This window comes from Drosophila pseudoobscura, chromosome 3 (assembly GCF_009870125.1).
Source record: "Drosophila pseudoobscura strain MV-25-SWS-2005 chromosome 3, UCI_Dpse_MV25, whole genome shotgun sequence".
Taxonomy (NCBI): domain Eukaryota; kingdom Metazoa; phylum Arthropoda; class Insecta; order Diptera; family Drosophilidae; genus Drosophila; species Drosophila pseudoobscura.
The window spans coordinates 5,058,773-5,273,663 of record NC_046680.1 but is presented as its reverse complement, the minus strand read 5'-3'; the positions used below and the strand labels follow the sequence as shown (position 1 = coordinate 5,273,663).

The following is a 214,891-nucleotide window of genomic DNA, read 5'->3' as shown; positions in this document are numbered from 1 at the left end:
AGGTAAGAACGCCCCTTCCAGGTTCCCGCACTCACACACGAACAGGCGCCGGCTGGCACAGATAATCACGCACACAGCCACACTGGAAGAGCAACAAATTTGTGATTGGTCGGCCACCGCAGCGACTGCGCAATGGGCGCCATATTGAAAAGTGGGCAACATGTAACTGTAATTGCACACGCCCGCTCTGGACGGGATGCTTCATTGAGAACGATAATGCTATACATCCTCATACATACGGACACACTCGTATGTACAAATGGATATCTACTTTATATGCATTATGCTCAGTACCTGGGGGTCCTGCATCCCTTCTTTAATTATGTACCGCATTTGTATCTCATATCAGTGCATCTTTGGGTTTGGTTTCCGTTAGCACTGCCGTAATTACAAGTACGAGCACTGCTCGGGACTTGACAGGATGCGTGTGGGTGCGTGCTTGCTTACACGGCCTGCTGCTCCATCACCTGAACTAAATGGAAATTCAATTTTTTGATTGGGTTGCGACTGCATTGAGCTTTTGATTTAATAATCATATTGAGAATCATATTGTATGGGATTTCATCAATTGAGAACGGCTGGGCCTCGTTATCCTCATTTCTTGTTTTTGCAACCACTGGTATAGATACATATACACTACTGGCCAACAAAATAAATACATCGGTGTCGTGCTAGTTTGTTATGGAATAGCTCGAATTTTTTTGAAAAGGTTGTAATCTTTTGCTTGCCAAATATTAAAATCAAAAATTAAATTGAGGAACCACCTTTATAAACTTCTATGCTTTAATTTTTGCTGGATGGGCAATTTTGGTCTGGCCACAATAATAAGTCATTGTACTTATGTTATTTTATTTTAAAGGATTTGATAAGGATTTGGTCAAAGGCTTGTTGTTTTTTATTGTGTTCTTTCATATTTAAGTACATGAGAGGTAAAAAAAGTTGTTTAGACAGGCCGTACTGCTGAAGAAAATAAGTTTTCCATAAATCTTAAAAAACAAAGGAAAATTATCCGGGAAATTGAAAAGTCTTTTTAAAAAAGAACGTTTTAAAATATAAAGTGCTTATTGAAAATCGAGGATGGAAGAAGAAATCTTTACAAACAATGGACACCCGCATCATCAGTCTTGCAAAAAAGGATCAGTTATGGTCTTCCAAGGAGATACCCGATCAAATTGGCAATGAAAAATCAGGTCTGATGGTAAATTAAATTTGATTTTTATGATATTTATAAGAAAAGTTGTATAGGACGTGAAAGAAAGCTCATAAACGTGTACTTATTATTTTCGGCAGTATACTATAATAATACCCTGACTACAATAAAGACTCCTACAAGGTAATCTCCCTCTGAGTTTTTTATTTTTTGATCTCATGACTGGCTTTCCATGAGACTATCAGTAGCTTCGATCTCAGCGCGTGCCATGGATCTCCACTACGACCACCCAAAATGAATGTATCGAAAAGGAAAGAAGAAGGGAAATTTGATAGAATACTCCATAAAGTTGATGGACTGATGGGGCGCCAGGCTGCTGCTCCTAATCAAGATCGACAACTGCCCACACATACACGTCCTCTGTGGAGATCGGGCTCCCCCGCTGGCAATTTCCGTATCGCTTACAGCGTTAGATGCACTTTTGGCGCCAGGCCACAACAGCCACAGAATAACCAAAAATAAGTGTTAAAAAATTAGAAAATCGTAAAATTTACATAATAACAGATCATATTTCAGTGGAATTAGGCAGAGAAAGACAAAAACAGCAACAGCAACGGCAACGACAACGACAACGACAACGAAAACGACAACAGTTGGAAATGTCAAAAGAACCAGAAAACACATAAAGCTGATCATAAAACAAAGTTGGAAGGTAGAAGGTAGAAGTGGGAATGTATCGTATCTTCGATCCCACAAAATGTTAATGAAAAAAGTCCGATAAAAATCTTGTCGAACATGAATGAGAAAAACGAGGCAGGGGCAGAGGCAGAGACACACACACAAATGCACACACAGGCAACAATCAACACCAAAATTCCCTGGTGCAAGAAGACCCATCGAATGGGGGAAAGAGAGAAAGTCCCATCATACCGTCATCTGTCCGATGGGGGCCGGGGCCCCCGGATACCCTCTGTCGCTGGTGTTAAGAATGAAGATAATACTCGTAACGAGGCTGGCACACGCGCGCCTAAACTCTTCCCGAGTCACCTGCTGTGCGACCCTCCATGGGTAAACAATGGTCTCTGCGTCTGCCTCTGCCCCGCCCCGCCCCGCAGGCGCCTGGCCCGAACCGCATTATGAACCGCATGGCATAGCCGCAGATGATTAGAAATGGTAAACAAACATTCAAATCGTGTAGAATTTTATGGTCCTCCATTTCGAAACGTGCGCACATTGTTAATCATCTGGAACTGGCCATAAAGCTGCCTTCATTGGCCATTATTAATTTAGTTGAAATTATTATTAATTTTGCACCATAAATCTACACGCTTGAAGATGTTGGGGTCTCTGCATGAATCGAACCCCTTTGTGGTTCGTGTGGGTAATTAGCTTTGAGTGCTTTGGGATTAGGCGTTCATTTGCTTGGTCAATCATAAACTAGTGGCGACTGATTTTTATTCAGATTTCTACTCAATGCTGGAGGTTAAACAGCTGGGAAATTATGTTAATAAGCGACATGGAGCGGGTAACTAAATAATACCTGGGCCGTAGTGTCTGCTAGGATACCCTGCACTCGATGGATGTGCACTTGCAACTCTCTAGATCTATCTAGACCTCTCCAAATACCCAATTATGAATAGGTGCCATCGACCCGAAAGAAATGGTCTTCCCTGTGTGGCCATCCCAGTCCTAGCCCACCGGAAATTTAAAAGTTCTCTCACGCGCACTTCTCCTGAGCGGCCTACCGATAATTGGCCGCCAATTCAATTACCAACATACTTCATTCCCCGCTCGCTGGAGCTGTATCTGTAGCTGCAGCTGGAGCTGGAGCTGGATGAGAGGGGTCCGTCCGCGAATGTGCAATTGCCTTGTAATTTGCCACAATTATTCATATTAAAAATGAGTTAAGCGGTGCCTTGGATGGCAAGTGGTGGAAGAAGTAAGTAATTTTCACGCGTAGGTAACATTAAACGATGTTGGTGCCTGGTCAACGGTCCCAGTCCCAGTCCCAGTCCCAAGGAGCGCGGATGGGGAGGAGGTAATAATCGCCGACACATAAATATTACAAGCATCTGACAACTGAAAATTATCTCCTTCACTCACGAGCCATTTAAATCAATTTTACACTTCGGATTTCACAGGCGGCCCACAAGGATACGGATACGATATGGGTCTCGTGTCGAGCGAGGCGACTGGGGACTGGGGGACTGGGGGGACTGGAAACTGAAAATTGAAATTTATTGAAAAAATGATGACAAACGAACGAAAATAAGCGAATGCGGCAGCTGCAAGGTGGTCCCGGGGGTGTGACGTGAGAAGCTGAAGCTGAAATTTAAGGCCAGCACTTTTGAATATATATACATATATGTTTATGGTCAAGATACAGGCTGATTAGGGTTGTCAGGTGGTAAAATTCTGTACTGAATGCGAATTGTGCAATCCAATAAATATTTTCTAAACATTATCTCAGATATTCTGTTCCAGAGAGAGATGTCCCCACTTTGCAGGGATCTTTCAGGGATACATATCTGTTTGGATAGGATCGACAACCCTGGACATGCCTCACATTTCGTTGTGGTGTCATAAACGTCGTCCTCCCCGTGGCCCATTCCCATGACCAGCCCCATCCCTGCCCCATTTTGCGAAAACGTTTAAACCAACAATTACGCGAGCATAAATCAAACAGTCGAGTAGAGTGTCGAGGAGCCAGGCGGGCGGTCCGGTCCGGTCCGGTCCGATCCAGGCTCTCGGGTCTCCGTCTCCTCCCTTCTGGGTTAGGTTCGGGCGTCGCTGTCGCGTGCAGAGACCCGCTGCTGACGATGAGAAGGTGTCTGGCTGGAATGCCGACACCATCTGCTGTCACAAGCGGCAACGCCTTGGCCCGGCCGCCAATCCCGGCCTGGACTTGGACTGGCCGAGCGGCCGGCTCATCTTCCCCTTTGGTTTCAAGTGTCAATAAATAATAGCGCGCCCAGCCCCCAATGCCTGCTGATGCCGCATCACGCGGATGGTGGTGCGGAATTCGCTGATCTCGTTCTGATCGCTGCCCTCAGATTAGATTTTGATTTGCAATCTCCTCCTTCCAGAGTTTGCTGAGAGCCCGGTCCGGTCCGGTCCAGTCCGGTTCCTGCTGCGAATATTTAAATAATTTTCATATTAATTAACAGTTAAAAACAATTTTCACTTGCATTTGGGTACGCTCTTTGTATATCAACGCACTGGGACATCCCCAAGGAGTTGGCATATTGAATGGTAAGGATCAGAGAGTGCTAATGCCCCTACTTCAATTGGATTGTGGGGATTCCGTGCCACCATTCCATCTGGGGGCCAATTTAATCATCGCTGACACTTATAAATAACCAATTTCCTCTCGCTACCAGAATTGGTGTCGAGAGGCGAAAGGAAACCCACACACGGAGGAGATTTCGCTTCGAATTGGAACCGTTGAATAAATCAATGCCACAAAGACACACAAAAATTGAATTGTGTGCAACGCTTGGGGCACTTGACCATTGGCCCGCCCCGTCCGACACAGCAACGGTCTCCACCCCGCCCCAACCCCCGGCAATCGAACTCCCGCTTGGTCCAGGACGAAGCGTCTGCCAAAGGTGTTAATATTCAATTAAAATTCTAGGCACACAAGTCGAATGGCCAATAAATTAGCGGCCAACAAGCGCGGGATGCCAATTTCAATTTGTTTTCGTATCACTCTGGACTCGGGTTCGTAGTCGGAGTCGGAGTCGAAGTAGGAGTCCGGGAGTTGCGGAGTCTCGAGAGCAGCCAGAGAGGAGTCTGGGACGTGTGGTCCAGCTTGCTGGAGTATTTATTCAGCCGCGCAGGTGGCAAGAGGTTGGTTGGTGTTGCAGATTTGTTTGCCTTGGTGACCCTAGGAGCCAGAGCCTGAGCCAATGAAGAGCTTTCGCCTGTGTCCTGGGTGTGGGAAAGCCTCCAATATAAACTAATCAGATCGGAAACGGAGACTCCTGGCCGAGGTATCCATATCGAGCCATCGTCTCAATCATTGGCTATTCCCCAGACCGAGGTATCGTGCTTCGCTCCGCATGGGATCTTGTAATCGATGTTGTACTTGGACATTTCTGCTTACACCAATGCTCGACATGATATCGCTTTAATGGTTCCACAGACGACCGATTGACTCCGCGACAGCAGCTGGAGGAAGGGGGCCGGAGGAGTAGAAGTAGAAGCTGATCCAAGTCGAAGACTTGTAGCTACAACAGTGAGATATTTATCGCCCCAGATTGAGATGAGGTGGGGAGACGAGACGGGACGGGACGGGACGGGACGGGACGGGACGAGACGAGACCCATGGGGTCGAGTGCGCGCTCATTTGTTGTGATTGCTCGCTGGCATTCCTGATCTTCCTCCGTTTCAAAAGGTGTCCACTGCATGCGGTCCGGGACCGTAGTGCCAATTGGCATTGTGGGGGGATCTATCTCGAATCGATTGGGGTCCGTTGATATATGATCACTGATTGAGCTTTAGCCACAATTAGATGCGATTGTTTCCGATCTGTGGAAAGCCAGCATTTGGGGGAAGCCTCAGAGGCTTCAATGAAGTTAACATTCTCATTATTTATGTACAAGTGCACAAGTCTCGTTGCGGCGACGCGTGTGGGTGCCCCGGATAGCTGCCAGGAGGGGGAGTTCCATTAGAGACATTAAAATAATTTCAAAAGACATAAATTTTGAATTATGGCCACACAACGTGGACACGGACATGATCGTGTGCATGTGGTCCCGGCACGATGCTGGCAAAAATATTTTAAATCAATTTTGCTGCCTGCCTTGTCTAGTCCTCAGATGTGCTGTGCTAGAGGGGCACGGGGCTACGACTATGGGAGCTGTGTGCCAAGTGTTTTCACTATAATTACAGGCAATTTAAAACATTCACCGTCGTGCCAGGCGATCCACCTCCTCCTCCTCCTCCGCTCCCACTCCACTCTTCCGCCTGGTGAGATGGCCATTTAAATTGATTTATGAGCGCCTGATCGGGCGCATTTGTCCAGGGGGGGAACGACTAGGCGGGGGCCTAACCATACATCACGGTCTCCTTTTGCGCCCAGTTGATGCTAATTAAATTTGCATAAATGGGCGCACTCATTTGCCATCAGTGGGCGTGGCATAATGGACAGCTGCCACTTCCCATTGTTGCTGGCCATCAGCATCAGGTAGCCGGCAGGATTGTTGATTGCTAAACCCTTGTCAGTGACTGGAAGAGGATGAAGACGAAGACATGGCCCAATTTCACTTTGCCCCTCAAACGGACAAGGCCAAAGGGTCAAGGGGTCAGTAGTAGTGGTTCGGTAGTCCCGAAAAACAATGCAATCTTTAATTGATTCCAGATCTCCCGAACGCAGAACGAATGAAGAGGCATTTGTCAGCGATCTTCGGGTACTTTTGATTGCCACGGAGATGCCTGGGAACTTGTAATTTAATCAGCGTGACATTGTCCCTTCGCAACTATAACAATTGCGTTTTGACGTTGTTAATTCTTTTCTTTGATCCGGACCCATCCTAATTAGGCTACCGATTCAAAGCCTCAAAACTTACCTCAAGTAGAGGGGCACAAAGTGAAGAACAGGAATAGGTCTATGATTTTGTGATCCGATCTTCATAGTAATCTAGGACTTGCTAAAAATCGCTATAAAGCGAGCCAATATTGGAGGCTTCGATCTAGATGCTGATCATAGTATAACCCTGAACAAAATCAGAATACCCTCTGCAAGGGTATAATAATCGAAGCAATAATGGGAAATAACTTTGGACAGAAATTTGCATTGAACGAATCCGCCAACAAATGAGAAACTTTGCTGAAACGAAAGTGTCGATAGGCGGGTCAAAGGATGAGACAGAGAGAGAGAGAGAGAGAGAAATAGCGACAGCGGAATGAAATGTAGAAAGGAAGGAAGTGCCATAAAAATGCAATTTTAGATTCCATCAACTGATAAGAAAAGTTTTTAAATTAGCCACCAAAACGGAATAGCAATACAATACGGTCTGTGTCTGTGTGTGTGTGTGTGTGTGTGTGTGTGTTTGAATATTGCGAATGGAAACTGTAAAGTGAGCAACAGCCAGCAGAAATGTTTGATTAGAAAACCTTCAAACAAGGACACCAGCGGGGAATAAAGAGCGGTAGCACCGTATTCTGAACGGAAAGGCCTAGTCGGCCTACAAATGGCCTGCGTCACGCCAAAATACCGTTAGAAAGTTTGTGCAGTTTGCCCTATGGCCTGGCTGGAAGACTGGTGGACCACCCACCTGCCTGCCCCGGCCCAGGCCCCACCATTTACCTGCCGCCCGGCGGAACAATGCCGGAGGGGGGGAGGAACACGCATACCATACCATCGTGCCATCATACAATACTGTACTGCAGTACCTAAGGAGAGCAAAAGTATCAGTTTCAGTTGGTTTATCAAATGCCAGCCATCGCAAGTGGCACAGATTATGAAAATAATCAAAAAGGATGCCATGCGAAGGGAAAGGAAATACAGGGGGGCAAAGAGTGAAACAAAGTGAATTCTAAATGGAAATGGGAATGGGCATGCGAATGGAAATGTAAATAGAAATGGAAATGCATTGTAGCGCAGACTTTCGGCATCGGCGGAATCTTAAAGTGCAGATCTAGACGGGCAGACGCAGACGAAGACGAAGACGAAGACGCAGACGGACAGGGTAGGGCAGGGCAAAGACAACGCTCAAGTAATTAACGCCCCGATAATGGAAAGCGGAGCAAACTGACAGCCGTATCCTTCTCGAGGCTAGGGCCTAACAGTAGCCGCGTCGACGGCGCCTCGAGGATTTGCGCAAATGTTAATGATGATCTTCCAAGGGATGATGCTCCTGTGTGTGTTGGCTGTGCTTCTGTTGCTGGTTTGCTGTTGTTTCCCTGACCTGTAACCGATCTCATCTGGTGTTAATCCTGAGGGCGGCTCGTTGTTTGTTTTGTTTCGGTAACTGCTGAAGCGATTTTAATTAATGCTAGTTGTTTGTCGGCTGATTAGCTAGTGGAGACCCAAAATGCAGACTTTATATGTTTGCCAAGCCATTTATAAAAAAACCTTCAATCGAAATTGGCATTTGAATAAGTATCTTATTTTAGAACTTATTCAAGGGAGACTGGCAATCCTGCAAACAAAGAACGAAGAACGAAAATTTATATTTGAATAGACATCCAGGATCCAGGATGCAATTTTCAAAACTCAGAGGCGCCATCTCACGGACTTTTGCTCCATGCCCATGCGTATAACATTCTCTTCGTTAATAGGAGATGGAGCAAAATTCCGTGAGATGGCGCTCAGAGTTTGAAATAACGGAGAATGTTATACGCATGTTAATCGCAGTGTTAATGTAGTTCATGTAACTATCAACAGATGGCGCAATAAAACAGTGCAAAATATATAGAGGAATTTTCGGTATTTATCAAAAATGACGTCAAAATAACAGAAAAAGAACGTTGTGCAGGAGGGTGCCGAGGAGGCGGTGCTAGTGCAGCTGTTTTCGTCGACACGTGGCGGAAAAAAGGAAAATTCCTGTGTAGAGTGGACAATGCCGAGGGCGCGCATCCTGGAAGGGGTGGTCAGACGGACAGAGGTCGCCCCCTTCCCTCGGACTCCATACGACGGATCCGAGCTATAATCATGGCCGGAAGCTCAGATTCGATTGGAGACGAGACGACTGGTTGACAGCTAGGACTACGTGTACTGGAGCGACTGGAACACTAGAGGACATTGATCAAGACGGGCCAATCACACAGGCCCCCAGCTACGACAGACTGCCCGAATGTGCCGCTGCCGGTGTCCAGCAAGACGACAAGACCGGTGTGGAACGGCGTGCATCCGGCCTGTAGGCTAGATAATTTTAAGTGGCGGGAATAGTGACATGAACAACGACTGTATACCCGCCTCCAGGCGCTGTAACGAAAAGACAGCCGGCGTATCAGTTCAGCGGACAGTCAGGCGAGGGCAGCGACAAGGCTCTGGTCTGCGATGGTACAACCAACTGTGACAATGGCCACGATGAGGTCGACAGCAGACTTTCAGTGTCACATCAACAAGTTGAGTGGAAAGCCACGATATCTGCCCAAATTCTTAACCAACAATATCCTACTCCACCTTCCCACAGCTTTGCATTGGCCGCCCTGCTCTACGATGGCTGGGAACTGAACCGATGGTGCGAACGATTCGTTCGATATTTTTATTGCAGGGCGGCGCTTGGCCCTGCCTCGGATGTTCTCGCGCACCGAGCCAAAGAATCGAGCTCAGCTTTAATGGCTCCATCGAAGAAAATAAATAAGTAAGCAGTAAGCATAGCTAAAAATGATTCAAAATCTCTGCATACTGAAATGAGAATACATTTCATGCATTGAAATGAAATGAAACAAGAAACAAGTATTGAAAGAAAATATATATTTTCATATTTATTCATGAAATATGAAAAACTCATTCCACACCACCCAAGAGGTCGAGTTTTTGGTGCGTTTTTTTGTAAAGTGGTGTCCCCAATAGGCCTAATCCACTATATTTACTTTCAGGGTGGGGCCCAAAGCACCTTGCGAACTTGTGCAGCAACCGTCTCGTATAAAGGTTCCGTCTGGGTGTCTGGAAGTATCAAGTTATTAACAATAAATGTAACACTAATCGTCGATTTGTACTTTCTTTTTCCAGGTATTCGTCATTTGCATCGCTGGACCTAGGGCTTCCAGCAAACCTTCTGCAGGGGTCGATCTGGTGGAACACCATGGATGAGTCACCCCATCAACAGCGGCCATCGCTGCCTACAAAATCTTTATAAATCCCTATGTAACAGCACTGTACACTAGCAGGAAATAAAATAAAATAAATAAAATAGGGTTCCGCGGAAACGAAAAAAATGTTCAGCCATGTTTTCGATGTTGAACAGCTCTGGTGTTTAATGTTGATGATATTCGGGGACTGTTGGGTGATAATCTGGCAAATTAGCGAAGACGTCCCTCCGATTCGTTAGCGTGAAGCTCGAATCATATAATTTTCTTGAAAATACCTCGAAGGAGGGCGCTTTTGTTTTGCCGAAAAAAATCCTATCCAGATGGGTGAAACCACACAAACCTGGAAAATGCCAATTGCCATTTGAAACGGCTAGCCCATTGGCTGGGCTACCATCGCAGACAGTAGCCATTAGGTTGACTGCTAGGCCCATGCCCATAGTCCTTTGCAGCACGATACTTAAGGCCGCGATTATTTTTTTAAGCCCAGTTTGGAACGGGCACCATCAATCGGAAGTGCTTGAGCTATGGGCACCACACACAATTAAAGGAAACGGAAGCTAGCCCCGTCCATTTTGAAGCCAGCTATTGCTAGCACTTTCCAGCGTGGTGGTCGAGAGCAATGGGATGTGGTTTTCATCGAAGATGAGTACAAATGGCTGACCAGCAATAACCATAAGGTTTGAAAGTAGGTATATTTTTACACGTTCGAGCTCTTCGACGTGCCCTGGTCGCTCTATATGCTCTTTTAATCTCTACAAGGGAACGGTTCAACGGTTGAAGGAAATCACAATTTGTTCGAGGCTACAGTAAGACATAGTGCTGTGACAACGGATTTAAAAGAATTAATATAGTAGGATCTGAAAAGAAAATCCGGTAAATTTAATATAAAACGATAGTATCACGGAACGGTCGTAGACGCACTTAGAAAAGAGGGGGAACGTTGAGTTGTTGCTGCGACCGGCTATATTTATAGCGAGGAGGAACGTTGTGAGTTGCTGCAGCGACTGCAACTCTATATTTATACCCGATACATAGTCAGTATGGCTACATTAAGGGACAATGTGTGCGTGCGGGAGAGACAGAAAACGTGTCTGAACATGTCGTCGGGCGCTGCGTAGCCACTGCAAATTAATTTGATCCTTTTGGCTATAAAAATGATCCGATCTGATCGAGATTCAGCAGTCTCATAGATACGGTCATTCTCTATTATGAATTTGTGGATGCCACAGATTTTCGTCCTTTGTGGGGGCGGAAGTGGGCGGGGCGAAGTTTTGAAATATTCTGTATCCAAAACATCGTTGCTCTAGCTCTTATAGTCTTTGAGCACTAGACGCTAATAGGGACGGACAGACGGACGGACGGATAGCCAGACAGGGCTCAATCGACTCGGCTATTGATGCTGATCAAGAATATATATACTTTATGGGGTCGGAAACGATTCCTTCTGGACGTTATACACATCCTTTTTCACTACAAATCTAATATACCGCAATACTCATTTTGAGTATCGGGTATAAAAATCCGATAGCGATTAAGTCTTGCTCGCAGACGGACTTAAAAACGAGCTATGCCATTCGCTACAAAGAGCTACGCTACCCCAAATGCCATTTCCCTACTTTTTCAACATCCTTGAGACATTACATTGGACTTTTCAGCGAAACAATGCCCCAATACGGCTATAGTGGTCAAGAAGTGGACTGAAGTCCAAAATGTTACATTACTGGAGTGGTCACCTTACTCTCTAGATCTAAATAATATATAGAACGTATGGGGATGGTTTTGCGTAAAGTGTATGAATCCGGAACACAATTGAAACATGCCATCAAAAGCGCCTGGAGCGAAATATCACTGGGCTATCTGAAGTCCCTGTATGATTCAATGCCAATTCGAATTTACGCTGTCATTTCAATAGAGGTGGCTACATTCATTACTTAATGTTTAATGCTTAAAAGGTTTACCCTTCATAAAATATCACTTTAATAAGATTCTGAAAAACTTTGTCAACTTTTTTTAGGTTCAAAAACAAAATAAAATATAAAAAAAACCTTTTGATTTCGAACTCAAATTTTTAATTTTTTTGGTAATGGTATCTTGACTATTGGTTATGAATTAGTGGACTGTATAATCGTTTATATCTTGAGCTTATTTATTTTATTGATTATTTAATATTGGTGGTTATTTTACAAGTATATTACAAGAACAGCGGGGGGATCGTTTCTGCGGCGGTACAAAGTATGCGTGCGGGTGGTTTCGTCTAGAAATTTCTACTGACTCAACTCCGCGAAAAGAAGTCGAGCTAAAAGGGAATTGGAAGATCAGGCGATGCGACGGTCCAATGCCAAACGGTACACATCGTTGTGTGCGTGTGCAGCTGCGTGTGAGAACATTACAGCTATGTTTTGGACACGAACAAAACAACAACACAGCTATGCGGGTAAAAATAGTTACTTAGGCGGTGTACTACAATCATGAGCGTGTAAATAGGTCAATCGCAATATACATAATTGAATTGAAAACTACGAGGCTCATTTCTCACCAACTATTAAAAATATATATTTTCCTAAATTCATTTGTGTCCTGATTTCTAAAAAGAAATTTCTCATAAAAAATTCATTGAGTCTATTCTATTGATCGGCAGTGTAAGATGCTAAATGTAAAGAGCCCTGTAGCTTGGGGGAAATTCACTCGGGGAATAGGATATCTTCTCGGCAGACCATAATTCATGTACAACGGTGCGTCCTAACAGCACTGGGGGGTGGAAGAAGAAAAAATAAACGCGCCACCTATAGGTGAAAGATCGTATCTGAGAAAAGAGTAATGAAAGTTGGCAGTTGAAGGGTCGAGAAGGGGAAAATAGGGTCCGAGTGTCGAGGCAGAATGGCGCTCGCTCTTTTTCGTCTTGGACACTGAGCCAACTGGTAGCTTCTAGCGAAGCTCAGAAATTAGGTACGTTGATCAACCTAGCGGTTTGAAGTGAAGTGTGAAGAGTAAAATAACATTTTTGCTTAGATTCGGAAACGTGCGCGACCTTGCTAGAAAGAGAAAAAAAGCAGTCAGCAGAGAAATTCAGCTGCTAAATTGGGGCCAGATCCGCGGGTAAGTGGAGGAGAGCTTGCAGTACAGATAGCAGTCGGAACTTTTGCTCTCCCTTAGGTTTGGCACCCGAGCCTCAGTTCAATCTCAAGGCAAAAAGAGCGCCGCTTCAACATAATATCACCTGGCAAGGGGAATGCTTAGCAGAGGGGAACCATAAACGAGGGGAACCTAGAGGCAATAATAATTCGACCAAGGCTGGCCTAACGAGCTGAAAAAAGAGATAGTTGCCGTTGGAAAGCAGCGGGTCGTGGATTCGCGAGCGGATCAAAAGAAAAAGAAAAGCAATTTTCGATAAAATTTTTTTTTGTAAACGGATGAACCATTCGTCTATCGGTGCTATCCCCTAAGACTCAGAGGGTCTCAGTGCCTTTTTGTCATAGAACTCCAGTGTTTAAATCGAAACGTTTCATCAAGGTGGCAAACTGAAAATCCAGAGCGGGATCGGCTCAAATTTTCGGTCGGACGCATGGTAGAGTAAGTGCTAGTAACGTATTTAAGTTCTAGCTATTAATGAATAAATTTAAATTGTCTCCTTAAACGTTGATCTTGATTTCCGATACCCAGCCCCTGTAGTAGCGAGCCCTAAAAAAAAGGGGTCATGAAGTATAGAGGAAGATGGCAGATTATGACCAAGGAAGGGTGGGCGTGGTCCTTCATTCCAGCTGAGGACGACCTTTAATCCGTTCGTTGCATATGTGTGCATATGTGTAAGTGAAGTCTAATGGCCAAAAGTTTTGTTTCTCTCCGGTTCTGTAATTGTACTTGTCTTGCATGCTCTTTTAATATACAAAAATATCGTAGGTATCAGAATAGACAAATAAACAGAACACCACCCTTTTGCCGACGAGACAGTAGCCGGAATGATAGCGTGCTGGTCGACCTCTGATGAAAACATCAGTCCTACTAATCGTTGTCCACTACATAAAAACAAAAAACTCGAAAAGGTACTTATATTATTATATTAAAGTTTATGCATCAGGACAGTGAGTAAGTAATATTTTAAAATTAATGCGTGCTCTGCGCGTACGCTCCGCTCCACCCACATTTTTTTCGCCCATCATTTCGCCGTCATTTTTCTACTGGAGGGATCCTAAGCTACGTTTCCTTATTATAATTAAGATTTTGACCTTTCCTTGTTCTCTAGATTTAAGCATTGACTTTGCAGTTTTAGGTTAAGGGCGAGGGGGGAAAGGCTACATGTTTTTAATTTGTTATTATACGGCCCGAGGGGTATCTAAGCCCCACGTAGCCTTTTATTTTCACGGCAGACGCCACTGACTTTTCAGGGTCGGTAAACCAACAACAACGACGCAGCAGCGGCAAACGAGAGACGACGAAAACGCCGAGAACCGTAAGTCAGCAAGCAACAAAACAACGGCAATGAAAATAACGAAACGACGAGAACCGCAAGCCGACAGCATCGACGCAGCAGCGGCAGAAGAGAAACGACGAGAACCGCAAGCCAACAGCAACGACGCGCCAGTAGCACTGGGCACTGCCTCCAGCGGTAGTCGCCTTCTGCTGTTGCTCTTGTTTGCAGAGGCTGCCAATGCTGCCCGGCTGCTGGGATGGAATGATAACATGTTCCAGGATGCGAAAACTCTGATTATCGGTGGTCGATTTCTGTTGGGATAGATACTATAGATAGATAGATGCGATCTTGTGAATTTCAAGTTTAATTGCATTTATTGCATATTGCTGGTACCTCGGGATGAGATGCTATATTCGCTTCCATGGGAACGATCAGCTGCGACGCGGTGCCAGATTGTGTCTGCACCACCACACTCGGTTTGGCTGCGGGCGATTGTTGATATTTGTCCTCCTGTGCCGCCATATGCTGGGGGTAATAATGCTCTTCTTGTTGTGGTGACGGGTACATCTCCATATCTATCTTGCCGACACTGGGCGGCACGCCCACTCCTGCATCCACCCAGATTGGCACCTCGGAAGTTGTTCCCTTGCTGGAATTCCCCTTTAATACGGTTGACGACATGGATACTATCTGGGCCGCGATGCCAGACAGTACCTGAACAATGTCCAACAAACTTTCGACGGGAATCATCACCATCAAACTGACGCTGGATTGCCCAGGGTTGGCTGCGGCCGTCAGTAGGGCCAACTGCTCCAACTGTGCTGCTGTCAGATTGGAGCAATCAAAGCTATCATCAGCATTGGCCGTCTGCTGGCAACCGACTTCTGGCTTTTGCTGCAGAGTCAAATTTTCGCACTTCGGCAGAGAATTTATACATTCCAGTATAGATTCTTTTGTAATAATGTTCTTCTCCCCTTCCAATTCTCCAATTTTATATACATTTTGGCCGACCGGGGGGGGACCACAATTAAAATTAATATTGAACGACATTTTTACTTCTTCTTCTTCTTCATTCACTTTAACCACTCACATTTGACAAACGAGAAGTCTGTACCAAACCGTACCGTTATGTTTTCGCATATTTGCTTTGCTTTATTGCATGCACACATACATACTGGACAAAAAACAATCCCAGCAGTACTGGGAACTAGTTCGGAGGTGGTGATATCACCACTCCCTAACAGACCAGGGGTACTTTCTTTACTAACCCTTAACAATGCTTTTCATCATTTCCATTTTTACCCGCAATGTCCTACGACATGGGGACCAGTGACACCACATCGTTCACCCCCGAACTAGTGATATGGGTACTCGTCTAGTAGCTAGTGAAATGAGTACCCATGTAGTAGCTAGTGAAATGGGTACCCATGAAGTAGGTTATCAATCTTCATTTAATTTCATATTTAAATTTTTATTTTATTATATACATATTTCATTTAAGTTTTTAAATTTACTAATTAAGGTCTGCTGTTCGCGGTGGTACTGTTTTTGAAAAAACGTTTTTTTTGCAGCTGTAGGGCTTTCCTAATCTGGACTTCAGCTGATCCAGTCCCCGTACCTACAGTTATGGCATCTATAAATATAAAATACATATATAATAGGAATACAAAAAAACCAAAAGCATATAAGCTTACCAATCAAAACTCTAAAGAAGTTCTTTAAATTTTTCAGTGTCACTTTCCATTTGTTTCATTTTCGTCGATTGTCTCTCCTATTTCGCGGCGTTCAACTTTTTCTATTTCACTGCACGACACTGTTTCTCCGCTAGCACGATTATGTTTGGCTGCATATTTGTCTTATATTTCTTTTTTGAGCCTACGCAACTGCCGTTTGCTATACATTTGCTTTGAATAACTGTTTAAAATTGAATAATTATAATCACTTGGACAGCCGCACTGATTTGCACAAACGCCAAACGCAAAGAACATTCTAGCAATGAAATTACCGAAAACAGAAAAGGGAAAGGAGAAGAGCAGATCAGCATCATTTTTAGCTACCTGCTCTCTTCATTTTCCTCTCATGCTTTTTCGTTTTTTCGTCTACTGGTGAGACGTTGCATCCCAACCGAACTAGTTCGGTGGCTGGTGCGCGGTGGGTTGTAGAGTATACAGAGCAACATTTTTTGTCTCTTCTTTGAGTGGTTCGGCGTTCGTTTACCATAGGGTTAGTCCGGAAAGTACCCATGTAGGAACCAGCCAAATCAGTAGTTCGGGCATGGTCAATCGCCACCGCCAGTACTAGAGGGATACGTGATGCTTTTTAGTTGTATGTGTTCGCCTTAAAAAACTGAGGCGGCGATTACGAAAAAAGGGAAAACAACAGAAAACAGAAGAAACAGAACAGCCTGATACTTTGAATATATTTTCTTAATTCAATATTATATTGAATTATGTATTGTATATGCAAATATTGTATAGTAATAAATAGTAATATATTATAAAAAATAGTAAAATACCCAAAAATATAAAAAATCTTCAAAGTGCGCGCAAAAGGGAAGCGAAAAAACAGATTTCTGCAGTGTCACGCTGAAGTTTGATTTGATTTGATCATGATATGATGCATCAAATTGTGTTACCTTTTGTGCGTACTTTATCTGAGCAACAGGTACTTAAGGCGGTTAATTTTATAGAGCGGGAGAGTCAGGAGAGATACCTCTACGATGGCCAAATCTCTCTCGCACGCAATCTGTATCCAAAACATCGTTGCTCTAGCTCTTATAGTCTTTGAGCACTAGACGCTAATAGGGACGGACAGACGGACGGACGGATAGCCAGACAGGGCTCAATCGACTCGGCTATTGATGCTGATCAAGAATATATATACTTTATGGGGTCGGAAACGATTCCTTCTGGACGTTATACACATCCTTTTTCACTACAAATCTAATATACCGCAATACTCATTTTGAGTATCGGGTATAAAAATCCGATAGCGATTAAGTCTTGCTCGCAGACGGACTTAAAAACGAGCTATGCCATTCGCTACAAAGAGCTACGCTACCCCAAATGCCATTTTCCTACTTTTTCAACATCCTTGAGACATTACATTGGACTTTTCAGCGAAACAATGCCCCAATACGGCTATAGTGGTCAAGAAGTGGACTGAAGTCCAAAATGTTACATTACTGGAGTGGTCACCTTACTCTCTAGATCTAAATAATATATAGAACGTATGGGGATGGTTTTGCGTAAAGTGTATGAATCCGGAACACAATTGAAACATGCCATCAAAAGCGCCTGGAGCGAAATATCACTGGGCTATCTGAAGTCCCTGTATGATTCAATGCCAATTCGAATTTACGCTGTCATTTCAATAGAGGTGGCTACATTCATTACTTAATGTTTAATGCTTAAAAGGTTTACCCTTCATAAAATATCACTTTAATAAGATTCTGAAACTTTGTCAACTTTTTTTAGGTTCAAAAACAAAATAAAATATAAAAAAAACCTTTTGATTTCGAACTCAAATTTTTAATTTTTTTGGTAATGGTATCTTGACTATTGGTTATGAATTAGTGGACTGTATAATCGTTTATATCTTGAGCTTATTTATTTTATTGATTATTTAATATTGGTGGTTATTTTACAAGTATATTACAAGAACAGCGGGGGGATCGTTTCTGCGGCGGTACAAAGTATGCGTGCGGGTGGTTTCGTCTAGAAATTTCTACTGACTCAACTCCGCGAAAAGAAGTCGAGCTAAAAGGGAATTGGAAGATCAGGCGATGCGACGGTCCAATGCCAAACGGTACACATCGTTGTGTGCGTGTGCAGCTGCGTGTGAGAACATTACAGCTATGTTTTGGACACGAACAAAACAACAACACAGCTATGCGGGTAAAAATAGTTACTTAGGCGGTGTACTACAATCATGAGCGTGTAAATAGGTCAATCGCAATATACATGAACATTGAATTGAAAACTACGAGGCTCATTTCTCACCAACTATTAAAAATATATATTTTCCTAAATTCATTTGTGTCCTGATTTCTAAAAAGAAATTTCTCATAAAAAATTCATTGAGTCTATTCTATTGATCGGCAGTGTAAGATGCTAAATGTAAAGAGCCCTGTAGCTTGGGGGAAATTCACTCGGGGAATAGGATATCTTCTCGGCAGACCAAAATTCATGTACAACGGTGCGTCCTAACAGCACTGTGGGGTGGAAGAAGAAAAAATAAACGCGCCACCTATAGGTGAAAGATCGTATCTGAGAAAAGAGTAATGAAAGTTGGCAGTTGAAGGGTCGAGAAGGGGAAAATAGGGTCCGAGTGTCGAGGCAGAATGAGCCAACTGGTAGCTTCTAGCGAAGCTCAGAAATTAGGTACGTTGATCAACCTAGCGGTTTGAAGTGAAGTGTGAAGAGTAAAATAACATTTTTGCTTAGATTCGGAAACGTGCGCGACCTTGCTAGAAAGAGAAAAAAAGCAGTCAGCAGAGAAATTCAGCTGCTAAATTGGGGCCAGATCCGCGGGTAAGTGGAGGAGAGCTTGCAGTACAGATAGCAGTCGGAACTTTTGCTATCCCTTAGGTTTGGCACCCGAGCCTCAGTTCAATCTCAAGGCAAAAAGAGCGCCGCTTCAACATAATATCACCTGGCAAGGGGAATGCTTAGCAGAGGGGAACCATAAACGAGGGGAACCTAGAGGAAATAATAATTCGACCAAGGCTGGCCTAACGAGCTGAAAAAAGAGATAGTTGCCGTTGGAAAGCAGCGGGTCGTGGATTCGCGAGCGGATCAAAAGAAAAAGAAAAGCAATTTTCGATAAAATTTTTTTTTGTAAACGGATGAACCATTCGTCTATCGGTGCTATCCCCTAAGACTCAGAGGGTCTCAGTGCCTTTTTGTCATAGAACTCCAGTGTTTAAATCGAAACGTTTCATCAAGGTGGCAAACTGAAAATCCAGAGCGGGATCGGCTCAAATTTTCGGTCGGACGCATGGTAGAGTAAGTGCTAGTAACGTATTTAAGTTCTAGCTATTAATGAATAAATTTAAATTGTCTCCTTAAACGTTGATCTTGATTTCCGATACCCAGCCCCTGTAGTAGCGAGCCCTAAAAAAAAGGGGTCATGAAGTATAGAGGAAGATGGCAGATTATGACCAAGGAAGGGTGGGCGTGGTCCTTCATTCCAGCTGAGGACGACCTTTAATCCGTTCGTTGCATATGTGTGCATATGTGTAAGTGAAGTCTAATGGCCAAAAGTTTTGTTTCTCTCCGGTTCTGTAATTGTACTTGTCTTGCATGCTCTTTTAATATACAAAAATATCGTAGGTATCAGAATAGACAAATAAACAGAACACCACCCTTTTGCCGACGAGACAGTAGCCGGAATGATAGCGTGCTGGTCGACCTCTGATGAAAACATCAGTCCTACTAATCGTTGTCCACTACATAAAAACAAAAAACTCGAAAAGGTACTTATATTATTATATTAAAGTTTATGCATCAGGACAGTGAGTAAGTAATATTTTAAAATTAATGCGTGCTCTGCGCGTACGCTCCGCTCCACCCACATTTTTTTCGCCCATCATTTCGCCGTCATTTTTCTACTGGAGGGATCCTAAGCTACGTTTCCTTATTATAATTAAGATTTTGACCTTTCCTTGTTCTCTAGATTTAAGCATTGACTTTGCAGTTTTAGGTTAAGGGCGAGGGGGGAAAGGCTACATGTTTTTAATTTGTTATTATACGGCCCGAGGGGTATCTGAGCCCCATGTAGCCTTTTATTTTCACGGCAGACGCCACTGACTTTTCAGGGTCGGTAAACCAACAACAACGACGCAGCAGCGGCAAACGAGAGACGACGAAAACGCCGAGAACCGTAAGTCAGCAAGCAACAAAACAACGGCAATGAAAAGAACGAAACGACGAGAACCGCAAGCCGACAGCATCGACGCAGCAGCGGCAGAAGAGAAACGACGAGAACCGCAAGCCAACAGCAACGACGCGCCAGTAGCACTGGGCACTGCCTCCAGCGGTAGTCGCCTTCTGCTGTTGCTCTTGTTTGCAGAGGCTGCCAATGCTGCCCGGCTGCTGGGATGGAATTATGACATGTTCCAGGATGCGAAAACTCGGATTATGGGTCGATTTCTGTTGGGATAGAATAGATAGATAGATGCGATCTTGTGAATTTCAAGTTTAATTGCATTTACTTACTGATTGTGTCTGCACCACCACACTCGGTTTGTCTGCGGGCGATTGTTGATATTTGTCCTCCTGTGCCGCCATATGCTGGGGGTAATAATGCTCTTCTTGTTGTGGTGACGGGTACATCTCCATATCTATCTTGCCGACACTGGGCGGCACGCCCACTCCTGCATCCACCCAGATTGGCACCTCGGAAGTTGTTCCCTTGCTGGAATTCCCCTTTAATACGGTTGACGACATGGATACTATCTGGGCCGCGATGCCAGACAGTACCTGAACAATGTCCAACAAACTTTCGACGGGAATCATCACCATCAAACTGACGCTGGATTGCCCAGGGTTGGCTGCGGCCGTCAGTAGGGCCAACTGCTCCAACTGTGCTGCTGTCAGATTGGAGCAATCAAAGCTATCATCAGCATTGGCCGTCTGCTGGCAACCGACTTCTGGCTTTTGCTGCAGAGTCAAATTTTCGCACTTCGGCAGAGAATTTATACATTCCAGTATAGATTCTTTTGTAATAATGTTCTTCTCCCCTTCCAATTCTCCAATTTTATATACATTTTGGCCGACCGGGGGGGGGCCACAATTAAAATTAATATTGAACGACATTTTTACTTCTTCTTCTTCTTCATTCACTTTAACCACTCACATTTGACAAACGAGAAGTCTGTACCAAACCGTACCGTTATGTTTTCGCATATTTGCTTTGCTTTATTGCATGCACACATACATACTGGACAAAAAACAATCCCAGCAGTACTGGGAACTAGTTCGGAGGTGGTGATATCACCACTCCCTAACAGACCAGGGGTACTTTCTTTACTAACCCTTAACAATGCTTTTCATCATTTCCATTTTTACCCGCAATGTCCTACGACATGGGGACCAGTGACACCACATCGTTCACCCCCGAACTAGTGATATGGGTACTCGTCTAGTAGCTAGTGAAATGAGTACCCATGTAGTAGCTAGTGAAATGGGTACCCATGAAGTAGGTTATCAATCTTCATTTAATTTCATATTTAAATTTTTATTTTATTATATACATATTTCATTTAAGTTTTTAAATTTACTAATTAAGGTCTGCTTTTCGCGGTGGTACTGTTTTTGAAAAAACGTTTTTTTGCAGCTGTAGGGCTTTCCTAATCTGGACTTCAGCTGATCCAGTCCCCGTACCTACAGTTATGGCATCTATAAATATAAAATACATATATAATAGGAATACAAAAAAAACCAAAAGCATATAAGCTTACCAATCAAAACTCTAAAGAAGTTCTTTAAATTTTTCAGTGTCACTTTCCATTTGTTTCATTTTCTTCGATTGTCTCTCCTATTTCGCGGCGTTCAACTTTTTCTATTTCACTGCACGACACTGTTTCTCCGCTAGCACGATTATGTTTGGCTGCATATTTGTCTTATATTTCTTTTTTGAGCCTACGCAACTGCCGTTTGCTATACATTTGCTTTGAATAACTGTTTAAAATTGAATAATTATAATCACTTGGACAGCCGCACTGATTTGCACAAACGCCAAACGCAAAGAACATTCTAGCAATGAAATTACCGAAAACAGAAAAGGGAAAGGAGAAGAGCAGATCAGCATCATTTTTAGCTACCTGCTCTCTTCATTTTCCTCTCATGCTTTTTCGTTTTTTCGTCTACTGGTGAGACGTTGCATCCCAACCGAACTAGTTCGGTGGCTGGTGCGCGGTGGGTTGTAGAGTATACAGAGCAACATTTTTTGTCTCTTCTTTGAGTGGTTCGGCGTTCGTTTACCATAGGGTTAGTCCGGAAAGTACCCATGTAGGAACCAGCCAAATCAGTAGTTCGGGCATGGTCAATCGCCACCGCCAGTACTAGAGGGATACGTGATGCTTTTTAGTTGTATGTGTTCGCCTTAAAAAACTGAGGCGGCGATTACGAAAAAAGGGAAAACAACAGAAAACAGAAGAAACAGAACAGCCTGATACTTTGAATATATTTTCTTAATTCAATATTATATTGAATTATGTATTGTATATGCAAATATTGTATAGTAATAAATAGTAATATATTATAAAAAATAGTAAAATACCCAAAAATATAAAAAATCTTCAAAGTGCGCGCAAAAGGGAAGCGAAAAAAACAGATTTCTGCAGTGTCACGCTGAAGTTTGATTTGATTTGATCATGATATGATGCATCAAATTGTGTTACCTTTTGTGCGTACTTTATCTGAGCAACAGGTACTTAAGGCGGTTAATTTTATAGAGCGGGAGAGTCAGGAGAGATACCTCTACGATGGCCAAATCTCTCTCGCACACAATCTTTGTCGTGTCGTTTAATATTAGCAGCGTCTGCCGGATGAGAGCCATACTGACTAAGTATCGGGTATAACTGTAGAGTTGCGGTGTCCGCAGCAACTCACAACGTTCCCCCTCGTTTTTAGATGTTTTTTTCTTTCAATAAGTATTTAAATTCTAGCTATTAATGAATAAATTTAAATTGTCTCCTTAAACGTTGATCTTGATTTCCGATACCCAGCCCCTGTAGTAGCGAGCCCTAAAAAAAAGGGGTCATGAAGTATAGAGGAAGATGGCAGATTATGACCAAGGAAGGGTGGGCGTGGTCCTTCATTCCAGCTGAGGACGTCCTTTAATCCGTTCGTTTCGCGTGCGTGTGCATATGTGTAAGTGAAGTCTAATGGCCAAAAGTTTTGTTTCTCTCCGGTTCTGTAATTGTACTTGTACATGTCTTGCATGCTCTTTTAATATACAAAAATATCCTAGGTATCAGAATAGACAAATAAACAGAACACCACCCTTTTGCCGACGAGACAGTAGCCGGAATGATAGCGTGCTGGTCGACCTCTGATGAAAACATCAGTCCTACTAATCGTTGTCCACTACATAAAAACAAAAAACTCGAAAAGGTACTTATATTATTATATTAAAGTTTATGCATCAGGACAGTGAGTAAGTAATATTTTAAAATTAATGCGTGCTCTGCGCGTACGCTCCGCTCCACCCACATTTTTTCCGCCCATCATTTCGCCGTCATTTTTCTACTGGAGGGATCCTAAGCTACGTTTCCTTATTATAATTAAGATTTTGACCTTTCCTTGTTCTCTAGATTTAAGCATTGACTTTGCAGTTTTAGGTTAAGGGCGAGGGGGGAAAGGCTACACGTTTTTAATTTGTTATTATACGGCCCGAGGGGTATCTGAGCCCCACGTAGCCTTTTATTTTCACGGCAGACGCCACTGACTTTTCAGGGTCGGTAAACCAACAACAACGACGCAGCAGCGGCAAACGAGAGACGACGAAAACGCCGAGAACCGTAAGTCAGCAAGCAACAAAACAACGGCAATGAAAAGAACGAAACGACGAGAACCGCAAGCCGACAGCATCGACGCAGCAGCGGCAGAAGAGAAACGACGAGAACCGCAAGCCAACAGCAACGACGCGCCAGTAGCACTGGGCACTGCCTCCAGCGGTAGTCGCCTTCTGCTGTTGCTCTTGTTTGCAGAGGCTGCCAATGCTGCCCGGCTGCTGGGATGGAATTATGACATGTTCCAGGATGCGAAAACTCGGATTATGGGTCGATTTCTGTTGGGATAGAATAGATAGATAGATGCGATCTTGTGAATTTCAAGTTTAATTGCATTTACTTACTGATTGTGTCTGCACCACCACACTCGGTTTGTCTGCGGGCGATTGGTACATCTCCATATCTATCTTGCCGACACTGGGCGGCACGCCCACTCCTGCATCCACCCAGATTGGCACCTCGGAAGTTGTTCCCTTGCTGGAATTCCCCTTTAATACGGTTGACGACATGGATACTATCTGGGCCGCGATGCCAGACAGTACCTGAACAATGTCCAACAAACTTTCGACGGGAATCATCACCATCAAACTGACGCTGGATTGCCCAGGGTTGGCTGCGGCCGTCAGTAGGGCCAACTGCTCCAACTGTGCTGCTGTCAGATTGGAGCAATCAAAGCTATCATCAGCATTGGCCGTCTGCTGGCAACCGACTTCTGGCTTTTGCTGCAGAGTCAAATTTTCGCACTTCGGCAGAGAATTTATACATTCCAGTATAGATTCTTTTGTAATAATGTTCTTCTCCCCTTCCAATTCTCCAATTTTATATACATTTTGGCCGACCGGGGGGGGACCACAATTAAAATTAATATTGAACGACATTTTTACTTCTTCTTCTTCTTCATTCACTTTAACCACTCACATTTGACAAACGAGAAGTCTGTACCAAACCGTACCGTTATGTTTTCGCATATTTGCTTTGCTTTATTGCATGCACACATACATACTGGACAAAAAACAATCCCAGCAGTACTGGGAACTAGTTCGGAGGTGGTGATATCACCACTCCCTAACAGACCAGGGGTACTTTTTTTACTAACCCTTAACAATGCTTTTCATCATTTCCATTTTTACCCGCAATGTCCTACGACATGGGGACCAGTGACACCACATCGTTCACCCCCGAACTAGTGATATGGGTACTCGTCTAGTAGCTAGTGAAATGAGTACCCATGTAGTAGCTAGTGAAATGGGTACCCATGAAGTAGGTTATCAATCTTCATTTAATTTCATATTTAAATTTTTATTTTATTATATACATATTTCATTTAAGTTTTTAAATTTACTAATTAAGGTCTGCTGTTCGCGGTGGTACTGTTTTTGAAAAAACGTTTTTTTTTGCAGCTGTAGGGCTTTCCTAATCTGGACTTCAGCTGATCCAGTCCCCGTACCTACAGTTATGGCATCTATAAATATAAAATACATATATAATAGGAATACAAAAAAACCAAAAGCATATAAGCTTACCAATCAAAACTCTAAAGAAGTTCTTTAAATTTTTCAGTGTCACTTTCCATTTGTTTCATTTTCGTCGATTGTCTCTCCTATTTCGCGGCGTTCAACTTTTTCTATTTCACTGCACGACACTGTTTCTCCGCTAGCACGATTATGTTTGGCTGCATATTTGTCTTATATTTCTTTTTTGAGCCTACGCAACTGCCGTTTGCTATACATTTGCTTTGAATAACTGTTTAAAATTGAATAATTATAATCACTTGGACAGCCGCACTGATTTGCACAAACGCCAAACGCAAAGAACATTCTAGCAATGAAATTACCGAAAACAGAAAAGGGAAAGGAGAAGAGCAGATCAGCATCATTTTTAGCTACCTGCTCTCTTCATTTTCCTCTCATGCTTTTTCGTTTTTTCGTCTACTGGTGAGACGTTGCATCCCAACCGAACTAGTTCGGTGGCTGGTGCGCGGTGGGTTGTAGAGTATACAGAGCAACATTTTTTGTCTCTTCTTTGAGTGGTTCGGCGTTCGTTTACCATAGGGTTAGTCCGGAAAGTACCCATGTAGGAACCAGCCAAATCAGTAGTTCGGGCATGGTCAATCGCCACCGCCAGTACTAGAGGGATACGTGATGCTTTTTAGTTGTATGTGTTCGCCTTAAAAAACTGAGGCGGCGATTACGAAAAAAGGGAAAACAACAGAAAACAGAAGAAACAGAACAGCCTGATACTTTGAATATATTTTCTTAATTCAATATTATATTGAATTATGTATTGTATATGCAAATATTGTATAGTAATAAATAGTAATATATTATAAAAAATAGTAAAATACCCAAAAATATAAAAAATCTTCAAAGTGCGCGCAAAAGGGAAGCGAAAAAACAGATTTCTGCAGTGTCACGCTGAAGCGTGAGACTGAAAAGTTTGATTTGATTTGATCATGATATGATGCATCAAATTGTGTTACCTTTTGTGCGTACTTTATCTGAGCAACAGGTACTTAAGGCGGTTAATTTTATAGAGCGGGAGAGTCAGGAGAGATACCTCTACGATGGCCAAATCTCTCTCGCACGCAATCTTTGTCGTGTCGTTTAATATTAGCAGCGTCTGCCGGATGAGAGCCATACTGACTAAGTATCGGGTATAACTGTAGAGTTGCGGTGTCCGCAGCAACTCACAACGTTCCCCCTCGTTTTTAGATGTTTTTTTCTTTCAATAAGTATTTAAATTCTAGCTATTAATGAATAAATTTAAATTGTCTCCTTAAACGTTGATCTTGATTTCCGATACCCAGCCCCTGTAGTAGCGAGCCCTAAAAAAAAGGGGTCATGAAGTATAGAGGAAGATGGCAGATTATGACCAAGGAAGGGTGGGCGTGGTCCTTCATTCCAGCTGAGGACGACCTTTAATCCGTTCGTTGCATATGTGTGCATATGTGTAAGTGAAGTCTAATGGCCAAAAGTTTTGTTTCTCTCCGGTTCTGTAATTGTACTTGTCTTGCATGCTCTTTTAATATACAAAAATATCGTAGGTATCAGAATAGACAAATAAACAGAACACCACCCTTTTGCCGACGAGACAGTAGCCGGAATGATAGCGTGCTGGTCGACCTCTGATGAAAACATCAGTCCTACTAATCGTTGTCCACTACATAAAAACAAAAAACTCGAAAAGGTACTTATATTATTATATTAAAGTTTATGCATCAGGACAGTGAGTAAGTAATATTTTAAAATTAATGCGTGCTCTGCGCGTACGCTCCGCTCCACCCACATTTTTTTCGCCCATCATTTCGCCGTCATTTTTCTACTGGAGGGATCCTAAGCTACGTTTCCTTATTATAATTAAGATTTTGACCTTTCCTTGTTCTCTAGATTTAAGCATTGACTTTGCAGTTTTAGGTTAAGGGCGAGGGGGGAAAGGCTACATGTTTTTAATTTGTTATTATACGGCCCGAGGGGTATCTAAGCCCCACGTAGCCTTTTATTTTCACGGCAGACGCCACTGACTTTTCAGGGTCGGTAAACCAACAACAACGACGCAGCAGCGGCAAACGAGAGACGACGAAAACGCCGAGAACCGTAAGTCAGCAAGCAACAAAACAACGGCAATGAAAAGAACGAAACGAGAACCGCAAGCCGACAGCATCGACGCAGCAGCGGCAGAAGAGAAACGACGAGAACCGCAAGCCAACAGCAACGACGCGCCAGTAGCACTGGGCACTGCCTCCAGCGGTAGTCGCCTTCTGCTGTTGCTCTTGTTTGCAGAGGCTGCCAATGCTGCCCGGCTGCTGGGATGGAATTATGACATGTTCCAGGATGCGAAAACTCGGATTATGGGTCGATTTCTGTTGGGATAGAATAGATAGATAGATGCGATCTTGTGAATTTCAAGTTTAATTGCATTTACTTACTGATTGTGTCTGCACCACCACACTCGGTTTGTCTGCGGGCGATTGGTACATCTCCATATCTATCTTGCCGACACTGGGCGGCACGCCCACTCCTGCATCCACCCAGATTGGCACCTCGGAAGTTGTTCCCTTGCTGGAATTCCCCTTTAATACGGTTGACGACATGGATACTATCTGGGCCGCGATGCCAGACAGTACCTGAACAATGTCCAACAAACTTTCGACGGGAATCATCACCATCAAACTGACGCTGGATTGCCCAGGGTTGGCTGCGGCCGTCAGTAGGGCCAACTGCTCCAACTGTGCTGCTGTCAGATTGGAGCAATCAAAGCTATCATCAGCATTGGCCGTCTGCTGGCAACCGACTTCTGGCTTTTGCTGCAGAGTCAAATTTTCGCACTTCGGCAGAGAATTTATACATTCAAGTATAGATTCTTTTGTAATAATGTTCTTCTCCCCTTCCAATTCTCCAATTTTATATACATTTTGGCCGACCGGGGGGGGACCACAATTAAAATTAATATTGAACGACATTTTTACTTCTTGTTGCATGCGAAGATATCGATAGGCGAGACCCTAGAAGCGCTGAGAGGAAGGTATTTTTTTGAACAGAGTGGCAGGGCCAAAATTTAAGGGGAAAGGTTAGCGAAGAGTGGCCACCTGGTCCTGGAGAGTTAGAGTTCCGCGCGCTCTCCGGAGCCGTTGTGAGAGGATTTCCGATCTCATCCCATAACGGAGTCCCGAAGCAACTCACCCACACCCAAAAGAAAAGAGAGCCGCCAGCAGCCCGAATCAGGCCATGCCCTTGAACCTAGTTCAAGGGCGATAGAAGAGAGAGCGATGGGGATCGGCAGCCGGGAGCATTAAACAGAACATCCAAGAGGGGGTTCAGAAAGAAAAATTCCCGCAACGGAGGAGCATGCGCGCCGGGCACAGTGACTTAGCGATTTTTTTTTGTTCTGAAAGAAAAAGTGAGTGGGATGAGGATGGAGTAGTGGCCATCACCCTGCAAAAAAATGAATAAAAGATAAATAAATGTGATTCCAGGGGATCCAGATCAGGGAAAGACCAGGAACCAGGACCAGGAAGCATAAGAGTGAGTCCGCTCCAAAGGGGGAGTAAAGAAACCCCAAATTTATTTTTTTTGTTGGCCGTAGGGAATAGGTCACAGCTCCGCCACCCTGGCTTGTTTTTCCTGCTGGTCTCGAAGGATCAGACCTGGCCACGTAGTGCGGGACCCTCGCCCACTTAGGGAGAAGAAAAAAAGCACATCAACTTATTTACTCCCATTAATTATTTTTGTTAGACGTCTCCAGTTATAAGTATATGTAATTTAAGTCCGTCCATATTTATTATATATATGTAACCTATTTATTTATATTTATTATATTATTTATTCCTATTAATCTAATTATTTATTAACCGCCAGTAGTACTAAGATAAGGGGGGGATGAATAGGCAGGCCTAGCTTAGAAATGATATCGTGTGAAAATAGGAAATGAAGTGAAGATTATAACGAAGAAATGAATTGTTAAGCGTTTCGTATGGGGGGAAGAGGAGCCACAGCAACGAGAGGGTAAGGCTTTTGCCAATGGCAGGGAGATCCGGGACGTGTGATTCAGATCTCAGGTAGGGTGGGTGCGTCGGGGGTAAAACATCGACACCTCGTCCTGGTCCAAGTCTGTATTGAGGGAAGACTGTAATGGTGTTTGTCGAGTAGAGTCCGTTTCTTTCAGTTTTTTTTCTTGTCGGTTATTTTTGTTGTTACATTTTGTTCGAGATGTCCAATCAGTTGGTTGTTGTGCGACCTGAGGGCTTGGGAAGTATCCAGCCCTGGGATGACTGGCTAGCCGGCCTTGCCCCAAAGAAAAACAAAGGTTCGTAACAATAATGGCGCCCAATCTGAGACAGGGAAGTGGACTCGCAGTCCTGGCTCGACCATCAAAGAGGGAGAGTACGGATGCGAATCATACGGACGTCGAAGAAAGTATAAATATCCAGCAGAGAAGATAGATCTCGAGTGGTATTCTGCAATCTGGGGTCCATCGGTGTTCCGGTGGCCTGTGAGGGACTCGACGAGTTGGCTCACAGAAGCACGGCGCTGAGGGACCTGAGGATGCAAGAAAAAAATCCACAAAGTAAATAGTTTTTTTTGATGTTTGATGTTTCGGCACTTATCTGACAACGGGAAGCAGACAATCTCAAGAGGGGATTTGGTTTGGCACTGGCAGAGGAGAATCCAAAAGCCAGTTAGCAACCGGCCCGGTGCCTGGTGTGCAAAAGGAGAACCTGAAGAAAAAGAAATACCCGAAGTTAGGAATGGTCAGAAAGATTTCTGTTTTTCGCTTCCCCTGCTTACCGCTGGATGGAGTCGGGAGAGTAGATTCTCAAGGAGATTTTTTGTTCTGAGTGGCCCGTTGGGACAGATGTCGGCCACGCGTTGCACTTGGAGCAGCTACAACATCCCGCAACGAACATTCAGTAGGGAAGTAGGCAGAAACAGCGACTGTAGGGAAGTGAGCGCCCTTGACTCTTAATCTTTCAAGGAAGATAAGATCAGTCAACAGCGCTCGCCAAATTCTAGACGTTGGACAGGAAAAGACGTAGAACACCATGTGCAGAGTTGGCCCTATTAGTAGTTGTGGTTCCTTTCCCCCGTATTAGTGTTTTTGCCGTATTAAACGTTTTTGTGCTGAAGATCAGTGAGTTGGCGTTATAGGGAGTGTTTATGCGATTGTTCTGAAAGAAGAGTAGATAATTAATTGTATTGAATAAAAAGATAAGTAGGATAGTTCGAGGTAGGGAAATACAGGGCTAGGTTGATGAGCGCGTACAACTTGCGGTCTAAGCAGAAAATGACTCGCAGGACTCCTCCACCAGGTAACCTCCAAGGACAGATGCAAGGCGGGGACACACAGGGCGCTGAGGGGCGTGAAGACGACAGCTGGAATTTGCCAGGCCAATCGAACGCACTGCCCTCCGAGATTCTCTCAGGAGTAAATGTCGCCATAGCGCAAGCACAGGAGACGTGGAGAGGCAGCATGGCAGATACTCTGAGTAGGACGTTGCAGGAGGAGATCCGTCGCGGCTTTATGGAGCTGATGGGGGCCATAACAGAGGTGATGGCGCCTCTGCGCCAGAACGTGGAATTGATCCAAGATCTGAGATTGGAAAGAGACCAGGGTGAAAACAACGATAATAATAATGGCGATCAGCAGCCTCTAGCTCACCTCAGGCAGAAGCCGAGCACAGGGACCATGCCCAAAAGACCCAAGGACGATGACGCATGGAATTCACAGTCGCCTCCAAGGAAGCCGGCGAGGTTGAGCCAGAACTGGCGCCGAGGAATAGCCGATGCGGACCAGGTTCCAGGTGCTGGAAGGCAGAGACGGGAGACATCAGGAGACGGCGGAGGTCCAACAGATCTGCCACCATATGAAAGGAGAGATGATTGGAGAGGAGCGAGATGGGGGCGCGTCGACAAATGGGAAATCCACTTCGACGGAGATGGAGATCCAAATAAGATGACAGTGCAGGACTTCGTGTTCAGGGTCGAGTTCCTCCGTAGGCAGAACCGACGGTCGTGGGACGAGGTCCTTGACAACTTTCACCATCTCGTCAAAGGACAAGCGGCGGAGTGGTATTGGCAATTTGTCCGAGAACGGCCTCCGGAAGGATGGGAGGATTTGAAGGACGAGTTGGTGTCCCGGTTCCGAGCAGTGGGTGGCGAGTTCGAGCGGCTACGCACCTTGCATGAGCGAAGGCAACAATCTGGCGAATCTGTGGAAGAGTATTTTAGAGCGATGCGCAGACTGGCAGCTAGACTCACCACACCTTTGGTTGAGTCCGAAATGGTGCGAGTCTTGAAGAAGGGGCTCGATGATGAGATCGCCCGCTACGTTTACGCGATCCGAGTCCGGAACGTGGAGCAGCTGAGGGAAGAGTGCCTGGAAGTGGAGTACCACTTTCGCGGACGCGAGCAGAAGTCGACGTTCCGTCCTGTGCCGAAATTCCAATCAGCCGGGAAGCGAGTGGAGGAGCTAGAGCCGGAAACGGAGTTTCTGGATGAAGACGAAGCAAGGATGGTGGAAGAAACTCACCTGGCGAACAAACCCAGGCTGTGTTGCTGGAATTGCGGCCAGTTCGACCACGGATTCCGAGACTGCGTGGCGAAGGAACGCAAAATATTCTGTTACCGCTGCGGGAAACCAGAAATGTTTACTCCAACGTGTCCCAATTGCTCGGGAAACGCACGAGCGGGCATGATGAAAGCGGGAGATCAGCGCTCGGGACTGAAGCCCGCGAAGAAATGAACGATGGTCCACTAATTAATATAGAATTTAAGAATAATAGCACGAATAAATTAAATAAAAATAGTTTGAAGTTTATACCGGCCGAAGAAAGGATGAGGAGATACATACAAATTCGAAACCAGATCTTTGATGACAGGCAGCTGGAGGGGATGCGCGGTGTCAGTCGTAGACTCCAAAAGGCCCGTTCCAGATTTAAGGAAAGGCGACAGACTCGCAAAGAGGTGGCCGAGGCAGTCAGACGAGGAGCAGGACGCGATCCCAGAGTGTTTGCCGAAGTGCAGATAAGAGGACATCGGATTGCTGGACTCCTAGATACTGGGGCATCCGTTAGTGTCTTAGGAAAGGGCAGCCGTGAACTCCTTGCCGACCTTGAGGTGGAAATGGACAATTATGTCTCGATCATCAAGACAGCCTCTGGAGAAGACAGGTCCATAATCGGCAAAACCAAACTCTGCGTAAGATATAACGGAATGAACAAAGAGATCGTGTTTTACGTATGCCCGTACCTAGAGCAAGCCATGTACTTGGGCATAGATTTCTGGAGATCCTTTGCGCTGGCTCCCACAGTCCTCGGAGAAGAGTCCAGTAGATCCAGCGAGGTCCAAGTAGGCGAGATCCAAATGTCACAAATCAGCCAGTACGCCGAACATCGCCCGGAGGACGTGGAAGTGGAAGCTTGGGCCCTGGAAGACACGGAAACCGAAGAGCTGGAGAAGGTAAAGAAGGAGTTTCTGACCTATGAGGATGCCGGATTGGGAACAACGACGGTAGAGCAGCATCGGATCCAGTTGATCGAGGGCGCAGAACCATTTAAAGATCGGCATTACCCTCAATCCCCAGCGATGCAGGAGGTGATCTGGACCGAGGTGGATAAAATGCTGGAGCTAGGAGTGATCGAAGTTAGCGATAGTCCATGGAGCAATCGGACGACGGTGGTGCGAAAGCCAAACAAAAATAGATTCTGTTTGGACGCGCGGAAACTGAACCAGCTCACCGTAAAAGATGCTTACCCTCTTCCTAGTATCGAGGGTATACTATCCAGGATTGACCAGACATACTACATTTCTAGCGTCGACCTCAAATTCGCATTCTGGCAGATTAAACTGGACCCAGAAAGCCGGAAGTGCACCGCATTTACCGTCGCAGGCCGTCCGCTGTATCAATTCGTGATGATGCCCTTCGGTCTGTGTAACGCTGCCCAGAGGTTATGCAGAGTGATGGATAAGGTAATTCCAACTCAGCTCCGATCAAACGTTTTCGTTTATTTGGACGATCTTTTGGTGATAGCCCCGGATTTCCAGACGCATCTGCGGTATCTGCGATTGGTGGCCCAGTGCCTGAAAAGAGCGAATTTGACGATAGGCTTAAAAAAATCCAAATTCTGTTTTCAGTCGCTAAAATACCTAGGGCTTATCATCGGAGGTGGCACGCTGCAAATGGATCCCGATAGGGTTGTGGCTATACAAAAGATCCCGAACCCAAGTTCAGTGAAGGAGCTACGGAGCTTCATAGGAACCGCAGGATGGTATAGGCGCTTCATCAAGGACTTCGCAACCATCGCTGTACCGTTAACAGATGCTCTGAAGAAGCATGCGCGCGGGAAGTTTTCCTTGCCAACGGAAGCGAGGGCGGCCATAGAGTCCCTGAAAAAGGCCCTCACCACGGCTCCTGTATTAGTCCATGCCGACTTCAAACGCCATTTTTACATCCAGTGCGACGCCTCAAATTTTGGAGTGGGAGCAGTGCTTTTCCGGCTGGATGACGACAAAGCAGAGCGTCCAGTGGCATTCTTTTCTTCCAAGCTGAACAAACACCAAATAAATTATTCTGTAACGGAGAAAGAATGTTTAGCTGCGGTATTGGCGATAGAGAGATTCAGGCCATATGTGGAATTGATGCCGTTCACGGTAATCACTGATCACGCCAGCCTTAAGTGGCTAATGTCACTCAAGGACCTGAATGGGCGTCTAGCGAGATGGTCATTGCGGCTGCAGAGGTTCGATTTTGAGATCGAACACCGCAAGGGAGTCGAAAATATAGTGGCGGATACACTATCACGCTGCATCGAGGAGGTGGTTCTAGACCCAACGGAAATCCTCGGATTCCAGACGACGGAATTCAAGTCAACGGAATACCAGGAGCTGAAAGAAGAAATCTGCAGGAACAAAGAAGTATTGCCTGACCTGCGAATAGACGGGGACCTAGTATTCAAGCGAATGGCCTTCGCGCAAATCGACGACCAAGTGGAAGGTTCCATGTGGAAATTATGGATTCCCGCGGCATTGACGAAAACCCTCATCGCAAAGGCCCACGAAGACCACACAGCTGGACACGGTGGAATGAAGAAGACCTTGCATAGATTAAAAAGGCACTACTACTGGCCGGCGATGACGGCACAAGTGCGGGAATACGTCCGAAGCTGCACCGAATGCAAGGAATCCAAAGCACCCAATTACCGGAGCCAAGTCGGGATCGGTCAGGAAGTAACCACGGAAAGGCCATTCCAAAAGCTCTACATAGACTTCCTTGGAAAGTATCCCAGGTCGAAAAGGGGACAGGCCTGGATTTTCGTCGTCGTAGACCACTTTTCGAAATTCACCTTCTTGAAGGCGATGAGAGAGGCGACCGCGGCGAACGTCATTCAATTCCTGGTGCAAGAGGTCTTTTACAAATTCGGGGTGCCAGAGGTGATCCACTCCGACAACGGAAAGCAGTTCCTGTCGAAGACTTTCATGGACATGGTCAGCGGCTTCGGGATCCGACACATGCGCACAGCAGTATACTCGCCGCAAAGCAATGCAGCCGAGAGAGTAAATCGGACGATACTCGCTGCAATAAGGACGTATTTGGAGAAGGATCACAGGGACTGGGACATCTACCTACCGGAGATCGAAGTGTCAATCCGTGACTCCGTGCACGAAGCCACAGGCGTCACGCCGTTCTTCGCTGTATTTGGACAGCAGATGTTCCTGAATGGGAACTGCTATAAGCTGGCGAGGAAGCTGCAGTCTTTGACGGAACACGAAGTGCACGCATTAGATCTCGCGGATAAGCGACACCTCATTCGCGAGCAAATTAAACGCAGCCTACACCAAGCGTATGAGCGGAGCAGCCAGCGTTATAACAAACGGGCCCGAGTCTTTTTCGCCAGACCTGGCCAAGAAGTCTACAGGCGCAACTTCACCCTCAGCGACTTTGGCAAAAGCTACAACGCCAAGTTCGCCCGGAAATTTCTAAAATGCAGAGTCGTACGTCCAGTAGGGAATAACGCCTACGAGCTGGAGGATCTGTCGGGGAGGCCGGTGGGGATTTTTCACGCCAAAGACCTAAAATTGTAGCGAAAATTGCAGACTGGGGACTTCAGAGTTAAAAACACTCACTTAAGGATTATCAGATACGTGGGTGTAAGCCTACGTTGGGCGCTGCAAGATCCTCCTAGGCACTGTAATGTCCGAGAATGCCAGCATGGGGAAGGTGTAGCTCTTCGATGTTTGCGAATAATTCTCCGCGGCCATGGTCGCTCGAATTTTCGCTAGGTGTTGCATGCGAAGATATCGATAGGCGAGACCCTAGAAGCGCTGAGAGGAAGGTATTTTTTTGAACAGAGTGGCAGGGCCAAAATTTAAGGGGAAAGGTTAGCGAAGAGTGGCCACCTGGTCCTGGAGAGTTAGAGTTCCTAGTTCAAGGGCGATAGAAGAGAGAGCGATGGGGATCGGCAGCCGGGAGCATTAAACAGAACATCCAAGAGGGGGTTCAGAAAGAAAAATTCCCGCAACGGAGGAACATGCGCGCCGGGCACAGTGACTTAGCGATTTTTTTTTGTTCTGAAAGAAAAAGTGAGTGGGATGAGGATGGAGTAGTGGCCATCACCCTGCAAAAAAATGAATAAAAGATAAATAAATGTGATTCCAGGGGATCCAGATCAGGGAAAGACCAGGAACCAGGACCAGGAAGCATAAGAGTGAGTCCGCTCCAAAGGGGGAGTAAAGAAACCCCAAATTTATTTTTTTTGTTGGCCGTAGGGAATAGGTCACAGCTCCGCCACCCTGGCTTGTTTTTCCTGCTGGTCTCGAAGGATCAGACCTGGCCACGTAGTGCGGGACCCTCGCCCACTTAGGGAGAAGAAAAAAAGCACATCAACTTATTTACTCCCATTAATTATTTTTGTTAGACGTCTCCAGTTATAAGTATATGTAATTTAAGTCCGTCCATATTTATTATATATATGTAACCTATTTATTTATATTTATTATATTATTTATTCCTATTAATCTAATTATTTATTAACCGCCAGTAGTACTAAGATAAGGGGGGGATGAATAGGCAGGCCTAGCTTAGAAATGATATCGTGTGAAAATAGGAAATGAAGTGAAGATTATAACGAAGAAATGAATTGTTAAGCGTTTCGTATGGGGGGAAGAGGAGCCACAGCAACGAGAGGGTAAGGCTTTTGCCAATGGCAGGGAGATCCGGGACGTGTGATTCAGATCTCAGGTAGGGTGGGTGCGTCGGGGGTAAAACATCGACACCTCGTCCTGGTCCAAGTCTGTATTGAGGGAAGACTGTAATGGTGTTTGTCGAGTAGAGTCCGTTTCTTTCAGTTTTTTTTCTTGTCGGTTATTTTTGTTGTTACATTTTGTTCGAGATGTCCAATCAGTTGGTTGTTGTGCGACCTGAGGGCTTAGGAAGTATCCAGCCCTGGGATGACTGGCTAGCCGGCCTTGCCCCAAAGAAAAACAAAGGTTCGTAACATTCTTCTTCTTCATTCACTTTAACCACTCACATTTGACAAACGAGAAGTCGTACCGTACCGTTATGTTTTCGCTTTTCTTTTTGCTTTGCTTTTTTGCATGCTGCACACATACACATACATCCACATACATGGATGGACAAAAACAATACGTGATGCTTTTTAGTTGTATGTGTTCGCCTTAAAAAACTGAGGCGGCGATTACGAAAAAAGGTAAAACAACAGAAAACTGAAGAAACAGAACAGCCTGATACTTTGAATATATTTTCTTAATTCAATATTATATTGAATTATGTATTGTATATGCAAATATTGTATAGTAATAAATAGTAATATATTATAAAAAATAGTAAAATACCCAAAAATATAAAAAATCTTCAAAGTGCGCGCAAAAGGGAAGCGAAAAAACACATTTCTGCAGTGTCACGCTGAAGCGTGAGACTGAAAAGTTTGATTTGATTTGATCATGATATGATGCATCAAATTGTGTTACCTTTTGTGCGTACTTTATCTGAGCAACAGGTACTTAAGGCGGTTAATTTTATAGAGCGGGAGAGTCAGGAGAGATACCTCTACGATGGCCAAATCTCTCTCGCACGCAATCTTTGTCGTGTCGTTTAATATTAGCAGCGTCTGCCGGATGAGAGCCATACTGACTAAGTATCGGGTATAACTGTAGAGTTGCGGTGTCCGCAGCAACTCACAACGTTCCCCCTCGTTTTTAGATGTTTTTTTCTTTCAATAAGTATTTAAATTCTAGCTATTAATGAATAAATTTAAATTGTCTCCTTAAACGTTGATCTTGATTTCCGATATCCAGCCCCTGTAGTAGCGAGCCCTAAAGAAAAGGGGTCATGAAGTATAGAGGAAGATGGCAGATTATGACCAAGGAAGGGTGGGCGTGGTCCTTCATTCCAGCTGAGGACGTCCTTTAATCCTTGCATGCTCTTTTAATATACAAAAATATCGTAGGTATCAGAATAGACAAATAAACAGAACACCACCCTTTTGCCGACGAGACAGTCGCCGGAATGATAGCGTGCTGGTCGACCTCTGATGAAAACATCAGTCCTACTAATCGTTGTCCACTACATAAAAACAAAAAACTCGAAAAGGTACTTATATTATTATATTAAAGTTTATGCAGCAGGACAGTGAGTAAGTAATATTTTAAAATTAATGCGTGCTCTGCGCGTACGCTCCGCTCCACCCACATTTTTTCCGCCCATCATTTCGCCGTCATTTTTCTACTGGAGGGATCCTAAGCTACGTTTCCTTATTATAATTAAGATTTTGACCTTTCCTTGTTCTCTAGATTTAAGCATTGACTTTGCAGTTTTAGGTTAAGGGCGAGGGGGGAAAGGCTACACGTTTTTAATTTGTTATTATACGGCCCGAGGGGTATCTGAGCCCCACGTAGCCTTTTATTTTCACGGCAGACGCCACTGACTTTTCAGGGTCGGTAAACCAACAACAACGACGCAGCAGCGGCAAACGAGAGACGACGAAAACGCCGAGAACCGTAAGTCAGCAAGCAACAAAACAACGGCAATGAAAAGAACGAAACGACGAGAACCGCAAGCCGACAGCATCGACGCAGCAGCGGCAGAAGAGAAACGACGAGAACCGCAAGCCAACAGCAACGACGCGCCAGTAGCACTGGGCACTGCCTCCAGCGGTAGTCGCCTTCTGCTGTTGCTCTTGTTTGCAGAGGCTGCCAATGCTGCCCGGCTGCTGGGATGGAATTATGACATGTTCCAGGATGCGAAAACTCGGATTATGGGTCGATTTCTGTTGGGATAGAATAGATAGATAGATGCGATCTTGTGAATTTCAAGTTTAATTGCATTTACTTACTGATTGTGTCTGCACCACCACACTCGGTTTGTCTGCGGGCGATTGGTACATCTCCATATCTATCTTGCCGACACTGGGCGGCACGCCCACTCCTGCATCCACCCAGATTGGCACCTCGGAAGTTGTTCCCTTGCTGGAATTCCCCTTTAATACGGTTGACGACATGGATACTATCTGGGCCGCGGTGCCAGACAGTACCTGAACAATGTCCAACAAACTTTCGACGGGAATCATCACCATCAAACTGACGCTGGATTGCCCAGGGTTGGCTGCGGCCGTCAGTAGGGCCAACTGCTCCAACTGTGCTGCTGTCAGATTGGAGCAATCAAAGCTATCATCAGCATTGGCCGTCTGCTGGCAACCGACTTCTGGCTTTTGCTGCAGAGTCAAATTTTCGCACTTCGGCAGAGAATTTATACATTCCAGTATAGATTCTTTTGTAATAATGTTCTTCTCCCCTTCCAATTCTCCAATTTTATATACATTTTGGCCGACCGGGGGGGGACCACAATTAAAATTAATATTGAACGACATTTTTACTTCTTCTTCTTCTTCATTCACTTTAACCACTCACATTTGACAAACGAGAAGTCTGTACCAAACCGTACCGTTATGTTTTCGCATATTTGCTTTGCTTTATTGCATGCACACATACATACTGGACAAAAAACAATCCCAGCAGTACTGGGAACTAGTTCGGAGGTGGTGATATCACCACTCCCTAACAGACCAGGGGTACTTTCTTTACTAACCCTTAACAATGCTTTTCATCATTTCCATTTTTACCCGCAATGTCCTACGACATGGGGACCAGTGACACCACATCGTTCACCCCCGAACTAGTGATATGGGTACTCGTCTAGTAGCTAGTGAAATGAGTACCCATGTAGTAGCTAGTGAAATGGGTACCCATGAAGTAGGTTATCAATCTTCATTTAATTTCATATTTAAATTTTTATTTTATTATATACATATTTCATTTAAGTTTTTAAATTTACTAATTAAGGTCTGCTGTTCGCGGTGGTACTGTTTTTGAAAAAACGTTTTTTTTGCAGCTGTAGGGCTTTCCTAATCTGGACTTCAGCTGATCCAGTCCCCGTACCTACAGTTATGGCATCTATAAATATAAAATACATATATAATAGGAATACAAAAAAACCAAAAGCATATAAGCTTACCAATCAAAACTCTAAAGAAGTTCTTTAAATTTTTCAGTGTCACTTTCCATTTGTTTCATTTTCGTCGATTGTCTCTCCTATTTCGCGGCGTTCAACTTTTTCTATTTCACTGCACGACACTGTTTCTCCGCTAGCACGATTATGTTTGTCTTATATTTCTTTTTTGAGCCTACGCAACTGCCGTTTGCTATACATTTGCTTTGAATAACTGTTTAAAATTGAATAATTATAATCACTTGGACAGCCGCACTGATTTGCACAAACGCCAAACGCAAAGAACATTCTAGCAATGAAATTACCGAAAACAGAAAAGGGAAAGGAGAAGAGCAGATCAGCATCATTTTTAGCTACCTGCTCTCTTCATTTTCCTCTCATGCTTTTTCGTTTTTTCGTCTACTGGTGAGACGTTGCATCCCAACCGAACTAGTTCGGTGGCTGGTGCGCGGTGGGTTGTAGAGTATACAGAGCAACATTTTTTGTCTCTTCTTTGAGTGGTTCGGCGTTCGTTTACCATAGGGTTAGTCCGGAAAGTACCCATGTAGGAACCAGCCAAATCAGTAGTTCGGGCATGGTCAATCGCCACCGCCAGTACTAGAGGGATACGTGATGCTTTTTAGTTGTATGTGTTCGCCTTAAAAAACTGAGGCGGCGATTACGAAAAAAGGGAAAACAACAGAAAACAGAAGAAACAGAACAGCCTGATACTTTGAATATATTTTCTTAATTCAATATTATATTGAATTATGTATTGTATATGCAAATATTGTATAGTAATAAATAGTAATATATTATAAAAAATAGTAAAATACCCAAAAATATAAAAAATCTTCAAAGTGCGCGCAAAAGGGAAGCGAAAAAACAGATTTCTGCAGTGTCACGCTGAAGTTTGATTTGATTTGATCATGATATGATGCATCAAATTGTGTTACCTTTTGTGCGTACTTTATCTGAGCAACAGGTACTTAAGGCGGTTAATTTTATAGAGCGGGAGAGTCAGGAGAGATACCTCTACGATGGCCAAATCTCTCTCGCACGCAATCTTTGTCGTGTCGTTTAATATTAGCAGCGTCTGCCGGATGAGAGCCATACTGACTAAGTATCGGGTATAACTGTAGAGTTGCGGTGTCCGCAGCAACTCACAACGTTCCCCCTCGTTTTTAGATGTTTTTTTCTTTCAATAAGTATTTAAATTCTAGCTATTAATGAATAAATTTAAATTGTCTCCTTAAACGTTGATCTTGATTTCCGATACCCAGCCCCTGTAGTAGCGAGCCCTAAAAAAAAGGGGTCATGAAGTATAGAGGAAGATGGCAGATTATGACCAAGGAAGGGTGGGCGTGGTCCTTCATTCCAGCTGAGGACGTCCTTTAATCCGTTCGTTTCGCGTGCGTGTGCATATGTGTAAGTGAAGTCTAATGGCCAAAAGTTTTGTTTCTCTCCGGTTCTGTAATTGTACTTGTACATGTCTTGCATGCTCTTTTAATATACAAAAATATCCTAGGTATCAGAATAGACAAATAAACAGAACACCACCCTTTTGCCGACGAGACAGTAGCCGGAATGATAGCGTGCTGGTCGACCTCTGATGAAAACATCAGTCCTACTAATCGTTGTCCACTACATAAAAACAAAAAACTCGAAAAGGTACTTATATTATTATATTAAAGTTTATGCAGCAGGACAGTGAGTAAGTAATATTTTAAAATTAATGCGTGCTCTGCGCGTACGCTCCGCTCCACCCACATTTTTTCCGCCCATCATTTCGCCGTCATTTTTCTACTGGAGGGATCCTAAGCTACGTTTCCTTATTATAATTAAGATTTTGACCTTTCCTTGTTCTCTAGATTTAAGCATTGACTTTGCAGTTTTAGGTTAAGGGCGAGGGGGGAAAGGCTACACGTTTTTAATTTGTTATTATACGGCCCGAGGGGTATCTGAGCCCCACGTAGCCTTTTATTTTCACGGCAGACGCCACTGACTTTTCAGGGTCGGTAAACCAACAACAACGACGCAGCAGCGGCAAACGAGAGACGACGAAAACGCCGAGAACCGTAAGTCAGCAAGCAACAAAACAACGGCAATGAAAAGAACGAAACGACGAGAACCGCAAGCCGACAGCATCGACGCAGCAGCGGCAGAAGAGAAACGACGAGAACCGCAAGCCAACAGCAACGACGCGCCAGTAGCACTGGGCACTGCCTCCAGCGGTAGTCGCCTTCTGCTGTTGCTCTTGTTTGCAGAGGCTGCCAATGCTGCCCGGCTGCTGGGATGGAATTATGACATGTTCCAGGATGCGAAAACTCGGATTATGGGTCGATTTCTGTTGGGATAGAATAGATAGATAGATGCGATCTTGTGAATTTCAAGTTTAATTGCATTTACTTACTGATTGTGTCTGCACCACCACACTCGGTTTGTCTGCGGGCGATTGATACATCTCCATATCTATCTTGCCGACACTGGGCGGCACGCCCACTCCTGCATCCACCCAGATTGGCACCTCGGAAGTTGTTCCCTTGCTGGAATTCCCCTTTAATACGGTTGACGACATGGATACTATCTGGGCCGCGGTGCCAGACAGTACCTGAACAATGTCCAACAAACTTTCGACGGGAATCATCACCATCAAACTGACGCTGGATTGCCCAGGGTTGGCTGCGGCCGTCAGTAGGGCCAACTGCTCCAACTGTGCTGCTGTCAGATTGGAGCAATCAAAGCTATCATCAGCATTGGCCGTCTGCTGGCAACCGACTTCTGGCTTTTGCTGCAGAGTCAAATTTTCGCACTTCGGCAGAGAATTTATACATTCCAGTATAGATTCTTTTGTAATAATGTTCTTCTCCCCTTCCAATTCTCCAATTTTATATACATTTTGGCCGACCGGGGGGGGACCACAATTAAAATTAATATTGAACGACATTTTTACTTCTTGTTGCATGCGAAGATATCGATAGGCGAGACCCTAGAAGCGCTGAGAGGAAGGTATTTTTTTGAACAGAGTGGCAGGGCCAAAATTTAAGGGGAAAGGTTAGCGAAGAGTGGCCACCTGGTCCTGGAGAGTTAGAGTTCCGCGCGCTCTCCGGAGCCGTTGTGAGAGGATTTCCGATCTCATCCCATAACGGAGTCCCGAAGCAACTCACCCACACCCAAAAGAAAAGAGAGCCGCCAGCAGCCCGAATCAGGCCATGCCCTTGAACCTAGTTCAAGGGCGATAGAAGAGAGAGCGATGGGGATCGGCAGCCGGGAGCATTAAACAGAACATCCAAGAGGGGGTTCAGAAAGAAAAATTCCCGCAACGGAGGAGCATGCGCGCCGGGCACAGTGACTTAGCGATTTTTTTTTGTTCTGAAAGAAAAAGTGAGTGGGATGAGGATGGAGTAGTGGCCATCACCCTGCAAAAAAATGAATAAAAGATAAATAAATGTGATTCCAGGGGATCCAGATCAGGGAAAGACCAGGAACCAGGACCAGGAAGCATAAGAGTGAGTCCGCTCCAAAGGGGGAGTAAAGAAACCCCAAATTTATTTTTTTTGTTGGCCGTAGGGAATAGGTCACAGCTCCGCCACCCTGGCTTGTTTTTCCTGCTGGTCTCGAAGGATCAGACCTGGCCACGTAGTGCGGGACCCTCGCCCACTTAGGGAGAAGAAAAAAAGCACATCAACTTATTTACTCCCATTAATTATTTTTGTTAGACGTCTCCAGTTATAAGTATATGTAATTTAAGTCCGTCCATATTTATTATATATATGTAACCTATTTATTTATATTTATTATATTATTTATTCCTATTAATCTAATTATTTATTAACCGCCAGTAGTACTAAGATAAGGGGGGGATGAATAGGAAGGCCTAGCTTAGAAATGATATCGTGTGAAAATAGGAAATGAAGTGAAGATTAGAACGAAGAAATGAATTGTTAAGCGTTTCGTATGGGGGGAAGAGGAGCCACAGCAACGAGAGGGTAAGGCTTTTGCCAATGGCAGGGAGATCCGGGACGTGTGATTCAGATCTCAGGTAGGGTGGGTGCGTCGGGGGTAAAACATCGACACCTCGTCCTGGTCCAAGTCTGTATTGAGGGAAGACTGTAATGGTGTTTGTCGAGTAGAGTCCGTTTCTTTCAGTTTTTTTTCTTGTCGGTTATTTTTGTTGTTACATTTTGTTCGAGATGTCCAATCAGTTGGTTGTTGTGCGACCTGAGGGCTTGGGAAGTATCCAGCCCTGGGATGACTGGCTAGCCGGCCTTGCCCCAAAGAAAAACAAAGGTTCGTAACAATAATGGCGCCCAATCTGAGACAGGGAAGTGGACTCGCAGTCCTGGCTCGACCATCAAAGAGGGAGAGTACGGATGCGAATCATACGGACGTCGAAGAAAGTATAAATATCCAGCAGAGAAGATAGATCTCGAGTGGTATTCTGCAATCTGGGGTCCATCGGTGTTCCGGTGGCCTGTGAGGGACTCGACGAGTTGGCTCACAGAAGCACGGCGCTGAGGGACCTGAGGATGCAAGAAAAAAATCCACAAAGTAAATAGTTTTTTTTGATGTTTGATGTTTCGGCACTTATCTGACAACGGGAAGCAGACAATCTCAAGAGGGGATTTGGTTTGGCACTGGCAGAGGAGAATCCAAAAGCCAGTTAGCAACCGGCCCGGTGCCTGGTGTGCAAAAGGAGAACCTGAAGAAAAAGAAATACCCGAAGTTAGGAATGGTCAGAAAGATTTCTGTTTTTCGCTTCCCCTGCTTACCGCTGGATGGAGTCGGGAGAGTAGATTCTCAAGGAGATTTTTTGTTCTGAGTGGCCCGTTGGGACAGATGTCGGCCACGCGTTGCACTTGGAGCAGCTACAACATCCCGCAACGAACATTCAGTAGGGAAGTAGGCAGAAACAGCGACTGTAGGGAAGTGAGCGCCCTTGACTCTTAATCTTTCAAGGAAGATAAGATCAGTCAACAGCGCTCGCCAAATTCTAGACGTTGGACAGGAAAAGACGTAGAACACCATGTGCAGAGTTGGCCCTATTAGTAGTTGTGGTTCCTTTCCCCCGTATTAGTGTTTTTGCCGTATTAAACGTTTTTGTGCTGAAGATCAGTGAGTTGGCGTTATAGGGAGTGTTTATGCGATTGTTCTGAAAGAAGAGTAGATAATTAATTGTATTGAATAAAAAGATAAGTAGGATAGTTCGAGGTAGGGAAATACAGGGCTAGGTTGATGAGCGCGTACAACTTGCGGTCTAAGCAGAAAATGACTCGCAGGACTCCTCCACCAGGTAACCTCCAAGGACAGATGCAAGGCGGGGACACACAGGGCGCTGAGGGGCGTGAAGACGACAGCTGGAATTTGCCAGGCCAATCGAACGCACTGCCCTCCGAGATTCTCTCAGGAGTAAATGTCGCCATAGCGCAAGCACAGGAGACGTGGAGAGGCAGCATGGCAGATACTCTGAGTAGGACGTTGCAGGAGGAGATCCGTCGCGGCTTTATGGAGCTGATGGGGGCCATAACAGAGGTGATGGCGCCTCTGCGCCAGAACGTGGAATTGATCCAAGATCTGAGATTGGAAAGAGACCAGGGTGAAAACAACGATAATAATAATGGCGATCAGCAGCCTCTAGCTCACCTCAGGCAGAAGCCGAGCACAGGGACCATGCCCAAAAGACCCAAGGACGATGACGCATGGAATTCACAGTCGCCTCCAAGGAAGCCGGCGAGGTTGAGCCAGAACTGGCGCCGAGGAATAGCCGATGCGGACCAGGATCCAGGTGCTGGAAGGCAGAGACGGGAGACATCAGGAGACGGCGGAGGTCCAACAGATCTGCCACCATATGAAAGGAGAGATGATTGGAGAGGAGCGAGATGGGGGCGCGTCGACAAATGGGAAATCCACTTCGACGGAGATGGAGATCCAAATAAGATGACAGTGCAGGACTTCGTGTTCAGGGTCGAGTTCCTCCGTAGGCAGAACCGACGGTCGTGGGACGAGGTCCTTGACAACTTTCACCATCTCGTCAAAGGACAAGCGGCGGAGTGGTATTGGCAATTTGTCCGAGAACGGCCTCCGGAAGGATGGGAGGATTTGAAGGACGAGTTGGTGTCCCGGTTCCGAGCAGTGGGTGGCGAGTTCGAGCGGCTACGCACCTTGCATGAGCGAAGGCAACAATCTGGCGAATCTGTGGAAGAGTATTTTAGAGCGATGCGCAGACTGGCAGCTAGACTCACCACACCTTTGGTTGAGTCCGAAATGGTGCGAGTCTTGAAGAAGGGGCTCGATGATGAGATCGCCCGCTACGTTTACGCGATCCGAGTCCGGAACGTGGAGCAGCTGAGGGAAGAGTGCCTGGAAGTGGAGTACCACTTTCGCGGACGCGAGCAGAAGTCGACGTTCCGTCCTGTGCCGAAATTCCAATCAGCCGGGAAGCGAGTGGAGGAGCTAGAGCCGGAAACGGAGTTTCTGGATGAAGACGAAGCAAGGATGGTGGAAGAAACTCACCTGGCGAACAAACCCAGGCTGTGTTGCTGGAATTGCGGCCAGTTCGACCACGGATTCCGAGACTGCGTGGCGAAGGAACGCAAAATATTCTGTTACCGCTGCGGGAAACCAGAAATGTTTACTCCAACGTGTCCCAATTGCTCGGGAAACGCACGAGCGGGCATGATGAAAGCGGGAGATCAGCGCTCGGGACTGAAGCCCGCGAAGAAATGAACGATGGTCCACTAATTAATATAGAATTTAAGAATAATAGCACGAATAAATTAAATAAAAATAGTTTGAAGTTTATACCGGCCGAAGAAAGGATGAGGAGATACATACAAATTCGAAACCAGATCTTTGATGACAGGCAGCTGGAGGGGATGCGCGGTGTCAGTCGTAGACTCCAAAAGGCCCGTTCCAGATTTAAGGAAAGGCGACAGACTCGCAAAGAGGTGGCCGAGGCAGTCAGACGAGGAGCAGGACGCGATCCCAGAGTGTTTGCCGAAGTGCAGATAAGAGGACATCGGATTGCTGGACTCCTAGATACTGGGGCATCCGTTAGTGTCTTAGGAAAGGGCAGCCGTGAACTCCTTGCCGACCTTGAGGTGGAAATGGACAATTATGTCTCGATCATCAAGACAGCCTCTGGAGAAGACAGGTCCATAATCGGCAAAACCAAACTCTGCGTAAGATATAACGGAATGAACAAAGAGATCGTGTTTTACGTATGCCCGTACCTAGAGCAAGCCATGTACTTGGGCATAGATTTCTGGAGATCCTTTGCGCTGGCTCCCACAGTCCTCGGAGAAGAGTCCAGTAGATCCAGCGAGGTCCAAGTAGGCGAGATCCAAATGTCACAAATCAGCCAGTACGCCGAACATCGCCCGGAGGACGTGGAAGTGGAAGCTTGGGCCCTGGAAGACACGGAAACCGAAGAGCTGGAGAAGGTAAAGAAGGAGTTTCTGACCTATGAGGATGCCGGATTGGGAACAACGACGGTAGAGCAGCATCGGATCCAGTTGATCGAGGGCGCAGAACCATTTAAAGATCGGCATTACCCTCAATCCCCAGCGATGCAGGAGGTGATCTGGACCGAGGTGGATAAAATGCTGGAGCTAGGAGTGATCGAAGTTAGCGATAGTCCATGGAGCAATCGGACGACGGTGGTGCGAAAGCCAAACAAAAATAGATTCTGCTTGGACGCGCGGAAACTGAACCAGCTCACCGTAAAAGATGCTTACCCTCTTCCTAGTATCGAGGGTATACTATCCAGGATTGACCAGACATACTACATTTCTAGCGTCGACCTCAAATTCGCATTCTGGCAGATTAAACTGGACCCAGAAAGCCGGAAGTGCACCGCATTTACCGTCGCAGGCCGTCCGCTGTATCAATGATGATGCCCTTCGGTCTGTGTAACGCTGCCCAGAGGTTATGCAGAGTGATGGATAAGGTAATTCCAACTCAGCTCCGATCAAACGTTTTCGTTTATTTGGACGATCTTTTGGTGATAGCCCCGGATTTCCAGACGCATCTGCGGTATCTGCGATTGGTGGCCCAGTGCCTGAAAAGAGCGAATTTGACGATAGGCTTAAAAAAATCCAAATTCTGTTTTAAGTCGCTAAAATACCTAGGGTTTATCATCGGAGGTGGCACGCTGCAAATGGATCCCGATAGGGTTGTGGCTATACAAAAGATCCCGAACCCAAGTTCAGTGAAGGAGCTACGGAGCTTCATAGGAACCGCAGGATGGTATAGGCGCTTCATCAAGGACTTCGCAACCATCGCTGTACCGTTAACAGATGCTCTGAAGAAGCATGCGCGCGGGAAGTTTTCCTTGCCAACGGAAGCGAGGGCGGCCATAGAGTCCCTGAAAAAGGCCCTCACCACGGCTCCTGTATTAGTCCATGCCGACTTCAAACGCCATTTTTACATCCAGTGCGACGCCTCAAATTTTGGAGTGGGAGCAGTGCTTTTCCAGCTGGATGACGACAAAGCAGAGCGTCCAGTGGCATTCTTTTCTTCCAAGCTGAACAAACACCAAATAAATTATTCTGTAACGGAGAAAGAATGTTTAGCTGCGGTATTGGCGATAGAGAGATTCAGGCCATATGTGGAATTGATGCCGTTCACGGTAATCACTGATCACGCCAGCCTTAAGTGGCTAATGTCACTCAAGGACCTGAATGGGCGTCTAGCGAGATGGTCATTGCGGCTGCAGAGGTTCGATTTTGAGATCGAACACCGCAAGGGAGTCGAAAATATAGTGGCGGATACACTATCACGCTGCATCGAGGAGGTGGTTCTAGACCCAACGGAAATCCTCGGATTCCAGACGACGGAATTCAAGTCAACGGAATACCAGGAGCTGAAAGAAGAAATCTGCAGGAACAAAGAAGTATTGCCTGACCTGCGAATAGACGGGGACCTAGTATTCAAGCGAATGGCCTTCGCGCAAATCGACGACCAAGTGGAAGGTTCCATGTGGAAATTATGGATTCCCGCGGCATTGACGAAAACCCTCATCGCAAAGGCCCACGAAGACCACACAGCTGGACACGGTGGAATGAAGAAGACCTTGCATAGATTAAAAAGGCACTACTACTGGCCGGCGATGACGGCACAAGTGCGGGAATACGTCCGAAGCTGCACCGAATGCAAGGAATCCAAAGCACCCAATTACCGGAGCCAAGTCGGGATCGGTCAGGAAGTAACCACGGAAAGGCCATTCCAAAAGCTCTACATAGACTTCCTTGGAAAGTATCCCAGGTCGAAAAGGGGACAGGCCTGGATTTTCGTCGTCGTAGACCACTTTTCGAAATTCACCTTCTTGAAGGCGATGAGAGAGGCGACCGCGGCGAACGTCATTCAATTCCTGGTGCAAGAGGTCTTTTACAAATTCGGGGTGCCAGAGGTGATCCACTCCGACAACGGAAAGCAGTTCCTGTCGAAGACTTTCATGGACATGGTCAGCGGCTTCGGGATCCGACACATGCGCACAGCAGTATACTCGCCGCAAAGCAATGCAGCCGAGAGAGTAAATCGGACGATACTCGCTGCAATAAGGACGTATTTGGAGAAGGATCACAGGGACTGGGACATCTACCTACCGGAGATCGAAGTGTCAATCCGTGACTCCGTGCACGAAGCCACAGGCGTCACGCCGTTCTTCGCTGTATTTGGACAGCAGATGTTCCTGAATGGGAACTGCTATAAGCTGGCGAGGAAGCTGCAGTCTTTGACGGAACACGAAGTGCACGCATTAGATCTCGCGGATAAGCGACACCTCATTCGCGAGCAAATTAAACGCAGCCTACACCAAGCGTATGAGCGGAGCAGCCAGCGTTATAACAAACGGGCCCGAGTCTTTTTCGCCAGACCTGGCCAAGAAGTCTACAGGCGCAACTTCACCCTCAGCGACTTTGGCAAAAGCTACAACGCCAAGTTCGCCCGGAAATTTCTAAAATGCAGAGTCGTACGTCCAGTAGGGAATAACGCCTACGAGCTGGAGGATCTGTCGGGGAGGCCGGTGGGGATTTTTCACGCCAAAGACCTAAAATTGTAGCGAAAATTGCAGACTGGGGACTTCAGAGTTAAAAACACTCACTTAAGGATTATCAGATACGTGGGTGTAAGCCTACGTTGGGCGCTGCAAGATCCTCCTAGGCACTGTAATGTCCGAGAATGCCAGCATGGGGAAGGTGTAGCTCTTCGATGTTTGCGAATAATTCTCCGCGGCCATGGTCGCTCGAATTTTCGCTAGGTGTTGCATGCGAAGATATCGATAGGCGAGACCCTAGAAGCGCTGAGAGGAAGGTATTTTTTTGAACAGAGTGGCAGGGCCAAAATTTAAGGGGAAAGGTTAGCGAAGAGTGGCCACCTGGTCCTGGAGAGTTAGAGTTCCTAGTTCAAGGGCGATAGAAGAGAGAGCGATGGGGATCGGCAGCCGGGAGCATTAAACAGAACATCCAAGAGGGGGTTCAGAAAGAAAAATTCCCGCAACGGAGGAACATGCGCGCCGGGCACAGTGACTTAGCGATTTTTTTTTGTTCTGAAAGAAAAAGTGAGTGGGATGAGGATGGAGTAGTGGCCATCACCCTGCAAAAAAATGAATAAAAGATAAATAAATGTGATTCCAGGGGATCCAGATCAGGGAAAGACCAGGAACCAGGACCAGGAAGCATAAGAGTGAGTCCGCTCCAAAGGGGGAGTAAAGAAACCCCAAATTTATTTTTTTTGTTGGCCGTAGGGAATAGGTCACAGCTCCGCCACCCTGGCTTGTTTTTCCTGCTGGTCTCGAAGGATCAGACCTGGCCACGTAGTGCGGGACCCTCGCCCACTTAGGGAGAAGAAAAAAAGCACATCAACTTATTTACTCCCATTAATTATTTTTGTTAGACGTCTCCAGTTATAAGTATATGTAATTTAAGTCCGTCCATATTTATTATATATATGTAACCTATTTATTTATATTTATTATATTATTTATTCCTATTAATCTAATTATTTATTAACCGCCAGTAGTACTAAGATAAGGGGGGGATGAATAGGCAGGCCTAGCTTAGAAATGATATCGTGTGAAAATAGGAAATGAAGTGAAGATTATAACGAAGAAATGAATTGTTAAGCGTTTCGTATGGGGGGAAGAGGAGCCACAGCAACGAGAGGGTAAGGCTTTTGCCAATGGCAGGGAGATCCGGGACGTGTGATTCAGATCTCAGGTAGGGTGGGTGCGTCGGGGGTAAAACATCGACACCTCGTCCTGGTCCAAGTCTGTATTGAGGGAAGACTGTAATGGTGTTTGTCGAGTAGAGTCCGTTTCTTTCAGTTTTTTTTCTTGTCGGTTATTTTTGTTGTTACATTTTGTTCGAGATGTCCAATCAGTTGGTTGTTGTGCGACCTGAGGGCTTGGGAAGTATCCAGCCCTGGGATGACTGGCTAGCCGGCCTTGCCCCAAAGAAAAACAAAGGTTCGTAACATTCTTCTTCTTCATTCACTTTAACCACTCACATTTGACAAACGAGAAGTCGTACCGTACCGTTATGTTTTCGCTTTTCTTTTTGCTTTGCTTTTTTGCATGCTGCACACATACACATACATCCACATACATGGATGGACAAAAACAATACGTGATGCTTTTTAGTTGTATGTGTTCGCCTTAAAAAACTGAGGCGGCGATTACGAAAAAAGGGAAAACAACAGAAAACTGAAGAAACAGAACAGCCTGATACTTTGAATATATTTTCTTAATTCAATATTATATTGAATTATGTATTGTATATGCAAATATTGTATAGTAATAAATAGTAATATATTATAAAAAATAGTAAAATACCCAAAAATATAAAATATCTTCAAAGTGCGCGCAAAAGGGAAGCGAAAAAACAGATTTCTGCAGTGTCACGCTGAAGCGTGAGACTGAAAAGTTTGATTTGATTTGATCATGATATGATGCATCAAATTGTGTTACCTTTTGTGCGTACTTTATCTGAGCAACAGGTACTTAAGGCGGTTAATTTTATAGAGCGGGAGAGTCAGGAGAGATACCTCTACGATGGCCAAATCTCTCTCGCACGCAATCTTTGTCGTGTCGTTTAATATTAGCAGCGTCTGCCGGATGAGAGCCATACTGACTAAGTATCGGGTATAACTGTAGAGTTGCGGTGTCCGCAGCAACTCACAACGTTCCCCCTCGTTTTTAGATGTTTTTTTCTTTCAATAAGTATTTAAATTCTAGCTATTAATGAATAAATTTAAATTGTCTCCTTAAACGTTGATCTTGATTTCCGATACCCAGCCCCTGTAGTAGCGAGCCCTAAAGAAAAGGGGTCATGAAGTATAGAGGAAGATGGCAGATTATGACCAAGGAAGGGTGGGCGTGGTCCTTCATTCCAGCTGAGGACGTCCTTTAATCCGTTCGTTGCATATGTGTGCATATGTGTAAGTGAAGTCTAATGGCCAAAAGTTTTGTTTCTCTCCGGTTCTGTAATTGTACTTGTCTTGCATGCTCTTTTAATATACAAAAATATCGTAGGTATCAGAATAGACAAATAAACAGAACACCACCCTTTTGCCGACGAGACAGTCGCCGGAATGATAGCGTGCTGGTCGACCTCTGATGAAAACATCAGTCCTACTAATCGTTGTCCACTACATAAAAACAAAAAACTCGAAAAGGTACTTATATTATTATATTAAAGTTTATGCAGCAGGACAGTGAGTAAGTAATATTTTAAAATTAATGCGTGCTCTGCGCGTACGCTCCGCTCCACCCACATTTTTTCCGCCCATCATTTCGCCGTCATTTTTCTACTGGAGGGATCCTAAGCTACGTTTCCTTATTATAATTAAGATTTTGACCTTTCCTTGTTCTCTAGATTTAAGCATTGACTTTGCAGTTTTAGGTTAAGGGCGAGGGGGGAAAGGCTACACGTTTTTAATTTGTTATTATACGGCCCGAGGGGTATCTGAGCCCCACGTAGCCTTTTATTTTCACGGCAGACGCCACTGACTTTTCAGGGTCGGTAAACCAACAACAACGACGCAGCAGCGGCAAACGAGAGACGACGAAAACGCCGAGAACCGTAAGTCAGCAAGCAACAAAACAACGGCAATGAAAATAACGAAACGACGAGAACCGCAAGCCGACAGCATCGACGCAGCAGCGGCAGAAGAGAAACGACGAGAACCGCAAGCCAACAGCAACGACGCGCCAGTAGCACTGGGCACTGCCTCCAGCGGTAGTCGCCTTCTGCTGTTGCTCTTGTTTGCAGAGGCTGCCAATGCTGCCCGGCTGCTGGGATGGAATTATGACATGTTCCAGGATGCGAAAACTCGGATTATGGGTCGATTTCTGTTGGGATAGAATAGATAGATAGATGCGATCTTGTGAATTTCAAGTTTAATTGCATTTACTTACTGATTGTGTCTGCACCACCACACTCGGTTTGTCTGCGGGCGATTGATACATCTCCATATCTATCTTGCCGACACTGGGCGGCACGCCCACTCCTGCATCCACCCAGATTGGCACCTCGGAAGTTGTTCCCTTGCTGGAATTCCCCTTTAATACGGTTGACGACATGGATACTATCTGGGCCGCGGTGCCAGACAGTACCTGAACAATGTCCAACAAACTTTCGACGGGAATCATCACCATCAAACTGACGCTGGATTGCCCAGGGTTGGCTGCGGCCGTCAGTAGGGCCAACTGCTCCAACTGTGCTGCTGTCAGATTGGAGCAATCAAAGCTATCATCAGCATTGGCCGTCTGCTGGCAACCGACTTCTGGCTTTTGCTGCAGAGTCAAATTTTCGCACTTCGGCAGAGAATTTATACATTCCAGTATAGATTCTTTTGTAATAATGTTCTTCTCCCCTTCCAATTCTCCAATTTTATATACATTTTGGCCGACCGGGGGGGGACCACAATTAAAATTAATATTGAACGACATTTTTACTTCTTCTTCTTCATTCACTTTAACCACTCACATTTGACAAACGAGAAGTCGTACCGTACCGTTATGATTTCGCTTTTCTTTTTGCTTTGCTTTTTTGCATGCTGCACACATACATGGATGGACAAAAACAATACGTGATGCTTTTTAGTTGTATGTGTTCGCCTTAAAAAACTGAGGCGGCGATTACGAAAAAAGGGAAAACAACAGAAAACAGAAGAAACAGAACAGCCTGATACTTTGAATATATTTTCTTAATTCAATATTATATTGAATTATGTATTGTATATGCAAATATTGTATAGTAATAAATAGTAATATATTATAAAAAATAGTAAAATACCCAAAAATATAAAAAATCTTCAAAGTGCGCGCAAAAGGCAAGCGAAAAAACACATTTCTGCAGTGTCACGCTGAAGCGTGAGACTGAAAAGTTTGATTTGATTTGATCATGATATGATGCATCAAATTGTGTTACCTTTTGTGCGTACTTTATCTGAGCAACAGGTACTTAAGGCGGTTAATTTTATAGAGCGGGAGAGTCAGGAGAGATACCTCTACGATGGCCAAATCTCTCTCGCACGCAATCTTTGTCGTGTCGTTTAATATTAGCAGCGTCTGCCGGATGAGAGCCATACTGACTAAGTATCGGGTATAACTGTAGAGTTGCGGTGTCCGCAGCAACTCACAACGTTCCCCCTCGTTTTTAGATGTTTTTTTCTTTCAATAAGTATTTAAATTCTAGCTATTAATGAATAAATTTAAATTGTCTCCTTAAACGTTGATCTTGATTTCCGATACCCAGCCCCTGTAGTAGCGAGCCCTAAAAAAAAGGGGTCATGAAGTATAGAGGAAGATGGCAGATTATGACCAAGGAAGGGTGGGCGTGGTCCTTCATTCCAGCTGAGGACGTCCTTTAATCCGTTCGTTTCGCGTGCGTGTGCATATGTGTAAGTGAAGTCTAATGGCCAAAAGTTTTGTTTCTCTCCGGTTCTGTAATTGTACTTGTACATGTCTTGCATGCTCTTTTAATATACAAAAATATCCTAGGTATCAGAATAGACAAATAAACAGAACACCACCCTTTTGCCGACGAGACAGTCGCCGGAATGATAGCGTGCTGGTCGACCTCTGATGAAAACATCAGTCCTACTAATCGTTGTCCACTACATAAAAACAAAAAACTCGAAAAGGTACTTATATTATTATATTAAAGTTTATGCAGCAGGACAGTGAGTAAGTAATATTTTAAAATTAATGCGTGCTCTGCGCGTACGCTCCGCTCCACCCACATTTTTTCCGCCCATCATTTCGCCGTCATTTTTCTACTGGAGGGATCCTAAGCTACGTTTCCTTATTATAATTAAGATTTTGACCTTTCCTTGTTCTCTAGATTTAAGCATTGACTTTGCAGTTTTAGGTTAAGGGCGAGGGGGGAAAGGCTACACGTTTTTAATTTGTTATTATACGGCCCGAGGGGTATCTGAGCCCCACGTAGCCTTTTATTTTCACGGCAGACGCCACTGACTTTTCAGGGTCGGTAAACCAACAACAACGACGCAGCAGCGGCAAACGAGAGACGACGAAAACGCCGAGAACCGTAAGTCAGCAAGCAACAAAACAACGGCAATGAAAAGAACGAAACGACGAGAACCGCAAGCCGACAGCATCGACGCAGCAGCGGCAGAAGAGAAACGACGAGAACCGCAAGCCAACAGCAACGACGCGCCAGTAGCACTGGGCACTGCCTCCAGCGGTAGTCGCCTTCTGCTGTTGCTCTTGTTTGCAGAGGCTGCCAATGCTGCCCGGCTGCTGGGATGGAATTATGACATGTTCCAGGATGCGAAAACTCGGATTATGGGTCGATTTCTGTTGGGATAGAATAGATAGATAGATGCGATCTTGTGAATTTCAAGTTTAATTGCATTTACTTAATGATTGTGTCTGCACCACCACACTCGGTTTGTCTGCGGGCGATTGGTACATCTCCATATCTATCTTGCCGACACTGGGCGGCACGCCCACTCCTGCATCCACCCAGATTGGCACCTCGGAAGTTGTTCCCTTGCTGGAATTCCCCTTTAATACGGTTGACGACATGGATACTATCTGGGCCGCGGTGCCAGACAGTACCTGAACAATGTCCAACAAACTTTCGACGGGAATCATCACCATCAAACTGACGCTGGATTGCCCAGGGTTGGCTGCGGCCGTCAGTAGGGCCAACTGCTCCAACTGTGCTGCTGTCAGATTGGAGCAATCAAAGCTATCATCAGCAATCTCGGCCGTCTGCTGGCAACCGACTTCTGGCTTTTGCTGCAGAGTCAAATTTTCGCACTTCGGCAGAGAATTTATACATTCCAGTATAGATTCTTTTGTAATAATGTTCTTCTCCCCTTCCAATTCTCCAATTTTATATACATTTTGGCCGACCGGGGGGGGACCACAATTAAAATTAATATTGAACGACATTTTTACTTCTTCTTCTTCATTCACTTTAACCACTCACATTTGACAAACGAGAAGTCGTACCTTACCGTTATGTTTTCGCTTTTCTTTTTGCTTTGCTTTTTTGCATGCTGCACACATACACATACATCCACATACATGGATGGACAAAAACAATACGTGATGCTTTTTAGTTGTATGTGTTCGCCTTCATCGCCAGGACGTCTTCCACGACGCCGAACGTCGGCCGAACGTCCGCCGGCCAGCTGTCTGTCGTCTGCTTGCTCCAGAAAGCTTTCGTTTGGTTCTTTTGGGGCCTGTGTGTAACGGTTATTTTGGAGCCCACTGTATTTCGGCCTCGCTGACATTGAGAATTCTGGAAAAGGGCGAGAGAGCTTTTCTGCGCTTCTATCACTTTAACAGCGGGACTTTTAAGCTTTTGGACAGCCTGCTGATAGCATTTACTATTCGCCCACCCCCCCCTTCCATTCCTTGTTCAGATAATTATGATGGAACCGAACGCTTTTGAGCTTTTATACTTTGGACCACAACATAACGTCAAACATACTATAGACATACAGACTGTAATATGTACAAACATATATCTGGTCCAACGAGCAGTTGAGGTGGGTCAGCGGTGGCCGATCATCTCTTTTGATGAATTATATTATAGCATCGTTCCAACTAAAACCAACTACTTCATTCCACTGGAGTTTACAAAGATACCGCCAGGTCCTAGCCCTCTTTGCCGACCGATCAGATACATATATACATACATAGATATAGATCCGCACAACATGGTAGCCGAGCTGACCAGAAAAATGACAAATATACTGTACTCTATGAGAGACATTTAAGAAGTGCCCACCATATGCCCAAGAAGGATTGCAAGTTTTATAAGGGAATACGGATAGGATAACTGTTGAACATACGTCTGATTAAGGAAAATAGGTGAAACATGAAGATTGCAATTTGCATTAGATACAATTAAAAGTAACGCGAAATATATAATATTTGACTTGAGTCTGTCAAGGATCATACTGTACTGTACTGTACTGTACTGTTTGTAGATATCAAATAATTTGAATAGAACACTGGTATAAGTAGATACCTTCATAGTGCGTAACGCTCTGTAACGATCTGTTAAATTGTTGATTTCGCCCTAAACTGCTAATTTAAGTTTGTCATCGAAACAACACTGAAACTATTTGAGTTTACTTCGAGTTTAGGAGCAGTACTGGAATATCATGGAGTACTGGGTGCACGGAGTCAACTGAGAGTGCTGCATGTCCTGTGGAAGCGTACATATAAGGTATTGCAGTTCGAGATTACTCCCCAATGATTACCATCATTAACTTAATATAATATGTACAACGTGATCGGAATAACTTCTGGCTTCACTGACTTTCTTTATAGAGTAAGGGAGTCCGGAGGAAGAACATTGTACCTGGGCAATGCCCGTAGTAGCATTTGAGGTGTGACTATGTTTATAGCAGTTATATGTAATACGACATACACTTATGACTGTCTTTGTGGGGAGTTTCAGCCGGCGATTGTTCGTACGTTTTATGGTTGTATCGTAGTTGTTCCATCTACTGGATTAAGACTCTACTATCTTTAGCTTATAAGTCGATTCGATTCTGGGAAGTTGGGTTCGACTTCGGCTTCGATAAATCATTGGATTCAGTTACTTGGGTTCCATTTCGGTTCCTTCATCATATGTATATACTCATATACCTACTAAGCATTTACACCCTTTATCTGTATCTGTATCTTTGTATGTAGCTATATCTTTACTTGTATATGTTGTATATGTATGTATTTATGTATTTTGTAATTGTATGTATAAATATGTTTATGTTTATGTTTAGGTAGACATATATGTATGTATGAATGTGTGTTGGTATGTAACTATGTATCTTTTGAGCGCGTCCTTATAGCAGTGCCTAGCTCTTTATGCTATATAGTAGTAGTATTAATGTATATCCTCGTATTTGTCTTACACATTGCTTGCAGCTAATTCTGATACTGATTCTGTGTCATGGTCAGATCCACCTGGTTTTGCAAAGCAGCTTTGGGCAAAGTGTGGTAAATGCAGCTGGATTTGGCCTGGATCTTGGATCTGGATCTCGGTCTCGATCTGGACAGCTGGGAGGAAAGCCAAAGTGCGCCAAAAATAATGTACTCAGTAAATATGTAATCAGTATTCCCTAAGCTGGAATGATTCCGCATTTTGTATTTTTACTTTACTCGGATTGCTTGAGTGGGAAAATAATTGAATGTTAAATCAATGATTAGCCTGATTTGATTTTCCATCGATCAATTGAACAAGTAATTGCTATGCCTTGAATCCGCATCACCATCAAATGAAACGAAAAGTCATTTTAAATTCTGAAGATCGATCACTTCCTAGTAAATATTGTTTCGATTTATGCGCAACAATTTGCACCAAAAATTGACTTTAAACGTTCACTGTTCGTGCTTGAATATATGTGATTTGTATAATGCTTTTTAGTTTATTTATGCTCCCGCGCATACTATTTACATCCGAAAATTGACGCGATTAATTGCCATAAGGTATTCTTTTCTTTTATTTTTTCTTTTCGTTTCGTTCCTTTTCTCTCGCTTGGCCCTTTCTATTCGAACTTTCTTTCGGAATCTAAACCCAAATGTCTTTGGCCAAACCTAGGACGATTCTCGTGGAATCGAAGGGGCTATATTATTTGAAAATGTATTATTTAAATATAAAAAATATACATACATACATGGGTGTTGGTTGGTTTTTTCATTCATCTCGTGTATGAGAACAAAAATAAAACATCCGAAAACGTAAAAAAATTCGTTGCTCTACATACATACACTAAACTATAAAACTAAAACTAAAACTAAGCGTGATCAACTGTTTAACAAAGCGATGCGATACAAAAGTATATACATGCAGATACATACTTATACGATAGACATAAATATGCATAAATATATGTATGTTGTATAATGATCGTATAATTAGTTTGATTTGTGGTGTGAGAAGTTTGCGTTGTTCTGTTCTACTTGTTCCTTAAAACCGTTTTGCAACAAATTCCTCTGTTCCTCTGTTGCTTGTTTAATTTGTGTACTTAATTGTGGCTGCACTCTCGTACATATGTATATGGTTTGTTATTTGCCTAAATATCATTAAATATTGTATATGTATATGTTAGTAAATATATAATATATATAATCATCTTTTATCTTTTTCTCTTTTTGGTTTATCGTTTCTCTCTTCGGTTGGTGCAATGTAAAAATCCATGTAAAACGCGATTTGAGTATTCAATTTGTCCACTAATTAACATTAAATGTACGAGTCGGTTCCTCTTACAATGACGATGCGACTATGCACGACTCTCCTCTGAATATGAATATGCAAATGCATATGCACAGCTTCTCCGTTATAAATATTTTTTTTTATTTTTAAAAAAAAAACTGATTTTTTTTTTTTTCCCAAAAATTTTACAACACAAGACTCAGAGTTGCCACGTCGCAGGTGGTTTTTCTAACAGGGTGGTACCACCCTTTGGCAGTTCAAAGTTATAGCTTGGTAGAGTGGAACTAGTTCGTTGCTAGATGTGTTTATTATTTTTATTTCATATTTTAAATCAAATCAAATATCGAAATCGGGTAATTTGATTTCCGATCATGAACGGAAACAATTACCTAAAACTTGGAATTTAGAGCAGTTCAGGGGAAAGATGTCGTGTTTTTGTCGTCGTCTCGGGATCTATTCCACATGGTACAAAAAGAAACCGTCGTGCCGACGCAGGTTTTTTTAATTTTCGCTATCTTAAATCGCACTTTAGTGCATCATTTATTCCAATGGATTGCATTTAAATCCCTGTCGCTCATTCACTTTTAAACAATTTCTATTTGGCGCGTATCCAGTCGATAGTATCGACATTAATTTGTAAGCCCTGGTTTAGTCAAAGTACAATACAATGCGGGTACTTGAAAGCACTCATACTGATAAGGTTTCAACAAAAATGTACATATATGAGTTTAAGAAGCTTTGGTTGTTACATTTAGCTTGTTTCCCAGAGGGCAATGCCGGCTAGCTGTCGACCCCAGGGCTGGGTAGTTCCCCTTGCCCGCCAAATGTAGACAAAAAAGGAGACATACTACTTCTCGGGACATCAATACTAACAACAACCTAACAACAACAAAGAAAATCATAAACAGACGGCTATCAAGTGGGTGAAGCTTGGGTGTTATCACTTCGTAATGGAATATGTGTAGATGAGTGGATCCAGTCTTACGGGAGTTAATTTAACTCGGGCCCCTACGGAGACCTGACCTACCAAGAGCTCTTGTTAAGGGTCCCCGGGACATAAACAATAAACAATATTTTCCACAAATCACTCGACCAAATACGGTGGTCCTCCAGTGTTCCTCTCCAGGAAATTTGTAAAATTTCCTGCATTAAAACCTATTTTACCGCCCGCTTTTTCTGTACTCACTTCAAACTGTTTGTTTTATTCACAAAATTTCAGATCTCGACGTTACTCCGTCCACGCTCCACGATTTCCATAATCCAATCCACGTTTTCTAATATTTTCACTCCTATTTATCCCTTTTTCCCTTACTAATACATATAACTAATCCTATTCTCTTCCTTATATCCCCAGTAACGGCTCCAGCTCCCCCCGATGTCCCCATACACCATCGAGCCTCCCTGGACTCCCGCTAGATGGCGCGTCGCCCTCAGCCCTGGCCACCTATCGTTCAGGTGGGACTGGAACATGGTTTGGCAATAAATTGTTTTTTACATTTACATTTTTACATTTAAAAAAAATATGCGACATGACCTTTCACTTTAACCCCACGTTTCCACACGCGTTTCCAACTTCGTTTCCACACGTGACCTTAAAATGACCTTCAGTCTGGACACTTTTTTTAAATTTGAAAAAAGTGTGGCCGTACCGCCACCAAAAAGACCATCCAGTGTCTCTCAAACTGTCGCCGCTCTCAGCACAGTCACGGCACAAAATAAACGGCATGGCTAAATCAAGAAATTCTATGGGACATTTTAATCATCAAAGCCCAGGCTCCAATGAAGGCAGAAACTTTTAATGTCTCTCTTTTAAGGCTATCAGAACGAAATTATTTACTTTATCGTCCCCTTATGGACGGCCATACTATGGTTGACAGCAACAAGTCTTCAACATTGACATGACCACATTGCGACTGTTTTTTTGTTGATATTTTTTATTTAAACCTTATTTTAGTCAAAATAATATAAATAGGAGTACTTAAAAGTTAATCTTGTATAAAATGTATTCATCAAAAGGACAAAACTATGTGACCAGGGCTGGGAATATATAAATTGAGCAATAGGAACGATTACTTTCTTATGTTTTTTTTTGCTTGACCTTTTTCGCTAAAATCTTTTTTAGGAAAAGTCCAATAAATGCACGTATTTAGAATAAATCAGTCACTTAGAAAATAGGTTTGTAAATTGGATAAAATGATCTGGCAGGGCTGAGAGATCTAGATAGCTAGTAATATCGGACGGAATATCAAAATTTATGAATTTTTTGAATCGGTAATGGCTCGGTTGACAACATTTAAATCCTTGTCGTTCAGATTCAAAAAATTTATATTTGGCGCGCACCACTCGTAGTATCGATAACAGAACTTGAATCGGGTAAGGACCTCTTTCACACGGTTGACCACAATGAGACTCATTCCATACTTAATATTATGTACTTAAATTACTGTACTTGGATATCGAATATGCCCAATTATTGGCCATCCGGATATTCTGTCGCGGCCGTTTCCTGCCATCATGCTATTCAGCATGTTGGTCACTTTAACTACTATTACAATTGGTACTGATAAGTTAGTTTAAATATTTATTTGATGTACTCCTCATATAATATATCCATATAAACATTGTTTTTTTTTAAATAGACCGCCAAACTACGAAGCGGCTCAAACGGAACGACGCGATTTTTGCTTTCGGTCAATGAAAATGGTCAAAAAATAAATGCGAAAGGATATTATAGAATTGTACATTTGTTATCCCAGGCTAAAAAATGTAGTCTCTGTTTTCTTTAATGGGATAAAATTAAGTGGGCAAAGCTGAAAGATCTATACGGGAGATTTTTTTGGCAATACCCGGTTCACAACAAATGAGTCCCATTCCATGTTGCTAATTCCATGTTCACATACCCTGGGGAAAATGGATGCTATAAAGTTGAGAACATTTTTGTCATCCCGGCTGTAATTAATGCAGAAACTAGTCAGTCTCTGTTTTAAACGATATTTTGCAATTATTATTTTTCTTAAAGAGACCAAGAACTGGTACTGGGATCATGATTCTACATTCTACAAGAATCTAATCAAATAAATGAACAGGCCAAAAAATGCAATATAAGACATGTTCTTTATCAATTAAGTTTGAAAGCAGCTTGGAAAACAAGTACCATTATATAATATTAACGAAATAGGGTATACTCTGGTTGACAAGAAATGAGTCTGCAAATACCAGTAACATTGACGTCACAAGACTGCCACTGTTTTTTTTTGTTGAACATTTTTGTTGAAACCGTGTTTTTGTCAAAACAAAAAACATTCAAGTACTTAAAAGTAATTAATCTTGAACAAAACTGATTCGGCAATCATATAAAATTATTTGGGAAGAGCTGTAATATTCGCCGGAAGATCAAAAACCAGGAATTTGTTGTAATAACCGGTTGACAGCAAAGATTCCCGGCAACACTAATTTTCATATCCTAGGGAAAAGAATATTATAGAATTGAGAAAATGTCCCAGGCTCCGTAAGTATCAGGATCGAGAAAAACATATAGAAAATACTAATAATATACATGAATATGTCTAAGACATATCAATTTGAGAAAAGGTCTTTATAAATTACGTTTTATCTTCATATAATATTAACGAAATAGGGTATAAAAAGGATATACCCGCATCAAGTCTTCAAATACCAGCAACATTGCGTCTGAACGACTATCCTCTTTCGTTTTTTTTGTTCTGACCTATTTCGCTAAAACCTTTTTTTACGCAAAATACAATAGAAGCAAGTATTTAGAATAAGCCAATTAAGTAGAAAATTGATTCATTAATCGGATAAAATTATGTGGGCATGGCTAAAGGTTCTATATAGCTGAGAATATCTCACGGAATATCAAAAACGAGGAATATTGATGGAACTTGGATAAATCGTCAGTATCTTTACGGTAGATTTTAAAATTTGTGACGTTATTTCGGTATATTTCTGATATATTTTGTCGATAAGTCCGATTACTCGCCAACACTGTTTCGTCTCCACAATAACATCCGCGGTTGGTTTTTGGACCTAAAAATTATTCTTAATTCAACACCACCCCCTTTGTGAAAACAACAAGCATCTGACTGGGCTCGCCTAATTTTGATACAGTTAAAGCTAAAAAGATGTGACAGAAATTTCTCCAAGTTGTGGAGCGGAGTGGAAACGCAGCATTACGCACACACGGGCGTACATACATATGCAGTGCGTACATATAGACGACGGTATTTTTCGTCTACGTTTCAATTCGATTTTCGGAAATTTCACCTTCGCGTTGCTGTTTTTCGGCTATTTCAAACTTGTTTTTAGTTGTGTTGCCACTCTGCCACAGATCCGCCCACCCCCTCTTCCACGACCCATTTGCAGCCGCTCACTTTTATAATTTTTTGCTTACGTATTACATGTGGCAGTGTGCGTGTGCGTTCGCGTTTGTATTTTTCAACGAAAATGAGTGCTAATTTATACTAAACATGGAATGTAAAATGCAGAAAGTGGCATAATTTCACGCAAATTCAACCCCCTGAAATCCAGTTCTTTTTTTGTTCGTATAGAAGCCAGAGATCAGCTGTAATTTACATAAAGAAACCGTCTCTTCGCCGAGGCACGTGCATGTGTTTGTGTATGTGTGAAAGCGTTGAATGGGCTTGAAAATGCTTTATGCTCGCTAAAAATAATACACATGGCTCGGTAGAATTTGTGAATAATATATAGTATATAAGTACGTAGTTCTCAAATGTGTGTCAATATGAATACCAAAGCAGCAGGTGTAAATGCAGTGTTATAAAGCGTTGCAATCTGGTGGACTGTGTGTGTGTGGGTGTTTCGCAAACATATGGAAAATATATTGCATCGAAATAATAATAAATGTTTCTTCCGTCTTCCCTTCAAAGATAATCCCACATCACATGATGCGAAGTGCTAAGCGTAGCTGAACTTCAATAAATAAAAAAAGAGAACTGTCCAAATAACAGTCCAACGACAACGAGAAAATCCAATGTTAAATACTATCACAAAAACCCATAAACCGCCCTGAGGAAGGAGGAGAGGACCTTTAAACTCTTCTAACTTCTTTTGTTTTTTTTTGTTTATTATTATTTTTTTTTTTGGTTTTGTTTTGAGAACGTGCCTTCTTTTTTTTGGCGTGCAACACTTTTTTCGCGTCTCTGTGGAAAAGTTTTGCATCGTTTCAAAAAAAAAGATACACGTCGACACATACGGCCGCTAAGATTCCAAAACCCACGGGTACTAAACTGCAGCGTCTCAAAGCCAAGGCGGCTGCCAGTCAACATTACGGCGGTGGCAATCATCACAAGTCCGGGAGCAGCAGCAGCAGCAGCAACACCAACAGTAGAGGCGGCGACGTAAATTTTGGAACTCAAGGCGTGTACAACTATCAACGCGGTGGCGCTGCCGAGGAGCGTAGCTTTGCTCCGACGTCGGCGTTGGCGGCGGGAGCGGTTGCAGCAGCCACAGTTACAGCCACAGATGTTGGACAGAAGTCATATCAATACAACAGCAACAACAACAATTATCAAAAGTCAAGCCACACCAGTGCCAATTACAACAATAATAATAATAATCAAGAAACCTCAACAAACCTGCCTTATCAGCCACATCAGCCTCCACAACAGCAGCACAACCACACGATGATGATGACCAAACAAAAGAACACGCTGGCCGAACGCCTCAACATCGGGGACGAGGTGCGCGAGCTGAAGCTGGGCTCCACCTTCAATCCGAAGAACACCTCCACCGCATTTCACACAATCAAATGTAAGATTTGATGCGCCCGGCGCATTAGAGTCGCTTCTCTCTCACACACACATTTCCCTCTACGCCATTCCAGATGACTTCAAGCCAGCTAGTGTGGATACGAGCCGTATGGCAACAGTGGATGTTGGCTCAAATAATCAAGTTACTGTTATCGTGCCAAATTCAGGTGAGTCATCAATGAGTGCATTAGAAAAAATAAGCGTCCTCTAATTAAGGTCCTGGAACTGAAACCCAAAGCAACTACATAACTACATAATAACCCCTATGTGAGCACTGGCATTACAATAAATTATGAAGGAAACTCAGATAATTTAATAGCATGCTTCGAACACACAATACTCGAATTCGAAGAACGAGTCGTATTCAAATTGGAGCGGGAGGAACGAGCCGCTGACAAGCTATCTTTGAGTAGTTATCGATTTATTTCCAAAGCGATATAAAGGATAGACAGAGTAGTACAGTAAAAGGACATTGGTCAATAGAAACCCATGCATTAGGGTTCTGGGTGGCCCCTACACAGATTTCTCCCGAAACTGCGCAAATGAGGAAGAGGATGAGACGGTATAACACCCCTTTCGCTCCCGAACAACTCTAAGGAGAAGAAGGCTGTAAGATTGAGCTGCACCTTTCATCAATCAAACATGTATTGAAACATTCAATGAATTTACATGTAATATTAATGGGGCCTTCCACTTCGCTACCACTTCGCATGGATTCCGTAGACTTTAAACAGGCTTGTGGTTGGGCTGGGGCGTTTCGTCGGTTCGGCTTGGCTTCAGTGGCTGGCTGATGACATAATTTCGCCGCATTATGCGATAGAGTAAGTTGCACGGCGACTCACACTCAACTTACGGAGCACTTATGCACATCCATAGATACAAATTAATGGATTGCCCTGTTTGTTATTTTGTTTAGACAAAAGACCGCAGCCCCAGCAGCAAAGGGTAGCCAGAGATGGAGGAAAAGGCTGAAAACCAAATTACATCAAGTCAGGCAAAATGCAACCAAGCGTTCAAGTTTTTCTCTCATTTTTTTGCCTTACCAGTACTATTTCGCTATGCTCTTTGTGGCCAGACAGTGTCTCTAGGTTGTCGACGGTCGATCGTCTGCTGTTGTTGTTGGTGGTGGTACACTCATTGCGGCCGAGACTTGGCTTGGTAACGCTTCGTTGATTGCGGGGCGACGAGTCGCCAAAAGAGTTTCGGCGGCAACGACTATACGATGTACTCGTACCGCTGCCATTTGGTCAAGTGTGGGTTGGCTCTCGAAGCATTCCATTAAAGCGCTGCTGTAACTGTTCAATTTCCCGTTCTCCTGCTGTTCCCGGGTGAACTAGTTTATAGTTTGGCATCAAATAACATTGATTCGGTGCACAAATTTCCCATAAGTGACAAGGACAGAGATCATTCGCCACAGCCGATGTGCTGTTCTCGTCGAAAAAATTGATATCATGGCATAATAAAACAATACCAATATTGAAAGCTTTCTCTTACCATAATACAAATTGTAGTAAATTTAGAGCGCGGCATCTGTGAAAATCGATCCCACAGCGCATTCGCCAGGTATTAATATACATAGAACTCTTCCTTCCATATGGGACTTTCTTTCATTTACGTCAATCTTTCCATTTTGGAGACGGCCTTTTGTACCCTTTTTGTATTAAAAAAAAATAATCAATAAATAAAAAAATAATCAAGAGGATTAGTCTCTTTGGGACCTACCTGGAGGACAGTAGACACCTCCCTCACAGTAGACTACTGCTGGTGCTGGGCAATTGGTTCCGGACGGCAGTGTAAAGGGATAGTTTTGTCCGCCCGGAGCACCAATTCCGGGTCCTCCAGGACTGACCCCTTGAACACAGAGACTTAGGAGCTACCCAAGGACTTGTAACAGTGCCACCTTTTGGGGACTCTGCTCAGCTTTCGATAAGATTTTCACAGATTTTCTCAGCTCTGAATTCGTTGGTGGACCGACTTGTTTGTTTTCATATATTGTCAGGGTATTGTGTAAAAGATTCTTAAGCTGCAGGACATGAGGCCAGCTAGTGGCTATTGCATTGTGAAAAAGCGTAGCCGCCACGACACCTAGAGACACTATTTGTAATCCAGTCAGTTTGGTCAACGCAGATCATTAGTCGTTGGTCATATTATACCGTAAAGTATTCTCTCGCAATGCTTCATGCTCCCATATGTTATGTTGTTGGACGGCATACAGTCGGAGAGGATTTCCGATCAAGTTCTGATTTGACGCGGACTGTTCTATAACGAATCGTTTTGCGTTTTAACTAAAGAGCCGATCTGCTTATATAAAACAATTTTCCACAAATATCAAGGTCAACGAAGCTTACATTTGGGCAATCCTTGTTGCTGACTCTACATTGGGACAAGCTGAGCTAGAGATTTTGGCATATCCATATCAGTATATTTCCTCGCTTGCAGATTCACAGCCATCATGCTGTATGGCTGTCACGAATCTACCCATTCCGCTCTAATGGGATTGGCATGAAAATAGATATTAAAACCATTAAAAACCATATGTATGTGAGTCAAACTAGCCAATGGCACTCAATACTGAATGATACAGATTTATTTACCAAATAAATTGTTGAAAATAGCTAATTCTTCGGCTCTATCTCGCTTAAATTGAGATTGATTGGCTCTATCAGCTTACCGTCCGCATAAATCTCAATAAGTGTGCCAATGTTGTACAGAGAGGAACTGCCCTTCTTTAGCTTCGCACCGGTTTCATTTAAGAAATTCGAAAATACTTCCGTCATTTTCGATATTATTGCAAAAGTATCTTTGGGTAGCTGAAGGCAGAGTGCAGCTGCTCAAGCGAAAGGAAAAGGATCATAATAGGTCTATCACCGATAGATTCTAGCCACTTACCGATAAATAGCAACGACAGCCTCATTGTAGTCGTCGTTGCATGGGAAATGTGCCTCGGATTGCTGAAATTTGACTCGTAACTTTAGAATTTTAACTGGGGAGCAGCATGACAATTGGTATTAGATAAGCGTCGGCAAGTACATATCCAAGTACAGCAGTGACAAGGTGGAATAATAAAAGTAACAAGTTGTCAAAAAAAAAACACAGTTAGATGTTCGATTTTTGAGGCTATTCTCCTAAAATCGCAAAAAATAAATTCATTTGAGATTCAATTAAAACGGTATAAATGTAGAGTTGGAAAAACATTACTTATTGTTTTAATTATATGAATATGAAATCAAACAATTTAGTATGTAAGTACTTTTTTTTGAGAACCCCCGCTGGAGAAGTACAAAATGCATAAAATATCATTGGCTTTTTTTATTGCTGTGTCTCATGACAAATAAGAGCAAAATTGAGAGAGATCGCGGAGAGATCTTCTCTCCCCGCATTAACCAACAAATCAATTCACCATTTTAAAAATCCTGGGCCTCGATCAGTAGCCAAAAAAAAGCGAGCTGCTAAAAAGGGATGTATTTGCTAATTGGTGAAGTGAAAGAATGCATACATATGTGTATTAAGACATATGTCTGTGTTTGTTAATGTGGTTGATCCCACAAAGATACGGGATAACGCCGTACACTAAAGATGATGCTATCTACCAGATTACCAAAAATCGTTGTGATCGGATTGATTAATGTCCAGAATGAAGAAAACACGCCAAGTGTAGGGAGTCTCTTTGAAGACCTGATTTTCGAACACCATTATCGCATCGCTGGTTTAACCAGAGAGAGGAAAGAGAAGAGAGAACACCCCCGTCTAACAGCTCATTCGGTCAAATGTGTGATCGTCCAACGACACTATTGTATGCTGTATGATCGATTGGGACGGGACGATAGTATCGAGCTGGGTCTCTAGCTCTGTGTCTTCCTGAGTTTTGCCAACGAGGCTTTCTTTTTAAGGTGTTAAGCAACGCGCATAGCAGGGTTAGGTAGCTCTTCCTTTCCGATTTTGGGCATCCTTATTGTTATTGGAGCCATTGACCAAATGGGAGTCTAAATTGCTGAAGGCATCGGTGGTAGGCAAGTTTTTTAAGCCATTATGGTATCTGGGCCAAGTTAATGGTGAAGTTGTTGGCCAATTTGTTGTAGGACAATTTGTTGGTGACCAAGTTTTTGTAGGCCACGTCGGTGTTGGCCAACTTGGTGGTGGACGCAGTTTCTCTGAGCTTGATAGACGTATAGGGCATTTTCCAAAGCCTCCTGGTATTGCAATAGCTTAAAATCATCATTGCAATTATCATGTCCGTCGATATTTGACGTGAAGAGCAACGCCTCAAGGATATGGATCTTTATTAGCAATCCATATGGTATCCAGGGATGCACAGCTCACAAACTCACCCAGAAGAGCACTAGCTGTATCCTTGTCTTGTCTTGGATAATATATTGATTACGGTTCAGTACAGCCACTTATATAGAGATGACGGCTTGTCAAGCACATTTTATAATATTCATGTTTGCATCTTTAATTAGGGGCCTGTGGCCAGTTGGCGATGGAGTTGTTTTCTGCCTGGAATGTAAACCATTTCTGACCACTGAAAGGGAGTTTTAATCGGGGAATCCGCTTTAGACACCCAAGGTTACCCGGTCTCGTCTCCATCGCATTCATCATCCCTCCCCTGTGGTAACTTCGGATTCGACCTACTTTTACGCATCGAACAAAGTAATCTATTTGGATATGGCTGAACTTAGGTAGATCGAAACTAAAGCCCTGCATGAACGGGCAACAACGGGACTTGCGCATCCACTATACTTATTTCCGTGTGTGCAATAATGTTGTAAATGCATACAATATACATAAAAACTATTCCTTCCTATAGCTATGATTTTATGAATACTGTGGATTCATGCAGGGCTCTAATCACATCCCCATGACCACCGGCTCAAATAAAATGAACATATTTCTAGTACTACCTGCTACTCAGTTTCTACATATCCTCCCTATTAATGAAATAAACTTGTGAATCAAATTGTGAATGACTGAAGATGTCTCAGTGACTATACGATCATTATCTTGCCTAGCAGTAAATAATAATAAATGTGACTATATTTAAACAATATTTTTGATTTAATTGAAAATTTATTGTCCTAGAGATCAGTTGTTTTCCAGTTCGTCGAGCTTGGTACGTACACAGTCCTCTACACTGGAATCTACAGTTTCATGAACCTTGTCGTTATCATTCTCCGTGCGTCCCAATAGACGCTTGCTTTGGTAATTAGCCCGACGTCGTGGCTCGGAAGAGTTCTCGTTCTCGATAACAATCCGGTATTCTCTCTGCCATCTATATTTTCTCCTTAAAATATGCATTTTCCCTCTTCTCTTGTGGGGGGGCAGCGGCTTAAGCCGAGAATCGGTATTACCGTTCCTTATGATAATGGTAATGGGCGGCTGTTGGACTGTTGGGCTTTGAATAATGTTCTCTATGTTGTTTATGTTGTTGTTATTGTTACTGTTTGTGTTCTGACCAGCTTCTATTTTTCTATTCGCCAGTTCTTTTTGGCACAGCTGAATTAAAATATCCATCACTACGATTTCGCTCTTCGTCCCTGACGTGGTGTTGGTAATCGATTGAAGTACCTGGGTTCCTTTTTCAATCAATTTGTCGAACAGGGAGTGCAGATTAGAGAAAGAAAAGGCCACACACTGCAGTTCCAACCCATAAAATAGGGCTTTGGAAAACAACGATTTTAATTATCAAGCCGCTCGCTTACAATTCACTGAATAGCAAAAAACTCACCAGCGAACATCAGAAAATGCCGCATACTTAGACACCTTTGATCTTTAACTATGCTCGAAGCATCATGCATCGATTGTCGGACCGGAACAACACCGATTATAAGGATCAAATTCTGGAACTGTTACTAGTCTTTGATTTCATGCTCGAAGCTAAGGGTATTATCCACAGTCGCGTCAATGCACATAGCCATTCTTGGTGGTCTGTTTGAAGCTATTCTTATTCAACCTTTGCGTTCTCCTCTAGTTCTTTTCAATTAGCAAAAGAAAGAAAGAAAGCGAACTGGCATTGGATTCTCCTCCTGCTCTCCCCATCCATCACATCTCCATTCTTTCTCTGAATCATTTATTTATTTACATTTCTGTGTCTCGTTTTCGCAAGCGGAAGCATTTCTTCTCGCACATCGTGGAGTTTGCGTGTATGCGGATTTACTGGCTTATCCAGAGTGTGGGGAAGAGAGAGAGAGAGTAATCGCCCCTTCGTCTGGCGGCACTCGTATTCTGTCACATGTGTGATCGCGCAAGGGCACTACTGTATGCTCTACTGCTCTTTCGCACGCATTCTGAACTTCTTGCTACCGCTATCTCTCCGACTTTGTCTGGTGTGGGCGTGGTGTGAATGCGACAGCGATACATCTGATCAAGGTGTACTGCAGACAAGAACAGCTTGTATTTCATTTGCTTGTACTGTACTTTACTTGTACTGTATTGTACAATGCTCATTATTCACACCATACTTTTATTACGTTTATTTCCCGCACTAGCCTCAGCTGATGTACCTTGAGAGTGTAGTGTAGACTTATTGTTGCTGGAGCATGTCGCCTGCACGCAGTCTGCAGTCTTTCGGCCTCTAAACTGTATAAATTGTTGATTTTTCCCAGCGGAATTTAGGAATTCTACGCTATATTCTACGTCTGCCTGTGGCTTCACTCTGACCACCAGGAAATGTGGGTTGACACGGCTTGGGCATTTTGCAGATCCAATTCCAGTAACTTACAATCGTTGCCACAAGCCACAGTTTAAAGATGTGTGGCGTGTTTTGATCATCCCCACGGTATTTGGGATTTGGGTGGGATATTTCCAGCTCAACCAGAAAGTGTACAGGTAGCCATCCGCCTCGTCTTGAAAGATATTTGGATAGCATTTGTACTCGTATAACATCCATGCCCAACAGGCTTTGCCTCGGAGCCGTATCGCGATAAGAGTGAAAACTTCTAACCAGTGAAACAGAATATTTTTCAGGGATTCTCCTTTAATCTTTGATCGCTAAAGGACTACCGATATCCATCGCATACGACATACCAGCATGAGCTGGTTAGAGCGAGTTCTAAATCGATTCGTGCTACGTTTATTGGCCGTAATAGTCACCACCGATTCGTTTTACGAGAATGCACTTCCCGTCCACTTCGCACTTGGATATACACCCAAGTGGGCCGCAATGAGCGTTGAGTCTTTCGACCAAGTCGTCGGGGTCAATTCTGGACTCTTGGACTCCATCGTTGACTGCCTGAGGAATCACGGCTTCGAGCTGGCCCTGTAACCGGGTGTATTTTGCACTATCCCTATCGGACGATCCTTTTCTTTTTAAGGCCTGAAGCAATTCCTTGGCCATGGTTAACAGCTCAGACTTGTCGATAGTGATAACAATTTTTTTTTCAGGAATTTCCGACCCACACGGTCCACTTGGGTGGTCTCCAGTACAAGCTGGTAGCAACTCATTCGGGGGCAGGTATGGTGGTCGATAAGGTGGCAAGGTCGGCGATGGGTGATATTCTGGCCACCTAATCGATGGCCGACTGGCTTCCTCCTCTTCCTGTGTTTCATCCTTATCATTACAATTCCAATTTGGATTTAAAAGTGTTGCAAATCCGCATACTAGGTTTGAAATTTTCTGTACAGAATTGGCGCTAAATGTGCGGCTGTTGATCTTCGGACTAACAGGTAATTGGTAATTATGTTGGACCGAATACACGGCCAGGCCATTTTCCAGCGCCCTTTGGTATCGCAACAGCTTGCATTCTTCATTGCAATCATCATTTCCGTAGACATTTGACGTGCCAAGCAACGCTATAGGTGTAGAGGTATTTAGTAGTCATCCATTTGGGAGCTGATGTCCAACTCACCCAGAAAGAGCACTAGTAGCATTCGCATCGTCTTGGAAAGTATGTCTTTTTTTTTTTAATTTCGGTCACTTTTATATTGTTTTCGATTAGTCAGGCTCATCCATGGCTAAAGGATTTTATTTCGAATTCGTTCAATTCTTTAAAAAGCCGTGTCGAGATAAGACTATAACCTTGGAACATTTCCAACCCGGAAAAAGACTTCGAAATCGACTTCGGGCCTCTCCCGGCGGAGTATTCTGGTCCTGGTTAAGTTCCCTAGAACTCGTTTAGCTTACTCATAAAATAATTGGGGATTGGGGAGAGCTAAACCATTTCACAGATATCATTTAAAAATACGTAATACTACCCAAAAATAAAGCGTATAGAGCTGGTCGATGCCCCTCAACTTTGGTAGGGTTACCATATACGAAAATTCAACAAATTGACCAAGCCTTCTATAAAAGAATGTTGTCTTTCGATGGTCTGAGCAAAATGACTGACTGATTGAGCAACTCGGCATCTGATATTATTTACTAGCACCAGTTCCGAGCACCACACAGGGCGGGAATGGCATTAGCAAAGAGCCGGACTCTTTGGGTTATATCTCTGGGAGAACAGTCCTAGTAGATAGATACGTATTCCAACAAAAGCTCTGAGTAGAATACTTAACATTTTTTGTGGAATACCCGTCTCCATCGCATCCAAAATCCTTCTGGCTGCACTTCTTCCAATCCCCATTCTCTAAGTATCTCTTGCACTCATTTTTATGATCCAACCCCATTGCCTGGTAAATGTACGGTGGGAGCCCACTCCCAAGATCTCGTGAGCAATACTTATTGCTCGAACGAACGGTCTGTAGGAATTGTGTCTTGGATTATCCAGTGGGGGCTTCCTATGCGGTCTCAGTTGTGTGTTCAAATTTCGCTAGCATCCCGGATATCATATCCCTTTTTCAAGTAGACTAGTCAAGCGTTTTACATAACACGCACAGGTAAAGCGTTTCGTTCCGCTTTTCAAATGTTAAGGAAAGCGTGCGAAAATAAATAAATATTTGTTACGGAATATTCATATGCGGGGCCGGTAATTGATTTAAATGAATGAGCAAATAACAATTCTTACATATATTTATTGTAATGACAACGACCATAGGAATGGGGATGTGGATGTGGATGCGTAACGGTAACAGTAACGTGAACCGGATTTGGGTTGATTTGGATGAACCGGTTAGTTCGTTCGCTGCAGTCGAAGAAAGGTGTCCGGCAATGCATGCATACATTATTAGTGTGGATCGTTTCCAAATCCGAGTGTTTTCCCATTATTACTACATACTCGTATGTTATTTTGCAGCTGCGTTTCAGCTATTTTGTTAAATTTTATCAATCGAATCGCTCTATTGGGAGTAGAAAATGAGTTTCTTTCAGCTTAACTGTTCCCTGGGGCATTGGCGTGGCACATTTTATTCGGCTTCGGGATCGGCTTGCTCGGTATCGTACTTATCATTTGGATTTGCCTTGGGCGACATACAAATATTGTGATTTGGACGGGGGGGAGCTTGTCGGAGACTTGAAACAAATTCGTATTGCTTTTCACCTTCATTCCCGGTTAAATATAACAAAAGCATAAATTTACGTTTACATTTCGGTGTGAGTTTTGCTGAACTCGCGTTTAACCAGTTTATAGTATAATATGTGCTGTATGTAACTGTAGGCTGAGTAATGCCAAAAACTTATAAGACACACTTTGTTTCTATTCCAGAAAGTTCCGGTGTGCCTCATACAGTTTATAAGGGTAATCAGAGAGAGTATGCGAAGGAATGCTTGATGATCTACGACAAGGAGACGGGTGCTATCACGATTGAGAAACTAAATCATAACATACAAGTGAAGAAGACAAGGTGAGTGATGAGCCACTGCATCGTACATACTCGTGTGTACATGGTTCCTAATCAGGATCGTATTTCACCGAATACTATTATTATATGAACTTTGCAGAACCGAAGTTACCAACAAACCAGTACAGCTGCCGGCACAGAGTGTGCCCATGAACATGGGCCACCAAGGACAGGTCCTAGGCACGAACGGATCCGTGCCCCCACCCATGGCCCAATTGGCACAAGGGCCTTTGTCCGGGCCCGGAGGCAAACTGGAGAACAGCACCATGCGAGTTTCATCGAAGACAAAGGTCTCAACGGGCAGTCGTCGGAATAATATAAGTACGTATCCATTGCGATTGTAAGCGGTCCGATTGGAAACACTCATTTGCATTCATTGCCTTCCAGTTGACTTCAAGCCGCGCAATTCGCCCATGCAGCAGAGCTCCCCTTCGCGACCAGTGGTCACCCATCGGAGTCCGCAGTCCGCGCCAGCGTAAGTTCTCCTCCTTGGGCATCTTTCCGAAGCCATCTAATGCTCTGGATCTTTCAGTTGGGATGCAAACAATGCCCAACAAACGTTGCCCAGCATTCCCATGATAACGGACGATGACGACTTTGGATTGAGGGCCGCTTTGCACAATGGCGGTCAGGCGAATATCTCCGGTTCCTCGACAGGCTCGTCGTCAGGCCAGCCCGACCTATATGGATCCTCGTCTTCGTCGCACATGGGGAAACAGCGGCAGGCTCATGGCAAGCGTCAGCAGATTCATCAACGTTCCAGTCCACCCGTGCAACAACAGCCACACTACCAACAGCAACAGCAGCCGAACTACGGGCGGGCCTATAATGGCGCCAGTAACTACGCACAACCACATCCCCAGCAACAACGGCACTCTCCGCACCAACAGCCGCATCAGCAGCAGCATCAGCGGCACTCCCCACAGCAGCAGCAACAGCGGCACTCTCCACAGCAGTTGCAACAGCAACGCCCCACGTCTTACGGGCATAGCAATAATATGCCCATGGACTTGGACTCATCCAGAGAACATGATCTGGCCTCACAGTCTGTTGCGCAAGCGGCTGCCGTTCTCGAACAGGTTGGTTCTGGGATCAATCAGTTTGAGAATATATATCAATTTGTTTATGTGTTTATTCATTCGTAGCAAATTGGCGGTGCTCTAAGTGCCTCTAGCTCCAGTTCCGAGTCGGATTCCAGCGACAGTGATAGCGGGAGCGACTCCGATGACAGCACCGAGGATGATCGTTCTATGAAAGAGCAGCAAGAGCAACAGCAGCAGCAGCAGCTGCAGCATCAACAACTGCAGCTGCAGCATCAGCAGATCCAACAGCCAGCCCCACACCATCAACGCCATCAACAGCAACAGTCCCAACAGCACATGAATCAGCTGCCCAACCTGGGCTTGGGTTCCATATCACCATCCTACAACAACCATCATAACCATCAGCAGCCGCAGCCGCAGCCGCAACCGCAGCAGCAACAAATGTCCGGCGTGTATGCGTCCAATGGCTTTCCAAATGACTTGCTGCAAAACGATCTGCAGTTGTCCTCCAATTCGTCCGACGATGACGATTAGCTGCATTTAACTTTCCATATAATTTGCCTTTTTTGACTAACAAAAAACAAAACAAAAACAAAAAGAAAAACAACATCAATTGATATTCTGTCTATATGCGTGTAATTAAGTTGTAATTATTGAGGAGAGAATTTAATTGCTAGTGAAATTTTTTATAAATAAATTCTTAGTTCTATATACCACGATATACACGAGCATACATATATTAATTAATTTTTAACACTATACTTAGAACTTCCAAATGTGCGGAAAAACATTCAATACGAACACAATACAACACAACGCAAACACTACTTTGCCAATACATATTTCAATGTATGTACATTAATTTTAAATACGAAATCTAATACAAAGGTTATGTGAAATTGGTTGGGAGTGGAGTCCTAAAGAAGAGCTCATATAGTTATATATATACTCGTACACCAACAAGAATTACAACACAATTACAACAAGAAACGAAGGGAAACTACAAGAATTATTTAGTTTCTAATGCAAATGCTGCAAAGCTTAATCTTAATTGTTAAGTTACCGACAAACATACATACTGCAAAAATAGAACAGAACATGACCACAGCGGATTTTTGCCATTAATTACGCATTTTAATCTAAGCCTTAAATCATTCGGATACCAAAAGTGAAACAAAATTTCATGCTGATTAGATTTGGAAATGGAAATGGAGGCCCTTATTTGAAATACCTTTTGTTTGGCTCATTTTTTAGTCATATGTATTTAATTATGTAATTCTCCATTAATCTGGGCATTGTTATGGAAGCGATAATCCCTATATGTTCGTGGATAAATTTCAATTGACTTGTTTGCTATTGCCCTCTTATCTTTATTAGTTAACTATTCGCGCGGTATGAAGACATATGTGTTTTTAGCTCATGTTTTATTTGAATTTATTTGTAGTTCTTTAATTAATTTTTAATAGCTATTATTATGATTTTGTTATTTGCTTGCAATAGTTTAAAGCAATGAGAAAAGAAATAAATGTGAAACAAAAAAGACGCCCCGCGTGAACCGCTTTTTTTGTTGGCTCCTTCCACACCCTGATACCAAAACTATCGATGGACTATGAGCATTATTGTGGTGCACTAATACTTTACTTACTCAAAATACAACTCCTTCCAATTGGGTGAGCGTGCGTGCCATGCAGTGCCGTTCCGTGCCCCAAAGTCCAGACACACACTTACTAATATTAACACTATTTCATTTGCCAACACAATAATAAATTGTATTTATAAAGTACCATCCATCAGGAAAAACGACCAATAGAAGAGGAAACGCCAGAGAGGAGGAGATAGAGAAATAGCGATATGAGATGATAGGAATTATTTTTTGTACATGCTATATATGATAGTAATCAGGCCTTGAATAGTAGTAGAACTCCCTCTCTCGTTGGCAGACTGCAGAAGCAAATCACCAATAACTACAAATACAACTAAATAATGACAAAATGATTCAGATAATCATAAGCACAATATACATATGCAAAGAAACTAGAACTAATTATAGAATCCACAAATGCCTACGATCACAATGAAACAATGAGAGTATCTTAGTCTAATTGGTAAGCAAATATATATATACATATATACATATATTATATACACACATGCATGTACACGACTTTATATACAACAAACATACATACCTAAATACTCTCAGTTGAATTAGTTTTAATAACGACAATTAAACACTCAACAAGCAAAATAAATTATGACCGATTTGGTCGTGTGGTTCTACTTATTAGAGGGAGGAAGTTTGGGACATGTTTGCGGGTCGGATCGGATCCAACATATGTATGTATACTCGTAGCAATTACTTGTTCAAATTGTAATTGTAAACTCTACATATGGCTTCCCTCCGCCAGAGGGCGCTGACCTTAAACGACAAAGGGTGTGTGCGAGCGAGAGAGATAGAATATCAGTCGGATCGTGTAGGGCGCTGCGTTGCCACTGCAAATTGATTTGTTCCTTTTGTCTATAAAAATAATCCGATCAGATCCAGATTTTCGGCCATCTGGTAGATATGGTCATTCTTTATGATTGTGCGTTTTTAGTTTTCTCGTATCTTTAATATTGTGGATGCCACAGATTTTCGTCCCTTGTGGGGTCGGAAAGGGGTGGGGTAAAATTTTGAAATACACTTGCAACAGTGACATATCACAGAAGTCTGGATACAAAATGTCGTTGCTCTTATAGTCTCTGAGCACTGAGCGCTCATAGGGACGGGCAGTCGGACAGACAGACAGGGCTCAATCGACTCGGCTATTTATGCGTATCAAGAATATATATACATAATTTATGGGGTCGGAAACGACCTTCCTTCTGCACGATACACATATCCGTTTTCTCCACAAATCTAATATACCCCTATACCCATTTTGAGTATCGGGTATAAAAATGTATGTGCCTTTTATAACATCATTGCACAAGTATAGAGCGGGCCTATCAAAATCCCTAATGAGTCGGATTGGGATGACTTGTAAGAGTTATACGGGGCATATCCTTTTTCTTAGCCTTGATTTCCTTCACCACCACCTGCTCTGGACAGAGCAAATGGTAACAAATTCAGTCGGGGAGAAGTTTATTTTAAAGGAGGCTATCTCCCTGGCATAAGTGATGTTGAATGTATCCACATTTAAGCTGACAAAATGTATTTTGCTTATATAAAAGCATAAAAAGCAACAGCTAAAGCATAAAAGCTGTCAGATCTGGGGCTAGTCACTTTGGTGGAACACCCACCAGTGGTTTTGCCACCACAGGCCTGGTACCTGTGATGGTCCCGGTGGTCCGGGACGTCTGTTTACTAGTGGGATCAGACGGGATAGGTAATGAGCCAATAGCTTATTTATAAGCCCTGAAAATTCAAACACTGCACCGGTGGGTTTTAAGCGGGATACCAATTATTAGGATCGTGTAATTTTGGAAAATACCTGGAAGGCGCTCTCAGATAAATTGGGGAATTTTGTATTTTGTATATTCATTTATCTATATGTATACGAGGTTTGCTATTTATATTTGGCAATACTAATGCTAATACGTAAAATCTGACAACGCCACAATAAACTCTGTAATTTTTTAGCACATATGTACATACAACGTTTTTATGTACAATTTTTTTTTGGAAATCCTTAAAAAGTTCGACCGTGGTGCTTCAAAAGTCGTTTATAAAATCGTGATAGGTGATGAATCATGGATATATGCGTATGACCCGGAAACTAAACAGCAATCGACCGTGTGGGTGTTCCAAGAAGAGCCAAATCCAACAGAAGTTGTTCGAGCACGAAGCACTTTGAAGCAAATGGTCGCCTGTTTCTTCGGGAGAATGGGTCATGTGGCCATTGTTCTGCTAGAGCAACGTAGGACTGTCAATTCTGAGTGGTAAACGGCCATTTTTTTGCCGGAGGTCTTCGGAGAAATTCGCAAAACCAGCTGCCGAACACGAATCATTCTCCATCATGACAAGGCGAGCTCTCTACTTCTTCTGAAGGAATGTCCAATTCATTTCCAATGATGGCCTGTTGAAATCTTGATGCAGCAAATATTTCTCCTTCTCTCTGACTAAATTTACCCCACCTCAATAAACATAAATTTAGAGTTAGAATCGGCAACGTCTCGAACAATTGAAAACAAATTGTTTAAAATGAAAATAATCCGAGCCAGAATTATTTGAGCATTTTAATCGGCAGTGATGGGAAGTCGTACTCTGTACAGTCTGGTGGGATCATGGGAGTCGAATTTAATTCTTCCCAAATTGGAATTGGAAAGTGCTATTCGAAAGCTAAATGCAAGTGCTCTCATCGAAATTCCAGGGGACAAATATCTAAAATATCTCATATTTAGCGGAGCTGTGAAAAAAGAAATTTTAATACTTAAAGGGCGAATATCGCAAGGCTCAGCGACATGTGCCAAAACACGACTCAGGAGCAACAGCAGCGGAGCCTCACCATTCGAAATTTAAATATTTACATTTTATGCATTTTTTGAAGGATGATTTCGGTGGAGAAACCGGCGGAAATATACAAGGTATATTTGACGAACTAACAAATCCAAACAACGACAAATCAACCGAAAAAAAGTAATGGACAATGAACTTATTGATACTTATTGGTTGAGGATTTAATGAAAGGAATTTGTTTGTTACGGAAGCTGTTTTGCGCTCAAATTCAATTTTTTCCATATTGGAATTGTATTGCATTCAGCAGTGCAGCGAAAAATATGTAAAAATACATACAATGTAAAGAAGAAACCAACCATTTTTTCCGGATTCGGAGTCAGTTTTTCTGTTCTGTTCTGCTCTTCAAACAATGTCGTACTATCCCATTCAGTACTTCGCGCCACAGCAGCAGCCGTGGCCCAACAGCTGACCCAACTGTAGCAGGTGGACTCACAGCTCATCCAGCACAGCTTACAGCGTACCATTGCGGCATGCAGAATGTTAACGATTTTCAGGGAGGCTTCCATAATGCAGGCGCCCTAGACCTAGGCGACCTAGGCAACAATCCGACTGCTCCGCCCAGCACCGCATCGAAGCCCCAAGAAGAGCAGACGCAGCTGACGCCCGGGATGTACTATGTGGCGAGTATCTTGGTCCCACAGAAGGGTAGGCGGCTCCACAGGGCCAGCAAACCGTGGGAGCGGGACAAGGACCTAGAGATGAGACGCGAACAGCAGCAACAGCAGCATAGCAACATACATAGGTCGGCATATGCGGCGGTACAGCAGCAGAAAGTGGTAAACATCACCAGGAGCAGCATCTGCCTCACCATGCGCACCACCACCTGACTAGCAGGAGGTGGCGAAGCAGCATCCTTATCTACTCCTTCTGTAAAGTCTTTCGAGAGAAAATTGTAAAGCTCTTTCCTGCGGAACCGCGGGAGTCGTCCAAGCGGATTCCTGTCCATTTGATATAGAAGAATGGATATAGAATATATAAGATGGATTCTCCACCGTTTACCTCAGGTTTCTCTCCCTCTCGCCCAAGAGCGACACCGGCGGGAATCGGAGCAACAGTCGGGGCTGCAAACCACCTTAGCGGGGGAGAAACCATAGTATTATTCTCTAGTCCATTTTTAGTATAAGAGTCGCACGAGTTGCTTCTCCTTAATCTTCTCCAAATCCATGTTCTTCTCGTATTTCATTGGATTGGCAAGTGGAACGGTTGCCTGGCCTATCAGACATCTATAATGACAATTACTTTTCATATCACTCAACTGCAGCTCACGGAGCGCAGGAGCGCAGGAGCTGGGCGTTGAGCCGCAACGCAACCATTGAGTCGACCCAGTTAGTGTTCCGTTTGAGCTACACGGTGTGGATTAGGGAGTGGATATGGCTTTCTCTAATTGTAGCGACGGCAACATGCCTGCCCTGTAGATTCCAAGAACAGGGAGTCGAGCTCGTCAGAAACCCAGACGATGACCGCCTTCATCAAAGATCCCAGCGGCTACTGTATTGAGATTTTCACTGCCTTCACCATTCGGCAGTAGAATGGAAACGAGACGTTAGTTTTATTAAATGTACATGTGGTACCGTTCCTTAACCAAACCTTTTAAAAGGAGAATTAGGGAATGTCCAACTGTCGCACTATTGTATTTCATTCAGAAACGAAACTGTTCGCTCACCTGCCACACAGCTGTCAGCGCAGGCATTTTGCTCCAGATAATTGGCTCCTGTGTCCTTGCGTATTGGTATTTTCACACGCTAATTATTATTTACAGCTACAACAGAACGGACAACAGAACCGCCGAACCTTTTGATAAGCAAATTTGTTACTTATTTGCAACAGTCTGCAGTCTGGCAGCTGGCGAGTGGGGGGCATTCACTATTAATAGTCAAATATTAGAGCGGAGCGCAGTATTTGCATAGCGTTTTTCAATTTAAGACCCATGCTTTCGGAACTTTTCGACCAGTTCTCGCCGAGAAGTTGTCCGGTAAAAGTGTCTCTTGTATCCAAGATGGAAATATCGCAGCCCAGCATTGGCATATTCTACATAAGCAAAATGCTGGCCCTGGCGCCATATGCGACGCGAAAGAACTCCAAGGGTCAGTATGAGATACGTCGCAGTTGGATATTCACGGTGTATTCGGCCTCCTTGACCGTCACATTGGGTGAGCAGGGTAAAACGGAGACTAAAGTTGTGGCTTATCTAAACTGATCTGAATTGTTTAGTTTTTCTGACCTACCGGGGACTACTGTTCGATGCCAATTCCAAAATACCCGTGCGGTAAGTACATGGCCCTGTCTCTAGTTCATTTTTACTTAATTATTTTCTGCACTGATCTGCATGAGCGTCCCACCTGTGTGTAACTCTTGCTTTACCTCACTTCATCTTTCTCTATCTAATCATCACCTTTGGCCACTTCGATTCAATTCCCACCTGATCTTGACTAATTAATACTCTAACCAACTGCAACTACAACTGCAACTGCAACCGAAACCGAAACCGAAACCCACAAAACAAATCAAAAGTGCATCTTTTAGAATGAAGTCGGCAACGTCAAAGGTGGTAACGGCCCTGGATGTGTCTGTTGTTGTGCTGGCCGTTGTATCGGGCGTTTACTGTGGTCTCTTCAGTCTGCGCGAAACCCTCAAACTAAATGCTCGTTTATATAGGGTAAGAGATCGAGAGATCCCCCTGATCCCCATTTCTTTAGACACGACTCCCTTCCACCCGCTTTTGTAGATCGACAACACTTTAAATGCCTGCAACTACTCCAGAAGGGACCGCTGGCGGGCCCTGGGAATGGCCAGTGTTTCTCTGGTGACTATATCGGTGCTCCTCGGTTTGGATGTGGGCTCATGGATGCGCAAAGCCGAGGAGATGAATATCGAAGAATCCGATACGGGTAGGTTGGGCCTTGATTACCTCGATTGATCTGTGCTCACATCCCTCATCCTCCCTATGCCATGTGTCCAGAGCTCAATGTGCACTGGTATATACCCTTCTATAGTCTCTACTTTATTCTCACCGGCCTGCACATCAACTTTGCCAACACCGCCTATGGCCTGGGAAGGCGGTTTAGACGCCTCAACCAGATGCTCAGCAGCAGCTTCCTGGGCGGTAAGTGGAGTACGTACTCGTATGATGGATCCCAGTACTCGATCTGTATTGTCCCCAGAGCCGAAGGAAGCCAGTGCCCTGAAGCTGCGCAAGATGAGCACAGTCAAGACAGTGAGCACGAATACAACGATGACACCTACCGCACTCCACTCGAATCTGACCAAACTAAGCAGCGAAATGCTGCCGAATGAATCCGCAGGTGACAAGAACGGAAGGAAAGAGTCCGTGGCTGTGGCCGTGGCCGTGCTCTAACTGCTCTTTCTTTTCCAGCCAAGAACAAGGGTCTGCTCATCCAGACCATGGCCGACAACCACGAATCGCTCACCAAGTGTGTGCTTCTCTTGTCCAAGTCTGTATCAAATTTCATCCGTTATGTGCTCACATTTCAGATACTCATCCTCACTGGTTATCTTTCGCAGCGCCTTCGGCATAGCCGTGCTCTTTATTCTTGTGTCCTGTCTGCTGCATTTGGTGGCCACCGCCTACTTTTTGTTTCTGGAGCTGCTCAGTACGCGAGACAACGGCTATCTGTGGGTGCAAGCGTTGTGGATATTATTGCACTCCTTTCGCCTGCTAATGGTGGTCGAGCCCTGCCACCTGGCTGCCCGCGAATCCCGGAAAACCATTCAAATTGTCTGCGCAATTGAGCGGAAGGTGCACGAGCCCATTCTGGCCGAGGCGGTGAAGAAGTTCTGGCAGCAGCTACTGGTGGTCGACTCAGATTTCTCAGCCTCTGGTCTGTGCCGCGTAAACCGCACCATTCTGACATCGGTAAGAACAAGGAGCAGAGCAAGTGCTTGCATCAAGAGCTCTGTATCCTCTTGATCTGTTACAGTTCGCCTCGGCCATAGCCACATATCTGGTCATACTCATACAGTTCCAGAAGACAAACGGCTGAGCACGGGAATAAGTAGATATAAAAATTTGCTTCTTTTATTAACACTATTCACTAAACGGAGTTGGTGGATATCTGAAACTGGTTAATGCGAAGTGTGCTAAGTTTAAATGTATCAAACCAAACAATAAAAAGCAAACGGTTTACTTCTTTCCGCAGCAGTATTCAAACAATTACTTCACGACCTGTCCGGGCACATTACGCACACACCATAGCCAATATCTCCTCCATAGGTTGCTTACTTCTAAAGGCAGCGCGGACAGAAGGGAGCAGCCTTAAAATCCCTTCTGGTACTGCTTGGTTTCCATTCGCTGCTGCAGCAACTCCAACTGACGCTTCGCCTCGCATTGAGGGAAGTTGTTCAGGTCGTAGTATTGCGGGGCCAGGCTGATCAGCCATTCAGCTATATGGAAAAAAGCAGAGATGAAGAAGGGCATGGTTAAAGCAATGAAGTATCTACTTACGCTTTACATCTGTGACCGTGCGTATGTAGTTCTTGGTGGTTAGCACAAACTCATTGTAGATGACCCAATCGGGCTTGTGGTCCAGACAGGTCGAGGGGTGCAGCTGCACATTCTGGTTATCCTTGATAGTCAGATAGTGACCGGTGCGCTCCAGGTGGGCCACCTGCATGAAGAAGCCCTGGACGAGGGCCTTGCGTATGTTCACATAGTAGTCCTTTGAGGTGAACTCCGTGCTGGTGCGCCTCAAGTTGAAGCGATCCATAATCCGGGCCAGCTGCTGGCGCACGTTGTCAGCGCTCTTCAGCGACCGGAAGTTTATGAAGTTTTCATAGCACCAGTTGGGGTCCTCACTGCCTGAAATTACCGTAGAGCCACAGATTGCCGTCAGGTTCACGGACTGAAGACGGTATTTAATGGCCTGTACTCACTCTGTTTGAAGGCATGGTAGACATTCAGCAACGTTAAATGATCCCCATCGATGTGTGCGAACCGCATCTTGGCCTCGTCGGCCGCCTTCTTGGCCTCATTGGGACGCACGAAACATTGTGGCACTTTGGTTGTTTGACACGTTCAAATTGGTTTTTGTTTTTGGTCGATTAAGCACATGTTTAAAGCATTGTTTCTTATACATATTAACAAATAGATTTTTTTTTTTTGCTTACTTTTTGTCAGCTACGCAATCTAGAGGCTTGATTCAAAGATTGATTGCATTTGTGAGTTGCAAGTACGTTTTGATTGGGCGAGAGAGAACCAACAAAAAGGAGGTTGGACAAGGCCCGCTCTCATCATTCCATTCGAATGATGGCCACGCGGGCAGAGGCATAGCAACGCACGTGCAACTTTGCTTTTCGTGTTGAATGCAAAGAACAAATAAATTGAAAAAACTTTTTTCTTTGCACTTTAGCTTAACAAAATATTTAGAACCGTCCACGTAGCGTACGAGTCGTCCGTTTAAGATCGAAAAGAACACCCCCTCAAGCTTGATGTATCTTTCAATTTCAATAGAGCAAAGGATCAGCCCACCCTTGAGGCTACGGCTAATCTTTGGGGCGAATCGCATTCCCCCTTAATACCTCCTGGATGCCTCTACTTAAGCGCGGAATTGGTTGATTTGGTTGCTAGTTTTTCTCACCCGACAGCATGGCCGTTATGGAAAGTATCTCGTTGGAGCAGTTGTGCTGGCAGCTGGCTATCAGCATCTTGGCGAGCTGCGGATCCAGGGGGAACTCGGACATGACTGCCCCCAAGTCTGTCAGGTTGCCATCGTCGTCCAGGGCGGCCAGATAGTTGAGCAGCTCCAGCGCTCGCATAAGGGTCTCCGGTGCAGGGGGATCCATAAAGTCAAAGTGCACCAAGTCGTCGATGCCTAGCTTTTTAAGCTGGAGAACCACAGTGCCTGATCGAAATAGATAACAGATAAATAAGGCAAAACAGAGACTATTCAAGAATTTCCTCCATTACCCAAATTGGACCTGAGAATCTCGGGATAGGTGTTGTCTTGCATCTCGTTCTTGAAGGCCTTCTCCGTGTAAAGTCGGAAGCACTTGCCGGGACGAGTACGACCGGCTCGACCAGCCCGCTGCTGGGCCGAAGCCTTGGAAATGGGCGAGACCAGTAAGCTCTCAACGCGGATGCGAGGATTGTAGACCTTCTGTTTCGCAAAGCCCGGGTCAATCACAAATACCACACCATCGATTGTCAGCGAGGTTTCCGCAATGTTGGTGGACACCACAACTTTGCGGCCAATGGCTCCGTTGGCATTCGGCGGGGGCGCCGCCTCGAAGATGCGCTGCTGCAGATTGGGCGGCAGCGTAGAGTACAGGGGAATGCACTTCAGCTCGCCAATCTCTGAGCCCAGGTTGTCGATTTCCCGTTTGATGCGCTTGCAGGCCTCCTCAATCTCCTCCTGACCCGTGAGGAACATGAGAATGTCACCTGAGGGACAAAGGGCAGTCAGAATCTGAAGATTTGCATTGCAGTTCTGATTTTCACTTACCCTCAATCTCCTCGCACATATGTATCTGGATGACTGTGCGAATGGCTGCCTCCAAGTAGTCCCTCTCCGGCTCCGGCGTATAGAATATCTCCACGGGATGCGTGCGACCGGGCACGTTCATTAGAGGAGCGTTGTCGAAGTACTGCTGGAACTTGCCAGCATCGAGAGTGGCCGACATGACAATCAGCTTAAGATCATTGCGCTGTCGGATGACCTCCTTGAGCACGCCCATCAGGATGTCAGTTGCGAGGGTGCGCTCGTGAGCCTCGTCGAGCAGGATCACCTGGTACTGCTCCAGCATGGGGTCGGACATAGCCTCGCGGAGCAGCATACCGTCCGTCATGTACTTCAGCAGGGTCTTGGCCGAAGAGCAGTCCTCAAAACGAATGGAGTAGCCAACCTCCTCGCCCAGATTCACATCCATTTCCTCGGACACGCGCTGGGCCACAGACATAGCGGCCACACGACGGGGCTGCGTACACGAGACACCCTTTCTTCCTTTGGACACGGCAAAGTCCACACACCATTGTGGTATCTGGGTGGTCTTGCCCGAGCCTGTCTCGCCCACCAGCACAATGCACTGGTGCTGGCTCAGCAGGCGCATGAAGTCCGCCTGGTACTCAAATACCGGCAACGCGATTCGCTTCTTGTACAGGTTCTGGAAACGCTGCGAGTAAGTCTTCCCAGTCAGGGCATTCGTCGTAGGTGGCTGCTTGCTGGGCACAAATCCGCCCAGGATCTGTGCAACAGTGCCGGCAGCCGCTGCCACCGACGATGCCGATGCCGATGCCGAAGTGGACGACGCATCCGCAACCCTGCTATTTTCCCCAGAATTAACATACTTAGGCGAGCCAAACAGTGATGGATTGATTGGTGTACTCACTTCTTGGACTTGCTAACGTATGTCTCACCGACTTCAATGCGGCGCTTTGACATTTTTTACGTGGATTTGTTTAATTTTTAATGCGAAAAACGTTTTCTTACCACCACGCGTATACCGTCCAACCCTCAGAAATATACCAAAATATACGGTCTCATTTTCAAAATATACCGTAAATATACTGATGAGTGCAAGTTCTATTATTCATATTCCTCGATTTCGATATTCCTTGGAATATTACTAGCTATCTAGATCTCTTAGCCCTGCCCACATTATTCTATCAAATTAATTAGTCTATTTTCTACTTGAATGGCTTATTTAAAATACTTGACTTTGATGGTTTTTGCTTCAACTTTGGTTCCAACAACAATATAGCGTCTCGTATGGTGAAAGCACTAACCATACAGTATATACACTAACGAAGATGCAGAGTTAGAACTTTCGATAGAAGCAACAGATTTAAGTATCCAAGCCGCATTTAATGAGAATGCATTAAGATATTATGCTGGGTATTTATTGCATAAGCTGCTGAAAAAGTATGACTGCAATAAATGCTCTGAACTTTTAAAATCGTCCGATGAGGTCCGATGTTCTTCCGAGTATTTAATACTCAATAAAAATTTTGGCTATGTCAGCAGTAGTTTGAAACTTAAAGCTCCTTCTGAAGATTTTTTTACATTAGTTAAAATTTATTTTGATATATTTAATCGGCATTTCGAGACAAAGTCTCACAAATTCAATTTAAAAAGAAGCATAGTCCAAAAATGTATAATTTTAACGTCAAAAATAGATAAATATGCAGACTGGTTTAAATTTTCCGATCCGTGCTTTGTACACCGAAATCATCTGCTCAATCAGTTTGTATTGATTTTGATTAGAAAAAATTGTAAATGGTTAACAGATAGGATGATAGGGAATCAAAATGCAAAATCATACGAGAAGAAGCTCAAAATTTTGCGGCAGTAGGATTTTTTATTTCATTTTATAAAATATGTATGTATAAGTTTATTATATTTTGCTTATTTTTTATTTTCATTTATATGTATGTACATATATCTAACAGATTTAATTTTAGGCGGGGAACATGGATGTGACTTAATTACTTAAAAGTCTTGAAATTAAGTCATATCAAGTCGACTCAAAGGTCAGATTAATTTTTGACCCCATTTAATATATAATGGCCTCCTCGTGGTGTTCCCTGGGTACCGATCTTCAATCGGGAGCCAATTTGAGCGGCGACTTTCTTAAGGCATATCCTCTATTTATAGAAAGAAATATATATATTTATGCATATTTATTTAAGTATATATATATATTTTCTTATATTGTATATTACATCATTGTTTTAGTTATAATAAACAAAAAAGTCGAGAACCGACGACTTTGCATAATTTGTATAATTTATAATCAACCTGCTTAAGATAAGGAAATAAATGTGCAATTATATTATTATATATAGTCGAGAATAAATAATCAACCTGTTTAAAATAAGGAAATAAATGTGTAATTATATTATTGTAATATTTTATATTTTGTGGTATAAATCAAACAAATAACAGCTTTTATTTTGTTTCCCGCGCCCTAGTGTACCATACCCCCACCCCCTGCCCATTCTTCATTTATTTTGTGGCGGTAGGTCAGTCCATCGAAAGACCCGAAACAAGAACCAAACTCAAATTTCAGTTCTAGCGGCCAGCAATTCTAAACACACACACGCAAAGTACGTGAGAATGCATGTGCACCCATACACTAAAACATGCTGGTGGCAAAACAGAACCAGACCTGAGAGAGTTCAAAAAATCTGAAAAAACATACAATCACATATTTTTGTCGAAACATATTGCGTGTGTACTAACACATGCAAAGATGTTCTCTCTGCGCTCTATCTCTCATGATGACGTCACTCTGGGGTACGGATAGCGCAAGTCGGTGTGTGACAATTTCGTTGTATGAACTGGCACATCTATATACTGTATGGTTAGTGGTGAAAGCCCGAACTTAGTCCACCTAAGCCCCCTCTATTTAACTACTTCAGGTAAAGGAAGGATTTCAAGGATTGGAAACCATATTGCTCAATTTTGATGTTCCGTTAAATATTGTTAGCTAGATAGAACATTTAGCCATGCCCACATTTTTGTATATGATTTCTACTTAACTGGCTTATTCTAATTACTTGCTTGTATTAGATTTCAATACACATTTGAAGATTAAATTTAATAGATTAATGAAATTGACAAAATATACCATTATTTACCGATATACCGTAAATACATCGTCCATTTTCATAATATACCGTAAAAATACCGATGAAAGCAATTTTGTAACCTTTTATTTGTCTCCTAATAATATAAAATATACAAAAAATTAAAATATCTTTACATATAGTCTATATAATATAAAAGTGATCATCGTTTACACTAATCGCTATATTCGCCATCGTCACTGTTAAATTCCTTGGATCAAATCATTTCGTTTTCTGGTTCACAAAATTTACCATCATCTCAAGATGTGAATAGATTGATGATATATCGATGTACATTATTTTATTGATAATATATTTGTTCGATAGGCGTGACGGATTCGGGACTTACATACCGTTAATTTTAAATTATCAATGGTCGATTTGTGATTGGTCCTTTACAGATACTATTTGCGGTTGCTTGCAAAATCCTTAAAGCCTCTTCTACTAAAAAGTTAACCATTAAAGATAACGTTTTAGAATCATATCGAGAGGAGTTCCACATCAGCTAAAGTATCCTGTATTAAGCGGATACGTTTGGTCCTGTATCCACCGGATAATGCCTGGGCGCCAATTTTCAGTTCAAAAGTTGCTCAAGTCAACCATTAAAATTTAATAAAATAGTTTAAATCGCACTAAAATCATTTACAATCAGAATCCTCCGGAAACCCTAACGAAAATTCATTTTTGTATAAGAAAAAAAGGAAATTATGAAATTAGCAATGTGTGTATGTCCAAACAAGAGCGTAGTGTATATGTAGATTTGAAAACAGTCTTGATTCAGTATGATATCACCAAGTTTCTGTACATTTTTGTCCAGGTTCTTGTGCCTCAGGTTCAATCAAACAAGTAGGTAGAAGTTTCAAATCTACTCGTTGATTATGTTCATTATATTGTTGTTCTATTGAATATGTCGTTTGTTCACTGTCGTTGCAGTCAAAAATTGGTAGTTTAAATCCCTTACAATTAGAATTTAGGTAATATTATGTTAAATAAATGCTAATCAACTGAAATCTCACAGCGGTGAAAATCTTTGCTCCAAAATGTGGTGCCAGAATGGCTCAGGCAACTTCCAAAAATCTCTTCATTAAAATAATGACTTGTACTTAGAGCGATTACATATTTATTGATTAGAGAATTTTTAAATTTAGTTTAAGAATTTAACGGACTGAGCATCAGAAGACCTGAATGGATAGAAAAGCAAAGCACCAGCATGTGGTCCTGGGAGTGCATGTTGGCAATTTGAGAACGGGTTAGCATATGAAAATATATCAAAATAAGCTCAAGCAAGGCTTGCATTGCCCGTCGCAAACGCATAAAAAAACGTGTGAATAAATTTTGTCTGACGTAAAAACCTTAAACCTTTTTTTAGTCAAAATAAAAGAAAAGCAAGGGCTATAAACCAGCCAATCTTGTAGAAAATGCATTCCTCAATGGCATACAACTATGTGGGCAGAGCTGGAAGTCTCAGTTAGCCAGCATTACTCAAAGGAATATACAAATTGAGGATAGGAACGACTACTAACATACGTTTTATTTGTTTGATCTTATTCGATAAAACCTTTTTTTAGACAAATTAAATAAAAGGCGCAATTAAATTTAGCATATCTTGTAAAAAATGTCTTTATATGTCGTATAAAATTATGTATTCAGGTACGGAAGTCCTAGCTAGCTAGTAATATTTCACGGAATATCAAAATCGAAGAATATGATTCTCCAATCCTTGACGGAGAACGATTAACCCATTGTAAACCAAGGCGACATTTAATATTCCACCGAAAATAATGAAAATTGAATAATTTAAACGCAGTTCAGGTGAAGGATATCGTGGGTTTTTCTTTAAGAATATCTTCAAGAGGCATTTACAACCAGTAATATTTTCCGCCATTTACCTAAGGTCGGTTTAAGTAGACGGGGCTTATTTCTGATAGTCTGTGACTTTGCAACCCTACCCGCGTTTGTATCGATTCAGGCGCTGCGTTGTTTTTCTGCAAATATTTTGAAAGAACGCGTTCAAATGCACCCGAAAATGGAGAAAACCCTGTGAAAGTCAACTGGATTGGTGAAAGTGCAACACTACTATGGAGATACCTATTCAGGTGGCCGTGCGCATCTGTCCTTACACCGAGCCTAGCGAAAACCGCAAGCCTGTCGCGGGGGCAGAGGCTGACGCGTCTGCATTTGGTAATGCGGAGGCGATAGCGGAGTCGTTTTCCGATTCGGAGGATAACAAAAATGACGCCTCCAACAGACAAAGGCCGGAGGAGTCGACAGATGCCAACGGGAACAGCGAGGGGGGCAGACAGCTGAAGAAGGAGACGCTGCCGACAGACAGCAATGGCAATGAGAATGGAACCATTGTGCCCTTGGGATCGGGATGCTGTGTGCAAGCCATCCCGATATCAGCATCCGCTCTGGGGCTTCCCAGCGCGCTGCCTGGCGGTAGGGCCCAAGACAGCATCGCGGCAGGCCTCATACAAGTGGGCGCACACACAGTGCCCGTCACACACGCTCTGGGCAGCGGTACCACCCAGAGTCAGCTATACTATCAGACGGTGTTTCCGCTGATCAGTCTGTTTCTGGAGGGATTCGATGCCTCGGTGGTGACTTACGGACAGCGGGGCCAGGGCAAGACCTACACGCTGTACGGGCCTGGCTTTGAGTGCGTTTATGGGGAAGCGGACCAGGGCGTGGTGCAGCGCTGTGTCCGCGACATCTTCGCCCACATCGCCGGACACTCAGGTGAGCTACCCATGAAACTGTCTGCGATCCATCGACGACTGTCACTCTATCCTGTCCACAGAGCGCACCTACGCCGTCAATGTTGGCTTCGTCGAGATCTGTGAGGGCGAGGTCTGTGACCTGCTGGACATGGGGAACGTCCATTGCCAGAGTGTGGAGGAAGTGTTCCGCTGGCTGCAGATTGGCCTGGCCACCAGGCAGCCGAAGTCGGCCCACAGCCTATTCACGCTCACGCTTGAGCAGCAGTGGGTGTCCAAGGAGGGACTCATCCAGCACCGCTTGTCCACCGCCAGCTTCTCGGATCTGTGCGCCACCGAGCGCTGGGGCGAGCCGCCGCCCGGCAATCCGCGTGATGCCGGTCTCCAGATGTTGGAGCTGGTGGTCAACACACTCACCGATCCCAGCATCATGTACGGAGTGAACGGCAACATTCCATATGGCCAGACCACCCTCACGACCCTGCTCAAGGACTCGTTCGGGGGCCGGGCCCAGACCCTGGTGATTTTGTGCGTCTCGCCGCAGGAACAGCACGTGGCGGAGACCCTGGGCAACCTGCAGTTCGCCTTCAAGGTCCAGTGCGTACGGAACTATGTCATTATGAACACATACTCCGACGACAATACGCCGATCTCTCCAGAAACAATGCCCAACGGCTCTTCCAATCCCGGTGCTGGACCCTTGGCCCAGGTAGCAGCCGGAGATAACTTCGGGCTCCAATTCGCGGCGAGTCAGTGGTTCAAGCTTGTGTCCAACGCAGAGGGACTGTTTGCCAAGTGAGATTGCTGCCAGTCTTTGGAAGAGCGGCTTTCTAAAGTTTCTTTGCCATCGTTTGTTCCAGATTGATGGCCTCCAACCTGATCAGTGAACTGGAGAAGGAGCAGATCGAGGAGTGGCTCTTTCTCAAGCAGGAGTGCGAGGAGTGCCTCAGCTCGACCGAGGCCATGCGCTCTCAAAAGCAGCTGGTGCCCATTCAGGAAGCTGAGGAGCCCGAGGAGTCGGTCAGCGAGCCCCCGAACTCCGACAATGACACGGACAATGAGTCGCAGCGTCCCGATCTGGCCGACAAGCTGGAGAGCCTAATGGAGGAGTTCCGCGCCAAGACCGATGCCCTCATTCAGAGCAAGCATGCCGAGTTCCTCACAAAGCATCCCAAGGCAGTCATGCAGAGCCAGGAGCGGGATAAAGAAAGCAAGCTGGATGCTCCGCCCGAGAAAGATAAGGAGAAGATTGAGGAACGAAAAACCAGCATTGCAGGCAAGTCCTTCGACAAAGTGGATTGATTCCCCTTAATCGGTGTCTAATCCCCAATCCAATCCTCCAATAGGTCGGCGGCGTAGCATTCAGCCAGGAGCCAGTCTCAGCACTGCGGAGCTAGCTCTGCTCAATCGCGTGGCCTTGCAGCAGCCAACGGCTCAGCCGCCGCCTCCAGTTTTGGACCCTGAATCGAGTATCGATCCCCTGGAGAGCTCCGCAGGCGAAGGGCTGCGGCAGGCGGCCATTGCCGCCGCTGCCGCCAATGCGCCCATCGAGCAGCTGCAGAAGAAACTGCGAAAGCTGCACGCTGAGATCGAGGGACGGCAGCGGCAGCTGAAGGAGATCGAGCAGACGATGCAGGTGAAGCAGAACATCATCAGTGAACTGGTGAAGAACAGCGACACGCGCAGCCATGCCAAGCAGCGGTTTCAGAAGAAGAAGGCCAAGCTGGAGGCCGAGTGCGATAAGGCCAAGAAGCATCTGGCCAAGGCCCTCATCCAGGGCAGGGAAAAGGGGGAGACCGAGCGCTGGTCAGCGATCATAGCCCACATCGAGCATCGGCTGGAAGACCTCAGCTCCATGAAGCACATTGCCGGCGAGAGTGGCCAAAAGCTGAAGAAGCTGCAGCAGTCCATGGCCGAGTCGCGCAAGCAGCAGGAAGAGCTGGAAAAGAAGATCCGAAAGGAGAGCAAGCTGCGCGATCAGCTCGAGACGGAGCTCGCCAAACTGAAGGAGTCACGCGACGGCGCCAGCGGCGGCAAGGAACTGGTGAAGCTAGACTCTCCGGAGCAGCAGGGCAGACAGCTGAAGGCAGTCCAGGCCCGGATCACTCACCTGAATCACATTCTCCGCGAGAAGTCGGACAACCTGGAGGAGTGTGCGGGCGGAGAGGGCCCGGCACCGGCCCAGCAGGAGAGCCTACGCCACGAGATCCGCAATCTGAGGGGCACCAGAGATTTGCTGCTGGACGAGCGCTGTCACTTGGACCGGAAGCTGAAACGGGACAAGATGCTGACTCAGCGCGAGGAGCGCAAGCTGCTCGAGTGCGACGAGGCCATTGAGGCCATCGATGCTGCAATCGAGTTCAAGAACGAGCTCATCTGCGGCCACAAGTCGATCGACACCAGTGACCGGCTGCAGCGGGAGAAAGGCGAGCAGATGCTGATGGCGCGCCTCAACAAGCTCTCACCGGAGGAGATGCGCACGCTGCTGTACAAGTACTTCAACAAAGTCATCGACCTGCGCGACTCCTCCCGAAAGCTGGAGCTGCAGCTGGTGCAGCTGGAGCGTGAACGGGACGCCTGGGAGTGGAAGGAGCGCGTCCTCTCCAATGCAGTCCGCCAGGCCCGGCTCGAGGGCGAGCGCAACGCGGTCCTGCTCCAGCGGCAGCACGAGATGAAGCTCACTCTGATGCTGCGCCACCTGGCCGAGGAGACCTCGGCCAGTTCAGCCAGCTATGGTGAGCGTGCCCTGGCCCCCGGCCATCAGACGAGCAGCGGCGACTTCGACTATGAGCTGGACTTCTACAAGGCGGCCGCCACCACCACCACCACGACCAACCACAAGGCTCTGGTCAAGCCACCCAAGTCCACGCCCAGCGGGGCCGCTTTGGAGAAGTACAAGGACAAGGAGCAAAGAGGGGCTGGGCGGAATATCTTTGCCAAGTTCCAGGTGCTCACACGGTACGCTTCCTCGGCAGCGTCAGCGGCGGCGGCCGGCTCTTGCAGTTCAACGGTGGACGAATCGACGGCACTGATTGAGTCAACTACCACCGCGACGGCAACGACGACGACCACAACAACCACCACGACCACGGGTGGCAAGAGCAAGGAAAGAGGCCTGCCCAACATACGGCAGGATCAGCTGAAGCGCCTGATGCCAGCGCCAACTGTCACGAAGGTGACGCGGCAGAAGAACAAGATCATCATCCAGGATGCCAGCAGACGGAACTAGAAGCGAATTTAAGGGTGTGTGTCAATGTGACTAACGATGAATCTCGTTGCCTAATATCTATATATATATATATATATTTCGATGCTTTCCTGTAATACTCAACTAATGTAATGTAATCTCAGAGTCGGATACGAGGACAGAGTGTCCTCCGGCTATGTACTGAACAAGTTACGTCCACAGTCATGACACAAAATAGACTTGACATGGTTCTCAGCACTGGACCGCATTTATTATATACATGAACACCATATACTCACATATAGCTAGCTATCCTCAAGAGATCTAGATCTAGAACTGAAAAGACTCGATCTGCTACTTAAAATACTCGCAAGACAAACCACCAGGAGGAGACCGGTAGACAGCAGACAGCAAATCTGACTTAAATTGTTGAACTAAGAACCACCTCGTTTTGAATTTCCTGTACATAGGCGAAGCAATGCTATTTTTATTACTCATTTAATTGATTTTGACCCAGCTTATGATTTTATTATGTTTAAGTCTACGTTTAAGCACTTTTGTGTCTTCCCCCAACTCTGATTGACTTTTGTTGGAACCCGAAATACTAAGCCCAAGTGTGAATCCCAAGCATTTAGCCTGTACCATTTACTATCCTATATGATAATACTAAGAACTAATACAAATAAGGTGTCCCTACGATAATATCTATTTAAATCTGTAAGAAAATCGTACCTTTTTGGTTGTGTTTAATTGTGTTTTGTTTTGTTTTAATGGAAATATTTCGATTTCTGTAAACATACTCATTCTTACATTGAGATTAAAGTACTTATCGTCTCTATCCACCTGGATAAACCGTATGGATAAGAATTAAATAAATATTAATTAATACAACAGACGCCCCGATTTTAAAAGATGCCTAATGAGAAACTATTGAAGGTGGGTGTAATGAAATTATAAGCTGCCTGCAACGAAACTATCAATATCTGCATGCTTTGAAATTCTTATAGGCTAGCTGCTATGAAACTCTTAAAAATGGACGGACGGGAACTTTTAAAGGTGACTGCTATGAAACTAAAAGCTTGGTGTCACGAAACTACACTCCGGTTGCTACAAAACTATCGAAAGTGACTTCTATGGTAGGTTTACGAATCAACTCCAGCAGTTTATCATTATCCACACAACGATAGTGGAATATCCACCGAAAAACCGACTTACGAAATCATAAAATAAATATAATATAAATTGAACCTTTCAAGTGTTATCAGTGGTAATTATTTTTTATGGATGAGAACGTTTCCGAAAGATCGTCTCCCAAAAAGCCAATAGCGGGAAATAAATACAAAAAAATACATATGTGGATGGATGTAATATACTGATATTGATGGATATATGTATATATAATGATACAAATAATAATAATATAATATATAGGATAATAAACTATGTATAATAACTATAACTAATTATTATTATTATTATTTATTTACATATATATTATTATTATTTATTTTAATACTAATACTAAAAAATATTTTCTAGCGTTCTAATCAATCATTTTTCTTTTTCGTTCATTATATCTTATCTATTCGAATCCATTCGAATGATACGATTATTACGTTAAAAGAAAGCAGTATGACCAGCGTCATCAAAAATACCACAGCTGTTGGAATTGTCACTTTATAGGGGGAGTTTTGGCGAGGGGTAACAGAAAATGTCCCAAAAATTTCCCATAACAATGGCCCCTTCCAAACAGCTGTGAAGATGACATCCACAACATCCACACCATCCACACAGCGGCGTCGAGAAATGGCCGGCTAGCATGATGCCACAGTCTTTTGTGGAACGTGAACTCGAACGAACGGTCGACCGGGGAGTAACGTTTTGTCGGAGTTTTTGCGCGAGCGTGTGTCTGTATTTCTGTGTATGCGTGTACGTTGTTTTGGCTACGGTTTATACGTGCGCCCACTCACACCCCCGCAAACCGGTCCAATCGGTGGTGGTTCCGTGTGCTTCAGACGCCCGCGTGTGTGTGTGTACTTTGGTATGCGTGCAGATTCTTCTTCTGCGCAAAAAGAGTGAATAATAGTATGCAAAAGCGATCAATCGACCAATCCGCCAATTAATTAACAATAAAAAGAGCAGAGCAAATCAAGTGCAATAGCAGCAGCAGCAGGAGCAGCAGGCGTCTCTGTTGTCTGTTTTTTGTGTGTGTGTGTGTGTGAGGCAGATCTTGGACAGAGTCGCCACCCCCGTGGATTAGTGGCACCCTGTTACCAATTTTGCTGCACCACTCTCACTGTGTTGTGTGTGTGTGTGAATAAACAATCAATTCTACAACAATTTCAACAATAAACGGTAAGAAAAGTATGCAATTTTCACCGCTGTCTGGCAACTTCTTCTTTGTGTGACTGCGTGTGTATGTATATTCTGACAGAGAGTGTGTGTGTGTGTGTGGGTGTATTTCCTGCCCACGCCCACCCAATAACGGTTGTCTGCCCCAAGGCATAGGAATAGCAAAGGAAATGAAGTTTTATGTCAAATTTGTTTGATTTTATTCCCAGCTTCCTATTGATTTTTCCCTGCAGATAGAATAGTTTTCCCGCTGCTACGAATGCAAAAAAATTGTTACTTTGTGCTCAAACGCACACACACGTACACACACTCATAGAACCTGGCCAAAAGGGTGTGCCAAAACCATTTGGGAGTGGATGTAGCAAAGCCCTAGCCCCAAGGAACCGACTGAAATTACAAAATTCGTCAAACTCTGGTCAATATTCATGCGAATTCGGGACATTTCGAATAAATTTTCATTTAGAAATTCCCTTCTAGAGAAAATCTATTCGCCTGTGTGAATTTTTCAGCGAATTTTTTTTTCTGCGCATGCGCTCTTTGCCTCTCCCAAAAGCAACTCTGCGGCTGGCTGTTGTGTTTGCAACCTGCTGCCTGCTGCTTGGGGTCCTTTGTCCTCTCTATCCTATCCCTCTGGCAGGTAGTTTTTCGTCCACTCCACAGAGCACTTTACATTTCGAGCATCTTTTAAGATCCTTCGCAGTTTCCCATCTGGCATACATATCTGCCGCATATCTGTGTGTGTGTGTGTGTGTGTGTGTGTATCTGCATCTGTGTGAGAGCAACCCCTGCTTAGGCCAGGCAGCTCTGAAATCCCATGCAGCTGCGGCTGCTGCTGCCTCCGCGCCTGTAGTTTCCGTTATTTGATTTCGCAAGTGTTGCGCCGCCTTCTTCGTTCTGCTCTCCTCTGCTCCTCTCCACCTTCTTCCTTCGCTGTCTGCCATTTCCTTTTGCTTCTTTTTCAGTTTTTCCCGACTTTATACCCTTCCAGATGAAGAGTATCTCTCATTATGGATGGCTTATGAAGGGCACTTACCTTTATATTTCATTGATACATCTCCATTTTCAGAACTGTGCATCATATCAAGGATAGTGCACAGTTTTCCACTCGTAGGGCACTGAAGGATTCGGTGATTCTTTTTTTTTTTTAATTTTTCTGTTGTCGTCTCGGCATCCTGTTGCTAGGCGGCGCTCGCCTTCTGTTTGGGCGGGCTGCCGCTGTCCACATGTGATGCAGATTCCAGATAGGACCCTGGTCGTCTACGATGGCTGGCTTTCACTCAAACTCATCTGGTGGCAACCCACGGATCGACTCCGATGCCAAATATTGATTTTGGCCTTCAGCTCTTCAGAACGGAACCCACGACACAAAAGGTTAAAGCGAACAAAAAGGCGATGAGGCACCAAATAAATACTCTCGTATTCCTTTTGTTCTTGCCTCTGTGGCACTTGACTCTCAATTGTGGGGCGCATTGCGGAAAGCCCTCGCAGCCGCGAATGGGTCACGGCGTGAGCTTGTGGCACAGCCACTGGGATTCTGTGGTATGGTATCTGGGAACTGGGCGAGTCGGAAACTGGAAACTGGACAATCGACAGTCAGTCCAGTCCTCTGCTGTCTGTGCGACCCTGCATTGGGCCACTGCACTTTGCCAGACAGTGGCCCCACATCCATACGCCCCATCCGCATACCCCCGGACCCATTTATTGGCTCGTCACCCCAATTTTAGTTGCAAATTCAGGCAGACGAGCAAAATAAAATGTACGAATGAGTAATGTAAAAAACACGAGTACATATACGAGTATGCTTGTGATTCGTTGATTTTACCACGCGATTACCCAAACGGATCTGCTCAGAGAAAGAGGGGTTGACTGGCTATATACTCGTGCTTCTATATACATATGTATGTTGTATGCATGTATGTATGGCTTATATATTGTAGATGGTTGCGACTGTTGACTGATTACCAGATGTTTTCTAAATGGCGAGATGGGAGCGTCTCTCGCAGGAAAAAGCTATCCCAGAGAGGAATGGAATGAGTCATTCGAATGATGCCTACACTGCGTCGTCTCGGAACAGAAACAATCTTTAGGCACATCCGTTCGCTTATGGGGAATTCGTACTCTGTCGGGGCTTCTAGGGTCGTATATGTAACTCTGTGGCTTTGTGGCGTGTTCTCAACCATGAAGAACCCTGCTTTGCATATTAGAAGCCAGATCGACACCCTCTGATAGCATCCCGAACACCCCCTAAAGTTCTACGAGCAGCTGCTCAACCCCTCTGCCCTCTCTACAAAGAATCCTCGTACTGCAGAAGTTTATTAAATCAATTGAAAAGCTAACATTTGCCGAGCATCCCTCGAACCGGCCACGTACGGAGTGGTTGGGTTTAGTACGCCTGCGCAACCCTCAGAGCACACAGAGGAACGGCATGTGTGTGTGTATGTGCACGCGTGTTTATCTGCCAGATACGTCTTCAATTGAAAGTAAAATAAGAATCTTAATTCATTGACTGCCTGTCCGCACAAATGCTGGAATTCTGGCATTCTGGAATGAGCTGAATGAATGAGGGAATCCACTTAAGCGTTAATTAAGCGCTAAAAAGCCGAGCAAATTGCTCTGGAATCTATTTCTACTGTGTAGATACATATGTGTATATCTGTCCATCTATCTGTGGCTATCTCTTGGATTAAAATGAGTGGAGGAGCTCGCTTCTATCCCAGGCAGGGCACCAGACAGCGCGGGGTAGACAAAACAACAGCAAGAAATGTGGAATCGTGACTTCCTGCCTGTCATAAAGTATATACGGATACGAATGCGCATTCGAATACGGGGGGAGAGACGCGTGACATTTTATGGCTAGCAGAAGGCACAAATATGAAGTTCGCGCCTCCCGATGCGATCGTCGTTGGAGTGTTTAGCCATTTGTGGTTTAATTAATGACGTTGCCGCGTTCCCACATCCACATCGCTGTCTTCTGTCGCATGCCTCTATTTCCAATGCATTTCGATTCCATTTGCTAATCGCTTTTGTATGGCTTTGTAAATACTTTAGCTAGCCACTGGAGCCGAGCGCATATCCATAGATACGTGTACCATTGAAGGGTATATACATATGTATCTCACAAGGGCATGACTCAGTTTCTACCCCTTTTGGGGACTGAGGTGCATTCAGGTGGGTGGACTGGACTCTGCCTTGGGGGATGGCCGTTCCCCTAATCAAATTACTTGCATTTCATTGGCAACGAACGAGCGGGCTCGGGCCTGAATGAAAATAAAATCAATAATTTAGTATCAAGAATTTAGTTAATATGAAATATTTCCGACAAAACCCATGAAATCTTTACTATTTTTTTGTTACTTTCAGATCAGTCCGATACGCGTCCACCACACAGGGAAGGAGACCACTCGCTGAGCGGAAATATGGCCAATACTATGGACATGCCCAACGAACGGCTCAAATGGCTAATGCTGTACGCAGCTGTTGCCCTCGTCGGTGAGTAATGCCTCCTTCTTTCTTCGTTTTGCTTGTGGACTCATTTTCCATTTCGATAAATGGAAAAAATGGATAAATAAATCTGTACACTGGCATATACTCGTATGAATCTAGCTGGAATCCGGAAACTGTAGAGGCTGTGCTCATTTCTTTGTTGCTTTGTGGCAGAGAAGGGATTGATTTAATAAATCTGGTATCGATACAGCGCGAACATATTTCAGATACCATTCTAAAAATAATAGAAACGGAGACAAATGGCACTGTGTCTCCGCTCTCCCATCATAAAAAAGCTACAGCTATTGGAGCGACTGGCATTCCTCTAATGAATCTAGTATCTAGTATCTAGTATCTAGGGCTTTTATTTTGTTTAAATTGTCGGCTTGTTTTCTCGGGAAATTCTTGGCTTTTACTCGCTTTGGTTTCAGTTTCGGTTTCATTCTGCATTCTGTTATCGCTGTTGACACATTCCCTGCTTTGTTGTTGCTGCTTGTGGATTTTCCCGAGCGTTTTCATGAATTTTTAATTACGTTTACTTAACATTTACATAGTCTTTTCCATTTCGTCTCCATTGGAGCGGCCCTTTGGGACACATGCAGTATTTACCCGCTTCTCTCTGTGGATTGTATCTTGTGCATGTGGTTTGTGCCGGCGGGCCGCCGGGAAATCATGCTGCGACGGAACCACGGGGCGGTAGGTAGAAGGTAAAGGGGGGAGGGGGCCATGAGTGGGCCAGTCATGAGGCTGGGTGCAAGGCAAGATGTGTGCCGTGTACCCATGGAAACCACAATTATCCCAGATATAACATAACCCTCCTCTGAATGGATTTATCTTCAACTGAAAATACCATTCGTTCTTCGGAACAAGTCTGCCCTTTGTATGAACAATTAGAGATTAAAGAAGAATAAATACAATAACATAAATATGAGTAACCGATCACTTTGAAATTATTCATTCCTTTTGGTATTTCCTCAAAGGTATTCATTGTTCAGTTCTATGTTTACCCAATTTTTTGTATGGAAACCAAATTAGAAGGCCTTACATACATACATATAAGGGTTATCAGAGGCACCAATTTAGGGGCTTGTGCCTTATACAGAGAACACTTTGAGCAATGCCGTAGGCGCCCCCATAAATGAATTATAAATTCCATATTCATGATTCCTTTCAAATTTGCATCAAATGTAAAGCACTCAGCATTTACATCGAACCACGTGACGTATGCGTGATTTTATACTAAAATATCAACAAATCAATGCTCAAAATAAGGCAAATAAAATACCTTAAATTTATAAATTAAATAAATGACTTTATGTCCTGTGGTGTTTAAGTAAAAAAAAAAATACATAAAGATACAGATATTTTTTAACGTTCATTGCGTGACTTGGGATGCGTTCGGAATACCAAAGCAAGGCAACAGAAATTGAAATGGAGGTAAAGAGAGCTTTCGGCCCAAAATGAAGCCTTGATTGCAGGAGATTCAGTACTTATAAATTATACGCTACATAATGAGGAACGATTTTATGGAAATTATGCAAAAGCTCAGGCAATGAGATATCTGTAAGATACAAAAGCTTTTGAGGCCTCCGCCGGCCTGGTCTTACGTCTTGATTGTGCCGGGTCATCATTCAATTGAAATTGATTAAAAACAATTTTGCGCCAATTTTTATTGCTTTTATTATTATTATTGTATGAATTATTATGATGCGAGCATGTCCATGGGTATTTATTTATTGAATGAGTACGAGTACGAGTTCGAGTACGAGTGTGTATGTTCCGGCATAGTATACTCTAATAAATACGCGTACACTCGTGTGTAATTCCTGTAAAGACCTAAACATTAAATTGGATTTATTATTGTTTGGGAAAGCTGAAATGTTATGTTTGTGCCTTTGTTTTTGTGCCGTCTGTCGTCTGCTGCTGCAGTGGCAGTTCCAACGCATTTAATTTGCGATTTCATTCAATTCAATTGAAATTCAAGCAGCGCGAACATACACACACACGGGAAACATTGTAATGGAGATCAAAGCAGAAAGAAAGAAAGTTCGACGAATGGATACCCTTGCAGGTCATAACCATGGCAGAAATAAGATAAAGTCTGCTATATGCTACATACGATATATATTGTGTAAGATGGTAACAACAACAACAAGAAAAGGCCCCTAACAACATCAGTGAGTCGCGTTATGCACACGCAATGTATGTTGTTTTTTCAATTCATGGCTGAAATTGGGAGTAAGGACGGGCTCCACCGCGCATAAAGTCTCTGGGCAAGAAAAAAGGCCCTCTTGAAGGGTACAATAGAAAAGATAGACAGGAAACAAACAATTGAAGTCCGTGTGTGCGAATCCAATGGAATAGATGGGACTGATGGATTTTTGTGATAGTAAAAGCTCTATTGCCAGCAAAAAGCTTTTGGTTCTGCCTCGGCTGCTACGAAAGATTCCACTGCTCGGCTGCATCTTTGGATTGGACTGCATGCCGCACTGATAAGAGCAGAGATCTCTTAGAGGGTAGGCCATGCCACTTATCAACTGGGTCACTTCACGCTCCACGTTATCGTTGGCATCTCTCCTTCAGAGATTAAGAAATGGAAGAGCACTCGTAAACATGACAGAGATCACTGGGGAGAGATCACTGAACCAGACCCCATCCCCATTCCAGGGAGAAGACTATTTCCGTTTCGAAGAGAAGGGGACTGGAAGAAAGGAGCCGAAATCAGACGATGGAATGGAGAAGAGGCATGCGTATAATTACAAATGATTGATGTGCCCCAGTCGTCCCCCCTCTGGACACTTTCTAGCCCCACTCTCCCTCCTCCTTCTACATCTTCTGCTCCTCCTGCTCCCATGTGTTATGATACCTCGACGATTGAGGCACATCACACACGCAGCAACACAGACAGAACAGACCTGAAGGAGGGGGCCAGACAGGCACAAGAAAAGCCGCAGCTGTGGATGGTTCAATAGAATTTTGCTCCCCTCCATCTAATGGGCTCTCTCTGAGCGTATTATTATTAGTTGTAGAGCCACACGAATGCCTCTTCAGATCCAGGGATGACGTCATCATGCAGGCGCAATTTTCTATTTTATGAGCCACTGCAGCCTACTTTTCCATTTGCCATTTACAATTTACAATACTCGCAAGTTCAAAAGTTGTTTGTCAACTTCTATGGCCTATGCTGTGCGTCTGGATTGGATAATTGTGTAAATAATTGCCATATAATGAAGCTGAAAATTGGCAACATACCAGTGTCGTGGCATGCAGCAGCTCTCGAAAAGAAACGCTGTAATCTACTTCAAAAGAATCGCGCGCTGCGCTCTCTTTTTCTCTAAGTTCTTTACAAATCCACACGAAAGACATGACAGCCCCAAGAGGCACCACTAAAAGCATTTGTCATGCATTCGGTGGCTCATTAAGTGCTTATGGAAGAAACAGAACTCGGAAATATCTGTGAACATATATGTATATAGAAAGTATTATGTTAACTCAAAATATTTTACGAGCTGGCTGCAAGTCTCTAAACTTGTGGGATTTTTTTTGGTGAAAAGAAACTTAAGTGGGTGCAACATTTAGTAGCTAAAAAACACTCATTTTCATGGACTCGAAATAACGGCAACGTTGCTTTCCACCCTCCCTGAACCCTTCGCAATCACTCCTCACTCTCTCTGCCACCTCTCTCTCACTCTCTCTCTCTCTTTGTCTCTGCCTCGTTTTCGTCACCCTCCTTAGAGCAGAGAAGGAAAACTTGTGAAAAATGAAAAATGTTTTGTTCACTAAAGATTTGCTCCACATCTTGGGGTTATGCACTTTTTGATTTAAAAGACAGCCAGAGAGAAGGAGTGAGAGTACACCCTATACCCTATACTGTAATAACTAAAAGCACGCTGTCGACGGGCACGAATCTCCTCTCTGCTGCCCTCTCTGCCTCTCTCTTTGCCTCTGTGTGTCCCTCATCACTCTGGGTGTAAAAATATTATTATACTTACTAATGTCTCTGCCTGCGCTCGGAAAACGGATTTGGAGCGAGCAGGGCGCTGTTGCCGCATTTCACTCCCAGCCAGAGTCCCTGGAACGCAAGGGACTCCCTTGATGCTCGCAATGCGACGGGCAAGGGATGGATGGATAGATGGATGGTTTTTGTGGCACGGTTGTTTCTACCGTTTCGTGCTAGATATTAAGTGCCAGAGCTTGACCTTTTCTTCAAATTGTTGTGATTTCAGGTTAATTTTTGCTGTGGCTCATTTATAAATACATATATCCACATTTTAATGAAAATATATGTTCCGTTAAATTGAAAACTCTTTTATCTTCCAAATACAAGACAGAGAAATCTCGAAAATCAGTCCGATTTGGTGGAAGAGTTGGCGGGAAGAGGGGAAAAGATTAACATCGTTTTGGCGCCCCCTAAAAATGGAATCAAGCCATCATAATAATTTGTAAAATATGTTGATTATTGCCTCACCCATCTACCAATTCTTGTCGTTTCTCCTCCGTTCCTCCGTTCGAGCCGAACTCGAACCGAACCCCAATTCCAGAATGAGGCGACACTTATCAGGCAGAGACATCATCTACGACAAGGTATGGATGTGTACGTCCAGGCACGTTGTCTCCTCTGCACTCCTCTTCTCTCCACACCATCTCCCTCCCCATCAGTACCTTTATGCTTTTTTTTCCTGCCTGAGTCACGTTTCGTTTTTTTCGGGGGCTGCCAACTTGTCCATCGTGCTTGTATCATTTGCATCTCCACAATCTGCAGGCTACAACAAAAATGACTCAAAGTTCCATTGTGGAACTACGAGTAAATGTACAATACTTACATATACGAGTATGTAGGTATTTTTTAAACAAGTATTTTTTTACGTCTGGCTTAATTAATGCGCCGGCGACGGCGACGGTGGCGGTGGCGGTGACGACGTCAACTCGATTTAATATGCAAAGCGCGTATGCTTGTTTTGATCTTCTTCATCCTCGTTCTTCCTTCTTGTGTCTCCTCCTTTTTCTTTGTCTCCCACTGTCGCTGTCGTGGCCCGGGCTCCTTGGATCGCTCTCTCACAAATGCATTCCCTTGCATGACGGAGATTGTGCACGTGTTGTCGCTGTGTGCTCGCCCGTCTTTCGCTCTTCTTCTTCCTCCTTCCTCTGCTTTTGCCAGCCTCACTGTCGTTGTACAACGCTTTCAATTATACAACAAATCCACCCTCAAGTCTCTCGTTTTTTCTCCTCCTGTCACCCACATTTGAGTCGACGCCTCTCTCTCCGTGAGGCTCTGGAAAGAGCAGGTCAGGCACAGTGGAATGGAAAGCTTAGAACATGCTTTATCTCTCGCTGCTCTACATTCTATTGTCGTATTTGCAGAGTGTCTCGCAATGTCTGTCAAATCATCATCACCATCGCGTCAGCAGCTACTCCCCCTCTGAACCCCACGTGGTCCGTGCTGCTCCACTTTTGTCTCCTGCCTTTCTCTGTCTCTCTCTTTCTCCCTCACGTGTTGTCTCTGGCTGCGGTTTGTTGCGGTTGTTCTGCCTGTTGTTTTCACCTTCTGTCAGCAGCGTGGCAGCTCCCTCTGACATCTTGTGTCCACGCAGAGGTGGACAGGTTGCGTTGCGTGGTGTCTGCCGCTCCACCGACTTGCAGCTTGCGGTAATTGAGTGTCTGGACTGTTAGCGGAGTGCGTGGGCAGGGCGACTGCAATTATCTGTGTCACGCATTACCTAATTATTCGTTGCACCCGGTGCTTGTGGTTGGCATAGAGGAGCGAGATATAGCTATGTGGTATTTACAACGCTCAATCGATCATCAGAAAATCATTCTCAACGGATAGGTATTGCACACAATTTGAGAGGACGTTTCGGGGTATGTAGCGGGTCTCGAATTGTCCATATATCGACAATAACGTTCTAACTTGCTTTTTCATTTAGCCCAGTAATTGGCCATATTTCGTGGACTTAACTGTGTGTGGGTAAACGCCACACGATTCGCATGAATGAGTGTGGGTACCGTACCGCTGACATTGAGATACCTGTTCTCCGTCCGCCGGCTCTCTCGAACAGCTGTCGGACTGGTTTCTTTCTGAGCCTCAGGGCAGATGTTTCTTCCACTGGAATGAAATTCTATCGAAATGGTTGAGATTCATTGCATGCAACACCACACACCAAAATGTTCTCTTCCTACTATACTATGTATATGGAATGGGATTGTTTGGGGATTGGCTGGACATCCCCATATGGTCGGTTGTCGTCGTCGTGCGTGTGTTTATATTCCGACCTCGATGACAAGAGTGCGTGATGGGAGGCGTTCTGTTGGGTGGGGCCCTATCATGCGTGTGTATGCCTATTGAACTCTTATTCCCTTTGTTTTTGTTTGGACGGAAGTTATTAATTTCCAATTTCCCTCTTCATGAGGTGCTAAGGGTTTGTAATACAAATACATTCGTCTGGAAATGGGTTAATTAATGGAACGGAAGCAGGTCGAAAGAAGAGATGGAACATTGTGTTCGATCGTGAACCGTAAACCCCTTCGGTGGGTGTCGTGTCGCATTATTTCCAATTCCAAGTTCAATATTTGTTTACTTTTCTTGAGCTTTCGACGTCGTAATTTGACACCTCTGGAATCGCGTGTTACTTCATTTCTTCGTCCCCCTTTTGTTTTTGTTTCTAGTATTAGTCATTCCCCTGACAAAGCTTATTCTACTGCTCTCTCTCACTCTTCTGTGGCTTTGCCAGTTTGTTTATTTGCTCCTCGTTGTGGCTACTGTGTGTTGCCCCAAGACAAGTGTTAAACATTTGAGAGCCACCCGACTTGAGGCTGAGTCACTCCCAGATCCGCAGGCTTTTTTTATGAAGTGCATAATGTGACCTTAGTTGGAATCAACAATCATCATCATCATCGTCTTGTGCAAATTGCCTGCATAAGTGGAAAATTACGCGATAAATTCAGAAAACATAGTTTTGAGTGCTTCACTAAGCCGCGCAGAGCAGAGCACTGCAGAGCGGAGAGCTTTTCTGTCTCCAAGTTTTGCTTTGCTTTTGCCTTTTGCTTCATTTAGCTTTGTTCACTGTTAAATGCCGGCTACTTGCTTGCCTCTTGAACCGGTTTCGTTCTGCGAATTTTGTTGTTGGTTTTAGGAAAGCTTCAAACTTTTGACATAAAAAAGCATAACAGACAGCACCTGCTGCTATGGCACTGGGGGGAAGCTGCAGAAGACAAAAGGAAACGCAGAATAAACAGAAGAGGCAGGTGCAATCCGAAAATCTGGTTGAAATGAAAGACCAATTGGACAGCACGAACTCTTCAACAAGTGGAAGCAGAGACGAAGCAAAGCCAAGAAGAGAAGAAAAGGCAATAAATATATTCCAGAAAGAGCAAAGAGCAAATAAATATATTACGACTTTACGGTGGTGGAGAGTAAAAGGGAATGCAATTTCGTTCAAATTGGAATGGAAACCAAGATGAAGAAAGAAGGAGCGATAACGGATGGTGAATCTTCACTTCCCCCCTCCCTAAATCCTTCTTCTCCTCTGCTTATCTCCCCCTCTGCCGATCGATCTGTCGATATGGTTGTAAGAACAGCTGCAAAATATTATTTTGAATTGCGTGTTTTACTGTTTCCGCACATTCGTTCTCTCCTTCCTTTCGCGCACATCTTTTTGCACGCCTGCTCGCTCCCTCGCTCCCGTATGGCAAGCACATGTTGAATCTAATATGAGACTGTATGTGTGCCTGTGTATGCAGAGCCATTTAAAGTACAGTGGGTCTTAGAGTTCAAGAAAAACTGACCTTGGAGCTGGGACACTATTCATGTTCCGTATTAAATGTTTGAAAGGAGATTTTATGAAATTTAAATTACACTTCCTGCCATCCTCCAAACCACAAATTTGGTAAACGACCACTCAACGCAACGAACGCCTCGAAGCGAAATTAGTTGGAATTTTTAATGCGTGCGCCATGGAACACGCACCACCCGAAAAAGTCAACGAATTGATTAGTTTTCATTTCAGTCTATAAAATTTCATGGGCCAGGAATGGGGGCGGGATTCAATAGCTGGAATTTGTGGAATTAGAGGAATATTTAATCTTCTTCGGACAGTACTGTTCGAATGATTGCCCATTAAGCTGGGAGGGAATGTCTTTTGCTGTAAGACCATGCCGGCAACAAATTCTCTTTGGTGAATAGTTTTCATAAGCCTGAAATATCTCTAGAGCCGACAAATTTCAGACTCACGCCTCAAGAATTGCATCGAAATTTTGAATGGGGAAATGGGGGAATGGGGGAATGGGGGACTGGCACAAAGGATAGACAGATGTGGACGTGAATATGAAATCGGTTGGCAGTGCAACAGTGACAGCAGGAACAGCAGGGACACCAGAGAAGGGGCAGAGAGTGGTCTGAAAAAGTGTCAACGAACGATTTTCGCCTGGTGCCTGCCTGGGCCTTTTGTCTGCCAGCACAAGTTGTTTCTGGCCTGTAAAAGTAAAAAATAAAATAAAACAGCTTTTGTTGTCCGCACTCGGTTCCCGCTCGGGGGAGTCGCTGATCCGTGGCACTCAATTGTCAAACAGCAAAGGTGGAAACAATAGACAAACTGTTGACATGGACATGGCTATGAATACAGAGAGACCCTGCAGAGAGTACTCGTGCTTCTCCCTTCAATGCACTTCCGTTGCGGAAGTTCTATGCTATGCTACTATTCTGCTTGTATTTCTAGTGACTCCAACTAATTTGTGTTGTTTCTCTCTCTCTTTACTCACCACAGCTTGTGGCAGTCAGACTTTGGCTGCCAATCCACCAGATGCCGACCAGAAGGGACCCGTCTTCCTCAAAGAGCCCACCAACCGCATTGACTTCTCCAACTCCACCGGCGCCGAGATCGAGTGCAAGGCCAGCGGCAACCCCATGCCCGAGATTATCTGGATACGCAGCGATGGCACTGCCGTGGGCGATGTTCCCGGACTGCGCCAGATCTCATCCGACGGCAAGCTGGTCTTCCCGCCCTTCCGTGCTGAGGACTACCGCCAGGAGGTGCACGCCCAGGTCTACGCCTGCCTGGCCCGCAATCAGTTCGGATCCATTATATCGCGGGATGTCCATGTGCGAGCCGGTAAGTTGAGCGGATTCTTGCTTAAGCGGAGGGCAGTGCAAGGGGGGAACAGTCGGATGTTGGTCGAGATTAATTTCCAGAGGAAATGCTAATAAAATAGTACCAATAAAACAGTTAGAGATCCGGCAGAGGCTGAAAATTTATACAAAATATAACAGATACACTCAGAGAAAAATGACATGGTAAAAATAACCACACGAATGTTAAAAATAAATCTTCGGTGAAAGGAAATAGAATCCAGTTTGATTTAAAGATAAACGTCGTTAAAAGTATTTAAATTTCGACCCATACTTAAATATATTAAATTTTTACGAAATATATTTAATTTAAATATGACATATGTATGTATATTTAAATTAAAATTTAGTTTCTTGGCAGATCTATATTTTTAATCTGATTAAATATGATATTAAATCTAATCTTAAAGTTTAAAATATCTGCGCTTTTTTCTCTGGGTGTTAAAGTTAAAAGTGTAACATTTTTAGATATTTATTTCAAGAAAACCCAACTCTGAAACTTGCACTTCCCTCGGCTTAACATTTCTACTCAAATTTTCAGCTAAATCCCATCTATGCGATGATCGATCAACGTTGGCCTTCGTTTCATTCCGCTTTGACCTCCCGCCACCTCTCGACGTTGGGATGTTTTTCTTCCACTGTTTGCAGTTATCGGCTATTAAAGACGAATTTTCCACGCGCTTTCATTTTCACGCACACACACACGCGCGTATACTTTTCTTTACTGAGTTTTCGCAATGCTCATTGGAATTTAATGCAAGTTGGCATTTTCACTTTAATCGGTTTGCCGTTTCGCTTCATCTCTCTTCCTGTCTTCCTGTCTTTCTGTCAGTCAGGCCGCCGCCACTCGAAGTGTTTTGTTGGCAACTGTACTTACCATTTGACAGCTCAGCTCCCTCTCTTCATGTCATCGCCTGGTGATGCAATTGTCACTTGCCGACCCACAGCTCCGGCTGTGTGTGTGGGATCGAGTGGTGGTTTATCGAGTTATAGGGCCAGACGGACACGTCCCTTGGCTCTATGGCTACTTCCGCTGCTATGGAGCTGGGCCTAAATGGGCCAGACTTGATTATATTTTAGCTAATTATGCTGGAATCATGCTGCAGAGGAGCATAGCCGTCGCTTACACATCGCTCCATCGGCTGACGTGTTCCCTGGCAATTAGCCAGCCAGCACACCTGAACGGACGGAACGGAACTCCCTTGGCGACCTCTCTCGCCTGACATCATTATTGTCGTTTGCTTTCGCTTGCTATTAACCAGGGGAATTTATCATTTTATGCTTATGAGAGCCGTGTAGATAGCCAGCCCTGTGCTTGTTGGCCAGAATGAAATATGGCTTCGCCCAGTAGCCAGTGTGAAGGCTGGCACACAGAAAACTTTGCTTAATTGAAATTAACTTGGCCTGTCGGGCGGCTTAAGAGTGATTATGATAGTTTCGGGGTTTTCATTTAATGAGTTTCCAACCAAGAAAAACAACAAAAATAACAGGCAATCAAGCCAAACCACTTCCAGGAATAGGGTGCCTAAACTTTGTCAAGGTTAAGTCCGTCCAGGGCTTAGATTGAGACCGTGGGACTCCGAGAGCATACACTTATTCATCGTGATTGCACCTACTCCTTTCGTCCTTTCGTCCAATGCAGTGGTTGCCCAGTACTACGAGGCGGATGTGAACAAGGAGCATGTGATCAGGGGAAATGCGGCGGTTATCAAGTGCCTGATACCCTCGTTCGTGGCCGATTTTGTTGAGGTGGTGTCCTGGCATGCCGACGAGGAGGAGAGCTACTTTCCCGGCACAGAATACGGTGCGGGATACGAATTGGGATTATTCCCCTAGCGATAGAATAGTTTTTGGTCTACTAAAAGCATGATTTGGTTCCTGTCATACCATTTCCATTTCCATTTCACACATCACTCTCATCCTTTTATTATGTATACCGAACATCCAACTTTATTTTCATTTCTTCTATATGTTTAGTCGTTTCGCAACACTACGAAGAGGATATACACAAGGCGTTTGTCATACGCGGCAATTCCGCTATCTTGAAATGTGATATACCATCGTTTGTGGCCGATTTTGTGAATGTTATATCCTGGCACAGCGACCAGCAAGAGAATTTCTATCCCGACACTGAATATGGTGTGTTAAAAATCGATCGCTTCTCTCTATGTGTGTGTGTCGCAAAACAGCACTATTTTAACTATTGTACAACACTTCAGAGAAACAACACTCCACCTCACATCTGTACAGAGCTTCTGTACAGTTAACCAACACTAATAATGACTGTAACACTGTACAAACAAAAATACACCCAAATTACAATTTACTCAAACTCCAGCTGTAACTCAATTAATCAACACTGGTTAGGAAACAGAGTGCAATAAACTCCTTCGCCTTCGCTCCTTGGACCTTCCTTTGTGTTTTGCTTTCAGTTTCACTTTCACGTTCAGTTTTTTTTTGGATTTCTGTATAAATACATTTTTTCGGTTGTTTATTTATGTGTCGGTTCTGTGTGCTGTTGTTTTAGTCGTTGCCCAACACTATGACACCGATGTAAATAAGGCCTACGTAATACGCGGCAATGCGGCGGTTCTCAAATGCGAGATCCCCTCATTTGTGGCTGATTTTGTGAGCGTTGTGTCCTGGCACACCGACCAAAACGAGGACTTCTCGCCAGGCCAAGAATATGGTTTGTCTATGCATTGAATCTTGGCTCTAGCCTTAGCTTAAGCTTTAGTGAGGTTATGTGTACAAAAAGTTGGAAAACTACCCATCCATTTCCCTTATTCATCTTTTAAGTTTACATTGTTTGCATTTTCTATCTTTATCTGTTTTTGTATCTGTGGCAAGAGTGCCCCTGCGTGCCGATGAGCCATGTTATCAGAACTACGTATTATTAACCTTTTTGGCCGGCGGATGGATGGCGGGAGAAACTTTCCCACTGAGTGCGCTTTAGGGACTATTAAATGCACTTCACTGATGTGGCTCTCTGGCTGCACATTTTCACACGCCTCGCTACACGCAAGGTGTCTGGCTCTGGCTCTGGCTCTGCTCTGGCAGTGTCTTTCTCTAGTACTTTCATTATAAAATGTTCTGTAATCTGTAAACTTTCCTCCCACGCACCTCCTCCAGTTGTGCAACAGTTTTACGAGTCGGAGGTCAACAACGAGTATGTCATACGGGGCAATGCGGCGGTGTTGAAGTGTTCCATTCCATCGTTTGTGGCGGACTTTGTCCAGGTCGTATCCTGGCAGGACGAGGAGGGCCAGCTGTATGGCACGCTCGGCGAACAACAGGGAGCTGGTACATACTAGTACATACTATTGCATTCTTGGGCGACAAACACTTTAAAACCATAGAAGATTCTCCACTTCCAACTCCCCTCCCCATTATTCCTTTCATTTCCATTAAAATTTCATTTAATTCTCCATCCTCTCTCAGTCGTGAATCAGTATTACGAGGCCGAGGTCGTGTCCGAATATGTGATCAGAGGCAATACGGCGGTATTGAAGTGCACGATACCCAGCTTCGTGGCCGATTTCCTGCACGTGGAGGCCTGGGTGGCCAGCGATGGCACAGAGTACGCACCGCAAGAGGATTTCGGTACAGTCCTCAGAACTCTCCTCCTCCGATCTACGTTGATGTTACGAGTAGCTTTAAGAAGGATTCCATATCCCCATGCCATCCCGATCTCCCATCTATGCCTCCTCCTATGCCTATGATTTGGCTTTGATTTCATTTCCATGTAAATTCTATCGAATCGCAGTTGTAAATCAGTACTACGGCGCCGACATTCTAATGGAATATGTCATACGGGGCAATGCGGCGGTGCTCAAGTGTTCCATTCCATCGTTCGTGGCCGATTTTGTGCGCGTGGAGTCGTGGATCGATGAGGCGGGCACCGAGCTAAGGCACTCTGATAATTATGGTATTTACTTGCTAAACAGAAGGCATCTGCAATAGTTAAAGGGGTTCCAACTGCCACCCTTGCACTCTTCCACTCCCACATTTCTATCCTATCCAGAATTTACACTTTCTTTTATGATTTTGATACACTTTTTGCAGTTGTGAATCAGTTCTATGAGGCCGAAATAATGACCGAATATGTCATAAGGGGCAATGCGGCTGTTCTTAAGTGTTCCATACCATCGTTTGTGGCTGATTTTGTGCGCGTGGAGTCCTGGATCGATGACGAGGGCAATGTCTTGTCCTTCTCGGACAACTATGGTGCGATCTGGTGCTCCCTAGACTTTTAGACTTAGGATTATTCTAGAATCCCTCAGCATTCCTCACCTCATTTTCCAGCCCCTATTTATTATTTTGCATTGTTTCTTTCGATTTGAAGTCGTTTCACAGTTCTACATAACCGAGGCAGAGAATGAGTATGTGATCAGGGGCAATGCGGCGGTCGTCAAATGCAAGATTCCCTCCTTTGTGGCCGACTTCGTGCAGGTCGAGGCCTGGGTGGACGATGGTGGCATCGAACTGTGGCGCGACAATGCCACCAGCGTCTATGGTACGAAGTGCAATCCGAAAACAATAAAAACCCTTTCTGTATAAGGCCTCCTGTACAGAGCTCCCAGCTCTGTGAATCTCCCATCCATTCTATTATCCTTTACCTTGATCTTTTATGTTATTTCTTTGGCCTAGTTGTGATCCAAACGTACGAATCGGAGGCTGACAATGAGTATGTGATCAGGGGCAATTCGGTGGTGATGAAGTGCGAGATACCCTCGTATGTGGCGGACTTTGTGTTTGTCGATCACTGGCTGGACTCGGAGGGTCGCAATTACTATCCCAATAATGCAGACGAGACGGGTACTTGGACCAATATCTATCATTGCTCTAGAGTGTAGAGCCGCCCTTTTGCCCACAAGATCCTTTCAATTCCTTTCGATTTCAGTTTGATTTTCCCCTTGATTTCCCTCTCAGTTGTCCATCAGTTTTACCAGACCCGCGTCATCGATGAGTTTGTGCTGCGCGGAAACGCTGCCACCCTCAAATGCCTGGTGCCCTCGTTTGTGGCCGATTTCATCGACGTGGAAGGCTGGATCGATGAGGAGGGTGTCGAGATACAGCGGCCCCTGCCAACCGATTCTACGGGTAACCATTGGAGAACCTTTGCGCGCCTCTGTTCGGCTTAAGAGTAGTCATTCCTTCTCCATTTAACATTCTCCATTCTCCATGATCCAATCTCCGTTCCTGATTCCATTTCAATCCCTGATTTCGTATCGCTTTTTCCAGTGGTTAAACAGTTCTTTGAGTCGCAGGTGTACGACGAGTACGTGATCAAGGGCAATGCGGCCATATTCAAGTGCCAGACGCCCTCCTTTGTGGCGGATCATATTGAGATTACCGATTGGATCGATACCGAGGGCGAGGTCTACACCAAAAACATCACGGGTAGGCGCCGCAGCGAGTTGTCTTTCGAGCCGCATGAAGGGGTTTTCTTTCACACACACACACACACGCTCATTACTTCCTTATGATTTCCATCCTATGCGTACGAATACCACCCTAAACGATCCAACTCTCCCCCGAACTTTGCAGTGGTGCCACAGTCCTACACCGTCAATGTCATGGACGAGTCCATTCTGCGCGGCAATAGCGCCATAATGAAGTGCCACATACCCAGCTTCGTGGCCGATTTCATAGTCGTCGACTCGTGGGTGGAGGACGAGGAGCGTGATATATATCCGCAAGAAGATATCACAGCCAGCGGTAATGTTTGTCAGATAATCTCGGATTAAGAAGAGAGCTAGCTCTCCCTCCTCTCCTCTCCACTACACTCCACTCCACTCCGCCCTCCTGCCATTCGAATCGGCTCGTGCTCAAGATCTCTGGGATATCCCGCTGCCTAGGCTTTCACTTCTGCCTTCCGTTCTTTCTGTTCTTTCTAAACTTTCTTTACTCTCTTTTCTGTTTATCCCCCACATCCCACCAAGTTTTATTTTGATCCCGTTCCCGCCAATATCCATGAGTCGCTCCCGACTTGCCCCATCCCGAACCCCTTCATGTAGTTGAAAGTAGCGTTGTTTTGTAGTCCAGTGTAAATACATACAAAAATGCTAATAAATATTAAAACTGATCGATCTAACAATCTGTACATTTCTCACACAAAAATCAGTATATACATACACCTATATACATATCTGTGTATAAATATACACAACATCATGTGCAATCCGCATACCATATAAAGTTATTGGCATTTTTGTGGTGGTGCATGCTACACGTAGTAGTTAAGACTGTAAGATTGCAGTGTGGGGAATTTGTGGCTTTTCCATTAAAAGAAAATAAATATTTCAATCGTAATTCGAAACAATCTTTTAGCCGTACTTTTCGGTTTGTTTATGCCACAAATTCCCGGCATTGTTTTGCTTTGGTGCATTGTACAGCTAGTCTATAAGCAAGGAATTCTATTCAAACACACAAACAAATAATAAATCAAAGTCTGACCACAGTCTCTCATTCTTCTGAACGAGTTCTTTTGCTTGAATCAAAGTTTGAATACGATTCTTTTGATGGGAATCGGGACTGAAGAGAGCTCTAAATTTGTATAGTTTTTAAACCCAATCTCCTGCAGTCCCGAGACCCCAACTAAATGAAAGTCACATTGCATGAACACAACGATTAGCAATGCCAGAAGACTTGCACAAATTAAGAACAAATTAAAGTAACGCAAAAACACGAGGAATGAATATTTATAAAGCATGCATGTGGCTTTCTTGTTGAATAAATTCAATTAAGTTCCCAGCATCTTAATTGAGTTTCTTCCGCTGTAAAAGTAGATTGTTTTCGTTAGCCAGTCTCTTTGACAGTCATCCACTAACATTTCCATTCCATCTACCCTTCTCTATCTCTCTCACTGAATTCCACCCCGATCAGATGGCAAATATCTGGTACTGCCCTCTGGAGAACTGCATATCCGCGAAGTGGGACCCGAGGATGGCTACAAGAGCTACCAGTGCCGCACCAAGCATCGTCTGACTGGAGAGACACGACTGAGTGCCACCAAGGGTCGCCTGGTCATCACAGGTAAGTCGCTCCTGTGCGCCAATTTTATTCAATTTCTTTGCTTAAGAGTGAAAAGCTTCAGTTATCTGTAATCGATCATGTTCAATTATCATTCATATGATAACCGTAATCAATAAAATGAGACAAACTTAGCGTCTGGAAGAGTAGATCACTTCCCCGTACTAGGATTTCAACTTCAAGTGTGCGTGTCGCTATATCTGCAGGAAAATCAACTCTATCGACACGATTTCAAAAATCCTGTGGAAGGTCGGTTCAAATCGGTTTTTTAGTTATTGCAAATTATTGCGGTATATAGCAAATTCTAAGTGTGAGGAAGTGATCTTCATACTCATCCAGTCCTACAACTTTATTTTTGTCTCGCAGAAAGTAAAAATGACCATTAATGATAAATCGATACTTATCGATAGCTTCAAAAAGTCAATTTTATATGAATTAAAAAAATGAAATTTCCAATTTCTAGAACTGTAATTCTAATTATAAAAGTTGAAAGTTAAAATTAGTAAGTTAAGTTTTATAGATAATAATCAAAATTAAAACTTTTCACAACTAATAACTGATATCGAAATCGAAATTAAGAATTCGATTACTATCAAATTACAAAGTTCTATGTCTATGATAACTGAAGTTTTTCGTGTCGCACAAGTAAACTTTATAGAATAATATTTAACGTAATTATTCCAAAGTCGGTCTGCACTTTGTGGATTTTTAATCGATTTTTCTCAAATATATTCCATAAAGATTACTTCCTGCAAAAACAAAACCAGAAATTGAATATCCTGTCAATTAAGGTTTGTTTGTACAACATTTATTTGGAATGCGCTAAATGCTTACTGAACACAGATTTGATTATTTCTAAATTCTTTCCAAAGCTAAAAAGTATTCCAAACATTTGTTAAGCTTGAAGCCAAGAAGAAATCGAGAAGTAAGCACGGATTCTTCTTGGTACTGTTTCGGAATTAAAGAGGATATAATGTCTATCGTTTCATAGCTACAATCTGAGTATATGATATGTATGCACTATATAGCACTATATCCTCTGTGATTTCTTTAGATATTAATTTTTAATAAACAACAAGTCTTGGAAGCCAATGAAATGCAATCAAAACGATTTTTCGCTTAAAATCTCTTTCTTTGCACATAAAAAGTTCTCTCTCTCTCTTTCTCTCTTTGAACATTTGAATGTAAAAATGTATAATTTGAAAAGTTAAAAGATAATTGGTCCAGTTTTGACCTCGGCAAAGACTTGTTGTTGCTCGTAGCCTAAGTCCAAATTGAAAACTGCCTGAATGTTGGGATAGGGTACTCGACAACGATGCGATAAGAGGCTTGAAACAAAGCCCAGTTTTGATTAGTGCTAGGGTTGGTCCGCTCCAGAGTAATCCCAGTCTAAGCCCGAGTCAAAGTCCTTGCCAAAAGGCAACCTTCAATTCGCATCCTCCATTCAAACTGCGCCCAAGGTAAGTGCCACTCTTTCAGCTGCAGCTCTATTGATCTATCGATCTATCGATTTTCTTGGATTTTTAATTCTGATTCTGATCTCGATTCATTCACAGAACCAGTTGGCAGGGTTTCGCCCAAGTTTCCCAATACTCTGACCAGCAGCAGCTTCACGGGAGATGCTGGCAGCAATCAGACCCTGCTCTGTCCCGCCCAGGCCTATCCAGCTCCGTTCTTTAGGTGAATGTCACGTCCCGTCCCACCCAACTTTGGCCAGTTTCCAGTTAAAGATCCCTTCCCTATTTGATGAGCCCTATATTCGTTATGTTCTTTCGTTGAAGAACCGATCGCCAGTGTCGGTCCCAGACTTCTCTCGGGCAACGACATCAAGGTGGTTCAGTTTGCCGCTGGACATGCCCTGACCCTGCTCTGTCCAGCCCAGTCCTATCCAGTGCCAGTGTTTAGGTAAGACCTCCTCCTATCCCAACTAAAGGTGCCATTCACTTGGAGAATCCTCTGAGAATTCCTATACGATCTGCATCCTTCTTCGCAGAGCCCGTCGGCAGTGTGGGGCCTCGCCTCACTAGCGGCGATGAGTCGCGCATTCTCCGCGTTCATCGGACGGCAGGCGCGACCCTGCTCTGCCCCGCCCAGGCCTATCCGGTGCCCTTCTTTAGGTAAATCCCCCGAACCCAACATCCGGGCAGTCCAGAGATAGACAATCCCACTGACTTTCCATGCATTCCTTCCCCAATCAAGAGCCTGTTGGCAGTGTGAGCCCCAAGGTGACGGCTGGCGATGATGCCATAAAGATACCCAAGGTCTCAGCGGGTCACAGTGCCACGCTTATGTGCCCCGCCCAGGCCTATCCGGTTCCCTTCTTTAGGTAAATCCCCCCAAACCCAACATTCGAGGCACTAGGCATCCCAGCCAGGACTCCATTTAACTCCAATATTCGAATATTTAGAGCCCGTTGGCAGCGTCAGTCCCCAGTTGAGCGGCAATGGGAATCAGGAGCACATAACACTCCTTCGTGTCCCAATGACGGGGAGCGTCACACTCATGTGCCCGGCACAGGCCTATCCAGTGCCATTTTTTAGGTAATACAAGTACAGTCCCCCCTCCCAACAGCAGGCAGGGCATCCAGCACTTTCTCATAGATACTACTACCTTTTCAAGAACCCGTTGGCAGCGTTGGTCCCAGGTTAACCTCCGGCGATGATTCGCGTACGGTAAGGGTTGCCCGAGAGGCGAGTGTCACCCTTATGTGTCCAGCTCAGGCCTATCCCGTGCCTGTCTATAGGTAATCCCATAATTCCCAACTCAGGCAGTGCTACCCTTTCCCTGGTTCCTGTTGTCCAGAGCCCGTGGGCAGTGTCAGTCCCAAGATCAGTTCAGGCGAAGACTACAACCATGTAAAAGGGAAAAGACATGGGACACCCTCTTCTTCTCTCTTGCAGAGCCCATTGGCAGTGTCAGTCCCAAGATCACCAATGCCGATGATCTGAAGCATGTGAAGGTCAGAAGTTCGTTTAGCCTAAGTTTCCTGTGTCCTGGCCAGGCCTATCCGCAGCCGCTCTATAGGTAAACCCCCACCCCAGCCCAACATTCGCCAGGAGTTTTCTGTTGATTTCTGTTGCGGGAGGAAGAGTCTCTCTTGAGCGTTTCGAAACCCCCTTTCCAGAGCCCGTTGGCAGTGTGGCACCCAAGCTGAACTTTCTCGAGCGCTTCCGAATGATGCAGGTCCAAAGCGGCAGCAGTTTCAACATTCAGTGTCCCGTGCAGTCGTACCCCATGCCAGTATTCAAGTAAGAAACTCTCCTTTGGTGAATTTTAGAGCCCGTGGGCAGTGTCCGGCCCAAGGTGAATGCCCAGAACAAGCATCAGTTCCTAGACGTGGAGCTGTCGAGCGGCTATGCCATGCTCTGCCTGGCACAGTCGTATCCTATGCCCGTCTTCAGGTGGGTTTTCGGTTTCTCTTCGGAGGAATGCATCCTATCCTTCCTTGTGTGTCTTTGTTTGCAGAGCCTGTTGGCTCGGTTAAGCCAAAAATAAACATTCAGGACAAGCTCCAGACACGCGAAATGGCCCAAGGAGTCGGCCTGGCCCTGCTCTGCCCGGCCCAGTCATATCCGATGCCCGCCCACAGGTGCGCGACTTTACAATTTTCCAATTTACGGGGTGCACTATGTGATTATTCTATTAGTGCCCCTTCCCCAGTTCAGGCAGTTCTGATTGGAGCTCTCTTTCTTTGACTTACCTTCCCTCGGGGGTTCGGTTCTCTTTCCAGAGCCCATTGGCAGTGTTCCGCCCAAAGTCAGCATTGACGACGAGGTGGCCAATGCCCGGGGATATGTGGGCAAGAGTCTGAGCCTCAAGTGTCCAGCCCAGTCGTATCCGATACCCGTCTACAGGTCGGTTTTCCTCAATCATCCCAGCATTTGGGCAGTTTTCGTAGTCGCTAGATTGTCCAGCATTGATCCTATCATTGCTCTCCCTAGAGCCAGTGGCCTCTGTGCCCCCAAAACTGAATCTGCTCGAGAGGGTACGCACCATGGAGGTGCCCCTTGGCCGGGTGTATGCCATGCAGTGCCCCGGACAGGCCTTTCCCGTGCCCATCAATAGGTAATGCTCTCCACATTCAGGCGGCTCCCTCCCTCTCCTTCACCCTTGCAGAACCCATAGGCTCTGTGCCACCCAGGATCAACAACATCAACGACAAGTTCCAGTTAATGCAAGTCCGATTGGGAGGAGACTTTGCCATGCAGTGCCCCGGCCAGGCCTTTCCCGTGCCGATTGTTAGGTGATTGTCGTGTTGCTCTATTCCAGCATTTAAGGCCTCCTTTTTAAAAGTAGAACCTCCCACAAGATGACGTATAACTCCCCCCAGAACCCATTGGATCTGTTCCGCCCAAGATCACGAGTCTGCACGACAAGTTCCAGGTGCTGCAGGTGAAATCGGCCGAGGATTACTCCATGCAATGTCCTGGCCAGGCCTATCCTGTGCCGATAGTTAGGTTAGTCCAACGAATCCAGTCGAATCCCTTGACCAACATTCAGTTATGATTCGACCTGTCATAATATTCCCAATTCCATTCCTAAAACCAGAACCCGTGGGCTCTGTGGCGCCCAAAGTGGACACTCGCGATGAGTTCACGTTTGCCAGGACTCGTTTGGGGGCCTCCAAGGCACTCATATGCCCAGCCCAGTCGTTTCCCATGCCGGCATTTAGGTAATCCCAACATTTAGGTTCAAATTTGTTCCCTTCTAAGGACCGAACCCTCCTCTACCTTTCTGTAGAGCCCGTCGGGAGTGTGGCCCCCAAGGTGGACATCAAAGATGAGATCAACTATGCCCGTGTGGCACTGGATCATAGCCTGGCCATTGTTTGTCCCGCGCAGTCCTACCCAGTCCCTGCCTTTCGGTGAGTGTCCCTCCCAACATTTTGGTAGCTTAAGGACTTTAGGACAAAGTCTAGGACTAAGAGAAGAGACTTTTTTTTAATCTTTGCAGAGCCCGTGGGCAGTGTGGCTCCCAAGGTGGATGCAAATGATCGCATCAAATGGGTCGATAAGCCTCGTGGCAGCTCCCTCAGCCTGCTCTGTCCGGCCCAGTCCTACCCAGTGCCTGCTCAGAGGTAAGCTCTGAGATCCTTCTCCCTCTCTCAGGCAGTTTTCAATTGGTAGTTGCCTCAGAATACCTCTGAACGGAAATGGGCTCTCTGCAGAGCCCGTGGGCAGTGTAGCCCCCAAGGTGGATGTCAAGGACCGCATCACGTGGCTGGACAAGCCCCAGAGCCAGGCCCTGAGCCTACTCTGTCCAGCGCAGTCGTATCCCGTGCCTTCCAATAGGTAGGGCCGCCCCCACTCTCAGGCAGTTTTCGACCTTCCGTGCATCCTCTACCCCAATCACCAAAATCTTTTGCAGAACCCATTGGCTCTGTGGCCCCAATGGTGGACATGCATGACAAGATGGATTTCACCATCAGACACTCGAATCAGTCTTTGAATTTGTTCTGCAAGGCGCAGGGCTATCCAAAGCCAGCATTTAGGTGAATCCATTGTTGTTTCGAGTTCCATCCACCAGAACAGGCAGCCTGTTTTCCCAGGGATACTTAGATATGTAAAATCTCGCTCTCTCTCTATCTGTTGCAGAGCCCGTGGGGAGTGTGGCGCCCAAAGTAGAGATCAAAGATAAAGTGGGCATTTTTTGGGCCAATTCGAATCGATCGTTGGCCCTGTTGTGTCCAGCACAATCGTATCCCATGCCAGCATATAGGTAAATCGCCGTTCAGGCAGGACTGAGATCCAAGTGCAACCCTTCTTTTAGAACCCATTGGAATTGTGGCTCCCAGGGTGAATCGTAAGGACGAGTTCAATCATGACCGGATCAAGATAGCCCTGACCATAGCCATCCAGTGTCCAGCGCAGTCGTATCCAGTGCCTGCCTATAGGTAAAGTCGAGTGCCCTAGAGGTGGTTCCCATCTGCATCTTGAGGCTTCGCTCAGTAGGAAACCATTCTCTTTGCAGAGCCCGTGGGCAGTGTGGCCCCCAAGGTCAACAAGAACGACGAGTTCAGTCACGATCGCATTGCTGTCCATGGGATTGTGGCTCTCCGCTGTCCGGCCCAGTCCTTTCCCGTGCCCTTCTATAGGTGGGTCATTGTCGAGCTGCCCATCCCAGTCCCTTCCAAATTGTCTGGCAGTTGTTGTCCCTCCCCCTCCGAGTGGGCTGATCTTCGAAGTCTCGAATCTTTGCAGAGCCCGTGGGCAGCGTGGCACCGCGTGTCAATAAGAAGGATGGCTTTAGCCACGACAGCATCAGGCTCTCACGGACAATAGCCATCTTCTGTCCCGCCCAGGCCTACCCCGTGCCCTTCTACAGGTGAGCGGCAGCTGGAGGCTTGTCCAAAGTTTTCCAATTAAGAGCTTTCCAGCCCCCTCCACAGGCCTCATTGACTTCAAAAATACCAATTAGCTATCGGCTCAGAGCTGTCGCCCGATTTAACCCATTCATGTCACGCAAATGCCCCTTCCTCCTTCGGAAAAGTTAGTTGAGTGGAAGAAGGCGGCTTAGACAGATGGTAGTTTCCATTGTTCTCGACCAACTTTGGCAGTTTTCAAGGGTTAGTTGTTGTGGTATCTGTCATTCGAACTTGGTTTGTTGGTTCCTTGGTTCGTTGTAGAGCCCGTGGGCAGTGTGCCGCCAAAGATTAGTGTGGGGGAGCGTCGCAAGGATGCAGAGGTGCGTCTGCACGGAGACCTGTGCATCTTTTGTCCAGCCCAATCGTATCCTGTGCCAGCATTCAGGTAAAATTCTCATTCGTTCCAGAGCCTGTGGGCAGTGTAGGACCCAAAATCAGTGTTGGTGAACGCCTCAAGGATGCGGGGGCGCAGTCGAACGAAACTTTCACCCTCTTTTGTCCAGCTCAGGCGTATCCAGTGCCGTTCTTTAGGTAAAACCCCACCCATTCAGGCAGTTTCTTCTGGTAATATATATATCTCAAGCGGTCCACTATCTTCTGTACAGAGCCCGTGGGCAGTGTGGCGCCCAAAATCAGTGTTGAGAATCGTTTGAAGAATGCCGAAGCTCGCCTGGCTGCAACTTTTACGCTCTTCTGTCCCGGTCAGGCATATCCAGTGCCGTTCTTTAGGTAATCCCACGCTTTGGGCAGTTTTCAATCGGTTAAGCGGTTTAAGCGGACTCCTTAACGCATTTCTCCTTAACCACTTTGTAGAGCCCGTTGGCAGTGTGGGTCCCCGCCTCACCTCCGGCGATAAGACCAGGAACGTGGATATTCCTCTTTCGGGCAGCATTACCTTACTCTGTCCTGCCCAGGCCTATCCGGTGCCATATTTCAGGTGATTCCTCCCCAGCACAGTCCCCAGGCATTCAGGCAGTCTGCGTTCTCGATGGGGTTTTACTCACTTGATCAATTATCTTTCCAGAGCCCATTAGTGGAGCTGCTCCCCGAGTGGCGCTGATACAAAAAACGAATATCGAATATGTTCGTCTTGGGGGAATCGTAGCCATAATGTGTCCGGCGCAGGGATATCCAGTACCAGCATTCAGGCAGGTCCTTCAACGACCCCTTTTCTGCTTCTAACCTGGTCATTGTTATCTTCCAAATAGAACCCATTAGCAGTACAGTGCCCAAAGTGGTTTCACTGGCAAAATTCGATATGAAAACCTATAGCAGTTCCTCCACGATGGCTGTGCTGTGTCCTGCCCAGGGCTATCCGGTGCCGTTCTTTAGGTAAAGACGAACTCGTTCAGGCAGTACTCAGAGATCCAGGTCCATAGACTAGAGTTAGTTCTAAGTGAAGTTGAAACCTTTCCAGAGCCCGTCTCGAGCACAGCTCCTAAAGTGCCGCCGCTGCAGTCGCGTCCTCTGGTTGTGCCTGGTCACAGCAGTCTCTCGATCTTGTGCCCCGCCCAGGGCTATCCGGCACCCAGTTTCAGGTACAACATTCCGGCAGTGGGGATTTCCTTGGGTTTCGGGTATTCTAGAAGTACTTCCGCCTTTTCCAGAGCCCATTAGCAGCAGTCCGCCCAAGATCAACGCTCTGACCTACAAACCGAATGTGGTGGAATCGACCAAACCCACCGCCATCCTCTGTCCGGCCCAGGGCTATCCGGCGCCCAGTTTTAGGTCGGTTGATATCCCATCCCTAGACCAACATCAGGCTGGGGGTTGAGTACTACTATAAACCTTGACTTTGTTCCGAACTACCTTTTATAGAACCCATTTCGAGCAGTGCACCCCGAACCCCAGCTCTGGTTCAGAAACCTCTCGAGCTGCTCGAAGGCCAGTCGATATCGTTGCTGTGTCCTGCCCAAGGATACCCGGCACCAAGTTTTCGGTAAGCCGAAAGCCAACATTCTGGCAGATGTCATTCCTCTATTCCTATTGTAGACCCCGTTGGGGGCAAGGCTCCCACTCTGCTGTCGAATGACATCAAGCGGTCGTGGATCGAGCGGATGCTGTCCACCGACCTGGCGCTCTTCTGTCCCGCTCAGGCATACCCCGTGCCCGCTTTCAGGTTAGCAATACAGTCGCCTACGTCAGCATTCAGGCAATCTCTTGGGCATAGTCCTTCTATATACTCTCACTCCAATACTCTTCCGTAGAACCCATTTCGGCCAAGGGTCCCACTCTTTCGGTGGACACCAAATGGTCCGGCATCGAGCGACATTGCGGCCGAGATATTGTTTTGCTATGTCCCGCCCAGGCATATCCGGTGCCTATAAGCAGGTTAAGCACATACCCTCCATCTCCCCAGAAACGTGACATTTATTATGCATGAGAATGTGTGAACTTTAACCCCGGACAGACATAGTGGGAGGTGTGTTCTGTGTTCATTCATAAAAATGCGAGCGCGCAGAGTAAAACAAATAAAAGCACACACAAAACAAAACAAACAAACGCACACAAACACACCCACACACAGGGTATATTCTATTGAAGGTGGGGCGGTTGTTCTGTTCTGTTTGTATATGTTCCTGGGCTTACTTTCCCGCTATTCAATATGCCTTGCACCCACACAGACGATACAGATAAAAGTAAAATCAGAAGAGAGTGAGTACGTTCTTTCCCCACTCTCACACACCCCACCCCACCCCACCCACAGAGAAGCTCCCACCCTCTTTCCCACTCTACAATATCCACAATCAGCTGGAACCGCAATCCACACATAAAAGCTTCTGCGCATGCTTGCGATCCACACGAAATTTCCCAAACAATTACCCCTCCGCGCGTATCGTTGTGTGTGTGTGGATTGCATCCATCTCGCTCGCACATTTATTTATGAATGAACGCACGTTTTTGGGTCAATAGACGACGGGCTTTGTCTCCACTCTCTTGAGGTCATCCACTCACCTCCCCCCTCCCACTAAGAGGCGCTCCACTTGTTGCACCTCGCAGCTGTGCTTCCGATTCTGCGCATGCCCCTTGCCATCAGCATTGACCTTAATGAAATATGCATCACTTTCCATCCACTTTCGCTGTTTTCTTTTGGTTTGTCTCTGAAAAGTTTCGTGATATCTTGAGGTGGGTTATCCAGGGTCAGGGTTTATGGCTCAGAGTCACGTACAACGTCTCCGAGGGGCTGCAATTGAATTTAATTGAAATTAGAGAAGCGAAAGCTTCCTTAAACCGAATTCAGGCAGTTCTCTGAGTTTTAGTCTCTGGGTTATAATCCATGATCCATGATATAAATATTTACAGAGCCCGTGGGCGCCAAGGCGCCCACTTTTTCCCTCGAATATAAGCTCATTGAGGTGGAAAAGCTGATGGGTTCGGACTTTGCTTTGCTCTGCCAGGCGCAGGCCTTTCCCGTGCCCATCATTAGGTGAGCTCCCCACCCCTCTAAACCCATTCAGTGCAGTTTTCAACAGATTTTGTTCGGGTCATCTTCTAATGCAATGATTTACTCCCCTATTCCCAGAACCCATCGGCTCCAAGGCACCTTCTGTGGCCACTGGAGTGCTGTCATTCCAGCAGAGTATTCCTCTAGCCTCCACCTTTTCCATGCTTTGCCAGGCGCAAGGGTTTCCAGTGCCCTTTTTTAGGTAAATCTTATAGGAATCCATCCATAGAAAGCTCGTCCTTGACCAAACATTCAGTCAGTTTTTATTATGAAAACCTTCGCGGCTAAAAACCGGACGTCAACGTTTCTTTCAAGAACCCATCGGCTCCAAGGCACCTTCTGTGGCCACTGGAGTGCTGGGATTTCAGCAGAGTATTCCCTTAGCCTCCACCATTGCGATGCTCTGTCAGGCGCAAGGGTTTCCCGTACCCTTTTTTAGGTAAATCTTTTGCGAAAAGAAGTCGAAAATTCAGTCAGTTTTCATTATGGGGGCATTAAAAGGCCAAAGCCCTAACAAAAATGTTTCTTTCAAGAACCCGTGGGCTTCAAGGCTCCAAGTTTTCCCAGCGTGGCCTCCACGTTTACCATCCAGACGCCCCAGAATAGTGCCGTAGTCCTCACCTGCCAGGCCCAGTCCAGTGCCCATTTTTAGGTAAAAATAGTCCATCTCCCCATTCTAACGAAGGGTGCGACGCTGCTGAACTGGTTCTGACTCTGAATAGGATATACAAAATGATATATAGTTCTATAAGCATTTACTCGTGAAACGTATTCCTTTTAGAGCCCGTTGGTGCCAAGGCTCCGACCTTTTCGAGCGACTCCAAGGGGAGCATCTTTGAGCGTTCGGTCAATGCCAGTTTTGCCCTGCTCTGCCAGGCCCAGGCCTATCCCGTGCCCATCATTAGGCAAGTTTCAGGCGGAGATGTCACCTTTATTCGTTTCCTTTTACAGAGCCCATAGGCGCTAGAGCTCCCACCTTCTCCTCCGACTACAACTCCTTCTCCTATGCCCGAGCTGTGGGCCAGAGTTTTGCATTGCTGTGCCAGGCGCAGGCCTATCCCGTGCCCCTCATGAGGTTAGCTTTAAAATTACATCCCATTCCCTTCAGGCAGTTTTTCCATAGCATATGTTTGTCTATAATACGATGAGACTTTAATTGTTGGTTTGCAGAACCCATTGGGGCTAGAGCTCCCACATTTTCAACGGACTCGAATGTATTCTCGTACATCCGTTCCGTGGGCCAGAGTTTCGCATTGCTGTGCCAGGCGCAGGCCTATCCCGTGCCCCTCATGAGGTTAGCCTTAGAATACCACCCCATTCCCCTCAGGCAGTTTTTCCTTAGCATATGTTTGTCTATAATACGATGAGACTTTAATTGTTGTATTGCAGAACCCATTGGCGCTAGAGCTCCTACATTTTCAACGGATTCCAATTCGTTTTCCTACACCCGTTCCGTGGGCCAGAGTTTCGCATTGCTGTGCCAGGCCCAGGCCTATCCCGTGCCACTCATGAGGTAGATCCAACACTCTAGACCCTTCTTCAGGCAGTTTTTAGAAGATCCGCACCCTAAAAGTATTGTTTGATTTGCAGAACCCGTTGGGGCCAAGGCGCCCACATTTGCCAGTGTCTCGAAAATATCCAGTCTACTCGGCTCCAGTTCGAGTGATATTGTGCTGCTCTGCCAAGCCCAGGCGTATCCAGTGCCCTTGATAAGGTAGAGACCCGTCTCCTTTCGTTTTATTTTAGAGCCCGTCAGTGCCAAAGGTCCGACTTTTGCCAATGACATGAAGAGCTACACATTCGTGCGATATTTGAGCCAGAGTTTCGCTTTGCTGTGCCAGGCCCAGGCCTATCCCGTGCCCTTGATAAGGTAGCCCTAACATAGCATAATAAGTCTCAGCGTACCCTAGACCCCACCACATTTGAACCTTCGACTATTGTTCTTTTTGTAGAGCCCGTAGGCGCCAAGGCTCCCACATTCTCGGGCGAGTCCAAGAGCTCCACGTTTGTCAAGCAGATCGCGACTAGCTTTGCCCTTCTCTGCCAGGCCCAGGCCTATCCCGTGCCGATCATCAGGTTAGTCCCGACAATCAGGCAGTTTTCGCCCCTTTTCCTTGAGAGGAACGGAATACCCCTTAAACAAGTAGTGAAAACTTTTCAGAGCCCGTGGGTAGTGTGGCCCCCAAGATATCCGGTGGACGGCTGCAGGAAATGACCAGAACAGACCACACCGACTTGGGCATTTTGTGCCTGGGTCAGTCGTTTCCCACGCCCGCATTCAGGTGATTCCCCCAATGCCCCATCGACAGCAATATTTAGGCAGAATAGAGATCATACGGATCCTCGTTTAATTGCAGAACCCATTGGGAGTGCGGCTCCCACGGTTTCGGGTGATCGCCTGCAGGAGCAGACCCAGCAGACGGGCCAAAGCTTTTCCATTCTGTGCCAGGGACAAGCCTATCCCATGCCTGTGTTTAGGTACATATTCCCGAACGCCTCTATAGAGGCATCCTTCAGGCAGTTGTTAGGGGAACCATTCTTTCAGAGTATTCTATGATCCACTCCACTTTTCAGAGCCCATTGGCCATGTCAAGCCACGCATAGCCGTCAAGAGTATTGAAATCAATGAGGTGCCATTGGGTGAGACCTTTGTAGGACATTGTCCTGGACAGGGTTATCCAGTGCCAGTTTATAGGTAGATCTCCTATTAGGTTCTGGTTAGGTTCTGCCCCCGAAAAACCCCCAAAACAGTGGTGCACAGAATGAGCAAGGTATATCCCCGATAAACAAGAAAGAAAGCTCAAGGTAAGTAAAGGCCAGTCCACATGCCATGCCGGAGAAACGTGAGTAGCCCCAGGATCCCAGGAAGACTCTCTAGACTTGCTCACTCTGTGCCCCCCACTGTCCTCCAGCCCCGGCCGATGGAACCGCTCGACTAACCCACGCTCCTCCCGTTCCAGATGGTACAAATTCATCGAGGGCACAACCCGTAAACAGGCCGTGGTGCTGAACGATCGCGTGAAGCAGGTCTCTGGGACTCTCATCATCAAGGATGCCGTCGTCGAGGACTCTGGGAAATATCTGTGCGTCGTCAACAACTCGGTGGGTGGCGAAAGCGTTGAGACCGTCCTAACCGTTACGGCCCCCCTGTCAGCGAAGATCGATCCACCCACACAGACCGTGGACTTTGGCAGACCGGCCGTGTTCACCTGCCAGTACACGGGTAATCCCATCAAGACTGTCAGCTGGATGAAGGACGGCAAGGCCATGGGACACAGCGAGCCCGTGCTGCGCATCGAGTCGGTCAAGAAGGAGGACAAGGGCATGTACCAGTGCTTTGTGCGCAACGACCAGGAGTCGGCCGAGGCCAGTGCAGAGCTGAAGCTCGGAGGCCGCTTCGATCCCCCCGTCATCCGGCAGGCCTTCCAGGAAGAGACCATGGAACCGGGCCCCAGTGTGTTCCTCAAGTGTGTTGCCGGCGGCAATCCCACGCCCGAAATCTCCTGGGAGCTGGATGGCAAGAAGATCGCCAACAACGACCGCTACCAGGTCGGCCAGTACGTCACCGTCAACGGGGACGTGGTCTCCTATCTGAACATCACATCGGTGCATGCCAACGACGGCGGTCTCTACAAGTGCATTGCCAAGAGCAAGGTGGGCGAGGCGGAGCACTCGGCCAAGCTGAATGTCTACGGCCTGCCCTACATCCGTCAGATGGAGAAGAAGGCGATCGTCGCGGGCGAGACCTTGATTGTCACCTGTCCCGTTGCTGGCTATCCCATCGATTCGATTGTCTGGGAGCGTGGTAAGTAGGGGATGGGTTCCTCCCTCCCCCTGTCTCTAGGATTTTCACTCACTTCTGGATCATTCTAGACAACCGCGCCCTGCCCATTAACCGCAAGCAGAAGGTCTTCCCCAATGGAACGCTGATCATCGAGAACGTGGAACGCAACTCGGACCAGGCCACCTACACGTGCGTGGCCAAGAACCAGGAGGGTTACTCCGCGCGCGGCTCCCTGGAAGTCCAAGTCATGGGTAAGTCGAGCCTTCCAGCTGTAGCCCAGAAGAACTCTGGGCGCAGCCACACTCCATGGGCGGGTTCAGGTTTTCAGCGCACATCAACGTTGGTCGCTTATTTCACTCACGAATCCGCTCGGAACTCCACTCAGTCCCACCACAGATAGTGCCCTTTGACTTTGGGGAGGAGACCATCAACATGAACGACATGGTCTCGGCCACCTGCACGGTCAACAAGGGCGATACGCCTCTAGAGCTGCACTGGACAACGGCCCCGGATCCCACGACCGGTGTGGGCCGGCTGATGTCCAACGATGGCATCCTGATCACCAAGACCACGCAGCGGATCAGCATGCTCAGCATCGAGTCGGTGCATGCCCGGCATCGGGCCAACTACACCTGCGTGGCACGGAATGCGGCCGGGGTCATCTACCACACGGCAGAGCTGCGTGTCAACGGTGATTAGAGAGTCCTTCCTCCGCCCCCACTCTAGAGTCGATTGATTCGTAGTTTGAGTAGTTGTTGCAGTCTTTGGTTTTTGTGTTCCCGTTTTGAACCCCTCCATCTCCACCTGCGTCCTTGCATCCGATCTATCATCTTTCCAAAGTGCTGCCCCAGATTGTGCCCTTTGACTTTGGCGAGGAGAGTGTCAACGAACTGGACATGGTCTCCGCCTCCTGCACGGTAAACAAGGGCGATCTGCCCATCGATGTGGCCTGGACGAAGAACGGCGGTCGCGTCTACACCAACGATGGGATTGTGGTGACCAAGACCAGCACCCGCATGAGTGTCCTGAGCATCGAGTCCGTGAGGGCGCGCCATGCGGGGAACTACTCCTGCGTGGCCACCAACAATGCGGGGGATACCCGTCACTGGGCCATCCTGGCTGTCAACGGTTAAGACCTTCTCAATCTCTAAGCATTGTTGCCTATCCTTTTGCTTTGGTTCTTTTGTTTGTCACTCCCTTCTACCCCAATCCCAGTGCTGCCCCAGATTGTGCCCTTTGATTTTGGAGAAGACAGCATCAACGAGCTGGACATGGTATCCGCCTCCTGCACGGTAAACAAGGGCGACCTGCCCGTGGACATCTACTGGACCAAGAACGGCGGACGCGTCTACACCAACGATGGTCTGATCGTGACCCGGAATAGCCAGCGCCTGAGTGTCCTGAGCATCGAGTCCGTGAGGGCCCGCCATGCGGGAAACTACTCCTGCGTGGCCACCAACAATGCGGGGGATACCCGCCAGTCCTCCATTCTTGCAGTCAACGGTTAATCCTTCTGCCACCACGTCTAGTACTTCTCTTAAGTTTTCTTTGAATTCTTTTGCACACCCATCCTGCCCCAGTCCTGCCCCAAATCATGCCCTTCGACTTTGGCGAGGATGTCATCAACGAGATGGACATGGTCTCGGCCTATTGCACGGTGAACCGGGGCGACCTGCCCCTCGACATAGCATGGACGAAGAACGGCGGTCGCGTCTACACCAACGATGGTCTGATCGTCACCAGAAACAGTCAACGCATCAGCGTTCTCAGCATCGAGTCCGTGAGGGCCCGTCATGCGGGGAACTACTCCTGTGTGGCCACCAACAATGCGGGGGAGACCCGCCAGTCCTCTATTCTGGCAGTCAAAGGTTAATCGATTGATTCCTTTGAAGATTAGCTCCTTTTTGCGTTGATTTGCGTTCAGTTTTGAATCCCTACCTCCCCATCCAATCATTCAGTTCCCCCCTCGATCGCACCCTTTTCGTTTGGCGACGATCCCGTGAACACGGGCGAGAATGCCGGTGTCCAGTGCATGGTGCAGAAGGGCGATGTGCCCATCACCCTCAAGTGGACGCTCAACTCGCGTCCCATCATCAACGGAGAGGAGGGCATAACCATACTGAAACTTTCGCCCAAGACGAGCGTCCTGAACATAGCCGCCGTCGAGCAGTTCCATCGCGGGCTGTTCAAGTGCATCGCCGAGAATCTGGCGGGATCTAGCTATACCACATCGGAGCTGAAAGTGAACGGTATATGGAGAAGGGCCATCCGCAGCGAACCTCGATCTTTATCTTTATTTTATTATTTTGTAATATTTATTTGATTAATTTTGGAACCACCCCACCATATCCGTGTAGTGCCGCCCCATGTGCTGCCCTTCAGCTTCGGCAGCGAGGTCTTCAACATGGGCGATGTCCTGGGCATCAACTGTGTAGTCCTCAAGGGTGATTTTCCCCTGCGGATCCACTGGACCCTGAATGGGGAGCCGCTGGAGAGCGCCAAGAATGGTTTCACAGTGATGCAGCTAAACAGTCGCACCAGTTATCTGGCTGTGGACGCCCTGGAGGCCAGGCATCGGGGCTCCTACAGCTGTGTGGCCGAGAACCTGGCCGGCCGGGCGATCTTTGCCGCCGAGCTGCAAGTAAATGGTTGGTGAAAGCACCCCCTCGGATCTACCAGTAGTTTGCGTCCTGCCTTTTCCTACTAACACGAGCTCGGTTTATTGTGCGTTGGCGTTGGTGCGTTCTCGAGCTTTGAAAAGTGTGTGTGCTGAAGATGTTTTCCCCCCCCCTCGCAGTTGCACCACAGATCAGTCCCTTCTCCTTTGGCGACGAGCCCCTGAACCGCGGAGAGGTGGCCAGCGTGAACTGTGTGGTGCCGAAGGGCGACCTGCCGCTGGACATCTATTGGACCCTCAATTCCGCCTTGATAGTCAACGGGGAGCTGGGCTTCACCATTGTGCGGCTGAACAAGCGGACGAGCTCCCTGAATGTCGACTCCCTCGAGGCCGCCCATCGGGGCAGCTACAAGTGCATTGCGAACAATTCGGCGGGCTATGCCGAGCACGTGTCCACTCTAGATGTGAACGGTTTGTCTGGATCCCCGATCCCCCTTCCCCGATCCCCGATCTCTATGTACTCGTAGTTTTGTCTTTACTTTGAGTTGCTTTAGTTTTTATTTTTTTCGTCTTCATTTCGTCACCAAGTTCCCCCGCAAATCCAACCTTTCGACTTCGGGGTGGAGCCGGCCAACACTGGAGAGGTGGCTGGCATCTTTTGCATGGTCCCCAAGGGGGATCTGCCCATGGAGATACGCTGGACCCTCAATTCGGCGCCCATTATAACGGGGGAGCATGGTTTCTCTCTGTCGCGCCTGAATCCGCGCACCAGCTCCCTGAGCATCGATGCGCTGGAGGCCCGCCATCGCGGACTGTACAAGTGCATTGCCAGCAACAAGGCGGGCATCGCTGAATACAGCGCTGAATTACACGTCAACGGTCATTAACCATATCATATCAGTCTTACTGCGTAGTTAATCCTTTATTTGGCCTGGTTTACTTGTGTTTTAATCATTAACCCCCCTCCCCACACACCTCCAAGTGCCGCCTCAGGTGCTGCCCTTCAGCTTCGGCGAGGCCGCCGCCGATGTTGGGGACATTGCTAGTGCCAATTGCGTGGTGCCCAAAGGTGACCTGTCCCTCGAGATCCGTTGGTCCCTCAACTCGGCTCCAATCGTGAACGGCGAGAATGGTTTTACTGAACTGCGGCTGAACAAGCGCACAAGTCTGCTGAATATTGATTCGCTGAGCGCCTTCCATCGCGGTGTCTACAAGTGCACAGCCACGAATGAGGCCGGGACGAGCGAATACGTGGCTGAATTACAAGTGAATGGTTTGTCCCCTCACACCCGCTTCGATACAGTATAAGAGCACGCTTTAACCAGATAACTACCACCTGCCTATGCCTACGAGCAGAGCTCTCACCGATCTGTTTGTTGTTCTTGTTGTGTTGTTGTTTAGAGTTGGAGCACAGAGCACTTGAGCTGATCCTCCTAAAGGACTGCTGAATATGATTATTACAACCTATATAGAGTTTTTGGAGGTTAAAAATAGCTGACTGTGCTTCCGTGCTGAATATTTTATGTGATTCACTAAAAACATTTTAGAAACTGCCTAAGGCTCCGCTGAATACAGTCCTCAAGTGATTTTGAGTCTGTGCTTAGATGAATAGAATGAGTTTTGAGTGCTCTCTTCCTGTGTTTAGTGCCCCCCCAAGTCATGCCCTTTGTGTTCGGGGACGAACCCTCCAACTACGGCGACAGTACGGCAGTACAATGCATGGTCTTCAAGGGCGACACACCGTTGTTGCTTCACTGGACGCTGAATGGACAGCCGATCACCAATGAGAATGTGGGCATACGCATCATCAAAATGTCCCCCAAACTAAGCTCCCTGAGCATCGACTCGATCAATGGCAATCACCGAGGATTGTTCAAGTGCATTGCCACAAATCCGGCCGGCAGTAGCGAGCAGAGTGCCGAACTGGTGGTCAATGGTTAATGGATACAGCATTTTTCCACCTAAGATCGTTTTGTATTACTTTTTGTGTCTTATTACGTTACGTTTTCCCGTTTCCCACTTCCCATTCCATCCCCCGAACCAATTAATCGTATCGTTGAAGTGCCGCCACAAATAAGACCCTTTGACTTTGGCGACGAGGCCTCCAACTCCGGCGAGACGATGGGCATACAGTGTACGGTGATCAAGGGCGATCTGCCCATCAATATAACCTGGGTGCTGAACAACCACACGCTGAACAGCGGCGACCTGGATGTGGTGATCGGTCGCATGTCCAGCAAGTCGAGCACCCTGAATATCGACTATATAGCGGCCGAGCATCGCGGACTGTACACGTGCCTGGCCCGCAATCAGGCCGGAGAGAGCAGCTACAGTGCGGAGCTGAAAGTCAACGGTGACTGGCTGCTTAATACCTAAATTATTGCTAAGGTTTCAGTTCTGTTTCTTTGATATTTCTGTTTTCATTTCTGTGTTTGTGTCCGTGTCCCTTTCCCCAATGCGTTCCCAGTCCTGCCCAGCATCCATCCGTTCAGCTTCGATGCCGAGGCCAATGAGGGCGACAGCGTTCAGTTGACCTGCCATGTGGCCAAGGGGGATTTGCCCCTGAAGATACGCTGGACTCACAACGGTCTGCCCCTCTTCTCGCATCTGGGTGTGTTGGCCAGCAAGATCGGCGAGCGTATCAGCATGCTGACAGTGGAGTCGGTCAAGGCCGGCAACTCGGGCAACTACAGCTGTGTGGCCAGCAACAGTGCGGGCCATGTCAGCTACTCCACCGAGCTGCTAGTGAATGGTTTGATTACCCATAAATATTCATAGATGTACCTTAGTATTCCTCCGTTCATTTTGATATGTTGAAACCCCCACCAACCCACACCCACACTCTTCTCAGTTCTGCCCCAAATCGTGCCGTTTGCCTTTGAGGATGTGATCAACACGGGCGACTCCATCGATTTGTTCTGCCAAATCCAGAAGGGCGATCGCCCCATCAAGGTCAGCTGGAGCTTCGAGCGCAGCCCCAGCGACACTGGCTACGACCAGCTCCAGCCGCAGATGCGCACCAATCGCATCAGCAGCAAGACGAGCATGCTCTCGATACCCAGCGCCAGTCCCGCCCACACGGGCAGGTACACCTGCATTGCCAGCAATGCGGCTGGCACCACCTCCTACGGCGTTGATCTCACAGTAAATGGTACTTGAACGAATATCGAATTCGAATAACTAGGACTAGATCTAAGGGTTTATGAAAGTACGAGTATGCGTTGCTACTAATCCACCTAAACAACCCTCTATCTTTGCCTAACTCATCTATCTAACTGGACTGTACTCATACTGCACACCTGCCTCTTGTTTGCCCCAAAGTTGCCCCCAAGATAGCGCCCTTTGACTTTGGCGAGGAGCCCCTCAACTACGGCGAACCCGCTTCTGTGCAGTGCACAATCCTGGGCGGAGACCTGCCCATCAACGTGACCTGGCTCCTGAACAACGCCACCATCGACAGCTACCATGATATATCTTTCTCGCGCATCGGCAAGCGGATCAATGTTCTGTCGATTGAGTCGGTGTCTGGCCATCATGCCGGCTTCTATTCGTGTCATGCCAAGAACAAGGCGGGTCTCACGGCCCACTCGGCGCGACTGATTGTGAATGGTTAGACCAGAAAGACGGACATAATCCTTACCTAGGTTTAAGATTAGTTCACATAAGCTATATATATAATTTACTTATTTTGATTTGAAAACCCGTCAACCCCAATCTTTAACGTCCCAGCACTGCCAAAGATAAGTGCCTTCTCCTTTGGTGATGAGTCCATGAGCTATGGGGAGTTTGTGAATGTGCAATGCACCATCTCGGGCGGTGACCTGCCAGTGAACATTACCTGGACCCTGAACGGCAAGCCCTTTGAGGATTACCTCGAAATCCTCACCACAAAGCGTGGCAAGCGCATCAACGAGCTGACAATCGAGGCGGTGTCGGCCAAGCATGCTGGAAACTATTCCTGCATTGCCGAGAATCGGGCCGGCCGTGCCAACCACACGGCCGAGCTGAAAGTGAACGGTTAGGTTAATACGCAACAATATGTAGAATGTGTGTTTCATTTTGGACTTTCCTTTTCTGTTTACCCTTTTCCCATGCATTCCCTACTCTTCCTCCTGCCCCCAAGTGGCTCCCAAAATTGCTCAATTCGATTTCGGGGACGAACCCTCGAACTTCGGTGAGTCGGCCAGCGTTCAGTGTCTGGTCACCTCGGGGGACTTTCCCGTCAGCTTCGCCTGGTTCTTCAACGGACGCGAGATCAATGAGAATGTCTACGACGTGTCCATGATGAAGCTGGGCAAGAAGATCAGCGCCCTGTCCATTGACTTTGTCCGCGACCAGCATGCGGGCAACTACACCTGTGTGGCCGTCAACCGTGCCACATCGGCCAACTTTACCGCCCAGCTGGTGGTGAATGGTACTACCAACATACCCGAACACAATCCTTCGTAGCATGCAGAATGGAATGAGAATTACAATATTTTCGGTATTTCTTTGTTTTCCCCCTACCCCACGTGACTTGTTTCCCCTCCAAGTTCCCCCTAAGATTGCCCCTTTTGACTTTGGGGATCATGCCGTCAACTTTGAGGAGTCTGTATCCGTGAACTGCCTCATCTACCTGGGGGATCTGCCCATGGACATTACCTGGCTGCTCAACGGGGCCCACGTGAGTGCGTACACCGGCGTGTCCATTGTGAAGGGCGGCAAGAAGGCGAGCATCCTGACCATCGACTCGGTGCACGGCGGACATGCTGGCAACTACACCTGCAAGGCCCGCAACGATGCCGACTCTGCGGAGTACACCGCAGAGCTGGTCGTCAACGGTACTGAGCGGGGGATCAGCTATACGTATAACAAATAGTGCTATTTCTTTCCTTATGATTTCCATCCCGCATTACAATCACTTCCCACACAGCCCCGCCCAAAATAGCGCCCTTCGACTTTGGCCAGTCACCGTCCAGCTTCGAGGACTCTGTCTCTGTCAACTGTTTGGTTACCTCGGGCGACCTGCCCATCGACATCGAGTGGCTGCTCGGTGGAGAGCCCATCAACTTCTCCACCGGCATCGCAGTCCTGCGCGGGGGAAAGAGGACAAGTCTCCTCACCATCGACTCCGTCCATGCGGGCCATGCGGGGAACTACACCTGCAAGGCCAAGAACAAGGCGGCCAGCAGTGAATACTCGGCTGCGCTGACTGTCAACGGTTGTACACACACATCCTTACCTCTCTCTCTCTCTCTCTCTCTTTCGGTATCCTTAAGTGTTGTCTTTCGTTTATTGACTATCATTTACATCCTTGTGCCCCCAAGCTCCACCTAAAATCACATCCTTCAGCTTTGGCGAAGAGCCAGCCAATGTGGAGGACTCCGTTTCAGTGACTTGCCTTATTTCCACCGGGGATCTGCCCATCGACATCGAGTGGCTGTTCAATGACTACGGCATCAGCTCCTACTCGGGCATTTCCGTAATGAAGGGGGGCAAGCGGAATAGTGTTCTGAGTATTGACAGTGTCCAGGCGCGTCATGCAGGGAAATATAGTTGTCGGGCGAAGAATCATGCAGCCGCCGTGAACTATACCACGGAGTTAATTGTTAATGGTACTTCTGCTTAAGGTTAAAGATGCATCATAGGCTTAAGACGTTTAGTTTCCTTTGGTATTCTTTGATTTATATTTTCCCTCCATATGAAGTCCCCCCCAAGATCACACCTTTCACCTTCGGTGAGGAACCCACGAATGTGGAGGATTCTGTTTCGGTCACTTGTCTGATCTCCAGCGGAGATCTGCCCATCGACATTGAGTGGATGTTCAACGATTTTGGCATCAGCTCCTACTCCGGCATAACCGTAGTCAAGGGCGGCAAACGCAGCAGCGTTCTGGGAGTAGATAATGTTCAGGCCCGTCACGCGGGGAAATATAGTTGCCGAGCGAAGAACCATGCAGCTGCCGTGAATTACACCACGGAATTGATTGTTAATGGTATTTTCCAGAAGTGAACATTTTTCCTATGTTTAAGAGTTTTTATTTATGAGTTATTGTCCTTGTTTAAATATTTCCCCCCTTTAAAGTCCCCCCAAAGATCACACCTTTCACCTTCGGTGAGGAACCCACGAATGTGGAGGATTCTGTTTCGGTCACTTGTCTGATCTCTAGCGGAGATCTGCCCATCGACATTGAGTGGACGTTCAATGACTACGGAATAAGCTCCTACTCAGGCATGACTGTTCTAAGAGGTGGCAAGCGGACGAGCATGTTGACCATAGATAATGTCCACGCCAGCCATGCGGGGAAGTATAGCTGTCGGGCAAAGAATTATGCAGCTACCGTAAATCACACGACCGAACTAGTTGTCAATGGTATTTCTCTCAGAATTAGTTGGCTCTTCATAGGCTTAAGAAGTTTGATTATCATTTCGATTCCCGATTTATAATTTCCTTCACTCCAAAGTCCCCCCAAAGATCACACCCTTCACCTTCGGCGAAGAACCCACAAATGTAGAGGATTCTGTGTCTGTGACCTGCCTGATCTCCAGCGGAGACCTACCCATCGATATTGAGTGGCTGTTCAATGACTTTGGGATCAGTTCCTTCTCCGGCATGACTGTCTACAGGGGCGGCAAGCGGACGAGCATGTTGACCATAGACAGTGTCCAGGCCCGTCACGCGGGAAAATACAGTTGTCGGGCCAAGAACCATGCAGCTGCCGTGAACTTTACAACTGAATTTATTGTTAATGGTAGATGGCCTGTAGACTAGCTTTAAATAGAGTAGAGTACTCGTATTTTCTGTTTATGTTGATTTTCCTTTGATAACACTCTCCACTCCCCGCACCACATATGTACGCCGGACCAGCGTCCTGACCATCGACTCCGTCCACGCGGGCCATGCGGGGAACTACAGCTGCAAGGCCAAGAACAAGGCGGCCAGCAGCGAATATTCGGCCGCCCTGATCGTGAATGGTTAACAGATAGTTGACAATAGAATAATTAAACACTAATTTGAATTATGATTTCGTGGCACAAAAAGTTAAGTTGAGTAATCTATTCCCAACCCATATCATCCTCACAAGTTCCTCCAAAAATTACGCCCTTTGACTTTGGCGATGTTCCGGCGAATGTCGAGGACTCTGTTTCGGTCATGTGCCTCATTTCCAACGGGGACCTACCCATCGACATCGAGTGGCTGTTCAATGACTACGGCATCAGCTCGTACTCGGGCATTTCCGTGGTCAAGGGCGGAAAGCGGAACAGTATGCTAAATATAGACAGTGTCCAGGCCCGTCACGCGGGGATGTACAGCTGTAGGGCCAAGAATCATGCAGCTGCCGTCAACTATACAGCTGAACTAATTGTTAATGGTATTCTATTCCCTCTTTAATGATCAAAGAACCCTCATAGGCTTAAGACGTTTGGTTATCATTTGTATTCTTGATTTTAAATTCCCTTCGCTCCAAAGTCCCTCCGAAGATCACACCGTTCACCTTTGGTGAGGATCCCACGAATGTCGAGGACTCTGTTTCGGTCACTTGCCTGATCTCCAGCGGGGATTTACCCATCGACATCGAGTGGTTCTTCAATGAGTACGGGATTAGGTCCTACTCGGGCATCAATGTGGTCAAGGGCGGCAAGCGGAACAGCATGCTGAGCATTGACAGTGTCCAGGCTCGTCACGCGGGCAAATACAGCTGTAGAGCCAAGAATCACGCGGCTGCTGTCAACTACACCACAGAACTCATCGTGAATGGTACTTTTGGGGAGGCCTATTCCGAAGTATCCCTCTGTAATATATGTGTATACATCTTCAGTTTGTTTGTACAGTTTTTAGTTGAGATTCCCGAGCTAATTGTAGCCCTACCTCCCACCACCATTTTTCAAGTGGCCCCCAAAATAGCGCACTTTGACTTTGGCGAGGTGGCGGCCAATTTCGAGGACTCGGTTTCGGTGAACTGTTTGGTCAGCTCCGGCGACCTGCCGCTCGACATTGAGTGGCTGTTCAACGAGTATCCCATCAATCACTACTCGGGCATATCCACGTCTAAGATGGGCAAGCGCCTCAGTGTCCTGATGATCGATGCCGTGAATGCCCGCCATGTGGGCAACTACACCTGCAAGGCGCGGAATCTGTGGGCCTCGGCCGTCTACACGGCTCAGTTGATAGTGAATGGTATAGCGGAGATTATAGAACTTGAGTGTATTAATCCTTTTTTGTTGGTACTTCTATATGTGGCCCACATCCTTCCCCTGTCACTACACACACCCACACACACGCGCAAGATGCATGTCCGCTTTCGCTTTGTGTCTTGGCTTTTGATCGCTGTTCAGTTCAGGGCTCATACAAGAATATATTGGATCTGTGAATAAGCTTTGTAGAACTAAGAATCTTTTTAGGGAGACTTTGTGAGATATAAGAGTGGGTAACCCCCTCCCAGTTCCTTCCATCTATCCGAACTATAATTTATGTTTTAATCCCTCAAGTTCCACCCCACATCAGTCCCTTTGAGTTCGGGGATGAACCGGCCAACTTTGGCGACTCGGTGACCGTTCAGTGCACAATTTCCAAGGGCGATTTGCCCGTGGACATCACCTGGCTGTTCAATGACTATGCCATCAATGACTATCATGGCGTGACCACATCGAAGATTGGCAAGAAGGTGAATGTCCTGACCATTGACTCGGTGAATGGCAACAATGCAGGAAACTATACGTGCCGGGCCCGGAACAAGGCCCAGGCGGTGGAGTACACAGCGGCGTTGGTGGTCAATGGTGGGCCACAGCTCCATAATGTCAGATTTAAATTAGATAGATCGTTATTTTCAGTTGGTTGATTCAGTTTCTCTTCTGTTTATCCATCAAAGTCTTGCCCCAAATCACGCCCTTTGCCACTGGCTCACAGCCGACCCATCTGGGCCAGTACATAACCTATCAGTGCACCCTCACGGAGGGCGACCTCCCCCTGAACATACGCTGGACGTTCAACAATCAGCCGCTCTTCAACGACGACGACCAGGACATACTGATTGCCAAAATGGGGCGGCGCAGCAGCGTCCTGACCATCGAGAGTGTGGCCGCGCGGCATGCGGGCAACTACAGCTGCCACGGCGAGAATGACGCCGGCAGGGCCACCTACAGCACCCAGCTGAGAGTGATAGGTGGACCGGACGCTTAGAAAATTCCTAGAGAACCCTGTAGCGCTTCTCATTACGATTATTATAATTTGTGCACCTTATTTTTTATTCGTACTTTCCCAACCATCATCAACACCACAACACGACTACCACTATGCAGTTCTGCCGCGCATCATACCCTTCGCCTTCGAGGAGGGCCCCGCCCAGGTGGGGCAGTACCTGACGCTGCACTGCTCCGTGCCTGGCGGGGACCTGCCCATGCAAATCGATTGGACGCTGGATGGCCAGGCCATGCCCGAGGATCTGGGCATCAGCACGGCTCGTGTGGGCCGTCGGGGCAGCGTCCTCACCATAGAAGCCGTCGAGGCCTCGCATGCGGGCAACTTCACCTGCCACGCCCGCAACTCGGCTGGCCTTCAGCAGTACACAGCGCCACTGAATGTCTATGGTTAGCCTGAATGGAATCTATGGAATCCTTGCCCCCTCCCGGGTCGCTTGAGTAGTTCGTTGTGGCTGCCTCTACTAACCAGAAGCATCCGTCTGATGCATCATCCTCTCTCTCTTTCTCTGTTAAACTGCAACAGACCCTGCCTCTGTCTTACATCTGTCACTCTTTTGTAGAATGTTAAGCTAGACATACTCACACACACAATACTCGTTACTTGCATGACTGAAATAAGAACGCACTGATCCTGATCTGAACTGAAAGCGAATCACCCACCCATATAGAACTCAGACAAGACTTGTGCTCCCTTTATTTCAGATATGTTTTCTTAGAGATAGGGTAGTTGAGGCTCACGCGTTACCCTTTTCTTCGTTAGGGTTCCCCTCAACTCAACTGAAATCAACTCAATTTATATTTTTTGTTTAATTATAACTTTTCATCATTTTTATTTGAAAAACCATCAAGTGCTGCCCAAGCTGGCCCCCCTGCCCGTCAATTCCCCCCTCTATGTGGGCGACTACTACCAACTGTCCTGTGCGGTGGTGCACGGGGATGCGCCCTTCAACATCACCTGGGACTACAATGGCCAGCCGGCCGGAGATCTGCCCGGGGTCAGCATCATGATGCACAGCCGGCGCAGCAGCTCGCTGAACATCGAGAGCGTCCAGGGCGGCCATGCGGGTGTCTACACCTGCCGGGGCGCCAATCGGGCGGGAGAGACGACGGCCGAGAGCCATCTCAGTGTCAAGGGTTTGTTCCACGTACACCTGGTAGCGGTAGACTCCTAGAATAGGTCCAAGACGCATCTGTAAATCTCTTTCCCCGTCACCGTCTCCGCCTCTGTGTCTGTCTCTGTCTCTGCCTTTGTCTGGTGTTGGTAATGCCTAAGCACGAATGTGTATTATATATAACACGCGGTGGGGATATTTTGCTGCCCCACCCCGATTTCCCACGCCACTCACCCATTGCACGGCTTTCGTTTCACCCGCTTAGAGCTGCCCCAAATCGAGCAATTTCATTTCAATGCCAACGGGGTCAACGGCGGCCAGGCGGTGCGTGTCATGTGCATGGTCACCTCCGGCGATCTGCCCATCGACATATACTGGCTGAAGGACGGCCAGCCGCTGCTCCGCTCCATATACCACAAGATCGACGAGTACACCCTGATACTGTCGCTGCGCCAGACCACCATCAGCGACTCCGGCAACTATACGTGCGTGGCTAGCAATGCGGCAGGCATGGCCAGTCGCTCATCCAGCCTGAAAGTGAAGGGTACTACGACCATACCGATGTACATATATACGAACTGTCATAGATGGTTCAGGTGAAAATTGTATGTTCTTTTCATTTGTACAAAGATCTTTTACATCCAGTCCCAACCGAATCGACCAAAGACTCGACAGAACATCAGAAAATGCAACTTTTGGTAAATTAAATGAGCTTAACTATAGATAATAGATTAATGGATATAGAGGGTAGGGGGTTTTCTACTAAATTTGATGATAGTTATTAGCCTGATACTTTCTGAACACTTCTTATAAAGGGACCTTCAGTACAATAGATCCCCAAAAATAGGACAAAAACCAATAGATTCTGCTTAAAGAACTTTTTTTTGATGATCTAAATGCAGAATGGATCTGTTCGATCCCTCTTAGGTTCTGAATAACATCATGGATAACGTCATACCTTTCCGATTTCCTCTCCCATCTAAGAACCGCCCGTGCTCGCTCCCCTCCTGCTCTCCACCACCGTTTGCGATGTGGGCGACTATGTGCAGCTGACGTGCATCGCCAGCCGCGGTGCCACGCCCATACTTTTCGAGTGGTGGCTCAACGGCATACAGGTGCACGACCACGAGGGGCGCGACGACGTCGCGGCGGTCCAACAGGCGACGGTGGGCGAGCACACGAGCCTGCTGTTGATCCACAGGGTGCAGGCGAGCCATGGGGGCAACTACAGTTGCAGGGCCAGCAATCAGGTGGGCGTGGCAGAGCGCCAGGCCAGGCTAACTGTGAATGGTAAATGGAATGGGGAATCACCATCGTTTTTTCTCTCCTTCTCAGTCACTCTCGCTCTCTTTTTTTGTCTCTTCCCTCAGCGGCTCTAATCAAGTTTATGCTTGACTTATTTTTGACTATTTCACTCTCTAGGCCAAAGACTGTAGAACAGTTCGATTGGGGTCTAGATACATACGAGTATATACTCGTTAGTGAAGTTTGAACTATAATTATGATCCGCACTGTATATAAGCAATGTATGGAACACGCTTTACACTCGAACAATTACTTCTCTGATCTTTAGATACTTAAATACATAGAATCGTACCAATGTATGGCAAAATCAGCTCAGATCTGACTGCATCACACATACCACAGCACAAACACTCTACACACACACACACACACTAGTGAACGCACACCCACACAGACCACAGAGCACTCTACTAGCACTCTTCAAGAAATCCACGATTCACGAAGAAAGCTCACAGCCTGACAATTTTGCTTAAGCCTTTATATGTTAACACATACATATTTATTTATGAGGATAATCAACCAACAAACCAACCAACCAACAGCAACAACAGCAAGATCTATACCATATTAATCGCTTCTCAATGTCTACCTAACGAAAACTGTACTTAATCGTAGCCTGAGAGGCACTCAGCCTGCCGCCATTGAGGCTGAGTCCTGCGCGCCTCCATAAACGTTACATTTCGTCCCCGATCAGTCCACTCCAGACCCGAGAAAGAACCCACGAATCCCCCCATCCTCCCACCCATTCCTCATTAATTAACTTTCATTTTATTGCTAATCATTTACCTAGTCACTAAGGCACAAAACGAAGTCTGTTCGCAAAGAAATGTATGAGAAACGTATGAGAGAAATAGTTGTCCAGAACAACCCCGAACAGTACTTCGTTTTGCACAAATTGCATGAACTTTAACCTTTAGTTTGTTCTAACTTTCAGTTTCATTAAAGCCCAACTTTCTGTTGTCCTGTTAACGTTTTGGTTACTTTATTATGCTAATAATGTACTTGGTTGTAGTTAGACTTCTTTATTTAATCCTAAAGATAAGAACAAGTGTGGAAATATTTTTGTATGCAAAGCAAACCTTTAAAGGAGATTATCAAGAATATTTTCGCACAGTAAAAGCAAATTGAAATGATGTTCACTAAATCTTAACGTCCTTCATCTTTGAAGATCGCTTTCCACTTTCCTAAAGAACATTTTACTTTGCTTGAACCAAAAGTCCGTCCAGTCAATCCGCTTATCCACAAGGATATAAGCCAACCGCATGCTTTTTACTATATCATCCAGAGAAACCGCAACAGCCTTACTAACATATTTTCTTTCCACACACCACAACCTCGACCACGTATAGTGCCACCAAGATGGATTCTTGAGCCCACCGACAAGGCCTTCGCCCAGGGATCCGACGCCAAGGTGGAATGCAAAGCCGATGGATTCCCCAAGCCCCAAGTAACCTGGAAGAAAGCAGTTGGTACGTATAACATCAGTGGAACCCTTAAAAGAAGTACTCTGATGAGGATGAATCTCTTTCTCAGGCGACACACCCGGAGAGTACAAGGATCTGAAGAAGAGCGACAACATTCGGGTGGAGGAGGGAACCCTACACGTGGACAACATCCAGAAGACCAACGAGGGCTACTATCTGTGCGAGGCCATCAACGGCATCGGCTCAGGTCTCTCCGCCGTGATCATGATCAGCGTGCAGGCCCCACCAGAGTTCACGGAGAAGCTGCGCAACCAGACCGCCCGACGAGGCGAACCCGCCGTCCTGCAGTGCGAGGCCAAGGGCGAGAAGCCGATCGGCATCTTGTGGAACATGAACAACATGCGCCTGGACCCCAAGAACGACAACCGCTATACGATCCGTGAGGAGATCCTCTCCACCGGCGTCATGTCCAGCCTCTCCATCAAGCGCACCGAACGCTCCGACTCTGCTCTGTTCACTTGTGTGGCCACCAATGCCTTTGGATCCGACGATGCCAGCATCAACATGATTGTCCAAGAGGTGCCCGAGATGCCCTACGCCCTGAAGGTCCTCGACAAGTCCGGCAGATCCGTGCAGCTGAGCTGGGCCCAGCCCTACGACGGAAACTCTCCCCTCAACCGCTACATCATCGAGTTCAAGCGCTCCCGCGCCTCCTGGAGCGAGATCGATCGCGTCATGGTCCCCGGCCACACCACCGAAGCCCAGGTTCAGAAACTCAGCCCCGCCACCACCTACAACATCCGCATTGTGGCCGAGAACGTGATTGGCACCTCGCAATCATCGGAGGCCGTCACCATCATCACCGCCGAGGAAGCTCCGTCTGGCAAGCCGCAAAACATCAAAGTGGAGCCCGTGAACCAGACCACCATGCGCGTCACCTGGAAGCCCCCACCACGCACCGAATGGAACGGCGAGATCCTGGGCTACTATGTCGGGTACAAGCTATCCAACACCAATTCTTCGTATGTCTTCGAGACCATTAACTTTATCACCGAGGAAGGCAAGGAGCACATCCTGGACCTGCAGAACCTGCGCGTCTACACCCAGTACTCGGTGGTCATCCAGGCATTCAACAAGATCGGAGCAGGACCTTTGAGCGAAGAGGAGAAGCAGTTCACAGCCGAAGGCACACCGAGCCAGCCGCCCAGCGACACCTCCTGCACCACTCTCACCTCCCAGACCATACGCGTTAGTTGGGTAAGCCCCCCCCTGGAGTCGGCCAATGGCGTGATCAAGACCTACAAGGTTGTATATGCCCCCAGCGATGAGTGGTACGGTAAGTGGGAATCAGAATCAGTCCTCCAGAGAATCAGTACCTCCAATTAACTCCAACAATTAACCGACAGATGAGACCAAGCGACACTACAAGAAGACCGCCTCCTCCGACACCGTTCTGCATGGCCTGAAGAAGTACACCAACTACACGATGCAGGTGCTGGCCACCACAGCCGGAGGCGATGGCGTTCGCAGCGCCCCCATTCACTGCCAAACTGAACCAGATGGTGAGTGCCAGTCAATGCGCAATAGGATATCTCGTTTATAACTCTCCTATCTGCCGGTTACAGTTCCCGAAGCACCCACCGATGTGAAGGCTCTGGTGATGGGCAACGCTGCCATCCTCGTCTCGTGGCGTCAACCGGCGCAGCCCAACGGCATCATCACCCAGTACACAGTCTACTTAAAGGCCGAGGGCGCCGAGACTGAGACGAAGACCCAGAAGGTGCCCCACTACCAAATGAGCTTCGAGGCCAGCGAGCTGGAGAAGAACAAACCGTACGAGTTCTGGGTCACGGCCAGCACCACCATCGGCGAGGGTCAGCAGTCCAAGAGCATTGTGGCCATGCCCAGCGACCAGGTGCCCGCCAAGATTGCCTCCTTCGACGACACGTTCACCGCCACCTTCAAGGAAGACGCCAAGATGCCCTGCCTGGCTGTCGGCGCCCCCCAGCCCGAGATAACCTGGAAGATCAAGGGCGTCGACTTCAGTGCCAACGATCGCATGCGCCTCCTGCCCGACGGTTCCCTGCTGATTAAGTCCGTGAACCGTCAGGATGCCGGAGACTACTCCTGCCATGCCGAGAACTCCATTGCCAAGGACTCCATCACCCACAAGCTGATTGTGCTGGCACCGCCCCAGTCACCCCATGTCACCCTCTCGGCCACCACCACCGATGCCCTGACCGTCAAGCTGAAGCCTCATGAAGGAGACACCGCTCCCTTGCATGGCTACACCTTGCACTACAAGCCAGGTGGGTATCCTTGGGTTGGGGAAGACTTCTCCCATTCAATAATGTAAATCTGGGAAATCTGTTTCAGAATTCGGCGAATGGGAAACTGCTGAGGTGTCTGTGGACTCGCAGAAGCACAACATTGAGAGTCTGCTCTGCGGATCCCGCTACCAGGTCTACGCCACAGGATTCAACAAGTGAGTAGCTTTCACATCCATCCACTTCACGTCCGATCTAATGACCTCCCCCCTCCTGTGATTAGCATTGGTGCCGGCGAGGCGTCCGACATTCTGAACACCCGCACCAAGGGCCAAAAGCCCAAGCTGCCAGAGAAGCCGCGCTTCATTGAGGTCTCGTCCAACTCCGTCTCGCTGCACTTCAAGGCCTGGAAAGATGGCGGCTGCCCCATGTCTCACTTCGTGGTTGAGAGCAAGAAACGGTTAGAGGATCATCATGACACGTTCTCCCAAACAAACATTTGCTAACCTAACCTTCCCGCATGAACATCCACAGCGATCAAATCGAATGGAACCAGATCTCGAACAACGTCAAGCCCGACAACAACTACGTGGTGCTCGACTTGGAGCCCGCCACCTGGTACAACCTCCGCATCACTGCCCACAACTCTGCCGGCTTCACCGTGGCCGAATACGACTTTGCCACTCTGACCGTGACCGGAGGTATTTATGATCTGTTTTCCAATTCGAATCCCAGTTCCAAAACGATTCCCGCATTGCTTTTGTACATAGAGTACTCTGCGTAGACAGTGTGGGACAGCCTGAGCCCAAAGAATGTCGCTCCATGGGGCAGCCGCCGTTCTCCGATCCTGGGCGGGGGCTGTCGGGTGGAGAGGCATCCGGATCGGGTCCCCCCAGCACTGTCCATATACAAATAACAAGATGAGAAGCACCCAGCCATAAAATGTTGTACACACACACACACATTCTATATATTTCCTGAGTTGATTTTGCCTTTTGCCAAAACAAAAAAAAAACAAAAAGAAAAATTAAAAAAAAAAAACAAAAAATATGAGCAAATTTTTTATTTCATTTTCAATGTGAACATATTGCACAGTAAATTACCTCCGATTTGGTTTTGTTTGTACTTTTCTGTTTGTGAGCACCAAGCTTGAGAAACTAGTTCCATTTGTTTATATTTTGTAATGTTTATTGTTTCGTTGTCAAATGCCAGAACTCTGAACGCCGTGCCACCCGAATAATTAGTGTAAAAAACTAATCATTTTCCTTACGTAAATGCAATTTGTTTCTTTCCGTTTTTATCCATAGTATTCCCAATCAATAAGCGAAGAGGTGCATATATATTTTATGTGAACATAACTGAATAGTTAACCAACTCACGATCAGCAATGTTTTTATTTGTTTTTATTTCACAATAGATCCATTTGTAGTTCTAGAGATCACAGTATGAATATATGGTTTTTACTTATTTGATTAATTCTTATTTTCTGCATTTCTGTGCCCAGTTTGTGAAAGAGATTTTGTACAAATACTACTACCAAACACACTTCAGAAAAGGAACTAGTCTGCGATATGTACAATAAGCACTATCGTATTTATGTACAATAAATGTTGTCGTACCCCGCGATCCATCCCCCCAGTTCTAAGATTGTACAAACTCCAATCTCCAATCTTTGTATATTCCCAGCTAAACAAAAAAAATAACAAAAAAAATCTTCTTTAAGCTCCATTTTATAGCAGTGTGCTCAAGTCGGAGAATTTTTTGACTTTCGATCTTCAAGAATATTTCTTTTCCTTGAAATTCTGCCACCTCATCACAGCGATTAGACATCTCTAATTCCCATCCACAACTGGTCACAGATTCCATTCCATTCCCCCACTCACAGATTAAGCCATAATTTTAGCATCTTAATTTCTATTTTTATTTGATTTTATAAATAGCAAAATGCTCGTTCAAAAATATACCAGAAAATATATAAACACAGGAAAAGATAAAACAAAACTGGGAACCGAGCAGAGCCACTACAAAAAAAAAATAAAAAATACAAAACAAAAAACATAGTAATACACAACAACCAAAGATTTTGCATCCAACATACATATCAGAGTCCAGAGTCCAGAGTCCAGTGTCCAGTGCATTCAGACCCGATCCGACAAGAGAGCCGAGCGAGTCTGAGAGCTGATTTCCTTATATATCTTATACATTCATTACAGTTACATGGATACGTTTTGTTTTGGGTTTTTGTGATTTGTGACATTACATTAAGATTCCTTACGATTCATTTCAGTTATGTCAAGTTATAGTTGAGTTGTTCCGCCTAAGTTAGTTGGTTTATTTCAAGAACAGATATCTGCCATTCTTGGAATGTTGTTCAATGCGTTTGGTCCAGTTAGCATTTTTACATACATACATACTCGTATTCGTACGTACATCATTAATTACAACTAGCTTTAAGCGGTCTAAAAAACAAATTGCATTTAATCGTATTTAAAATAAAGTGTTTTTTATACAATTTATCGTTACATCGTTACAATTACAACTTAAACCTACATATCCAATAGTTCAATTAAACTAGTTTTCAGATCAATTTACTCAAGTTCTGCGCATTGTAAAATAACCAACAAAAAACAAACAAAAACCAATTACTTTAATCACTTTTCTCTATATCTCTCTCTCTCTCTCTCTCTGTGTCTGTGAAACGAATCGATATCGATTTGCTATCGATTCCTGTATTCGATTCTTTCACCAACGATAACTGTCTGTATTTGTATATGTATATGTATGTGTGTCTGGGTACAAAAGTCAATGTGAAGAAGAGGAAGGAGAAGCCGAAGGGCCACAGAAGATTGCCATACTCGTACGAGTTTCTCTCTCAACCGTCTCTCTCTGTCTCTCTCCTTGTCTCTCTCCCTTTGTGTGTAATCGTATATCCGAATCCCACCCACCCACTGTCCTGGACCTGTCCACTCAAACACTCTTTGGTTGTTGTTGTTATTGTTGTTGCAGGCACTATCGCCCCCTCGCGCGATTTACCCGAATTAAGCGCCGAGGACACGATCCGCATTATCCTCTCGAACCTCAATTTAGTTGTGCCCGTCGTGGCGGCTCTGCTCGTCATAATAATAGCGATAATTGTTATTTGTATACTGCGTAGCAAGGGCAATCACCACAAAGGTATCTATAAGTAAATCCAACTAATTAAGAATTTCGTTTTCTCTTTTCGGTTTCTCTCTCTCTCTATCTCTCTGAAACACCCACACAAACACACACACACATGTCTACACCCACAACCACAACACACGGCCGAAAACACTTGCGCTTTTGCCTTGAAATATCTGCATGAAATGTTGTCGTTGGTCTGCATGATATCTCAACTGGTTTGTATATCAATCGATTGATCAATTGCCACTCGAAAGTCACCATTGCCCCCCTGGACGATGGCCTCGGCCATGGCAATGTCCACACCCGCATCCGCCTGCCCGCCTGGATGCCCGAGTGGCTGGACCTCAACTTCATGGTGCCGCTGATAGCCACCGTCGTTGTGGTTGCGGTCGGCATCTGTGTGGTGTGCGTGGCCCTGTCCCGACGACGAGCCGACGACCTGCGCGGCGGCCAGAAGGATGTCTATTGTAGGTTCTCCCCTGATCTTGGGGTGTTTCAGAGGCCCCATGTGTTGCTATCCATTATATAACCCATCGATTTGAATTTTATTTTTAGTTTAGCTCGATATTTTATTTCTGTTTTATTGAATTTTGGCTAAATGTCGGACGATCAGCTTTTCTGTTTCTAGCCGTCACTCTATCAACAAAGAATCCATGGTAAACCTTTGAACTACGTCGTCTATGGAATGTCTGTGACTGCTTTTACGCTATTTGCATGATATAATATGGTACACACTTACATATGTAGATCAGTAGAGACATTCATACAAGCTACACTCACAGAAATAAACCAAATGTTTGCACTACAAAAATATACCAACAGAATATACCAAGTACTAAGTACTGAAAATATACCCAGTTCTACTGTATAAATACTTATAAATAATATATTCAATTTGTTTCAATGTCTGTGCCATACAACTACCTAATATCATTAATTTTCCATCGTCATTGAAGCCAATTGGAAAATTAACTTTCAAATATAGTTTGCGATGATTCAAAATGTACAGATTTACTTGAAAAAGGGCCAACAGCCCAGGCAACAAGCTGTTGGTCCTTTCCTATATCCAATTGTTAGTTGAACCCAAGTAAAAGATAATCGTATACCTATGCTAGCCTTATTGTTGTATATACGTTTTGCTTATGACCTAAGCAACTTTTACATTCGAAACGACTTCTCACCAATACTATCCTATCTATATAGCTATATTCTATACTCGAACATATCATCCACAAAACAAGACAAATCAAATCAAATCTATCGTAACCGTTTTCAGTTGAACACTTTCCGCACTTTTTCCCCTGTTCTTTGAAACCAAACTAAGATGCTTTTTGAAATCGCAATCGAGATCGTTTATTGGATCAATGCTAAAAGTAAAGTCGAGTAATTGCAAAATTAAGTTCATCGCTCATTTCATTCCATTGTTAATCGTAATTGCTAAATGTTAATCGTTGACCAGTTGGTATATTTTGAGACTCAACCAGAAAACCAAAAACACTTCACGTAACATCTTTTGGAATCTTTTTCGCAATTGTAACTTGTATTTTTGAGCTACTAATTAGCACATTTAGTGTGTTGAAATGCCGCACCAAAAACCAAACCCAAAAAAAAACCAAAAACCAAACCAAACCAACCAAAAAAGGTTATAATAATTTTCAAAATCCAATAACGAGTGACGGAACAAGTCGAAATCGAGAAAAAAAAAGAAAAGAAAAAACAGAAGTAAAGTATGCGAGTTGATTGCATTCGAGCCGCAATGCAATGACGGAAAAGCATCTTCAGTGTTTCAATATTGAGTTGGCGATATCATATATTAATTCTAGACGATGTAGTTTACAATCAGACAATGGGACCCGGCGCCACCCTGGACAAGCGCCGCCCGGACCTGCGCGACGAGCTCGGCTACATAGCGCCCCCCAACCGGAAGCTGCCCCCCGTGCCCGGCTCCAACTACAACACCTGCGACCGGATTAAGCGAGGTACAGTCATAAGTAAGCATCTAAATTTCCAATGCAACATTTATTAATGCCTCGAGCCCACGTCCGGGGAGACAGTGCACCTGAGCATCCCCGGGCATGGCCTGGGGCTTAGTTCTTTCTTCCATTTACTTTGCAAACCAAAAGATAAAAAAGAAACCGAAAATATATCAAGTATTTTGCGTTGCTATTGCACACACACTCAGACACATACTCAGAGAGGTAGGCGGTGACACGCCCATCTGCCCACACACGACACTCGAGCTAAGCTTTTGTCGAGACCGAAAAATTCTTAATGTTGCTTTTTTGGAGCGCTTCCTTTTGAGTTGAGTCCTCCCTGAGTCCTGGTCCTGTTCCTATTCCCAGAACCAAAAGATTCCCAGCATGAAATGAACGAAAGAATAAACCATTCCTAAATGTTGTTGTAAATTTAGAAAAAATAAATTTTGAGTTAAGCTTTTTTCTATTCGGGATACATCCGCAATGTTGAGTCGAATATTGCGGAAGCAGCCCTACATTTTTGATTGCAATTGAACTTATGATTTAAACCTCTTGCCTCCCACTCTCCTACCCCACCGCACCCTTCGGTTGCTTCGGTTCCATTATGATTTCCATTGACTTATCTTTGATGTTGTACGAAATTGGAAATTTGAAAAATACCACACGAAAACGAATCCACCACACCGAATCATATCACACCCCATGATCATAAAACGAAACGATCGCGTAACACGAAACCATAGGCCACCGCGGTGGCTTGCGCTCGAACCACTCCACGTGGGATCCGCGTCGCCCCAACCTGTACGAGGAGCTGAAGGCCCCGCCAGTGCCCCTGCACGGCAATCAATATGGTCATACCCACGGCAACGCTGAGTGCCACTACAGGCATCCAGGTAGGAGGACTGGAGAGGAGCAGCTGCCTCCCTCTGCGGTCTTTTTATTTCAGTACTCACACCCCCAACTCCCCAAGTCCCCAACTCCGAAACTAACCCACACCCAACCACTAATCCTCGTTTAGTTGATTTACCAACACTAACCAGTTGTAGTCTACCGCCTGGTCACATCGAGCTAACAAAGTAGTAAGTAACCATTTAATGGGGGCTATGGCTATGGCAATGGCTATGGGGGAACAGGATTCATTCAAACATACTAAAAACACTAAACAGAACCACTCGAGACACCACTGTCGCCAGCAGTTGAGCCAAACACCCATGCTAATTGAGTTCTCTTCCCGCAAGGCATGGAAGATGAAATCTGCCCCTATGCCACCTTCCACCTGCTCGGATTCCGCGAAGAAATGGATCCCACCAAGGCCATGAACTTCCAGACCTTCCCGCACCAGAACGGACACACTGGCCCCGTGCCCGGTCATGCCGGCACCATGCTGCCACCCGGACACCCAGGACATGTGCACTCGCGATCGGGATCTCAGTCAATGCCTCGCGCCAATCGCTACCAACGCAAGAACAGCCAGGGCGGACAGTCGTCGATCTACACTCCAGCTCCTGAATACGACGATCCAGCCAACTGTGCCGAGGAGGATCAATATGTGAGTAAACGGATCCGTGCGGGCGGCATGACTTGATTTTCCCCTTTTACAGCGTCGCTACACTCGCGTCAACTCTCAGGGCGGCAGCCTGTACTCTGGACCCGGACCCGAATACGATGATCCAGCCAACTGTGCCCCCGAGGAGGATCAGTATGGCTCCCAGTACGGCGGCCCGTATGGACAGCCCTACGATCATTACGGCTCTCGTGGATCCATGGGACGCCGCAGCGTCGGTAAGTGAACGCGAACCAGAGAATCCCAGTCGATACCTAGTCGAATCTCTACTGATCTTTCTGCATGATCGCCAGGCTCTGCTCGCAATCCTGGAAATGGCTCGCCCGAGCCTCCACCACCGCCACCACGCAACCATGACATGAGCAACTCCTCATTCAACGACTCCAAGGAGAGCAACGAGATCTCAGAGGCTGAGTGCGACCGCGATCACGGACCACGCGGCAACTATGGCGGTAAGTTCTGACCCAAAGAGAAGCTCAGACGAGACCCAAGTTGTTGTTGCATTCGATATATAACCTCATATTCGCTTTGGTAAATTTCCAAAATTCGAATTCGTCTAATTTTAACACAACCAATTCGTCATCTCTTTCAACTCTATTTTTTCGAAATTTTTGTATAAAATATAACCAAACATAAATTGATCAGAAGACACCAATGAGGGTGAGTGATGCAAGCCGAAGTTGAGCTAGATAGTGTGATTATCCATCATCATTCGATAACCAATCACCCTCATACTTCGACTCCTCACGGTCCCCCTCATCGTCACATAAAAGATATGCTCAAGATATAATAGATTCAGTGACCCCCTCATTTCCCATCAGTCAGAGTGTTTTTGGTTGTCCCACTCATACACTCCACAAATATTCATGCTGTGTTTTGCTAAACAATTTTGCAAAAGAACATCCGTGTTGTAAATGTCTTAAGTTTTTTATTCAGATTTTGTTACTTGGTTTTTGGTTATTTTTATATTTCTGATATTCGTTTTTAAGATTCATTCAAATTGCACACTTAACATTTCATTTTACTTCATGGCGCACATATTTCTCACACCTCAATGTTTTATGTTTCGTATCTAACGACCATGGGGAGCAATCGAAACCCTTGTGACTAGAAATCTGCATGCGACGACCTCATAGAGGACCTTCTCTAGTGGGATCAACACTCATTTCAAAGTACCCTACCCCTACCCCTACCCCTACCACTACCTCTATCCTGCACGAATTATTCATTTTCGATGGGACATCGAACACGTGTTTGGACTTAAGCCGATACCCAATGTTTTATTTTCATTTGATACATGTTTTTCTTTCTATTTATTTTATGGCATTGTAAATCCAAATATATAATATCCTACTTTTTCGGTTCGGGCAAAACAAATCAAATCAAAAAAAAAAAAACACACACACAAATTTCTCTTGCAAATATTTTGAATATACTCGTATAAAATGCGGAAATCGCAGCTGTGAAGCGATCCCCCCAACCGAAAGATCAGCGCACCACCGAAGAGATGCGTAAACTGATTGAAAGGTAAGACCAATGCGACCAGATCCAGAGATCTACGGAGCACACACACTCAATCACAGATGCACACAAGTCGTTAATCGTAGTTCTGGTGCAGTAACTAATCTCAATCCACTAATTTCCTTTGTTCTTGTTCGTTTACCTACTAACTTGATTGTGAATGATTATGATCGCTGACACTAGTCGTCGACAGTTGTAAGTTCTCTAAACTAAACTCTAAGCTCTAAAACTAAATGTGACTAACCACGAAAGCCATGCATGTCCATACCCTGTACATACATACATATGTTATAAGAGAGACTGCATCCAACCTATATATCTATATACTACTTTTAACCAAGTTTATTTTCGGGTTCTTGTTTGTTTTCGAGTTTCAATTAATTTGGTTTGTCATTAAGTTGCTTTCTGATTTTTTCTGATTTGTATTTTGATTGATTGATTCATTTAATTTCTTGTTGGTTTGAAGGCAAATCACAGTTGAATGTTTTGAAATCGTTTTGATAACCTAATCCATACGATACCGTACCGCCTAGGATAAGCAGGCTGCAAGCCATACTCGTACTCGTTTATGTCTACTCCAAACACCCGTACATACATATTCCCACAAGTTCTAACAGTCTCTTGCAGCTTTGCGCTTGGCCTCAGCTTGCCAAACACAAGAAGTAAACGTAAACTACTCGTATGATAAACCATGAACAGAACATAAAGACACAGCCACCCCGACGAAATGGGATCCAGTGGGCTTTCCTCCAACAGATAGATCCGACAAATCTCTCAGAGATAACAAACTGAATTTCAATCGAGAGAACAGAACCCACACGGGATCCCATCTCGTATTATTGCAATGCTTTGGTTGCAGCCTAAACATAGATCTAATTAATGTACACTTCCCCCAAGTTGAACTGACTAATCACACATTTCTTTTCGATTCCCCCCTAATGCTATACAGAAACGAAGCCGGCCCAAAACAACTCCAACTCCAACAACAAGCAAATGGCGCAGGATTCACAGCCTACGATACTATGGCAGTGTAATTTGTAAGCGACTCCCGCCAGCAGCGATGGGCGTGGCATTGTAGCTTAGTGGTTTTAGGTGCATGAAGTGCGTGGGAGTTGAATGACCATCGGACCCAACACAACACAACAGAACACAACACACAGACAGATACATACATAAACGCATCATCAGCATTTCACAATGAAATCTAAGAAATCGGAGAGAAAGTGAATTATACAGCGCATATAGAGTGTGCACGCATACAATTATTCAACTACTCGTATTTCAAGTATTTATAACGTAAAGAAAGTAAATTTCAACAGCATATTTATAGTGTCTATGCCGTAAACCGTAAACCGTAAACCAAACATACATAAAGATTACATATATACGTCATACATATATAAATACCTACTCTAAGTGTCTGCCGCAAAGGAAAGTACTACCAATTATACGAGAAGGCGTCGAGGAAGAAACTAATAATGAATCGAGAAAAACATACTTACATATTCGCATATGAATATTTGGAACGGAACTAATTTTTAATATTGTATTTTAGTTTTAAGCGAGACCTACCAAAATATCAGCGAAAAGCATCCTTGTGTGTACCGAGGAGGTGCACGTCGCACGCCACTCCTCTGCCATCTACGCCAAGAGCAGACAACTCATCCTTTGCCTAGCCTAAGTCAGAGTCATAATATTAAATATATTTAGTCATATACGGATTGTATAATTTCTCCTATACGTTTGGTAATTTGAATGAACAGCGCACAGTTTTGTTTTTTTTTATTTGTGTTGCGTTTTGCGTTGACTTGTGATGATTTTTAATTTGTAGAATTGTGTCAGTCAGTAGTTGTATTCGTGTTCGTTTTCTTTTAATCATTATTTATACACACAGACATGTACACACATGCATTTGTACATGTGTTATTTTAACATAGTTTTATTTTGATTCTAAAATGCGCTTCCAATAGAACAAAACGAAAACTGTTCAATGCACAAAATGCAGCCACAACATTTTAAATTGTATAATACAAGATCCCCAGGACGCCCACATAGACCGACCGACACCCACACTCATGCACTCTCGCACGATTTATTTAGACCAAGAACGATATGATATATACAGTTTTGCACATCGGTTATACGCATTTGAAGCTTTAAGAGAAATTGAAATTGTTTATGTCTGGCCATTTCAATTTCATTTTCATTCGCTCTACCCTAAGTTTCCTAGCTCGTAAGTTTTTAAATATATGATTTTATTATACATTTTAATTTGTATTCTTTTATTTATTTGTTGCTTGGTTTTCCGCCACTTTTGCCCTGCAAATCCGTGGAGCTACCCTCAAAACCACAAAGACTGAACTATGCAAATTCAACACGAACCGAAACCAAAACCGGCGCAATCCAAGTACTAGAATAGCCGACACGAGAGTGCTGAACAGCCCCAGCACTTTGCTCACTGCGAAGTAATAAGATCCGGAGTGGATTTTAATACGAATATACCCAGACTCTGTGCACATCACGAACTGCATTTATCTAAATCGGGGAAAACGGGGAAACGACGGAAACAGTTATAGAAAATTTACATTCTACTTTTAAGTTCGCTTCATTTCATTCGCTTTTAGTTCCCTCTCAAGCTAACCACACTCTATATCCACTCTTACCCAGACTACTCTAGCAATTTTATATAAATATACGAGTATATACAAATACATATATATATAAATGTAGCGTTGTGAGAAAACAAAACCAAACAAACAAAGAGAAGAGAATAAATCTTGCTTGTGTATTATGAGATCTTCAGATAGAATGTATAACAAATTTTCATGGTAAACGAACTACAAATATTAAGTAGTGTTTAGTGGAAAACAAAAACAAAAGCATTTAATCGGTACAACAAAAATGATAAGGAATCACATACAAATTTTCGAGTAATTCAAATAGCAAGCAATAATCAGCGATAATCAGGTCGGACGACGTTGGATTTCAGAAATTGTAACGAAACGAAACCAGATTTTAAGTACCCACAAAATAATTAGAAACTTTTCGGCAAATCAAAATCAAAACAAAATCTAATAATCACACTTTTGGCATTAAAAACGAATTAATTCAACAAAGCGGTTTGAGATTATAACAACTTAGGCTAAGTACAAATACCATTGCATACATACATACATATATGTATTAACGACCACGAAAGTGTCAAGTCATTTTTCATACTATACTCGTACCCGTACTCGTACTCGTGTCATGCATGCATAATCGAATCAAATCGATCGCTTTTTGTGTTGCTTCATTGCCAAAGGGAATACGCGATACGGTACCCGTATCCGCGGTATCCATTGATTAAAGAAAAGGCTATTTTTCAATTAAACATACATACATATACATATACATAACTAATTTTCTACTTAACTTTACATAAAATGCATTAATCAAAATTTAACTTCCATCGCAAAAAAAAACAAAACAACAACAACAAGAAAGTTACGAGTAAATGAAAAATTCAAACACTCACACCAGACACATAACCGACATTCAACTTCAACGCACATCAGACTCAACATCCACAAGGACCTAAGCGGGAAGAAAAGACATTGGAAGTATATGTATTGTATATCCAAATGGGACAAGACAAGCAGTTTGAAACGCATTTATACTAATCACTCGCTCCTTCTTAGCAGAAACAAATATTATACCAAATTAAGAGAAGAATCAATACCCCCAAGAGGCGAAATTCGTAATCATTAAGCGCGGCATTATACTACAAATATGTGTATTACTAATTACAATTACAAACGCATACATATATTAACTATATTAAATATCGAATGTATTGAATTGACAACACAAGAGACATGCTTAGGGCGTAACCATGGCCAGAACGAACCTGCTCTCTACGGGTGGTACGTGTGGTGGTAGCTGGTAGGTGGTAGGGTAGCCCTATAAGTTTTCGATCACACTTGCATGCACAAAATTTGTCAGTTTCCAGTTTCAGTGTCATTCGAATCAAACAGAAACCAATTTAAATTAAATAAATGCCAATTTATGTTGGATAAAACCAAACTGATATTTTGTTTCCTCCTGAAGCACCGAAAATCGGAAAGAAAAGAGGAAAAGGACATGTAGAACGGTAAGAAATTTTATGTTCACAGACGCACATGACATTTGAGGCCTACAATTTCTGCTCTTAAATTCTTGATGAGCGTATCATTTGTTTGGTTGCTTTAACAAGTGGGACGGGGGTTGGCGCACTAGTATACTAGCCCCTAGTATATCTATATTTTATACATTGGAACATCATGGAAAAGCTAAGAGTTGCATTCATTTCTACGTGATTCTTACATATAATCTACATTGCGCAGCCAATATACTGTAAAGAGAGAGCCTTCGGTCCACACCCTTCAAGGCGACCTGCCATCTTACGAGCCGCAAGCCCCACAGTGCGGCAGGAAAGAGGAAAAAGTGAACATTACGAACCCTCCCTGAATCTGTACTAGTCTGCCCTACTTCTCGGCACTGCAATGCAACGGTAGTCGGCAGCCCTCCTCCTATCGGAACACAGAGGCGGAGGCGCCCAAAGGGGATCAGCGTCCACAACTGAGTGGAAAGCGCGCCTGAGAAGCCACTCAACGCCGGATTATGCATTGCATACTTTCAGGCGGAGTTTACATGTATTCCGACCCTTTACCGAATACAATTTCAAATACATACTACACACTGGATAAAACCCCAGATCGTTTAAAATAAAATATCAATTTTGTTTAAGGACAATTCCATTCCGTGTAGTTGGAGAAAAATTCAATTTTAAAATTTTTGTAAATAGTTCCTAAATTAATTAATTTGTTCATTAAAATTGCTGCCTCAAAAATCGTTCTCGGTCGCAAATCAATGCCAAAACAACAAAAAAATAGAATATAGTCCGCCGTTTGTAGTGCTATCAGTCGAAGAGCTGTGGCCATTCTTCTGCCATTGCTCTGCCACTGCGATAAGTTCCACTAAAAAGCCAACTAGGGCATATAAGTATGTATATTAGTATATCTCTCGCTTAAGCTGTCGGATTTTCCATAACGTTTTATATCTGGAAAGAGGGTAAAAGGTAATTTTTTTTATACTTGTTTGGGACTTTGAAATTAGTTCTGCCCACCTAAGTAGAGAGTAAGCTGTTAGCATATCAATATTGTATATTGATTTTTGCATTTTGCTGCCAACAAATAGGAGATCAGGGATCGGGTTAGTGAAATTGGAATCACTTGTGGCCGCCGTACTAAAGACTGAACTACAACGGCAACTCCAAGTCCAAAACCGCCATCACGCGTCAGATATTACCCAATTGTGGCCATAATCATCATTTGCATACTTCAGTTGCCTAATCAATCAAAAGTAATTTACAATTTTCACTCTCTCAATGGCCAGGCGCCTTGCGTAATACAATTAATTATTGCAAAATCCAGTCCCAAATGAGCAACATTAAATATAAATCCGTATGGCTATGAACACTTTTCTGCGACGCCTCAGAGTAAACGCCTTCCAATTCAAACTGTGCGGCTGCTCGGGTAAAGGGTATTTGTGTGGATGTATAGATGTGGATGTGGTCGGTAGTTAAACAAAAAAAAATGGAGAAAAACTATTCGCAAACAATTGCGTTTGACGCCCCGCAATCGACGAGCCACCTGCCCCATCCACGTCGCACAGTACCCAACCGACAATTGTGCATTGTCTTCAATGCTGCTGCTGCATAACAGAAATTACAACATGCAAATGGGGCGCAAGGGGGCGGTGAAGGAGTTAGTCAAACGTTTAGATGCTAAACGACGAGCTGGCTACTGACGATGGAAACATGACAAATACCCGTACCGTACTCGTACTCGTATTCGTACTCCCATCAAATATTGATCATTTAGCGTATCGGCCGCAGAACTCCGGAGGAAGTCGTAAACTGCAATTTTCTTAAAGCGTTGCAATAAATCAGCCAGCTCTGCCGCCAGTGAAAGAGCCAGCTATATAGGGGGGAAATATAGAGAGAAAATTAAACAAAAGAGCGAAATAATAATAAAAACAATGTTTGACAATCACATCGTTTGCATATGAATGAAAGGGGGAACCAGCTGGATCAAGAGTGGAGCCGGAGCCGGAGCCGGAGCTGGAGATGGAGCTGGAGCGTGGCCAACATTTTGTTATGAAGAGGCGTGGCAGCAGGTGTAACAAGTAGGCCAAAACGGTAATTGTGCTAAAATGTACATAATCTCAATGAAAATAGGGTTAGAAATGAACTGAAATACAAAGTATATTAAATAAGAATATTAGATGAAATAAGTTAGAAAAAGAATATTAGATGAAATAAATTAGAAATAACTTGGATTAAGAGATGGGAAGAATGAAAAAGTGCATTAGGCATCTAGCTCGTGATAATATCGAGTATCTTTCACTCTTTCGAGGTCTTTTCATATGCCGCAGATCTGTCAGTCAGTAGGGGAAAAAATATATTATCAGTTTAAAATATGAACTTGAATCAATCAAATGATCTGTTAATTAGATCCATATACTAAACTATATAAGAATAAAAAACATATCAGGTAAAATAAAACTTAATAGAAAATAAAACTATAAAATAATAAAATGTTAATGCAGCAATCAAAATAAAACAATAATCAAATGCTATACACTCAGCGAAAATTGAATAAATTTGATAAAAGTAAGTTTCGGCTGTGAGTCGTTTCTTTATTTCAGACAAACGAGTTCGTTGCCTGAGTCTTTTGTGTGGGACCGATTGGTTAGCGGGCCAGAGCCGTAATATATCGTTTATATAGATCCCAGATACAGATATAGAGCAGCGCGTTGACAACGCAATCTCCGAGCCGCGCTTTAATCATCTTTAACGGCTCGAATGGATGCAAGTGAAGTGCCCGCCCGTACCTGAAGGGGCAACGTCTCGTTTGCAACATTTCGAGTGCCATTTCAGCAGCGTCATGGCTCTTGCTGGTTAGTTTCTTCGTTAGTTACTTCATCTCTCAGTCTCTTTACGGCCGGCCGCTAATTTCCTTCTCTTCTGCCGTTCCACTGCTTCTTTTTAATCAGCCACAGTTGACGGACGACCTTGCCTTGCAGCACTTGGGAAACTTGCTGTTGTCACAGCCAGACATCCAGCCAGCCAGGGTGCGCCAGGGAGAGGCTGTGCTCCAATTCTCCGATATCGCTTTCGTTCGACCCACATATGCGGCACGCCGGAGTCAACAGCACCGGGTGGTGCAGAGCACTCAGAGGCGAGGCGAGGCGAGCAACAACCCCCATACGTCATCCCATCCAGCCGAGTGCTGCAGTTTCACGCTTGGCAAACGGCGGCGCCAAAGGCGTCACGTGCTCTGGCTCTGCTCCTCGGTGCTCCACTCAGATTTGCGGCGGCTGCTGCGGTTTGTAACTTGAACCTGAGCTGCCATTGGATTTATATTTATTTATATTTATAAAAGAAATATTTTGTTGGCCAATTCAGAGTGTATTATGATTTCAGCAGTCCATCGGTCTGTCTGTTACGGTGAAAAAATTGTCAAAATCCACCAATTAAAATTGGGATCACATTGGTACATAGATCATAGGGTATCAAAAGGTCCGACCCTCGATGAGAGTCTTTCTATCTTGGTGGTGGCTAAAATTGGGTGTATCGGGTGGAAACAAAAGATTTATTACAATAAAATATTTCTGTCGCTTCGGTTTTGCTCGTTGTTTTGTGTCTAGTTTTTGTTTTGTTCATCAAAATGTATTTTTATTACATTTTTTCAATTTCTTTCGCTCGTTTTGTGTGGCTTGCTTCGTTTTGTTTTGGTTTTTGTGGCTTGTGCAATGCCACAGATGTTGATGTTGATTTTGATGTTGCTGCTGCCGCTGCTTTAATAATTAAAACAACAACAATTATGTGCTTCACTCAAATGCGTTAAGTGTTCGTTGCTATTGCTGCTATTGTTGTTGCTGTTGTTGGTAAATCTCAGTTTCGCATGACACTTGCCTGTTGGTTATATAAAAACGGAATGCAATTCGGGCCTCCGTCAAGCATCCACATTGCGCATACGCCATGTCGGGCAATTGCAATCAAACGAAGAGCGGACTCTCGATCTGGTCCGAAAGACCGTATTAATAACAAATTGAAAATGTGACAAAATACCGTGTCAAAAGGGAAAACAAAAGATGGCAGAGATTTTGGATTGCAACACGTTGAAAATGTTTTGGAAATCGACTGGATTTACATTGTTGTATATGTATCTAAAGAAGTTTGACACAGACCTTGGCTGAATTAGCGGCTAATTGTTCAGCTCGAAAGAGCTTATGGAAATTTGGGAAAACATTAAGGAAATCGCTTGCATTGAAACTCAACAAGGTTTTCCACTAAAAACCGCCTATTTCCGAGCTAATCTTTTTCCCGATGAAGCGATTTCCCTTTCAGAGACGCCCCCAAATGCCCATTTGTCTGCCACATCAATTGTAGATTTGCCAAAGAAAAGATTCGGCAACATCATTAAGATAACGTGAGGGAATCGGCAGCGGCTGCAGAAAACTCGGCAACTACCGCCTAAATTTTCCCAATGGAATGTTTGCTTGAACTCGAACTTTTGGCGGCGGTTACCTAATAAGCGCCAGCACCGCTTTTGGGGCTCGAATTGCAACTGCAACCAGTGCAGCAGTTGGCTTCCTCGGCTAACCTTATGTGGGTTTTGCTGCTGGCACACAGACACACTGCAAGCCAGGCAGAGGGAGAGGGGCAGGCGGGTGGCAAGTCAATTAAAGCAACATGTTGCAACCGAACAGGCGACGCGACCGACTGACTTGGAATTGTAAGGCTGTTAGACATCAGCACCACAGCACCACGGCACCATAGGCTGTCTGGCAGGCAGACACGAGGCAGCTGCATTCAACTTCAACTTGGTAACAGGAAGTGGAAACGGTATTGTTGCTGCTTATCTGCAAGGGAGATGCTTCCTTGAGATTTATTTGGCATCTAGCAAGCGGCAAATGCCAAGAGCCATCATCATCATCACGATCATTGACAGTCTTAGCATCATCTTCATCATCATCATCATCATCATCAGTAACATCATCACGATGCTGATGCCACAACATGTTGCAGTTTTTGACTTTGGCTCATGGCCTCTCTCATAGTCAGACGAGACCTTTTTTCCAATTCCAGCTGAATTGAACCGATCGCCGCTACGACGATGACTTCTTCAACTGTGGACTTTTCGCCTTTTTCGGCTGTTATCTAACTTCCGCAAATCGTGGGCTGCGATTGAAATTTTATGAGTTGCATCTTCGCCGTTTGTTGGGCATCGAAAAAGCCCAAAAAAAAAACACGAAAATTTCATCATCCCCAGCTGACCAATGAAAGTACACGACTCCTCGTAGTCGTAGCCATCACCCTCCGAGAGGCCCGAGAGATATGAAATGTGTCTGGGGATGCGTTAAGTTCGTTATTTACGCTAAACCGTAATTAAAAGCATTTAATTTTTATGTTTATTATTTTTTTTAATAATTTTAATTTTTCGTTTCAGTTTTACATGAAGTGTTTTCTTGTGTGGGCTTAATGGGGATTATAATTATGTTTAAGTACATATTTACAAGGCAATTGCGTTTGTGGATAGTTTCCAGATTTCACACAAACACACACACACACAAACACATATGTAGAAAATACCAAAATTTGTATACATTTGTTCGTTGTTTCATTGAATTTTGATTTTATTTTGTATAACTTAAAGACAAAATCGCGCGCATGACTAATTTGTACACTTGAGGAAGAGAGAAGAAGATATACACAAAGGTAGCGAGAGAGAGAGAGAGAGGAAGAAAGAGTGGACGGAAGAGTTAAACAAATATCGAAAACTGAAATAATAATGAAATGTTTTATACAACATGATGGAGTGGGGGAATGCCTTACGAGTTTAAATCTATTTAACAATTTCAACAATGTCGGTTGTACACAATGGTGTTCTGTGGAGGGAGGATGGATGAACAGAGAGTGAAGAAGGGCGACATGGATCAGTTATTAGATATCAGTGCTGTCGCATAGCTTGCGGCTAAACCAGAGAACCCATCCCGCAGATCGACTCAGTCCCATCCGTGACCATGGGGGGCTGGCACCCAGACCTTTTCCCAAACGGGCTTCCACACCTTTTTCCACTCCTGAACCTTCACCTCCTTGACGACGGGCACGTTCACCGACTGCCATTCGTCCTTCCACGCCTGCCGCTTCTCGGTTGCCCAGACCTGACGCTTCTCGGTGCGCCAGATCTGCACCTTCTCCTCGATCCAAGTCTCACGCTTCTCCTTGATCCAGATCTGCTTCTTCACTGTCTTCCAGACCTGAGCAAAGAAAAACACACAGCTAATCGTTGAACTTAATGGGTATAGGGAGTGATGGGGGACCAACCTGAATCCATTCATCCTTCCACTCCAGCTTCTTGTCCTGTTTCCACTCCTGGACTTTCTCGGTTTTCCATTCCTGTTTCTTTTCGGTGCGCCACTCCTCCTTCTTCTCGGTTTTCCACTCCTGTTTCTTCTCGGTGCGCCACACCTTTTTCCACACGGGTTTCCAGACGAGTTTCTTGCGCCACAGATCGTGGCTAGTGTATTCCCAGCCCTCGTGATCCTTGCCCAGGAACTTCTCGCCGGGAATGCCCATTTTCACCTGAGCAGAGTTCAGGTTAATTATCTGGTCCAATCTCGTCCACCGGAAGTAGAGCTGAACTTACCCACTGAGGCTCGAACATTTGCTTCCAGTCTGCCACCTGTACTTCTTTCCAAACAGGCACTTGGATCTCTTTCCAGAATGGGACCTGAACTTCCTTCCAAACGGGGACCTGGATTTCTTTCCACACGGCCACCTTGGTGGGCACCCAAATTGGCTTAGTGATTTTCTTCCATTCGGCCACCTTGACCTCCTTCCAGGCAGGTACTTCCCTCTCCTCCAACTTGGGCTTTTTCACTATTTTCCAATCTGGCACCTTCTCTTCCTTCCAGACGGGTACCTACGGTTCGGATAGTTTGCGATTATCATCTGCAATCTGTGGGTTGAGTGTCCTTGAGCCCTACCTTAACTTCCTTCCAAATTGGCACGGAAACCTTTTTCCACTTCGTTTCCCATGCCTCCTTCTTGATGGTTTTCCACACCTGAACCCAGTCCTCTTTCCACGAGAGCTTCTTCTTCCACACTCCCTCGGGGGGATGGGCAAAGGCGAAGCTTATGACAAGCGCGCAGCTGGCGCCGAGTAGCTGGGGGAAGGCAAATGGTTGGGAAGGTTACTTGATGTTCGTTTACACCGATTTGCTATACAAAGAGTTCACTGTATTTCTCATGATAATTTCAACATTTGTTTGTAGTTTATTTGTGGGTATTTTTAGCACTAGTGTTTTCACTTCAACTGTTTCATTATCATGCAGTTCTTTGGCAGTGATTTTTCCACAATCATCAAGGATTCACAGGGGAGCACATTGGATTGATTATTTTTTTGGGGCGGGCACTGGCAGAAACACTAACCAATAAACTGAGGGATCTCATGCTTGGTATCCCTGTACCACCAACAGCGCGTCAAAACAAAAGGGAGCTGATGTGTGCCTCCGATGAGGTCTTCTATGAACAATATTCGCATTTCCCTACATGCACATCTATTTATATTTTGAATGGGTCTCGGTCTCGGTCTCGGTCTCTGAGACTCCAACTCCAGCGCCAGCGTCAGCGTCGACAGCAGCCGAGACAGCGACAGCAGCAGCGGCAGAAGACCCAACAACAATTTGACAAAACAAAAACTGTAACCAAAGCAAAGCTCTCTCTTCTCTCTGCTCTTCGGCCATGTTCCATGTGCAAAATGCACGCAACCTACCGTCGAAAGCAAAAGCGAAAACCGCAAGAGAGTGAGAGTAAAGCGGCGCTGCCTCTGCCTCCAAGCTCGGCTCCGCTCCCAAGCTCGGCTCTGCTCGGTGCTCTGCAGCACAAGCTCCAGCTCCAGCTCCAGCTCCAGCTGATGAATTCGAATTCGGATTTGGTCTTGGACCCCTCCGTCGATGACTGCGCGGATTTTCCCAAGGTAAAGCGGAGCCTCGGCCGCAGCTTCAGCCCAGGTGTACCATACCGTCCAAAAACAATGCCAGTGTATTTGGTGTGCTCTTGGACTCAAGTATATGCGTTGGCTTTCGAGTCGAAGTCAAAGTCCGCCCTCTTCACAGCAATGGAATGGATGGTCCACAGCTAGAATGTGACATACCAATAATTATGTTGTTGGCAGCGATGATTTGTACGAGTACTCGGACCCTACCACTACTATGAAAAGGTACACAGGGAGAAAAGAAGAGTAAAAGTAGGTACTACTAAGATCCCATTAATTAGAATAAAAGTAAATGAGTTAGAGATCTTAAAAAAAATATTTAAATATATATAAACATAATACAGCCACAATCAATTGGTACTTTTTTTCTTCACTGTGTCATTTAATTACACATAAGCACTTATTAGTACTGTTGCCATTAATCAACATCCATAAACAAATTCAATACGCAATTATGGTAAATCTTGCCATCCTCAAGACGAATCGATCACTTCGCGCCGTGCATAGTGGTTCACCTCTATCCATCGATAAGGTCAATTGCTGTGGGTGTTTGTCTAGTGCTGCCCCGTGCCCACAGCTAAGTAGTGCTAAGCTACAAGAAATTGGAGCTACGTGCCCGCATTTTATATGGCACGATTAGCCATGTACGACTCTGCCACTGCTCGTCGAACCTGAGTGCCAAACAATTAGCACAGTTCAGTTGCAAAATGATCGAAATAAGAAAGAAAGACACCGCCGACTCAGAGGTAGAGGCAGTGGCAGAGCCAAAGACATTTGGCCAAGCTAACACGCGAGTACAACAACAAAAGCCATTTATGGACGGGACGGGACGACCCTAGCTGCTGAAATGGCTAGCGACCTCCGCGAACGGGACGACGTAGCATGAAGACGTAAACCGTAAAGCCGTAAGCCGTAAGCCGAAAGCCGAAAGCCGCCGTCTGGTGGTCGTACTGCTTCAGTGGCTACCGGGGGGCCAAATGTACTTTTTAGCATGGTAATAAGGCCAGCGTTTTATGAACACCCAAATAGCTTGGACATTAGGTTTTGATAAATGCGCCAAGACCAAACAGTTGGCAACTGTTTTGAACTGCAATTAACACTCGAGAAACGGACTCTCAGACCGCAGAAGATCGCAAAAGATCGGCCGCTGGGGCTGACCCTTTGAGACGATCCGAATGCCTCGTAAATAATATGCACAAATCGAATCCGACAGTGTCCACAATGTGGCCACACCACACCACACCGCAGACGAAGCCGAAGCCGAAGCCGAAGCCGACGCCCCAGACCAGAAGTTACATCACACCCGAAGGAGGCAGGGGCAGAGGCGGAGGTGGAGGCAGACGCTTGAATTGGCAGTTGCCAGGCGAACGGCCTTCAATGCAGGCACTGCAAAAGGAAAGCAAGCGAAGACACAACCCAACACAACACAACACAACGACATGTTAAACCAATTTATAAAAACCAAAACTCGAAATTAGGTAAAAAACCACCAATATACGTATAATGAAGAATGTGCAACAGGCTCTGCTTCGACTCGACTCGACTCCCAGCTCCAACTGTCGTGTCGTCGTCTGGCTGGGATTTTACTTTTGCTCTTTGCGCTTTTTGTTTGGCAAAATGAAATTGAAATTCCTGAAACGTGCCCAGCGGTTTGGGCGACTGACTGCGGCGGACTGGCAAATCGAGTTTGGTTTTGGCCACTAGCACCAGTCGAAGATGTCGTGGCTGGAGATGGAGATGGTGCCCAAACTGCAATTGGAGGATGGATGTATGGATGTATGGATGGATGGATAGATGGATGGAGGAGCTCTGGAAACACCTTTCGCCGCAGTCGTCGTCCCTGTTCACCCAGTTGCATAATTTACGGCATCTTTTTATTGATCTGAACGTTTATATATTTAGGTTATATAGTGCCTTGCCTTATATTATGCCGCTGTGATGTGACTCCGATCAGGCGGACAGGTTTCAGCTTCAGTTAGCCATTCATGGATGGGATAGGAAGCGTGTTAAATTGGCTGGAAAATGCCTTGGGAAAAGCATTTGTGGATTGGCTTAAGAGAAAGGTTGGGTGGGCTTACAACAAGGGAAGTTAATGTGTATGTGGTACGTGCAACAGTCGAATGTTTTAATCAATTTGTCAATTGCACTTCTTGACAATCAAATGCAAATGCATTTCCCAGACACCGCTGAGCGTATACCTAACTTTATGGCAATTACGCCCCATTGAGTGCGGCTCTGTTGCAACGCGGCTGGCAGCTAGAAATATCTTGCACTTATCTCGCGAACAATAAGCCATAAGACAACACTCTCATCGCATGGTTAACCTTCAATCAGGCTCTCACTCTTCTCGGATCAGGCCTAATCCAAATGTGACCGCCGTAACGGAGAGGGGTAATGGCCTCCAAGGCAGTCTGCAACGTCATCGTCATCGTCGTCATCTCATTCGACAGATTGCGCCTGTAATTGCTTGTGGCTTTCTTCAGTTGGCACTTGGCTGCCCCAATTCGTTACGTGTTCGAGCAGGCAGATCGAGCAGGCGCTCTGGAGCGGCAGGTGCTCAAGTGTTGACGTTAATGTCATTGTTGCCGCGGCTCGGCTCCAGCATAGCTCGGCTCCGATGGTGTTGACCCACATACATGGTAAATGAACCGATGGCTAATTGCAGCTCCGATCGGCAGGGGCTCGAATGGGAGTAAATTGATTTCATTGCAGTTGCATCACCCCGCAGGCAGCCAATTGGAGGCGGTGGGTGCGTTTAGTCGGCTTAAATGCAACGCCAGATTAATTGGCCAGGCAACTGGAGTTGAAAGTGCGTGTCCATTTGGCCGGGGCAGGCACCAGCGGATTAAGCAGCAGGTGGCCCCCACAGGCGAGCGGCGCCAAGTGTTAATCGCAATTCGAAGTCTGCAAGGGAAAGATGGGCAGTATGCGAGAGGCACTTCACTGCTACGAGTACGAGTACGAGTATCTTCGCCAAGGTCGACAAGACTTTGAGTTAACAACATGTTGAGCACTGGCCACAGGTGCGGGTACGGGAACGGGCATGGGTACGGGTACGGGCACGGGTACGGACACGGGAACTGGTAATGGTATTAACGGTTATTAATAGCAGCAACAACAACAAGAGAGGCCTCCCTCCATCTGTGTGTGTGCTGTCTGTTGCAATGGCCATTAAACAAGAAGATGCTGAGCCGCAGACGGAACATTGATTATGGCTGTCGTCCTTTGGACACAGCAAGACACAGATACAGATACAGATGAAGACCCAAAAAAAAGATGCATATCGCTAGCTACCAGCCCCATACTGGATCTGAGCCGAAACCGGCTTAGTGGCTCAGTGGCTCTCTGACCATTACGCAATATTTGGCCAAAAGCGAAGCTAAGCCAGCCATCTTATTCACACAGTCAGAGGTCTCGCATTCCAATTTGCGTAGACTCGTCGCAAAAGTTCCCCAAAATGTTGCTGTTGCTGCTGCTGGAGTTGCTGCCAGCCGCTCCTGCACCATGCTCCATTCCCCATGTTGCATGCGATTGGCATCCAGGCAGCTGCACCCGCTGCATTTGATTTCCTCATTGCTACACGGCTGAAAATACATATACGCAGTGGAAAAGAGGGATTGGCAGTTTACTGAGATGGGATTGAGAGAGTTCAAAAGGAATCAAATAGATATATAGATTCATATTTGATAGCATTATCAATCCAAAGAATGTTCACGGGCTGACCTTCGATCCTTCTCGAATTTCGTCCAGTGTACGTAAGCTGCAGTCCAGCTCGCGGATTGGTGATGAAGACACCGGCACCTGAAATGGGACCTGCCTATGCAGTATGTTATAGCACTTTGACAAATATTGCTAATTAAACGTCATATTATACATGCCACCTGGCCACCTGGCCACCCGATTGGCTAACTGGGGAGGTGAGAGGCACACAGCAACCGGAGTGGGGCAGCAGAAGCACCAAAACCAGCTAAATCTCCCCCACTCCACAGCGGAACTACTTAGGAGACACATCTTCTTCGGCTTCCTGCAACACAATTGGATGTTGCGCAATCGGGGGCCGTGACCAGCCCCATCGATATGAGGTGGACTGTGAGGGGCAAAAGAAGATGCAACCGCATTACGTGAGATCCCCTTTCACTCTTCTTCATCATCATCAATGTTGTTGTTGTTGTTGTTGTTGTTGTTGCTGTTGTTGAGTGTTGGTGTTGCCGCCTTTCCTTGGGAACTGCCTATCCCTCCCACCCTCTCTCTTTCCAGCACAACGACTTATGAATGATTACCCGACGGGCCATCGCAGGTGGGCGTAAGGGAAGCCATCCAGTGGCCACAAGCAGGTAGCAAGTGGCTCTATAAGAAAAATTTACTGATTGCCGTGCGTGCGAATGGCTCTGCTGCCTGGTGTTTACATTTTTGCTCATTAATACGCAAATTCATTCAACTCTTGTTTTTACGGTTTTTATTGGAGTGCGACTGCGACTGTGACTGCGACTGCCTCTGGGACACCAAGTGTAAGTGGAGTGAGTGCCTGCCAGTGGCTGTTGCAGTTACACTTTGTCGCGCGACCAAAGATACAATTTGCAGTGGCCCATAGTCGTACAACCATCAACACTCCTCGTTGCGGCTGTTCCGCCTGCAGACAGCAGACTGCAGAAAAGAGCCACCGATTCGGTTAGGTATCCCAGATACAAGTGGGTCTCTAAAACAGTGAAAGACCGCACATTCATTTTCCGAGTTTTCCACACCAATTAGCTCACTTTCCCACTCACTTCGAGTCCGACTCCGAATCCGAATCCGCTGCTTCTCCCTTATATAATGACATGTGAGAGAGTTCGCTGTGCTTCTGATTTTTGTGGCAAATTCACGCGGCTTGAACCCCCACTTGTCCGGGTCATGTAAATCTGTGAATTTGTTTGGGTTTAGGTACTCATACTCGAAGAGTTCATGAATGTAACCCTTGGCTTAAGTCCAGCTCAATAATTTATGAATGCGCAAATATAATTATATGTCCAAAATCATAGAGCAATACCTATATATGTACATATGTATATTCAGATATGCATACAGCCAGAGAAAACCTCCCAAATAGTCACTCTTAGATTTAAATTTATTTTATGCCTTTATTTGATGCCATTAGTGAGAAAAATTTCATTGACTACAAATATATTTTTATTCTTTCATTTTTTTATAATATTTGTAATTTAAAGAATTTTATATTTAGATTACATTTGTAATGAATTTTTATTTAAAATAAAATGAATTCTATTTAATTTCAATAATGTTTAGTATTTGAAACTCTTATATTGAATTTAAATATTGGCGTGTTTCTTTTTACTATGCCATTTTTCTCTCTGTGTAGATCAATGCTCTGCAAAAATTATTATGCACCTGAACTAAGGTTTTTATCCCATGCACCTAATAATCGTTTACCACAACATTTCCTTGTCCAAAATCTAAAAATAATAATACGCTTATTCTTTATCGCCTACCCTACCAAAATTCCACTGTGATTTTATAAAGATAGTCGTGGTTTTTGTTTTCTCATTTGCCACAGATTGACAGGCAAGGCATACGGTGACGGTGGCGGTGACTTGAGGCAACAATGCCAACAAGGAAGTTGGAAGCGCATCTTCCACGCGCGCCCAATTATGACAAACGACAAACAGTGCCGTGTCACCTCCTCCTCCTCACACGTCACACGAGCTGCAACACCTGCGACGGCCACGACAGACTTTGGCATTGTCATTGCCGTTTTTGAAGACGCAACAATGTACCTAACTGGAACACCAAACTGGCAACAAGCAACAGGCAACAGACAACAGGCGAGTGGCGGCCGAACAGAGCACTGGGATTTCGACTGGCGGACAGACAGCTGTGTGTGTGCGAATTGTGTTTATGGCTTCAGCTTTAACGACATTTTGTTGCAAGTCGCCAACTGTCAGTGGTTCAGTACAGCAGCTGCAAGAGCGCCAAGGAAAACCATTCTGCCCTTGACGTTGCACAGTCCGATTGCATCTGCCGGAGAATGAGGAACATTTCAATCTGATTGATTTACGTTTAGTTGTATCTCAAAAGGGATACCCTCCGAAGGCTGTAATCCATCAATGTGCCCCTGTGACATAATAATATAACCTAATATAACCCAATAACGAGCGCAAAAAACTGCACAACAATGTCCAAATCGAACCTAATGGAATTTCTGTTGAGCATTTTTACGGAAGTCCGATGAAGAGGAAGTCCAACGCTCCCTCGATTTCATTCTGACAAAAGATCAGCTCATGGAAGAGACGAGTCAAAGCGAACTCTCTGAGATGCCAAATCTCGGAGACGACGTGGCCCGGACGATAATGCCGTCGGTGTTGGAGATTTCGAATAGCAGCGCAGATCACAAAGCGCTGTGCCACAAACTAAGCAGGAAGACGATGAACAAGGTGGAACGGACTCTTTTGTGCGACTTGATTATTGATTACTTTACAAATCTGCAATTGAAATTGGAACGCAAAGTATGCCTGGCGCTTAGCAAGGAAGTGACACTTCTCTTCCCTAAGGAAACCGAAGAAAAGTGGTGTCCGAAAAACCAAGGCGGTTGCATTTACAACCGCATACAACATCGCAAACGGTTTGAACTAATTTCCCAAGTGCCTCTTCCCTTATCGACCTTATCGAAAAGGAAAAAAACAAAATTTTAAGGAAAATAATTTAATTTAAGTTTTTTAATTAGGGTAATATTTAGTATTAGTATATTTAGTATATTTAGTATTTTACACAATTTTCTTGGATTGCATCGCACAGATCATAAGCGAACGCTTTTTGTTGTATTGCTCGAATGAATGTTTGCTTAGATTCGCACTCAGATTTTCCGTACATATAAATATATCTGTTTTTGTGGCTAATTAAATGACTTTGGCTATACCCTGTAACTCGTTTAATAGCTGGTACAGTGGAACTAGTTCCTTGCTAGATGTGTTTATTATTTTTATTTCATATTTTAAATCAAATCAAATATCGAAATCGGGTAATTATTTATTCCGTTTTCTGCGCTTTACGATTTTACGCCATTTTTACGGCCCTGGCACGGCTTCATCTACGTGATTTGGTTGTAACGAACGTCTTTGATGAAATTGTAAGATTGCAGCGTCATTGCTGCAAGAAAGAAAAAACCCATGAAAAATGGCATAAATAAATGTGAAAAGAAGGGAAAAGGGGTCAGCATTCGTGGGCAAAACATAATCTACAGATGTAATGAAATCGAATTCAAATCATTTCAATTAAACATTTTGTGCAAGCCTCCAGAGGAGAGGAGCAGCTAGTCACAGCGTTTTGATAATTATCAAATAAGCGCCATTAAGTGCCATTTAGAGGTGCCCGAGTGACGGGCTCGACCTTTCCACTTCCACACCAGCAATTACCGAACAAAAAGCGCGGCATCGATTAAGTGCTGGTACGGTGCTAATAGCCAGATATTGATGATCAATCTGCTCAAAGCAGCTGTTGACTTGTCAAGTCATAATGGGGGGCGTTCTCCACACATCCCTCTACGATCACGAATAACGAGTTCAAGTATAGTCTATTGTTGATGGGCATTTCAGAGGCGCCTCCAACCGATCCGGCCCGTCACTTGTTGGTTACGCAAGAGCCCTCCCTGCTTCCACTGGCTAACAAGCCATTCCGTCTGCCGCACGCATGCGCAGCCCCGAAAATAATTTTCATTTTCTTCATTCTTTCCGCCATCCCATCCCGAGTGTGTTTTTGTGCGTGTGAACCAAGCGAGAGTTGGCTGGAAAACAGATTGCCATAAATTGAAGTGGCTCTCGTTTTCTTTTGCTGACGTGAGTGGTGAAATGTCATAAATCATGAATAGATGAGGCTCTGTCGGGATTATTAATGAAGAAGAAACTATGAATAGACAGAACTGAATTTGATTTGAATTAAAAAATCAATTCATTTTCGCCTTTTTTAGAGTATTCTATTTAGAAAATATACGACTAACAGGCCTTTTAATTACTTTTAATACGTATAAGTTATAACCTGTTAGAAAAAATATTTGGTTGCTGATATTTTGAAATGCGCGCCCATTGAAAGTGTGAAGAATACTTAACAGCACTGGCAAATAGTTGACGAGACTTGCTGTACTAGCTGTCTCGCTCACACAACAAAGACTAGTAGTGAATGCGCATAATGCATACGTTAGAGCGAGATGAAACTATAAACTGAAAGTTGTACAGTTTGTGAAGCACTGGGCGCCAAGATTCCAAACTTGTTTCAAAACTAATCAAACGAAAGGAACTGTCCCTCTAACAAAATATTCCCGTCAACAATATTTATTTTAACATTAAGATCTTTTATTCATTTATTTACATACACACAAACTATATTGGTAGGGTAACCTAACTAAATCGATAGATTGCTACAAGCTAAGGCTAATTTCATGGGTTTGACTTCTGGACTGGATTTCATTTTAATAATTTAAAGGTTTAGTTTAAGGTTTAAAATTAATGATTAGTTGTCGTTTGCATAGCTTAACCCTAATTCGAACCTATGGATAATCTAAGTCCTAAGTCTACGCTTCTCATTCTAAATGGGAGGGACAGGTCAGGGTAGGGAAGGTCGCACAAAACGCGTCTCAGCTACAGTCGCCGCGGGGACTGCAGTGGAAAAGTATTTTAGGCCACTGAATCATCGAAATCTCTAAATCTAGGTTGCATATGTACACAGGGCTAACTAGGATGCTAACTAATCCGGTCACTTCATGTAGTAGCTGCTGGGCGCCCGACCGGAGGTGTATGTGCTCATTGGTATGCCCTGGGGACCTGGGATGTGGTTGTTGCCCGATGAATGCGTCACAGACGGGTTCTGCGATCCATACAGATGATCCACACTGCTGTTGCCTATGCCGTTGCCCGAAGGCTCGTAGTCCACATCGTAGTAGATGCCCGACTGGTTCTGTTTTGATAAAGAGAGAGTACAGATTTTAGCTACAGGATCTTCAGGAGATAGTGGATGGATTATGTGATCCTACCGCTATGCTGCCGTTGCTGCGACTCTTCGGGCGTGGCACTTGGAAATTGCGTCCAAGCAGATCGGCGCGATCCTCCTCCTCGCTCGAGCTGGAGTTCTCCAGCGTGCGCATTCCGTTCGAGCGCGGACCCAGGCCAAGTCTTCTAAGTGCAAAGTGAAACGTGAATTAGACGAGGGGGAATGGGGGAATAATGACTGTGCTCATACCTGGGCAATGGCACTGGCGGCGCCAGAGTGGCACTGGGATGCATCTGCATGGTGCTCTGCAGCGACATCCCTCCCAGAGTGCCCATTCCCATGCCCATGGCCCCCAGATTTGGGTACGCGAACATGGCCGAGGAAGGACGCGTGGGTCCAATAGGCTCCGCCTGTCAGGAGCACAAAGGATAGGAATTCAGCAATCGATTATAGCGCTCACTACGGAATAGGCGGCACTTACCCCATAGTGATTCGTCTGGGCCATGACATCTGCTATCTGTGCCCAGCGCATGCGATCCTCCAGCGTCACCTGGTAGCCAGCCTGCGGCAGTCCCGCAGACTTCAGTGGAGCCGTGTTCATGTAGCCGAAGACGGGCGATCCCATGGCGTTCTTCTGCTCGCGCTGCCAGCGACGTGACCACATGATCAGGCAGACCAGGGTGAGGACAATGATGATGATAGCCGCCACGGAGGCGCCTATGGCCACGCCGAGCACCTCGCCATCGATCTCGCACTGCGCCCCGTAGTGGCTCGAGTCGCAGGTGCAGATCTGGCTGCCCTCATCGTTGTAGCTGCAGGAGCCATGGTTGTTGCAGAACGAGTCCAAACACGCCTGACACTCGCGGCCCGCCCGCTGCGGCTGATCGGCCCAGGGATCGCGCAGTCCTGCCTCGCACGCGCACCGAAAACTGCCCCACGTGTTGCTGCAAGTGGCACCGGGATGGCAGTCGTTCAGATCCGGCGACTGGCATTCATCCAGGTCCTGCAGCGCCGAGACAGCGCCCTCCGGAGAGCTCACATACAGAACGGAGTTGCCAATATTGTTGTTCCGGCGATGGAGCACACCCAGCAGATGCTTCTGCACATCGCTGCGCAGATTGGGACGCAACGTCTCCACGCTCTCGTCCAGCTGAAGGGGAATCAATATATGAATAGGTATTTCAATCGGAATGGAATGCTCACCTTCAGGGTCATGTTCACGTAGACTCCGTTGCCGCCCAGATTGGGATCTCCCCGATAGATGTTGTTCACCTTGGCCTCCATAAACTCATCCGAGTAGGGCGTCATTGACATGGCCGAGTCCAGCTGGAAACGATTTTCATTAGACCTCGTTTCTGTATTTCTTTGGAAGATGCTTACCGCTCGAATGGATTCGTAGCTAAGCTGCCCGAACGGTTCGCTATGGCGATCCATCAGCTTGTGGTCCCACACGATGCGATGCTCATAGATGCGATCTACACGCAGGCCCAGATGGAAGGAGATGACCCGACGACATGGCTCCCGATGCTTGCGACGGGAGTAGCCTGCGGAGAGGGAATCCCAAAAGAGGGTCATTATTGGTGCATGAGAAGGAGCCCTCTGGCCGACGGAATCTCACCTGGCCTGCAGTGGCAGCTGGAGACGCCGCTGTCCGTCTTGCAGCGTTCATGCTGCGCCTGATCGCAGGTGGAATCGTCGCCCACTATGCAGGTATCGATCCTCACTGGCGGCGGAGTGGGTCGCTGGCGATAGTGCGGTCGCGTGGGCCCCGCGTTTGTTGTGGACGCTCCTGCGGCAGTTCCGGTGGACTGGCTCTGTCCCTGGAGATCCACCACTTCCGTTTCCGGCACGACGTATCCGCCGCTGCTCTGAGTGACGGCGTTCGGGGGAGCCGATGCAGATGAGGCAGAACCAGAACCAGCAACCGAACCACCACCAAGGTCAACACCACCTCCTCCCGGAGACGTTCCCGCGCCCGGCAATTGGGGCAGACGTGTGGCCGGTGATGTGGCCCCCGCTGGGGGATCTGTGGGATCACCAAAGAGATTGATGTAAGTGCGCTTGCCATCGATCGAGACGAAGCCTTCGTCACCTGATGCCGACACAATAATGTCGTCCTGCCTCTGTCCTCCGCCCTGGCCACCCGCTCCATACGATCCGTAAGGCTTGATGTTGATCGTCTGCTTGGAGCCGCTGCCCTTGGGCCCCGGCCCTTGGATGGCCGACAGCGTCACGTCGAAGATCTCCCCGTAGCCAGGCGGCAGATGCTGCCGTGTGGGTTGGATGGGGGGATTAGGCTGCGGTGGAGGCGCCGCCGGTCGCTGGTTGCCAGCTGGCGGGCGTGGCCTGCCGCCGGGCTTGAACTCGGGATCGTCGAGGACGATTCCGGGGCGGGGATGGTAGGGGGCAGGCGGAGTGGCATTGGTGTTAGAGTTGGGGTTGGAGTTGGTACTGGGCGCTCTTTCAGTGGTGGTTGAGGTTGAGGTGGAGGTGGTACTCGGAGTGGTTGTAGTGGTGGTTGAGGTGCTAGTAGTGGTAGTGGGTTCTTTAGAGGGCGACGGTTCGATGGCCAGCGACGGAGTGGCGGCGATGGCCGTGCTGATGCCCGATGTGGTCAAGTGGGAGGTGGCACCCGTCTCCAGGCCGGGTGTACGATTGGCCGTCATGAAGATCACCTCCTCGGTGGAGGGATCCAGATCAAGGGCCTCAGAGCTGTCCATCGACATGGGCACGTAGGTGGAGGACATCCCGCCCATGACGGTGTGGACCACGGAGCTGGTCTCCACGATGGTGGTGTAGCCACCATCTAGTGGCAGCTCCGGCTCCTCCTGCGGCACCTTCTTCTTTTCGCTAACTGGCTTTGGCTTGTGCTTCTTCTTAGGAGATGTGGGCGTGGTTGCGGGAGGATTTGGCGTTGAGAGAGGGCCGGGAGGAGGCGGCTGCAGTTCATCATCGATCTCGCCGCCTCCGGTGGCATCTGTGTCCTGGTCGGATACCTCAATATACTGAGCATTGGCATCCTCGTTGGAGAACTCCGAGTCGTAGGTGGTATCCGTGGGCGGAACACCGTCATCCTGCGCCTGCAACGACTGCTGCTGCTGCTGTTGCTGCAACTGCAGCTGGTGCTGCTTCTCCAGCAGATCCTGCTGCTCCAGCTTATCCTGGGGCTGTGGCGAGGGCAGCACTTGGGGAGCGGGAAGGGGTTTGTATTGCGGCAGAGGGCGCCGACTGCCGCCCACACTCGTGGTGATGGGCGGACGCGGCTTGTTGCGGTACCAGGGCGGCCGATTGCTGACGAAGCCCGGACGGAGGGGCACTATCTGCTCGGGAATGGGAACGCCCGTGATGAAGGGTCGCTCCGGCCGGTCGAAGGGATACGGAGGCGGACGCATCGAAGTTCCTGGCTTCTGGGCCTCGTAGTCGATGGGCGGGAGGTTCTGCGTCTCCGAAATCCGCGGTGGTCCCCGATTGTTGATCCTGCTGGCCGACGGGCGGCGCACGCCCTGGGTGTTCGCGTGTACATTCACGTTGCCATTGAGCAGCTTCACAATGCCCGTGATTATGTCCTGGATGTCCGGGTTGCCGTTCTGCCGGGGACTATGCGGCGCCTGGGTGGCACTGGCCCCCGTCGAAGAGGTGGCAGTACTGCTCGGCCTGATTGGGGACCCCGACGTAAGCGGTCGCAGGTCCCCCTTCCCTAAAAAAGACTGCTCCAAGCTGCTGCTGCTACTACTCCCCGACAGAGTCTTTCCCGCTCTGATCCTCTGCGTCTGCTCGGGCTGCTCCTCCTGGCTGTCATAGGTGCCCGTGGGCTTGATGTTGTAGTGGAAGTACCTGCCCGCGGACACATCCTTCTCCTGGTCCTGGGGGAAGTGCACGTCGTTCGGCCGCCCGCCCGCCTTCCCGCCATTCCCCTGGTTGTGCTGGTCATGCAGGATGGGCGAGGCCGATCGCTCCACTCGCTCCGCCCGCGTCTCGTTCTCGTTGTCGTCCTGCAGCGTGGCCTCTCTCTCGGCCAGGCCGTTGATGGAGTCCGCAATGGTGCTCTCGATGCTCAGGCGGTCATTCCCTTGGCTGCTCGACTTCGGGGAGATCTGGGAGATGCTCTCGTGCTGGGCCACTGTAAAACAGGAAAAGGGGACACGTTAGCAGAATCCGTGACTTAGTTTTCTAAACTTAAAAATACACCCAGAGAAAAATGGCATAGTAAAAAGAAACACGAATATTTAAAATAAATACTTAGGTCTTTAAGTAGAAACATAGTGTAGTGTAATCACTAGGCAGTGAATATGCAGTTCTTGACAAGGAATACAATCTCGAATTAATTTTTCAGTCTCAGAACCCAAGCCAGGCCACCACATATTAGAACGTGCTAACATATTGGCTTTTACTATTTCCAAATCCAATCAGCCTCAGTTCGGTTGGAATTACTACTCTATACCCCCATCAGATACAATGGTAGTCCACAGAAAGTTCATTTGATTTGCCTTTTAATCTTGACATCGAACCATTGTTAGTCCCAAAATAAATTTTATAAAACCTTAAAATATTTAAATATTAAATTCGAAGAAAGTTTATTTAATCTAAATAAGTATGGAAATATTTAATTAAAATATAAAATATACATCTTTTGTATATGAAATATTTTTATTTTAAGTAAATCAAAATTTTATGTAGCATTATTTAGTTTTTTTTTTTTAAATCTTTCCGAAGACTTAACAACTATTTAATTGTTTAGGGGGGAATTTGGCGTATGGATTAAATCACATGTACATATGTATATTAAATTGGAAAGACAATGCATTTAATTAAATATTTAAATTAAAAAATAAAATATTGATTTCAAAATGTAAGTACCCTTGGAGCCAATATGTTGGAGTACATTTTCAAATCTACGTATAAATATTACAATTTCAGGGCTCTTTTTTCTGGGTGCATTTCCCCTTTTGGTGACATTCCTAGGCCCTGGCCTGGGCGTTCAGTTTTCACTCGCATCCATCATCGCCCTGAAAGAACCTTCCCACTGCAGGTTTCACTTTTCACTTGCCATCTTGCCACATGCGCCTGCCCCCTGCACCTCTTTCAGGGTCTCCGTTTCTTTCTGTTCCTATTTCTGTTTCTGTGTTCGCTCTGTCATTGTCAACGAGATTCATTTGCATTTGTGAGGCAAACAAAGCCCAGCCCAGCCCATTCCAAGATCAGTTTCCATCTCCAGGCATCATTTGTTTTCCATGTCAAGTGTGTCCGCCCCCCATCTTCTTCCTCACCTTCTTTCCCCTCTGTGCCGTGGGCTCTGGGGTATTCTTTTCACTCTCTTTTCATACACACTCGTGCATGCATACAAATTTGTAATTGTATTTGGTTTGCCTTCGAAATTGTGGGCTTGCACACATCGCACTCGTAGTCATACATCTGGTGCTTGCATATCTGTCACAATTGTGAAGGCCCATTCCATTATAAGTTGCCACAAGGCAAGAGCACGCAGATACAGATATACTCGGAGATACAGATAGATCCGCACTCTACTGCGGTAGGAAGAATTTCAAATTTCACAAATTGCTACGTCAAGCGTTGAAAAGATGCCAAGACATCGTCGTGTATTGCATGTTGTACGAATATGTGGTTGTTGCTGCCGCTGCCGCTGCCACTGCTGATTTTCATCATTTTCCTCTGGCTATTGCAGATTAATGAGAAAAGCCAACTTAAATATAGATTGTTTTGCTCAGATTGCAATCGAATGAGGACAAGCACTTGAGACTTCCTCTAGCGAGTCTTTGGTCTGCTGAGTGTGTAGCCAGATCAAAACGATTCTCAAGATTCGAGGATTAGATAGAAACCCAAAGCAACAACAAAATTATAGAGTTCTGAAAAGTGCATCTCCTCTCAGTTCGAGACCTGTCTTTTGTAGAGGGGACCCCCAGATTCATGTTCCTGGAGTTTTATTAGTATTTACAGAGCATCATCCTGAGAAGAGCCGGACTTAAATATACACTACTTTCCAATGAGAACCAACTCTTGAGACTTCCCCTCAATATGCAATCCAAGCACAGAACTAAACTCAAAACTGGAAAACGAAGACCCGCCACGAACGTGGCTTATGTTTGATCAATTGTTTGACACCTTCCACCGAAAAGATTTCTAGAGATTTATTTGCCTGCTGGCTTTCTACGCTTCTACGCGAGAACGAGTATACCTAAGACCCAGAGGAGACGGACACGGACACGGAGACAGATACTCCTATCTTTCTTTGACTTTGTCAAGTGCATGTCATCTTCTGGCTCTTAAGCCGGGCCTGCTATGGGAGTGTAGACCAGGCCGGAACCAGTTAAAGGCTAAAACGTACATAAATCTGCTATGCTGGGCTCATAATTCACACTTTAACACTCCGGAACAGCTCGGAACACGTTTAGTTATTGAGCTTAACCCAATTGTGGGTCTGGTGCTGGCGCTGGAGCTGGTGCTGGGCTCTGGCTCTGGCTCTCGATCGTGTTTTGGGACAGAGATTTCGCTTTCACCTGTCGCTCTAAACGGGATCAAACTCTGATTAAAATATGAAATACTCTGTTTCACTTTCTACTCGCTTTATTTGCAGGCATTTTTTCCATTTTACTTAATATAATTAGCGCTTCCTTTTGGCCAACTCTGACAAAAGGCCGCTCAAATATGGCTAGAGACACACTTTTCACTTTCCTCGCTCGCTGTTGCTGTTGTTGTTGTTATTTTGTTTTTCATTTTTCACTTTTAATCGATTCCAAATTGAATTGGCTGAAAGTGAGTCTGTCTCTGGATTGGCTGTGATCCGCCGCCAGAGGCTGTGAAATTACCAGACTCGGACCTGAACCTGGGACCTGGACGTTTACGTGGACATGGACATGAACATGAACATGGACAGAGTTGGGTAAATGTGTAACACACATTTTGAAAATCTCAAAAATTGAATTGCAGGCAGCACTTTCACGGACAACAGGCGGGCGGCTGCTTGTGCTGCTGCTGCTGCTGCTGCTGCTGCCACAAATGAAAGTAAAACTCTTTCAATTGGGACTCTCGGGGCTGCACGCCGGGTTGAATGCACCTTGGCTAGATGACAACTCCGACTGTGGCAACATCGTCATTAGTTCCAGCGCTTGCCTACACTAATTTAAACGCTACTTCAGCCCCCACGACAGCGGCCCAATTGGGGAGTGGGAGGCAGCACGATTTGTGTCTCAACATACACTCCAACTCCCACTCCCACTCCCACTCCGTCTCCAACTCCAAGTCTCCAGTCAAATTGGCAATTTCAGCGCCTGCAAATTGACGACAGAAAATCACTTTCTATTTCGCTGCACTTCTCGGACGGAGCTAGATTTCCCAAAAAAGGCACAGACTCTGCGGGAAGGCCAGACCGGAGCTGGCGTGGATAATTGCTTATGAAGTACATACGAATACTCCAATATTTGGCACACGTACAGCCGCATTACGCATACGACGTGTCATCCCTAAGACACACAGTTTGGTGGGGCCTTTCGGCGGTGGATCAGGAGGCGGAGCACTGATTGTGCAATAATACTATTTTATGGTTTGCTGCAGAGCCAACAGTCGACAATTTGTCATGTGCTCACCATAAATAAATACATTTACGTAATTATATATAAATAATACCTCAAGTTAAGAGTCGAAAGTGAAGGTAATTGAAAGCAGGAACTGAGAAAAACATAATTCAAATAAATTTTTGGTTTAATTTTTTGTGTTTTTTCACTCAAGCTTAAAGACAATCTCAGACACAAATCAACAATTCTTTACCATAGAAATTGCGTGAAATTTATAAGTCTTTCAGATCTGAACAAAAGGTTAAGTCTGCCTTAAACAAAGCACACAGTTATAGCTATGAATGTTATTGATTAAATTTCCTTAAATCTTATATCTAAGAGGCCCCTACAAAAGCAGCATTTGGTCAGGCCTAAACATCACATAACCATTCACATTTCTCATACGGCGATTTCCTCTACTCTTTCAAAGCAATCTCAGACAATATACTGGTATCTAAACGAATTTAATCCCCACCTCGCTTTTAGATTTGTTTCTTTTCCACTCATAAACATTGTCTGTGGCTATTTTACTCCCTTTTGGCTTTTGGCCAAGATTTCTTTTATAGGAACAGACCCATCATCTGTGAGGCACGCCTCACGATCCACAAGCTCCCAGTTCCAGTTCCAGTTCCAGTTCGGGATCCGGGGTCCGGGTCCGGATTTGGATTCGGGTCCCCTTCTTTTTTGAGGGCGTTGTCCAAGCTGTGGCATTTGAAATTTGATTTAGTGCTAATTGATTTGCTTTGGGGCATTCCTGGGACGGCCGTAAAACTATAAACGAAAATTGAGCCACAAAGGAAAGTCGTGGATTCACTTCTCCGAATGCTGCGTCATTCCGTAGATATGTACATATGTACATATTTCATTAGCAAAGCAAATAGAGGAACTTCTCAGACAATCACTCGGCTGTTGTTCCACAGTTGTGTCTGCACAAACAATTGGCCATGGGGCAGCAGCAGCAGAAGCAGCAGATGACGGAGAAGCACTGAAGTGTTGAAAAGAACTAGAAATGTGTCTTCTTCTCCCCTTCCGGCCATCTCTTTCCAGCTGAAATGCATGCGCTGCAATTAACAGAAAGACGAATGGGAAGAAGTCGCCAGACCCAAGACCAAAGACGACTTCACTTCAATTCACTTGAGACTCCGACTGAAGTTGTTGTCTAGTGAAATTTCACTGGAAAACTAATTTTCCATAGCACCATCCATAACCATCGTGTCTTCTCGCTTTTCTTTCTATTTGACCATGACGTTTGGCCTTTGGCCTTTAAGTTTTTGCATTTTGCATTTGGCAGCGCGTGTCTTCGCATTAGATATACCCAAATCGAAGTGGCTTCTGGAAATCTCACAAAAATACTAGAAGAAATAGTCCCTAGTATCCCATCCTAAGCTAAGAAACTTTCCTTTTCTTCGAGTGTACTTTGTAGCATCCTGGGACTGTATGGGAGCCTAGGACTAGACTGAAGCGAAGGTTTCAAAGCGAATGACCTTAATCAAGGTCTGGCTCTGATCTAACCGCCTTAAACCCAGACTCAGTGCTAAAGTCAGAGCCAAAGCCAAAGCCGAAGCCAAAGCCGAAGCCAAAGCCGGTTGCAGCGGTCTGCATTTCTGCTGCTGCTGCTGGTTACGCTCCGCTGCCTTGCCCCCGCGGAGGGGCATGTCTAAGCCAAAATCCAAGACACAACCAGCAGAAGGAGAGGGAAATTTATTAGCAGCCGCTGGATGCGCTCTGTTGGCTCTTATAGCTCCTATGGTTTGAAGGCGTACTCGTACACGCCGAACAAAAATGAACACTGGAAAGAAAAACATCCTCGCATACCAAGGGGGGCTTCTGCAGGGATTCACAAGTTAATTGCCGCCACTTATGAAATCTAATTCTCCCAAAGAGATGCTTAATTAAGAGCGGCAAGTGGGGGAAGAAGCCACAACGCATTCCAGTTCTAGTCAGAACAATGGCCAGACCCGCGCTAATGGCCAGTCCCAGTCCCAGAACAAGAAAAGAACAAGAACGGGCAACGAGCAACAAGATTGTAGCCCTATAACTAGCTGCAATTTAGCAGGCGATAAGCGATCTGCACGATCTCTGGATAAAGAATGTGCTGGCGCATATTTGAAATCTTTGTCGTGCCCACTGCCACTTGTGTCGGGAAAAGTATTTCCCATGCCGCTTCTTGGGTCAGTAACCCAGAGTTACGATGGAGCGTTCTCTGTCGATCTGGGTGGAGGGGGGAGCACTAATTGAACAATTAAAAATCATATTTTAAATGCGAGAGTAAATAGAACACTGGAAATACCACTAGAATTTATTGATTGATAAGCCGCTCTCTCGCACCATTTCTCCATCATCTCTCTCTCTCTCTCTCTCTCTCTCTCTCTCTCTGTGTCTATGTTTCTTCTCACCAAATGAAACTGTGTCAATGTACCCACAGTAGCCACCAAACGGAAACAAGTTGCCGGCCAATATGGTCTTAATGGTCTGTGACAAGTTCAAGTCTCTGTTTCTGTATCTGTATCTGTATCTGTGTATCTGTTTATGTTTCTTGATCTGTGTATCTGTTTATCTGCGTGTGTGCGCGTCAAATAAAAGTCTACAACAAGTGACCAACAGAACCGGCTCGTCTGTATATAAAGAGAATCTATAGTTACATATATGTGTACAGCATATACTCTTCTGTCTTTCTTTCTGTCTGTCTCTCTGTCTGTCAGCCAGCTTTTTATTAGGCTACTTCTGACTGGCGTGCCAAATACTGGTAGAAATGGGTGAAGTGTCTGTGTGTGCGTGGGCATTATTGTGTCATGCCAGGCCGTAGGCCCAGATAGATACAGGTGTGTGCGTGCCTAACTGCACCCATTTAACGGCGCTTTACCTCCCAGAGACACTCTCAGATCTTCTTTTTTTCCTTTCGAAACTTTTTATGTTCGTATTTTTTGTTTTCTTACTTTTAGCCTAGCTTTTAGAGTTATAAGGAAAATATTTGCAGAAGAATACTATTTTCAAGCTCAAAAGATTGTTTGCAATTGTATGATAGTTCGCTTTCTTCACGGATTCTTGGAAAACTATTTTAAGTAAATGGTTTGTATATTATTTTCTTTCTTATAACGCCCAGGCCACGTAATAGGATTGATAGAGCAGGACAGTTACTGGGGTTTTCGACTGAATGTAAAGATCGATTTATATGATTTTTTTTTTTGTTTTTTTTTCTTTTGGTATTTATGTTCTTTTTTGGGAAAATTTAAAGAGAATTTTATGTTTTTCCATTCGGTAAAAGGAAGTTTGCTGTCCAAGTCTTTTGTCTGTTGCGCCGTAGATACGTTTATGCCAAAATGAATGTCGTGGATAGAAGAATGCCAGCTGAAAAGAGATTCCAATGCGAACCGGTTCGAAAGGGGCAACATATCTTCATTGATTGCCATTGATTGTCAACGCCGCGACATGAAAGGGTTCCTCTCTCTCCCTCTCCCTCTCCCTCTCCCAGTCTCTCTCCAACTCTGAGACTCGAGTTGCGTCCCAGAGATGCCGCCGCCGGAGGCAGGACAACCCATTAAAGAAGAACGAACATGGAGGAAAAACGAGATAAATTGTGGGTTCAGTCTTTTCAGTCTACCTGCCCCAATGGGAGTCTCTCTCTCCTTCTCCTTCTCCTTCACCGCCTTCTCCTTCTCCCTCTCTTTCTTTGGGTGTACAACTTTCGTTGTGCCGAATTTCATTGTACAATTTTGGGCATCTTTTATCCGAAACTCCGAGAGAGTATCTCTTCTCACGGGAAAGGGAAAGTATGCAGTTATTGATACGGCTTCGGGCTCGGATTCAGTTTCGTGTTGTGATTGGGAGCCGCTTCCAAGCTCAGGCAGTGCTCGCCTCCGATTGAAAGATCCCCGACAGGGGTTGGGGCTCGGGTTGGGGCGAGGAAACGTTTACGTTAATTGAAAACGAAAGATCAGCAGAAGATCAGCATGTGGTCTGATTAACGAGCATCAGATGCTGAACTTTCATAATTGAAAGAAGGGGAAAGGAAGAGAGAAGAAAGGACTCTTAGGGGAACTCTGTAGAACCCAGAAGTTAATGGGATTTCCATTCAAGAAAGGAAAATCCCCATTCTCAGTTTGATCGAGATCTTCTTCGTCGTCGTGGATTACTCCTTAGGGGTTCCATCGGGCACACCTGTTCACAAAAATATCCCATAATTAATTGCGTCAACATTCCAAGAGAATTTGAGTGGCCGGACGGAGCCCACCAAGAATCCACACCAGAGAAAGACCCAACCAAATCAAAGAAAAAACCTGCCAAACGAACCTGCCTCTTGACCCAATAAAATCTCAAGCGATAAATTTTTGTTCAGGCTGCAACGGCAACGACGGCGGCTTCTTTTCTTCTTCTTCTTCTTCTTCTGGCGCATTGAGCCACAATTTTTTTCGTTTTTTCCTTTTGATTATTTATATTTTCTCCCTCTCTTACCGACTCTCTTTGCGGCAAGTGGGCCATGTAACTGAAATGTGCAAAAAACCCAAAATAAAATAAAGAAAGATGCTGAAAAATGCTGAGGGCAAATTGTTTGTGGAAACAGGCTAATCTGAAAATGTAATCAGCTTAACAGTTGGAGCCGAAAGACAGAGATGAAAACGAAAGATGCAACAGAGGAGGGAGTCAATGGGTTAGAGTGTCAAAGCACCGCAGCAGCGCAGCCAATCGCATCGATCTATCTATCGATTGCCTCGTTGAATGATTCCATGACTCTGGAAAATAAAAGGCCGACTCATCCCGCTTTCTTTGACACTTTTCCAGGGAAAGCCCTTCCCAAAAGAGATTTCCATTCGTTATAGTTCCACAAATATCGGAGGCAGGCCAGGCCCCCAAAATGAGCCGTTACATGGGCTGTAACTGTTACCATGGCATTGCCTCTTCTTGTGTTTCTTGAAGCCATAACTCAATTGAAGATTCTTTTTAATTAAGTTTGCTGCTGCTGCCGCTCTCTCACAGATCTTTTCACTTTAACCAATTTAGCCGCTACCTTGTTTGCAGGCTTATGTAAATTCCGCTTGGATAGGAAACGAGATGCTTATTAGCTGCATGAAAGGTTCCAGTTCTGCAGCTGGAGCGCAGCCACAAGTGGGGCTGCCTCAAATGGCCCAGTAAACAGTGCAGTTAGCTTTAATTTTAATTGATTCCCCTTCCCCACGTGTTGTGGATCGCAATTAAACGGTTACAGTGGCTGCCTAATGCCGAATGCTGGGGTGCTTTCTATTGGAATGCATAAGCAAGCAGCGCACGAGCGTGTGGAATGCATTCCACAAACATGCGGGTATGGCTCTTAATTGGGGAATTTGCACGTAGTTTTAATGCGTGGAAAATGCTGTGGAATGGAATGGGATTGTATGTGCAGGCAAATGAAAATGGATTGTCTTAACAAAGCTTAGCAAAGTATTCTTAACAACAAAAGACACAATACTCTCATTATAACAATTTAATATGCAATTGTATATATGTATATGTATTTTCCTCGTTTTAGACGTTTGCAGATACTTTTCTCTGTAATATTCCTTAATTTCTTCAATAGTTCTTCTAGCCGTAATCATCAATTGAAAGCCAATTGCCATCCGTTTAATGACATTTACATTTTAACTCAATTTTACTTATATAATCCCCACTGGTGTGACACTTGGCGATTATCGACCCGCGTCTGCTCAAGTCATAATAAACTTTAATTAACTCGGAGTTTACTCACGTCACGCACTTGGGAGCGACAAAGAAAACCGACCAACAGGCAACAAAAAACCCAACCCAGGTCCCAGCCCATGTCCAAGACATGTCTGCGGCATGAATAATCGCGATTGTGCAACCCAAAGTAAACCCGGAATGAATCACCCCTGATCACTGCGATGATGGAATCGGCTCTAGGAGCCAGCCCAGTTTCGAGATCGACTCTAAATATATTTGAAACGTTTCAAAATGTGTCACCCCCACCCTCCAGAGAGATACATATGTGGGTCAAACCCGTATTTCAGTGGCAGAAAGAGCAAAAATTAACAAACTTCTTGGCAAACAATTGAACACGACTCTGCGGGTGTGCAGATAGACAGATAGACAGACAGACAGACAGACAGACAGACAGACAGACAGGTAAACTGTGCCTCTGAGTACAGGTACAGTCCCGGGGCACACTTCATTACGCTTGGCACAGTTTTCTGCTTGCAACGAGACCAAAACAGTGGGGAGCCTCCAAACCTATGCGCATTCTTAGTAACGCCTAATAAATTATGCAGCAAACGCAAGCTTTCTAAAAAGCTTAACACGGGGCACGTACGAGCCGTCTTCATCGGAGCATCTTCATCGGCACACGTACACAGGCATTCTCGCATGAATGTACATATGTATGTGTTTTGGGAGAATTTATGTTATTTTTCATGCATTTTTAACGCTTAGAATTCCGTGGAAATTATGTAGATATTATGAATTGAACTGGTTCTTGGTATTGGTTCTATTGGTAATAGGAATAGTGGGAAAGCGTAGGCCTAGAGGTACTTTAGGATCACGTGCAAAGTCTCTATCGGCTCTCCTATCGGCAACTTTCATCCTCTCAAATCGGGAAAGTTGGCAGCTTGTTGCCTGCCACACAATTAAGGCTCAATTTATTAACTTAATTCATGTGAAGTTCTTTTGTTGCGCTTGACACTGTATGTCCCCCTCATCCCTCTTTACTTACCCGTTGCTTGGACGAGCAGCAGCAGCAAGGCCAGGAACACGGCCATCATGTGTCGATGGTCTCTTGGCATTCTATTGTTTGAATCGTTGGAACTTGCTGACGATGCGGAGGTGCCACCTCTATGGACTGTTCCGCCGCCTTCGTCTTCGTCTCCGTCTCCGTCTCTACTGCTCGATTGTTTACTTTCTGTTAAGTTTTGTGGCTTTCGTCGCATTTTTGCATAAATCTAATGCTCCTTCGCGTGCCTCCTCGCTTCTGTGCCACTCTTTGAGGGTTTCTATCTTTCTGTTGCTTTGTTTTGTGTATTTTAGAGTTTGTATTTATTGTTGAATTGAACTTAGTGGTGGCATCTTTCTGCTTTCCTCACGTAGATTTATGCTGCAAAAAAGTAGAAAAAACTGGTTAGAAAACAAATCAAAATGTATTCTAGAGTTTGTGTCTTGAGTCTTTTGTTTATGCCACGAAATCCGATGGGGAATACCATTAAAAGCCATTAAAAGTGGCAGGTATTACATCAGCCAGCCACAGGCCATAGAGACCATCATAAGCCCCCGAGTGCTCTACAATTGCTTTGGCCCTTGCCCCTGTCTTATGTAAATCCGTTTTCCAACTTTTTTTCTGTTTGGTGTCGAATCTCCAGGGCTCAATGGAAAAGAAATACTTTCAGAAACAGCTTTCCGAAGATTGCATAAAGTCTCGAGTTGAAGGCTCCATTCAAAAAACTAACTGCACTCTCAACTGATTGAGATGCTAATTTTGATTGATGTCCAGAGTCTGCGCGCACAGAAATTGGTTTGCAGCGAAAGCTTGGGGCACAATTTAAGGTGTCAGAAAGCAAAAGTGAAATTCCAGACCACTCGCATATGTAGATCTCCAAAGCCATTACGATGCTATGATCTCTAATCGATCCTGCGGCCTTACCGAACGATTACCGAATGTGTCTCGAGTCTCTGCTAATCAGAAGCCAAAACAAGATCAGGCCTCGCAAACCGCAAAAGCAATTGCCGAGCATTAGATGGAAAGTGAAAGCATCGAGGCATCGAGGCATCGAGGCATCGGGGCATCGAGAGAAGCGGCAACAGTCGGGGGCAAAGACAGAGCAGAGCTGAAGCAAAGGCAAGAAAAGGAAAGGAAAGGTAAAGGTAAAGGTTGCTGGCTTTGTTTTTCTCTGCTACGTGATCTCAGAGCCGGACACGACCGGATTCAGCCGGTAACATGTGCAACAGGGGGTTGAGTCATGCCCGCAGTTGATTTTTTGGCAGTTTTCTGTTTTTACTGTTCTCTAACAGATTGTATACTTTGTTTTAGCAGATGTGTTTGCTGACTACAGATGGAAGAATTTATGCAGATCTTAAGTAGTTATTTATTTAATATTTATTTATTCCAACTATACGTTCTGTCTGTTCAAATGATATCTTTCTTTCTGACTTTCAGTTTGAGTTTTAGACGATTTACCAACCAAACTATACACACTACATACATACATGTATGTATGTACATGACGGTCTCTATATCCAGGAGAATTCAATCAATATCTCTCTAGTTTCACACCTGGTAAAGGGCATCTCAATGTTCGGTCTCTGAAGTTTGCTCTTCTTTCTTGTTTAATATCCGTTTATTCTGGGACATCGGAACCGAAAGGGATTTTCGCGTGAAACCTTGAAAACGGCAATGGGCAATGGTACGCATGGAGAAGCGCGAATGAAATAGAAAGTTTTTCTTGTAAACAACAAGCACACAATTTGCTGCTTCGTGGGCGTGTTGTCGCTTTGGGATTGTTGTGTCTGTTGCCTGTTGTCAGTTGTCGGGTCGTCGTCTGTCATTAAATGACTCCGTTTCGTCATTTTCCTGCTGTTTCTCCTCTGGCTTTTCCAATGAATGATTCGCCCACGCTGGCGCTTGTTTCGGCTTAACTTCTGCTTCTTCCGAAGTCCGTATGTATTTTACCAGATTTGCTTTCTTTTCGAGACTCTTTCAACGCCCAACGGAAGTTGAAGTTGGTAATTACATTTGCTTTTTTCCATCTTCTTCTCGGGTTAAATGACTCATGGGATTACATTAAAGCTTTTTTGGTGCTCTTTCTGTTGCATAACCATCATTTTTTTAAGAGTGTGGAGAGGGGAGTGGAGTCTGCCGCCGCAAGAAGCAGGAGAGAGTGTTGCATAAGACGATTGTGACTGTCCGATTTAAGTGCATCGGCGCTAACTCTGCAGATTCATCGCAGATACTTAAGAATCTCAGATTTGATTGCAGAATACTTTTCTGAGTCAAACCCTCCCTCGTAAGTCCACAGATTTCTTCATTTATTTTTCTCTTCCATTTCAGACTTACCTCAAAACGCTGCCATCAAGCGATTTTTTGTGATTGATGTTTTTCGATTTATGTTTTCCTTTTCTATTTTTTCTATTTCTCTTCCTATTGCACGATATTTTCAATTAGTTTTTGCACACAAGCAACGTTAATAACGGAACGAATTTCACCCAAACAAAACTGCAAGAAAACCGAAAAGGCACAACAAATTGAAGATTTCCAAAAGCCAGCCAGCCAGCCAGCCAGCCCCAAGCCGAGGCGGGTAATGGGGTTTGCAAGAAATGCGGTTTTTGCGGCTCGAAGGAATGTTAGCTTTAAATTATCGAAAAGCAAAAATCAAGCGACAAGCAGCGGGAGGAAAGAGGCAGAGGCAGAGGCAGAGGCTGCTACAGCTACTGCTACTGCTGTTGCATACAAAATTGGCACAAGTGCACGCAAAATGGCACAAGTAACAGTATTAAATGCTGGAACGGGACACTTGAGTGGGGAGTATCATAGAGCAGTGCGGCAGGGGGGCAGGGGGGCAAGTGCTCTTGGCAATTTAGCGCAGTGGACAGGCCAGATCACATTGCAGGCGAGACAGACAGGGAGAGAAGTGTGCCTGTATCCGTGTGTGTTTGCGTTCCTGTATGCCTGTGTGTGTGGGCAGACAGGTTGACCACGGAGGAGCATATCCGGCTAGGAGTGCAGTGGCGTAGCGTCTCTCTCCATTTTCTGCAGTTTTGTTTTTATTGTTATTTAAAATCGTTTTCCTTCCTTCCACAAATTTCAATTTATTCACATTCTTTTCAACATTTTTCCAGAGACTGGCCGTGGCCGTGGCAGCCCGTTAATTAGCCAGCGAAAAGGTGCAACACACTGGGCAAATTATAAAATTTGCAACAAATTTCACAGCGGCACTCAGGCAACAGCAGCAGGCAACAACAATGCAATAAACAAAAGCCGCAAGTCACAAAAACAAAGTTACCAGCCAAAAGGTAGCGCGAAAAAAAGAAAGTTTTTGATGTTTTTGTTGCTGCTTTCATACATACAACACATACATATATACATATATTTTTGCTTTTCTACACACACACAGAGCCACACGCAAATATCACTTATACGTTTACATATGTATTTGCCTTTTGCGGCTGTTTCTTCTAGAGATACAAGAAACACTCATTTTTGTTGTTTTCTTTTACTTTACTCACTCTCTTACACGCACACACACTTTTGTTGCTTTGAGCTCGTTTTAGTTATTCACTTTTCATAGATTAAGCACGCACACACATGTGCACACGAATTTGTTTTGTTGCTTCTTCGTTTCTTTCTACGCTTCCACGCACTCGCGCGAGATCACGATCACTCTTCACCGTCGCCGTCAGCGTCGACGCTGTCTTACCAAAACCCCGCTAGCAGGTGTGCACCGTTCGATCGCCAAAGACTGACTAAGGTGAGCCCCAAGAGCCGCAAGTCGGGGAACGGCAAAGAAACGAAACACCAAAAGGAACGATCGGTGAAGAGCGGATTGGTGGCACTTATAAAGAGTATACCCAAATTGAGATGACGTTTGCTACGGAAAATGTAAGAAATAAAGCTGGTACCGAGAGTTGGCGATGTTGGTCCACGTAACGATGGATATGTGTGACCCCAAACTTCTATAAAATCAAATGGGAGCTCAATTAAATGCGCAGAAATTATGCCAGAAGAATATCTCCTGAATGAAACAGTATACAAAAAGGAATCCATCCAACAAGGTATTCAGAAAGGGGGAAAACCAACAACATCTCAAATTTCATTTCTGCATACACACTTTCCGGTGTCGTTCAGTGCATTTTCATTTTCTCATGTAGGAGACTCGATTAATGAATGTTTGCCTTCCGTTTTGGTTGGAAAAAATAATAGTTTTCATATTTCTGCTGGTGTCACACGGGCCACTTGGCGGTGCAGTAACTGCATCGCCTCTTGAAAGATGCAGTCATTGCATGTCAACGTCCAAGAAAAATAAAAAAATATAAGTTTGTATATGAGCTGGATTAATTTTCGTGATATTTAAAAGATCGTCCAGCATATGAGATGTCATTGAAATTATTTGTCTGCAAGTGATGGAAAATAAAATAAAAATGAATTAAATGGATAAGAAACAACAGCTACTCTCTAATATAAAATGTCGGTTTTTATCTTATGTTAGGGTAACCAAACGTCGCCGACGTTGTCCTTATTTATTATGTTTATTACCATCTGGTGATGGTGGATCCGTGGTGAGTTTCCGACTGGCCGGAGGCAGCCGCAGCCTGAAAGGAAACAATAACAATTGAAAGTGGCAATTTATTGAATATACACCCATTAGTCCGGATCCAGATTAAGACTCCGCTGAACGTCCTTAGTTAGGGAATCCAGGGACGGTTGTTAGCGGGGCTAAATTGCCATTTCCAGGTGGATCGGATCAGATCCGATCCCATTCCAATCATCAGCAATTACCATGCAAATTGCAGACGCACGAAATAAAATGGAAATCCTTTGGGATTTGGTTGCGATTTGCGGATTCGCTTCCAGCTAAAGCAATTGAAAACGAGAATGGTCGCGAGTAAAATCTTCGCTGTCGCGGGGAGTCGGGAAAATCGGGAACGCGAGATGAAGGCAATCAGACTGACTCGTACAATCGAAGATTGTTGCCGCTGTTCAGCTCATCATGCCACAAAACCATGCCCCATGACCAGTGAAAATGTATCTGTGTTGCTTGTTTTCTTTTTCACCTGCGCCTTTCCACACTTTTCACGAATCGACAGCAGCAGCAGCAGAAGCAAAACCAACAACAGCACCTTCATTGTTAATGGAAACACCTCGGGGCATCAAAACATCAAGCCCCCTGGCAAGACCCCAAGAAGACCATTAATTGAGCACGCCGGCGGCTTTAATAGTTCTTAAGCAGTTGGGTATTAGTGTCAGAGGGAATCAAGTGGAATGGAGTGGTATCGAGCGGTAACTTGCATTGCGTTTCGCAAATAAATTTATTTAATTTAAACTTCATTTATATTTCCATAGAAAACAGTTAGAAAAACAGGGGATTATTTTATATACGTATGTTTGTGTATAACTAGTATTTTGGGAGCTCCGAGTAACGTGGGGGCGTGGACCAGAGCACGCTGGAGTTGCGCTTCAGCTGGCTGGGATCGATGTTGGGGAAAATCAGTTTCAGGTCCGGAGTGGTGGGGGCCACCGAGAAGAAGCTGTCGATGACATCGGTGGGACAGTGGCTCTGCATGGCAATCGCTTCGCCGCGTACATGGCCTAAAAATGGGTTACAAAATTTCAGATTAGATCAGACACTGGCTAAAGAAAACGCTAACTTACTGCGACTCCAGGTGGGTGCTGGCGGACGCTTGTGGGTGACCTTGCCCTCGTCATCGGTGGAGTCATCCTCGTGCAGCATGTCCCATGTGTATTTTGTCTTCGGCGGCGGTGGCAGCATCTTCTTCTTGGCCCCGGTCAACTGTGCCAGCTTCTGATTCTTCAGCTCCCGGATCTTGGCTTTCCTGAGGGCCTCGGCCTCCTCCTGCTGGCGCATCTTACGATTCAGCTCCTCAACCTCCAGCCGCTTACGCTCCTCCAGCTTATTTCGTTCCTCCTGTTTCTTGGCGCGTTCCGCGGTCTGCTTGGCAATGCGTTCGGCTCGCTCCCGCTCCTTTGCCTCTCGCTGCTGGGCGGCGTGCTGATGCTTCTGCTCACGCAGCTTCTTGCGCTCCTCGGCCAGGTTGCGGAAGTCTTCGCCGCTGTTCTCGCGTAACAGGCTCTTGGTGGATGCAGAACTGGTGGACTTCAGGTTGGTCCCGGTGGCAGTCTTCAGCAGCGTCGTTGCCTTCGAGGCACTCATGGGGGCCTTCTTGGGCTGGGCCGAGCTCACGGGCAATAGACTTGAGGTCTGAGTGGGCGTATAAAAGCGCCCCACAGTCGGTGGCTGCAACTTGCCAATCTTGGGCGTGTTGCTCGTGTTCGTGCCCTGAAAAAGGATCATCAATCATCAATTCCCGAACAAACGAGGGAGAGCACTGCACTCTTACCGTATCCTTGGCTCGCTGGGAGCGTAAGTTGCTCTGGGCAATGGCCGCATTTTCGAAGGCCTCCACGCGCATCTTCACTGGACTCTGCAAGAGCGGACTGTGGGCAGGTCAAAAGGGAAGTATTGATGCTCCAATTCAAATAGTCTCCAGATTTTGCTCATACTCACTTAAACAGCTCATGGGTGCGGCCGGGCAGCTTCATGGTCTTCACATTCGAGAGAAATTTCGGCACTGGTACCCTGTCGTCCAGCGACTCATCCTCTGTCAGGAGACTGTCCCGCCTTGGCTCTGACACTGGCTTTGGTGGCCCCTTCTTGCTAGTAATAACTTCGAAGGTGGCGTCGGCCGGTGCAATGTTGGGACTTTCGTCGGTGGGAGCCGGACCCAGCACCATTGTGGCGTTGGACAAGGTCATCGTTTCATTAGTGGCGTCGCCAGCAGAAGCCTGCTGCTGCTGTTCTTCGATGGGCGGCCCCTCGAGGGCGTCTTTGTAGATGGAGCGCTCCTGGTTGCGCGACTCGGTGCTGTTTTTGCGAGTCCGCGAGGAGACGGGCGAGTTTTTATCAATTTCACTAAACCGCTCCACCTTGATGGGCCGATGGCAGGCGCCATCCTTCTTCTTCTTTCGCCCCTTCTTGGACATCTCGGATGCCGTTGTAGTATTGCTGAATGCAGTCTCATCCGACCTGGTAGCATCCGTCTCCAAAATTGTGGCTGTGGTATCTGTGGCCGGTAGGGGCGGCGGCATTTCGCCGGTAAACTTCTCCCGCTTGACTTTGACGCACACATTCTTGGAGGCGAAGACTTCGGCTGGCTTCTTGATGGGCTCTATTGGTAGTTTTGTTGGTGCCTCCTGTGGCTGTGTCTCCTTCACAACTGACGGTTTGGGATCCGGTGCTATGTTGTGCGTCCTGCCGTTGACCTGCGAGACGCGCTGTTCGCTCTCCACCTTCACCCGGATCGAATCCTCTTCGCTGGGGCGACGCATCTTTCGGATGAGAGAGGGCTCCTTGAGCAATTTTTCCGTTTTCAATTTGGCAGCCCGCTGCGGCCGGCCCGAGCTTATGGTGGTGTCGGCTAGAGTCGGTGCCGGTGGCGGCGGCATTAACGAGGCTGTGCTGTTCAGGTTCTCCACCTCGGCAATAGCCAAAAGCTGGGAGTTGCTCAACCGCGCACTTTGGCGGCCCGAGGACTCTGCCGTGACGTCGGGGGCATCTGGGGAGAGTGCAAGGTGAGTCTTGGTCTCCTTTGGCCCACAGCACAACTCACCTTGGGAATCATCTGTGTTCTCAGTCAGAGCGGTCAGCCGTTTGGGACGCTTCTTGGTCTGCTGTGGCGTCACCGCGGAGGTTTCGCTCTGCGCCGGGGCATTGTCCGCAGCCTTGGCATCTTTGGTCTTGACGCCGTAGAATAGTTCTTCCAGCTCTTTAAAGTGAGCCTGCAAAAAAAAACAAGCGCGCCGCTATATTGATCACCGTGTTCTATGTCCATTGCAGCCGAAAAAATACCTTTCGGATTTCCTCCAGTTCCAGCTTCATCCGCGACAGCGGCTGCATTATATCCAACATGTCATCCATTTTTCACAAATGAGAATCTACACAAATTTTTTTGGGTTTTAAATCATCTCAAGGATGATCGGATTTTGATCGTAGCACTGTAGCCACATTGATCAGATACTGGTCCTTTTTTTCTCGAGTCTCCAGTCGTTTTTTCAAATGTCCACAATGCGACGCGCGTCTGCAGTGTGACCGCGGACTTATCACTCAAATATACCGTCCGGTCCTCAGAAATATACCAAAATATACCGTTTAATTTTAAAAATATACCAAGAATATACTGACGAGTTCAAGCTCTTTTATACATATTCCACGTTTTTGATATTCCGTGCAATATTGGATTTCTATATACAGTTGAACGGCAGACGCCGCTAATAACAAAAGGGAAACAGAAAATTTAATAAATTGATTAAATTGACAAAATATACCATTACATACCGATATACCGTGAATATACCGTCGGTTCAATTTTGACCGAAAAAATACCAAAAAGTATTAAAAATACCGTAAACCCTGGAGCCGCGCGTCTGCAATGTGACCGCGGGTCTATCGCTCAAATATACCGTCCGACCCACAAAAATATACCGAAATGTACGTCTGACTTCTGATATATACTCGTCGAATACTCGTATTATTATCCAATTACTTCATCAATTTCCTACAAGACCGTTTAAATTTCAGTTTTCATCTGTATTGCATTGCTTACAAAATACGGTTTAAGCAAAATCGGTCAACGGGGGCAAGAGAATTAGTGTGACCTCGGACTAAGTGCTAAGTGCTAACTTAGCCCACTTGGCTCCCTCTATTTAAACAGTTGATCGATTTGAGGTAAATGGCGGAAAATTTACTGATTGTAAGTGGACGGGCACAGTTTTGAAATATTCTTGTAGCAGTGACATATCACAGAAGTCTGGATTAAAAAAATCGTTGCTCTAGCTCTTATAGTCTTTGAGCACTACGGACGGACGGACAGACGGACAGACAGACATGGCTCAATCGACTCGGCTATTGATGCTGATCAAGAATATATATACTTTATGGGGTCCACTTTCACCACAAATCTAATATACCCCAATACTAATTTTGAGTATCGGGTATAAAAATGTAATGGGAAGTTTTATTTGATGTTTACAAGCGTACTTTAAGAATTTACTCAGAGACGACTCGTCACCTGAACCCACTTAATCTACCAATAAAACCCTCAATTGAAACAGCTCAACAGCCTGAGTTAAGCCGATGAAGAATACCCCTCAGCTCCGAGCTCATAATTTTATCGGATTGATGAATCACTTTCCTTCAAGGCTGGATAATTTTAATTTTTTTTGACCCCATAAAGTATTTATATTCTTGATCAGCATCAATAGCCGAATGAATATAGCCATGCATGTCTGTCCGTCTGTGCGAACCGATGAGCGCCTAGATCCCAGAGACTTTAAAGGCTAGATAAACTTAATTTTGTATCCAGATTCCAGTTAAATGATACGAGAAAACTAAAAGCGCAGAATTATTGAGAATAAGCATATCTACCAGATCTACGAATCTGGGAAAACGGTTCCCCTACCGCGTCCACATGTCCCACTTCCTGCCACCCATCGTGCAGTATCTGTACATATGCCTGAGCATTATCTAGCTATCGTGTGGGATCCCGATCCTGGTAGCGTCTCTCGCGTGAGCTCCTAACCGGCGTGGACTTTCTGCACTCGCATCGCATCATATCATCCTTCAAAATACATATGAATCAAGCTTATGTTTAAATCTCTGTTGTTGCCATAGATCAGCATTGGCCCCAAATCCATCCTAAGTTTCAGTGTACTCCTTCGCCAAATGCTGTCCCACAGCACAGGGAACTCATTGGCAGCATTCCCTTTTCTAACAAACATGCAGCTCGTCGAGGATTAAAACGAACGGCTCATTCGCATAAAGTTGAAGTTAATAATAGAAACGAACCTTTTCAATATTCTATTTGAAGATGGAATCGTCTAAGAGGTTCCCGATATTAAAAAACCCATATATAAAACCGAATCTTCTTTAGTTGGTGTTGAACTTGTTGACTTCCGGTCTGCCGCAGCAGCTCCAACACCTGGACGCCTCCGCCCCTTCACTCCTGGACAGCCCTTACCTGGCCAGCATCCCCTCGATCCCGTCGATGGAGTGCCCTGGTGGCCTGGTCTGCCACCACACATCCCATATAGGAGCCACCACCAGCAGCAGCAGATGAACACAAAGCATTCCATCAACGATATCCTGGGAGGACGCTCTGGAGGAAGCAAAAGCAGCAACCAACAGCAGACGCCCCAGCAATTGCAACTGCAAGACCAGTAGGCACTCACGGTAGCACCGACGTCGCCTCTCCAAAAACTGGGGCACGAAGGGAACGGCACACATTACAATATTATTGGCCGTTTCCGTTTCCAACCCGATTCAGTTACCAAAACCGTTTATCACATCAAAATTTTGCAGTTTATTGTTTTAGCACAGAGACCAAGAATTGGTATCGGGATCAGGATATGGTATATACAGGAAACTAATTAAATGCATGAAATAAAATGCATAAAACATATCAATTTGAGAAAAGGTCTTTATTAATTAATCTTTAAAAAAGCATCTTCTATCTTTGAAATTAACGAAATAAAGTATACAAATGCCCAGACACAGGCTAACAAGCAACAAATACCACCAAAATGTAAAAAATTTCGTTACATCCATACTCAATTGCGTTAATTTTCATACTCACCTGCTTAAACCTTCTTTTAGACCACTTTTCACGAATCGACAGCAGCAGCAGTAGAAGCAAAAACAACAACAGCACCTTCACTGTTAATGGAAACACCTCGGGGCATCAAAACATCAAGCCCCCTGGCAAGACCCCAAGAAGACCATTAATTGAGCACGCCGGCGGCTTAAATAGTTCTTAGGCAGTTGGGTATTAGTGTCAGAGGGAATCAAGTGGAATGGAGTGGTATCGAGCGGTAACTTGCATTGCGTTTCGCAAATAAATTTACTTAATTTAAACTTCATTTATATTTCCATAGAAAACAGTAAGAAAAACATGGGATTATTTTATATACGTATGTTTGTGTATAACTAGTATTTTGGGAGCTCCGAGTAACGTGGGGGCGTGGACCAGAGCACGCTGGAGTTGCGCTTCAGCTGGCTGGGATCGATGTTGGGGAAAATCAGTTTCAGGTCCGGAGTGGTGGGGGCCACCGAGAAGAAGCTGTCGATGACATCGGTGGGACAGTGGCTCTGCATGGCAATCGCTTCGCCGCGTACATGGCCTAAAAATGGGTTACAAAATTTCAGATTAGATCAGACACTGGCTAAAGAAAACGCTAACTTACTGCGACTCCAGGTGGGTGCTGGCGGACGCTTGTGGGTGACCTTGCCCTCGTCATCGGTGGAGTCATCCTCGTGCAGCATGTCCCATGTGTATTTTGTCTTCGGCTGCGGTGGCAGCATCTTCTTCTTGGCCCCGGTCAACTGTGCCAGCTTCTGATTCTCCAGCTCCCGGATCTTGGCTTTCCTGAGGGCCTCGGCCTCCTCCTGCTGGCGCATCTTACGATTCAGCTCCTCAACCTCCAGCCGCTTACGCTCCTCCAGCTTCTTTCGTTCCTCCTGTTTCTTGGCGCGTTCCGCGGTCTGCTTGGCAATGCGTTCGGCTCGCTCCCGCTCCTTTGCCTCTCGCTGCTGGGCGGCGTGCTGATGCTTCTGCTCACGCAGCTTCTTGCGCTCCTCGGCCAGGTTGTGCAGACCCTTGCGGAAGTCTTCACCGCTGTTCTCGCGTAACAGGCTCTTGGTGGATGCAGAACTGGTGGACTTCAGGTTGGTCCCGGTGGCAGTCTTCAGCAGCGTCGTTGCCTTCGAGGCACTCATGGGGGCCTTCTTGGGCTGGGCCGAGCTCACGGGCAATAGACTTGAGGTCTGAGTGGGCGTATAAAAGCGCCCCACAGTCGGTGGCTGCAACTTGCCAATCTTGGGCGTGTTGCTCGTGTTCGTGCCCTGAAAAAGGATCATCAATCATCAATTCCCGAACAAACGAGGGAGAGCACTGCACTCTTACCGTATCCTTGGCTCGCTGGGAGCGTAAGTTGCTCTGGGCAATGGCCGCATTTTCGAAGGCCTCCACGCGCATCTTCACTGGACTCTGCAAGAGCGGACTGTGGGCAGGTCAAAAGGGAAGTATTGATGCTCCAATTCAAATAGTCTCCAGATTTTACTCATACTCACTTAAACAGCTCATGGGTGCGGCCGGGTAGCTTCATGGTCTTCACATTCGAGAGAAATTTCGGCACTGGTACCCTGTCGTCCAGCGACTCATCCTCTGTCAGGAGACTGTCCCGCCTTGGCTCTGACACTGGCTTTGGTGGCCCCTTCTTGTTAGTAATAACTTCGAAGGTGGCGTCGGCCGGTGCAATGTTGGGACTTTCGTCGGTGGGAGCCGGACCCAGAACCATTGTGGCGTTGGACAAGGTCATCGTTTCATTAGTGGCGTCGCCAGCAGAAGCCTGCTGCTGCTGTTCTTCGATGGGCGGCCCCTCGAGGGCGTCTTTGTAGATGGAGCGCTCCTGGTTGCGCGACTCGGTGCTGTTTTTGCGAGTACGCGAGGAGACGGGCGAGTTTTTATCAATTTCACTAAACCGCTCCACCTTGATGGGCCGATGGCAGGCGCCATCCTTCTTCTTCTTTCGCCCCTTCTTGGACATCTCGGATGCCGTTGTAGTATTGCTGAATGCAGTCTCATCCGACCTGGTAGCATCCGTCTCCAAAATTGTGGCTGTGGTATCTGTGGCCGGTAGGGGCGGCGGCATTTCGCCGGTAAACTTCTCCCGCTTGACTTTGACGCACACATTCTTGGAGGCGAAGACTTCGGCTGGCTTCTTGATGGGCTCTATTGGTAGTTTTGTTGGTGCCTCCTGTGGCTGTGTCTCCTTCACAACTGACGGTTTGGGATCCGGTGCTATGTTGTGCGTCCTGCCGTTGACCTGCGAGACGCGCTGTTCGCTCTCCACCTTCACCCGGATCGAATCCTCTTCGCTGGGGCGACGCATCTTTCGGATGAGAGAGGGCTCCTTGAGCAATTTTTCCGTTTTCAATTTGGCAGCCCGCTGCGGCCGGCCCGAGCTTATGGTGGTGTCGGCTAGAGTCGGTGCCGGTGGCGGCGGCATTAACGAGGCTGTGCTGTTCAGGTTCTCCACCTCGGCAATAGCCAAAAGCTGGGAGTTGCTCAACCGCGCACTTTGGCGGCCCGAGGACTCTGCCGTGACGTCGGGGGCATCTGGGAAGAGTGCAAGGTGAGTTTTGGTCTCCTTTGGCCCCCAGCACAACTCACCTTGGGAATCATCTGTGTTCTCAGTCAGAGCGGTCAGCCGTTTGGGACGCTTCTTGGTCTGCTGTGGTGTCACCGCGGAGGTTTCGCTCTTCGCCGGGGCATTGTCCGCAGCCTTGGCATCCTTGGTCTTGACGCCGTAGAATAGTTCTTCCAGCTCTTTAAAGTGAGCCTGCAAAATAAAACAAGCGCGCCGCCATATTGATCGCCATGTTCTGTGTCCATGGCAGCGGGAAAAAATACCTTTCGGATTTCCTCCAGTTCCAGCTGCATCCGCGACAGCGGCTCCATTATATCCAACATATCATCCATTTGGCACAAATGAGAATCTACACAAATTTAAACAAATTCCTTTTTTTCTCGGGTCTCCAGTCGTTTTTTTCAAATGGCGGCAATGCGACGCGCGTCTGCAGTGTGACCGCGGACTTATCGTCCAAAAATACCGTCCGACCCTCAGATATATACCAAGATATACCATTCAATTTAAAAAATATACTGACGAGTTCAAGCTCTATTATACATAATCCACGTTTTTCATATTCCGAGCAATATAACTAACTTAATAAAATCGTTAGCCCTGCCCACATAATTTTAACCGATTAATGAATCAATTGTCTACTTGACTGGCCTATTGTAAATACTGGCTTTTTTTGGATTTCTATATAAAGTTGAACGGCAGACGCGGCTAATATTAAACGACAGGGCAAAGAGCGCGCGCGAGAGAGACAAATAGATAGATTAAATTGACAAAATATGTATACCATTATATACCGATATACCGTGAATATACAAGTCCGGTTACAGTACACTGTATGGTTAGTGGTTTAACTGACCTGGCAAGTACCCTGCCAAGTATTTTGATGGACAGAAACCGGCTGCGACAAGCATGTCCGGATGTGTCTTGTTGATATTCCCCAATAATTGCGGCTATTTTGTATTTGTATTTCACTTTTAGCGGCTGTCCGAATGTCTTCAGCTTTCGGCTATTAAAGTGGCTCAGCCGGGATGGTAGGGCTAATTTTCGCAGAACCTTGCAGTTCCAATCATTACCATTACATAACATGGAACGGAATTGGCAACATTCTACATACCCTGAGGAAAGGGATATTATAGAATTGAAGAAATATTTGTCATCTAAGTCGCCAGTGAATGCAGAATCTAGTCAGTATATGTTTAAGGCTATCACATCAAAATTTTGCAGTTTATTGTTTTAGCACAGAGACCAAGAATTGGTATCGGGATCAAAATATGGTATATACAGGAAACTAATAAAATGCATGAATATGAGTAAAACATATCAATCTGAGTAAAGGTCTTTAATAATTAAGCTTTAAAAAAGCTTCTATCAATTGCGTTACTTTTCATACTTAGACCAAAAGGGGATCCCTAAAACTAGCCAATTTTGTAGATAATTGATTTATCAATCGAATAAAATTATGTGTTCATTATATCATTATGTAATCGAATCGAATATCAAAATCGAGGAATATGGTTTCCAATCCTTGACGGAGTAGGGGGTATTTTAACATGCCACCGAAAATAAAGAAAATTTAATAATTTTAGTCCAGTTCAGGTGAGAGGTATCCTGGTGTTTTTTAGTTCACAGGAAGGGCATGAATCTACATGAAGAATTCACAATCAGTAATATTTCTGCGCCATTTAGGAGGGGTCTTAAGTGGGCTAAGTTTGTTTTGTGTCTATGGTATATTTTTCGGTATTTTTTAAAAACAGACGGTATATTTCTGAGGGTAATTTGTCGCACTTATCTATCTTATCTTGCCACCTTATCTAGCTCTCAACCTATGCAAATTTTATACTTTTCATAGTATTTTCTAGCATTTTTTAAGACGCGTCATAGACTCACCCTCTTGACCAATATAGAAATGCCGTATGTAGCCACTTCCCAAGACACATCGAATGCTAATTCGTGATCAGCATTGAAATTCTGATAATTTGGAATGAAAATGTAAATTTAAAAAAAAAAGTCAGAAAAAAGGCATGTCAAACGTGGATAACGGAGGTTTTTCACACTGGCGCTTCAATTATATGAAAAAACACGGGCAAAAATGTTTGAAACGTACACATCTCTCCTTCAGGTGTCGCTTTTGTAACTACATAAAACTGTAGTTAATATGTAGCAGATGTGTAGTTATCGGTAGTTAGTGGAAATTGTTGTTGACCGATTTTGCTTAAACCTCATTTTAAAACAATCCAATAAAGAAGAGAATTTAAAATGAACTCAGTCTTGTAGGACATTGATTAAGTAATCGGATTTAATTATTATTTTAGAGCTAAGGGTCTTAAATAGCTAGTGATATTAAACCGAAAAAACAAAAACTTGAATATGATGGAACTTGAACACAAATAAAACGTCAGTATATTTACGGTATATTTTGAAGTTTGTGAAGTCTTTTTGGTATATTTCTGAGGGTCAGACCGTATGTTTCATCCAGAAGTCCGCGGTCACACTGATCGCGTTTTTTGCAACAAGCTAACGAAAATCGGGGACAACAAAAAACCGCGCGCATTGCGACAACAACAATAAGATGTATATATAAGAATCCGTATGCGGGAGTAGACACACTTGTCCCCATTCGAAAGCAGAACCCACACACAGCAAACTTGCCGCAGCAGCAGCAGTAGCTCCATCCGCAGCGCAGCCATGGGACTCGACTTCGATGCCTTGGAGTACTGCAAAGGCATGAAGAACAAGCAATCCCCGCCACCGTATGCGTGTCCAGTGCGCGACTGCGGCCGCAGCTACAAGACCATCATGGGGCTGCAGTACCATCTGGTGAAGTACGACCACGACAATCCGCAGCCGCTGACGCCCGTCCTGACGCCGAACCGAAAAAAGGCGCGCTCACGCTCCACGCACCACTCCACGCCCAAGCCAAAGGACAACGGCAGTGGCGGTGATGCGTCCATCGTTAGCGGGGAGGCCAAGAACGGCTGCTCCGGCAGCAGCGGGAGCGGTACTCGGCATCAGTACGCCAATCCCGAGTCCCTGGTCGCCTACAACGAGGAGGAAGCCACAGTCACCTTCAATATAGAGGGCAAGAGCGTGCGCCTGGGCATCGACGATGCCCTGCCGATGGTGGAGGAAGACGAGTTTGTCGCTCTGGTAGAGAGGGGCTGCATCCTGAATGCGGATGCCCCGCCGCTGGAGGAGAATGCGCCGTGGGCCAAGGTGCAGGTGCCGGTGGCGAAGGTGTGCGAAATCGAAGACTACAATGTGCCTGATGCCCCGCCCCGACCGCTGGCCTACTATCGCTTCATCGAGAAGTCCCTGGAGGAGCTCGACGGTGAGATCGAGTACGATGTCGATGAGGAGGACTCCGCCTGGCTGGAGCACATGAACGAGGAACGCCAGAAGCTCGGCCTTACTGCTGTCAGCATCGACACAATGGAGCTGCTGATGGACCGGCTCGAGAAGGAGTCGCACTTCCAGGCGGCGGCCAATGGCACGCCTACTGGTGTCGAGGTGGATGACGATGCGGTCTGCTGCATCTGCCTCGACGGTGAGTGCCAGAACACCAACGTGATACTGTTTTGCGACATGTGCAACCTGGCGGTGCACCAGGACTGCTACGGCGTCCCCTACATCCCCGAGGGCCAATGGTTGTGCCGGCGCTGCCTCCAGTCGCCCAGCAAGCCGGTCAACTGTGTCCTCTGCCCCAACGCCGGCGGCGCTTTCAAGCAGACGGATCACGGCCAGTGGGCGCATGTGGTGTGTGCTCTATGGATACCCGAGGTGCGGTTCGCCAACACCGTCTTCCTGGAGCCAATTGGTTTGTATTCCTCTCCCGCCCTGTCTCGCCTCGCTCTCTTTCTGTCGCTCTTTCTGACTAACTTGTGATCCTTCTATGGTCCTAGATTCTATCGAGACCATTCCCCCTGCACGCTGGCGCCTCACGTGCTATGTGTGCAAGGAGAAGGGTCTGGGTGCCTGCATCCAGTGCCACAGGAATAGCTGCTATGCCGCCTTCCACGTGACCTGTGCCCAGCAGGCAGGCCTCTACATGACCATGGACACGATCAAAGACGGCCACAACGACTCCTCCATGCATGTACAGAAGTTTGCCTACTGTCACGCCCACACGCCGGCAGACGCTAAGCTGAAGATGAACGTGCCCGACTTCGAGGACACGCGCCACAAGATGCGGGAGGCGCGCAAAGCGCTGGCCAAGAAGAGATCCACGGCTCCAGTAGTGCTGATCCCAACGATACCCCCGGATCGTGTCCAGGAGATCGCCACCATGGTCACTATGCAGAAGAAGAAGGAGTTCCTGGACCGCATCATCGCTTACTGGACCCTGAAGCGCCACTACCGGAATGGTGTGCCGCTTCTGCGTCGACTGCAGAGCCAGGGCCACAATCACGGCGTGATCCAGCGGAACGGCATCGAGGGCTCCCCGGACACGAACGAGCTGTACAGGCAACTGAAGTACTGGCAGTGCCTGCGCCAGGACCTAGAGCGGGCCCGCCTCCTCTGCGAGCTGGTGCGAAAGCGGGAGAAGCTAAAGGTGGCCTTTGTGAAGATCTCCGAGGAGGTGGTGATGCTGCAGCTCAATCCGCTTGAGTCGGCGCTGACTAAGCTGCTGGATGCCCTCGAGGCTCGCGATACCATGGAGATATTCCGCGAGCCGGTGGACACCAGCGAGGTGCCCGACTACACGGACATCGTGAAACACCCCATGGACCTGGGCACCATGCGGACGCGGCTCAAGGACTGCCAGTACACGACTCTGGAGCAGCTCGAGACCGACTTCGATCTGATGATCCAGAACTGTCTGGCGTACAACAACAAGGACACGGTGTTCTATCGCGCCGGTATACGTCTACGCGACCAGGCGGCTCCTCTGTTCGTACAGCTGCGCAAGGAGCTGCAGCGTGATGGCCTGCTAGAGCGATCGCAGCGATCGCATGTCGACCATGTGGAGGCGGAGGTGGAGCAGGAGCTGCGCCAGCTGCTGGCGGTGCCGGCCAGCGAAGATATCGTCCAGAAACTGCTTATCCTGGCCGACAAGTCGCAGGTGCTCAAGAATCCCAGCTACCGCACCAAGAAAATTAAACAGATTCGCCTGGAGATCACGCGGATGCGCAAATCGCTGCAAAAGGCGCGCTATGCAGCGGTAAGTGTTGCCCATCCCTAGCCCTTTCCTTTCCGATCATAAACTAACGTCTCGAGCTCTTCCTTCAGCGTCATTCGTCAGTGCATGCCAATCGCTCCCGGAGCGACGAGGATGAGGCTAGAGGAGGACAAGGCTCCCCGTCCAAGAAGCGATCGCGCAAGCGTCTGAACACCATCGCCATGGACATGGATCTGGAGCAGGATGAAGACCTGGAAGACGAGGATGACTCTGAGGAGGATTCGGTAGGCGATGGCGATGAGGAGGCCGCCAAGAATATGCTAAACACGACGCAAACTCCGCCCTGCAGCCCCATCAAGAGTCTCAACAACAGTAGCTCGCCCGTGGGCATCAACCGAAGGTGAGACGCATCCATATGCTATAGCTTAACCAATTCTAACCTTGCAATCGCCCTTAGGACGGCCATACTGCTGACGCGGAAGTCTCAGGCGGCTCTAAAGCGACCCTCTGAGCCACTGACGACGCCCGTGAAGGAGGAACACCACAATTCGCAATCCTCCAGCAGCCAGTCCATCAGCGCCAGTGCCAGTGCCAGCTCCTCTTCCAACGCCACGGTGGCCACGGCTGCCACAAGCGTGGCCTCGCTGAACAGTGTCCTGGCCGCTCCCAATGCCTCTGCCTCTGTCGCAAACTTTGCGTTGACGCAGAACAGCAGCGCCGGAACGGGCGTTGGCGCAGGCGTGAGTGCATCTCCGGCTTCGGGTGCGGGTGCACTAGCTGGAGCAGCTGCAGCGGCCAGCCTGACATCCACGGCCCTGTCGATCAGCAGCAAGATGAGCCTCAATCTTGGCGTGAAGTCGCCAAAGAGGCCGGGCCGCTACCGACGCCTGCCAGAGCTGAGAAACAGTGCCTCCATGTCACCAAAGAAGTCTCCTAATCCTGCGGCGGCAGCGGCAGCAGCAGCTGCTGCAGCTGCAGCGGCAGTATCAGCGGGAGCCAGTGCCTCCGGCCAGGCCATGCCGCTGCCGGACGCACGGCTATTCGAGCGCATTCCGGACAGCTTTCGCGTTTACCGGGCAAACAACCAGCGGGACGTGAGCGACAGCGACGAAGGCCCCTCCCAGTCCAGCAGCCCCTGCAGCAGCTGTTCCGACTTCAGCATATCCGGCAGCTGTTCGGACTTTGACAGCGACGAGGCCAGCGACGGGCACAGCGAAGAGAGGGAGTCCACATCGCAGGACGGCACCACTGACGCCATGGACCTGCAGCACGCCAGCCTGAACAACAGCCAGGGCAACGGGAACATGGCCATCAGCAGCAGTAGCGGGGCCAGCGGCAGCTCCAGCGAAGATGAGGCGGTGATGGATGGACAGCCGCCGCATCAGAAGAGGAGAGGCAGGCCGAGCAAGACGAGAACATCCCGCAGCACACCCACCCCCACTCCCATACCGATGGCGGCACGGGGCCCGGTCATGTCGGCTGCTCGGGGTCGGGGTAAGAGGCGCAGCAATCTCAGCGAGTCGACGACGAGCTCCACGGCCACACCGCCGCCGATCATGCGGAAGGCGGGCAAATTGCGCTCGGCCACGCCCAGCATCGTCTCTCCGTTGGTGAACAACATCAAGGCGAGAAGGAACACCACGGCAACGGCAACCACAAACAACAACAGGAGTCGGCACGGCGAAGACGCGGAGGAGGTGGTGACGATGACCAGGCACCACAACTCGCACAAGCCAACCCTGGAGCCGTTACAGCTGGTGTGGGCCAAGTGCCGTGGCTATCCGTGGTATCCCGCCTTAATACTCGACCCGAAGACTCCCAAGGGGTTCGTCTACAATGGAGTGCCCCTGCCCGCCCCGCCCACGGATGTGCTGGCACTGCGCAAGAACTGCTTGGACGACATAGTGTTTCTGGTGCTGTTCTTCGATGTGAAGCGCACCTGGCAGTGGCTGCCGGCCAACAAGCTGGATATCCTGGGCATAGACAAAAAGGTGGACCAGCAGAAGCTGATCGAGTCCCGGAAGCCGGCGGAGCGGAAGGCCGTGAAGAAGGCGTACCAGGACGCCCTGCACTACCAGAGCCAGGTATCGGACCTCGAGGGCCAAGGACCCGATCCGATCATGTGAAAGCTATTTGCCCAATTGCGTCTGAGCTAAGGCGCCGCTCGAAATTAGCCATATACTGTGCTCCCCCTCCCTCTTCTACTATACATATGTATATCCCCCGGTCCTTCTATATAGTGTGTGTATTTTTATGTCATTTGTTGTTATTCGAAGATGTGGATGAAGTGGAAGATGATGCAGAATCAGAAGCAGAAGCAGAAGCAGAAGAAGGCCCTCCATTAGAGTATTTCGTTTCCCATTTAGCACTGCAAGTGACCTTGATTTTTTGTTTGTCGGAGACCCCGATCCCTGCCAGGCCACGATTATGTACAGTTTTTGTAATCCACGCGGTTTATTATCGATCAGTTTGTAAATTATATATTTGGATATTTAGCTTCTACTATTATGAAAAAATGTTAAATGCATATGCCCCTCCCAATCCAATCCTTAAACCCCCCTTATTATCTACCGAAATGAATACGAAACACGGCAACAAGATGGAATTTATATAACCTCACAATGTTTCACACGAAATCAAATCAATGTTTAAGTTAAATAGTTTTAAGAACAATCTACAGGATAAGTCCAAAAACATAAAGAAAACGCTAAGCAACATGTGTAAAGTAAAAAAACCTTAAAACCAAGATGAACAATTTACAAATAGCATTATAAACTGTACGAGTACGTGTGTGTGTGCGTCTGTGTGTGTGTTTGTGAGTATGTATCTGCATAAATCGATACATAAATATATATACTATATATATGAAATAGTGTATGTCCTGATTTCCGCATGAATATAATGATTATTACAATGTGTATTATATCAAATGACGAATACTATTATAGTTACTGTGTGTAATTCATGCTAGAAATCTGCGTATGCTTAGGTGAGCTGTGGAAGTGCGTAGACAGTTAATTATTGATGTAGTTTGTCCCACACTACGCCAATCCTTATACGTATCCTTATCCTCAACCACAACCCAAGCCACACCCACACCCACACCCACAACGCCACCACCATCTTTGCCCCTAACAAGATTGAATGTTGTTCGAACTTAATGATAAATTAAATGCAGAAAAATAAATGTTTTAAACAAAAGTGTTTCCTTTCTTTTGGATTCTCTGGTTGGAAAGTCACTGGTAGAAACCTCAGCTGCCTTACAGTTTTGGCCGCACAGATCACGTGCTAAATGTCACCTAAATTGCGTCACCAGGGTTTGTTGATGAAATGACTTACATTTATTTTGATTAACTTGAGGGCATTAAACCACGTTTCGAGGTGCCTTCTGTGTACAGTTTCAGCTTCGGAATCAGCTCAGTTATTAATTATCACCCGAACAGATGTTTCTTTACCGCTTTACAGT

At 45.7% G+C, this 214,891-nt stretch overlaps 19 protein-coding genes and 12 long non-coding RNA genes across 102 annotated transcripts; 12 read left to right on the top strand and 19 right to left on the bottom strand.

Moving 5' to 3' along the window:
- The first annotated feature begins 8,645 nt into the window (after nucleotides 1–8,645).
- LOC26534378 (uncharacterized) lies at nucleotides 8,646–10,039 on the top strand. Of its 3 annotated transcripts, none has more exons than XR_004468860.1 (4): nucleotides 8,646–9,223; nucleotides 9,292–9,641; nucleotides 9,701–9,752; nucleotides 9,834–10,039. XR_004468860.1 is itself a non-coding variant. In XM_033378594.1 (4 exons), the coding sequence occupies exons 1-4, from the start codon at nucleotides 9,156–9,158 to the stop codon at nucleotides 9,912–9,914; spliced, it is 372 nt and encodes a 123-aa protein (XP_033234485.1). In that variant the 5' UTR covers nucleotides 8,646–9,155; the 3' UTR covers nucleotides 9,915–10,039. The 3 variants fall into 3 exon arrangements, 1 of the variants encoding a protein (XP_033234485.1); XM_033378594.1 differs by having other exon boundaries at nucleotides 9,292–9,462; XR_004468859.1 differs by having other exon boundaries at nucleotides 9,701–10,039.
- A 3,994-nt stretch (nucleotides 10,040–14,033) lies between these two features.
- LOC117183683 (uncharacterized) lies at nucleotides 14,034–16,736 on the bottom strand. The gene is made up of 3 exons (XM_033378423.1): nucleotides 16,016–16,736; nucleotides 14,699–15,954; nucleotides 14,034–14,647 (listed from the first exon to the last, which is right to left on the bottom strand). Exons 2-3 carry the CDS (start codon nucleotides 15,369–15,371, stop codon nucleotides 14,616–14,618), a joined length of 705 nt encoding a protein of 234 aa, XP_033234314.1. The 5' UTR covers nucleotides 15,372–15,954; nucleotides 16,016–16,736; the 3' UTR covers nucleotides 14,034–14,615.
- Nucleotides 16,737–19,885: 3,149 nt separating this feature from the next.
- On the bottom strand, nucleotides 19,886–21,577 carry LOC117183693 (uncharacterized). Its single transcript, XM_033378478.1, has 2 exons — nucleotides 20,540–21,577; nucleotides 19,886–20,473 (listed from the first exon to the last, which is right to left on the bottom strand). Exons 1-2 carry the CDS (start codon nucleotides 21,137–21,139, stop codon nucleotides 20,210–20,212), a joined length of 864 nt encoding a protein of 287 aa, XP_033234369.1. The 5' UTR covers nucleotides 21,140–21,577; the 3' UTR covers nucleotides 19,886–20,209.
- Nucleotides 21,578–23,465: 1,888 nt separating this feature from the next.
- Nucleotides 23,466–24,933, bottom strand: LOC117183681 (helicase domino-like). The gene is made up of 2 exons (XM_033378422.1): nucleotides 24,183–24,933; nucleotides 23,466–24,116 (listed from the first exon to the last, which is right to left on the bottom strand). The coding sequence occupies exons 1-2, from the start codon at nucleotides 24,714–24,716 to the stop codon at nucleotides 23,853–23,855; spliced, it is 798 nt and encodes a 265-aa protein (XP_033234313.1). The 5' UTR covers nucleotides 24,717–24,933; the 3' UTR covers nucleotides 23,466–23,852.
- A 183-nt stretch (nucleotides 24,934–25,116) lies between these two features.
- Nucleotides 25,117–26,479, bottom strand: LOC117183682 (uncharacterized). Its single transcript, XR_004468821.1, has 2 exons — nucleotides 25,362–26,479; nucleotides 25,117–25,300 (listed from the first exon to the last, which is right to left on the bottom strand). It is a non-coding gene; the product is annotated as an uncharacterized lncRNA (long non-coding RNA).
- A 1,836-nt stretch (nucleotides 26,480–28,315) lies between these two features.
- Nucleotides 28,316–29,288, top strand: LOC117183660 (uncharacterized). 2 transcript variants are annotated; one of them, XR_004468791.1, is made up of 3 exons: nucleotides 28,316–28,734; nucleotides 28,811–28,859; nucleotides 28,921–29,288. It is a non-coding gene; the product is annotated as an uncharacterized lncRNA (long non-coding RNA). The 2 variants fall into 2 exon arrangements; XR_004468790.1 differs by lacking the exon at nucleotides 28,316–28,734 and having other exon boundaries at nucleotides 28,741–28,859.
- Nucleotides 29,289–29,484: 196 nt separating this feature from the next.
- On the bottom strand, nucleotides 29,485–30,173 carry LOC117183661 (uncharacterized). Its single transcript, XR_004468792.1, has 2 exons — nucleotides 30,123–30,173; nucleotides 29,485–30,052 (listed from the first exon to the last, which is right to left on the bottom strand). It is a non-coding gene; the product is annotated as an uncharacterized lncRNA (long non-coding RNA).
- Nucleotides 30,174–31,429: 1,256 nt separating this feature from the next.
- LOC117183659 (uncharacterized) lies at nucleotides 31,430–32,311 on the bottom strand. The gene is made up of 3 exons (XR_004468789.1): nucleotides 32,185–32,311; nucleotides 31,598–32,087; nucleotides 31,430–31,543 (listed from the first exon to the last, which is right to left on the bottom strand). It is a non-coding gene; the product is annotated as an uncharacterized lncRNA (long non-coding RNA).
- A 3,239-nt stretch (nucleotides 32,312–35,550) lies between these two features.
- On the top strand, nucleotides 35,551–44,219 carry LOC117183593 (uncharacterized). Of its 2 annotated transcripts, XR_004468723.1 has the most exons (4): nucleotides 35,551–35,912; nucleotides 35,989–36,037; nucleotides 36,099–36,818; nucleotides 44,125–44,219. It is a non-coding gene; the product is annotated as an uncharacterized lncRNA (long non-coding RNA). The 2 variants fall into 2 exon arrangements; XR_004468722.1 differs by lacking the exon at nucleotides 35,551–35,912 and having other exon boundaries at nucleotides 35,919–36,037.
- LOC117183591 (helicase domino-like) lies at nucleotides 37,943–40,007 on the bottom strand. Its single transcript, XM_033378013.1, has 3 exons — nucleotides 39,862–40,007; nucleotides 38,684–39,800; nucleotides 37,943–38,617 (listed from the first exon to the last, which is right to left on the bottom strand). The coding sequence occupies exons 2-3, from the start codon at nucleotides 39,215–39,217 to the stop codon at nucleotides 38,354–38,356; spliced, it is 798 nt and encodes a 265-aa protein (XP_033233904.1). The 5' UTR covers nucleotides 39,218–39,800; nucleotides 39,862–40,007; the 3' UTR covers nucleotides 37,943–38,353.
- Nucleotides 41,036–42,290, top strand: LOC117183597 (uncharacterized). The gene is made up of 2 exons (XR_004468728.1): nucleotides 41,036–41,262; nucleotides 41,363–42,290. It is a non-coding gene; the product is annotated as an uncharacterized lncRNA (long non-coding RNA).
- Nucleotides 41,507–42,794, bottom strand: LOC117183592 (helicase domino-like). Its single transcript, XM_033378014.1, has 2 exons — nucleotides 42,248–42,794; nucleotides 41,507–42,181 (listed from the first exon to the last, which is right to left on the bottom strand). Exons 1-2 carry the CDS (start codon nucleotides 42,779–42,781, stop codon nucleotides 41,918–41,920), a joined length of 798 nt encoding a protein of 265 aa, XP_033233905.1. The 5' UTR covers nucleotides 42,782–42,794; the 3' UTR covers nucleotides 41,507–41,917.
- On the top strand, nucleotides 42,817–43,695 carry LOC26532457 (uncharacterized). Of its 2 annotated transcripts, XR_004468721.1 has the most exons (3): nucleotides 42,817–43,218; nucleotides 43,295–43,343; nucleotides 43,405–43,695. It is a non-coding gene; the product is annotated as an uncharacterized lncRNA (long non-coding RNA). The 2 variants fall into 2 exon arrangements; XR_004468720.1 differs by lacking the exon at nucleotides 42,817–43,218 and having other exon boundaries at nucleotides 43,225–43,343.
- Nucleotides 43,969–44,657, bottom strand: LOC117183596 (uncharacterized). Its single transcript, XR_004468727.1, has 2 exons — nucleotides 44,607–44,657; nucleotides 43,969–44,536 (listed from the first exon to the last, which is right to left on the bottom strand). It is a non-coding gene; the product is annotated as an uncharacterized lncRNA (long non-coding RNA).
- A 5,191-nt stretch (nucleotides 44,658–49,848) lies between these two features.
- LOC117183595 (uncharacterized) lies at nucleotides 49,849–50,227 on the bottom strand. The gene is made up of 2 exons (XR_004468726.1): nucleotides 49,937–50,227; nucleotides 49,849–49,882 (listed from the first exon to the last, which is right to left on the bottom strand). It is a non-coding gene; the product is annotated as an uncharacterized lncRNA (long non-coding RNA).
- A 126-nt stretch (nucleotides 50,228–50,353) lies between these two features.
- LOC117183594 (uncharacterized) lies at nucleotides 50,354–50,946 on the top strand. 2 transcript variants are annotated; one of them, XR_004468725.1, is made up of 3 exons: nucleotides 50,354–50,392; nucleotides 50,469–50,517; nucleotides 50,579–50,946. It is a non-coding gene; the product is annotated as an uncharacterized lncRNA (long non-coding RNA). The 2 variants fall into 2 exon arrangements; XR_004468724.1 differs by lacking the exon at nucleotides 50,354–50,392 and having other exon boundaries at nucleotides 50,399–50,517.
- Nucleotides 50,947–52,507: 1,561 nt separating this feature from the next.
- LOC117183729 (helicase domino-like) lies at nucleotides 52,508–53,873 on the bottom strand. Its single transcript, XM_033378675.1, has 2 exons — nucleotides 53,249–53,873; nucleotides 52,508–53,182 (listed from the first exon to the last, which is right to left on the bottom strand). The coding sequence occupies exons 1-2, from the start codon at nucleotides 53,780–53,782 to the stop codon at nucleotides 52,919–52,921; spliced, it is 798 nt and encodes a 265-aa protein (XP_033234566.1). The 5' UTR covers nucleotides 53,783–53,873; the 3' UTR covers nucleotides 52,508–52,918.
- A 1,106-nt stretch (nucleotides 53,874–54,979) lies between these two features.
- LOC6898112 (helicase domino-like) lies at nucleotides 54,980–56,327 on the bottom strand. The gene is made up of 2 exons (XM_033378681.1): nucleotides 55,721–56,327; nucleotides 54,980–55,654 (listed from the first exon to the last, which is right to left on the bottom strand). The coding sequence occupies exons 1-2, from the start codon at nucleotides 56,255–56,257 to the stop codon at nucleotides 55,391–55,393; spliced, it is 801 nt and encodes a 266-aa protein (XP_033234572.1). The 5' UTR covers nucleotides 56,258–56,327; the 3' UTR covers nucleotides 54,980–55,390.
- Nucleotides 56,328–63,479: 7,152 nt separating this feature from the next.
- On the top strand, nucleotides 63,480–77,802 carry Eaf (ELL-associated factor). 3 transcript variants are annotated; one of them, XM_002138155.3, is made up of 8 exons: nucleotides 63,480–63,570; nucleotides 64,445–65,327; nucleotides 65,401–65,493; nucleotides 74,905–75,043; nucleotides 75,141–75,361; nucleotides 75,428–75,515; nucleotides 75,573–76,119; nucleotides 76,186–77,802. In XM_002138155.3, exons 2-8 carry the CDS (start codon nucleotides 65,201–65,203, stop codon nucleotides 76,615–76,617), a joined length of 1,647 nt encoding a protein of 548 aa, XP_002138191.3. In that variant the 5' UTR covers nucleotides 63,480–63,570; nucleotides 64,445–65,200; the 3' UTR covers nucleotides 76,618–77,802. The 3 variants fall into 3 exon arrangements, with proteins under 3 accessions (XP_002138191.3, XP_015039120.2, XP_015039121.2); XM_015183634.2 differs by having other exon boundaries at nucleotides 63,498–63,758; XM_015183635.2 differs by having other exon boundaries at nucleotides 63,498–63,778.
- On the bottom strand, nucleotides 70,374–71,178 carry LOC26532518 (uncharacterized). The gene is made up of 2 exons (XM_015183636.2): nucleotides 71,052–71,178; nucleotides 70,374–70,983 (listed from the first exon to the last, which is right to left on the bottom strand). The coding sequence occupies exons 1-2, from the start codon at nucleotides 71,119–71,121 to the stop codon at nucleotides 70,409–70,411; spliced, it is 645 nt and encodes a 214-aa protein (XP_015039122.2). The 5' UTR covers nucleotides 71,122–71,178; the 3' UTR covers nucleotides 70,374–70,408.
- Nucleotides 77,803–82,328: 4,526 nt separating the features above from the next.
- Gr43a (Gustatory receptor 43a) lies at nucleotides 82,329–84,632 on the top strand. The gene is made up of 9 exons (XM_033377941.1): nucleotides 82,329–82,731; nucleotides 82,793–82,847; nucleotides 83,093–83,237; nucleotides 83,307–83,469; nucleotides 83,541–83,684; nucleotides 83,743–83,883; nucleotides 83,955–84,033; nucleotides 84,104–84,455; nucleotides 84,520–84,632. Exons 1-9 carry the CDS (start codon nucleotides 82,509–82,511, stop codon nucleotides 84,580–84,582), a joined length of 1,365 nt encoding a protein of 454 aa, XP_033233832.1. The 5' UTR covers nucleotides 82,329–82,508; the 3' UTR covers nucleotides 84,583–84,632.
- Dhx15 (DEAH-box helicase 15) lies at nucleotides 84,596–88,065 on the bottom strand. Of its 3 annotated transcripts, none has more exons than XM_015183632.2 (7): nucleotides 87,923–88,064; nucleotides 87,040–87,857; nucleotides 86,505–86,978; nucleotides 86,176–86,439; nucleotides 85,472–85,594; nucleotides 85,044–85,397; nucleotides 84,596–84,982 (listed from the first exon to the last, which is right to left on the bottom strand). In XM_015183632.2, the coding sequence occupies exons 1-7, from the start codon at nucleotides 87,973–87,975 to the stop codon at nucleotides 84,855–84,857; spliced, it is 2,214 nt and encodes a 737-aa protein (XP_015039118.2). In that variant the 5' UTR covers nucleotides 87,976–88,064; the 3' UTR covers nucleotides 84,596–84,854. The 3 variants fall into 3 exon arrangements, with proteins under 3 accessions (XP_015039118.2, XP_001360210.2, XP_015039119.2); XM_001360173.4 differs by having other exon boundaries at nucleotides 87,040–87,854; nucleotides 87,923–88,063; XM_015183633.2 differs by lacking the exons at nucleotides 84,596–84,982; nucleotides 85,044–85,397; nucleotides 85,472–85,594 and adding an exon at nucleotides 85,698–85,731 and having other exon boundaries at nucleotides 87,923–88,065.
- A 3,998-nt stretch (nucleotides 88,066–92,063) lies between these two features.
- Nucleotides 92,064–96,815, top strand: cos (kinesin-like protein costa). Its single transcript, XM_001360172.4, has 4 exons — nucleotides 92,064–92,900; nucleotides 92,962–93,673; nucleotides 93,739–94,154; nucleotides 94,225–96,815. The coding sequence occupies exons 1-4, from the start codon at nucleotides 92,240–92,242 to the stop codon at nucleotides 96,105–96,107; spliced, it is 3,672 nt and encodes a 1,223-aa protein (XP_001360209.3). The 5' UTR covers nucleotides 92,064–92,239; the 3' UTR covers nucleotides 96,108–96,815.
- Nucleotides 96,816–97,860: 1,045 nt separating this feature from the next.
- On the top strand, nucleotides 97,861–160,716 carry Dscam1 (Down syndrome cell adhesion molecule 1). 50 transcript variants are annotated; one of them, XM_033378846.1, is made up of 26 exons: nucleotides 97,861–98,420; nucleotides 101,778–101,906; nucleotides 110,660–111,004; nucleotides 116,572–116,742; nucleotides 117,910–118,059; nucleotides 130,440–130,560; nucleotides 130,826–131,670; nucleotides 131,739–131,900; nucleotides 132,035–132,340; nucleotides 147,212–147,331; nucleotides 147,396–148,622; nucleotides 148,693–148,848; nucleotides 148,912–149,595; nucleotides 149,663–149,771; nucleotides 149,837–150,013; nucleotides 150,088–150,254; nucleotides 152,970–153,182; nucleotides 154,539–154,706; nucleotides 155,435–155,584; nucleotides 155,930–156,240; nucleotides 156,293–156,473; nucleotides 156,549–156,707; nucleotides 156,901–156,915; nucleotides 157,716–157,782; nucleotides 157,960–157,971; nucleotides 158,726–160,716. In XM_033378846.1, the coding sequence occupies exons 2-26, from the start codon at nucleotides 101,834–101,836 to the stop codon at nucleotides 158,808–158,810; spliced, it is 6,174 nt and encodes a 2,057-aa protein (XP_033234737.1). In that variant the 5' UTR covers nucleotides 97,861–98,420; nucleotides 101,778–101,833; the 3' UTR covers nucleotides 158,811–160,716. The 50 variants fall into 50 exon arrangements, with proteins under 50 accessions (XP_033234737.1, XP_033234735.1, XP_033234728.1 ...); XM_033378844.1 differs by lacking the exon at nucleotides 130,440–130,560 and adding an exon at nucleotides 130,027–130,147; XM_033378837.1 differs by lacking the exon at nucleotides 130,440–130,560 and adding an exon at nucleotides 129,818–129,941.
- LOC117183760 (uncharacterized) lies at nucleotides 106,139–109,385 on the bottom strand. Its single transcript, XR_004468922.1, has 3 exons — nucleotides 106,724–109,385; nucleotides 106,369–106,663; nucleotides 106,139–106,310 (listed from the first exon to the last, which is right to left on the bottom strand). It is a non-coding gene; the product is annotated as an uncharacterized lncRNA (long non-coding RNA).
- Nucleotides 160,717–167,305: 6,589 nt separating the features above from the next.
- LOC4803488 (golgin subfamily A member 6-like protein 1) lies at nucleotides 167,306–169,445 on the bottom strand. Its single transcript, XM_001360168.4, has 5 exons — nucleotides 169,298–169,445; nucleotides 168,853–169,032; nucleotides 168,513–168,788; nucleotides 168,191–168,448; nucleotides 167,306–168,123 (listed from the first exon to the last, which is right to left on the bottom strand). The coding sequence occupies exons 1-5, from the start codon at nucleotides 169,316–169,318 to the stop codon at nucleotides 167,869–167,871; spliced, it is 990 nt and encodes a 329-aa protein (XP_001360205.2). The 5' UTR covers nucleotides 169,319–169,445; the 3' UTR covers nucleotides 167,306–167,868.
- Nucleotides 169,446–178,179: 8,734 nt separating this feature from the next.
- On the bottom strand, nucleotides 178,180–196,887 carry pwn (calcium-binding EGF-like domain-containing protein pawn). Of its 8 annotated transcripts, XM_033379063.1 has the most exons (11): nucleotides 196,792–196,887; nucleotides 195,432–195,590; nucleotides 193,101–193,478; nucleotides 180,928–182,955; nucleotides 180,454–180,861; nucleotides 180,216–180,379; nucleotides 180,039–180,161; nucleotides 179,317–179,985; nucleotides 179,085–179,245; nucleotides 178,879–179,020; nucleotides 178,602–178,802 (listed from the first exon to the last, which is right to left on the bottom strand). In XM_033379063.1, the coding sequence occupies exons 3-11, from the start codon at nucleotides 193,312–193,314 to the stop codon at nucleotides 178,602–178,604; spliced, it is 4,110 nt and encodes a 1,369-aa protein (XP_033234954.1). In that variant the 5' UTR covers nucleotides 193,315–193,478; nucleotides 195,432–195,590; nucleotides 196,792–196,887. The 8 variants fall into 8 exon arrangements, with proteins under 8 accessions (XP_015039099.2, XP_015039102.2, XP_033234951.1 ...); XM_015183613.2 differs by having other exon boundaries at nucleotides 178,180–178,802; nucleotides 180,454–182,955; XM_015183616.2 differs by lacking the exon at nucleotides 196,792–196,887 and adding an exon at nucleotides 196,601–196,690 and having other exon boundaries at nucleotides 178,180–178,802; nucleotides 180,454–182,955.
- Nucleotides 196,888–198,362: 1,475 nt separating this feature from the next.
- Nucleotides 198,363–201,215, bottom strand: LOC6898109 (histone-lysine N-methyltransferase, H3 lysine-79 specific-like). 2 transcript variants are annotated; one of them, XM_002138153.3, is made up of 6 exons: nucleotides 200,959–201,214; nucleotides 200,720–200,888; nucleotides 199,618–200,665; nucleotides 199,451–199,547; nucleotides 198,744–199,389; nucleotides 198,363–198,680 (listed from the first exon to the last, which is right to left on the bottom strand). In XM_002138153.3, the coding sequence occupies exons 1-6, from the start codon at nucleotides 201,025–201,027 to the stop codon at nucleotides 198,487–198,489; spliced, it is 2,223 nt and encodes a 740-aa protein (XP_002138189.2). In that variant the 5' UTR covers nucleotides 201,028–201,214; the 3' UTR covers nucleotides 198,363–198,486. The 2 variants fall into 2 exon arrangements, with proteins under 2 accessions (XP_002138189.2, XP_033234956.1); XM_033379065.1 differs by having other exon boundaries at nucleotides 199,618–200,888; nucleotides 200,959–201,215.
- A 347-nt stretch (nucleotides 201,216–201,562) lies between these two features.
- LOC26533461 (uncharacterized) lies at nucleotides 201,563–204,018 on the top strand. 4 transcript variants are annotated; one of them, XR_001452045.2, is made up of 3 exons: nucleotides 201,563–201,834; nucleotides 202,780–203,689; nucleotides 203,761–204,018. It is a non-coding gene; the product is annotated as an uncharacterized lncRNA (long non-coding RNA). The 4 variants fall into 4 exon arrangements; XR_001452044.2 differs by having other exon boundaries at nucleotides 201,567–201,834; nucleotides 203,039–203,689; XR_004468945.1 differs by lacking the exon at nucleotides 201,563–201,834 and having other exon boundaries at nucleotides 202,056–202,934; nucleotides 203,039–203,689.
- On the bottom strand, nucleotides 204,013–206,783 carry Incenp (Inner centromere protein). Of its 2 annotated transcripts, XM_002138152.3 has the most exons (6): nucleotides 206,576–206,782; nucleotides 206,336–206,504; nucleotides 205,234–206,281; nucleotides 205,067–205,163; nucleotides 204,348–205,005; nucleotides 204,013–204,284 (listed from the first exon to the last, which is right to left on the bottom strand). In XM_002138152.3, exons 1-6 carry the CDS (start codon nucleotides 206,642–206,644, stop codon nucleotides 204,091–204,093), a joined length of 2,235 nt encoding a protein of 744 aa, XP_002138188.2. In that variant the 5' UTR covers nucleotides 206,645–206,782; the 3' UTR covers nucleotides 204,013–204,090. The 2 variants fall into 2 exon arrangements, with proteins under 2 accessions (XP_002138188.2, XP_033234955.1); XM_033379064.1 differs by having other exon boundaries at nucleotides 205,234–206,504; nucleotides 206,576–206,783.
- A 1,968-nt stretch (nucleotides 206,784–208,751) lies between these two features.
- Nucleotides 208,752–214,339, top strand: Br140 (bromodomain-containing protein 140). The gene is made up of 4 exons (XM_001360166.4): nucleotides 208,752–210,123; nucleotides 210,209–211,467; nucleotides 211,536–211,825; nucleotides 211,883–214,339. Exons 1-4 carry the CDS (start codon nucleotides 208,995–208,997, stop codon nucleotides 213,549–213,551), a joined length of 4,347 nt encoding a protein of 1,448 aa, XP_001360203.4. The 5' UTR covers nucleotides 208,752–208,994; the 3' UTR covers nucleotides 213,552–214,339.
- The last annotated feature ends 552 nt before the right edge of the window (nucleotides 214,340–214,891 follow it).

Bases quoted from the DNA above. Each gene is read 5' to 3' on its own strand.
- cos (XM_001360172.4), top strand. From the start codon at position 92,240: ATGGAGATACCTATTCAGGTGGCCGTGCGCATCTGTCCTTACACCGAG. The intron at 92,901-92,961 runs GTGAGCTACCCA...TCCTGTCCACAG, and splicing joins CCACATCGCCGGACACTCAG to AGCGCACCTACGCCGTCAAT. The intron at 93,674-93,738 runs GTGAGATTGCTG...CGTTTGTTCCAG, and splicing joins GCAGAGGGACTGTTTGCCAA to ATTGATGGCCTCCAACCTGA.
- LOC26534378 (XM_033378594.1), top strand. From the start codon at position 9,156: ATGGTACAACCAACTGTGACAATGGCCACGATGAGGTCGACAGCAGAC. The intron at 9,224-9,291 runs GTTGAGTGGAAA...ACCTTCCCACAG, and splicing joins TTTCAGTGTCACATCAACAA to CTTTGCATTGGCCGCCCTGC. The intron at 9,753-9,833 runs GTTCCGTCTGGG...TTCTTTTTCCAG, and splicing joins AGCAACCGTCTCGTATAAAG to GTATTCGTCATTTGCATCGC.
- LOC6898112 (XM_033378681.1), bottom strand. From the start codon at position 56,257: ATGTCGTTCAATATTAATTTTAATTGTGGTCCCCCCCCGGTCGGCCAA. The intron at 55,655-55,720 runs TTAAGTAAATGC...CTATCCCAACAG, and splicing joins TGGTGGTGCAGACACAATCA to AAATCGACCCATAATCCGAG.
- Gr43a (XM_033377941.1), top strand. From the start codon at position 82,509: ATGCTTTCGGAACTTTTCGACCAGTTCTCGCCGAGAAGTTGTCCGGTA. The intron at 84,034-84,103 runs GTCTGTATCAAA...TATCTTTCGCAG, and splicing joins TGTGTGCTTCTCTTGTCCAA to CGCCTTCGGCATAGCCGTGC. The intron at 84,456-84,519 runs GTAAGAACAAGG...GATCTGTTACAG, and splicing joins ACCGCACCATTCTGACATCG to TTCGCCTCGGCCATAGCCAC.
- Dhx15 (XM_015183632.2), bottom strand. From the start codon at position 87,975: ATGTCAAAGCGCCGCATTGAAGTCGGTGAGACATACGTTAGCAAGTCC. The intron at 87,858-87,922 runs GTGAGTACACCA...TGGGGAAAATAG, and splicing joins TACGTTAGCAAGTCCAAGAA to CAGGGTTGCGGATGCGTCGT. The intron at 86,979-87,039 runs GTAAGTGAAAAT...TTTGTCCCTCAG, and splicing joins TATGTGCGAGGAGATTGAGG to GTGACATTCTCATGTTCCTC.
- Br140 (XM_001360166.4), top strand. From the start codon at position 208,995: ATGGGACTCGACTTCGATGCCTTGGAGTACTGCAAAGGCATGAAGAAC. The intron at 210,124-210,208 runs GTTTGTATTCCT...CTATGGTCCTAG, and splicing joins CGTCTTCCTGGAGCCAATTG to ATTCTATCGAGACCATTCCC. The intron at 211,468-211,535 runs GTAAGTGTTGCC...CTCTTCCTTCAG, and splicing joins AAAAGGCGCGCTATGCAGCG to CGTCATTCGTCAGTGCATGC.
- LOC117183591 (XM_033378013.1), bottom strand. From the start codon at position 39,217: ATGTCGTTCAATATTAATTTTAATTGTGGTCCCCCCCCGGTCGGCCAA. The intron at 38,618-38,683 runs GTAAGTAAATGC...CTATCCCAACAG, and splicing joins TGGTGGTGCAGACACAATCA to AAATCGACCCATAATCCGAG.
- LOC6898109 (XM_033379065.1), bottom strand. From the start codon at position 201,027: ATGGATGACATGTTGGATATAATGCAGCCGCTGTCGCGGATGAAGCTG. The intron at 199,548-199,617 runs GTGAGTATGAGC...ACCTGCCCACAG, and splicing joins CGCACCCATGAGCTGTTTAA to TCCGCTCTTGCAGAGTCCAG. The intron at 198,681-198,743 runs GTAAGTTAGCGT...ACCCATTTTTAG, and splicing joins AGCACCCACCTGGAGTCGCA to GCCATGTACGCGGCGAAGCG.
- Eaf (XM_002138155.3), top strand. From the start codon at position 65,201: ATGATGATGACCAAACAAAAGAACACGCTGGCCGAACGCCTCAACATC. The intron at 65,328-65,400 runs GTAAGATTTGAT...ACGCCATTCCAG, and splicing joins CGCATTTCACACAATCAAAT to ATGACTTCAAGCCAGCTAGT. The intron at 76,120-76,185 runs GTTGGTTCTGGG...ATTCATTCGTAG, and splicing joins CGGCTGCCGTTCTCGAACAG to CAAATTGGCGGTGCTCTAAG.
- LOC117183693 (XM_033378478.1), bottom strand. From the start codon at position 21,139: ATGTCGTTCAATATTAATTTTAATTGTGGCCCCCCCCCGGTCGGCCAA. The intron at 20,474-20,539 runs GTAAGTAAATGC...CTATCCCAACAG, and splicing joins TGGTGGTGCAGACACAATCA to AAATCGACCCATAATCCGAG.
- Incenp (XM_033379064.1), bottom strand. From the start codon at position 206,644: ATGGATGATATGTTGGATATAATGGAGCCGCTGTCGCGGATGCAGCTG. The intron at 205,164-205,233 runs GTGAGTATGAGT...ACCTGCCCACAG, and splicing joins CGCACCCATGAGCTGTTTAA to TCCGCTCTTGCAGAGTCCAG. The intron at 205,006-205,066 runs GTAAGAGTGCAG...ATCCTTTTTCAG, and splicing joins CCCAGCGAGCCAAGGATACG to GGCACGAACACGAGCAACAC.
- LOC4803488 (XM_001360168.4), bottom strand. From the start codon at position 169,318: ATGAGATCCCTCAGTTTATTG. The intron at 168,789-168,852 runs GTAGGGCTCAAG...TCCGAACCGTAG, and splicing joins CAATTTGGAAGGAAGTTAAG to GTACCCGTCTGGAAGGAAGA. The intron at 168,124-168,190 runs GTTGGTCCCCCA...TTCTTTGCTCAG, and splicing joins GGAAGGATGAATGGATTCAG to GTCTGGAAGACAGTGAAGAA.
- LOC117183681 (XM_033378422.1), bottom strand. From the start codon at position 24,716: ATGTCGTTCAATATTAATTTTAATTGTGGTCCCCCCCCGGTCGGCCAA. The intron at 24,117-24,182 runs GTAAGTAAATGC...CTATCCCAACAG, and splicing joins TGGTGGTGCAGACACAATCA to AAATCGACCCATAATCCGAG.
- pwn (XM_015183613.2), bottom strand. From the start codon at position 193,314: ATGCGACGAAAGCCACAAAACTTAACAGAAAGTAAACAATCGAGCAGT. The intron at 180,380-180,453 runs GTGAGATTCCGT...CCCTCTCCGCAG, and splicing joins CAGCTGCCACTGCAGGCCAG to GCTACTCCCGTCGCAAGCAT. The intron at 178,803-178,878 runs GTAGGATCACAT...TTATCAAAACAG, and splicing joins GCAGCAACGGCAGCATAGCG to AACCAGTCGGGCATCTACTA.
- LOC117183729 (XM_033378675.1), bottom strand. From the start codon at position 53,782: ATGTCGTTCAATATTAATTTTAATTGTGGTCCCCCCCCGGTCGGCCAA. The intron at 53,183-53,248 runs GTAAGTAAATGC...CTATCCCAACAG, and splicing joins TGGTGGTGCAGACACAATCA to AAATCGACCCATAATCCGAG.
- LOC117183592 (XM_033378014.1), bottom strand. From the start codon at position 42,781: ATGTCGTTCAATATTAATTTTAATTGTGGTCCCCCCCCGGTCGGCCAA. The intron at 42,182-42,247 runs GTAAGTAAATGC...CTATCCCAACAG, and splicing joins TGGTGGTGCAGACACAATCA to AAATCGACCCATAATCCGAG.
- LOC117183683 (XM_033378423.1), bottom strand. From the start codon at position 15,371: ATGTCGTTCAATATTAATTTTAATTGTGGTCCCCCCCCGGTCGGCCAA. The intron at 14,648-14,698 runs ATAAATGCAATT...ATCTATCTATAG, and splicing joins CGAGGTACCAGCAATATGCA to TATCTATCCCAACAGAAATC.
- Dscam1 (XM_033378820.1), top strand. From the start codon at position 101,834: ATGGCCAATACTATGGACATGCCCAACGAACGGCTCAAATGGCTAATG. The intron at 131,901-132,034 runs GTAAGTCGAGCC...AACTCCACTCAG, and splicing joins CCTGGAAGTCCAAGTCATGG to TCCCACCACAGATAGTGCCC. The intron at 132,341-147,211 runs GTGATTAGAGAG...GACCACGTATAG, and splicing joins GGCAGAGCTGCGTGTCAACG to TGCCACCAAGATGGATTCTT.
- LOC26532518 (XM_015183636.2), bottom strand. From the start codon at position 71,121: ATGCATGATGCTTCGAGCATAGTTAAAGATCAAAGGTGTCTAAGTATG. The intron at 70,984-71,051 runs GTGAGTTTTTTG...TGTTTTCCAAAG, and splicing joins GCATTTTCTGATGTTCGCTG to CCCTATTTTATGGGTTGGAA.